This window comes from Eucyclogobius newberryi, unplaced genomic scaffold (assembly GCF_026437365.1).
Source record: "Eucyclogobius newberryi isolate DKJ021-1_F unplaced genomic scaffold, fEucNew1.0.hap1 SCAF_18, whole genome shotgun sequence".
NCBI lineage: Eukaryota > Metazoa > Chordata > Actinopteri > Gobiiformes > Gobiidae > Eucyclogobius > Eucyclogobius newberryi.
This window is the reverse complement of record NW_027315812.1, coordinates 160,184-427,500: the sequence shown is the minus strand read 5'-3', so window position 1 is coordinate 427,500 and position 267,317 is coordinate 160,184. Positions and strand designations below refer to the sequence as shown.

The 267,317-nt window shown below is 45.2% G+C and overlaps 3 protein-coding genes and 1 long non-coding RNA gene across 5 annotated transcripts in view; 1 reads left to right on the top strand and 3 right to left on the bottom strand.

Moving 5' to 3' along the window:
* Positions 1–17,107, bottom strand: part of ubr2 (ubiquitin protein ligase E3 component n-recognin 2) — a 111,206-nt gene extending 94,099 nt beyond the window's left edge. For both annotated transcript variants that reach the window (XR_011927684.1, XM_072450369.1), the window contains exons 1-8: positions 16,997–17,107; positions 11,691–11,959; positions 10,813–10,891; positions 9,900–10,025; positions 9,026–9,156; positions 8,156–8,294; positions 1,257–1,319; positions 1,039–1,159 (exon numbers count right to left, since the gene is read on the bottom strand). Coding sequence is in view for 1 of the 2 variants with exons in the window: in XM_072450369.1 (XP_072306470.1) it covers positions 1,039–1,159; positions 1,257–1,319; positions 8,156–8,294; positions 9,026–9,156; positions 9,900–10,025; positions 10,813–10,891; positions 11,691–11,959; positions 16,997–17,077 (1,009 nt within the window). In the remaining variant the exon portion in view is untranslated. The remainder of the gene's footprint in view (positions 1–1,038; positions 1,160–1,256; positions 1,320–8,155; positions 8,295–9,025; positions 9,157–9,899; positions 10,026–10,812; positions 10,892–11,690; positions 11,960–16,996) is intronic.
* Positions 275–1,013, bottom strand: LOC140364278 (uncharacterized). Its single transcript, XR_011927685.1, has 3 exons — positions 889–1,013; positions 635–724; positions 275–299 (listed from the first exon to the last, which is right to left on the bottom strand). It is a non-coding gene; the product is annotated as an uncharacterized lncRNA (long non-coding RNA).
* Positions 17,108–24,210: 7,103 nt separating the features above from the next.
* On the top strand, positions 24,211–136,572 carry LOC140364276 (protein 4.1-like). Its single transcript, XM_072450368.1, has 26 exons — positions 24,211–24,299; positions 24,535–24,696; positions 27,688–27,792; positions 28,190–28,232; positions 28,960–29,035; positions 35,124–35,278; positions 35,353–35,446; positions 84,420–84,507; positions 90,479–90,520; positions 99,157–99,309; positions 100,241–100,338; positions 100,450–100,622; positions 101,489–101,566; positions 101,974–102,090; positions 102,163–102,293; positions 105,257–105,295; positions 106,493–106,516; positions 106,591–107,001; positions 115,545–115,604; positions 117,534–117,617; positions 119,335–119,442; positions 119,609–119,617; positions 128,357–128,455; positions 130,191–130,271; positions 132,842–132,954; positions 136,465–136,572. Exons 1-25 carry the CDS (start codon positions 24,234–24,236, stop codon positions 132,941–132,943), a joined length of 2,598 nt encoding a protein of 865 aa, XP_072306469.1. The 5' UTR covers positions 24,211–24,233; the 3' UTR covers positions 132,944–132,954; positions 136,465–136,572.
* A 1,624-nt stretch (positions 136,573–138,196) lies between these two features.
* LOC140364903 (rho GTPase-activating protein 18-like) lies at positions 138,197–264,467 on the bottom strand. Its single transcript, XM_072451283.1, has 12 exons — positions 264,326–264,467; positions 260,052–260,365; positions 242,273–242,348; positions 241,578–241,799; positions 222,656–222,747; positions 222,276–222,353; positions 208,846–208,996; positions 207,467–207,549; positions 203,867–204,073; positions 199,744–199,973; positions 197,854–197,894; positions 138,197–138,279 (listed from the first exon to the last, which is right to left on the bottom strand). Exons 1-12 carry the CDS (start codon positions 264,465–264,467, stop codon positions 138,197–138,199), a joined length of 1,719 nt encoding a protein of 572 aa, XP_072307384.1.
* Positions 264,468–267,317: the final 2,850 nt, after the last annotated feature.

Below are 267,317 nucleotides of genomic sequence, written 5' to 3'. Positions count from 1 at the left end.
GAGCAGGAGAGGACCTGGTGTCACTGACCTGAGCAGATGACCTGGTGTCACTGACCTGAGGAGAGGACCTGGTGTCACTGACCTGAGGAGAGTCAGTGACACCAGGTCCTCTCCTGCTCTGGTCAGTGACACCAGGTCCTCTCCTGCTCAGGTCAGTGACACCAGGTCCTCTCCTGCTCAGGTCAGTGACACCAGGTCCTCTCCTGGTGGTGGTGTCACTGACCTGAGCAGGAGAAGACCTGGTGTCACTGACCTGAGCAGGAGAGGACCTGGTGTCACTGACCTGAGCAGGAGATGACCTGGTGGTGTCACTGACCTGAGCAGGAGAGGACCTGGTGTCACTGACCTGAGCAGGAGAGGACCTGGTGTCACTGACCTGAGCAGGAGAGGACCTGGTGTCACTGACCTGAGCAGGAGAGGAACCTGGTGTCACTGACCTGATCAGGAGAGGACCTGGTGTCACTGACCTGAGCAGGAGAGGAACCTGGTGTCACTGACCTGATCAGGAGAGGACCTGGTGTCACTGACCTGAGCAGGAGAGGACCTGGTGTCACTGACCTGAGCAGGAGAGGACCTGGTGTCACTGACCTGAGCAGGAGAGGACCTGGTGTCACTGACCTGAGCAGGAGAGGACCTGGTGTCACTGACCTGAGCAGGAGAGGACCTGGTGTCACTGACCTGAGCAGGAGATGACCTGGTGTCACTGACCTGAGCAGGAGAGGACCTGGTGTCACTGACCTGAGCAGGAGAGGACCTGGTGTCACTGACCTGAGCAGGAGAGGACCTGGTGTCACTGACCTGAGCAGGAGAGGACCTGGTGTCACTGACCTGAGCAGGAGAGGACCTGGTGTCACTGACCTGAGCAGGAGAGGACCTGGTGTCACTGACCTGAGCAGGAGAGGACCTGGTGTCACTGACCTGAGCAGGAGATGACCTGGTGTCACTGACCTGAGCAGGAGAGGACCTGGTGTCACTGACCTGAGCAGGAGAGGACCTGGTGTCACTGACCTGAGCAGGAGAGGACCTGGTGTCACTGACCTGAGCAGGAGATGACTTGGGAGATCCAGCTCAGAGACTTGAGTGCAAACACCTGATGAGCCACGACAGTCGAGTGCATGACCTGAACCTTCAGAGGCTTCGACTGACGACCCGTGTTTCTCTGAAACCACAAACCAGAAAAGAAAAGATGTCAAACGAAGAGAGGAAAGAGAAAAGAATATATATATTTTTCACAGAGTGAAGGATTAAAGTCTCACCACGATGACAGACTTGGCCTGTTCACACGACTGGAAGTCTCCAAAACGCACAGACGTTCGGCCCTGAAACAAAACTCATGCTTTTCAAATAAAAGTCAAAGCAAAATAATCTATCGTGTTAGTAATACTTCAGTTGTGTTAGTAATACTTCAGTTGTGTGAGTAATACTTCAGTTGTGTTAGTAATACTTCAGTTGTGTTAGTAATACTTCAGGTGTGTTAGTAATACTTCAGTTGTGTGAGTAATACTTCAGTTGTGTTAGTAATACTTCAGTTGTGTTAGTAATACTTCAGGTGTGTTAGTAATACTTCAGTTGTGTTAGTAATACTTCAGTTGTGTTAGTAATACTTCAGTTGTGTGAGTAATACTTCAGGTGTGTTAGTAATACTTCAGTTGTGTTAGTAATACTTCAGTTGTGTTAGTAATACTTCAGTTGTGTTAGTAATACTTCAGTTGTGTTAGTAATACTTCAGTTGTGTTAGTAATACTTCAGGTGTGTTAGTAATACTTCAGGTGTGTTAGTAATACTTCAGTTGTGTGAGTAATACTTCAGTTGTGTTAGTAATACTTCAGTTGTGTTAGTAATACTTCAGTTGTGTTAGTAATACTTCAGTTGTGTTAGTAATACTTCAGTTGTGTTAGTAATACTTCAGTTGTGTGAGTAATACTTCAGTTGTGTTAGTAATACTTCAGTTGTGTTAGTAATACTTCAGTTGTGTTAGTAATACTTCAGTTGTGTGAGTAATACTTCAGTTGTGTTAGTAATACTTCAGTTGTGTTAGTAATACTTCAGTTGTGTTAGTAATACTTCAGGTGTGTTAGTAATACTTCAGTTGTGTGAGTAATACTTCAGTTGTGTTAGTAATACTTCAGTTGTGTTAGTAATACTTCAGTTGTGTGAGTAATACTTCAGTTGTGTTAGTAATACTTCAGGTGTGTTAGTAATACTTCAGGTGTGTTAGTAATACTTCAGTTGTGTTAGTAATACTTCAGTTGTGTTAGTAATACTTCAGTTGTGTTAGTAATACTTCAGTTGTGTTAGTAATACTTCAGGTGTGTTAGTAATACTTCAGGTGTGTTAGTAATACTTCAGTTGTGTGAGTAATACTTCAGTTGTGTTAGTAATACTTCAGTTGTGTTAGTAATACTTCAGTTGTGTTAGTAATACTTCAGGTGTGTTAGTAATACTTCAGGTGTGTTAGTAATACTTCAGTTGTGTTAGTAATACTTCAGTTGTGTTAGTAATACTTCAGTTGTGTTAGTAATACTTCAGGTGTGTTAGTAATACTTCAGGTGTGTTAGTAATACTTCAGTTGTGTGAGTAATACTTCAGTTGTGTTAGTAATACTTCAGTTGTGTGAGTAATACTTCAGTTGTGTTAGTAATACTTCAGTTGTGTGAGTAATACTTCAGTTGTGTTAGTAATACTTCAGTTGTGTTAGTAATACTTCAGGTGTGTTAGTAATACTTCAGTTGTGTTAGTAATACTTCAGTTGTGTTAGTAATACTTCAGTTGTGTTAGTAATACTTCAGTTGTGTGAGTAATACTTCAGTTGTGTTAGTAATACTTCAGGTGTGTTAGTAATACTTCAGTTGTGTGAGTAATACTTCAGTTGTGTTAGTAATACTTCAGTTGTGTTAGTAATACTTCAGTTGTGTGAGTAATACTTCAGTTGTGTTAGTAATACTTCAGTTGTGTTAGTAATACTTCAGGTGTGTTAGTAATACTTCAGTTGTGTTAGTAATACTTCAGTTGTGTGAGTAATACTTCAGGTGTGTTAGTAATACTTCAGTTGTGTTAGTAATACTTCAGTTGTGTTAGTAATACTTCAGTTGTGTTAGTAATACTTCAGTTGTGTTAGTAATACTTCAGTTGTGTTAGTAATACTTCAGTTGTGTTAGTAATACTTCAGGTGTGTTAGTAATACTTCAGTTGTGTGAGTAATACTTCAGTTGTGTTAGTAATACTTCAGTTGTGTTAGTAATACTTCAGTTGTGTTAGTAATACTTCAGTTGTGTTAGTAATACTTCAGTTGTGTTAGTAATACTTCAGTTGTGTTAGTAATACTTCAGTTGTGTGAGTAATACTTCAGTTGTGTTAGTAATACTTCAGTTGTGTTAGTAATACTTCAGTTGTGTTAGTAACACTTCAGTTGTGTGAGTAATACTTCAGTTGTGTTAGTAATACTTCAGTTGTGTTAGTAATACTTCAGTTGTGTTAGTAATACTTAAGGTGTGTTAGTAATACTTCAGTTGTGTGAGTAATACTTCAGTTGTGTTAGTAATACTTCAGTTGTGTTAGTAATACTTCAGTTGTGTGAGTAATACTTCAGTTGTGTTAGTAATACTTCAGGTGTGTTAGTAATACTTCAGGTGTGTTAGTAATACTTCAGTTGTGTTAGTAATACTTCAGTTGTGTTAGTAATACTTCAGTTGTGTTAGTAATACTTCAGTTGTGTTAGTAATACTTCAGGTGTGTTAGTAATACTTCAGGTGTGTTAGTAATACTTCAGTTGTGTGAGTAATACTTCAGTTGTGTTAGTAATACTTCAGTTGTGTGAGTAATACTTCAGTTGTGTTAGTAATACTTCAGTTGTGTGAGTAATACTTCAGTTGTGTTAGTAATACTTCAGTTGTGTTAGTAATACTTCAGTTGTGTTAGTAATACTTCAGGTGTGTTAGTAATACTTCAGGTGTGTTAGTAATACTTCAGTTGTGTGAGTAATACTTCAGTTGTGTTAGTAATACTTCAGTTGTGTTAGTAATACTTCAGTTGTGTGAGTAATACTTCAGTTGTGTGAGTAATACTTCAGTTGTGTTAGTAATACTTCAGTTGTGTTAGTAATACTTCAGTTGTGTTAGTAATACTTCAGTTGTGTTAGTAATACTTCAGTTGTGTTAGTAATACTTCAGTTGTGTGAGTAATACTTCAGTTGTGTTAGTAATACTTCAGTTGTGTTAGTAATACTTCAGTTGTGTGAGTAATACTTCAGTTGTGTTAGTAATACTTCAGTTGTGTGAGTAATACTTCAGTTGTGTGAGTAATATTTCAGTTGTGTTAGTAATACTTCAGTTGTGTTAGTAATACTTCAGTTGTGTGAGTAATACTTCAGTTGTGTTAGTAATACTTCAGTTGTGTGAGTAATACTTCAGTTGTGTGAGTAATACTTCAGTTGTGTTAGTAATACTTCAGTTGTATTAGTAATACTTCAGTTGTGTGAGTAATAGTAATAACATGTACAATAAAACTCACCGTGCAAAGCAATTAAAACATTAAAAACACTAAACAACAACAGAAGTTACTAAAAGTACAAGAAACAGTGAGCACAGGTGAGTGTAAAGAGGCGGAGCACAGGTGAGTGTAAAGAGGCGGAGCACAGGTGAGTGTAAAGAGGCGGAGCACAGGTGAATGTAAAGAGGCGGAGCACAGGTGGGTGTAACGAGGCGGAGCACAGGTGAGTGTAAAGAGGCGGAGCACAGTGTAAAGAGGCGGAGCACAGGTGAGTGTAAAGAGGCGGAGCACAGGTGAGTGTAAAGAGGCGGAGCACAGGTGAGTGTAAAGAGGCGGAGGCGGAGCACAGGTGAGTGTAAAGAGGCGGAGCACAGGTGAGTGTAAAGAATATTACAGTAAAGAGGCGGAGCACAGGTGAGTGTAAAGGGGCGGAGCAAAGGTGAGTGTAAAGGGGCGGAGCACAGGTGAGTGTAAAGAGGCGGAGCACAGGTGAGTGTAACGATGCGGAGCACAGGTGAGTGTAACGATGCGGAGCACAGGTGAGTGTAAAGAGGCAGAGCACAGGTGAGTGTAAAGAGGCGGAGCACAGTGTAAAGAGGCAGAGCACAGGTGAGTGTAAAGAGGCGGAGAACAGGTGAGTTTAAAGAGGCGGAGCACAGGTGAGTGTAACGATGCGGAGCACAGGTGAGTGTAAAGAGGCGGAGCACAGGTGAGTGTAAAGGGGCGGAGCACAGGTGAGTGTAAAGAGGCGGAGCACAGGTGAGTGTAAAGGGGCGGAGCACAGGTGAGTGTAAAGAGGCGGAGCACAGGTGAGTGTAAAGAATATTACAGTAAAGAGTCAGAGCACAGGTGAGTGTAAAGAGGCGGAGCACAGGTGAGTGTAAAGGGGCGGAGCACAGGTGAGTGTAAAGAGGCGGAGCACAGGTGAGTGTAAAGGGGCGGAGCACAGGTGAGTGTAAAGAGGCGGAGCACAGGTTAGTGTAACGATGCGGAGCACAGGTGAGTGTAAAGAGGCGGAGCACAGGTGAGTGTAAAGAGGCGGAGCACAGTGTAAAGAGGCGGAGCACAGTGTAAAGAGGCAGAGCACAGGTGAGTGTAAAGAGGCGGAGAACAGGTGAGTTTAAAGAGGCGGAGCACAGGTGAGTGTAACGATGCGGAGCACAGGTGAGTGTAAAGAGGCGGAGCACAGTGTAAAGAGGCGGAGCACAGGTGAGTGTAAAGAGGCGGAGCACAGGTGAGTGTAAAGAATATTACAGTAAAGAGGCGGAGCACAGGTGAGTGTAAAGGGGCGGAGCACAGGTGAGTGTAAAGAGGCGGAGCACAGGTGAGTGTAACGATGCGGAGCACAGGTGAGTGTAAAGAGGCGGAGCACAGGTGAGTGTAAAGAGGCGGAGCACAGGTGAGTGTAAAGAGGCGGAGCACAGTATAAAGAGGCGGAGCACAAGTGAGTGTAAAGAGGCGGAGCACAGTGTAAAGAGGCGGAGTACAGTGTAAAGAGGCGGAGCACAGGTGAGTGTAAAGAGGCGGAGAACAGGTGAGTTTAAAGAGGCGGAGCACAGGTGAGTGTAAAGAGGCGGAGCACAGGTGAGTGTAAAGGGGCAGAGCACAGGTGAGTGTAAAGAGGCGGAGCACAGGTGAGTGTAAAGAATATTACAGTAAAGAGGCGGAGCACAGGTGAGTGTAAAGGGGCGGAGCACAGGTGAGTGTAAAGAGGCGGAGCACAGGTGAGTGTAACGATGCGGAGCACAGGTGAGTGTAAAGAGGCGGAGCACAGTGTAAAGAGGCGGAGCACAGGTGAGTGTAAAGAGGCGGAGCACAGTATAAAGAGGCGGAGAACAGGTGAGTTTCAAGAATATTACAGTAAAGAGGCGGAGCACAGGTGAGTGTAAAGAGGCGGAGCACAGGTGAGTGTAAAGAATATTACAGTAAAGAGGCGGAGCACAGGTGAGTGTAAAGAGGCGGAGCACAGGTGAGTGTAAAGAGGCGGAGCACAGGTGAGTGTAAAGGGGCGGAGCACAGGTGAGTGTAAAGAGGCGGAGCACAGGTGAGTGTAAAGAATATTACAGTAAAGAGTCAGAGCACAGGTGAGTGTAAAGAGGCGGAGCACAGGTGAGTGTAAAGGGGCGGAGCACAGGTGAGTGTAAAGAGGCGGAGCACAGGTGAGTGTAAAGGGGCGGAGCACAGGTGAGTGTAAAGAGGCGGAGCACAGGTTAGTGTAACGATGCGGAGCACAGGTGAGTGTAAAGAGGCGGAGCACAGGTGAGTGTAAAGAGGCGGAGCACAGTGTAAAGAGGCGGAGCACAGTGTAAAGAGGCAGAGCACAGGTGAGTGTAAAGAGGCGGAGAACAGGTGAGTTTAAAGAGGCGGAGCACAGGTGAGTGTAAAGAGGCGGAGCACAGTGTAAAGAGGCGGAGCACAGTGTAAAGAGGCGGAGCACAGTGTAAAGAGGCGGAGCACAGGTGAGTGTAAAGAGGCGGAGCACAGGTGAGTGTAAAGAATATTACAGTAAAGAGGCGGAGCACAGGTGAGTGTAAAGGGGCGGAGCACAGGTGAGTGTAAAGAGGCGGAGCACAGGTGAGTGTAACGATGCGGAGCACAGGTGAGTGTAAAGAGGCGGAGCACAGGTGAGTGTAAAGAGGCGGAGCACAGTGTAAAGAGGCGGAGCACAGGTGAGTGTAAAGAGGCGCAGCACAGTATAAAGAGGCGGAGAACAGGTGAGTTTAAAGAATATTACAGTAAAGAGGCGGAGCACAGGTGAGTGTAAAGAGGCGGAGCACAGGTGAGTGTAAAGAATATTACAGTAAAGAGGCGGAGCACAGGTGAGTGTAAAGAGGCGGAGCACAGGTGAGTGTAAAGAGGCGGAGCACAGGTGAGTGTAAAGAGGCAGAGCACAGTGTAAAGAGGCGGAGCACAGGTGAGTGTAAAGAGGCGGAGCACAGGTGAGTGTAAAGAGGCGGAGCACAGGTGAGTGTAAAGAGGCAGAGCACAGGTGAGTGTAAAGAGGCGGAGCACAGGTGAGTGTAAAGAGGCGGAGCACAGGTGAGTGTAAAGAGGCAGAGCACAGTGTAAAGAGGCGGCGCACAGGTGAGTGTAAAGAGGCAGAGCACAGGTGAGTGTAAAGAGGCGGAGCACAGGTGAGTGTAAAGAGGCGGAGCACAGGTGCCGCGTTCACAGACTTTGAATGTAAACTGGAGGCTTTGGCTTTAGGCTGATATAATATATATATCATTTTCTTTTGGTCCGATATGGCTCTTTGAACATTTGGGGTCAGACTTGGGAGTGTTTGGTTGTATTTCGGGTGTATTTTGGTTGTATTTTGGGTGTATTTCGGGTGTATTTTGGTTGTATTTTGGTTGTATTTCAGGTGTATTTCGGGTGTATTTCAGGTGTATTTTGGGTGTATTTCAGGTGTATTTCGGGTGTATTTCGGGTGTATTTCAGGTGTATTTCGGGTGTATTTCGGGTGTATTTCGGGGGTATTTCGGGGGTATTTCGGGTGTATTTCGAGTGTATTTCGGGTGTATTTCAGGTGTATTTCGGGTGTATTTCAGGTGTATTTCGGGTGTATTTCAGGTGTATTTTGAGTGTATTTTGGGTGTATTTCGGGTGTATTTCAGGTGTATTTTGGGTGTATTTGGGGTGTATTTGGGGGTGTATTTGGACTCACCTCTCGGTCCACAGCAGTGGCGAAGCTCACAGCTTCTTTCTGGTTGCAGTTGACGGCCTTCTGTAGCGTGTAGATCACCTGTTCATACGTGTGCACCTCGTCATTGAACAACATGCAGTAAAATGTGTCGTCTTTGTCCCTGTGGAGGACAGAGAGACACAAAGTGAGTCCTTCATATTTCAAATCAAGATCATTCCAAAACTGTTCAGAAAACATCAGTTTGTGCTGTTTATGGGATTTTATAGTATCAATACTTTTGACAATCCTGTAAATAAGAGTCACTCTTTCCTTCAGCTTTTGATAACAATATTACTAAAATATATTACTAAAATATATTACTAAAATATATTACTAAAATATATTACAAAAATATATTACTAAAATATATTACTAAAATATATTACAAAAATATATTACTAAAATATATTACAAAAATATATTACTAAAATATATTACTAAAATATATTACTAAAATATATTACAAAAATATATTACTAAAATATATTACTAAAATATATTACTAAAATATATTACTAAAATATATTACTAAAATATATTATTAAAGGCCTAAATATAAGCCAGATACTGGCTCCATGTATTTGTGCATCCCAAGTTTAAATCAGAGAGTCCTAGAATGTTTGTAGAGTCCAGGTCGAGTCCAGGTCGAGTCCAGGCTGAGTCCAGGCTGAGTCCAGGTCGAGTCCAGGCTGAGTCCAGGCTGAGTCCAGGCTAAGTCAAGGCTGAGTCCAGGCTGAGTCCAGGTCGAGTCCAAGTCGAGTCCAAGTCGAGTCCAGGCTGAGTCCAGGCTGAGTCCAGGCTGAGTCCAGGCTGAGTCCAGGTGGATCTTCTAAAGGTTCCTCAGGTTCTTACGGTGGTTCTAGTCCCGGGGGGAGGCTGTCCTCTTGGTCCCACGTCAGCATGTCCACAGCGTACTTCAGAACCGCTCTGAAGACCCGAAAGGCCCGAAAGACCAGGTCCGGATCCAAAGACTGGACTGGGTCCTGAGGGGAAAGCAAATCAAACACAGTGATATGCTAACATTTGTCTTTAGGTTCCTTTGCTTTCATTTCTTCAACAAAAAAAGAAATATCCTCTTCTCTTGCGTCTGTGTGGATCTTACCTGGTCCTGGTCCTGGCCCTGGTCCTGGGGAAGGGGGGAGCTGGTCTTACCTGGTCCTGGTCCTGGTCCTGGTCCTGGTCCTGGGGAAGGGGGGAGCTGGTCTTACCTGGTCCTGGTCCTGGTCCTGGCCCTGGTCCTGGGGAAGGGGGGAGCTGGTCTTACCTGGTCCTGGTCCTGGTCCTTGTCCTGGTCCTGGGGAAGGGGGGAGCTGGTCTTACCTGGTCCTGGTCCTGGTCCTGGTCCTGGGGAAGGGGGGAGCTGGTCTTACCTGGTCCTGGTCCTGGTCCTGGCCCTGGTCCTGGGGAAGGGGGGAGCTGGTCTTACCTGGTCCTGGTCCTGGTCCTTGTCCTGGTCCTGGGGAAGGGGGGAGCTGGTCTTACCTGGTCCTGGTCCTGGTCCTGGGGAAGGGGGGAGCTGGTCTTACCTGGTCCTGGTCCTGGTCTTTGGGAAGGGGGGACCTGGTCTTACCTGGTCCTGGTCCTGGGGAAGGGGGGAGCTGGTCTTACCTGGTCCTGGTCCTGGTCCTGGTCCTGGTCCTGGTCCTGGTCTTTGGGAAGGGGGGACCTGGTCTTACCTGGTCCTGGTCCTGGTCCTGGTCCTGGGGAAGGGGGGACCTGGTCTTACCTGGTCCTGGTCCTGGTCCTGGTCCTGGTCCTGGTCCTGGGGAAGGTGAGAGCTGCAGAATGGTCCTTGTTTCCAGGCCTCAGAGTCGCCACAGTCACAAAAGCCTCCGCCTCCAGAAGTCGTCATCTGAAAAAACAAGAGTTTTAGGTTTTAGCAGGAGGGACGTCCTCTAGAGACACACTGAGGACACACTGAGGACACAATGAGGACACGCTGAAGACACACTGAAGACACGCTGAGGACACACTGAAGACACACTGAGGACACACTGAAGACACACTGAGGACACACTGAAGACACACTGAGGACACACTGAAGACACACTGAAGACACACTGAGGACACACTGAAGACACACTGAGGACACACTGAGGACACAATGATGACACGCTGAAGACACACTGAAGACACGCTGAGGACACACTGAAGACACACTGAGGACACACTGAAGACACACTGAGGACACACTGAAGACACACTGAGGACACACTGAGGACACACTGAAGACACACTGAGGACACACTGAAGACACACTGAAGACACACTGAGGACACACTGAGGACACACTGAAGACACACTGAGGACACACTGAGGACACACTGAGGACACACTGAAGACACACTGAGGACACACTGAGGACACACTGAGGACACACTGAAGATACACTGAGGACACACTGAGGACACACTGAGGACACACTGAGGACACACTGAGGACACACTGAAGACACACTGAGGACACACTGAGGACACACTGAGGACACACTGAGGACACACTGAGGACACACTGAAGACACACTGAAGACACACTGAGGACACACTGAGGACACACTGAGGACACACTGAAGACACACTGAATGCACACACAATGAAGAGGACAAAGACAACCAGAGACAACATGGCAGTAGGACTTACTCTGTAGCGATGGTCTTTGTGGACACTCCCCAGGAAACAGTTCATACAGAGGACACAAGTCGAGTCTGCAGCACACTCCCTGAAACAGAACAAGAGCGAGTCAAGACCAGAACAAGAGCGAGTCAAGACCAGAACAAGAGCGAGTCAAGACCAGAACAAGACCGAGTCAAGACCAGAACAAGACCGAGTCAAGACCAGAACAAGACCGAGTCAAGACCAGAACAAGACCGAGTCAAGACCAGAACAAGAGCGAGTCAAGACCAGAACAAGACCGAGTCAAGACCAGAACAAGACAGAGTCAAGACCAGAACAAGACCGAGTCAAGACCAGAACAAGAGCGAGTCAAGACCAGAACAAGACCGAGTCAAGACCAGAACAAGACAGAGTCAAGACCAGAACAAGACCGAGTCAAGACCAGAACAAGGCAGAGTCAAGACCAGAACAAGACCGAGTCAAGACCAGAACAAGACAGAGTCAAGACCAGAACAAGACAGAGTCAAGACCAGAACAAGACAGAGTCAAGACCAGAGCGAGTCTCTTCGTTGTGTTGGTCTAAAGTTAGAGTTTGTAAAATGCTTCATTCATAAATATTCTTCTTCAGTCACAGATTTACATTTTTATTAAAGGTCAAACACACATCACGGCTCCTGCAGCTCTAGTGTTTTACATGTTCATGTTAGGGTTAAGGTCAGAGGTCAGCTGGGGTTATGTCAGCTGTGCAAGTGCATGGGGTTCATAGGGTTAAGGTCAGAGGTCAGCTGGGGTTATGTCAGCTGTGCAAGTGCATGGGGTTCATAGGGTTAAGGTCAGAGGTCAGCTGGGGTTATGTCAGCTGTACTTGTGCATGGTGTTCGTTAGTGTTAAATGTCAGAGGTCACCTGCAAGAGTAAGTGGGCTCTCCGACTCTGAACACGTGTCCGCACAGCGTTGATCCGCGGTTAGCTTCCTTCAGAGCGGCTAATGCGGCACTAGGTTCCTTCCCCAACAGCAGCCACTCCAGAGGAGCCAATAGGAGCAGCTGAATGCCAAGCTCCTCCCTCTGCTCCTCCCTGAGCCCTGCACCCTGCCCCTCCCTCAGCAGGTGAGGAACGAGCCGAGCCAGGTGAGCGTAAAGGGGTGTGGCCAAGTCCAGGGACAACAGCCATGTCTGAGAGAACAGATTACATGTTATCACATGTTACTGCATGTTATTGCATGTTATCGCATGTTATTACATGTTACTGCATGTTATTGCATTGTTATCGCATGTTATTACATGTTATCACATGTTACTGCATGTTATTGCATGTTATCTCATGTTATTACATGTTATCACATGTTACTGCATGTTATTGCATGTTATCGCATGTTATTACATGTTATCACATGTTACTGCATGTTATTGCATGTTATCGCATGTTATTACATGTTATCACATGTTACTGCATGTTATTGCATGTTATTACATGTTACTGCATGTTAAGATAAGATAGGATAAGATATTCCTTTATTGTCCCACATGGGGAAATTTCATTGGTGCAACGATACAGAGGTAGATACAGAAGAACAGATCACTTATAGGAAGTCTGAAAAACACTTTCAGTAGAAGATCTCCTATAAATAAATAAAAACTCCCATAGACAAATAAATACATGAATACCATTGCATGTGATCCCGACAGTAATTGCACATGAATATGTGTCACGACAGCACATAGATTGCACATGAATTTCACAGCAATTGCACATACGACAGAATTGCACATCAGTATTAGGTTAGGTCAGTATTGCGCCGGGATAACGTGACGATCTCCGGGTAAGACGACTGTTCTCCGCAGTTTCATGAGTTCCTCCTTTGTGGAAACGCGGTACGGCGCCGGCCGGGGGGCGGGGCCGGAGCCGGGGGGCGGGGCCGGAGCCGGGGGGCGGGGCCGGAGCCGGGGGACTCAGAGCCAAAACACATCGCAACGACACGACGAAAACACTCAATCCAGCCGAATAAAGTCAAAACAAGTTAATTTAAAGCGATTCCAATGCGTGTCCCGATCGTTCGTGGAGTTCCTCTTTCATATAAACGTGTATATAAACGTGTACCGACGACACGCCGTACTTTAGCGCGGCCGGAGGGCGCGGGGGGGGCTGGTGGGCTCGCTCGGAGCTAGCTCACGTCACAACAACACAACGAACGCAACGAAAAACGCTCAAATCCAGCCGAAAAAAGTCAAAAACAGTTGAATTAAAAAACTATTCCAGCGCGTGTCCCTATCGTACAGTAAAATAGGAAAAATATACTGACTATATTTACAAAATATAGGAGATAAAGCACAATAAGTGTGAGAAAGAAGAGAGAGCGTTTACACCGGGCTGCCAGCTGTACCAGCGCCTTATGACGATGTGATTGCATGTTATCGCATGTTATTACATGTTATCACATGTTATTGCATGTTATCGCATGTTATTACATGTTATCACATGTTATTGCATGTTATTACATGTTATCACATGTTACTGCATGTTACTGCATGTTATTGCATGTTATCACATGTTATTGCATGTTATCGCATGTTATTACATGTTATCACATGTTATTGCATGTTATCGCATGTTATTACATGTTATCACATGTTACTGCATGTTATTGCATGTTATTGCATGTTATAACATGTTATTGCATGTTATCGCATGTTATTACATGTTATCACATGTTACTGCATGTTATTGCATGTTATCGCATGTTATTACATGTTATCACATGTTATTGCATGTTATCACATGTTATTACATGTTATCACATGTTATTGCATGTTATCGCATGTTATTACATGTTACTGCATGTTATTGCATGTTATCGCATGTTATCGCATGTTATCGCATGTTATCACATGTTATCACATGTTATTGCATGTTACAGCATGTTATTGCATGTTATTGCATGTTATCGCATGTTATCGCATGTGATCACATGTTACCGCATGTTATCACATGTTATCGCATGTTATCGCATGTTATCGCATGTTATCGCATGTTACCGCATGTTATCGCATGTTACCGCATGTTATCGCATGTTATCGCATGTTACCGCATGTTATCGCATGTTACCGCATGTTACCGCATGTTATCGCATCTACCTGCGTTGCACCAATGAAATTTCCCCATGTGGGACAATAAAGGATTATCTTATCTTATCTTACAGCATGTTATCGCATGTTACCGCATGTTATCGCATGTTATCGCATGTTATCGCATGTTACCGCATGTTATCGCATGTTATCGCATGTTACCGCATGTTATTGCATGTTATCGCATGTTATCGTATCGCATGTTATCGCATGTTATCGCATGTTACCGCATGTTACCGCATGTTATCGCATGTTATCGCATGTTATCGTATCGCATGTTATCGCATGTTATCGCATGTTATCGTATCACATGTTATCGCATGTTATCGCATGTTATCGCATGTTATCGCATGTTACCGCATGTTACCGCATGTTATTGCATGTTATCGCATGTTATCGTATCGCATGTTATCGCATGTTATCGCATGTTATCGTATCACATGTTATCGCATGTTATCGCATGTTATCGCATGTTATTGCATGTTACCGCATGTTACCGCATGTTATCGCATGTAATCGCATGTTATCCCATGTTATCGCATGTTATCGCATGTTATCGCATGTTATCACATGTTATCACATGTTATTACAACATATTATATCACATCATATCACATGTCCAGGAGAGAACAGCTCCTTGTAATCCCACACTGCTGTGGTTATACGCCCACTCGTTAATCAGATTATCAAAATAACATGTAAACAGGGTTATCTGATTACTCTCTGATCTGATTCTCAAATTAGCATGTCATTTAAAAAAATCTTAACAAATCAAATGTTTGTGCTTTTGAAATACAGCCATTGTCATAAATAAAATTAATAATTAATGTTAGAGTTCAACATCGTTGAATTATAAAAACTACATCTTCAAATTGACCTGAGACGTGAGACAAGTTTTATAGATCAAATGTGGCCAATAGATCCACAGGTGTTATTGTGTTGTAGTGTTATAGTGTTATAGTGTTATAGTGTGTAGTGTTATAGTGTTATAGTGTGTAGTGTTATTGTGTGTAGTGTTATAGTGTTATAGTGTGTAGTGTTATTGTGTGTAGTGTTATAGTGTTATAGTGTGTAGTGTTATAGTGTTATAGTGTTATAGTGTTATTGTGTTATAGTGCGTAGTGTTAGTGTTATAGTGTTATAGTGTGTAGTGTTATAGTGTGTAGTGTTATAGTGTGTAGTGTTATAGTGTTATAGTGTGTAGTGTTATTGTGTGTAGTGTTATAGTGTTATAGTGTGTAGTGTTATTGTGTGTAGTGTTATAGTGTGTAGTGTTATAGTGTTATAGTGTTATTGTGTTATTGTGTTATAGTGCGTAGTGTTAGTGTTATAGTGTTATAGTGTGTAGTGTTATAGTGTGTAGTGTTATAGTGTGTAGTGTTAGTGTTATAGTGTTATTGTGTGTAGTGTTAGTGTTATAGTGTGTAGTTATAGTGTTATTGTGTTGTAGTCTTAGTGTTATAGTGTTATAGTGTGTAGTGTTATAGTGTGTAGTGTTATAGTGTGTAGTGTTATAGTGTGTAGTGTTAGTTTTATAGTGTTATTGTGTGTAGTGTTAGTGTGTAGTGTTATAGTGTGTAGTGTTATAGTGTGTAGTATTATAGTGTTATAGTGTGTAGTGTTATAGTGTTATAGTGTGTAGTGTTATAGTGTGTAGTGTTATAGTGTGTAGTGTTATAGTGTGTAGTGTTATAGTGTTATAGTGTGTAGTGTTATAGTGTGTAGTGTTATAGTGTTATAGTGTGTAGTGTTATAGTGTGTAGTGTTATAGTGTTATAGTGTGTAGTGTTATAGTGTGTAGTGTTATAGTGTGTAGTGTTATAGTGTGTAGTATTATAGTGTTATAATGTGTAGTGTTATAGTGTTATAGTGTGTAGTGTTATAGTGTTATAGTGTGTAGTGTTATAGTGTGTAGTGTTATAGTGTGTAGTGTTATAGTGTGTAGTGTTATAGTGTTATAGTGTGTAGTGTTATAGTGTTATAGTGTGTAGTGTTATAGTGTGTAGTGTTATAGTGTTATAGTGTGTAGTGTTATAGTGTGTAGTGTTATAGTGTTATAGTGTGTAGTGTTATAGTGTGTAGTGTTATAGTGTGTAGTGTTATAGTGTGTAGTATTATAGTGTTATAGTGTGTAGTGTTATAGTGTGTAGTGTTATAGTGTGTAGTGTTATAGTGTTATAGTGTGTAGTGTTATAGTGTGTAGTGTTATAGTGTGTAGTGTTATAGTGTGTAGTGTTATAGTGTGTAGTGTTATAGTGTGTAGAGCATGCACTGTATAAAAGCAGATTCTTCGAATGGTCTTTTACCACTGCCTCTGGGTTTAATCCGGTTCAGCCTCAAACTAAAGAAAACCACTGCCTGGTTCTGACCTGAGCTGGACCTGAGCTGGACTTGAGCTGGACCTGAGCTGGACTTGAGCTGGACCTGAGCTGGACTTGAGCTGGACCTGAATCCTCAGACGTCCTCCTCAAAACAAATGACCTAAAGTGTGGTTTGTTTGCTCTTCTAAACACATCACGTTCATCTGGACTTGTGTCATCTCACTTACACTCAACATTTAAACTATTTAAAGTTACACTTGGGGTTATTCTTTGGTGACTCACTGCATCGGTGTCATAGAGCCAAACATCTCTGTTCTTTCAATACCAACAGTAGTTTACATCCTGCAGGACCTGATCTGGTCACACACTTTTCTCTGACATGATAAGCCCACAGACACTTTCTAAACACACATAATACTAAAGCTGTCACCACTGGTAACCTTCACAAACAAGTCTTTTATTCTGTTTGACAGTTAAAGGTTTTATCGGTTTAGTCTCCAGAAAAGGAGGAAAGTTTAGTTCAAGTGTTAGGTTAGTTGTTGACTGTCTAAGCCTAACCCTGGTGTTGATTTCCTGGAGGATTATAGTTGTTTTGCTCAGTTTGGCTCAGCTCTTTTCTGCAGAACTAACAGCTGATTATGACAGCGCAGCTCTTCTCCCACAAACCCCCACAAAAGCCTCTCAAAGCCGGGTTTAACCTGACCCACCACCGGGCCCAGGCTCCGGACACCAGCTCGAGTTCCGGCTCCAGGCTGCTACCGCTTACCGACGCCGTGTCGCGGGCGGAGAAGCTCAGAAACTCGGCGCACAACGCGGAGGTTGGATCTCGGTCCGAAGCGTCCGCCATCTTTGCTCTGCCTCCGAGGAAACCGGAAGAAGAAGGTGTAAACAGGAAGTGGCCACAATAAAGACCGCTTCAGTTAATCAAAGTGTTACGGAAAACTAATGACAAAACATTGGAGCGAAAGTGCTCATGAACCGCGTGGCCTGCGTGACGCCCCGGTGTTGTGCCGGGGTCAGGGTCGGGGTCAAGGTTAGGGTCAGGCGTGTGACCGGTTGGAGTCAATGGTTTATGACTGCTTGGTGTAATTACAGCGTGCTCCACTAGGAGGCGCCATTGCTTTGTGTTGCTGCTTGTTGACATGAAAAGTAGTACATGCTTTTACTAAGACTACTTCTCTCAATAAAATACATTTAAGTCGACTCCCATGAGTATGTGAATCCATGACACTTGGTACAATGGAGTTTTGTTTGTTTTTTGCCTTATTAAAGTGATGTCGGTTTAATAATGTTCCATTGTCCCTCAGATTGAGAATGAGAAAGAGTGATGGAAATAAAGTGACATCCAAGACATCTTGTAATTATAATCTATTAATATATTATCTACTGTTTTATATACAGGCCCTCTTATTTTTAATATCCTGGTTTAGACTTGGTTTGGACCTTGTTTAGCCCTGGGTTAGTCCTGGTTAAGTCCTGGTTTGGGTCTGGTTTAGTCCTATTTTAGACCTGGTTTAGACCTGGTTTAGACCTGGTTTGAACCTTGTTTAGACCTGGTTTAGACCTGGTTTGAACCTTGTTTAGACCTGGTTTAGACCTGGTTTAGATCTGGTTTGAACCTTGTTTAGACCTGGTTTAGATCTGATTTAGTCTTGGTTCTTGGTGGATTATGTTTGACCTACAAACAGCTGGATTTGGCTCCTCCCTCTGTGTATGTTTGATTGACAGATGTAATCTGGGGGCGGGTCTTAATCCTGTCTTTAATCCCACTCTCTCTTTCCCACACCAAACATCAAGACCGGACCAGAGCCCGGACCAGAGACCGGACCAGAGACCGGACCAGAGCCCGGACCGGAGACCGGACCAGAGCCCGGACCGGAGACCGGACCAGAGACCGGACCGGAGCCCGGACAGGAGACCGGACTGGAGACCGGTCTAAAACCTGACTTAAGATAAACTGAAACAACTAATCCAAGCCACATTGTAAACACAGCCCTGGCCCAGATCGTAAGTCCTGTTTGATCTGATGTTTGTGAAGCTGGTATTGAGTTGACCTGGTTTAGTCCTGGTTTACTCTTAGTTTAGACCTGGTTTAGTCCTGGTTTACTCTCAATTTAGACCTGGTTTAGTCCTGGTTTATTCTCAGTTTGGACCTGGTTTAGTCCTGGTTTACTCCATGTTTGACCTGGTTTAGTTCGTGTTTGCTCCATGTTTGACCTGGTTTAGTCCTGGTTTACTCTCAGTTTAGACCTGGTTAAGTCCTGGTTAGGATCTGCTTCAGTCTTGGTTTATTACTTTTGTATTCTTAATTTCTAATTTGTCAATTATTAGAGCTGGTTAGTCCTGGTTTAGTCCTGGTTTAGTCCTGGTTTTGTCCTGGTTTAGTCCTGGTTTAGTCCACAGACCCCGAACTGTGGTTATTGTGTAGATGGAGTTTCTGGGTTCATTTCAAGAACCTTTCGGAACTTTAACAATGTTTTCATGTTGTTCTCATGATGTTTTCATGATGTTCTCATGTTGTTCTCATGTTGTTCTCATGTTGTTCTCATGATGTTCTCATGTTGTTCTCATGTTGTTCTCATGTTGTTCTCATGTTGTTCTCTTGATGTTCTCATGTTGTTCTCATGTTGTTCTCTTGATGTTCTCATTGTGTTCTCATGTTGTTCTCATGTTGTTCTCTTGATGTTCTCATGTTGTTCTCATGTTGTTCTCATGATGTTCTCATGTTGTTCTCATGTTGTTCTCATGTTGTTCTCTTGATGTTCTCATGTTGTTCTCATGTTGTTCTCTTGATGTTCTCATTGTGTTCTCATGTTGTTCTCATGTTGTTCTCTTGATGTTCTCATGTTGTTCTCATGTTGTTCTCATGATGTTCTCATGTTGTTCTCATGTTGTTCTCTTGATGTTCTCATGATGTTCTCATGTTGTTCTCATGTTGTTCTCTTGATGTTCTCATGTTGTTCTCATGATGTTCTCATGTTGTTCTCATGATGTTCTCATGTTGTTCTCATGTTGTTCTCTTGATGTTCTCATGTTGTTCTCATGATGTTCTCATGTTGTTCTCATGATGTTCTCATGTTGTTCTCATGATGTTCTCATGTTGTTCTCATGTTGTTCTCTTGATGTTCTCATGTTGTTCTCATGATGTTCTCATGTTGTTCTCATGTTGTTCTCTTGACGTTCTCATGTTGTTCTCATGATGTTCTCATGTTGTTCTCATGATGTTCTCATGTTGTTCTCATGATGTTCTCATGATGTTCTCATGTTGTTCTCATGTTGTTCTCTTGATGTTCTCATGTTGTTTTCATGATGTTCTCATGTGGTTCTCATATTGTTCTCATGTTGTTCTCATGTTGTTCTCTTGATGTTCTCATGTTGTTCTCATGATGTTCTCATGTTGTTTTCATGATGTTCTCATGTTGTTCTCATGTTGTTCTCTTGATGTTCTCATGTTCTCATGATGTTCTCATGTTGTTTTCATGATGTTCTCATGTTGTTCTCATGTTGTTCTCTTGATGTTCTCATGTTGTTCTCATGTTGTTCTCATGTTGTTCTCTTGATGTTCTCATGTTGTTCTCATGATGTTCTCATGTTGTTCTCATGTTGTTTTCATGATGTTCTCATGTTGTTCTCTTGATGTTCTCATGTTGTTTTCATGATGTTCTCATGTGGTTCTCATGATGTTCTCATGTTGTTCTCATGTTGTTTTCATGATGTTCTCATGTGGTTCTCATGATGTTCTCATGTTGTTCTCATGATGTTCTCATGTTGTTCTCATGTTGTTCTCATGTTGTTTTCATGATGTTCTCATGTGGTTCTCATGTTGTTCTCATGTTGTTCTCATGATGTTCTCATGATGTTCTGAATGTGTTCTCATGATGTTCTCATGATGTTCTCATGTTGTTCTCATGTTGTTCTCATGATGTTCTCATGATGTTCTCATGTTGTTCTCATGTTGTTCTCTTGATGTTCTCATGTTGTTCTCATGATGTTCTCATGATGTTCTCATGTTGTTCTCATGTTGTTCTCTTGATGTTCTCATGATGTTCTCATTGTGTTCACATGATGTTCTCATGTTGTTCTCATGTTGTTCTCATGTTGTTTTCATGATGTTCTCATGTTGTTCTCATGTTGTTCTCATGTTGTTCTCATTGTGTTCTCATGTTGTTCTCATGTTGTTCTCATGATGTTCTCATGTTGTTCTCATGATGTTCTCATGATGTTCTCATTGTGTTCTCATGTTGTTCTCATGTTGTTCTCATTGTGTTCTCTTGATGTTCTCATGATGTTCTCATTGTGTTCTCATGTTGTTCTCATGATGTTCTCATGATGTTCTCATGTTGTTCTCATGTTGTTCTCATGTTGTTCTCATGATGTTCTCATGTTGTTCTCATGTTGTTCTCATGATGTTCTCTTGTTGTTCTCATGATGTTCTCATGTTGTTCACATTGTGTTCTCATGACGTTCTCATGTTTTTCTCATTGTGTTCTCATTGTGTTCTCATTGTGTTCTCATGATGTTCTCATGTTGTTCTCATGTTGTTCTCATGTTGTTCTCATTGTGTTCTCATAATGTGAGACTGTGTCGGCCTCTTTAACATGGACTGGAGCTCTACCTCCTACTGTGCTTTTAGAGACTCTTGGGTCCACCAGAAGGCTCCACCTCCTACTGTGCCTTTAGAGACTCTTGCCACCACCAGAAGGCTCCACCTCCTACTGTGCTTTTAGAGACTCTTGGCACCACCAGAAGGCTCTACCTCCTACTGTGCCTTTAGAGACTCTTGGCACCACCAGAAGGTTCTACCTCCTACTGTGCTTTTAGAGACTCTTGGCACCACCAGAAGGCTCTACCTCCTACTGTGCCTTTAGAGACTCTTGGCACCACCAGAAGGTTCTACCTCCTACTGTGCTTTTAGAGACTCTTGGCACCACCAGAAGGCTCTACCTCCTACTGTGCTTTTAGAGACTCTTGGCACCACCAGAAGGCCAGCATTTAGAGAGTGAAGAGCTCTGATTGGATGAGATGGTTCTAGAGCATCTTTGAGGTGGGAGGGGCCATGTCATTTATGGCTTTGTAAGTCAGGAGAAGGAGTTTAAATGTGATTCTAAACTGGACGGGAGCCAGTGAAGAGACTCCAGCACCGGCGTAAAGGGCTCTGAGCCCTGCTGTGGTGGGCTCTGAACGCTGCTGTGGTGGGCTCTGGACCCTGCTGTGGTGGGCTCTGAACCCTGCTGTGGTGAGCTCTGAACCCTGCTGTGGTGGGCTCTGAACCCTGCTGTGGTGGGCTCTGAACCCTGCTGTGGTGAGCTCTGAACCCTGCTGTGGTGGGCTCTGAACCCTGCTGTGGTGAGCTATGAACCCTGCTGTGGTGGGCTCTGAACCCTGCTGTGGTGGGCTCTGAACCCTGCTGTGGTGAGCTCTGAACCCTGCTGTGGTGGGCTCTGAACCCTGCTGTGGTGGGCTCTGAACCCTGCTGTGGTGGGCTCTGAACCCTGCTGTGGTGGGCTCTGAACCCTGCTGTGGTGAGCTCTGAACCCTGCTGTGGTGGGCTCTGAACCCTGCTGTGGTGGGCTCTGAACCCTGCTGTGGTGAGCTCTGAACCCTGCTGTGGTGGGCTCTGAACCCTGCTGTGGTGGGCTCTGAACCCTGGTTACTCGTTCATGTTTAATACTTTCCAGGTTCAGAGTTTGTGTTTTTACTTCCTGCTAATGATCTACGTGTTACAGCTCAATATCATCAAATGCACAGTATCTTTTTATTTTTATTTCTCCTTTTTTAAATCTGGATCCACACCTGGACCTGGTTCTCAACCTGGACCTGGTTCTGGATCTGGCTCTTGACCTGGTTCTGGACCTGACTCCGGACCTAGTTCTGGACCTGACTCCGGACCTGGTTCTGGACCTGACTCCGGACCTGGTTCTGGACCACATCGGTGAGTGTCTGAACAGAAAGTGAAGATCTTCTGTGTCTGGTATCTATTTTATACATTTTGAACATTGTTTGTGTGGGTTAAGTAACCCTATCCCTCAATCCTGGGTTAGACTTGGTTTACTCCTCATTTAGTCCTGGTTTAGTCCTGGTTTAGTCCTGGTTTAGTTCTGGTTTAGTCCTGGTTTGGACCTGGTTTAGACATGGTTTAGTCCTGGTTTAGACCTGGTTTAGACCTGGTTTGGTCCTGGTTTAGTCCTGGTTTAGACCTGGTTTAGACCTGGTTTGGTCCTGGTTTAGTCCTGGTTTAGTCCTGGTTTAGTCCTGGTTTAGTTCTGGTTTAGTCCTGGTTTGGACCTGGTTTAGACCTGGTTTAGTCCTGGTTTGGACCTGGTTTAGACCTGGTTTAGACATGGTTTAGTCCTGGTTTAGTCCTGGTTTAGACCTGGTTTGGTCCTGGTTTAGTCCTGGTTTAGACCTGGTTTAGACCTGGTTTGGTCCTGGTTTAGTCCTGGTTTAGACCTGGTTTAGTTCTGGTTTAGTCCTGGTTTAGTCCTGGTTTAGACCTGGTTTAGTTCTGGTTTAGACCTGGTTTGGTCCTGGTTTAGTCCTGGTTTAGTCCTGGTTTAGTCCTGGTTTAGACCTGGTTTAGTTCTGGTTTAGTCCTGGTTTGGACCTGGTTTAGTTCTGGTTTAGTCCTGGTTTAGTTCTGGTTTAGTCCTGGTTTAGACCTGGTTTGGTCCTGGTTTAGTCCTGGTTTAGACCTGGTTTAGACCTGGTTTGGTCCTGGTTTAGTCCTGGTTTAGTCCTGGTTTAGTCCTGGTTTAGACCTGGTTTAGTTCTGGTTTAGTCCTGGTTTAGTCCTGGTTTAGACCTGGTTTAGTTCTGGTTTAGACCTGGTTTAGACCTGGTTTGGTCCTGGTTTAGTCCTGGTTTAGTCCTGGTTTAGTCCTGGTTTAGACCTGGTTTAGTTCTGGTTTAGTCCTGGTTTGGACCTGGTTTAGTTCTGGTTTAGACCTGGTTTAGACCTGGTTTGGTCCTGGTTTAGTCCTGGTTTAGTCCTGGTTTAGTCCTGGTTTAGACCTGGTTTAGTTCTGGTTTAGTCCTGGTTTGGACCTGGTTTAGTTCTGGTTTAGTCCTGGTTTAGTTCTGGTTTAGTCCTGGTTCAGACCTGGTTTAGAATCGCTGATGGGACAGTTCCTCTGCGTGGCTCCTGCGCCGTGACGTCACTGCATGAGGCGTAGTGACGTCACGGCTGCAGCAGCAGAGCACAGAGGACGGAGGAGCACGCGCGCACTGCAGGTACGGGGCGCACGCGCAGAGCGTCTGGACTCTTCTTTTAGACTCAAACACTTTCTCATGTTTCTCATGTTTGTGATGTTTCCGCCGCGGCGCCGCGCGGCACTGACGCGGACTGACGCGGGACAGGGAGGGTCTGGGGGCGCGCACACAAACCGGCATTCACACGCACGCGCACGCGCACCCCACCGTCTGTAAGCCGCATGACGTAAGTGACGTAAGTGACGTAAGTGACGCACCGCGGCGTCAGAGTTTGAGCAGAGCTTTGGGATGATCCCCGATGTACTTCTGATGTGGTCCTGGTCCTGGTGCTGGTCCAGGACCAGGTCCAGGTCCAGGTCCTGGTCCTGGTCCTGGTCCTGGTCCTGGTTTCTGGCCGGACGCAGATGTAGAGCTCGCACAAGGACAGATGTATGACCCGAGCCGGGGTGAAGGGTGAGGGTTAGGGTCAGGGTCAGGGTTAGGGTCAGAGTTAGGGTCAGAGTCAGGGTTAGGGTTAGGGTTAGGGTTAGGGTCAGGGTTATGGTTAGGGTTAGGGATAGGGATAGGGTTAGGGTTAGGGTTAGGGTTAGGGTTAGGGTCAGGGTCAGGGTTATGGTTAGGGTTAGGGTCAGGGTTCAGCAGAGGTCAGGGTCAGGGTCCAGCACAGGTCAGGGTCAGGGTTCAGCAGAGGTCAGGGTTTGACACTTCTGGATCGATCGTAATCGTGAATCTTATGATTGACTCAGATGAAATATTAATATGAATTCTGTTTCTCCTTCCACAGCCTCATCACCATGGCAACAGATACAGAGGAGGCGGAGTCTTTGGTTGACGCTGCCGCCCACTCCACACCTTTGAAGGTAACTCCGCCCACTGCTCCTACAGGTCCAGACCCAGATCCTGGCTCATGTTTAGTTTATGCATTATCAGATTGAATGCGATGAGTTATGAATGTGAGAACCAGCCATTGGTGGAGGCTCTCAGCTCCGCCCACTGACCCCGCCCCGGTTCACTAAGAGCAGGTCATTCTGTGGCAGGTTGGACCAATAAGACAATGGCTCTGTGTTCTCGTCTCTGATTGGACATCTATTGCAGGGTGAGGCGTGCCCTGGCAGCTCATTGGCCGATGACTCGTCCAGTCAGCAATCGTCTCTGAGTCACCTGACCCGCTCTCCTCCAATCCGAGCGCTCAGCTTCAGGACCATGCAGTGCAGAGTCACGCTATTGGACGGATCAGTCTTCAACTGCGTCATCGAGGTCAGCGTCTCCTCCAGAGTGATGGAGCTTCTGTTGTCATGGCAACTGTGGTGGCCATCTTTAAACACATTATATGTGTTTAAAGTCACATATAATGGTATATTTGTGTCCTAATGAGAGTATATTTGTGTCCTAATAAGAGTATATTTGTGTCCTAATAAGAGTATAGTTGTGTCCTAATAAGAGTATATTTGTGTCCTAATAAGAGTATATTTGTGTCCTAATAAGAGTATAGTCGTGTCCTAATAAGAGTATATTTGTGTCCTAATAAGAGTATAGTCGTGTCCTAATAAGAGTATAGTTGTGTCCTAATAAGAGTATATTTGTGTCCTAATAAGAGTATATTTGTGTCCTAATAAGAGTATATTTGTGTCCTAATAAGAGTATATTTGTGTCCTAATAAGAGTATACTTGTAGTTGTGTCCTAATAAGAGTATATTTGTGTCCTAATAAGAGTATATTTGTGTCCTAATAAGAGTATATTTGTGTCCTAATAAGAGTATATTTGTGTCCTAATAAGAGTATAGTTGTGTCCTAATAAGAGTATAGTTGTAGTTGTGTCCTAATAAGAGTATATTTGTGTCCTAATAAGAGTATAGTTGTAGTTGTGTCCTAATAAGAGTATATTTGTGTCCTAATAAGAGTATAGTTGTGTCGTAATAAGAGTATATTTGTGTCCTAATAAGAGTATAGTTGTGTCCTAATAAGAGTATAGTTGTGTCCTAATAAGAGTATAGTTGTGTCCTAATAAGAGTATATTTGTGTCCTAATAAGAGTATAGTTGTGTCCTAATAAGAGTATATTTGTGTCCTAATAAGAGAATATTTGTGTCCTAATAAGAGTATATAGAGTATACTTGTGTCCTAATAAGACTATATTTGTGTCCTAATAAGAGTATATTTGTGTCCTAATAAGAGTATAGTTGTGTCCTAATAAGAGTATAGTTGTGTCCTAATAAGAGTATATTTGTGTCCTAATAAGAGTATAGTTGTGTCCTAATAAGAGTATAGTTGTGTCCTAATAAGAGTATATTTGTGTCCTAATAAGAGTATACTTGTGTCCTAATAAGAGTATAGTTGTGTCCTAATAAGAGAATATTTGTGTCCTAATAAGAATATATAGAGTATACTTGTGTCCTAATAAGACTATATGTGTGTCCTAATAAGAGTATATTTGTGTCCTAATAAGAGTATAGTTGTGTCCTAATAAGAGTATAGTTGTGTCCTAATAAGAGTATATTTGTGTCCTAATAAGAGTATATTTGTGTCCTAATAAGAGTATATTTGTGTCCTAATAAGAGTATATTTGTGTCCTAATAAGAGTATATTTGTGTCCTAATAAGAGTATACTTGTAGTTGTGTCCTAATAAGAGTATATTTGTGTCCTAATAAGAGTATAGTTGTGTCGTAATAAGAGTATATTTGTGTCCTAATAAGAGTATAGTTGTGTCCTAATAAGAGTATAGTTGTGTCCTAATAAGAGTATATTTGTGTCCCAATAAGAATATAGTTGTGTCCTAATAAGAGTATAGTTGTGTCCTAATAAGAGAATATTTGTGTCCTAATAAGAGTATATAGAGTATACTTGTGTCCTAATAAGACTATATTTGTGTCCTAATAAGAGTATAGTTGTGTCCTAATAAGAGTATAGTTGTATCCTAATAAGAGAATATTTGTGTCCTAATAAGAGTATATAGAGTATACTTGTGTCCTAATAAGACTATATTTGTGTCCTAATAAGAGTATATAGAGTATACTTGTGTCCTAATAAGAGTATAGTTGTGTCCTAATAAGAGTATAGTTGTGTCCTAATAAGAGTATGTTTGTGTCCTAATAAGAGTATAGTTGTGTCCTAATAAGAGTATAGTTGTGTCCTAATAAGAGTATATTTGTGTCCTAATAAGAGTATATAGAGTATACTTGTGTCCTAATAAGACTATATTTGTGTCCTAATAAGAGTATATAGAGTATACTTGTGTCCTAATAAGACTATATGTGTGTCCTAATAAGAGTATATTTGTGTCCTAATAAGAGTATAGTTGTGTCCTAATAAGAGTATAGTTGTGTCCTAATAAGAGTATATTTGTGTCCTAATAAGAGTATATTTGTGTCCTAATAAGAGTATAGTTGTGTCCTAATAAGAGTATAGTTGTGTCCTAATAAGAGTATAGTTGTGTCCTAATAAGAGTATATTTGTGTCCTAATAAAAGTATAGTTGTGTCCTAATAAGAGTATAGTTGTGTCCTAATAAGAGTATAGTTGTGTCCTAATAAGAGTATAGTTGTGTCCTAATAAGAGTATATTTGTATCCTAATAAAAGTATAGTTGTGTCCTAATAAGAGTATAGTTGTGTCCTAATAAGAGTATAGTTGTGTCCTAATAAGAGTATAGTTGTGTCCTAATAAGAGTATAGTTGTGTCCTAATAAGAGTATAGTTGTGTCCTAATAAGAGAATATTTGTGTCCTAATAAGAGTATATTTGTGTCCTAATAAGAGTATAGTTGTGTCCTAATAAGAGAATATTTGTGTCCTAATAAGAGTATATTTGTGTCCTAATAAGAGTATAGTTGTGTCCTAATAAGAGTATAGTTGTGTCCTAATAAGAGTATAGTTGTGTCCTAATAAGAGTATAGTTGTGTCCTAATAAGAGTATAGTTGTGTCCTAATAAGAGTATATTTGTGTCCTAATAAGAGTATAGTTGTGTCCTAATAAGAGTATAGTTGTGTCCTAATAAGAGTATAGTTGTGTCCTAATAAGAGTATAGTTGTGTCCTAATAAGAGTATAGTTGTGTCCTAATAAGAGGATGATTATGACTTTTAAACATGTTTGTTCAGATTTGTTTACAATAGTTTGGTAGAACATGAACATCAGATAAAGTGCAAATAAGTATTTATTACAGAATGTTGATTCAAAAGTCCTGTTGTTTACTCTCGGTTGCCGTGGCGACCGTCTCTGGTCGTAACTATAACTCAGAGTTTTGTCTTTCACAGAAACGTTCTCGAGCTTTGCACTTGTTTGATAAAGTTTGTGAATACATTAATCTTCTGGAGCGAGATTATTTTGGACTGAACTTCAGAGACCAAGAGAACAACAAGGTGCGTCCCTGTCTTACACCTGTCTTACACCTGTCTGCACCTGTCTTACACCTGTTTGCACCTGTCTGCACCTGTCTTACACCTGTCTGCACCTGTCTTACACCTGTCTTACACCTGTTTGCACCTGTCTGCACCTGTCTTACACCTGTCTTACACCTGTCACACTTGTGCAGAGCTGCATCTGTGTCAAATGTGAGGTCTATGATTGACGATTGTTCACATTTTGATTTAATAATGTCACTGTCTTTGTTATAAAAGGTCTGTATGTTTTAGAGTCTGTTTTGTCCGGATTAACATTAAATTTAGACAAAAAAAGTCATCGCAGCTGTAGCAGAAACACAAAATGAATAAATGTTGCCAGAATTTTGTCTAAACGACAAACTTTGTGTCTGAGCAGAACTGGCTCGATCCGGCCAAAGAGATGAAGAAACAAGTGCGAGGTAAGACCTGGTTTAGTCCTGGTTTAGACCTGGTTTAGTCCTGGTTTAGACCTGGTTTAGTCCTGGTTTAGTCCTGCTTTAGACCTGGTTTAGTCCTGGTTTAGTCCTGGTTTAGTCCTGGTTTAGACCTGGTTTAGACCTGGTTTAGTCCTGGTTTAGTCCTGCTTTAGACCTGATTTAGACCTGGTTTAGTCCTGGTTTAGTCCTGGTTTAGTCCTGGTTTAGTCCTGCTTTAGTCCTGCTTTAGTCCTGCTTTAGACCTGGTTTAGTCCTGCTTTAGTCCTGGTTTAGACCTGGTTTAGTCCTGGTTTAGTCCTGCTTTAGACCTGCTTTAGACCTGGTTTAGTCCTGGTTTAGTCCTGGTTTAGTCCTGGTTTAGTCCTGGTTTAGTCCTGGTTTAGTCCTGGTTTGGACCTGGTTTAGTCCTGGTTTAGTCCTGGTTTAGTCCTAGTTTGGACCTGGTTTGGACCTGGTTTAGTCCCGGTTTAGTCCTGGTTTAGTCCTGGTTTAGACCTGGTTTAGACCTGGTTTAGACCTGGTTTAGTCCTGGTTTAGTCCTGCTTTAGACCTGGTTTAGACCTGGTTTAGTCCTGGTTTAGTCCTGGTTTAGTCCTGGTTTAGTCCTGCTTTAGTCCTGCTTTAGTCCTGCTTTAGACCTGGTTTAGTCCTGCTTTAGTCCTTCTTTAGTCCTGCTTTAGTCCTGCTTTAGACCTGCTTTGGTTTCCAGGAGTCCCGTGGAACTTCTGCTTCAGTGTAAAGTTTTATCCTCCGGAGCCGGCTCAGCTCTCTGAAGATCTGACCAGGTAAAAGTGTCTAATATATCTGTAAATATATCATATAAATATAAGTACAAATATTGTGTTAAAGTGTCTAATATATCTGTAAATATATCATATAAATATAAGTACAAATATTGTGTTAAAGTGTCTAATATATCTGTAAATATATCATGTAAATATAAGTACAAATATTGTGTTAAAGTGTCTAATATATCTGTAAATATATCATATAAATATAAGTACAAATATTGTGTTAAAGTGTCTAATATATCTGTAAATATATCATGTAAATATAAGTACAAATATTGTGTTAAAGTGTCTAATATATCTGTAAATATATCATATAAATATAAGTACAAATATTGTGTTAAAGTGTCTAATATATCTGTAAATATATCATATAAATATAAGTACAAATATTGTGTTAAAGTGTCTAATATATCTGTAAATATATCATATAAATATAAGTACAAATATTGTGTTAAAGTGTCTAATATATCTGTAAATATATCATATAAATATAAGTACAAATATTGTGTTAAAGTGTCTAATATATCTGTAAATATATCATATAAATATAAGTACAAATATTGTGTTAAAGTGTCTAATATATCTGTAAATATATCATATAAATATAAGTACAAATATTGTGTTAAAGTGTCCAATATATCTGTAAATATATCATATAAATATAAGTACAAATATTGTGTTAAAGTGTCTAATATATCTGTAAATATATCATATAAATATAAGTACAAATATTGTGTTAAAGCGTCTAATATATCTGTAAATATATCATATAAATATAAGTACAAATATTGTGTTAAAGTGTCTAATATATCTGTAAATATATCATATAAATATAAGTACAAATATTGTGTTAAAGTGTCTAATATATCTGTAAATATATCATATAAATATAAGTACAAATATTGTGTTAAAGTGTCCAATATATCTGTAAATATATCATATAAGTACAAATATTGTGTTAAAGTGTCTAATATATCTGTAAATATATCATATAAATATAAGTACAAATATTGTGTTAAAGCGTCTAATATATCTGTAAATATATCATATAAATATAAGTACAAATATTGTGTTAAAGTGTCTAATATATCTGTAAATATATCATATAAATATAAGTACAAATATTGTGTTAAAGCGTCTAATATATCTGTAAATATATCATATAAATATAAGTACAAATATTGTGTTAAAGTGTCCAATATATCTGTAAATATATCATATAAATATAAGTACAAATATTGTGTTAAAGTGTCTAATATATCTGTAAATATATCATATAAATATAAGTACAAATATTGTGTTAAAGTGTCTAATATATCTGTAAATATATCATATAAATATAAGTACAAATATTGTGTTAAAGTGTCTAATATATCTGTAAATATATCATATAAATATAAGTACAAATATTGTGTTAAAGCGTCTAATATATCTGTAAATATATCATATAAATATAAGTACAAATATTGTGTTAAAGTGTCTAATATATCTGTAAATATATCATGTAAATATAAGTACAAATATTGTGTTAAAGTGTCTAATATATCTGTAAATATATCATATAAATATAAGTACAAATATTGTGTTAAAGTGTCTAATATATCTGTAAATATATCATATAAATATAAGTACAAATATTGTGTTAAAGTGTCTAATATATCTGTAAATATATCATATAAATATAAGTACAAATATTGTGTTAAAGTGTCTAATATATCTGTAAATATATCATATAAATATAAGTACAAATATTGTGTTAAAGTGTCTAATATATCTGTAAATATATCATATAAATATAAGTACAAATATTGTGTTAAAGCGTCTAATATATCTGTAAATATATCATATAAATATAAGTACAAATATTGTGTTAAAGTGTCTAATATATCTGTAAATATATCATATAAATATAAGTACAAATATTGTGTTAAAGTGTCTAATATATCTGTAAATATATCATGTAAATATAAGTACAAATATTGTGTTAAAGTGTCTAATATATCTGTAAATATATCATATAAATATAAGTACAAATATTGTGTTAAAGTGTCTAATATATCTGTAAATATATCATATAAATATAAGTACAAATATTGTGTTAAAGTGTCTAATATATCTGTAAATATATCATATAAATATAAGTACAAATATTGTGTTAAAGTGTCTAATATATCTGTAAATATATCATATAAATATAAGTACAAATATTGTGTTAAAGTGTCAGCAGTAAAATCCACTGTAAAAAGAACTAAACGTTTCAACTTCATCCAAGAGTCATTGTCCTCTTGTCCTCTTGTCCTCTGAGCTGGTGGACACCTCCTTTTGTCCTCTGAGTTCAGGACCACAGAAGACAGAGTTCAGGACCACAGAAGACAGAGTTCAGGACCACAGAAGACAGAGTTCAGGACCACAGAAGACAGAGTTCAGGACCACAGAAGACACTGGAGTTCAGGACCACAGAAGACAGAGTTCAGGACCACAGAAGACAGAGTTCAGGACCACAGAAGACAGAGTTCGGGACCACAGAAGACACTGGAGTTCAGGACCACAGAAGACAGAGTTCAGGACCACAGAAGACAGAGTTCAGGACCACAGAAGACAGAGTTCAGGACCACAGAAGACAGAGTTCAGGACCACAGAAGACAGAGTTCGGGACCACAGAAGACACTGGAGTTCAGGACCACAGAAGACAGAGTTCAGGACCACAGAAGACAGAGTTCAGGACCACAGAAGACAGAGTTCAGGACCACAGAAGACACTGGAGTTCAGGACCACAGAAGACAGAGTTCGGGACCACAGAAGACACTGGAGTTCAGGACCACAGAAGACAGAGTTCAGGACCACAGAAGACACTGGAGTTCAGGACCGCAGAAGACAGAGTTCGGGACCACAGAAGACACTGGAGTTCAGGACCGCAGAAGACACTGGAGTTCAGGACCACAGAAGACACTGGAGTTCAGGACCACAGAAGACAGAGTTCAGGACCACAGAAGACAGAGTTCAGGACCACAGAAGACAGAGTTCAGGACCACAGAAGACAGAGTTCAGGACCACAGAAGACACTGGAGCTTCTTTAAAAAGGAGGATTAAGGTTCAACTTGTTTTTAGTCTATGATGTAATCTTGACCCTGGAGAGGTCGAGGTCCAGGACATTCTGATGTCCTCAGGTCCTCAGGGCGTGTGAGCCAGGGACAAAGACAAAAGGGAGACTAAAAGTCCATTAAAGGACAGACTGTAGGGTTAGGGTTAGGGTTAGAGGGTTTGTTTGTATGTTTGTCCATTCTGAGATGCACAATGCACGGGCCTCCACTGACGGTCACGTCCCCCTCGCCTCTAGTTTCCCCCGTGTGACAATTAAGTTATATATATATATATATATATATATATATATTTATTTATATATATTAACTATAAAAATGATATACGATACATGAGCCTTATGGGGGTCGTCCTGGGGGAGGAGCCTATAGTGAGCCTGACCCATGGGCAGAACATGCTCCACACGTGTTCATGGTGATGTTTACATGTGTTTCCATAGATACCAGCTGTGTCATGGTGATGTTTACATGTGTTTCCATAGATACCTGCTGTGTCATGGTGATGTTTACATGTGTTTCCATAGATACCAGCTGTGTCATGGTGATGTTTACATGTGTTTCCATAGATACATGGTGATGTTTACATGTGTTTCCATAGATACATGGTGATGTTTACATGTGTTTCCATAGATACCTGCTGTGTCATGGTGATGTTTACATGTGTTTCCATAGATACATGGTGATGTTTACATGTGTTTCCATAGATACCTGCTGTGTCATGGTGATGTTTACATGTGTTTCCATAGATACCTGCTGTGTCATGGTGATGTTTACATGTGTTTCCATAGATACCAGCTGTGTCATGGTGATGTTTACATGTGTTTCCATAGATACCTGCTGTGTCATGGTGATGTTTACATGTGTTTCCATAGATACCTGCTGTGTCATGGTGATGTTTACATGTGTTTCCATAGATACCAGCTGTGTCATGGTGATGTTTACATGTGTTTCCATAGATACCAGCTGTGTCATGGTGATGTTTACATGTGTTTCCATAGATACCAGCTGTGTCATGGTGATGTTTACATGTGTTTCCATAGATACCAGCTGTGTCATGGTGATGTTTACATGTGTTTCCATAGATACCAGCTGTGTCATGGTGATGTTTACATGTGTTTCCATAGATACCAGCTGTGTCATGGTGATGTTTACATGTGTTTCCATAGATACCTGCTGTGTCATGGTGATGTTTACATGTGTTTCCATAGATACCAGCTGTGTCATGGTGATGTTTACATGTGTTTCCATAGATACCTGCTGTGTCATGGTGATGTTTACATGTGTTTCCATAGATACCTGCTGTGTCATGGTGATGTTTACATGTGTTTCCATAGATACCTGCTGTGTCATGGTGATGTTTACATGTGTTTCCATAGATACCAGCTGTGTCATGGTGATGTTTACATGTGTTTCCATAGATACCAGCTGTGTCATGGTGATGTTTACATGTGTTTCCATAGATACCTGCTGTGTCATGGTGATGTTTACATGTGTTTCCATAGATACCAGCTGTGTCATGGTGATGTTTACATGTGTTTCCATAGATACCAGCTGTGTCATGGTGATGTTTACATGTGTTTCCATAGATACCAGCTGTGTCATGGTGATGTTTACATGTGTTTCCATAGATACCAGCTGTGTCATGGTGATGTTTACATGTGTTTCCATAGATACCTGCTGTGTCATGGTGATGTTTACATGTGTTTCCATAGATACCAGCTGTGTCATGGTGATGTTTACATGTGTTTCCATAGATACCTGCTGTGTCATGGTGATGTTTACATGTGTTTCCATAGATACCAGCTGTGTCATGGTGATGTTTACATGTGTTTCCATAGATACCAGCTGTGTCATGGTGATGTTTACATGTGTTTCCATAGATACCTGCTGTGTCATGGTGATGTTTACATGTGTTTCCATAGATACCAGCTGTGTCATGGTGATGTTTACATGTGTTTCCATAGATACCTGCTGTGTCATGGTGATGTTTACATGTGTTTCCATAGATACCTGCTGTGTCATGGTGATGTTTACATGTGTTTCAATAGATACCTGCTGTGTCATGGTGATGTTTACATGTGTTTCCATAGATACCTGCTGTATCATGGTGATGTTTACATGTGTTTCCATAGATACCTGCTGTGTCATGGTGATGTTTACATGTGTTTCCATAGATACATGGTGATGTTTACATGTGTTTCCATAGATACCAGTTGTGTCATGGTGATGTTTACATGTGTTTCCATAGATACCAGCTGTGTCATGGTGATGTTTACATGTGTTTCCATAGATACCAGCTGTGTCATGGTGATGTTTACATGTGTTTCCATAGATACCAGCTGTGTCATGGTGATGTTTACATGTGTTTCCATAGATACCTGCTGTGTCATGGTGATGTTTACATGTGTTTCCATAGATACCTGCTGTGTCATGGTGATGTTTACATGTGTTTCCATAGATACCTGCTGTGTCATGGTGATGTTTACATGTGTTTCAATAGATACATGGTGGTTTACATGTGTTTCCATAGATACCTGCTGTGTCATGGTGATGTTTACATGTGTTTCCATAGATACCTGCTGTATCATGGTGATGTTTACATGTGTTTCCATAGATACATGGTGATGTTTACATGTGTTTCCATAGATACCTGCTGTATCATGGTGATGTTTACATGTGTTTCCATAGATACATGGTGATGTTTACATGTGTTTCCATAGATACCTGCTGTGTCATGGTGATGTTTACATGTGTTTCCATAGATACATGGTGATGTTTACATGTGTTTCCATAGATACCTGCTGTGTCATGGTGATGTTTACATGTGTTTCCATAGATACCTGCTGTATCATGGTGATGTTTACATGTGTTTCCATAGATACATGGTGATGTTTACATGTGTTTCCATAGATACCTGCTGTATCATGGTGATGTTTACATGTGTTTCCATAGATACATGGTGATGTTTACATGTGTTTCCATAGATACCTGCTGTGTCTGCAGCTGCGTGATGACATCATCTCTGGGCGACTGCCGTGTTCCTTTAACACAGCCACAGTTTTAGGAACTTACACCGTCCAATCAGAGCTCGGCGACTTTAACACTTCAGATCTGGGAGACTTCAGCCAATCAGAGCATGGTACGCTGCCTCAGTCCTGTTCTCCAGTTTCCTGTGTCAGATTGTGTCAGATGCCCTCCCTGTGTGTGTTTCAGACCAGGGCTGGACTTACGTCTCTGAGCTCAGCTTTGCTCCAAATCAAACCAAGGAAATGGAAGAAAAGATCATGGAACTGCACAAGAAACTCAGGTCTAAACCAGGTCTAAACCAGGTCTAAACCAGGTCTGAACCAGGACTAAACCAGGTCTAAACCAGGTCTGAACCAGGCCTAAACCAGGTCTGAACCAGGACTAAACCAGGTCTAAACCAGGTCTGAACCAGGCCTAAACCAGGTCTAAACCAGGTCTAAACCAGGTCTAAACCAGGTCTGAACCAGGTCTAAACCAGGTCTAAACCAGGTCTAAACCAGGTCTAAACCAGGTCTGAACCAGGACTAAACCAGGTCTAAACCAGGTCTGAACCAGGCCTAAACCAGGTCTGAACCAGGACTAAACCAGGTCTAAACCAGGTCTGAACCAGGCCTAAACCAGGTCTAAACCAGGTCTAAACCAGGTCTAAACCAGGTCTGAACCAGGTCTAAACCAGGTCTAAACCAGGTCTGAACCAGGTCTGAACCAGGTCTAAACCAGGTCTAAACCAGGTCTAAATCAGGTCTAAACCAGGTCTAAACCAGGTCTAAATCAGGTCTGAACCAGGTCTAAACCAGGTCTAAACCAGGTCTGAACCAGGTCTAAACCAGGTCTAAACCAGGTCTAAACCAGGACTAAACCAAGTCTGAACCAGGTCTAAACCAGGTCTGAACCAGGACTAAACCAGGTCTGAACCAGGACTAAACCAGGTCTAAACCAGGTCTAAACCAGGTCTAAACCAGGTCTAAACCAGGTCTGAACCAGGACTAAACCAGGTCTGAACCAGGTCTAAACCAGGTCTAAACCAGGTCTGAACCAGGACTAAACCAGGTCTGAACCAGGTCTAAACCAGGTCTAAACCAGGTCTGAACCAGGACTAAACCAGGACTAAACCAGGACTAAACCAGGACTAAACCAGGTCCGAACCAGGTCTAAACCAGGTCTGAACCAGGTCTAAACCAGGACTAAACCAGGACTAAACCAGGTCTGAACCAGGACTAAACCAGGTCTAAACCAGGTCTGAACCAGGACTAAACCAAGTCTAAACCAGGTCTAAACCAGGACTAAACCAGGACTAAACCAGGACTAAACCAGGTCCGAACCAGGACTAAACCAGGTCTAAACCAGGTCTGAACCAGGACTAAACCAGGACTAAACCAGGTCTGAACCAGGACTAAACCAAGTCTAAACCAGGTCTAAACCAGGACTAAACCAGGACTAAACCCGGTAAGAACCAGGACTAAACCAGGACTAAACCAGGTCCGAACCAGGTCTAAACCAGGTCTAAACCAGGTCTGAACCAGGACTAAACCAGGACTAAACCCGGTAAGAACCAGGACTAAACCAGGACTAAACCAGGACTAATCCAGGTCTAAACCAGGTCCGAACCAGGACTAAACCAGGACTAAACCAGGACTAAACCAGGACTAAACCAGGTCTAAACCAGGACCAAACCAGGTCTAAACCAGGTCTAAACCAGGACTAAACCAGGTCTAAACCAGGTCTAAACCAGGACTAAACCAGGTCTAAACTAGGTCTAAACCAGGACTAAACCAGGACTTAACCAGGACTAAACCAGGTCTAAACCAGGACTAAACCAGGACTAAACCAGGTCTAAACCAGGTCTGAACCGGGACTAAACCAGGACTAAACCAGGACTAAACCAGGACTAATCCAGGTCTAAACCAGGTCCGAACCAGGACTAAACCAGGACTAAACCAGGACTAAACCAGGACTAAACCAGAACTAAACCAGGTCTAAACCAGGACCAAACCAGGTCTAAACCAGGTCTAAACCAGGACTAAACCAGGTCTAAACCAGGTCTAAACCAGGACTAAACCAGGACTAAACCAGGACTTAAGCAGGACTAAACCAGGTCTAAACCAGGACTAAACCAGGACTAAACCAGGTCCAAACCAGGTCTGAACCAGGTCTAAACCAGGACTAAACCAGGACTAAACCAGGTCTGAACCAGGACTAAACCAGGTCTAAACCAGGTCTGAACCAGGACTAAACCAGGACTAAACCAGGACTAAACCAGGTCTGAACCAGGACTAAACCAAGTCTAAACCAGGTCTAAACCAGGACTAAACCAGGTAAGAACCAGGACTAAACCAGGTCTGAACCAGGACTAAACCAGGTCTAAACCAGGTCTGAACCAGGACTAAACCAGGACTAAACCAGGACTAAACCAGGACTAATCCAGGTCTAAACCAGGTCCGAACCAGGACTAAACCAGGACTAAACCAGGACTAAACGAGGACTAAACCAGGACTAAACCAGGTCTAAACCAGGACCAAACCAGGTCTAAACCAGGTCTAAACCAGGACTAAACCAGGTCTAAACCAGGACTAAACCAGGTCTAAACCAGGACTAAACTAGGACTAAACCAGGACTTAATCAGGACTAAACCAGGTCTAAACCAGGACTAAACCAGGACTAAACCAGGACTAAACCAGGTCTAAACCAGGATTAAACCAGGTCTAAACCAGGTCTGAACCAGGACTAAACCAGGTCTGAACCAGGACTAAACCAGGACTAAACCAGGACTAAACCAGGTCCAAACCAGGTCTGAACCAGGACTAAACCAGGACTAAACCAGGTCCAAACAAGGTCTGAACCAGGACTAAACCAGGACTAAATCAGGTCTGAACCAGGACTAAACCAGGTCTAAACCAGGTCTGAACCAGGACTAAACCAGGTCTAAACCAGGTCTGAACCAGGACTAAACCATGACTAAACCAGGACTAAACCAGGACTAAACCAGGACTAAACCAGGTCTGAACCAGGACTTAACCAGGTCTAAACCAGGTCTGAACCAGGACTAAACCAGGACTAAACCAGGACTAAACCAGGACTAAACCAGGACTAAACCTGGTCCGAACCAGAACTAAACCAGGTCTAAACCAGGACTAAACCAGGTCTAAACCAGGTCTGAACCAGGTCTAAACCAGGTCTGAACCAGGACTAAACCAGGTCTAAACCAGGTCTGAACCAGGTCTAAACCAGGTCTAAACCAGGTCTGAACCAGGACTAAACCAGGTCTAAACCAGGTCTGAACCAGGACTAAACCAGGACTAAACCAGGACTAAACCAGGTCCAAACCAGGTCCAAACCAGTTCTGAACCAGGTCTAAACCAGGACTAAACCAGGACTAAACCAGGTCTGAACCAGGACTAAACCAGGACTAAACCAGGACTAAACCAGGACTAAACCTGGTCCGAACCAGAACTAAACCAGGTCTAAACCAGGACTAAACCAGGTCTAAACCAGGTCTGAACCAGGTCTAAACCAGGTCTGAACCAGGACTAAACCAGGTCTAAACCAGGTCTGAACCAGGTCTAAACCAGGTCTAAACCAGGTCTGAACCAGGACTAAACCAGGTCTAAACCAGGTCTGAACCAGGACTAAACCAGGACTAAACCAGGACTAAACCAGGTCCAAACCAGGTCCAAACCAGGTCTGAACCAGGTCTAAACCAGGACTAAACCAGGACTAAACCAGGTCTGAACCAGGACTAAACCAGGACTAAACCAGGACTAAACCAGGTCTGAACCAGGACTAAACCAGGTCTAAACCAGGTTTGAACCAGGACTAAACCAGGACTAAACCAGGACTAAACCAGGACTAAACCAGGTCTGAACCAGGACTAAACCAAGTCCAAACCAGGTCTGAACCAGGACTAAACCAGGACTAAACCAGGACTAAACCAGAACTAAACCAGGTCTAAACCAGGACCAAACCAGGTCTAAACCAGGTCTAAACCAGGACTAAACCAGGTCTAAACCAGGTCTAAACCAGGACTAAACCAGGTCTAAACCAGGACTAAACCAGGACTAAACCAGGACTTAAGCAGGACTAAACCAGGTCTAAACCAGGACTAAACCAGGACTAAACCAGGTCCAAACCAGGTCTGAACCAGGTCTAAACCAGGACTAAACCAGGACTAAACCAGGTCTGAACCAGGACTAAACCAGGTCTAAACCAGGTCTGAACCAGGACTAAACCAGGACTAAACCAGGACTAAACCAGGTCTGAACCAGGACTAAACCAAGTCTAAACCAGGTCTAAACCAGGACTAAACCAGGTAAGAACCAGGACTAAACCAGGTCTGAACCAGGACTAAACCAGGTCTAAACCAGGTCTGAACCAGGACTAAACCAGGACTAAACCAGGACTAAACCAGGACTAATCCAGGTCTAAACCAGGTCCGAACCAGGACTAAACCAGGACTAAACCAGGACTAAACGAGGACTAAACCAGGACTAAACCAGGTCTAAACCAGGACCAAACCAGGTCTAAACCAGGTCTAAACCAGGACTAAACCAGGTCTAAACCAGGACTAAACCAGGTCTAAACCAGGACTAAACTAGGACTAAACCAGGACTTAATCAGGACTAAACCAGGTCTAAACCAGGACTAAACCAGGACTAAACCAGGACTAAACCAGGTCTAAACCAGGATTAAACCAGGTCTAAACCAGGTCTGAACCAGGACTAAACCAGGTCTGAACCAGGACTAAACCAGGACTAAACCAGGACTAAACCAGGTCCAAACCAGGTCTGAACCAGGACTAAACCAGGACTAAACCAGGTCCAAACCAGGTCTGAACCAGGACTAAACCAGGACTAAATCAGGTCTGAACCAGGACTAAACCAGGTCTAAACCAGGTCTGAACCAGGACTAAACCAGGTCTAAACCAGGTCTGAACCAGGACTAAACCATGACTAAACCAGGACTAAACCAGGACTAAACCAGGACTAAACCAGGTCTGAACCAGGACTTAACCAGGTCTAAACCAGGTCTGAACCAGGACTAAACCAGGACTAAACCAGGACTAAACCAGGACTAAACCAGGACTAAACCTGGTCCGAACCAGAACTAAACCAGGTCTAAACCAGGACTAAACCAGGTCTAAACCAGGTCTGAACCAGGTCTAAACCAGGTCTGAACCAGGACTAAACCAGGTCTAAACCAGGTCTGAACCAGGTCTAAACCAGGTCTAAACCAGGTCTGAACCAGGACTAAACCAGGTCTAAACCAGGTCTGAACCAGGACTAAACCAGGACTAAACCAGGACTAAACCAGGTCCAAACCAGGTCCAAACCAGTTCTGAACCAGGTCTAAACCAGGACTAAACCAGGACTAAACCAGGTCTGAACCAGGACTAAACCAGGACTAAACCAGGACTAAACCAGGACTAAACCTGGTCCGAACCAGAACTAAACCAGGTCTAAACCAGGACTAAACCAGGTCTAAACCAGGTCTGAACCAGGTCTAAACCAGGTCTGAACCAGGACTAAACCAGGTCTAAACCAGGTCTGAACCAGGACTAAACCAGGTCTAAACCAGGTCTGAACCAGGTCTAAACCAGGTCTAAACCAGGTCTGAACCAGGACTAAACCAGGTCTAAACCAGGTCTGAACCAGGACTAAACCAGGACTAAACCAGGACTAAACCAGGTCCAAACCAGGTCCAAACCAGGTCTGAACCAGGTCTAAACCAGGACTAAACCAGGACTAAACCAGGTCTGAACCAGGACTAAACCAGGACTAAACCAGGACTAAACCAGGTCTGAACCAGGACTAAACCAGGTCTAAACCAGGTTTGAACCAGGACTAAACCAGGACTAAACCAGGACTAAACCAGGACTAAACCAGGTCTGAACCAGGACTAAACCAAGTCCAAACCAGGTCTGAACCAGGACTAAACCAGGACTAAACCAGGACTAAACCAGGTCCAAACCAGGTCTAAACCAGGACTAAACCAGGTCAAAACCAGGACTAAACCAGGTCTAAACCAGGTCTGAACCAGGACTAAACCAGGTCCAAACTAGGTCTAAACCAGGTCTAAACCAGGTCTGAACCAGGACTAAACCAGGACTAAACCAGGTCCAAACCAGGACTAAACCAGGACTAAACCAGGACTAAACCAGGACTAAACCAGGTCTGAACCAGGACTAAACAAGGACTAAACCAGGTCTGAACTAGGACTAAACCAGGTCTGAACCAGGACTAAACCAGGACTAAACCAGGTCCAAACCAGGTCTGAACCAGGACTAAACCAGGACTAAACCAGGACTAAACCAGGACTAAACCAGGACTAAACCAGGTCTAAACCTGGTCTGAACCAGGACTAAACCAGGTCTAAACCTGGTCTGAACCAGGACTAAACCAGGACTAAACCAGGACTAAACCAGGACTAAACCAGGACTAAACCAGGTCTGAACCAGGACTAAACCACGACTAAACCAGGTCTAAACCAGGACCAAACCAGGTCTAAACCAGGTCTAAACCAGGACTAAACCAGGTCTAAACCAGGACTAAACCAGGTCTAAACCAGGTATAAACCAGGACTAAACCAGGTCTAAACCAGGACTAAACCAGGACTAAACCAGGCCTAAACCAGGTCTGAACCAGGTCTAAACCAGGACTAAACCAGGACTTAACCAGGACTAAACCAGGTCTAAACCAGGACTAAACCAGGACTAAACCAGGTCCAAACCAGGTCTAAACCAGGACTAAACCAGGTCTAAACCAGGTCTGAATCAGGGCTAAACCAGGACTAAACCAGGTCCAAACCAGGTCTAAACCAGGACTAAACCAGGTCTAAACCAGGTCTGAATCAGGGCTAAACCAGGACTAAACCAGGACTAAACCAGGACTAAACCAGGACTAAACCAGGTCTGAATCAGGGCTAAACCAGGACTAAACCAGGACTAAACCAGGACTAAACCAGGACTAAACCAGGTCTAAACCAGGTCTAAACCAGGACTAAACCAGGTCTAAACCAGGACTAAACCAGGACTAAACCAGGTCTGAACCAGGACTAAACCAGGTCTAAACCAGGTCTGAACCAGGACTAAACCAGGTCTAAACCAGGTTTGAACCGGGACTAAACCAGGACTAAACCAGGACTAAACCAGGACTAAACCAGGTCTAAACCAGGTCTAAACCAGGACTAAACCAGGACTAAACCAGGACTTAATCAGGACTAAACCAGGTCTAAACCAGGACTAAACCAGGACTAAACCAGGACTAAACCAGGACTAAACCAGGTCTAAACCAGGATTAAACCACGTCTAAACCAGGACTAAACCAGGACTAAATCAGGTCTGAACCAGGACTAAACCAGGTCTAAACCAGGTCTGAACCAGGACTAAACCAGGACTAAACCAGGTCTGAACCAGGACTAAACCAGGTCTGAACCAGGACTAAACCAGGTCAAAACCAGGTCTGAACTAGGACTAAACCAGGACTAAACCAGGACTAAACCAGGACTAAATCAGGTCTGAACCAGGACTAAACCAGGTCTGAACTAGGACTAAACCAGGTAAGAACCAGGACTAAACCAGGACTAAACCAGGTCTGAACCAGGACTAAACCAAGTCTAAACCAGGTCTAAACCAGGACTAAACCAGGACTAAACCAGGACTAAACCAGGTCCGAACCAGGTCTAAACCAGGTCTAAACCAGGTCTGAACCAGGACTAAACCAGGACTAAACCCGGTAAGAACCAGGACTAAACCAGGACTAAACCAGGACTAATCCAGGTCTAAACCAGGTCCGAACCAGGACTAAACCAGGACTAAACCAGGACTAAACCAGGACTAAACCAGGTCTAAACCAGGACCAAACCAGGTCTAAACCAGGTCTAAACCAGGACTAAACCAGGTCTAAACCAGGTCTAAACCAGGACTAAACCAGGTCTAAACTAGGTCTAAACCAGGACTAAACCAGGACTTAACCAGGACTAAACCAGGTCTAAACCAGGACTAAACCAGGACTAAACCAGGTCTAAACCAGGTCTGAACCGGGACTAAACCAGGACTAAACCAGGACTAAACCAGGACTAATCCAGGTCTAAACCAGGTCCGAACCAGGACTAAACCAGGACTAAACCAGAACTAAACCAGGTCTAAACCAGGACTAAACCAGGTCTAAACCAGGTCTAAACCAGGACTAAACCAGGTCTAAACCAGGACTAAACCAGGACTAAACCAGGACTAAACCAGGACTAAACCAGGACTAAACCAGGTCCAAACCAGGTCTAAACCAGGTCTGAACCAGGTCTAAACCAGGTCTAAACCAGGACTAAACCAGAACTAAACCAGGTCTGAACCAGGACTAAACCAGGTCTAAACCAGGTCTGAACCAGGACTAAACCAGGACTAAACCAGGACTAAACCAGGTCTGAACCAGGACTAAACCAAGTCTAAACCAGGTCTAAACCAGGACTAAACCAGGACTAAACCAGGACTAAACCAGGTCCGAACCAGGACTAAACCAGGTCTAAACCAGGTCTGAACCAGGACCAAACCATGACTAAACCAGGTAAGAACCAGGACTAAACCAGGTCTGAACCAGGACTAAACCAGGTCTAAACCAGGTCTGAACCAGGACTAAACCAGGACTAAACTAGGACTAAACCAGGACTAATCCAGGTCTAAACCAGGTCCGAACCAGGACTAAACCAGGACTAAACCAGGACTAAACGAGGACTAAACCAGGACTAAACCAGGTCTAAACCAGGACCAAACCAGGTCTAAACCAGGTCTAAACCAGGACTAAACCAGGTCTAAACCAGGACCAAACCAGGTCTAAACCAGGTCTGAACCAGGACTAAACCAGGACTAAACCAGGTCCAAACCAGGTCTGAACCAGGACTAAACCAGGACTAAACCAGGTCCAAACCAGGTCCGAACCAGGACTAAACCAGGACTAAATCAGGTCTGAACCAGGACTAAACCAGGTCTAAACCAGGTCTGAACCAGGTCTAAACCAGGTCTGAACCAGGACTAAACCAGGTCTAAACCAGGTCTGAACCAGGTCTAAACCAGGACTAAACCAGGACTAAACCAGGTCTGAACCAGGACTAAACCAGGTCTAAACCAGGTCTGAACCAGGACTAAACCAGGACTAAACCAGGACTAAACCAGGTCTGAACCAGGACTAAACCAAGTCTAAACCAGGTCTAAACCAGGACTAAACCAGGACTAAACCAGGACTAAACCAGGTCCGAACCAGGACTAAACCAGGTCTAAACCAGGTCTGAACCAGGACCAAACCAGGACTAAACCAGGTAAGAACCAGGACTAAACCAGGTCTGAACCAGGACTAAACCAGGTCTAAACCAGGTCTGAACCAGGACTAAACCAGGACTAAACTAGGACTAAACCAGGACTAATCCAGGTCTAAACCAGGTCCGAACCAGGACTAAACCAGGACTAAACCAGGACTAAACGAGGACTAAACCAGGACTAAACCAGGTCTAAACCAGGACCAAACCAGGTCTAAACCAGGTCTAAACCAGGACTAAACCAGGTCTAAACCAGGACTAAACCAGGTCTAAACCAGGACTAAACTAGGACTAAACCAGGACTTAATCAGGACTAAACCAGGTCTAAACCAGGACTAAACCAGGACTAAACCAGGACTAAACCAGGACTAAACCAGGTCTAAACCAGGATTAAACCAGGTCTAAACCAGGTCTGAACCAGGACTAAACCAGGTCTGAACCAGGACTAAACCAGGACTAAACCAGGACTAAACCAGGACTAAATCAGGTCTGAACCAGGACTAAACCAGGACTAAACCAGGTCTGAACCAGGACTAAACCAGGTCTGAACCAGGACTAAACCAGGTCTAAACCAGGTCTGAACTAGGACTAAACCAGGACTAAACCAGGACTAAACCAGGACTAAACCAGGACTAAATCAGGTCTGAACCAGGACTAAACCAGGTCTAAACCAGGTCTTAACCAGGACTAAACCAGGACTAAACCAGGTCTGAACTAGGACTAAACCAGGTCTGAACTAGGACTAAACCAGGTCTGAACCAGGACTAAACCAGGACTAAACCAGGTCCAAACCAGGTCTGAACCAGGACTAAACCAGGACTAAACCAGGTCCAAACCAGGTCCGAACCAGGACTAAACCAGGACTAAATCAGGTCTGAACCAGGACTAAACCAGGTCTAAACCAGGTCTGAACCAGGACTAAACCAGGTCTAAACCAGGTCTGAACCAGGACTAAACCAGGACTAAACCAGGACTAAACCAGGACTAAACCAGGTCTGAACCAGGACTTAACCAGGTCTAAACCAGGTCTGAACCAGGACTAAACCAGGACTAAACCAGGACTAAACCAGGACTAAACCAGGACTAAACCTGGTCCGAACCAGAACTAAACCAGGTCTAAACCAGGACTAAACCAGGTCTAAACCAGGTCTGAACCAGGTCTAAACCAGGTCTGAACCAGGACTAAACCAAGTCTAAACCAGGTCTGAACCAGGTCTAAACCAGGTCTAAACCAGGTCTGAACCAGGACTAAACCAGGTCTAAACCAGGTCTGAACCAGGACTAAACCAGGACTAAACCAGGACTAAACCAGGTCCAAACCAGGTCCAAACCAGGTCTGAACCAGGTCTAAACCAGGACTAAACCAGGACTAAACCAGGTCTGAACCAGGACTAAACCAGGACTAAACCAGGACTAAACCAGGTCTGAACCAGGACTAAACCAGGACTAAACCAGGTCTAAACCAGGTCTGAACCAGGACTAAACCAGGTCTAAACCAGGTCTGAACCAGGACTAAACCAGGACTAAACCAGGACTAAACCAGGACTAAACCAGGACTAAACCAGGTCTGAACCAGGACTAAACCAAGTCCAAACCAGGTCTGAACCAGGACTAAACCAGGACTAAACCAGGACTAAACCAGGTCCAAACCAGGTCTAAACCAGGACTAAACCAGGTCAAAACCAGGACTAAACCAGGTCTAAACCAGGTCTGAACCAGGACTAAACCAGGTCCAAACCAGGTCTAAACCAGGTCTAAACCAGGTCTGAACCAGGACTAAACCAGGACTAAACCAGGTCCAAACCAGGACTAAACCAGGACTAAACCAGGACTAAACCAGGACTAAACCAGGACTAAACCAGGTCTGAACCAGGACTAAACCAGGACTAAACCAGGTCTGAACTAGGACTAAACCAGGTCTGAACCAGGACTAAACCAGGACTAAACCAGGTCCAAACCAGGTCTGAACCAGGACTAAACCAGGACTAAACCAGGACTAAACCAGGACTAAACCAGGTCTGAACCAGGACTAAACCAGGTCTAAACCTGGTCTGAACCAGGACTAAACCAGGTCTAAACCTGGTCTGAACCAGGACTAAACCAGGACTAAACCAGGACTAAACCAGGACTAAACCAGGACTAAACCAGGTCTGAACCAGGACTTAACCAGGTCTAAACCAGGTCTAAACCAGGTCTGAACCAGGTCTAAACCAGGTCTGAACCAGGACTAAACCAGGTCTAAACCAGGTCTGAACCAGGTCTAAACCAGGTCTAAACCAGGTCTGAACCAGGACTAAACCAGGTCTAAACCAGGTCTGAACCAGGTCTAAACCAGGACTAAACCAGGTCAGAACCAGGTCTAAACCAGGTCTAAACCAGGTCTGAACCAGGACTAAACCAGGTCTAAACCAGGTCTGAACCAGGACTAAACCAGGACTAAACCAGGACTAAACCAGGTCCAAACCAGGTCTAAACCAGGTCTGAACCAGGTCTAAACCAGGACTAAACCAGGACTAAACCAGGACTAAACCAGGTCTGAACCAGGACTAAACCAGGACTAAACCAGGTCTAAACCAGGTCTGAACCAGGACTAAACCAGGTCTAAACATGGTCTGAACCAGGACTAAACCAGGACTAAACCAGGACTAAACCAGGACTAAACCAGGTCTGAACCAGGTCCAAACCAGGTCTAAACCAGGACTAAACCAGGTCAAAACCAGGTCTAAACCAGGTCTAAACCAGGTCTGAACCAGGACTAAACCAGGTCTAAACCAGGTCTGAACCAGGACTAAACCAGGACTAAACCAGGACTAAACCAGGTCTGAACCAGGACTAAACCAGGACTAAACCAGGACTAAACCAGGTCCGAACCAGGACTAAACCAGGACTAAACCAGGTCTAAACCAGGTCTGAACCAGGACTAAACCAGGTCTAAACCAGGTCTGAACCAGGACTAAACCAGGACTAAACCAGGACTAAACCAGGACTAAACCAGGACTAAACCAGGTCTGAAGCAGGACTAAACCAAGTCTAAACCAGGTCTAAACCAGGACTAAACCAGGACTAAACTAGGTCCGAACCAGGACTAAACCAGGTCAAAACCAGGTCTGAACCAGGACTAAACCAGGACTAATCCAGGTAAGAACCAGGACTAAACCAGGACTAAACCAGGTCTGAACCAGGACTAAACCAAGTCTAAACCAGGTCTAAACCAGGACTAAACCAGGACTAAACCAGGACTAAACCAGGTCTAAACCAGGTCTGAACCAGGACTAAACCAGGACTAAACCAGGCAAGAACCAGGACTAAACCAGGTCTGAACCAGGACTAAACCAGGTCTAAACCAGGTCTGAACCGGGACTAAACCAGGACTAAATCAGCACTAAACCAGGACTAAACCAGGACTAATCCAGGTCTAAACCAGGTCCGAACCAGGACTAAACCAGGACTAAATCAGGACTAAACCACGACTAAACCAGGTCTAAACCAGGACCAAACCAGGTCTAAACCAGGTCTAAACATGGACTAAACCAGGTCTAAACCAGGTATAAACCAGGACTAAACCAGGTCTAAACCAGGACTAAACCAGGACTAAACCAGGCCTAAACCAGGTCTGAACCAGGTCTAAACCAGGACTAAACCAGGACTTAACCAGGACTAAACCAGGTCTAAACCAGGACTAAACAAGGACTAAACCAGGTCCAAACCAGGTCTAAACCAGGACTAAACCAGGTCTAAACCAGGACTAAACCAGGACTAAACCAGGACTTAACCAGGACTAAACCAGGTCCAAACCAGGTCTAAACCAGGACTAAACCAGGTCCAAACCAGGACTAAAACAGGACTAAACCAGGACTAAACCAGGTCCGAACCAGGACTAAACCAGGTCTAAACCAGGTCTGAACCAGGACTAAACCAGGACTAAACCAGGACTAAACCAGGTCTGAACCAGGACTAAACCAGGTCTAAACCAGGTCTGAACCAGGACTAAACCAGGTCTAAACCAGGTCTGAACCGGGACTAAACCAGGACTAAACCAGGACTAACCCAGGACTAAACCAGGACTAAACCAGGTCTAAACCAGGTCTAAACCAGGACTAAACCAGGACTAAACCAGGACTTAATCAGGACTAAACCAGGTCCAAACCAGGACTAAACCAGGACTAAACCAGGACTAAACCAGGACTAAACCAGGTCTAAACCAGGATTAAACCACGTCTAAACCAGGACTAAACCAGGACTAAATCAGGTCTGAACCAGGACTAAACCAGGTCTAAACCAGGACTAAACCAGGACTAAACCAGGACTAAACCAGGTCTAAACCAGGATTAAACCACGTCTAAACCAGGACTAAACCAGGACTAAATCAGGTCTGAACCAGGACTAAACCAGGACTAAACCAGGTCTGAACCAGGACTAAACCAGGTCAAAACCAGGTCTGAACTAGGACTAAACCAGGACTAAACCAGGACTAAACCAGGACTAAATCAGGTCTGAACCAGGACTAAACCAGGTCTGAACTAGGACTAAACCAGGTCTGAACCAGGACTAAACCAGGTCCAAACCAGGACTAAACCAGGACTAAACCTGGTCTGAACCAGAACTAAACCAGGTCTAAACCAGGACTAAACCAGGTCTAAACCAGGTCTGAACCAGGTCTAAACCAGGTCTGAACCAGGACTAAACCAGGACTAAACCAGGACTAAACCAGAACTAAACCAGGTCTAAACCAGGACCAAACCAGGACTAAACCAGGTCTAAACCAGGACTAAACCAGGACTAAACCAGGACTAAACCAGGACTTAACCAGGACTAAACCAGGTCTAAACCAGGACTAAACCAGGACTAAACCAGGTCCAAACCAGGTCTAAACCAGGTCTGAACCAGGTCTAAACCAGGACTAAACCAGGACTAAACCAGGTCTGAACCAGGTCTGAACCAGGACTAAACCAGGTCTAAACCAGGTCTGAACCAGGACTAAACCAGGACTAAACCAGGACTAAACCAGGACTAAACCAGGTCTGAACCAGGACTAAACCAAGTCTAAACCAGGTCTAAACCAGGACTAAACCAGGACTAAACCAGGACTAAACCAGGACTAAACCAGGTCTGAACCAGGACTAAACCAAGTCTAAACCAGGTCTAAACCAGGACTAAACCAGGACTAAACCAGGTCTGAACCAGGACCAAACCAGGACTAAACCAGGTAAGAACCAGGACTAAACCAGGTCTGAACCAGGACTAAACCAGGTCTAAACCAGGTCTGAACCGGGACTAAACCAGGACTAAACCAGGACTAAACCAGGACTAAACCAGGACTAATCCAGGTCTAAACCAGGTCCGAACCAGGACTAAACCAGGACTAAACCAGGACTAAACCAGGACTAAACCAGGTCTAAACCAGGACCAAACCAGGACCAAACCAGGTCTAAACCAGGTCTAAAACAGGACTAAACCAGGTCTAAACCAGGACTAAACCAGGTCTAAACCAGGACTAAACTAGGACTAAACCAGGACTTAATCAGGACTAAACCAGGACTAAACCAGGACTAAACCAGGACTAAACCAGGACTAAACCAGGTCTAAACCAGGATTAAACCAGGTCTAAACCAGGTCTGAACCAGGACTAAACCAGGACTAAACCAGGTCTGAACCAGGACTAAACCAGGACTAAACCAGGACTAAACCAGGACTAAATCAGGTCTGAACCAGGACTAAACCAGGTCTAAACCAGGTCTGAACCAGGACTAAACCAGGACTAAACCAGGTCTGAACCAGGACTAAACCAGGTCTGAACCAGGACTAAACCAGGTCTAAACCAGGTCTGAACTAGGACTAAACCAGGACTAAACCAGGACTAAACCAGGACTAAACCAGGTCTAAATCAGGTCTGAACCAGGACTAAACCAGGTCTAAACCAGGTCTAAACCAGGACTAAACCAGGTCTGAACTAGGACTAAACCAGGTCCAAACCAGGTCTGAACCAGGACTAAACCAGGTCCAAACCAGGTCTAAACCAGGTCTAAACCAGGTCTGAACTAGGACTAAACCAGGACTAAACCAGGACTAAACCAGGACTAAACCAGGACTAAACCAGGACTAAACCAGGCAAGAACCAGGACTAAACCAGGTCTGAACCAGGACTAAACCAGGTCTAAACCAGGTCTGAACCGGGACTAAACCAGGACTAAACCAGCACTAAACCAGGACTAAACCAGGACTAATCCAGGTCTAAACCAGGTCCGAACCAGGACTAAACCAGGACTAAATCAGGACTAAACCACGACTAAACCAGGTCTAAACCAGGACCAAACCAGGTCTAAACCAGGTCTAAACATGGACTAAACCAGGTCTAAACCAGGTATAAACCAGGACTAAACCAGGTCTAAACCAGGACTAAACCAGGACTAAACCAGGCCTAAACCAGGTCTGAACCAGGACTAAACCAGGTCTAAACCAGGTCTAAACCAGGACTAAACCAGGTCTGAACTAGGACTAAACCAGGTCCAAACCAGGTCTGAACCAGGACTAAACCAGGTCCAAACCAGGTCTGAACCAGGACTAAACCAGGACTAAACCAGGACTAAACCAGGACTAAATCAGGTCTGAACCAGGACTAAACCAGGTCTAAACCAGGTCTGAACCAGGACTAAACCAGGTCTAAACCTGGTCTGAACCAGGACTAAACCAGGACTAAACCAGGTCTGAACCAGGACTAAACCAGGACTAAACCAGGACTAAACCAGGTCTAAACCAGGTCTGAACCAGGACTAAACCAGGACTAAACCAGGCAAGAAACAGGACTAAACCAGGTCTGAACCAGGACTAAACCAGGTCTAAACCAGGTCTAAACATGGACTAAACCAGGTCTAAACCAGGTATAAACCAGGACTAAACCAGGTCTAAACCAGGACTAAACCAGGACTAAACCAGGCCTAAACCAGGTCTGAACCAGGTCTAAACCAGGACTAAACCAGGACTTAACCAGGACTAAACCAGGTCTAAACCAGGACTAAACAAGGACTAAACCAGGTCCAAACCAGGTCTAAACCAGGACTAAACCAGGTCTAAACCAGGACTAAACCAGGACTAAACCAGGACTTAACCAGGACTAAACCAGGTCCAAACCAGGTCTAAACCAGGACTAAACCAGGTCCAAACCAGGACTAAAACAGGACTAAACCAGGACTAAACCAGGTCCGAACCAGGACTAAACCAGGTCTAAACCAGGTCTGAACCAGGACTAAACCAGGACTAAACCAGGACTAAACCAGGTCTGAACCAGGACTAAACCAGGTCTAAACCAGGTCTGAACCAGGACTAAACCAGGTCTAAACCAGGTCTGAACCAGGACTAAACCAGGTCCAAACCAGGACTAAACCAGGACTAAACCTGGTCTGAACCAGAACTAAACCAGGTCTAAACCAGGACTAAACCAGGTCTAAACCAGGTCTGAACCAGGTCTAAACCAGGTCTGAACCAGGACTAAACCAGGACTAAACCAGGACTAAACCAGAACTAAACCAGGTCTAAACCAGGACCAAACCAGGACTAAACCAGGTCTAAACCAGGACTAAACCAGGACTAAACCAGGACTAAACCAGGACTTAACCAGGACTAAACCAGGTCTAAACCAGGACTAAACCAGGACTAAACCAGGTCCAAACCAGGTCTAAACCAGGTCTGAACCAGGTCTAAACCAGGACTAAACCAGGACTAAACCAGGTCTGAACCAGGTCTGAACCAGGACTAAACCAGGTCTAAACCAGGTCTGAACCAGGACTAAACCAGGACTAAACCAGGACTAAACCAGGACTAAACCAGGTCTGAACCAGGACTAAACCAAGTCTAAACCAGGTCTAAACCAGGACTAAACCAGGACTAAACCAGGACTAAACCAGGACTAAACCAGGTCTGAACCAGGACTAAACCAAGTCTAAACCAGGTCTAAACCAGGACTAAACCAGGACTAAACCAGGTCTGAACCAGGACCAAACCAGGACTAAACCAGGTAAGAACCAGGACTAAACCAGGTCTGAACCAGGACTAAACCAGGTCTAAACCAGGTCTGAACCGGGACTAAACCAGGACTAAACCAGGACTAAACCAGGACTAAACCAGGACTAATCCAGGTCTAAACCAGGTCCGAACCAGGACTAAACCAGGACTAAACCAGGACTAAACCAGGACTAAACCAGGTCTAAACCAGGACCAAACCAGGACCAAACCAGGTCTAAACCAGGTCTAAAACAGGACTAAACCAGGTCTAAACCAGGACTAAACCAGGTCTAAACCAGGACTAAACTAGGACTAAACCAGGACTTAATCAGGACTAAACCAGGACTAAACCAGGACTAAACCAGGACTAAACCAGGTCTAAACCAGGATTAAACCAGGTCTAAACCAGGTCTGAACCAGGACTAAACCAGGACTAAACCAGGTCTGAACCAGGACTAAACCAGGACTAAACCAGGACTAAACCAGGACTAAATCAGGTCTGAACCAGGACTAAACCAGGTCTAAACCAGGTCTGAACCAGGACTAAACCAGGACTAAACCAGGTCTGAACCAGGACTAAACCAGGTCTGAACCAGGACTAAACCAGGTCTAAACCAGGTCTGAACTAGGACTAAACCAGGACTAAACCAGGACTAAACCAGGACTAAACCAGGTCTAAATCAGGTCTGAACCAGGACTAAACCAGGTCTAAACCAGGTCTAAACCAGGACTAAACCAGGTCTGAACTAGGACTAAACCAGGTCCAAACCAGGTCTGAACCAGGACTAAACCAGGTCCAAACCAGGTCTAAACCAGGTCTAAACCAGGTCTGAACTAGGACTAAACCAGGACTAAACCAGGACTAAACCAGGACTAAACCAGGACTAAACCAGGCAAGAACCAGGACTAAACCAGGTCTGAACCAGGACTAAACCAGGTCTAAACCAGGTCTGAACCGGGACTAAACCAGGACTAAACCAGCACTAAACCAGGACTAAACCAGGACTAATCCAGGTCTAAACCAGGTCCGAACCAGGACTAAACCAGGACTAAATCAGGACTAAACCACGACTAAACCAGGTCTAAACCAGGACCAAACCAGGTCTAAACCAGGTCTAAACATGGACTAAACCAGGTCTAAACCAGGTATAAACCAGGACTAAACCAGGTCTAAACCAGGACTAAACCAGGACTAAACCAGGCCTAAACCAGGTCTGAACCAGGACTAAACCAGGTCTAAACCAGGTCTAAACCAGGACTAAACCAGGTCTGAACTAGGACTAAACCAGGTCCAAACCAGGTCTGAACCAGGACTAAACCAGGTCCAAACCAGGTCTGAACCAGGACTAAACCAGGACTAAACCAGGACTAAACCAGGACTAAATCAGGTCTGAACCAGGACTAAACCAGGTCTAAACCAGGTCTGAACCAGGACTAAACCAGGTCTAAACCTGGTCTGAACCAGGACTAAACCAGGACTAAACCAGGTCTGAACCAGGACTAAACCAGGACTAAACCAGGACTAAACCAGGTCTAAACCAGGTCTGAACCAGGACTAAACCAGGACTAAACCAGGCAAGAAACAGGACTAAACCAGGTCTGAACCAGGACTAAACCAGGTCTAAACCAGGTCTAAACATGGACTAAACCAGGTCTAAACCAGGTATAAACCAGGACTAAACCAGGTCTAAACCAGGACTAAACCAGGACTAAACCAGGCCTAAACCAGGTCTGAACCAGGTCTAAACCAGGACTAAACCAGGACTTAACCAGGACTAAACCAGGTCTAAACCAGGACTAAACAAGGACTAAACCAGGTCCAAACCAGGTCTAAACCAGGACTAAACCAGGTCTAAACCAGGACTAAACCAGGACTAAACCAGGACTTAACCAGGACTAAACCAGGTCCAAACCAGGTCTAAACCAGGACTAAACCAGGTCCAAACCAGGACTAAAACAGGACTAAACCAGGACTAAACCAGGTCCGAACCAGGACTAAACCAGGTCTAAACCAGGTCTGAACCAGGACTAAACCAGGACTAAACCAGGACTAAACCAGGTCTGAACCAGGACTAAACCAGGTCTAAACCAGGTCTGAACCAGGACTAAACCAGGTCTAAACCAGGTCTGAACCGGGACTAAACCAGGACTAAACCAGGACTAACCCAGGACTAAACCAGGACTAAACCAGGTCTAAACCAGGTCTAAACCAGGACTAAACCAGGACTAAACCAGGACTTAATCAGGACTAAACCAGGTCCAAACCAGGACTAAACCAGGACTAAACCAGGACTAAACCAGGACTAAACCAGGTCTAAACCAGGATTAAACCACGTCTAAACCAGGACTAAACCAGGACTAAATCAGGTCTGAACCAGGACTAAACCAGGTCTAAACCAGGTCTGAACCAGGACTAAACCAGGACTAAACCAGGTCTGAACCAGGACTAAACCAGGTCAAAACCAGGTCTGAACTAGGACTAAACCAGGACTAAACCAGGACTAAACCAGGACTAAATCAGGTCTGAACCAGGACTAAACCAGGTCTGAACTAGGACTAAACCAGGTCTGAACCAGGACTAAACCAGGTCCAAACCAGGACTAAACCAGGACTAAACCTGGTCTGAACCAGAACTAAACCAGGTCTAAACCAGGACTAAACCAGGTCTAAACCAGGTCTGAACCAGGTCTAAACCAGGTCTGAACCAGGACTAAACCAGGACTAAACCAGGACTAAACCAGAACTAAACCAGGTCTAAACCAGGACCAAACCAGGACTAAACCAGGTCTAAACCAGGACTAAACCAGGACTAAACCAGGACTAAACCAGGACTTAACCAGGACTAAACCAGGTCTAAACCAGGACTAAACCAGGACTAAACCAGGTCCAAACCAGGTCTAAACCAGGTCTGAACCAGGTCTAAACCAGGACTAAACCAGGACTAAACCAGGTCTGAACCAGGTCTGAACCAGGACTAAACCAGGTCTAAACCAGGTCTGAACCAGGACTAAACCAGGACTAAACCAGGACTAAACCAGGTCTGAACCAGGACTAAACCAAGTCTAAACCAGGTCTAAACCAGGACTAAACCAGGACTAAACCAGGACTAAACCAGGACTAAACCAGGTCTGAACCAGGACTAAACCAAGTCTAAACCAGGTCTAAACCAGGACTAAACCAGGACTAAACCAGGACTAAACCAGGTCTGAACCAGGACCAAACCAGGACTAAACCAGGTAAGAACCAGGACTAAACCAGGTCTGAACCAGGACTAAACCAGGTCTAAACCAGGTCTGAACCGGGACTAAACCAGGACTAAACCAGGACTAAACCAGGACTAATCCAGGTCTAAACCAGGTCCGAACCAGGACTAAACCAGGACTAAACCAGGACTAAACCAGGACTAAACCAGGTCTAAACCAGGACCAAACCAGGTCTAAACCAGGTCTAAAACAGGACTAAACCAGGTCTAAACCAGGACTAAACCAGGTCTAAACCAGGACTAAACTAGGACTAAACCAGGACTTAATCAGGACTAAACCAGGACTAAACCAGGACTAAACCAGGACTAAACCAGGACTAAACCAGGACTAAACCATGTCTAAACCAGGATTAAACCAGGTCTAAACCAGGTCTGAACCAGGACTAAACCAGGACTAAACCAGGTCTGAACCAGGACTAAACCAGGACTAAACCAGGACTAAATCAGGTCTGAACCAGGACTAAACCAGGTCTAAACCAGGTCTGAACCAGGACTAAACCAGGACTAAACCAGGTCTGAACCAGGACTAAATCAGGTCTGAACCAGGACTAAACCAGGTCTAAACCAGGTCTAAACCAGGACTAAACCAGGTCTGAACTAGGACTAAACCAGGTCCAAACCAGGTCTGAACCAGGACTAAACCAGGTCCAAACCAGGTCTGAACCAGGACTAAACCAGGACTAAAACAGGACTAAACCAGGACTAAATCAGGTCTGAACCAGGACTAAACCAGGTCTAAACCAGGTCTGAACCAGGACTAAACCAGGTCTAAACCTGGTCTGAACCAGGACTAAACCAGGACTAAACCAGGACTAAACCAGGACTAAACCAGGACTAAACCAGGTCTGAACCAGGACTAAACCAGGACTAAACCAGGACTAAACCAGGACTAAACCAGGACTAAACCTGGTCCGAACCAGAACTTAACCAGGTCTAAACCAGGACTAAACCAGGTCTAAACCAGGTCTGAACCAGGTCTAAACCAGGTCTGAACCAGGACTAAACCAGGTCTAAACCAGGTCTGAACCAGGTCTAAACCAGGTCTAAACCAGGTCTGAACCAGGACTAAACCAGGTCTAAACCAGGTCTGAACCAGGTCTAAACCAGGACTAAACCAGGTCTGAACCAGGACTAAACCAGGACTAAACCAGGACTAAACCAGGACTAAACCAGGTCTAAACCAGGACTAAACCAGGTCAAAACCAGGTCTAAACCAGGTCTAAACCAGGACTAAACCAGGACTAAACCAGGACTAAACCAGGTCTAAACCAGGACTGAACCAGGACTGAACCAGGACTAAACCAGAACTAAACCAGGTCTAAACCAGGTCTAAACCAGGACTGAACCAGGACTGAGCCAGGTCTAAACCAGGACTAAACCAGAACTAAACCAGGACTAAACCAGGACTAAACCAGGTCTAAACCAGGACTTAACCAGGACTAAACCAGGACTAAACCAGGTCTAAACCAGGACTAAACCTGGTCTGAGCCAGAACTAAACCAGGTCCAAACCAGGTCCGAACCAGGACTAAACAAGAACTAAACCAGGACTGAACCAGGACTAAACCAGGTCTGAACCAGGACTAAACCAGGACTAAACCAGGACTAAACCAGGTCTAAACCAGGTCTAAACCATGACTAAAACAGGACTAAACCAGGACTAAACCAGGACTAAACCAGGACTAAACCAGGACTAAACCAGGTCTAAACCAGGTCTGAACCAGGTCTGAACCAGGACCAAACCAGGACCGAACCAGGACTAAACCAGGACTAAACCAGGACTAAACCAGGACTAAACCAGGTCTAAACCATGACTAAACCAGGACTAAACCAGGACCAAACCAGGTCTAAACCAGGTCTAAACCAGGACTGAACCAGGACTGAACCAGGTCTAAACCAGGTCTAAACCAGGACTAAACCAGGACTAAACCAGGTCTAAAACAGGTCTAAACCAGGTCTAAACCAGGACTAAACCAGGACTAAACCAGGACTAAACCAGGTCTAAACCAGGACTAAACCAGGTCTAAACCAGGTCTAAACCAGGACTAAACCAGGACTAAACCAGGACTAAACCAGGTCTAAACCAGGACTGAACCAGGACTGAACCAGGACTAAACCAGGTCTAAACCAGGTCTAAACTAGGACTGAACCAGGACTGAACCAGGTCTGAACCAGGTCTAAACCAGGACTAAACCAGAACTAAACCAGGACTAAATCAGGTCTGAACCAGGACTAAACCAGGTCTAAACCAGGTCTGAACCAGGACTAAACCAGGACTAAACCAGGTCTAAACCAGGACTAAACCAGGTCTGAACCAGGACTAAACCAGGTCTAAACCAGGTCTGAACTAGGACTAAACCAGGACTAAACCAGGACTAAACCAGGACTAAACCAGGTCTAAATCAGGTCTGAACCAGGACTAAACCAGGTCTAAACCAGGTCTAAACCAGGACTAAACCAGGTCTGAACTAGGACTAAACCAGGTCTGAACCAGGACTAAACCAGGACTAAACCAGGTCCAAACCAGGTCTGAACCAGGACTAAACCAGGTCCAAACCAGGTCTGAACCAGGACTAAACCAGGACTAAACCAGGACTAAACCAGGACTAAATCAGGTCTGAACCAGGACTAAACCAGGTCTGAACCAGGACTAAACCAGGTCTGAACCAGGACTAAACCAGGTCTAAACCTGGTCTGAACCAGGACTAAACCAGGACTAAACCAGGACTAAACCAGGACTAAACCAGGTCTGAACCAGGACTAAACCAGGACTAAACCAGGACTAAACCAGGACTAAACCTGGTCCGAACCAGAACTTAACCAGGTCTAAACCAGGACTAAACCAGGTCTAAACCAGGTCTGAACCAGGTCTAAACCAGGTCTGAACCAGGACTAAACCAGGTCTAAACCAGGTCTGAACCAGGTCTAAACCAGGTCTAAACCAGGTCTGAACCAGGACTAAACCAGGTCTAAAGCAGGTCTGAACCAGGTCTAAACCAGGACTAAACCAGGTCAGAACCAGGTCTAAACCAGGACTAAACCAGGTCAAAACCAGGACTAAACCAGGTCTAAACCAGGTCTGAACCAGGTCTAAACCAGGACTAAACCAGGACTTAACCAGGACTAAACCAGGTCTAAACAAGGACTAAACCAGGACTAAACCAGGTCTAAACCAGGACTAAACCAGGTCTAAACCAGGTCTAAACCAGGACTAAACCAGGACTAAACCAGGTCTAAACCAGGACTAAACCAGGTCTAAACCAGGTCTAAACCAGGACTAAACCAGGACTAAACCAGGACCGAACCAGGACCGAACCAGGACTAAACCAGGACTAAACCAGGACTAAACCAGGACTAAACCAGGTCTAAACCATGACTAAACCAGGACTAAACCAGGACCAAACCAGGTCTAAACCAGGTCTAAACCAGGACTGAACCAGGACTGAACCAGGTCTAAACCAGGTCTAAACCAGGACTAAACCAGGACTAAACCAGGTCTAAACCAGGTCTAAACCAGGACTAAACCAGGACTAAACCAGGTCTAAACCAGGACTAAACCAGGTCTAAACCAGGTCTAAACCAGGACTAAACCAGGACTAAACCAGGACTAAACCAGGTCTAAACCAGGACTGAACCAGGACTGAACCAGGACTAAACCAGGTCTAAACCAGGTCTAAACCAGGTCTAAACCAGAACTAAACCAGGACTAAACCAGGACTAAACCAGGTCTAAACCAGGTCTAAACCAGGACTAAACCAGGACTAAACCAGGTTTAAACCAGGTCTTAACCAGGTCTAAACTAGGACTGAACCAGGACTGAACCAGGTCTGAACCAGGTCTAAACCAGGTCTAAACCAGGACTAAACCAGAACTAAACCAGGACTAAACCAGGACTAAACCAGGTCTAAACCAGGTCTAAACCAGGACTGAACCAGGACTGAACCAGGTCTAAACCAGGTCTAAACCAGGACTAAACCACGACTAAACCACGACTAAACCAGGTCTAAACCAGGTCTAAACCAGGACTAAACCAGGTCTAAACCAGGACTAAACCAGGACTAAACCAGGACTAAACCAGGTCTAAACCAGGACTAAACCAAGTCCGAACCAGGTCCGAACCAGGTCCGAACCAGGTCCGAACCAGGTCCGAACCAGGTCCGAACCAGGTCTGAACCAGGTCTAAACCAGGACTAAACCAGGACTAAACCAGGTCCGAACCAGGTCTAAACCAGGTCTAAACCAGGACTAAACCAGGACTAAACCAGGTCTAAACCAGGTCTAAACCACGTCCAAACCAGGTCTAAACCAGGACTAAACCAGGTCTAAACCAGGACTGAACCAGGTCTAAACCAGGTCTAAACCAGGTCTAAACCACGTCCAAACCAGGTCTAAACCAGGACTAAACCAGGTCTAAACCAGGACTGAACCAGGACTGAACCAGGTCTAAACCAGGTCTAAACCAGGTCTAAACCAGGACTAAACCAGGACTAAACCAGGTCTAAACCAGGTCTAAACCATGACTAAAACAGGACTAAACCACGACTAAACCACGACTAAATCAGGTCTAAACCAGTTCTGAACCAGGTCTGAACCAGGACTAAACAAGGTCTAAACCAGGTCTGAACCAGGTCTAAACCAGGTCTAAACCAGGTCTGAACCAGGACTAAACCAGGTCTAAACCAGGTCTGAACCAGGTCTAAACCAGGTCTGAACCAGGACTAAACCAGGTCTAAACCAGGTCTGAACCAGGTCTAAACCAGGTCTAAACCAGGTCTGAACCAGGACTAAACCAGGTCTGAACCAGGTCTAAACCAGGTCTAAACCAGGTCTGAACCAGGACTAAACCAAGTCTAAACCAGGTCTAAACCAGGACTAAACCAGGACTAAACCAGGACTAAACCAGGTCCGAACCAGGACTAAACCAGGACTAAACCAGGTAAGAACCAGGACTAAAACAGGTCTGAAACAGGAGTAAACCAGGTCTAAACCAGGTCTGAACCAGGACTAAACCAGGACTAAACCAGGACTAAACCAGGACTAAACCAGGTAAGAACCAGGACTAAACCAGGTCTGAACCAGGAGTAAACCAGGTCTAAACCAGGTCTGAACCGGGACTAAACCAGGACTAAACCAGGACTAAACCAGGACTAAACCAGGACTAATCCAGGTCTAAACCAGGTCCGAACCAGGACTAAACCAGGTCCAAACCAGGTCTGAACCAGGACTAAACCAGGACTAAACCAGGACTAAACCAGGACTAAACCAGGTCTAAACCAGGACCAAACCAGGTCTAAACCAGGACTAAACCAGGACTAAATCAGGTCCGAACCAGGACTAAACCAGTTCTAAACCAGGTCTGAACCAGGACTAAACCAGGACTAAACCAGGACTAAACCAGGACTAATCCAGGTCTAAACCAGGTCCGAACCAGGACTAAACCAGGACTAAACCAGGACTAAACCAGGACTAAACCAGGCCTAAACCAGGACCAAACCAGGTCTAAACCAGGTCTAAACCAGGACTAAACCAGGTCTAAACCAGGTCTAAACCAGGACTAAACCAGGTCTAAACCAGGACTAAACCAGGACTAAACCAGGACTAATCCACGACTAAACCAGGTCTAAACCAGGTCCAAACCAGGACTAAACCAGGACTTAACCAGGACTAAACCAGGTCTAAACCAGGACTAAACCAGGACTAAACCAGGACTAAACCAGGTCTAAACCAGGACTAAACCAGGACTAAACCAGGACTAAACCAGGTCTAAACCAGGATTAAACCAGGTCTAAACCAGGTCTGAACCAGGACTAAACCAGGTCTGAACCAAGACTAAACCAGGACTAAACCAGGACTAAACCAGGACTAAATCAGGACTAAATCAGGTCTGAACCAGGACTAAACCAGGACTAAACCAGGACTAAACCAGGACTAAACCAGGACTAAATCAGGTCTGAACCAGGTCTGAACCAGGACTAAACCAGGACTAAACCAGGTCTGAACTAGGACTAAACCAGGTCTGAACCATGACTAAACCAGGTCCAAACCAGGTCTGAACCAGGACTAAACCAGGACTAAACTAGGTCTAAACCAGGTCTGAACCAGGTCTGAACCAGGTCTAAACCAGGTCTAAACCAGGTCTAAACCAGGTCTGAACCAGGTCTAAACCAGGTCTAAACCAGGTCTGAACCAGGTCTAAACCAGGTCTAAACCAGGTCTGAACCAGGTCTAAACCAGGTCTAAACCAGGTCTAAACCAGTTCTGAACCAGGTCTGAACCAGGACTAAACAAGGTCTAAACCAGGTCTGAACCAGGTCTAAACCAGGTCTAAACCAGGTCTGAACCCGGACTAAACCAGGTCTAAACCAGGTCTGAACCAGGTCTAAACCAGGTCTGAACCAGGACTAAACCAGGTCTAAACCAGGTCTGAACCAGGTCTAAACCAGGTCTAAACCAGGTCTGAACCAGGACTGAACCAGGTCTGAACCAGGTCTAAACCAGGTCTAAACCAGGTCTGAACCAGGACTAAACCAAGTCTAAACCAGGTCTAAACCAGGACTAAACCAGGACTAAACCAGGACTAAACCAGTTCCGAACCAGGACGAAACCAGGACTAAACCAGGACTAAACCAGGACTAAACCAGGACTAAACCAGGTCTAAACAAGGACTAAACCAGGTCTAAACCAGGTCTAAACCAGGACTAAACCAGGTCTAAACCAGGACTAAACCAGGACTAAACCAGGACTAAACCAGGACTAAACCAGGTCTAAACCAGGTCTAAAACAGGACTAAAACAGGACTTAACCAGGACTAAACCAGGACTAAACCAGGTCTAAACCAGGACTAAACCAGGACTAAACCAGGACTAAACCAGGTCTAAACCAGGACTAAACCAGGACTAAACCAGGACTAAACCAGGTCTAAACCAGGATTAAACCAGGACTAAATCAGGTCTGAACCAGGACTAAACCAGGTCTAAACCAGGTCTGAACCAGGTCTAAACCAGGTCTAAACCAGGACTAAACCAGGTCTAAACCAGGACTAAACCAGGACTAAACCAGGACTAAACCAGGTCTAAACCAGGACTAAACCAGGTCTAAACCAGGTCTAAACCAGGACTAAACCAGGACTAAACCAGGACTAAACCAGGTCTAAACCAGGACTAAACCAGGACTAAACCAGGTCTAAACCAGGTCTAAACCAGGACTGAACCAGGACTGAACCAGGTCTGAACCAGGTCTAAACCAGGACTAAACCAGGACTAAACCAGGACTAAATCAGGTCTGAACCAGGACTAAACCAGGTCTAAACCAGGACTAAACCTGGTCTGAACCAGAACTAAACCAGGTCTAAACCAGGTCTGAACCAGGACTAAACCAGGACTAAACCAGGACTAAACCAGGACTAAACCAGGTCTAAACCAGGTCTGAACCAGGTCCGAACCAGGACCGAACCAGGACCGAACCAGGACCGAACCAGGACTAAACCAGGACTAAACCAGGACTAAACCAGGACTAAACCAGGTCTAAACCAGGTCTGAACCAGGACTAAACCAGGACTAAACCAGGACCAAACCAGGTCTAAACCAGGTCTAAACCAGGACAGAACCAGGACTGAACCAGGTCTAAACCAGGTCTAAACCAGGACTAAACCAGGACTAAACCAGGTCTAAAACAGGACTAAACCAGGTCTAAACCAGGTCTAAACCAGGACTAAACCAGGACTAAACCAGGTCTAAACCAGGTCTAAACCAGGTCTAAACCAGGACTGAACCAGGTCTAAACCAGGTCTAAACCAGGACTAAACCAGGACTAAACCAGGACTAAACCAGGTCTAAACCAGGACTAAACCAGGTCTAAACCAGGTGTAAACCAGGACTAAACCAGGACTAAACCAGGTCTAAACCAGGACTGAACCAGGTCTAAACCAGGACTAAACCAGAACTAAACCAGGACTAAACCAGGACTAAACCAGGTCTAAACCAGGACTTAACCAGGACTAAACCAGGACTAAACCAGGTCTAAACCAGGACTAAACCTGGTCTGAACCAGAACTAAACCAGGTCCAAACCAGGTCTGAACCAGGACTAAACAAGAACTAAACCAGGTCTGAACCAGGACTAAACCAGGACTGAACCAGGACTAAACCAGGTCTGAACCAGGACTAAACCAGGACTAAACCAGGACTAAACCAGGTCTAAACCAGGTCTAAACCATGACTAAAACAGGACTAAACCAGGACTAAACCAGGACTAAACCAGGACTAAACCAGGTCTAAACCATGACTAAACCAGGACTAAACCAGGACTGAAGCAGGACTGAACCAGGTCTAAACCAGGTCTAAACCAGGACTAAACCAGGACTAAACCAGGTCTAAACCAGGACTAAACCAGGTCTAAACCAGGTCTAAACCAGGTCTAAACCAGGTCTAAACCAGGACTAAACCAGGACTAAACCAGGTCTAAACCAGGTCTAAACCAGGACTAAACCAGGACTAAACCAGGACTAAACCAGGTCTAAACCAGGACTGAACCAGGACTGAACCAGGACTAAACCAGGTCTAAACCAGGTCTAAACCAGGACTGAACCAGGACTGAACCAGGTCTGAACCAGGTCTAAACCAGGACTAAACCAGAACTAAACCAGGACTAAACCAGGACTAAACCAGGTCTAAACCAGGTCTAAACCAGGACTAAACCAGGACTAAACCAGGTTTAAACCAGGTCTTAACCAGGTCTAAACCAGGACTAAACCAGGACTAAACCAGGTCTAAACCAGGACTAAACCAGGTCTAAACCAGGACTAAACCAGGTCTAAACCAGGACTAAACCAGGTCCGAACCAGGTCCGAACCAGGTCCGAACCAGGTCCGAACCAGGTCCGAACCAGGTCCGAACCAGGTCTGAACCAGGTCTAAACAAGGTCTAAACCAGGACTAAACCAGGTCCGAACCAGGACTAAACCAGGTCTAAACCAGGTCTAAACCAGGTCTAAACCACGTCTAAACCAGGTCTAAACCAGGTCTGAACCAGGACTAAACCAGGTCTAAACCAGGTCTGAACCAGGTCTAAACCAGGTCTGAACCAGGACTAAACCAGGTCTAAACCAGGTCTGAACCAGGTCTAAACCAGGTCTAAACCAGGTCTGAACCAGGACTGAACCAGGTCTGAACCAGGTCTAAACCAGGTCTAAACCAGGTCTGAACCAGGACTAAACCAAGTCTAAACCAGGTCTAAACCAGGACTAAACCAGGACTAAACCAGGACTAAACCAGTTCCGAACCAGGACTAAACCAGGACTAAACCAGGACTAAACCAGGACTAATCCAGGTCTAAACCAGGTCCGAACCAGGTCCGAACCAGGACGAAACCAGGTCTAAACCAGGACCAAACCAGGTCTAAACCAGGTCTAAACAAGGACTAAACCAGGTCTAAACCTGGTCTAAACCAGGACTAAACCAGGACTAAACCAGGACTAAACCAGGACTAAACCAGGACTAAACCAGGTCTAAACCAGGTCTAAACCAGGTCTAAAACAGGACTAAACCAGGACTTAACCAGGACTAAACCAGGTCTAAACCAGGACTAAACCAGGACTAAACCAGGACTAAACCAGGTCTAAATCAGGACTAAACCAGGACTAAACCAGGACTAAACCAGGTCTAAACCAGGATTAAACCAGGTCCAAACCAGGTAAGAACCAGGTCTGAACCAGGACTAAACCAGGACTAAACCAGGACTGAACCAGGACTGAGCCAGGTCTAAACCAGGACTAAACCAGAACTAAACCAGGACTAAACCAGGACTAAACCAGGTCTAAACCAGGACTTAACCAGGACTAAACCAGGACTAAACCAGGTCTAAACCAGGACTAAACCTGGTCTGAGCCAGAACTAAACCAGGTCCAAACCAGGTCCGAACCAGGACTAAACAAGAACTAAACCAGGACTGAACCAGGACTAAACCAGGTCTGAACCAGGACTAAACCAGGACTAAACCAGGACTAAACCAGGTCTAAACCAGGTCTAAACCATGACTAAAACAGGACTAAACCAGGACTAAACCAGGACTAAACCAGGACTAAACCAGGACTAAACCAGGTCTAAACCAGGTCTGAACCAGGTCTGAACCAGGACCAAACAAGGACCGAACCAGGACTAAACCAGGACTAAACCAGGACTAAACCAGGACTAAACCAGGTCTAAACCATGACTAAACCAGGACTAAACCAGGACCAAACCAGGTCTAAACCAGGTCTAAACCAGGACTGAACCAGGACTGAACCAGGTCTAAACCAGGTCTAAACCAGGACTAAACCAGGACTAAACCAGGTCTAAAACAGGTCTAAACCAGGTCTAAACCAGGACTAAACCAGGACTAAACCAGGACTAAACCAGGTCTAAACCAGGACTAAACCAGGTCTAAACCAGGTCTAAACCAGGACTAAACCAGGACTAAACCAGGACTAAACCAGGTCTAAACCAGGACTGAACCAGGACTGAACCAGGACTAAACCAGGTCTAAACCAGGTCTAAACTAGGACTGAACCAGGACTGAACCAGGTCTGAACCAGGTCTAAACCAGGACTAAACCAGAACTAAACCAGGACTAAATCAGGTCTGAACCAGGACTAAACCAGGTCTAAACCAGGTCTGAACCAGGACTAAACCAGGACTAAACCAGGTCTAAACCAGGACTAAACCAGGTCTGAACCAGGACTAAACCAGGTCTAAACCAGGTCTGAACTAGGACTAAACCAGGACTAAACCAGGACTAAACCAGGACTAAACCAGGTCTAAATCAGGTCTGAACCAGGACTAAACCAGGTCTAAACCAGGTCTAAACCAGGACTAAACCAGGTCTGAACTAGGACTAAACCAGGTCTGAACCAGGACTAAACCAGGACTAAACCAGGTCCAAACCAGGTCTGAACCAGGACTAAACCAGGTCCAAACCAGGTCTGAACCAGGACTAAACCAGGACTAAACCAGGACTAAACCAGGACTAAATCAGGTCTGAACCAGGACTAAACCAGGTCTGAACCAGGACTAAACCAGGTCTGAACCAGGACTAAACCAGGTCTAAACCTGGTCTGAACCAGGACTAAACCAGGACTAAACCAGGACTAAACCAGGACTAAACCAGGTCTGAACCAGGACTAAACCAGGACTAAACCAGGACTAAACCAGGACTAAACCTGGTCCGAACCAGAACTTAACCAGGTCTAAACCAGGACTAAACCAGGTCTAAACCAGGTCTGAACCAGGTCTAAACCAGGTCTGAACCAGGACTAAACCAGGTCTAAACCAGGTCTGAACCAGGTCTAAACCAGGTCTAAACCAGGTCTGAACCAGGACTAAACCAGGTCTAAAGCAGGTCTGAACCAGGTCTAAACCAGGACTAAACCAGGTCAGAACCAGGTCTAAACCAGGACTAAACCAGGTCAAAACCAGGACTAAACCAGGTCTAAACCAGGTCTGAACCAGGTCTAAACCAGGACTAAACCAGGACTTAACCAGGACTAAACCAGGTCTAAACAAGGACTAAACCAGGACTAAACCAGGTCTAAACCAGGACTAAACCAGGTCTAAACCAGGTCTAAACCAGGACTAAACCAGGACTAAACCAGGTCTAAACCAGGACTAAACCAGGTCTAAACCAGGTCTAAACCAGGACTAAACCAGGACTAAACCAGGACCGAACCAGGACCGAACCAGGACTAAACCAGGACTAAACCAGGACTAAACCAGGACTAAACCAGGTCTAAACCATGACTAAACCAGGACTAAACCAGGACCAAACCAGGTCTAAACCAGGTCTAAACCAGGACTGAACCAGGACTGAACCAGGTCTAAACCAGGTCTAAACCAGGACTAAACCAGGACTAAACCAGGTCTAAACCAGGTCTAAACCAGGACTAAACCAGGACTAAACCAGGTCTAAACCAGGACTAAACCAGGTCTAAACCAGGTCTAAACCAGGACTAAACCAGGACTAAACCAGGACTAAACCAGGTCTAAACCAGGACTGAACCAGGACTGAACCAGGACTAAACCAGGTCTAAACCAGGTCTAAACCAGGTCTAAACCAGAACTAAACCAGGACTAAACCAGGACTAAACCAGGTCTAAACCAGGTCTAAACCAGGACTAAACCAGGACTAAACCAGGTTTAAACCAGGTCTTAACCAGGTCTAAACTAGGACTGAACCAGGACTGAACCAGGTCTGAACCAGGTCTAAACCAGGTCTAAACCAGGACTAAACCAGAACTAAACCAGGACTAAACCAGGACTAAACCAGGTCTAAACCAGGTCTAAACCAGGACTGAACCAGGACTGAACCAGGTCTAAACCAGGTCTAAACCAGGACTAAACCACGACTAAACCACGACTAAACCAGGTCTAAACCAGGTCTAAACCAGGACTAAACCAGGTCTAAACCAGGACTAAACCAGGACTAAACCAGGACTAAACCAGGTCTAAACCAGGACTAAACCAAGTCCGAACCAGGTCCGAACCAGGTCCGAACCAGGTCCGAACCAGGTCCGAACCAGGTCCGAACCAGGTCTGAACCAGGTCTAAACAAGGTCTAAACCAGGACTAAACCAGGTCCGAACCAGGTCTAAACCAGGTCTAAACCAGGACTAAACCAGGACTAAACCAGGTCTAAACCAGGTCTAAACCACGTCCAAACCAGGTCTAAACCAGGACTAAACCAGGTCTAAACCAGGACTGAACCAGGACTGAACCAGGTCTAAACCAGGTCTAAACCAGGTCTAAACCAGGACTAAACCAGGACTAAACCAGGTCTAAACCAGGTCTAAACCATGACTAAAACAGGACTAAACCACGACTAAACCACGACTAAATCAGGTCTAAACCAGTTCTGAACCAGGTCTGAACCAGGACTAAACAAGGTCTAAACCAGGTCTGAACCAGGTCTAAACCAGGTCTAAACCAGGTCTGAACCAGGACTAAACCAGGTCTAAACCAGGTCTGAACCAGGTCTAAACCAGGTCTGAACCAGGACTAAACCAGGTCTAAACCAGGTCTGAACCAGGTCTAAACCAGGTCTAAACCAGGTCTGAACCAGGACTAAACCAGGTCTGAACCAGGTCTAAACCAGGTCTAAACCAGGTCTGAACCAGGACTAAACCAAGTCTAAACCAGGTCTAAACCAGGACTAAACCAGGACTAAACCAGGACTAAACCAGGTCCGAACCAGGACTAAACCAGGACTAAACCAGGTAAGAACCAGGACTAAAACAGGTCTGAAACAGGAGTAAACCAGGTCTAAACCAGGTCTGAACCAGGACTAAACCAGGACTAAACCAGGACTAAACCAGGACTAAACCAGGTAAGAACCAGGACTAAACCAGGTCTGAACCAGGAGTAAACCAGGTCTAAACCAGGTCTGAACCGGGACTAAACCAGGACTAAACCAGGACTAAACCAGGACTAAACCAGGACTAATCCAGGTCTAAACCAGGTCCGAACCAGGACTAAACCAGGTCCAAACCAGGTCTGAACCAGGACTAAACCAGGACTAAACCAGGTCTGAACCAGGACTAAACCAGGTCTGAACCAGGACTAAACCAGGTCTAAACCAGGTCTGAACCAGGTCTAAACCAGGTCTGAACCAGGACTAAACCAGGTCTAAACCAGGTCTGAACCAGGTCTAAACCAGGTCTAAACCAGGTCTGAACCAGGACTGAACCAGGTCTGAACCAGGTCTAAACCAGGTCTAAACCAGGTCTGAACCAGGACTAAACCAAGTCTAAACCAGGTCTAAACCAGGACTAAACCAGGACTAAACCAGGACTAAACCAGTTCCGAACCAGGACTAAACCAGGACTAAACCAGGACTAAACCAGGACTAATCCAGGTCTAAACCAGGTCCGAACCAGGTCCGAACCAGGACGAAACCAGGTCTAAACCAGGACCAAACCAGGTCTAAACCAGGTCTAAACAAGGACTAAACCAGGTCTAAACCTGGTCTAAACCAGGACTAAACCAGGACTAAACCAGGACTAAACCAGGACTAAACCAGGACTAAACCAGGTCTAAACCAGGTCTAAACCAGGTCTAAAACAGGACTAAACCAGGACTTAACCAGGACTAAACCAGGTCTAAACCAGGACTAAACCAGGACTAAACCAGGACTAAACCAGGTCTAAATCAGGACTAAACCAGGACTAAACCAGGACTAAACCAGGTCTAAACCAGGATTAAACCAGGTCCAAACCAGGTAAGAACCAGGTCTGAACCAGGACTAAACCAGGACTAAACCAGGACTGAACCAGGACTGAGCCAGGTCTAAACCAGGACTAAACCAGAACTAAACCAGGACTAAACCAGGACTAAACCAGGTCTAAACCAGGACTTAACCAGGACTAAACCAGGACTAAACCAGGTCTAAACCAGGACTAAACCTGGTCTGAGCCAGAACTAAACCAGGTCCAAACCAGGTCCGAACCAGGACTAAACAAGAACTAAACCAGGACTAAACCAGGACTAAACCAGGACTGAACCAGGACTAAACCAGGTCTGAACCAGGACTAAACCAGGACTAAACCAGGACTAAACCAGGTCTAAACCAGGTCTAAACCATGACTAAAACAGGACTAAACCAGGACTAAACCAGGACTAAACCAGGACTAAACCAGGACTAAACCAGGTCTAAACCAGGTCTGAACCAGGTCTGAACCAGGACCAAACCAGGACCGAACCAGGACTAAACCAGGACTAAACCAGGACTAAACCAGGACTAAACCAGGTCTAAACCATGACTAAACCAGGACTAAACCAGGACCAAACCAGGTCTAAACCAGGTCTAAACCAGGACTGAACCAGGACTGAACCAGGTCTAAACCAGGTCTAAACCAGGACTAAACCAGGACTAAACCAGGTCTAAAACAGGTCTAAACCAGGTCTAAACCAGGACTAAACCAGGACTAAACCAGGACTAAACCAGGTCTAAACCAGGACTAAACCAGGTCTAAACCAGGTCTAAACCAGGACTAAACCAGGACTAAACCAGGACTAAACCAGGTCTAAACCAGGACTGAACCAGGACTGAACCAGGACTAAACCAGGTCTAAACCAGGTCTAAACTAGGACTGAACCAGGACTGAACCAGGTCTGAACCAGGTCTAAACCAGGACTAAACCAGAACTAAACCAGGACTAAATCAGGTCTGAACCAGGACTAAACCAGGTCTAAACCAGGTCTGAACCAGGACTAAACCAGGACTAAACCAGGTCTAAACCAGGACTAAACCAGGTCTGAACCAGGACTAAACCAGGTCTAAACCAGGTCTGAACTAGGACTAAACCAGGACTAAACCAGGACTAAACCAGGACTAAACCAGGTCTAAATCAGGTCTGAACCAGGACTAAACCAGGTCTAAACCAGGTCTAAACCAGGACTAAACCAGGTCTGAACTAGGACTAAACCAGGTCTGAACCAGGACTAAACCAGGACTAAACCAGGTCCAAACCAGGTCTGAACCAGGACTAAACCAGGTCCAAACCAGGTCTGAACCAGGACTAAACCAGGACTAAACCAGGACTAAACCAGGACTAAATCAGGTCTGAACCAGGACTAAACCAGGTCTGAACCAGGACTAAACCAGGTCTGAACCAGGACTAAACCAGGTCTAAACCTGGTCTGAACCAGGACTAAACCAGGACTAAACCAGGACTAAACCAGGACTAAACCAGGTCTGAACCAGGACTAAACCAGGACTAAACCAGGACTAAACCAGGACTAAACCTGGTCCGAACCAGAACTTAACCAGGTCTAAACCAGGACTAAACCAGGTCTAAACCAGGTCTGAACCAGGTCTAAACCAGGTCTGAACCAGGACTAAACCAGGTCTAAACCAGGTCTGAACCAGGTCTAAACCAGGTCTAAACCAGGTCTGAACCAGGACTAAACCAGGTCTAAAGCAGGTCTGAACCAGGTCTAAACCAGGACTAAACCAGGTCAGAACCAGGTCTAAACCAGGACTAAACCAGGTCAAAACCAGGACTAAACCAGGTCTAAACCAGGTCTGAACCAGGTCTAAACCAGGACTAAACCAGGACTTAACCAGGACTAAACCAGGTCTAAACAAGGACTAAACCAGGACTAAACCAGGTCTAAACCAGGACTAAACCAGGTCTAAACCAGGTCTAAACCAGGACTAAACCAGGACTAAACCAGGTCTAAACCAGGACTAAACCAGGTCTAAACCAGGTCTAAACCAGGACTAAACCAGGACTAAACCAGGACCGAACCAGGACCGAACCAGGACTAAACCAGGACTAAACCAGGACTAAACCAGGACTAAACCAGGTCTAAACCATGACTAAACCAGGACTAAACCAGGACCAAACCAGGTCTAAACCAGGTCTAAACCAGGACTGAACCAGGACTGAACCAGGTCTAAACCAGGTCTAAACCAGGACTAAACCAGGACTAAACCAGGTCTAAACCAGGTCTAAACCAGGACTAAACCAGGACTAAACCAGGTCTAAACCAGGACTAAACCAGGTCTAAACCAGGTCTAAACCAGGACTAAACCAGGACTAAACCAGGACTAAACCAGGTCTAAACCAGGACTGAACCAGGACTGAACCAGGACTAAACCAGGTCTAAACCAGGTCTAAACCAGGTCTAAACCAGAACTAAACCAGGACTAAACCAGGACTAAACCAGGTCTAAACCAGGTCTAAACCAGGACTAAACCAGGACTAAACCAGGTTTAAACCAGGTCTTAACCAGGTCTAAACTAGGACTGAACCAGGACTGAACCAGGTCTGAACCAGGTCTAAACCAGGTCTAAACCAGGACTAAACCAGAACTAAACCAGGACTAAACCAGGACTAAACCAGGTCTAAACCAGGTCTAAACCAGGACTGAACCAGGACTGAACCAGGTCTAAACCAGGTCTAAACCAGGACTAAACCACGACTAAACCACGACTAAACCAGGTCTAAACCAGGTCTAAACCAGGACTAAACCAGGTCTAAACCAGGACTAAACCAGGACTAAACCAGGACTAAACCAGGTCTAAACCAGGACTAAACCAAGTCCGAACCAGGTCCGAACCAGGTCCGAACCAGGTCCGAACCAGGTCCGAACCAGGTCCGAACCAGGTCTGAACCAGGTCTAAACAAGGTCTAAACCAGGACTAAACCAGGTCCGAACCAGGTCTAAACCAGGTCTAAACCAGGACTAAACCAGGACTAAACCAGGTCTAAACCAGGTCTAAACCACGTCCAAACCAGGTCTAAACCAGGACTAAACCAGGTCTAAACCAGGACTGAACCAGGACTGAACCAGGTCTAAACCAGGTCTAAACCAGGTCTAAACCAGGACTAAACCAGGACTAAACCAGGTCTAAACCAGGTCTAAACCATGACTAAAACAGGACTAAACCACGACTAAACCACGACTAAATCAGGTCTAAACCAGTTCTGAACCAGGTCTGAACCAGGACTAAACAAGGTCTAAACCAGGTCTGAACCAGGTCTAAACCAGGTCTAAACCAGGTCTGAACCAGGACTAAACCAGGTCTAAACCAGGTCTGAACCAGGTCTAAACCAGGTCTGAACCAGGACTAAACCAGGTCTAAACCAGGTCTGAACCAGGTCTAAACCAGGTCTAAACCAGGTCTGAACCAGGACTAAACCAGGTCTGAACCAGGTCTAAACCAGGTCTAAACCAGGTCTGAACCAGGACTAAACCAAGTCTAAACCAGGTCTAAACCAGGACTAAACCAGGACTAAACCAGGACTAAACCAGGTCCGAACCAGGACTAAACCAGGACTAAACCAGGTAAGAACCAGGACTAAAACAGGTCTGAAACAGGAGTAAACCAGGTCTAAACCAGGTCTGAACCAGGACTAAACCAGGACTAAACCAGGACTAAACCAGGACTAAACCAGGTAAGAACCAGGACTAAACCAGGTCTGAACCAGGAGTAAACCAGGTCTAAACCAGGTCTGAACCGGGACTAAACCAGGACTAAACCAGGACTAAACCAGGACTAAACCAGGACTAATCCAGGTCTAAACCAGGTCCGAACCAGGACTAAACCAGGTCCAAACCAGGTCTGAACCAGGACTAAACCAGGACTAAACCAGGACTAAACCAGGACTAAACCAGGTCTAAACCAGGACCAAACCAGGTCTAAACCAGGACTAAACCAGGACTAAATCAGGTCCGAACCAGGACTAAACCAGTTCTAAACCAGGTCTGAACCAGGACTAAACCAGGACTAAACCAGGACTAAACCAGGACTAATCCAGGTCTAAACCAGGTCCGAACCAGGACTAAACCAGGACTAAACCAGGACTAAACCAGGACTAAACCAGGCCTAAACCAGGACCAAACCAGGTCTAAACCAGGTCTAAACCAGGACTAAACCAGGTCTAAACCAGGTCTAAACCAGGACTAAACCAGGTCTAAACCAGGACTAAACCAGGACTAAACCAGGACTAATCCACGACTAAACCAGGTCTAAACCAGGTCCAAACCAGGACTAAACCAGGACTTAACCAGGACTAAACCAGGTCTAAACCAGGACTAAACCAGGACTAAACCAGGACTAAACCAGGTCTAAACCAGGACTAAACCAGGACTAAACCAGGACTAAACCAGGTCTAAACCAGGATTAAACCAGGTCTAAACCAGGTCTGAACCAGGACTAAACCAGGTCTGAACCAAGACTAAACCAGGACTAAACCAGGACTAAACCAGGACTAAATCAGGACTAAATCAGGTCTGAACCAGGACTAAACCAGGACTAAACCAGGACTAAACCAGGACTAAACCAGGACTAAATCAGGTCTGAACCAGGTCTGAACCAGGACTAAACCAGGACTAAACCAGGTCTGAACTAGGACTAAACCAGGTCTGAACCATGACTAAACCAGGTCCAAACCAGGTCTGAACCAGGACTAAACCAGGACTAAACTAGGTCTAAACCAGGTCTGAACCAGGTCTGAACCAGGTCTAAACCAGGTCTAAACCAGGTCTAAACCAGGTCTGAACCAGGTCTAAACCAGGTCTAAACCAGGTCTGAACCAGGTCTAAACCAGGTCTAAACCAGGTCTGAACCAGGTCTAAACCAGGTCTAAACCAGGTCTAAACCAGTTCTGAACCAGGTCTGAACCAGGACTAAACAAGGTCTAAACCAGGTCTGAACCAGGTCTAAACCAGGTCTAAACCAGGTCTGAACCCGGACTAAACCAGGTCTAAACCAGGTCTGAACCAGGTCTAAACCAGGTCTGAACCAGGACTAAACCAGGTCTAAACCAGGTCTGAACCAGGTCTAAACCAGGTCTAAACCAGGTCTGAACCAGGACTGAACCAGGTCTGAACCAGGTCTAAACCAGGTCTAAACCAGGTCTGAACCAGGACTAAACCAAGTCTAAACCAGGTCTAAACCAGGACTAAACCAGGACTAAACCAGGACTAAACCAGTTCCGAACCAGGACGAAACCAGGACTAAACCAGGACTAAACCAGGACTAAACCAGGACTAAACCAGGTCTAAACAAGGACTAAACCAGGTCTAAACCAGGTCTAAACCAGGACTAAACCAGGTCTAAACCAGGACTAAACCAGGACTAAACCAGGACTAAACCAGGACTAAACCAGGTCTAAACCAGGTCTAAAACAGGACTAAAACAGGACTTAACCAGGACTAAACCAGGACTAAACCAGGTCTAAACCAGGACTAAACCAGGACTAAACCAGGACTAAACCAGGTCTAAACCAGGACTAAACCAGGACTAAACCAGGACTAAACCAGGTCTAAACCAGGATTAAACCAGGACTAAATCAGGTCTGAACCAGGACTAAACCAGGTCTAAACCAGGTCTGAACCAGGTCTAAACCAGGTCTAAACCAGGACTAAACCAGGTCTAAACCAGGACTAAACCAGGACTAAACCAGGACTAAACCAGGTCTAAACCAGGACTAAACCAGGTCTAAACCAGGTCTAAACCAGGACTAAACCAGGACTAAACCAGGACTAAACCAGGTCTAAACCAGGACTAAACCAGGACTAAACCAGGTCTAAACCAGGTCTAAACCAGGACTGAACCAGGACTGAACCAGGTCTGAACCAGGTCTAAACCAGGACTAAACCAGGACTAAACCAGGACTAAATCAGGTCTGAACCAGGACTAAACCAGGTCTAAACCAGGACTAAACCTGGTCTGAACCAGAACTAAACCAGGTCTAAACCAGGTCTGAACCAGGACTAAACCAGGACTAAACCAGGACTAAACCAGGACTAAACCAGGTCTAAACCAGGTCTGAACCAGGTCCGAACCAGGACCGAACCAGGACCGAACCAGGACCGAACCAGGACTAAACCAGGACTAAACCAGGACTAAACCAGGACTAAACCAGGTCTAAACCAGGTCTGAACCAGGACTAAACCAGGACTAAACCAGGACCAAACCAGGTCTAAACCAGGTCTAAACCAGGACAGAACCAGGACTGAACCAGGTCTAAACCAGGTCTAAACCAGGACTAAACCAGGACTAAACCAGGTCTAAAACAGGACTAAACCAGGTCTAAACCAGGTCTAAACCAGGACTAAACCAGGACTAAACCAGGTCTAAACCAGGTCTAAACCAGGTCTAAACCAGGACTGAACCAGGTCTAAACCAGGTCTAAACCAGGACTAAACCAGGACTAAACCAGGACTAAACCAGGTCTAAACCAGGACTAAACCAGGTCTAAACCAGGTGTAAACCAGGACTAAACCAGGACTAAACCAGGTCTAAACCAGGACTGAACCAGGTCTAAACCAGGACTAAACCAGAACTAAACCAGGACTAAACCAGGACTAAACCAGGTCTAAACCAGGACTTAACCAGGACTAAACCAGGACTAAACCAGGTCTAAACCAGGACTAAACCTGGTCTGAACCAGAACTAAACCAGGTCCAAACCAGGTCTGAACCAGGACTAAACAAGAACTAAACCAGGTCTGAACCAGGACTAAACCAGGACTGAACCAGGACTAAACCAGGTCTGAACCAGGACTAAACCAGGACTAAACCAGGACTAAACCAGGTCTAAACCAGGTCTAAACCATGACTAAAACAGGACTAAACCAGGACTAAACCAGGACTAAACCAGGACTAAACCAGGTCTAAACCAGGTCTGAACCAGGTCTGAACCAGGACCAAACCAGGACCGAACCAGGACCGAACCAGGACTAAACCAGGACTAAACCAGGACTAAACCAGGTCTAAACCATGACTAAACCAGGACTAAACCAGGACTGAAGCAGGACTGAACCAGGTCTAAACCAGGGCTAAACCAGGACTAAACCAGGACTAAACCAGGTCTAAACCAGGACTAAACCAGGTCTAAACCAGGTCTAAACCAGGTCTAAACCAGGTCTAAACCAGGACTAAACCAGGACTAAACCAGGTCTAAACCAGGTCTAAACCAGGACTAAACCAGGACTAAACCAGGACTAAACCAGGTCTAAACCAGGACTGAACCAGGACTGAACCAGGACTAAACCAGGTCTAAACCAGGTCTAAACCAGGACTGAACCAGGACTGAACCAGGTCTGAACCAGGTCTAAACCAGGACTAAACCAGAACTAAACCAGGACTAAACCAGGACTAAACCAGGTCTAAACCAGGTCTAAACCAGGACTAAACCAGGACTAAACCAGGTTTAAACCAGGTCTTAACCAGGTCTAAACCAGGACTAAACCAGGACTAAACCAGGTCTAAACCAGGACTAAACCAGGTCTAAACCAGGACTAAACCAGGTCTAAACCAGGACTAAACCAGGTCCGAACCAGGTCCGAACCAGGTCCGAACCAGGTCCGAACCAGGTCCGAACCAGGTCCGAACCAGGTCTGAACCAGGTCTAAACAAGGTCTAAACCAGGACTAAACCAGGTCCGAACCAGGACTAAACCAGGTCTAAACCAGGTCTAAACCAGGTCTAAACCACGTCTAAACCAGGTCTAAACCAGGTCTGAACCAGGACTAAACCAGGTCTAAACCAGGTCTGAACCAGGTCTAAACCAGGTCTGAACCAGGACTAAACCAGGTCTAAACCAGGTCTGAACCAGGTCTAAACCAGGTCTAAACCAGGTCTGAACCAGGACTGAACCAGGTCTGAACCAGGTCTAAACCAGGTCTAAACCAGGTCTGAACCAGGACTAAACCAAGTCTAAACCAGGTCTAAACCAGGACTAAACCAGGACTAAACCAGGACTAAACCAGTTCCGAACCAGGACTAAACCAGGACTAAACCAGGACTAAACCAGGACTAATCCAGGTCTAAACCAGGTCCGAACCAGGTCCGAACCAGGACGAAACCAGGTCTAAACCAGGACCAAACCAGGTCTAAACCAGGTCTAAACAAGGACTAAACCAGGTCTAAACCTGGTCTAAACCAGGACTAAACCAGGACTAAACCAGGACTAAACCAGGACTAAACCAGGACTAAACCAGGTCTAAACCAGGTCTAAACCAGGTCTAAAACAGGACTAAACCAGGACTTAACCAGGACTAAACCAGGTCTAAACCAGGACTAAACCAGGACTAAACCAGGACTAAAACAGGTCTAAATCAGGACTAAACCAGGGCTAAACCAGGACTAAACCAGGTCTAAACCAGGATTAAACCAGGTCCAAACCAGGTAAGAACCAGGTCTGAACCAGGACTAAACCAGGACTAAACCAGGACTGAACCAGGACTAAATCAGGTCTGAACCAGGACTAAACCAGGTCTAAACCAGGACTAAACCAGGTCCAAACCAGGTTTAAACCAGGACTAAATCAGGTCCAAACCAGGTCTGAACCAGGACTAAACCAGGACTAAACCAGGTCTAAACCAGGACTAAACCAGGACTAAACCAGGACTAAACCAGGTCTAAACCAGGACTAAACCAGGTCTAAACCAGGTCTAAACCAGGACTAAACCAGGACTAAACCAGGACTAAACCAGGTCTAAACCAGGACTAAACCAGGACTAAACCAGGTCTAAACCAGGTCTAAACCAGGACTGAACCAGGACTCAACCAGGTCTGAACCAGGTCTAAACCAGGACTAAACCAGGACTAAACCAGGACTAAATCAGGTCTGAACCAAATCAAATCAAATCAATTTATTTTTGTAAGGCCCAAAATCACAACAACAGTTGCCTCTGAGGGCCACAGGGAGAAATGAATCAACAATGTCTGTGGTGGCGATGAAGTCAGACAATGTCTGTGGTGGCGAGGGACGATGTCCCAGGGTCCTCTGTCCTTAGACTCTCCTTCTCGGCCAGGAAAAACTACAAAAAAAAACCTCTTTGGGAAAAAACCGTAGAAACCTGGAGGAGTTCCAGTGAAGGAGAGATCCCACTCTCACAGACGGACACGAGGAGACTGGAGCTGGACCCACTCTTCAGGCAGAAGAGGGACCGTCTGAGTCGAGCTGGACCCACTCTTCAGGCAGAAGAGGGACCGTCTGAGTCGAGCTGGACCCACTCTTCAGGCAGAAGAGGGACCGTCTGAGTCGAGCTGGACCCACTCTTCAGGCAGAAGAGGGACCGTCTGAGGCGAACTGGAGCCACTCTTCAGGCAGATGAGGGACCGTCCACACAGGGCAGGGACCACTTCACCAGGGGAGGGGCATCTGGGTCCACAGGTCCTCAGGAGTGAGAGAAAGAAAAGAAGGCGGTGAACAGTTTGCAAGTGGAATCAAAAAATAAATATTGTTTGATAGCATAAGTAGTCAGAAGAAGAAGAGGATAGTGCTCAAGCTGTCATACTTCCCCCAGCACAGTTACTCCTAGGGCAGCGTAGCTGAAGCTGTGGGTTTATCTTTATGTTCCTAACTACTCTGACCATAAGCGATTTCGAAGAGGAACGTTTTAAGCCTGGACTTAAATGAAGAGACTGTGTCAGCATATTTAACATGGGTCGGGAGCTGATTCCATAACACAGGAGCTTGGTAGCTAAACGCTCTACCTCCTACAGTACTTTTAGAGACTCTTGGCACCACCAGAAGGCTCTACCTCCTACAGTACTTTTAGAGACTCTTGGCACCACCAGAAGGCCAGCATTCTGAGAGCGAAGAGCTCTGTTTGGATGATATGGTTCTATAGCATCTTTGAGGTAGGATGTGGCCATGTCATTTATGGCTTTGTAGGTCAAGAGTAGAATTTTGAATTTGATTCTAAACTCGACAGGAGCCAGTGAAGAGACTTCAGCACCGGCGTAATGTGCTCTCTTCTTTTTGTTCCTGTTAGTAATCTTGCTGCTGCATTTTGAACCAGTTGAAAGCTTTTTATGGAGCTTTTAGGACACGCTGCAAGCAGGGAGTTACAGTAGTCTAATCTAGTCGTTACAAATGCATGGATAAGTTTTTCAGCATCACTTTTAGGCAGGATTCTTCTGATTTTGGCGATGTTGCGCAAATGGAAATAGGCTGTTTTACAAGCTTGATTTATATGAGCTTTAAATGAGAGCTCCTGGTCAAATAAGACTCCAAGGTTTCTTACAGTAGAACTGGAGGCTACACTGACATTGTCCAGTGTGACTATCTGCTCAGATAGAGCGTCTCGTAGATGCTTAGGGCCAAGCACAATGACCTTGGTTTTTTCAGGGTTAAGAAGCAGGTAGTTTAGTGTCATCCAAGTTTTTATCTCCTTCACACAAGCACTAAGTCTGTCTACTTGATCGCTCTGATCAGGTTTCATTGATAAATACAGCTGAGTGTCATCTGCATAGCAGTGGAAGTTAATGCCATGCTTTCTAATAATGTTGCCTAATGGTAGCATATAAAGAGTAAACAGAATTGGACCGAGTACCGAACCCTGTGGCACACCGTAAATTACTTTAGAGCTTGGTGAGGAGCTCTGGTTTACATTAACAAATTGGAACCTATCAGATAGATAGGATTTAAACCAGCTGAGGGCTGTTCCTCCAACACCTACATCACATTCTAACCTCTGCAGTAGAATGTTGTGGTCGATGGTGTCAAACGCTGCGCTGAGGTCCAACAGAACCAGGATTGAGACCAGTCCATCGTCAGCGGCTAATAACAAATCATTTGTGACTTTAACTAGTGCAGTTTCAGTGATGTGGTGGGCTCTGAACCCTGACTGGAAAACTTCAAATAAGTTATTGTCCTGCAGGTGGCGACAAAGCTGTTTTACTACAACTTTTTCAAGGATTTTAGAGACGAAGGGAAGATTTGAAATAGGTCTGTAGTTTACCAATAGGTCGGGATCTAGATTAGGCTTTTTCAGAAGAGGTTTAATGACTGCATGTTTGAAGGACTGTGGAACATAAACACTTTCGAGTGAAGTATTTATTATATTAAGAATAGGGTCTATAATTAGGGGAAGAATGTCTTTGAGGAGTCTGCTTGGAATGGGGTCTAGGACACAAGTTGAGCTTTTAGAGGACATAATGGCTGAAGTTATCTCTGCTTGATCAACAGCTGTGAACCTTTCTAGGTTTACAGGTGGATTTATATGGGACGTTAGATTTACAGCTTGGGCTAGTTCAGGGCTAATAGCGGGGGTAATTTCATCTAATTTATCTCTGATTGTTTTTATTTTATTGTTAAAAAATAGGAGGAAATCATCAGAGCTAAGTGTAGCTGGGATTGAGGGCTCTACTGCACTGTGACAGTTTGTTAGCCTAGCTACAGTGCTGAAAAGGAATTTAGTGTTACTTTTGTTGACTTCTATTAGATTTGAATAATATCTGGTTTGGGCCTTACGCAGAGCCTGCTTATAGGACAGCAGGCAACTTTTCCATGCTTTTAGAGATTCTTCGGTGTGAGAGCGACGAAATAATCCCTCTAACTTTCTAACTTTTTGTTTATGTGAACGCAGTTCTTGGTTGTACCATGGGGAGGCGCGCTTTGGCCTAATGACCTTCTGTTTTAACGGCGCTACAACGTCAAGAGCAGACTTCAGAGAATTCATGGTCAAGTCGACACATTGATCACTTAAACTGGGACTAAAGCTGTTCTCAGCATGATCACATGACATGATCACATGACATGATCACATGACATGATCACATGACATGTCACTGAATATTGGCTCTATTATTTCTTTGAATTTTGAGATAGATTTTTCAGATATTGTCCTTTTCATTATAACTTTATTTTGTGGGACTGGATGATCTTTAAGAATAAACTGAAAGGTAATTAGGAAATGATCTGACAATATAGGGTTTTGAGGGAGGACAATGAGGTCACTAATCTCTGTTCCATACGTTAGGACAAGATCCAGAGTGTTCTTGTGAGTGTGAGTCGGTTTATTTACATTCTGAGTGAAACCAATGCTGTCTAACAAGGCGCTGAAGGCATTACTGAGAGCGTCATCACTCATGTTCACGTGGATATTAAAGTCTCCAACTATAACTATTTTATCCCAGGCTAACACTAAGTTTGATATAAAGTCAGAAAACTCTGTTAAAAACTCTGAGTAGGGACCAGGAGGTCGGTAGATAACTATGAACAAAACTCCTTTTTGGTTTTTCATATTTGGACATGTGATCGACAGCATAAGGCTTTCAAATGAGTGAAATGCATTGTTAGTTTTAGGGCTCATGAGTCGCTTGAGTGTGAGATCACTGCCACACCACCACCTCGGCCTGTGCTCCTGGCAGTCTGAAAGTTAACATGGGTGGGTGGGGTGGACTCATTTAGTCTGACGTAGTCGTCTTGTTGAAGCCACGTTTCAGTTAGAGCTAGAAGATCTATGTTATAGTCACTAATTAATTCATTAACTAAGAGCGATTTGGAGGAAATTGCTCTAATGTTTAGCAGTCCACATTTTACGTGTTTATTCATTTGTGTATTTGTGTCATTTGTGATTGTTATTTTCCTTAAGTTATTTGGTCTGACGCCTGAAATATTTTTTCTGAGATGTGACTTTTTGGCATTATTTGTACGAGGGACACGAGGGACACACACAGTCTCTATCTGTCTTGAATCTGAACACTTCACATGTAACAGAACGGGCGAGAGTTCAGCGACAGAGGAGCGTCTTGAACTGCTGCTCTGCACCTGGGGCTCATCCCTAGATGGTCACTTAACACGACTAAGACTATCGGTCAAATTCCGAACTAATAGGGATGTACCCTCCGAAGTCGGATGGATGCCATCCCTGCGTATGAGCCCGGGCTTTCCCCAAAACGCACTCCAGTTATCAATAAAGACAACGTTGTTTTGAGGGCACCATCTGGATAACCAGTTGTTGAATGCTGAGAGACGGCTGTACAATTCAGCATTGATCCGATTGGGCAGGGGACCAGAAAATATTACAGTGTCCGACATCGACTAAACCAGGTCTAAACCAGGACTAAACCTGGTCTGAACCAGAACTAAACCAGGTCTAAACCAGGTCTGAACCAGGTCTGAACCAGGACTAAACCAGGACTAAACCAGGACTAAACCAGGACTAAACCAGGACTAAACCAGGTCTAAACCAGGTCTGAACCAGGTCTGAACCAGGACCAAACCAGGACCGAACCAGGACCGAACCAGGACTAAACCAGGACTAAACCAGGACTAAACCAGGACTAAACCAGGTCTAAACCAGGTCTGAACCAGGACCAAACCAGGACCGAACCAGGACCGAACCAGGACTAAACCAGGACTAAACCAGGACTAAACCAGGACTAAACCAGGACCAAACCAGGTCTAAACCAGGTCTAAACCAGGTCTAAACCAGGACTAAACCAGGACTAAACCAGGTCTAAACCAGGTCTAAACCAGGTCTAAACCAGGACTGAACCAGGTCTAAACCAGGTCTAAACCAGGACTAAACCAGGACTGAACCAGATCTAAACCAGGTCTAAACCAGGACTAAACCAGGACTAAACCAGGTCTAAACCAGGACTAAACCAGGTCTAAACCAGGTCTAAACCAGGACTAAACCAGGACTAAACCAGGTCTAAACCAGGTCTAAACCAGGTCTAAACCAGGACTGAACCAGGTCTAAACCAGGTCTAAACCAGGACTAAACCAGGACTAAACCAGGACTAAACCAGGTCTAAACCAGGGCTAAACCAGGACTAAACCAGGTCTAAACCAGGACTAAACCTGGTCTGAACCAGAACTAAACCAGGTCCAAACCAGGTCCGAACCAGGACTAAACAAGAACTAAACCAGGTCTGAACCAGGACTAAACCAGGACTGAACCAGGACTAAACCAGGTCTGAACCAGGACTAAACCAGGACTAAACCAGGACTAAACCAGGTCTAAACCAGGTCTAAACCATGACTAAAACAGGACTAAACCAGGACTAAACCAGGACTAAACCAGGTCTAAACCAGGACTAAACCAGGACTAAACCAGGACTGAACCAGGACTAAACCAGGTCTGAACCAGGACCAAACCAGGACCGAACCAGGACCGAACCAGGTCTAAACTAGGTCTAAACCAGGACTAAACCAGGTCTAAACCAGGTCTAAACCAGGTCTAAACCAGGACTAAACCAGGACTAAACCAGGGTCAAAACTCAGGACTTGATTGGACCAAAACCTTGGCTCCATCTCAATCCGTTTAAAAAGGTTGTTGGAGAAATCAGTAACGAAAGCACCAAAGGAGCTTCGATCATCAACATTTGACCCTGACCCCCTGACCCCTGACCCCTGACCTCCAGAGGTATGAGAACCTCTGACTTAAAGGACACGACTTCTTTGTTTCTTGTTCCAGAGGAATGTCTCCGTCTGAGGCCGAGGGTCATTTTCTGGACAACGTGAAGAAGCTCTCGATGTACGGAGTCGACCTGCACCACGCTACTGTACGTTTACACCTGTTTACACCTGACACTCACCTGTCACTCACCTGCTGCACCTGTCACTCACCTGCTGCACCTGTCACTCACCTGTCTCACAAACATGTATTTGTGATCTACAGGATGATACAGTCAGAGCAGTAGCGTGTTGTGACTTTTATATATGGGCAGCAGACTTAACCGACTTAACCAACCCTAACCCTTAACCGACTTAACCGACCCTAACCCTAACCCTTAACCGACCCTAACCCTTAACCGACTTAACCGACCCTAACCCTTAACCGACTTAACCAACCCTAACCCTTAACCGACTTAACCGACCCTAACCCTAACCCTTAACCGACTTAACCGACCCTAACCCTTAACCGACTTAACCAACCCTAACCCTTAACCGACTTAACCGACCCTAACCCTTAACCGACTTAACCGACCCTAACCCTAACCCTTAACCGACTTAACCGACCCTAACCCTTAACCGACTTAACCAACCCTAACCCTTAACCGACTTAACCGACCCTAACCCTAACCCTAACCGACCCTAACCCTTAACCGACTTAACCGACCCTAACCCTTAACCGACTTAACCAACCCTAACCCTTAACCGACTTAACCGACCCTAACCCTAACCCTTAACCGACTTAACCGACCCTAACCCTTAACCGACTTAACCAACCCTAACCCTTAACCGACTTAACCGACCCTAACCCTTAACCGACTTAACCGACCCTAACCCTAACCCTTAACCGACTTAACCGACCCTAACCCTTAACCGACTTAACCAACCCTAACCCTTAACCGACTTAACCGACCCTAACCCTAACCCTTAACCGACCCTAACCCTTAACCGACTTAACCGACCCTAACCCTTAACAGACTTAACCAACCCTAACCCTTAACCGACTTAACCGACCCTAACCCTTAACCGACTTAACCAACCCTAACCCTTAACCGACTTAACCGACCCTAACCCTTAACCGACTTAACCGACCCTAACCCTTAACCGACTTAACCGACCCTAACCCTAACCCTTAACCGACTTAACCGACCCTAACCCTTAACCGACTTAACCAACCCTAACCCTTAACCGACTTAACCAACCCTAACCCTTAACCGACTTAACCGACCCTAACCCTTAACCGACTTAACCGACCCTAACCCTTAACCGACTTAACCGACCCTAATCCTAACCCTTAACCGACTTAACCGACCCTAACCCTTAACCGACTTAACCAACCCTTAACCGACCCTAACCCTTAACCGACTTAACCGACCCTAACCCCTAACCGACTTAACCAACCCTAACCCTTAACCGACTTAACCGACCCTAACCCTAACCCTTAACCGACTTAACCGACCCTAACCCTTAACCGACTTAACCAACCCTAACCCTTAACCGACTTAACCAACCCTAACCCTTAACCGACTTAACCAACCCTAACCCTTAACCGACTTAACCGACCCTAACCCTAACCCTTAACCGACCCTAACCCTTAACCGACTTAACCGACCCTAACCCTTAACCGACTTAACCGACTTAACCGACCCTAACCCTTAACCGACTTAACCGACCCTAACCCTTAACCGACCCTAACCCTTAACCGACTTAACCAACCCTAACCCTTAACCGACTTAACCAACCCTAACCCTTAACCGACTTAACCGACCCTAACCCTTAACCGACTTAACCGACCCTAACCCTTAACCGACCCTAACCCTTAACCGACTTAACCAACCCTAACCCTTAACCGACTTAACCAACCCTAACCCTTAACCGACCCTAACCCTTAACCGACTTAACCGACCCTAACCTTTAACCGACTTAACCGACTTAACCGACTTAACCGAGCTTCTCTTCTGCACATGCTCAGTTAGAGCTTCTCTTCTGCACATGCTCAGTTAGAGCTTCTCTTCTGCACATGCTCAGTTTGAGCTTCTCTTCTGCACATGCTCAGTTAGAGCTTCTCTTCTGCACATGCTCAGTTAGAGCTTCTCTTCTGCACATGCTCAGTTTGAGCTTCTCTTCTGCACATGCTCAGTTAGAGCTTCTCTTCTGCACATGCTCAGTTTGAGCTTCTCTTCTGCACATGCTCAGTTAGAGCTTCTCTTCTGCACATGCTCAGTTTGAGCTTCTCTTCTGCACATGCTCAGTTTGAGCTTCTCTTCTGCACATGCTCAGTTAGAGCTTCTCTTCTGCACATGCTCAGTTAGAGCTTCTCTTCTGCACATGCTCAGTTAGAGCTTCTCTTCTGCACATGCTCAGTTAGAGCTTCTCTTCTGCACATGCTCAGTTAGCACATGTGCAGAGCTCTAAAATAAGCTGTTGTCCGCTTTGGTTCTTTATTTTTTTAAAATTTTATTTAAATGATTTTATTTTTTCAATTTATGAACAAACAAAAAACAAAGAAACACGAGGAAAGAAAATCAAGACCAGAACTAACACAGAGCTAACACAGAGCTAACATGGAGCTAACATGGAGCTAACACAAAGCTAACACAGAGCTAACACAGAACTAACACGGAGCTAACACGGAGCTAACACGGAGCTAACATGGAGCTAACACACGAGGCATCTCACTGCACGAGGCCTCTGTCCGTGTCCTCTCACTGTCCTCGCCTCTGTCCTCTCACTGTACGAGGCCTCTGTCCTCTCACTGCACGAGGCCTCTGTCCTCTCACTGTCCTCGCCTCTGTCCTCTCACTGCACGAGGCCTCTGTCCCTGTCCTCTCACTGTACGAGGCCTATGTCCTCTCACTGTCCTCGCCTCTGTCCTCTCACTGCACGAGGTCCCTGTCCTCTCACTGTCCTCGCCTCTGTCCTCTCACTGTACGAGGTCTCTGTCCTCTCACTGCACGAGGCCTCTGTCCTCTCACTGCACGAGGCCTCTGTCCCTGTCCTCTCACTGTACGAGGCCTATGTCCTCTCACTGTCCTCGCCTCTGTCCTCTCACTGCACGAGGTCTCTGTCCTCTCACTGTACGAGGCCTCTGTCCTCTCACTGTACGAGGCGTATGTCCTCTCACTGTCCTCGCCTCTGTCCTCTCACTGTACGAGGCCTCTGTCCTCTCACTGTACGAGGCCTCTGTCCTCTCACTGTCCTCGCCTCTGTCCTCTCACTGCACGAGGCCTCTGTCCCTGTCCTCTCACTGCACGAGGTCTCTGTCCTCTCACTGTACGAGGTCTCTGTCCTCTCACTGCACGAGGTCTCTGTCCTCTCACTGCACGAGGCCTCTGTCCCTGTCCTCTCACTGCACGAGGCCTCTGTCCTCTCACTGTACGAGGCCTATGTCCTCTCACTGTCCTCGCCTCTGTCCTCTCACTGCACAAGGTCTCTGTCCTCTCACTGTACGAGGTCTCTGTCCTCTCACTGCACGAGGTCTCTGTCCTCTCACTGTCCTCGCCTCTGTCCTCTCACTGCACGAGGTCTCTGTCCTCTCACTGCACGAGGTCTCTGTCCTCTCACTGCACGAGGTCTCTGTCCTCTACCTGCACGAGGCCTCTGTCCCTGTCCTCTCACTGTACGAGGCCTCTGTCCTCTCACTGCACAAGGCCTCTGTCCTCTCACTGCACAAGGCCTCTGTCCTCTCACTGTACGAGGCCTCTGTCCTCTCACTACACGAGGCCTATGTCCTCTCACTGTCCTCGCCTCTGTCCTCTCACTGCACGAGGCCTCTGTCCCTGTCCTCTCACTGCACGAGGTCTCTGTCCTCTCACTGTACGAGGTCTCTGTCCTCTCACTGCACGAGGTCTCTGTCCTCTCACTGCACGAGGCCTCTGTCCCTGTCCTCTCACTGCACGAGGCCTCTGTCCTCTCACTGTACGAGGCCTATGTCCTCTCACTGTCCTCGCCTCTGTCCTCTCACTGCACAAGGTCTCTGTCCTCTCACTGTACGAGGTCTCTGTCCTCTCACTGCACGATGTCTCTGTCCTCTCACTGTCCTCGCCTCTGTCCTCTCACTGCACGAGGTCTCTGTCCTCTCACTGCACGAGGTCTCTGTCCTCTCACTGCACGAGGTCTCTGTCCTCTACCTGCATGAGGCCTCTGTCCCTGTCCTCTCACTGTACGAGGCCTCTGTCCTCTCACTGCACAAGGCCTCTGTCCTCTCACTGCACAAGGCCTCTGTCCTCTCACTGCACGAGGTCTCTGTCCTCTCACTGCACGAGGTCTCTGTCCTCTCACTGTACGAGGCCTCTGTCCCTGTCCTCTCACTGCACAAGGCCTCTGTCCTCTCACTGCACGAGGTCTGTCCTCTCACTGCACGAGGTCTCTGTCCTCTCACTGTACGAGGTCTCTGTCCTCTCACTGTCCTCGCCTCTGTCCTCTCACTGTACGAGGCCTCTGTCCTCTCACTGTACGAGGCCTCTGTCCTCTCACTGTACGAGGCCTCTGTCCTCTCACTGTACGAGGCCTCTGTCCTCTCATTGTCCCTTAACTAATACCATTTCAACTGCACAATAACGGCTTCTTATTCCTGTCTCACCCCTCCCCCTTTGTCTCACCCCTCCCCCTTTGTCTCACCCCTCCCCCTTTGTCTCACCCCTCCCCCTTTGTCTCACCACTCCCCCTTTTTCTCACCCCTCCCCCTTTGTCTCACTACTCCCCCTTTGTCTCACCCCTCCCCCTTTGTCTCACTCCCCCTTTTGTCTCACCCCTCCCCCTTTGTCTCACCACTCCCCCTTTGTCTCACCCCTCCCCCTTTGTCTCACCACTCCCCTTTGTCTCACCCCTCCCCCTTTGTCTCACCCCTCCCCTTTGTCTCACCACTCCCCCTTTGTCTCACCCCTCCCCCTTTGTCTCACCACTCCCCTTTGTCTCACCCCTCCCCCTTTGTCTCACCACTCCCCCTTTGTCTCACCCCTCCCCCTTTGTATCACCACTCCCCTTTGTCTCACCACTCCCCCTTTGTCTCACCCCTCCCCCTTTGTCTCACCACTCCCCTTTTTCTCACCCCTCCCCCTTTGTCTCACCACTCCCCTTTGTCTCACCACTCCCCCTTTTTCTCACCCCTCCCCCTTTGTCTCACTACTCCCCCTTTGTCTCACCCCTCCCCCTTTGTCTCACTCCCCCTTTTGTCTCACCCCTCCCCCTTTGTCTCACCACTCCCCCTTTGTCTCACCCCTCCCCCTTTGTCTCACCACTCCCCTTTGTCTCACCCCTCCCCCTTTGTCTCACCCCTCCCCTTTGTCTCACCACTCCCCCTTTGTCTCACCCCTCCCCCTTTGTCTCACCACTCCCCTTTGTCTCACCCCTCCCCCTTTGTCTCACCACTCCCCCTTTGTCTCACCCCTCCCCCTTTGTCTCACCACTCCCCTTTGTCTCACCACTCCCCTTTGTCTCACCACTCCCCCTTTGTCTCACCCCTCCCCTTTGTCTCACCACTCCCCTTTTTCTCACCCCTCCCCCTTTGTCACACCACTCCCCTTTGTCTCACCCCTCCCCCTTTGTCTCACCACTCCCCTTTGTCTCACCCCTCCCACTTTGTCTCACCACTCCCCCTTTGTCTCACCCCTCCCCCTTTTGTCTCACCACTCCCCCTTTTGACTCACCCCTCCCCTTTGTCTCACCCCTCCCCCTTTGTCTCACCCCTCCCCTTTGTCTCACCCCTCCACTTTGTCTCACCCCTCCCCCTTTGTCTCACCCCTCCCCCTTTGTCTCACCCCTCCCCTTTGTCTCACCCCTCCCCTTTGTCTCACCCCTCCCCCTTTGTCTCACCACTCCCCTTTTTGTCTCACCACTCCCCTTTGTCTCACCCCTCCCCCTTTGTCTCACCACTCCCCTTTTTGTCTCACCACTCCCCCTTTGTCTCACCACTCCCCCTTTGTCTCACACCTCCCCCTTTGTCTCACCTCTCCCCCTGTGTCTCACCCCTCCCCCTTTGTCTCACCCCTCCCCCTTTGTCTCACCCCTCCCTTTCCTCTGGACACTCTCTGGACACTCTGTGGACACTCTCTGGACAATCCTGTGGCCTGTGGGACGCAGATGGTCGGCAGCAGAGTCGAATGTTTATCCACCAGAACTGAGGTGAGACATAAATGTGTTTTAGTCCAAACAGAAGTATTTCTGCAGTAAATATTTGCAGTATTTGCCGTATTTGCAGTATTTGCAGTATTTGCAGTATTTGCAGTATTTGCAGTATTTGCAGTATTTGCAGAGGGGGATTTAGAGCTGAAGGTTGAATTTGCTTCACTGTGAAACTCCTCCAGGTTTCTGCTTTTTCCCAAAGAGGTTTTGTGTTTTTGGCCGAGAAGGTCTAAGGACACGGGACGCTGGGACATGTGTCTAAGGACACGGGACGCTGGGACATGTGTCTAAGGACACGGGACGCTGGGACATGTGTCTAAGGACACGGGACGCTGGGACATGTGTCTAAGGACGCGGGACGCTGGGACATGTGTCTAAGGACGCGGGACGCTGGGACATGTGTCTAAGGACGCGGGACGCTGGGACATGAGTCTAAGGACACGGGACGCTGGGACATGTGTCCAAGGACACGGGACGCTGGGACATGTGTCTGAGGACACGGGACGCTGGGACATGTGTCTGAGGACACGGGACGCAGGACACGGGACGCTGGGACACGTGTCTGAGGACACGGGACGCTGGGACACGTGTCTGAAGACACGGGACGCTGGGACATGTGTCTGAAGACACGGGACGCTGGGACATGTGTCTGAGGACACGGGACGCTGGGACATTGCCACGCCCATATGAACATTGTTTCATCTTTCACTGTCGCTCTGCGAGGAAACTGCTGTTGTGATTTTGGGCGTTACAACAATAAATTGAATTGAATTGTTGTGTCCTTGATATGTACTTCCTGCTTCTGAAGAGTGCAGACGCTCGACACTGTAGTGGAGATGCAGCTGTCCAGACATGTACTTCCTGCTTCTGAAGAGTGCAGACGGTCGACACTGTAGTGGAGATGCAGCTGTCCAGATATGTACTTCCTGCTTCTGAAGAGTGCAGACGGTCGACACTGTAGTGGAGATGCAGCTGTCCAGATATGTACTTCCTGCTTCTGAAGAGTGCAGACCCTCGACACTGTAGTGGAGATGCAGCTGTCCAGATATGTACTTCCTGCTTCTGAAGAGTGCAGACGCTCGACACTGTAGTGGAGATGCAGCTGTCCAGATATGTACTTCCTGCTTCTGAAGAGTGCAGACGCTCGACACTGTAGTGGAGATGCAGCTGTCCAGATATGTACTTCCTGCTTCTGAAGAGTGCAGACCCTCGACATTGTAGTGGAGATGCAGCTGTCCAGATATGTACTTCCTGCTTCTGAAGAGTGCAGACCCTCGACACTGTAGTGGAGATGCAGCTGTCCAGATATGTACTTCCTGCTTCTGAAGAGTGCAGACCCTCGACATTGTAGTGGAGATGCAGCTGTCCAGATATGTACTTCCTGCTTCTGAAGAGTGCAGACCCTCGACACTGTAGTGGAGATGCAGCTGTCCAGATATGTACTTCCTGCTTCTGAAGAGTGCAGACGCTCGACACTGTAGTGGAGATGCAGCTGTCCAGATATGTACTTCCTGCTTCTGAAGAGTGCAGACCCTCGACACTGTAATGGAGATGCAGCTGTCCAGATATGTACTTCCTGCTTCTGAAGAGTGCAGACCCTCGACACTGTAGTGGAGATGCAGCTGTCCAGACATGTACTTCCTGCTTCTGAAGAGTGCAGACACTTTCTCGGTCGCTCCAGCTTCTGTCGCTGTTTTCCTTTATTTTGCTTTTTAATCATTTTTTGTCATCCAAACATTTTTGGTTGTGACTTTTTTAAGTGAATCAAAGATTTCAAGAACATTTTTCCAGTTTTAAGGACATATCTGACGCCAGCGACACGTCCGGCAGAAGAACAGACTCTTGTGAACGCTCAGGAAATATCAACAAGAAATGAATGAGCTAAAAACATGGATATTTTCTTTAGAATCTGAAAAAGGACTCGAGACACTTTCCAGTGTAAGAAGTCCACATTTTATATAAGGCTACTTTCAATCTAAACTGCAGTGACTCTGTGTTGTTCCCAAAACTGTCTAAAGACCAGAAAGACCAGGCTGTTTCTGGAACAAACTCTGTGCAAAGTCAAAACGATACAAAGATAACGTAAAGTCGCCTAAAATACTGCTCACACAGATTTGTACTTTCAGAGACTGAAGTAGTAGTTGATTTGATGTTTTTAAACTGAAACATGGCTTGACAAAAACACAGGAAATGTATATATACATATAAATGTAGTTCTGACAGAATCTGCTCCACTTTAAGTTTGAATCTGAAACACGAGAAAACAAAAAAGGGGGCGGAGTCTGTGCAGTTTTTAGAGATGAAATAATGACCCGCAGGTTGTTCTTTTGGGTGTTTTCATCATTTGAGTTTGTCTCCTTTAAAATGGAGCTAAAACGGTCTCATTCTCTTCATTGTTTTACACAAGCCTCTCCAGCACTGCCAACGTTTCACTGATGATTTTACTGAGATGTTTCAGTCGCACAGACTTTATGGTTTGGTCATTACAGGTGCTTTCAATGTGCATGTGGATAATATTTGTGACAGAAACACTAAAGAGCTTGATGCTTTCAGTCTTACTCAGCATGTGAGAGGCCCCACCCACAGCAGAGAGGCCCCACCCACAGCAGAGAGGCCACACCCACAGCAGAGAGGCCACACCCACAGCAGAGAGGCCCCACCCACAGCAGAGAGGCCACACCCACAGCAGAGAGGCCACACCCACAGCAGAGAGGCCCCACCCACAGCAGAGAGGCCACACCCACAGCAGAGAGGCCACACCCACAGCAGAGAGGCCACACCCACAGCAGAGAGGCCCCACCCACAGCAGAGAGGCCCCACCCACAGCAGAGAGGCCCCACCCACAGCAGAGAGGCCCCACCCACAGCAGAGAGGCCACACCCACAGCAGAGAGGCCCCACCCACAGCAGAAAGGCCACACCCACAGCAGAGAGGCCACACCCACAGCAGAGAGGCCACACCCACAGCAGAGAGGCCACACCCACAGCAGAGTGGCCCCACCCACAGCAGAGTGGCCCCACCCACAGCAGAGAGGCCACACCCACAGCAGAGAGGCCACACCCACAGCAGAGTGGCCCCACCCACAGCAGAGAGGCCACACCCACAGCAGAGAGGCCACACCCACAGCAGAGAGGCCACACCCACAGCAGAGAGGCCACACCCACAGCAGAGTGGCCCCACCCACAGCAGAGAGGCCACACCCACAGCAGAGTGGCCCCACCCACAGCAGAGAGGCCCCACCCACAGCAGAGAGGCCACACCCACAGCAGAGAGGCCCCACCCACAGCAGAGAGGCCCCACCCACAGCAGAGAGGCCACACCCACAGCAGAGAGGCCACACCCACAGCAGAGAGGCCACACCCACAGCAGAGAGGCCCCACCCACAGCAGAGTGGCCCCACCCACAGCAGAGAGGCCACACCCACAGCAGAGAGGCCACACCCACAGCAGAGAGGCCACACCCACAGCAGAGTGGCCCCACCCACAGCAGAGTGGCCCCACCCACAGCAGAGAGGCCACACCCACAGCAGAGAGGCCACACCCACAGCAGAGTGGCCCCACCCACAGCAGAGAGGCCACACCCACAGCAGAGAGGCCCCACCCACAGCAGAGTGGCCCCACCCACAGCAGAGTGGCCCCACCCACAGCAGAGTGGCCCCACCCACAGCAGAGAGGCCCCACCCACAGCAGAGAGGCCACACCCACAGCAGAGAGGCCCCACCCACAGCAGAGTGGCCCCACACACAGCAGAGTGGCCCCACCCACAGCAGAGAGGCCACACCCACAGCAGAGAGGCCCCACCCACAGCAGAGAGGCCCCACAAACAGCAGAGAGGCCACACCCACAGCAGAGTGGCCCCACCCACAGCAGAGAGGCCACACCCACAGCAGAGAGGCCCCACCCTCAGCAGAGAGGCCCCACCCACAGCAGAGAGGCCCCACCCACAGCAGAGAGGCCCCACCCACAGCAGAGAGGCCCCACCCACAGCAGAGGACACACTCTAGATCTCATAATTACAAAGGGGGTTCATATTTCAAATGTTAATGTGATCGATGTTGCTCTGTCTGATCATTTATGTGTCTTCTTTGACCTGTTTCTCCCAACTCACCGGCTGGTCCTGCAGCTGTTCAGAGGCTGGTCCTGCAGCTGTTCAGAGGCTGGTCCTGCAGCTGTTCAGAGGCTGGTCCTGCAGCTGCTCGGAGTGTTCAGAGGCTGGTCCTACAGCTATACAGAGTGTTCAGAGGCTGGTCCTTCAGCTGTTCAGAGGCTGGTCCTGCAGCTGTTCAGAGGATACTGTTTATGGAAATGATAAACGTTGAAAATGTCTCATGTTCTGATGTAAATGATGTTGAACTCTGTTACATCGAGTGTTTTGAATGTTCTGGACACCATCGCCCTCTGAAGGCTAAAATGGTAAATAAGCAGAAGTTGCCATGGAGACATGATGATTGGGTCAGGGTACAGAAAAGAGAGTGCTGCCGGGCCCAACGGAAATAACACAGGTCAAAGCTCCAGGTTCAAAAACAGTCAGAACCAAACATGGACCGGCCTCCTGCTGGTGTTCAGAGTCAGGACTAAACATGGAGCGGCCTCCTGCTGGTGTTCAGAGTCAGGACTAAACATGGAGCGGCCTCCTGCTGGTGCCAGAGTCAGGACCAAACATGGAGCGGCCTCCTGCTGGTGTTCAGAGTCAGGACTAAACATGGAGCGGCCTCCTGCTGGTGCCAGAGTCAGGACTAAACATGGACCGGCCTCCTGCTGGTGCCAGAGTCAGGACTAAACATGGAGCGGCCTCCTGCTGGTGTCCAGAGTCAGGACTAAACATAGATCGGCCTCCTGCTGGTGCCAGAGTCAGGACTAAACATGGACTGGCCTCCTGCTGGTGCCAGAGTCAGGACTAAACATGGAGCGGCCTCCTGCTGGTGTCCAGAGTCAGGACTAAACATAGACCGGCCTCCTGCTGGTGCCAGAGTCAGGACTAAACATGGACCGGCCTCCTGCTGGTGCCAGAGTCAGGACTAAACATGGAGCGGCCTCCTGCTGGTGCCAGAGTCAGGACTAAACATGGACCGGCCTCCTGCTGGTGCCAGAGTCAGGACTAAACATGGAGCGGCCTCCTGCTGGTGCCAGAGTCAGGATTAAACATGGAGTGGCCTCCTGCTGGTGCCAGAGTCAGGACTAAACATGGAGCGGCCTCCTGCTGGTGCCAGAGTCAGGACTAAACATGGAGCGGCCTCCTGCTGGTGTCCAGAGTCAGGACTAAACATGTAGCGTTCTCCTGCTGGTGCCAGAGTCAGGACTAAACATGGAGCGGCCTCCTGCTGGTGTCCAGAGTCAGTACTAAACATGGAGCGGCCTCCTGCTGGTGGTCAGAGTCAGGACAAAATATGGAGCGGCCTCCTGCTGGTGCCAGAGTCAGGACTAAACATCGACCGGCCTCCTGCTGGTGTCCAGAGTCAGGACTAAACATGGAGCGGCCTCCTGCTGGTGTCCAGAGTCAGGACTAAACATGGACCAGCCTCCTGCTGGTTCCAGAGTCAGGACTAAACATGGAGCGGCCTCCTGTTGGTGTCCAGAGTCAGGACTAAACATGGACCGGCCTCCTGCTAGTGTCCAGAGTCAGGACTAAACATGGACCATTCTCCTGCTGGTGCCAGAGTCAGGACTAAACATGGAGCGGCCTCCTGCTGGTGCCAGAGTCAGGACTAAACATGGAGCGGCCTCCTGCTGGTGCCAGAGTCAGGACTAAACATAGACCAGCCTCCTGCTGGTGTCCAGAGTCAGGACTAAACATGCAGCGGCCTCCTGCTGGTGCCAGAGTCAGGACTAAACATGGACCAGCCTCCTGCTGGTGTCCAGAGTCAGGACTAAACATGTAGCGGCCTCCTGCTGGTGCCAGAGTCAGGACTAAACATGTAGCGTTCTCCTGCTGGTGCCAGAGTCAGGACTAAACACTGACCGGCCTCCTGCTGGTGTCCAGAGTCAGGACTAAACACGGACCGGCCTCCTGCTGGTGTCCAGAGTCAAGACTAAACATGGACCGGCCTCCTGCTGGTTCCAGAGTCAGGACTAAATGTGGAGCGGCCTCCTGCTGGTGCCAGAACCAGGACTAAACATGGACCGGCCTCCTGCTGGTGCCAGAGTCAGGACTAAACATGGACCGGCCTCCTGCTGGTGTCCAGAGTCAGGAATAAACATGGACCAGCCTCCTGCTGGTGTCCAGAGTCAGGACTAAACATGGAGCGGCCTCCTGCTGGTGCCAGAGTCAGGACTAAACATGGAGCGGCCTCCTGCTGGTGCCAGAGTCAGGACTAAACATAGACCAGCCTCCTGCTGGTGCCAGAGTCAGGACTAAACATGGAGCGGCCTCCTGCTGGTGCCAGAGTCAGGACTAAACATGGAGCGGCCTCCTGCTGGTGTCCAGAGTCAGGACTAAACATGTAGCGTTCTCCTGCTGGTGCCAGAGTCAGGACTAAACATGGAGCGGCCTCCTGCTGGTGTCCAGAGTCAGTACTAAACATGGAGCGGCCTCCTGCTGGTGGTCAGAGTCAGGACAAAATATGGAGCGGCCTCCTGCTGGTGCCAGAGTCAGGACTAAACATCGACCGGCCTCCTGCTGGTGTCCAGAGTCAGGACTAAACATGGAGCGGCCTCCTGCTGGTGTCCAGAGTCAGGACTAAACATGGACCAGCCTCCTGCTGGTTCCAGAGTCAGGACTAAACATGGAGCGGCCTCCTGTTGGTGTCCAGAGTCAGGACTAAACATGGACCGGCCTCCTGCTAGTGTCCAGAGTCAGGACTAAACATGGACCATTCTCCTGCTGGTGCCAGAGTCAGGACTAAACATGGAGCGGCCTCCTGCTGGTGCCAGAGTCAGGACTAAACATGGAGCGGCCTCCTGCTGGTGCCAGAGTCAGGACTAAACATAGACCAGCCTCCTGCTGGTGTCCAGAGTCAGGACTAAACATGCAGCGGCCTCCTGCTGGTGCCAGAGTCAGGACTAAACATGGACCAGCCTCCTGCTGGTGTCCAGAGTCAGGACTAAACATGTAGCGGCCTCCTGCTGGTGCCAGAGTCAGGACTAAACATGTAGCGTTCTCCTGCTGGTGCCAGAGTCAGGACTAAACACTGACCGGCCTCCTGCTGGTGTCCAGAGTCAGGACTAAACACGGACCGGCCTCCTGCTGGTGTCCAGAGTCAAGACTAAACATGGACCGGCCTCCTGCTGGTTCCAGAGTCAGGACTAAATGTGGAGCGGCCTCCTGCTGGTGCCAGAACCAGGACTAAACATGGACCGGCCTCCTGCTGGTGCCAGAGTCAGGACTAAACATGGACCGGCCTCCTGCTGGTGTCCAGAGTCAGGAATAAACATGGACCAGCCTCCTGCTGGTGTCCAGAGTCAGGACTAAACATGGAGCGGCCTCCTGCTGGTGCCAGAGTCAGGACTAAACATGGAGCGGCCTCCTGCTGGTGCCAGAGTCAGGACTAAACATGGAGCGGCCTCCTGCTGGTGCCAGAGTCAGGACTAAACATGGAGCGGCCTCCTGCTGGTGCCAGAGTCAGGACTAAACATGGACCGGCCTCCTGCTGGTGCCAGAGTCAGGACTAAACATGGAGCGGCCTCCTGCTGGTGTCCAGAGTCAGGACTAAACATGTAGCGTTCTCCTGCTGGTGCCAGAGTCAGGACTAAACATGGACCAGCCTCCTGCTGGTGTCCAGAGTCAGGACTAAACATGGAGCGGCCTCCTGCTGGTGGCCAGAGTCAGGACAAAATATGGAGCGGCCTCCTGCTGGTGCCAGAGTCAGGACTAAACATGGACCGGCCTCCTGCTGGTGTCCAGAGTCAGGACTAAACATGGACCAGCCTCCTGCTGGTGCCAGAGTCAGGACTAAACATGGAGCGGCCTCCTGCTGGTGTCCAGAGTCAGGACTAAACATGGACCGGCCTCCTGCTGGTTCCAGAGTCAGGACTAAACATGGACCGGCCTCCTGCTAGTGTCCAGAGTCAGGACTAAACATGGACCATTCTCCTGCTGGTGCCAGAGTCAGGACTAAACATGGAGCGGCCTCCTGCTGGTGCCAGAGTCAGGACTAAACATGGAGCGGCCTCCTGCTGGTGCCAGAGTCAGGACTAAACATAGACCAGCCTCCTGCTGGTGCCAGAGTCAGGACTAAACATAGACCAGCCTCCTGCTGGTGCCAGAGTCAGGACTAAACATAGACCAGCCTCCTGCTGGTGTCCAGAGTCAGGACTAAACATGCAGCGGCCTCCTGCTGGTGCCAGAGTCAGGACTAAACATGGACCAGCCTCCTGCTGGTGTCCAGAGTCAGGACTAAACATGTAGCGGCCTCCTGCTGGTGTCCAGAGTCAGGACTAAACATGGAGCGGCCTCCTGCTGGTGTCCAAAGTTAGGACTAAACATGGAGCAGCCTCCTGCTGGTGTCCAGAGTCAGGACTAAACATGGAGCGGCCTCCTGCTGGTGTCCAGAGTCAGGACGTGCATGTGACTGGAAGGATTCTCTGGTTTTGTGATTTGAATACATTGTTGATTACATTTTGTGTATGAAATGTGCTCCACAAATACTTGCACCGCCCCCTGTCCACGAGTGCTCTTACCTGTGCTCTGTGATTGGTCAGGACTCGGGGGGCGTGGCCATAATGCTGGGCGTGTGCAGTAGCGGTCTCCTCGTCTACAGAGACCGCCTCCGGATCAACCGCTTTTCATGGCCCAAGATCCTCAAGATCTCCTACAAACGCAACAACTTCTACATCAAAGTGCGACCAGAAGAGGTGAGAACTGGTCCACGGGGTCCCCTCGGGGCCCCGAGGGGTCCAAAGGGGTCCTGATGGGCCCAGAGGGGTCCAGAGGGGTCTACGGGGGTCCAGAGGGGTCCCGAGGTGTCCCGAGGGGTCCCGAGGGGTCTACGGGGGTCCAGAGGGGTCCTGACGGGTCCAGAGGGGTCCCGAGGGGTCCCGAGGGGTCTACGGGGATCCTGATGGATTCAGAGGGGTCTATGGGGGTCCAGAGGGGTCCCGAGGGGTCTATGGGGGTCCAGATGGATTCAGAGGGGTCTATGGGGGTCCAGAGGGGTCCCGAGGGGTCCAGAGGGGTCCAGAGGGGTCTACGGGGGTCCAGAGGGGTCCTGACGGGTCCAGAGGGGTCCCAAGGTGTCCCGAGGGGTCTACGGGGATCCTGATGGATTCAGAGGGGTCTATGGGGGTCCAGATGGATTCAGAGGGGTCTATGGGGGTCCAGATGGATTCAGAGGGGTCTATGGGGGTCCAGATGGATTCAGAGGAGTCTATGGGGGTCCAGATGGATTCAGAGGGGTCTATGGGGGTCCAGATGGATTCAGAGGGGTCTATGGGGGTCCAGATGGATTCAGAGGAGTCTATGGGGGTCCAGATGGATTCAGAGGGGTCTATGGGGGTCCAGATGGATTCAGAGGGGTCTATGGGGGTCCAGATGGATTCAGAGGGGTCTATGGGGGTCCAGATGGATTCAGAGGGGTCTATGGGGGTCCAGATGGATTCAGAGGAGTCTATGGGGGTCCAGATGGATTCAGAGGGGTCTATGGGGGTCCAGATGGATTCAGAGGAGTCTATGGGGGTCCAGATGGATTCAGAGGGGTCTATGGGGGTCCAGATGGATTCAGAGGGGTCTATGGGGGTCCAGATGGATTCAGAGGAGTCTACAGATCTGAACCGGTTTCTGTTACAGATGGAGCAGTTTGAGTCAATCATCGGGTTCAAACTCCTGAATCACAGAGCGGCAAAACGTCTCTGGAAAGTTTGTGTTGAACATCATTCATTCTTCAGGTACTAAGTCCAACTAAATCATGACCAAAGAGGGTCTAAACCAGGTCCAAACCAGGTCTACCCTAGAACTGAACCAGGTCTTAACCCAGTCTAACTCGGTCTGTTTCTCAGGTGCGTCTCTCCTGAAGACCCCCCAAAACGGTTCAGTCTGGGGTCTAAGTTCCGTTACCAGGGCCGGACTCAGGTCCAGAGTCGCAGAGCCAGCGCTCAGATGCACAGACCTGCACCGCATTTCCCACGATGCATCAGCAAACGGAGCATGCTCAGTCGAAGCCTGGACGGAGGTGAGTTTTAAATATCACAGATTTCTGATCTTTAAGGTTTAGATTTGTCTCTAATCATTCTTCTGAATCCTTCCTAAACCTGGTCCAGATCTGAGCCTGGTCCTGGTCCTGGTCCAGATCTGAGCCTGGTCCTGGTCCTGGTCCTGGTCCTGGTCCAGATCTGAGCCTGGTCCTGGTCCTGGTCCAGATCTGAGCCTGGTCCTGGTCCTGGTCCTGGTCCAGATCTGAGCCTGGTCCTGGTCCTGGTCCAGATCTGAGCCTGGTCCTGGTCCTGGTCCTGGTCCAGATCTGAGCCTGGTCCTGGTCCTGGTCCAGATCTGAGCCTGGTCCTGGTCCTGGTCCAGATCTGAGCCTGGTCCTGGTCAAACAATGTCCCAAGCGACGTGAGCCGCTCCGAGGAGCAGCGACGTGAGCCGCTCCGAGGAGCAGCGACCTGAGCCGCTCCGAGGAGCGACCTGAGCCGCTCCGAGGAGCAGCGACCTGAGCCGCTCCGAGGAGCAGCGACGTGAGCCGCTCCGAGGAGCAGCGACCTGAGCCGCTCCGAGGAGCAGCGACGTGAGCCGCTCCGAGGAGCAGCGACGTGAGCCGCTCGGGGCGACTCCAGCTCGTCACACACTGGGGGCAATTTACAGTTGCCAATTTACCTCACACATGCACCTGCCACCCTGGCCCTGCCCCTTGGCTGGCCCTGCCCCCCGGCTCTGCCCCCCGGCTCCGCCCCCGGCCCCGCCCCCCGGCCCCGCCCCCCGGCCCCGCCCGGGCGGGTCTGTCGCTGAAGGTGTGAGCGCCTGTCAACCTGAAGTTCCAAGTTTGCTCTCTAACCTCTGATTGGTCGTGACAGTTATCTTTCCTCTGATTGGTTGCAGCCTCCAGGCCCAGCTCGTCTGTGATTGGCTCTCCCATCAGTACCCTATCTCTCAGAGCCAATGGCGTGTCTCGCTCAGGTAGCTCCACCCCTGCAGTCGCCACGCTCTGATTGGCCAATGAGCTGTTTTTATTTGTATAATTTAAGGACATTTATTTTTTCATAGTTTTATAGTTTTATTTGTGCAGTGACCTCTGACCTCTGACCTCTGACCTCAGAGCTGTTTGTCTCAAACAGATGCTTCATTTTATTTCTCTTCACCTGATTGGCTGTGTCCTGTCTCTGCCTCCTGATTGGCTCAAGCTGATTTCATGTTTCACTTCAGTCTGTTTGTTCTGCGCTCTGATTGGCTCAGGGCCTTGTGTTGCACTCTGATTGGCTCATACTCTCAGTGCTGCGCTCTGATTGGCTCAGGGCCTTGGGGTGAACTCTGATTGGCTCATACTCTCAGTGCTGCGCTCTGATTGGCTGTTGTTTGTTTTAAAGAAATGGGGAGGGACCTTTATGCCGCCTCCAGAGCCATTGCCGGCAGTGATCTCATTGCCGCGGTAACCACTGAAGACCCTGTCACCATAGTAACCACCGAGGAGAGGGCGGAGTCAAGTGAGGACCAGTTATAGAGCAGCAAAACTAAAGTACGCCAACATTCTGTGATTTACAAGAGACTGTTTTCAGAAACAAAGGAGGCGGAGTCACTGCAGGAAGAGGAGGGGCCTCCACAGGAAAAGGAGGAGCCTGAGGGCAGAGGGGCAGAGTCTGAGGAGGTGTGGCTGCAAAGCCCGCCCACTCAGAGGCAGGACTCAAAGGTAAGATCCTGGTTATAAAAGAAATGAGGGTTAAACCATATGAAAATAAATATATATATATATATATATATATATATATATATATATATATATATATATATATATATATATATATATATATATCAGGGCTCAGATGAAGAATTTTCACTTGTATAGCGGTGCTGCTGAACAATCCCTTCATTTTTCAAAATTTGTAAAGCAATTTTATAATTACACAGCAAAACACGAAAGTGACAATCAATATTTTCCCTTGATATAACACGATTATTTATTTAAAATGTATTTGTAAACATTCTATTTAAAAACCTCCTAACAAATGAACTTTTAAACACTTTTTAAACATTTTTTTTTAAAAACCCAGAAAACTTGCAAATAAAATGAGTTGTTGAACATATTAATCAACACAAAGTCAGATGGTCTTATTAGGCCCGAGCGCCACAAGCTGGCGAGAGGCCCATTAGTCCCGTAAGGCCGTGCGGGCCCACGGCTGCGAAAGTGCGCACGTAGTTCGCACGAAATTTAGCGGTCGTCATCCCCATATAAAGCACTCATTTGCGCTAAGTAGCTCACGAATACGTTCCATCTCTTGCATGTTCCGTTCATATAAACATGTAATGCAAAAATGTAACATTATTACTGTATAGAGGGCCAAAAACACAAAGTGGGCGTAGCCCACTCAAAATGAATGAAAGTACCCGTCAGTGACCAGGGACCCACACCATGAGGTAGGAAAGTGCGAGCGCTTTCCGAAAATGTATAGTTTATGATATTTGAAAAATGGGAAACATTGTTTTCGCATCGGAATATTTAGGCCCTCCTATTGCTCCCGCAACGCTGCCCGCATGTTTGGTGCCCCGTCGCCCCTGGCAAGTACAGTGAACTAGCCCATGCCGAAGGCATGGATCATGCATACTTACTCCTGCTATGACAGAAATAGTTAAAAATTCTCTGCAGTTTTTCCGACAGGCCAGAGACATAAGGGACAGAAACACCCTACCTTCTCTGTTCAGTTTCCCTTTTCTCCTGCTTCTTGGTTCTCTTCACTCTGTTGAGAGCCCAAGCGGGGTAACCACAGGCTGAGAGGGCATTTCGGACATGTTTTTCCTCTTTCTTCTTGTCCTCTGAGCTGGTGGACACCTCTTGTCCTCTGAGCTGGTGGACACCTCTTGTCCTCTGAGCTGGTGGACACCTCTTGTCCTCTGTGTTGTAAGGTTCTAATCACACCCAGCTTGTGCTGTAGTGGGTGGTTGGAACCAAAGAGCAGATATCCCTTATGTTTCTATCCCTTATGTCTCTGGCCTGTCGGAAAAACTGCAGAGAATTTTTAGACAACACGAAGTCCCTGTTTATTTTAAACCAGGAAACACTTTAAGACAAAAACTGGTTCATCCTAAGGACAAGTTGCCGACTCAAAAACAAAGCAATGTAGTTTATTCTGTCCAATGCAGTGAAGAAAGCTGTAAAGAACGTTACATAGGTGAGACAAAACAGCCTCTGCACAAGAGGCTCTATCAGCACAGAAGACACTGGAGTTCAGGACCACAGAAGACACTGGAGTTCAGGACCACAGAAGACACTGGAGTTCAGGACCACAGAAGACACTGGAGTTCAGGACCACAGAAGACACTGGAGTTCAGGACCACAGAAGACACTGGAGTTCAGGACCACAGAAGACACTGGAGTTCAGGACCACAGAAGACACTGGAGTTCAGGACCACAGAAGGTTTGAAGCAGGAAAAAAGATGGTTTGAAAGACGAGTTAAAGAAGCTATTTTTGTTAAAAAAGAAAGACCTTCTTTAAACAGAAACGGAGGTCTAAGGTTCAATCTTCCTGTGCTCTACAATGGGATCCTGAACCCCTGGAGAGGGAGAGGACCAGGACCAGGACATTTAGATGTCCTCAGGTCCTCAGGGTGAGCCAGGGTCTCACAAAGACAAAGGGGAGACTAAGAGTCCATTAAAGGGTTGAATAGGCTCGATAGATACAAAGAGGGTAAGTTTCTGTTGAAACAAACAACTCTTTCCTCTTCAGGAGGCTCCGCCCAATGGGCTGGACTTACCACAGAATAGTATAAATATCGGAGTTCTCGACCTAAATTCTGTTATTGACAATGACTCTTGGATGAAGTCGAAACGTCTATTTTTTCTAACTGAGTCCAGATGAAACAACTGAAGCTTTTTAGTGTTTAGAGTTATTGACCTGTGGCTCCTCCCACTTTCAGACTCCATCTGAGACAGCAGCGTCCTACATGTGTCATGTCCACACAGCGTCCTACATGTGTCATGTCCACACAGCGTCCTACATGTGTCATGTCCACTCAGCGTCCTACATGTGTCATGTCCACACAGCGTCCTACATGTGTCATGTCCACACAGCGTCCTACATGTGTCATGAACACAGCGTCCTACATGTGTCATGACCACACAGCGTCCTACATGTGTCATGTCCACACAGCGTCCTACATGTGTCATGTCCACTCAGCGTCCTACATGTGTCATGTCCACTCAGCGTCCTACATGTGTCATGTCCACACAGCGTCCTACATGTGTCATGTCCACACAGCGTCCTACATGTGTCATGTCCACTCAGCGTCCTACATGTGTCATGTCCACACAGCGTCCTACATGTGTCATGTCCACACAGCGTTCTACATGTGTCATGTCCACACAGCGTTCTACATGTGTCATGTCCACACAGCGTTCTACATGTGTCATGACCACACAGCGTCCTACATGTGTCATGTCCACACAGCGTCCTACATGTGTCATGTCCACACAGCGTCCTATATATATATATATATATATATATATATATATATATATATATATATATATATATATATATATATATATATATATATATATATATATATATATATATATATATATATATAGTAATGTAGTAATAATAATACTATTACTATATTATAGTAATAGTAATATCACAAATGTTTTGGTTTCAGACGGAGTTCAGCGACACTGTGGAGCTGTCCAACACCGAGGTACAAGCGGCTCCTCTTAAGATAAGATATTCCTTTATTGTCCCACATGGGGAAATTTCATTGTTGCAACGCAGGTAGATACAGAGGAAAAGAACAGATCACTTATAGTTATTGCACATGAATATGTGCAATTATTTTCTAATTAATTAATTAATTAATCAAATTAATATCTTAAAGCTGCTCCTCTTAAAGCGGCTCCTCTTAAAGCGGCTCCTCTTGAAGCGGCTCCTCTAGAAGCGGCTCCTCTAGAAGCGGCTCCTCTAGAAGCGCTCTTGAAGCGGCTCCTCTAGAAGCGGCTCCTCTAGAAGCGGCTCTTCTTAAAGCGGCTCCGCTGAAAGCGGCTCCTCTAGAAGCGGCTCCTCTGAAAGCGGCTCCTCTTAAAGTCGCTCTCTTAAAGCGGCTCCTCTAGAAGCGGCTCTTCTTAAAGCGGCTCCTCTTAAAGCGGCTCCTCTTACAGCGGCTCCTCTTAAAGCGGCTCCTCTGAAAGCGGCTCCTCTTGAAGCGGCTCCTCGAGAAGCTGCTCCTCTTAAAGCGGCTCCTCTTATAGCGGCTCCTCTAGAAGCTGCTTCTCCTAAAGCGGCTCCTCTTAAAGCGGCTCCTCTAGAAGCTGCTCCTCCTAAAGTGGCTCCTCTTAAAGCGGCTCCTCTAGAAGCGGCTCCTCTTGAAGCGGCTCCTCTAGAAGCGGCTCTTCTTAAAGCGGCTCCTCTGAAAGCGGCTCCTCTTAAAGCGGCTCCTCTTGAAGCGGCTCCTCTTGAAGCGGCTCCTCTTAAAGCGGCTCCTCTTGAAGCGGCTCCTCTTGAAGCGGCTCCTCTAGAAGCGGCTCTTCTTAAAGCGGCTCCTCTGAAAGCGGCTCCTCTTAAAGCGGCTCCTCTTGAAGCGGCTCCTCTTGAAGCGGCTCCTCTTGAAGCGGCTCCTCTAACACAAGTCGCTTGGAGGAGATTTTAAATCTTTACAGAAGTTGATCAGACGACACTTTCACACAGAGAAAATAATAATCATTTTATCAGTTTCACATCTTAAACTGACATTGAATGTTTGACATAAAAAAGAATGTTACATCTTGATAAAATATATATATATATATATATATATATATATATATATATATATATATATATATATATATATATATATATATATATATATATATATATGATCTTGATATATATATCATCATTTCCTGATGTTGTTTTTCAGTCGGACGAGGATCTGAAAACACAAGTGAGTCTTAGATCTTCATCTTTACAGAGATTTACTTTAAACGATCATTAAACATACGTCCCACTTTCACTCAGGACACTCTGGGCAGCCCCAACGAGACCCCAAACCAGGTCCAGAGCCAAGTCCATAGCCAGGTCCATAGCCAGGTCCATAGCCAGGTCCAGAGCCAGGTCCAGAGCCAGGTCCAGAGCCAGGTCCAGAGCCAGGTCCAGATGCGGTCTGAGGCCCGGTCAGTGTCGGCTCTGAGGCGGTCCTTCCTGGAGGAGGGCTCTCCCAGCAGAGGCCTCTCAGAGTGGGACAGACGTCTGGCCTCGTCCCCCATCAGGCCCCGGGACGACTCGCCCATGATCACCCCGCTGGACCCGGGTGAGATCCAGGACCAGGGTCAGAGCCAAGACCAGGACCAGGACCAGAGCCAGGACCAGGACCGGGATCAGGTCCAGGACCAGGGTCAGGTCCAGAGACCAGAGGAAACTCACCTTAAGGTCAGTGGTTCAATCGTGGTTCTAATGAAGGTTTAGCACAAAAGTTGTTCTTAATTGAGTGTCTGCTTATGATGTCATAAACAGACACTTATGATGTCATGATGTCATAAACATAAACAGACACTTATGATGTCATAAACAGACTCTTATGATGTCATAAACAGACACTTATGATGTCATAAACAGACACTTATGATGTCATAAACAGACACTTATGATGTCCTGATGTCATAAACATAAACAGACACTTATGATGTCATAAACAGACACTTATGATGTCATAAACAGACTCTTATGATGTCATAAACATAAACAGACACTTATGATGTCATAAACAGACTCTTATGATGTCATAAACATAAACAGACACTTATGATGTCATAAACAGACACTTATGATGTCATAAACAGACACTTATGATGTCATAAACAGACTCTTATGATGTCATAAACATAAACAGACACTTATGATGTCATAAACAGACACTTATGATGTCATAAACAGACACTTATGACGTCATAAACAGACACTTATGATGTCATAAACAGACACTTATGATGTCCTGATGTCATAAACATAAACAGACACTTATGATGTCATAAACAGACACTTATGATGTCCTGATGTCATAAACATAAACAGACACTTATGATGTCATAAACAGACACTTATGATATCATAAACAGACTCTTATGATGTCATAAACATAAACAGACACTTATGATGTCATAAACAGACACTTATGATGTCATAAACAGACTCTTATGATGTCATAAACAGACACTTATAATGTCATAAACATAAACAGACACTTATGATGTCATAAACAGACACTTATGATGTCATAAATAAACTCTTATGATGTCATAAGTGTCTGTTTATGTTTATGACATCATAAGTGTCTGTTTATGACATTATAAGTGTCTGTTTATGACATCATAAGAGTCTGTTTATGACATCATGTTGTTGTTGTTGTTGTTGTTGTTGTTGTTGTATTTTTTCAATTGGATGCCAACCGCCATAATACAACAACAACAACAACAACAACAACAACATGATGTCATAAACAGACTCTTATGATGTCATAAACAGACACTTATAATGTCATAAACAGACACTTATGATGTCATAAACAGACACTTATGATGTCATAAACAGACACTTATGATGTCATAAACAGACACTTATGATGTCATAAACAGACACTTATGATGTCATAAACATAAACAGACACTTATGATGTCATAAACAGACACTTATGATGTCATAAACATAAACAGACACTTATGATGTCATAAACAGACACTTATGATGTCATAAACATAAACAGACACTTATGATGTCATAAACAGACACTTATGATGTCATAAACATAAACAGACACTTATGATGTCATAAACAGACACTTATGATGTCATAAACATAAACAGACACTTATGATGTCATAAACAGACACTATATTATGTTCTTGTATTTTAGGATTGTAGGATTTTTAACCCGTTTCACCTCCTTGACACTTTCACCGTCTTATTGCTGCTGTTGCTTTTGACATTTTTACATACCAGAAAATGTTTCAGTATTTGCAAAAGTAAATTGCTAATGCTAATGCTAATGCAAATGCTAATGCTAATGCTAATGCTAACGCTAACGCTAATACTAAGCATTAGCATTCGTCTCTACAGGGAGGAGGGGGTGCAGCCAGGTCACAGAGGCTCTCTCTCTTTCTCCCTGCTCAGGTCTGCGTTCAGCACCATCTTGCATCAGGACAAACAACTATTTGAGTCTAAAACGACACAATCATCAACTGTGAATTACTGAGCGTCATTGGTGACGCAAGACGCAGCAGAAAACATGGACGAGCACAACACATGTAGTACTCTGACACACATGTTACACACATGCAGTACTTTCACACACATGTAGTACTCTGACACACATGTTACACACATGCAGTACTTTCATACACATGTAGTACTCTGACACACATGTTACACACATGCAGTACTTTCACACACATGTAGTACTCTGACACACATGTTACACACATGCAGTACTTTCATACACATGTAGTACTCTGACACACATGTTACACACATGCAGTACTTTCACACACATGTAGTACTCTGACACACATGTTACACACATGCAGTATTTTCACACACATGTAGTACTCTGACACACATGTTACACACATGCAGTACTTTCACACACATGTAGTACTCTGACACACATGTTACACACATGCAGTATTTTCACACACATGTAGTACTCTGACACACATGTTACACACATGCAGTACTTTCACACACATGTAGTACTCTGACACACATGTTACACACATGCAGTACTTTCACACACATGTAGTACTCTGACACACATGTTACACACATGCAGTACTTTCACACACATGTAGTACTCTGACACACATGTTACACACATGCAGTACTTTCACACACATGTAGTACTCTGACACACATGTTACACACATGCAGTACTTTCATACAAATGTAGTACTCTGACACACATGTTACACACATGCAGTACTTTCACACACATGTAGTACTCTGACACACATGTTACACACATGCAGTACTTTCACACACATGTAGTACTCTGACACACATGTTACACACATGCAGTACTTTCACACACATGTAGTACTCCGACACACATGTTACACACATGCAGTACTTTCACACACATGTAGTACTCCGACACACATGTTACACACATGCAGTACTTTCACACACATGTAGTACTCTGACACACATGTTACACACATGCAGTACTTTCACACACATGTAGTACTCTGACACACATGTTACACACATGCAGTACTTTCACACACATGTAGTACTCTGACACACATGTTACACACATGCAGTACTTTCACACACATGTAGTACTCTGACACACATGTTACACACATGCAGTACTTTCACACACATGTAGTACTCCGACACACATGTTACACACATGCAGTACTTTCACACACATGTAGTACTCTGACACACATGTTACACACATGCAGTACTTTCACACACATGTAGTACTCTGACACACATGTTACACACATGCAGTACTTTCACACACATGTAGTACTCTGACACACATGTTACACACATGCAGTACTTTCACACACATGTAGTACTCTGACACACATGTTACACACATGCAGTACTTTCACACACATGTAGTACTCCGACACACATGTTACACACATGCAGTACTTTCACACACATGTAGTACTCCGACACACATGTTACACACATGCAGTACTTTCACACACATGTAGTACTCTGACACACATGTTACACACATGCAGTACTTTCACACACATGTAGTACTCTGACACACATGTTACACACATGCAGTACTTTCACACACATGTAGTACTCTGACACACATGTTACACACATGCAATACTTTCACACACATGTAGTACTCTGACACACATGTTACACACATGCAGTACTTTCATACAAATGCAGTACATTTTCCACAAATTAGGCACATTACACTTCTTTACACAACTAAACGACATGTTGTTTTTATTGTTGTTGTTGTTGTTGTTGTTTATCACCGTCAGACTTCTTTAGAAGTTCTTTTTCCAATACTTTAGTGTTTCAAAGCTCATGAGTTCAAAGCTCGTTAGAACTTCCTCTTCATCCTCGGCACATTCTTCAACACTACACAACTCTATAACTAACTACTCTACACAACTCTATAACTAACTACACAACACAACTCTATAACTAACTACTCTACACAACTCAATAACTAACTACTCTACACAACTCTATAACTAACTACTCTACACAACTCAATAACTAACTACTCTACACAACTCAATAACTAACTACTCTACACAACTCTATAACTAACTACCCTACACAACTCTATAACTAACTACTCTACACAACTCTATAACTAACTACTCTAAACAACTCTATAACTAACTAAACTACACAACACAACTCTATAACTAACTACACTACACAACTCTATAACTAACTACACTACACAACTCTATAACTAACTACACTACACAACTCTATAACTAACTACACTACACAACTCTATAACTAACAAATCTACACAACTCAATAACTAACTACTCTACACAACTCTATAACTAACTACTCTACACAACTCTAAAACTAACTACTCTACACAACTCAATAACTAACTACTCTAAACAACTCTATAACTAACTAAACTACACAACACAACTCTATAACTAACTACACTACACAACTCTATAACTAACTAAACTACAAAACTCTATAACTAACTAAACTACACAACACAACTCTATAACTAACTACACAACACAACTCTATAACTAACTACACTACACAACTCTATAACTAACTACACTACACAACTCTATTACTAACTACTCTACACAACTCTATAACTAACTGCACTACACAACTCTATAACTAACTACACAACACAACTCTATAACTAACTACACTACACAACTCTATAACTAACTACTCTACACAACTCTATAACTAACTACTCTACGCAACTCTATAACTAACTACACAACACAACTCTATAACTAACTACTCTACACAACTCTATAACTAACTGCACTACACAACTCTATAACTAACTACTCTACACAACTCTATAACTAACTACACAACACAACTCTATAACTAACTACACTACACAACTCTATAACTAACTACTCTACACAACTCTATAACTAACTACTCTACACAACTCTATAACTAACTACACAACACAACTCTATAACTAACTACACTACACAACTCTATAACTAACTAAACTACAAAACTCTATAACTAACTAAACTACACAACTCTATAACTAACTACTCTACACAACTCAATAACTAACTACTCTACACAACTCTATAACTAACTACTCTACACAACTCTATAACTAACTAAACTACACAACACAACTCTATAACTAACTACTCTACACAACTCTAAAACTAACTACTCTACAAAACTCTATAACTAACTAAACTACACAACACAACTCTATAACTAACTACTCTACACAACTCAATAACTAACTACTCTACACAACTCTATAACTAACTAAACTACACAACACAACTCTATAACTAACTACTCTACACAACTCAATAACTAACTACACTACACAACTCTATAACTAACTAAACTACAAAACTCTATAACTAACTAAACTACACAACACAACTCTATAACTAACTACACAACACAACTCTATAACTAACTAAACTACAAAACTCTATAACTAACTAAACTACACAACACAACTCTATAACTAACTACACAACACAACTCTATAACTAACTACACTACACAACTCTATAACTAACTACACTACACAACTCTATTACTAACTACTCTACACAACTCTATAACTAACTACACAACACAACTCTATAACTAACTACTCTACACAACTCTATAACTAACTACACTACACAACTCTATTACTAACTACTCTACACAACTCTATAACTAACTACACAACACAACTCTATAACTAACTACTCTACACAACTCTATAACTAACTACACTACACAACTCTATTACTAACTACTCTACACAACTCTATAACCAACTACACAACACAACTCTATAACTAACTACTCTACACAACTCTATAACTAACTACTCTACACAACTCAATAACTAACTACTCTACACAACTCTATAACTAACTACACAACACAACTCTATAACTAACTACACTACACAACTCTATAACTAACTACACTACACAACTCTATAACTAACTACACTACACAACTCTATAACTAACTAAACTACACAACACAACTCTATAACTAACTAAACTACACAACTCTATAACTAACTACACTACACGACACAACTCTATAACTAACTAAACTACACAACTCTATAACTAACTACACTACACAACTCTATAACTAACTAAACTACACAACTCTATAACTAACTACACTACACGACACAACTCTATAACTAACTAAACTACACAACTCTATAACTAACTAAACTACACAACTCTATAACTAACTACTCTACACAACTCTATAACTAACTACACAACATGACACAAATCTATAACTAACTACACAACATGACACAACTCTATAACTAACTACACAACATGACACAACTCTATAACTAACTACACAACATGACACAAATCTATAACTAACTACACAACATGACACAACTCTATAACTAACTACACAACATGACACAACTCTATAACTAACTACACAACATGACACAACTCTATAACTAACTACACAACATGACACAACTCTATAACTAACTACACAACATGACACAACTCTATAACTAACTACACAACATGACACAACTCTATAACTAACTACACAACATGACACAACTCTATAACTAACTACACAACATGACACAACTCTATAACTAACTACACAACATGACACAACTCTATAACTAACTACACAACATGACACAACTCTATAACTAACTACACAACATGACACAACTCTATAACTAACTACACAACATGACACAACTCTATAACTAACTACACAACATGACACAACTCTATAACTAACTACACAACATGACACAACTCTATAACTAACTACACAACATGACACAACTCTATAACTAACTACACAACATGACACAACTCTATAACTAACTACACAACATGACACAACTCTATAACTAACTACACAACATGACACAACTCTATAACTAACTACACAACATGACACAACTCTATAACTAACTACACAACATGACACAACTCTATAACTAACTACACAACATGACACAACTCTATAACTAACTACACAACATGACACAACTCTATAACTAACTACACGACACAACTTCATTTAAAAAAAAAACTAGAGACTTTAATCTAAAGAATAAAGTCTTTACTACAAACATGTATTTTACATAAGAATACAGACACTCGCACTGGCTTCAGCCACATGATCTAGTTTGATATGTTCTTCTGAGCAGATACACTCTGACCCTCTGACCCTCTGACCTTCTGCTCTTCTGACACTCTGACCCTCTGACCCTCTGACCTTCTGCTCCTCTGACACTCTGACCCTCTGACCCTCTGACCTTCTGCTCCTCTGACCCTCTGACCCTCTGACCTTCTGCTCTTCTGACACTCTGACCCTCTGACTCTCTGACCTTCTGCTCCTCTGACCCTCTGACACTCTGACCCTCTGACCTTCTGCTCCTCTGACACTCTGACCCTCTGACCCTCTGACCTTCTGCTCCTCTGACCCTCTGACCCTCTGACCTTCTGCTCTTCTGACACTCTGACCCTCTGACTCTCTGACCTTCTGCTCCTCTGACCCTCTGACACTCTGACCCTCTGACCTTCTGCTCCTCTGACACTCTGACCCTCTGACCCTCTGACCTTCTGCTCCTCTGACACTCTGACCCTCTGACCCTCTGACCTTCTGCTCCTCTGACACTCTGACACTCTGACCCTCTGACACTCTGACCTTCTGCTCCTCTGACACTCTGACACTCTGACCCTCTGACTCTCTGACCCTCTGACCCTCTGACCCTATGACCCTCTGACCCTCTGACACTCTGACCCTCTGACTCTGATCCTCTGACCCTCTGACCTTCTGCTCCTCTGACACTCTGACACTCTGACCCTCTGACACTCTGACACTCTGACCCTCTGACCTTCTGCTCCTCTGACACTCTGACCCTCTGACCCTCTGACCTTCTGCTCCTCTGACACTCTGACCCTCTGACCCTCTGACCTTCTGCTCCTCTGACACTCTGACCCTCTGACCTTCTGCTCCTCTGACACTCTGACCCTCTGACCCTCTGACCTTCTGCTCCTCTGACACTCTGACCCTCTGACTCTCTGACCCTCTGACCTTCTGCTCTTCTGACACTGACCCTCTGACCTTCTGCTCCTCTGACACTCTGACCCTCTGACACTCTTACCCTCTGACCCTCTGACCCTCTGACACTCTGACCCTCTGACCCTCTGACCCTCTGACCTTCTGCTCCTCTGACACTCTGACCCTCTGACCCTCTGACCTTCTGCTCCTCTGACCCTCTGACACTCTGACTCTCTGACCCTCTGACCTTCTGCTCCTCTGACACTCTGACACTCTGACCCTCTGACCCTCTGACCCTCTGACCCTCTGACCCTATGACCCTCTGACCCTCTGACACTCTGACCCTCTGACTCTCTGATCCTCTGACCCTCTGACCTTCTGCTCCTCTGACACTCTGACCCTCTGACACTCTGACTCTCTGACCCTCTGACCCTCTGACCCTCTGACCTTCTGCTCCTCTGACACTCTGACCCTCTGACCTTCTGCTCCTCTGACACTCTGACCCTCTGACACTCTGACTCTCTGACCCTCTGACCCTCTGACCCTCTGACCCTCTGACCTTCTGCTCCTCTGACACTCTGACCCTCTGACCTTCTGCTCCTCTGACACTCTGACCCTCTGACCCTGTGCTCCTCTGCTCCTCACTCTGCCTCAGGGCAGCTGTGACACATTTAAACAGTTTTGTGTTTTCAGAACGGCACCGGAGCCGAGAGGAACCACTCTCCCATGATTGAACCACTAGAACCAGAGCAGGTTAGTCATCCTCTGCTCCTCTGACCCTCTCCTCCTCTGATCTGCTCTTCTGATCCTCTGACTCTCTGATCCTCTGACTCTCTGACCCTCTGCTCCTCTGACTCTCTGACCCTCTGCTCCTCTGACCCTCTCCTCCTCTGACCCTCTGCTCTTCTGATCCTCTGACTCTCTGACCCTCTGCTCCTCTGACTCTCTGACCCTCTGCTCCTCTGACCCTCTGCTCTTCTGATCCTCTGACTCTCTGACCCTCTGACTCTCTGACCCTCTGCTCCTCTGACTCTCTGACCCTCTGCTCCTCTGACTCTCTGACCCTCTGCTCCTCTGACCCTCTCCTCCTCTGACCCTCTGCTCTTCTGCTCCTCTGACTCTCTGACCCTCTGCTCCTCTGACCCTCTCCTCCTCTGACCCTCTGCTCCTCTGCTCCTCTGACTCTCTGACTCTCTGCTCCTCTGACCCTCTGCTCTTCTGATCCTCTGACTCTCTGACCCTCTGACTCTCTGACCCTCTGCTCCTCTGACTCTCTGACCCTCTGCTCCTCTGACCCTCTCCTCCTCTGACCCTCTGCTCTTCTGATCCTCTGACTCTCTGACCCTCTGCTCCTCTGACTCTCTGACCCTCTGCTCCTCTGACTCTCTGACCCTCTGCTCCTCTGACCCTCTCCTCCTCTGACCCTCTGCTCCTCTGACTCTCTGACCCTCTGCTCCTCTGACCCTCTCCTCCTCTGACCCTCTGCTCCTCTGACTCTCTGACCCTCTGCTCCTCTGACTCTCTGACCCTCTGCTCCTCTGACCCTCTCCTCCTCTGACCCTCTGCTCTTCTGCTCCTCTGACTCTCTGACCCTCTGCTCCTCTGACTCTCTGACCCTCTGCTCCTCTGACCCTCTCCTCCTCTGACCCTCTGCTCTTCTGCTCCTCTAACTCTCTGACCCTCTGCTCCTCTGACCCTCTCCTCCTCTGACCCTCTGCTCCTCTGCTCCTCTGACTCTCTGACTCTCTGCTCCTCTGACCCTCCCTTCCTCTGACCCTCTGACCCTAAGCTCCTCTGCTCCTCTGACCCTCTGCTCCTCTGTTCCTCTGACCCTCTGCTCCTCTGCTCCTCTGACCCTCTGAACCCCTGCTCCTCTGCTCCTCTGCGCCTCTGTATCCTCTGCTCCTCTTTATCCTCTGCTCCTCTGCATCCTCTGCTCCACTGCTCCTCTCCTCCTCCTCTCCTCTGCCTCCTCTCCTCCTCTGCCTCCTCTGCTTCCTCTGCTCCTTTGCTCCTCTGCTCCTCTGCCTCCTCTGCTCCTCCCCTCCTCTGCCTCCTCCCCTCCTCCGCTCCTTTGCTCCTCTGCTCCTCTGCCTCCTCTGCTCCTTTGCTCCTCTGCTCCTCTGCCTCCTCTGCTCCTCTGCCTCCTCCCCTCCTCTGCTCCTCTGCTCCTCTTCTCCTTTGCTCCTCTGCTCCTCTGCCTCCTCTGCTTCTCTGGTCCTCTCCTCCTCTGCCTCCTCTGCTCCTCCCCTCCTCTGCTCCTCTGCCTCCTCTGCCTCCTCTGCTTCTCTGGTCCTCTCCTCCTCTGCTCCTCTGCCTCTTCTGCTCCTCTGCCCCTCTGCTCCTCTGCTCCTCTGCTCCTCTGCCTCCTCTGCTCCTCCCCTCCTCTGCCTCCTCTGCTCCTTTGCTCCTCTGCTCCTCTGCTCCTCTGCTCCTCTGCCTCCTCTGCTTCTCTGGTCCTCTCCTCCTCTGCTCCTCTGCCTCCTCTGCCTCCTCTGCTCCTCCCTTCCTCTGCTCCTCTGCTCCTCTGCCTCCTCTGCTCCTCCCCTCCTCTGCCTCCTCTGCTCCTCTGCTCCTCTGCTCCTCTGCTCCTCTGCTCCTCTGCTCCTCTCCTCCTCTGCTCCTCTGCCTCCTCTGCCTCCTCTGCTCCTCTGCTCCTCATAACTCTTGCTTGTGTTTTAGGACTTTGAGATGTCTCCAGAGCTTAATCTTCTGCTTCGATCCGAGCGAGACCAGAACGTTCTGAGAGAACTGAACCTGCTCCAGGTGAAGACCAGAGGCTCCTCCCCCTGACCCCACCAGAGGCTCCTCCCCCTGACCCCACCAGAGGCTCCTCCCCCTGACCCCACCAGAGGCTCCTCCTCCTGACCCCACCAGAGGCTCCTCCTCCTGACCCCACCAGAGGCTCCTCCCCCTGACCCCACCAGAGGCTCCTCCTCCTGACCCCACCAGAGGCTCCTCCTCCTGACCCCACCAGAGGCTCCTCCCCCTGACCCCACCAGAGGCTCCTCCTCCTGACCCCACCAGAGGCTCCTCCCCCTGACCCCACCAGAGGCTCCTCCTCCTGACCCCACCAGAGGCTCCTCCTCCTGACCCCACCAGAGGTTCCTCCTCCTGACCCCACCAGAGGCTCCTCCTCCTGACCCCACCAGAGGCTCCTCCCCCTGACCCCACCAGAGGCTCCTCCCCCTGACCCCACCAGAGGTTCCTCCTCCTGACCCCACCAGAGGCTCCTCCCCCTGACCCCACCAGAGGCTCCTCCCCCTGACCCCACCAGAGGTTCCTCCTCCTGACCCCACCAGAGGCTCCTCTTCCTGACCCCACCAGAGACTCCTCCTCCTGACCCCACCAGAGGCTCCTCCTCCTGACCCCACCAGAGACTCCTCCTCCTGACCCCACCAGAGGTTCCTCCCCCTGACCTCACCAGAGGCTCCTCCCCCTGACCCCACCAGAGACTCCTCCTCCTGACCCCACCAGAGGCTCCTCCTCCTAACCCCACCAGAGGCTCCTCCTCCTGACCCCACCAGAGGCTCCTCCCCCTGACCCGACCAGAGGCTCCTCTTCCTGACCCCACCAGAGGCTCCTCCTCCTGACCCCACCAGAGGCTCCTCCTCCTAACCCCACCAGAGGCTCCCCCTGACCCCACCAGAGGCTCCTCCTCCTGACCCCACCAGAAGCTCCTCCTCCTGACCCCACCAGAAGCTCCTCCTCCTAACCCCACCAGAGGCTCCTCCCCCTGACCCCACCAGAGGCTCCCCCTGACCTCACCAGAGGCTCCTCCTCCTGACCCCACCAGAGGCTCCTCCTCCTGACCCCACCAGAAGCTCCTCCTCCTGACCCCACCAGAGGCTCCTCCCCCTGACCCCACCAGAGGCTCCTCCTCCTGACCCCACCAGAGGCTCCCCCTGACCCCACCAGAGGCTCCTCCTCCTGACCCCACCAGAGGCTCCCCCTGACCCCACCAGAGGCTCCTCCTCCTGACCCCACCAGAGGCTCCTCCTCCTGACCCCACCAGAGGCTCCTCCCCCTGACCCCACCAGAGGCTCCTCCTCCTGACCCCACCAGAGGCTCCTCCTCCTAACTCCACCAAAGGCTCCTCCTCCTGACCCCACCAGAGGCTCCTCCTCCTAACCCCACCAGAGGCTCCCCCTGACCCCACCAGAAGCTCCTCCTCCTAACCCCACCAGAGGCTCCTCCCCCTGACCCCACCAGAGGCTCCTCCTCCTGACCCCACCAGAGGCTCCTCCTCCTGACCCCACCAGAAGCTCCTCCTCCTAACCCCACCAGAGGCTCCTCCTCCTGACCCCACCAGAGGCTCCTCCCCCTGACCCCACCAGAGGCTCCTCCTCCTGACCCCACCCCTTTGTGACGTTTGTCCTTCTGATGATCGAGACAGAACATGACCTTTGACCCCATTGGGCCTTTGGTTTCTCTGGTTTCGGCCTTGAAAATGGTTCTGATCCTAGTGTGGTCTTGTTTTTAGACCTCGGAGAAGCTGGAGCGGATATTCCTGGTGCCGGAGTCATGTGACGCTCAGGTACAGACTCCGCCCCTTTCACTGCATGCTAACAGGCTAACGCTAACGCAGACAGTGAGCGAGGACGGAATGAGCGACAGCGACGAGATCAGCGATAATGTCAGCGATGACGTCATCAGTGTCCTGGCTCAGGTCACCGCTGACGCTAACGACGCTAACGACGCTAACGAGAAGCCGGTGCTGCTGCAATCCCAGTGTTTCTATGACGATGAGGAAACAGCCAATCAGAGCGCAGACATTGAGGACAAGGACCAGGACCAGGAGGTAAAACCAGGTCCACCACCCGGTCTGAAACCTGCTCTAAAAACCTGATCCCAGTCCTGGATTAGTCCTGGTTTAGACCTGGTTTAGACCTGGTTTAGTCCTGGTTTAGTCCTGGGTTAGTCCTGGTTTAGACCTGGTTTAGTCCTGGTTTAGTCCTGGGTTAGTCCTGGTTTAGACCTGGTTTAGTCCTGGTTTAGTCCTGGGTTAGTCCTGGTTTAGTCCTGGTTTAGACCTGGTTTAGTCCTGGGTTAGTCCTGGGTTAGTCCTGGTTTAGACCTGGTTTAGACCTGGTTTAGTCCTGGTTTAGTCCTGGGTTAGTCCTGGTTTAGACCTGGTTTAGTCCTGGTTTAGTCCTGGGTTAGTCCTGGTTTAGACCTGGTTTAGTCCTGGTTTAGTCCTGGGTTAGTCCTGGTTTAGTCCTGGTTTAGACCTGGTTTAGTCCTGAGTTAGTCCTGGGTTAGTCCTGGGTTAGTCCTGGTTTAGTCCTAATTTAGTCCTGGTTTAGTCCTGGTTTAGTCCTGGGTTAGTCCTGGTTTAGTCCTGGTTTAGTCCTGGTTTAGTCCTGGGTTAGTCCTGGTTTAAACCTGGTTTAGTCTTGGTTTAGTCCTGGGTTAGTCCTGGTTTAGTCCTGGTTTAGTCCTGGTTTAGACCTGGTTTAGACCTGGTTTAGTCCTGGTTTAGTCTTGGGTTAGTCCTGGTTTAGTCCTGGTTTAGTCCTGGTTCAGTCCTGGGTTAGTCCTGGGTTAGTCCTGGGTTAGTCCTGGGTTAGTCCTAATTTAGTCCTGGTTTAGTCCTGGTTTAGTCCTGGTTCAGTCCTGGTTCAGTCCTGAGTTAGTCCTGGTTTAGTCCTGGTTTAGTCCTGGGTTAGTCCTGGTTTAGTCCTGGTTTAGACCTGGTTTAGTCCTGGGTTAGTCCTGGGTTAGTCCTGGGTTAGTCCTGGTTTAGTCCTAATTTAGTCCTGGTTTAGTCCTGGTTTAGTCCTGGTTTAGTCCTGGTTTAGTCCTGGTTAAGTCTTGGGTTAGTCCTGGGTTAGTCCTGGTTTAGTCCTGGTTTAGTCCTGGTTTAGTCCTGGGTTAGTCCTGGTTTAAACCTGGTTTAGTCTTGGTTTAGTCCTGGGTTAGTCCTGGTTTAGTCCTGGTTTAGTCCTGGTTTAGACCTGTTTTAGACCTGGTTTAGTCCTGGTTTAGTCCTGGTTTAGTCTTGGGTTAGTCCTGGTTTAGTCCTGGTTTAGTCCTGGTTCAGTCCTGGGTTAGTCCTGGGTTAGTCCTGGGTTAGTCCTGGGTTAGTCCTAATTTAGTCCTGGTTTAGTCCTGGTTTAGTCCTGGTTCAGTCCTGGTTCAGTCCTGAGTTAGTCCTGGTTTAGTCCTGGTTTAGTCCTGGTTTAGTCCTGGTTTAGTCCTGGTTCAGTCCTGGGTTAGTCCTGGGTTACTCCTGGGTTAGTCCTAATTTAGTCCTGGTTTAGTCCTGGTTTAGTCCTGGTTCAGCCCTGGTTCAGCCCTGGTTCAGTCCTGGTTTAGACCTGGTTTAGACCTGGTTTAGTCCTGGTTTAGTCCTGGTTTAGTCCTGGTTTAGTCCTGGTTTAGTCTTGGGTTAGTCCTGGGCTAGTCCTGGTTTAGTCCTGGTTTAGTCCTGGTTTAGTCCTGGGTTAGTCCTGGTTTAAACCTGGTTTAGTCTTGGTTTAGTCCTGGGTTAGTCCTGGTTTAGTCCTGGTTTAGTCCTGGTTTAGACCTGGTTTAGACCTGGTTTAGTCCTGGTTTAGTCCTGGTTTAGTCCTGGTTTAGTCTTGGGTTAGTCCTGGGTTAGTCCTGGTTTAGTCCTGGGTTAGTCCTGGTTTAGTCCTGGTTTAGTCCTGGTTTAGTCCTGGTTCAGTCCTGGTTTAGTCCTGGTTCAGTCCTGGGTTTGTCCTGGGTTAGTCTTGGGTTAGTCCTGGGTTAGTCCTGGTTTAGTCCTGGTTTAGTCCTGGGTTAGTCCTGGTTTAAACCTGGTTTAGTCTTGGTTTAGTCCTGGGTTAGTCCTGGTTTAGTCCTGGTTCAGTCCTGGGTTAGTCCTGGGTTAGTCCTGGGTTAGTCCTGGGTTAGTCCTGGTTTAGTCCTGGTTTAGTCCTGGTTTAGTCCTGGGTTAGTCCTGGTTTAGACCTGGTTTAGTCTTGGTTTAGTCCTGGGTTAGTCCTGGTTTAGTCCTGGTTTAGTCCTGGTTTAGTCCTGGTTTAGTCCCGCTTTAGTCCCGCTTTAGTCCCGCTTTAGACCTGCCTTAGGCCTGCTTTAGTCCTGCTTTAGTCCTGCTTTAGTCCCGCTTTAGTCCCGCTTTAGTCCCGCTTCAGTCCCGCTTCAGTCCCGCTTTAGACTCGCTTTAGACCCGCTTTAGACCCGCTTTAGTCGTGCTTTAGTCGTGCTTTAGACCTGCTTTAGTCCTGCTTTAGTCGTGCTTTAGTCCTGCTTTAGACCTGCTTTAGTCCTGCTTTAGACCTACTTTAGTCCTGCTTTAGACCTGCTTTAGTCCTGCTTTAGACCTGCTTTAGTCCTTCTTTAGTCCTGCTTTAGTCCTGCTTTAGACCTGCTTTAGTCCTGCTTTAGACCTGCTTTAGTCCTGCTTTAGACCTGCTTTAGTCCTGCTTTAGTCCTGCTTTAGACCTGCTTTAGTCCTGCTTTAGACCTGCTTTAGTCCTGCTTTAGTCCTGCTTTAGTCCTGCTTTAGTCCTGCTTTAGACCTGCTTTAGACCTGCTTTAGTCCTGCTTTAGACCTGCTTTAGTCCCGCTTTAGTCCCGCTTTAGACCCGCTTTAGACCCGCTTTAGACCCGCTTTAGTCCCGCTTTAGTCCTGCTTTAGTCCCGCTTTAGTCCCGCTTTAGTCCCGCTTCAGTCCCGCTTTAGTCCCGCTTTAGACCCGCTTTAGACCCGCTTTAGTTCTGCTTTAGTCCTGCTTTAGTCCTGCTTTAGTCGTGCTTTAGACCTGCTTTAGTCCTGCTTTAGTCCTGCTTTAGTCGTGCTTTAGTCCTGCTTTAGTCCTGCTTTAGACCTGCTTTAGTCCTGCTTTAGTCCTGCTTTAGACCTGCTTTAGTCCTGCTTTAGACCTGCTTTAGTCCTGCTTTAGTCCTGTTTTAGACCTGCTTTAGTCCTGCTTTAGTCCTGCTTTAGACCTGCTTTAGTCCTGCTTTAGTCCTGCTTTAGTCCTGCTTTAGTCCTGCTTTAGTCCTGCTTTAGACCTGCTTTAGTCCTGCTTTAGACCTGCTTTAGTCCTGCTTTAGACCTGCTTTAGTCCTGCTTTAGTCCTGCTTTAGTCCTGCTTTAGTCCTGCTTTAGACCTGCTTTAGTCCTGCTTTAGTCCTGCTTTAGACCTGCTTTAGTCCTGCTTTAGACCTGCTTTAGTCCCGCTTTAGTCCTGTTTTAGACCTGCTTTAGTCCTGCTTTAGTCCTGCTTTAGACCTGCTTTAGTCCTGCTTTAGTCCTGCTTTAGTCCTGCTTTAGACCTGCTTTAGTCCTGCTTTAGACCTGCTTTAGTCCTGCTTTAGACCTAATTTAGTCCTGCTTTAGACCTGCTTTAGTCCCGCTTTAGTCCCGCTTTAGTCCTGCTTTAGTCCTGCTTTAGTCCTGCTTTAGACCTGCTTTAGTCCTGCTTTAGACCTGCTTTAGTCCTGCTTTAGTCCTGCTTTAGTCCTGCTTTAGACCTGCTTTAGACCTGCTTTAGTCCTGCTTTAGACCTGCTTTAGTCCCGCTTTAGTCCCGCTTTAGTCCCGCTTTAGACCTGCTTTAGACCTGCTTTAGACCTACTTTAGTCCTGCTTTAGTCCTGCTTTAGTCCCGCTTTAGTCCCGCTTTAGTCCCGCTTCAGTCCCGCTTTAGTCCCGCTTTAGACTCGCTTTAGACCCGCTTTAGACCCGCTTTAGTCCTGCTTTAGTCCTGCTTTAGTCCTGCTTTAGACCTGCTTTAGTCCTGTTTTAGTCGTGCTTTAGTCGTGCTTTAGACCTGCTTTAGTCCTGCTTTAGTCGTACTTTAGTCCTGCTTTAGTCCCGCTTTAGTCCCGCTTTAGTCCCGCTTCAGTCCCGCTTCAGTCCCGCTTTAGACTCGCTTTAGACCCGCTTTAGACCCGCTTTAGTCGTGCTTTAGTCGTGCTTTAGACCTGCTTTAGTCCTGCTTTAGTCGTGCTTTAGTCCTGCTTTAGACCTGCTTTAGTCCTGCTTTAGACCTACTTTAGTCCTGCTTTAGACCTGCTTTAGTCCTGCTTTAGACCTGCTTTAGTCCTTCTTTAGTCCTGCTTTAGTCCTGCTTTAGACCTGCTTTAGTCCTGCTTTAGACCTGCTTTAGTCCTGCTTTAGACCTGCTTTAGTCCTGCTTTAGTCCTGCTTTAGACCTGCTTTAGTCCTGCTTTAGACCTGCTTTAGTCCTGCTTTAGTCCTGCTTTAGTCCTGCTTTAGTCCTGCTTTAGACCTGCTTTAGACCTGCTTTAGTCCTGCTTTAGACCTGCTTTAGTCCCGCTTTAGTCCCGCTTTAGACCCGCTTTAGACCCGCTTTAGACCCGCTTTAGTCCCGCTTTAGTCCCTGCTTTAGTCCCGCTTTAGTCCCGCTTTAGTCCCGCTTCAGTCCCGCTTTAGTCCCGCTTTAGACCCGCTTTAGACCCGCTTTAGTTCTGCTTTAGTCCTGCTTTAGTCCTGCTTTAGTCGTGCTTTAGACCTGCTTTAGTCCTGCTTTAGTCCTGCTTTAGTCGTGCTTTAGTCCTGCTTTAGTCCTGCTTTAGACCTGCTTTAGTCCTGCTTTAGTCCTGCTTTAGACCTGCTTTAGTCCTGCTTTAGACCTGCTTTAGTCCTGCTTTAGTCCTGTTTTAGACCTGCTTTAGTCCTGCTTTAGTCCTGCTTTAGACCTGCTTTAGTCCTGCTTTAGTCCTGCTTTAGTCCTGCTTTAGTCCTGCTTTAGTCCTGCTTTAGACCTGCTTTAGTCCTGCTTTAGACCTGCTTTAGTCCTGCTTTAGACCTGCTTTAGTCCTGCTTTAGTCCTGCTTTAGTCCTGCTTTAGTCCTGCTTTAGACCTGCTTTAGTCCTGCTTTAGTCCTGCTTTAGACCTGCTTTAGTCCTGCTTTAGACCTGCTTTAGTCCCGCTTTAGTCCTGTTTTAGACCTGCTTTAGTCCTGCTTTAGTCCTGCTTTAGACCTGCTTTAGTCCTGCTTTAGTCCTGCTTTAGTCCTGCTTTAGACCTGCTTTAGTCCTGCTTTAGACCTGCTTTAGTCCTGCTTTAGACCTAATTTAGTCCTGCTTTAGACCTGCTTTAGTCCCGCTTTAGTCCCGCTTTAGTCCTGCTTTAGTCCTGCTTTAGTCCTGCTTTAGACCTGCTTTAGTCCTGCTTTAGACCTGCTTTAGTCCTGCTTTAGTCCTGCTTTAGTCCTGCTTTAGTCCTGCTTTAGACCTGCTTTAGTCCTGCTTTAGACCTGCTTTAGACCTGCTTTAGTCCTGCTTTAGACCTGCTTTAGTCCCGCTTTAGTCCCGCTTTAGTCCCGCTTTAGACCTGCTTTAGACCTGCTTTAGACCTACTTTAGTCCTGCTTTAGTCCTGCTTTAGTCCCGCTTTAGTCCCGCTTTAGTCCCGCTTCAGTCCCGCTTTAGTCCCGCTTTAGACTCGCTTTAGACCCGCTTTAGACCCGCTTTAGTCCTGCTTTAGACCTGCTTTAGTCCTGTTTTAGTCGTGCTTTAGTCGTGCTTTAGACCTGCTTTAGTCCTGCTTTAGTCGTACTTTAGTCCTGCTTTAGACCTGCTTTAGTCCTGCTTTAGTCCTGCTTTAGTCCTGCTTTAGTCCTGCTTTAGACCTGCTTTAGTCCTGCTTTAGTCCTGCTTTAGTCCTGCTTTAGTCCTGCTTTAGACCTGCTTTAGACCTGCTTTAGTCCTGCTTTAGTCCTGCTTTAGTCCTGCTTTAGACCTGCTTTAGTCCTGCTTTAGACCTGCTTTAGTCCTGCTTTAGACCTGCTTTAGTCCTGCTTTAGACCTGTTTTAGTCCTGCTTTAGACCTGTTTTAGTCCTGCTTTAGACCTGCTTTAGTCCTGCTTTAGTCCTGCTTTAGTCCTGCTTTAGTCCTGCTTTAGACCTGCTTTAGACCTGCTTTAGTCCTGCTTTAGTCCTGCTTTAGTCCTGCTTTAGTCCTGCTTTAGACCTGCTTTAGTCCTGCTTTAATCCTGCTTTAGTCCTGCTTTAGTCCTGCTTTAGACCTGCTTTAGTCCTGCTTTAGTCCTGCTTTAGTCCTGCTTTAGTCGTGCTTTAGTCCTGCTTTAGTCCTGCTTTAGACCTGCTTTAGTCCTGCTTTAGTCCTGCTTTAGACCTGCTTTAGTCCTGCTTTAGACCTGCTTTAGTCCTGCTTTAGTCCTGTTTTAGACCTGCTTTAGTCCTGCTTTAGTCCTGCTTTAGACCTGCTTTAGTCCTGCTTTAGTCCTGCTTTAGTCCTGCTTTAGTCCTGCTTTAGACCTGCTTTAGTCCTGCTTTAGACCTGCTTTAGTCCTGCTTTAGACCTGCTTTAGTCCTGCTTTAGTCCTGCTTTAGTCCTGCTTTAGTCCTGCTTTAGTCCTGCTTTAGACCTGCTTTAGTCCTGCTTTAGTCCTGCTTTAGACCTGCTTTAGTCCTGCTTTAGACCTGCTTTAGTCCCGCTTTAGTCCTGTTTTAGACCTGCTTTAGTCCTGCTTTAGTCCTGCTTTAGACCTGCTTTAGTCCTGCTTTAGTCCTGCTTTAGTCCTGCTTTAGACCTGCTTTAGTCCTGCTTTAGACCTGCTTTAGTCCTGCTTTAGACCTAATTTAGTCCTGCTTTAGACCTGCTTTAGTCCCGCTTTAGTCCCGCTTTAGTCCTGCTTTAGTCCTGCTTTAGTCCTGCTTTAGACCTGCTTTAGTCCTGCTTTAGACCTGCTTTAGTCCTGCTTTAGTCCTGCTTTAGTCCTGCTTTAGTCCTGCTTTAGACCTGCTTTAGACCTGCTTTAGTCCTGCTTTAGACCTGCTTTAGTCCCGCTTTAGTCCCGCTTTAGTCCCGCTTTAGACCTGCTTTAGACCTGCTTTAGACCTGCTTTAGTCCTGCTTTAGTCCTGCTTTAGTCCCGCTTTAGTCCCGCTTTAGTCCCGCTTCAGTCCCGCTTTAGTCCCGCTTTAGACTCGCTTTAGACCCGCTTTAGACCCGCTTTAGTCCTGCTTTAGTCCTGCTTTAGTCCTGCTTTAGACCTGCTTTAGTCCTGTTTTAGTCGTGCTTTAGTCGTGCTTTAGACCTGCTTTAGTCCTGCTTTAGTCGTACTTTAGTCCTGCTTTAGTCCTGCTTTAGTCCTGCTTTAGTCCTGCTTTAGTCCTGCTTTAGACCTGCTTTAGTCCTGCTTTAGTCCTGCTTTAGTCCTGCTTTAGTCCTGCTTTAGACCTGCTTTAGTCCTGCTTTAGTCCTGCTTTAGTCCTGCTTTAGACCTGCTTTAGTCCTGCTTTAGACCTGCTTTAGTCCTGCTTTAGACCTGCTTTAGTCCTGCTTTAGACCTGTTTTAGTCCTGCTTTAGACCTGTTTTAGTCCTGCTTTAGACCTGCTTTAGTCCTGCTTTAGTCCTGCTTTAGTCCTGCTTTAGTCCTGCTTTAGACCTGCTTTAGACCTGCTTTAGTCCTGCTTTAGTCCTGCTTTAGTCCTGCTTTAGACCTGCTTTAGTCCTGCTTTAATCCTGCTTTAGTCCTGCTTTAGACCTGCTTTAGACCTGCTTTAGTCCTGCTTTAGACCTGCTTTAGTCCTGCTTTAGTCCTGCTTTAGTCCTGCTTTAGTCCTGCTTTAGACCTGCTTTAGTCCTGCTTTAATCCTGCTTTAGTCCTGCTTTAGACCTGCTTTAGTCCCGCTTTAGTCCCGCTTTAGACCTGCTTTAGTCCTGCTTTAGACCTGCTTTAGTCCTGCTTTAGACCTGTTTTAGTCCTGCTTTAGTCCTGCTTTAGACCTGCTTTAGTCCTGCTTTAGACCTGTTTTAGTCCTGCTTTAGACCTGTTTTAGTCCTGCTTTAGACCTGCTTTGGTTTCTTTGTCATATATATATATATATATATTTTACATTTGTATAAAACCTGTGCATGGGGTGCACGGTGCAAAGGCGCTTAGCGCTCTTGTTCCCCAAGAAGGAGATCATGGGTTCGATTCCCGGACCAGACCTACATCACATGATCTCTCTGGGTGGAGTCTGCATGTTCTCCCCGTGTTATCGTGGGTTCTCTCCGGGTTCTCCGGCTTCTCCCACCGTCCAATCACATGCATGTGTTCGGTCAAATTGGTGACTCTAAATTGGCCCTAGTGAATGAATGTGAGCGTGAACTGTCTGTAATGTCTATGTCTCTGTGTTAAACCTGCGACAAGTTGGCCACTGTCCAGGGTGTACCCCGCCTAAGGCCCGAAGTCACTGGGATAGGCTCCAGTCACCCGCGACCCCGAAAGGGAACAAGCGGTAGAAAATGGATGGATGGATGGATAAAACTTGTCACATTTTTGAGTAAAATAGAAAAATTGATGAAGAGACTTAAACTGGAGGTTAAACCAGACTTAAACTGGAGGTTAAACAGACTTAAACTGGAGGTTAAACCGGACTTAAACTGGAGGTTAAACCGGACTTAAACTGGAGGTTAAACCGGACTTAAACTGGAGGTTAAACCGGACTTAAACTGGAGGTTAAACCGGACTTAAACCGGACTTAACCCGGACTTAACCCGGACTTAAACTGGACTTAATCTGTCTTTGTTCCAGAGAAAACCCGACTCTGGACTTGGGTCTGGTCTGGTCTTGAGTTCTCAGACCTTCACATCTGAAACTGCTGTTTCCACGGCAACGACTCACATCACCAAGGTAACCAGGGAGGGCATCTGACACACAGAAAAGTCTTTGAAGTCAACATGACATTTTTTGGTTTTTGTGAGAATTTAAAATCATAACCGTAACTCACCTTTTATCTCAGGTTATAGCTCAGGTTTAGCTCAGGTTTAGCTCATGTTTATCTCATGTTTATCTCATGTTTATCTCAGGTTTAGCTCAGGTTTAGCTCATGTTTATCTCATGTTTATCTCATGTTTAGTTCAGGTTTAGCTCATGTTTATCTCATGTTTATCTCATGTTTATCTCATGTTTAGCTCAGGTTTAGCTCAGGTTTAGCTCATGTTTATCTCATGTTTATCTCATGTTTATCTCATGTTTATCTCATGTTTATCTCAGGTTTAGCTCAGGTTTATCTCATGTTTATCTCATGTTTATCTCATGTTTAGCTCAGGTTTAGCTCATGTTTATCTCATGTTTATCTCATGTTTAGCTCAGATTTAGCTCAGGTTTAGCTCAGGTTTAGCTCAGGTTACAAACCTCAGGTTATAGCTCAGGTTTAGCTCAGGTTTAGCTCAGGTTTAGCTCAGGTTATAAACCTCAGGTTATAGCTCAGGTTTAGCTCAGGTTTAGCTCAGGTTTAGCTCAGGTTATAAACCTCAGGTTATAGCTCAGGTTTAGCTCAGGTTTAGCTCAGGTTTAGCTCAGGTTATAAACCTCAGGTTATAGCTCAGGTTTAGCTCAGGTTTAGCTCAGGTTATAAACCTCAGGTTATAGCTCAGGTTTAGCTCAAGTTTAGCTCAGGTTTAGCTCAGGTTATAAACCTCAGGTTTAGTTCAGGTTTAGCTCAGGTTATAGCTCAGGTTATTGCTCAGGTTTAGCTCAGGTTATAGCTCAGGTTTAGCTCAGGTTTAGCTCAGGTTTAGCTCAGGTTATAGCTCAGGTTATTGCTCAGGTTATTGCTCAGGCTATAGCTCAGGTTTAGCTCAGGTTATAGCTCAGGTTTAGCTCAGGTTTAGCTCAGGTTTATCTCATGTTTATCTCATGTTAAGCTCAGGTTATAGCTCAGGTTTAGCTCAGGTTTAGCTCAGGTTATAGCTCAGGTTTATCTCATGTTTAGCTCATGTTTATCTCATGTTTATCTCATGTTTATCTCATGTGTAGCTCAGGGTTAGCTCAGGTTTAGCTCAGGTTATTGCTCAGGTTATAGCTCAGGTTTAGCTCAGGTTTAGCTCAGGTTTATCTCATGTTTAGCTCAGGTTTATCTCATGTTAAGCTAAGATTATAGCTCAGGTTTAGCTCAGGGTATAGCTCAGGTTTAGCTCAGGTTTATTTCAGGTTTAGCTCAGGTTTATCTCAGGTTTATCTCAGGTTTAGCTCAGGTTTATCTCAGGTTTATCTCAGGTTTAGCTCAGGTTTAGCTCAGGTTTAGCTCAGGTTTATCTAAGGTTTATCTCAGGTTTATCTCAGGTTTATCTCAGGTTTATCTAAGTTTTATCTCAGGTTTAGCTCAGGTTTAGCTCAGGTTTATCTCAGGTTTATCTCAGGTTTAGCTCAGGTTTAGCTCAGGTTTATCTCAGGTTTATCCCAGATTTATCTCAGGTTTAGCTCAGGTTTAGCTCAGGTTTATCTCAGGTTTAGCTCAGGTTTATCTCAGGTTTAGCTCAGGTTTATCTCAGGTTTATCTCAGGTTTATCTCAAGTTTATCTCAAGTTTATCTCAGGTTTCATGAAAGGTTTTTCTCCCCTTTTACTTTTGTGTTTTTCCTCAGATGGTGAAAGGGGGCATGTCTCAGACCAGGATCGAGAAGAGAATCGTGATTTCTGGATCGTCTGAGATTGACCAGGACCAGGTACAGACCCACGTATACCCTCATGTATAAGACCAGGTACAGACCCACGTATACCCTCATGTATAAGACCAGGTACAGACCCACGTATACCCTCATGTATAAGACCAGGTACAGACCCACGTATACCCTCATGTATAAGACCAGGTACAGACCCACGTATACCCTCATGTATAAGACCAGGTACAGACCCACGTATACCCTCATGTATAAGACCAGGTACAGACCCACGTATACCCTCATGTATAAGACCAGGTACAGACCCACGTATACCCTCATGTATAAGACCAGGTACAGACCCACGTATACCCTCATGTATAAGACCAGGTACAGACCCACGTATACCCTCATGTATAAGACCAGGTACAGACCCACGTATACTCTCATGTATAAGACCAGGTATAGACCCACGTATACCCTCATGTATAAGACCAGGTACAGACCCACGTATACCCTCATGTATAAGACCAGGTACAGACCCACGTATACCCTCATGTATAAGACCAGGTACAGACCCACGTATACCCTCATGTATAAGACCAGGTACAGACCCACGTATACCCTCATGTATAAGACCAGGTACAGACCCACGTATACCCTCATGTATAAGACCAGGTACAGACCCACGTATACCCTCATGTATAAGACCAGGTACAGACCCACGTATACCCTCATGTATAAGACCAGGTACAGACCCACGTATACCCTCATGGATAAGACCAGGTACAGACCCACGTATACCCTCATGTATAAGACCAGGTACAGACCCACGTATACCCTCATGTATAAGACCAGGTACAGACCCACGTATACCCTCATGTATAAGACCAGGTACAGACCCACGTATACCCTCATGTATAAGACCAGGTACAGACCCACGTATACCCTCATGTATAAGACCAGGTACAGACCCACGTATACCCTCATGTATAAGACCAGGTACAGACCCACGTATACTCTCATGTATAAGACCAGGTACAGACCCACGTATACCCTCATGTATAAGACCAGGTACAGACCCACGTATACTCTCATGTATAAGACCAGGTACAGACCCACGTATACCCTCATGTATAAGACCAGGTACAGACCCACGTATACCCTCATGTATAAGACCAGGTACAGACCCACGTATACCCTCATGTATAAGACCAGGTACAGACCCACGTATACCCTCATGTATAAGACCAGGTACAGACCCACGTATACCCTCATGTATAAGACCAGGTACAGACCCACGTATACCCTCATGTATAAGACCAGGTACAGACCCACGTATACCCTCATGTATAAGACCAGGTACAGACCCACGTATACTCTCATGTATAAGACCAGGTACAGACCCACGTATACCCTCATGTATAAGACCAGGTACAGACCCACGTATACTCTCATGTATAAGACCAGGTACAGACCCACGTATACCCTCATGTATAAGACCAGGTACAGACCCACGTATACCCTCATGTATAAGACCAGGTACAGACCCACGTATACCCTCATGTATAAGACCAGGTACAGACCTACGTATACCCTCATGTATAAGACCAGGTACAGACCCACGTATACCCTCATGTATAAGACCAGGTACAGACCCACGTATACCCTCATGTATAAGACCAGGTACAGACCCACGTATACCCTCATGTATAAGACCAGGTACAGACCCACGTATACCCTCATGTATAAGACCAGGTACAGACCCACGTATACTCTCATGTATAAGACCAGGTACAGACCCACGTATACCCTCATGTATAAGACCAGGTACAGACCCACGTATACTCTCATGTATAAGACCAGGTACAGACCCACGTATACCCTCATGTATAAGACCAGGTACAGACCCACGTATACCCTCATGTATAAGACCAGGTACAGACCCACGTATACCCTCATGTATAAGACCAGGTACAGACCCACGTATACCCTCATGTATAAGACCAGGTACAGACCCACGTATACTCTCATGTATAAGACCAGGTACAGACCCACGTATACCCTCATGTATAAGACCAGGTACAGACCCACGTATACCCTCATGTATAAGACCAGGTACAGACCCACGTATACCCTCATGTATAAGACCAGGTACAGACCCACGTATACCCTCATGTATAAGACCAGGTACAGACCCACGTATACCCTCATGTATAAGACCAGGTACAGACCCACGTATACCCTCATGTATAAGACCAGGTACAGACCCACGTATACCCTCATGTATAAGACCAGGTACAGACCCACGTATACCCTCATGTATAAGACCAGGTACAGACCCACGTATACCCTCATGTATAAGACCAGGTACAGACCCACGTATACCCTCATGTATAAAGCAATACAAAATATTAAATTTTTTATCCGGAAAATTGGGTTCGGGTCCTAACTTTGAAAAAAACAATCCAATCTGAAAACTAACTTTGCATGTGTTTAAGGACAGATTCTCATTTAGTCAGCAGGTTTGTGTCTGAATGTACACTGTTTTAGTCCTGGTTTAGACCTTGTTTAGTCCTGGTTTTGTCCTGGTTTAGTCCTGGTTTAGACCTGGTCTGCTCCCTCATTCCCTGTAGGCCGTAGCTGAGGTTCTGTCCGAGACCCGGCGCCTGCACCCGGACCTGGACTTGACCCGGGTTGTGGTCCACAAAGAGACTGGGTTTGGTTCTGATCCCTGATGATGTCACAGGTAATGCAGGCAGCCGATTGGCCGACAGGTCTGCTTGGCTTCTGTCTGTGATTCTGTCTGCAGAAGTGTTCTGAGCCCGTTCTGCACCCGTGCTGCACCCGTTCTGCACCCGTTCTGCACCCGTTCTGCACCCGTTCTGCACCCGTTCTGAACCCGTTCTGCACCCGTTCTGCACCCGTTCTGCACCCGTTCTGAACCCGTTCTGCACCCGTTCTGCACCCGTTCTGCACCCGTTCTGAACCCGTTCTGCACCCGTTCTGCACCCGTTCTGCACCCGTTCTGCACCCGTGCTGCACCCGTGCTGCACCCGTTCCCCTTCAGTTCTCTCAGACTCAGAGTGTTATTGGTGCAACAGAAAAACAACTGCGTTTGAATCAAATCATGTCCAGAGAAGACGTCTGTCTCCATTTGTCTTCACACAGTTTGACTCAGACCTGGGACTAAACCAGGTCTAAACCAGGTCTAATCTAGATCAGGACTAAAATGGACCCAAATTAGGACTAAATAAGAGGAAAGTGTCAAAGGACACTGGGAAAGAGAAACATCAGCAGTTTTGGGGCGATGGCCTCGAACCAAACCAGGTGCAAATGCCAGGTGCACATGCCAGGTGCACATGCCAGGTGCACATGCCAGGTGCACATGCCAGGTGCACATGCCAGGTGCACATGCCAGGTGCAGAGATGCTTGGGACACAACGACCTCTGAACAGTCTCTTTCTGATGAGATGGAACAATTAACATTAAACGAGGCGTAAAACGTGAACGATAACGTAACGGTCAACACCCCAAACACACCCTAATGCCGCCCCCAAACACACCCTAGTGCCGCCCCCAAACACACCCTAGTGCCGCCCCCAAACACACCCTAGTGCCGCCCCCCAAACACACCCTAGTGCCGCCCCCAAACACACCCTAATGCCGCCCCCAAACACACTCTAGTGCCGCCCCCAAACACACCCTAGTGCCGCCCCCAAACACACCCTAATGCCGCCCCCAAACACACTCTAGTGCCGCCCCCAAACACACCCTAGTGCCGCCCCCAAACACACCCTAGTGCCGCCCCCAAACACACCCTAATGCCGCCCCTAAACACACTCTAGTGCCGCCCCCAAACACACCCTAATGCCACCCCCAAACACACCCTAATGCCGCCCCCCAAACACACCCTAATGCCGCCCCCAAACACACCCTAGTGCCACCCCAAACACACCCTAGTGCCGCCCCCAAACACACCCTAATGCCACCCCCAAACACACCCTAATGCCGCCCCCAAACACACCCTAGTGCCACCCCAAACACACCCTAGTGCTGCCCCCAAACACACCCTAATGCCACCCCCAAACACACCCTAATGCCGCCCCCAAACACACCCTAGTGCCGCCCCCAAACACACCCTAATGCCGCCCCCCAAACACACCCTAATGCCGCCCCCAAACACACCCTAGTGCCGCCCCCAAACACCCCCTAGTGCCGCCCCAAACACCCCCTAGTGCCGCCCCCAAACACCCCCTAGTGCCGCCCCCAAACACACCCTAATGCCGCCCCCAAACACACCCTAATGCCGCCCCCAAACACACCCTAGTGCCGCCCCAAACACACCCTAATGCCGCCCCCAAACACACCCTAGTGCCGCCCCAAAACACACCCTAGTGCCGCCCCCAAACACCCCCTAGTGCCGCCCCAAACACCCCCTAGTGCCGCCCCCAAACACCCCCTAGTGCCGCCCCCAATCACACCCTAATGCCGCCCCCAAACACACCCTAGTGCCGCCCCCAAACACACCCTAGTGCCGCCCCAAACACACCCTAGTGCCGCCCCCGAACACACCCTAGTGCCGTCCCCAAACACACCCTAATGCCGCCCCCAAACACACCCTAGTGCCGCCCCCAAACACCCCCTAGTGCCGCCCCCAATCACACCCTAATGCCGCCCCCAAACACACCCTAGTGCCGCCCCCAAACACACCCTAGTGCCGCCCCAAACACACCCTAGTGCCGCCCCCGAACACACCCTAGTGCCGTCCCCAAACACACCCTAATGCCGCCCCCAAACACACCCTAGTGCCGCCCCCAAACACACCCTAGTGCCGCCCCAAACATACCCTAGTGCCGCCCCCAAAAACACCCTAGTGCCGCCCCCAAACACACCCTAGTGCCGCCCCCAAACACACCCTAGTGTCGCCCCCAAACACACCCTAATGCCGCCCCCAAACACACCCTAGTGCCGCCCCCAAACACACCCTAGTGCCGCCCCCAAACACACCCTAGTGCCGCCCCAAACACACCCTAGTGCCGCCCCCAAACACACCCTAGTGCCGCCCCCAAACACACCCTAATGCCGCCCCCAAACACACCCTAATGCCGCCCCAAACACACCCTAATGCCGCCCCCAAACACACCCTAGTGCCGCCCCCAAACACACCCTAGTGCCGCCCCCAAACACACCCTAGTGCCGCCCCAAACACACCCTAGTGCCGCCCCCAAACACACCCTAGTGCCGCCCCCAAACACACCCTAATGCCGCCCCCAAACACACCCTAGTGCCGCCCCCAAACACACCCTAGTGCCACCCCAAACACACCCTAATGCCGCCCCCAAACACACCCTAATGCCGCCCCCAAACACACCCTAGTGCCGCCCCCAAACACACCCTAGTGCCGCCCCCAAACACACCCTTGTGCCGCCCCCAAACACACCCTAGTGCCGCCCCCAAACACACCCAAGTGCCGCCCCCAAACACACCCTAGTGCCGCCCCCAAACACACCCTAGTGCCGCCCCCAAACACACCCTAATGCCGCCCCAAACACACCCTAATGCCGCCCCAAACACACCCTAGTGCCGCCCCCAAACACACCCTTGTGCCGCCCCCAAACACACCCTAGTGCCGCCCCCAAACACACCCAAGTGCCGCCCCCAAACACACCCTAGTGCCGCCCCCAAACACACCCTAGTGCCGCCCCCAAACACACCCTAATGCCGCCCCCAAACACACCCTAATGCCGCCCCCAAACACACCCTAATGCCGCCCCAAACACACCCTAATGCCGCCCCCAAACACACCCTAATGCCGCCCCAAACACACCCTAATGCCGCCCCAAACACACCCTAGTGCCTCCCCCGTGCTAGTCGTGCTCCTACCACCAGGTGGGAAAGACGTTAGCTCAGGTTTGGCTGAAATGTTTCTCTCCGTCGCCCTCAGAGGCGACTGTTGTTGTGATTTTGGGCGTTACAAAAATAAATTGAATTGAATTGAACTGAAATTGAACGTTGGCTCAGCTGTTTGTGGTTTGTGTGTTTTCTTTTCAAACTGCTTAATTTCAGCTCGTTTCTGTCCAAAGATTGAATCTGATCTTTGTGCAAATCCTGAGGCTCAGGAGGTTGTGGGTTTGAATCTGCTCGTGTTCGCTCGTGCTCGCTCCGCTCGTGTTCGCTCGTGCTCGCTCCGCTCGTGCTCGCTCGTGCTCGCTCCGCTCGTGCTCGCTCCGCTCATGCTCGCTCCATTTCGTTTCAGGACTGAGGACTGGTGCATCATGGGAATCCAGAAGAACTACAAAAAGGCGATCCACAGAAAACTACATACAAACCAAACATTCACCAGGAAACCCGGTCCAAACTTGGTCTAAACCCAGTCTAAACCCGGTCCAAACTTGGTCTAAACCCGGTCCAAACTTGGTCTAAACCCGGTCCAAACCCGGTCCAAACTTGGTCTAAACCCGGTCTAAACTTGGTCTAAACCCGGTCCAAACTTGGTCTAAACCCGGTCCAAACCCGGTCCAAACCCGGTCCAAACTTGGTCTAAACCCGGTCCAAACCCGGTCCAAACTTGGTCTAAACCCGGTCTAAACTTGGTCTAAACCCGGTCTAAACCCGGTCCAAACTTGGTCTAAACCCGGTCTAAACCCGGTCCAAACTTGGTCTAAACCCGGTCTAAACTTGGTCCAAACTTGGTCTAAACCCGGTCCAAACCCGGTCCAAACTTGGTCTAAACCCGGTCTAAACTTGGTCTAAACCCGGTCTAAACCCGGTCCAAACTTGGTCTAAACCCGGTCTAAACCCGGTCCAAACTTGGTCTAAACCCGGTCTAAACTTGGTCTAAATCCGGTCTAAACCCGGTCCAAACTTGGTCTAAACCCAGTCTAAACCCGGTCCAAACTTGGTCTAAACCCAGTCTAAACCCGGTCTAAACTTGGTCTAAACCCGGTCTAGATCAGGTCTAAACCAGAACCAGCTCACTCTCTTTAAGCCTATAATCTTGTGCATGTTTTGCTTCCATAGTTTAAGCACAAAGTAAAGGACTTCTCACATGTTTATGACAATATTTAATGATTTATTTGTGTCCGTGTCATTTGAAACAGACGTGTCTGACCCGTGTCATTGATCATAATAAAGTTATTGATAACAGCTTGTTTGTTTCATATTATTCTGCACAGACAGTTATGACTCAGTGTCACTCGGCTCTGGGCCGTAAAATTAACTAAACCCAAGAAAACACAAACTAAGCGGTTCTGTGGCACCAGAACATCAGGCGAAGGCAGCGTGTGTAAATGTATGATCAGATCACTCACATGATCAGTATTGTAGGGTGCGGCACAGGTGCCATCTGAGCGCCACAAAACCCCCTAAAACAAATGGCCACGGCGCCTCCTGCGGTCGTGACATCAGCAATACCAGAGAAGCTTCATTGGTCACTCATAAAAGTGCTCGTGGTTTTATCTATTGACCAGGGTTTCAGAGCCCAAACTTGGAAGACCCTACCATGACCCTACCAGGGGCATGAAGCCCCTGAGAACAGCTCCTAGGGTCATGCTGGCACTCTAACCCCTCCACCACATTAGGGCGGCGGTTCAAGGAGACTAGAGTTTATACGAACCAGAATAATCCTGTTTATTCACGGCTATAGAAGAACTAAAGTTCCCAGACTGACTTTTTGGCCTGTTTATGCATTTAGAAATTTCATTATTTTTTTGTCTTTATTATTTTTGTCTCTTTGGGTTTGAGCTGAGATTTACTAAGGGTTGAATTATTCAGTCCTAACCCTTTATACAAACATATATTCGGTTTAAATAAGGCTAAACACAGCAGCTGCTTGTGTAAGAGTCTACTGAAGGAGTGTGGACTTTAAAAACCCAGAGGAACGTCATGAGAACACCTGATGTTCACCAGTGGAGGGCAGTGTTGTGGGCTCTTTCTCTCCTTCACACAAAGAAACACAACATGTTTATTCAAAGGCATTTATCTGAGGGTCAGGGTTTTATCAGCCAATCACAGCCCGGGTTCACTCTGAAAACATCCAATAGGAAACAGTCAGGATGAAGGCGCCGTTCTCCTGAAAAACACAACAATAACAGACATGATTTTACAGTGTAGAACTATCGCAGTCATGTTTTTACAGTGTAGAACCATCAGTCATGTTTTTACAGTGTAGAACTATCGCAGTCCGGTTTTTACAGTGTAGAACCATCAGTCATGTTTTTACAGTGTAGAACCATCAGTCATGTTTTTACAGTGTAGAACTATCGCAGTCAGGTTTTTACAGTGTAGGACCTTCAGTCAAGTTTTTACAGTGTAGAACTATCAGTCAGGTTTTTACAGTGTAGAACCATCAGTCATGTTTTTACAGTGTAGAATTATCGCAGTCCGGTTTTTACAGTGTAGAACCATCAGTCATGTTTTTACAGTGTAGAACTATCGCAATCCGGTTTTTACAGTGTAGAACCATCAGTCATGTTTTTACAGTGTAGAACCATCAGTCATGTTTTTACAGTGTAGAACTATCGCAGTCATGTTTTTACAGTGTAGAACTATCGCAGTCAGGTTTTTACAGTGTAGAACTATCGCAGTCATGTTTTTACAGTGTAGAACTATCGCAGTCATTTTTTTACAGCGTAGAAATATCGCAGTCATGTTTTTACAGTGTAGAACTATCAGTCAGGTTTTTACAGTGTAGAACCATCAGTCATGTGTTTTACAGTTTAGAAATATCGCAGTCATGTTTTTACAGTGTGGAACTATCGCAGTCAGGTTTTTACAGTGTAGAAATATCGCAGTCATGTTTTTACAGTGTAGACCTATCAGTCAGGTTTTTACAGTGTAGAACTATCGCAGTCATGTTTTTACAGTGTAGAAATATCGGTTTCATATTTTTACAGTGTAGAACTATCTGTCATGTTTTTACAGTGTAGACCTATCAGTCATATTTTTACAGTGTAGACCTATCAGTCAGGTTTTTACAGTGTAGAACTATCGCAGTCATTTTTTTACAGCGTAGAAATATCGCAGGCATGTTTTTACAGTGTAGAACCATCTGTCATGTTTTTACAGTGTAGAAATATCGGCGTCAGGTTTTTACAGTGTAGAACTATCTGTCCTGTTTTTACAGTGTAGACCTATCAGTCATATTTTTACAGTGTAGACCTATCAGTCAAGTTTTTACAGTGTAGACCTATCGCAGCCAGGTTTTTACAGTGTACAACTATCGCAGTCATGTTTTTACAGTGTATAACAATCAAAGTCATGTTTTTACAGCCTTGAACCATCTGTCAGGTTTTACAGTTTAGAACTATCGCAGTCAGGTTTTTAAAGTGTAGGACCATCAGTCATGTTTTTACAGTGTAGAACTATCGCAGTCCGGTTTTTACAGTGTAGAACCATCAGTAATGTTTTTACAGTGTAGAACTATCGCAGTCATGTTTTTACAGTGTAGGACCTTCAGTCATGTTTTTACAGTGTAGAACTATCAGTCAGGTTTTTACATTGTAGAACTATCACAGCCAGGTTTTTACAGTGTAGAACCATCAGTCATGTTTTTACAGTGTAGAACTATCGCAGTCCGTTTTTTACAGTGTAGAACCATCAATCATGTTTTTACAGTGTAGAACCATCAGTCATGTTTTTACAGTGTAGAACTATCGCAGTCATGTTTTTACAGTGTAGGACCTTCAGTCATGTTTTTACAGTGTAGAACTATCAGTCAGGTTTTTACAGTGTAGAACCATCAGTCATGTTTTTACAGTGTAGGACCTTCAGTCAAGTTTTTACAGTGTAGAACTATCAGTCAGGTTTTTACAGTGTAGAACCATCAGTCATGTTTTTACAGTGTAGAATTATCGCAGTCCGGTTTTTACAGTGTAGAACCATCAGTCATGTTTTTACAGTGTAGAACCATCAGTCATGTTTTTACAGTGTAGAACTATCGCAATCCGGTTTTTACAGTGTAGAACCATCAGTCATGTTTTTACAGTGTAGAACTATCGCAGTCAGGTTTTTACAGTGTAGGACCATCAGTCATGTTTTTACAGTGTAGAACTATCGCAGTCATGTTTTTACAGTGTAGAACTATCGCAGTCATTTTTTTACAGCGTAGAACTATCGCAGTCAGGTTTTTACAGTGTAAAAATATCGCAGTCAGGTTTTTACAGTGTAGAACCATCAGTCATGTTTTTACAGTGTAGAACTATCGCAGTCCGGTTTTTACAGTGTAGAACCATCAGTCATCTTTTTACAGTGTAGAACCATCAGTAATGTTTTTACAGTGTAGAACTATCGCAGTCATGTTTTTACAGTGTAGGACCTTCAGTCATGTTTTTACAGTGTAGAACTATCAGTCAGGTTTTTACAGTGTAGGACCTTCAGTCAGGTTTTTACAGTGTAGAACTATCAGTCAGGTTTTTACAGTGTAGAACTATCACAGCCAGGTTTTTACAGTGTAGAACCATCAGTCATGTTTTTACAGTGTAGAACTATCGCAGTCCGTTTTTTACAGTGTAGAACCATCAGTCATGTTTTTACAGTGTAGAACTATCGCAGTCAGGTTTTTACAGTGTAGGACCATCAGTCATGTTTTTACAGTGTAGAACTATCGCAGTCAGGTTTTTACAGTGTAGACCTATCAGTCAGGTTTTTACAGTGTAGAACTATCGCAGTCATGTTTTTACAGTGTAGAAATATCGGCGTCATATTTTTACAGTGTAGAACTATCTATCATGTTTTTACAGTGTAGACCTATCAGTCATATTTTTACAGTGTAGACCTATCAGTCAGGTTTTTACAGTGTAGAACTATCGCAGTCATGTTTTTACAGTGTAGAATTATCGCAGTCAGGTTTTTACAGTGTAGAAATATCGCAGTCAAGTTTTTACAGTGTAGAACTATCGCAGTCAGGTTTTTACAGTGTAGAAATATCGCAGTCATGTTTTTACAGTCTAGAACTATCGCAGTAATGTTTTTACAGTGTAGAACTATCGCAGTCAGGTTTTTACAGTGTAGACCTATCAGTCAGGTTTTTACAGTGTAGAAATATCAAAGTCAGGTTTTTACAGTGTTAAACTATCACAGTCAGGTTTTTACAGTGTAGAACTATCAGTCAGGTTTTTACAGTGTAGAACTATCGCAGTCAGGTTTTTACAGTGTAGAACTATCAGTCAGGTTTTTACAGTGTAGAACTATCGCAGTCATGTTTTTACAGTGTAGAACTATCGAAGTCCGGTTTTTACTGTGTAGAACTATCAGTCAGGTTTTTACAGTGTAGAACTATCAGTCATGTTTTTACAGTGTAGAAATATCAGCGTCAGGTTTTTACAGTGTAGAAATATCGACGTCATATTTTTACAGTGTAGACCTATCAGTCAGGTTTTTACAGTGTAAAAATATCGCAGTCATGTTTCTACACTGTGGAACTATCGCTGTCATGTTTTTACAGTGTAGAACTATCCCAGCCAGGTTTTTACAGTGTAGAACTATCGCAGCCAGGTTTTAACAGTGTAGAACTATCTGTCATGTTTTTACAGTGTAAAAATATCGCAGTCAGGTTTTTACAGTGTAGACCTATCGCAGCCAGGTTTTTACAGTGTACAATTATCGCAGTCATGTTTTTACAGTGTATAACAATCAAAGTCATGTTTTTACAGTGTAGAACTATCGCAGTCATTTTTTTACAGTGTAGAACCATCGCAGTCGTGTTTTTACAGTGTTGAACCATCTGTCAGGTTTTACAGTTTAGAACTATCGCAGTCAGGTTTTTAAAGTGTAGGACCATCAGTCATGTTTTTACAGTGTAGAAATATCGGCGTCACATTTTTACAGTGTAGAACTATCAGTCAGGTTTTTACAGTGTAGAACCATCAGTCATGTTTTTTACAGTTTAGAACTATTCCAGTCAGGTTTTTTACAGTTTAGAACTATCACAGTCAGGTTTTTACAGTGTAGAAATATCCCAGCCAGATTTTTACAGTGTAGACCTATCAGTCAGGTTTTTACAGTGTAGAACTATCGCAGTCATGTTTTTACAGTGTAGAACTATCGCAGTCATGTTTTTACAGTGTAGAACTATCGCAGTCATTTTTTTACAGCGTAGAAATATCGCAGTCATGTTTTTACAGTGTAGAACCATCAGTCATGTTTTTTACAATTTAGAACTATCGCAGTCAGGTTTTTACAGTGTAGAACTATCGCAGTCAGGTTTTTACAGTGTAGACCTATCAGTCAGGTTTTTACAGTGTAGAAATATCCCAGCCAGATTTTTACAGTGTAGAGCAATCGCAGTCACGTTTTTACAGTGTAGAACCATCTGTCAGGTTTTAACAGTGTAGAAAAATCAGAGTCATGTTTTTACAGTGTAGAAATATCCCAGCCAGATTTTTACAGTGTAGAGCAATCGCAGTCACGTTTTTACAGTGTAGAACCATCTGTCAGGTTTTAACAGTGTAGAAAAATCAGAGTCATGTTTTTACAGTGTAGAACTATCGCAGCCAAATTTTTACAGCGTAGAACTATCGCAGTCAGGTTTTTACAGTGTAGACCTATCAGTCATGTTTTTACAGTGTAGAACTATCGAAGTCAGGTTTTTACAGTGTAGAACTATCGCAGTCATGTTTTTACAGTGTAGAACTATCGAAGTCCGGTTTTTACTGTGTAGAACTATCAGTCAGGTTTTTACAGTGTAGAACTATCAGTCATGTTTTTACAGTGTAGAAATATCAGCGTCAGGTTTTTACAGTGTAGAACTATCGCAGCCAGGTTTTTAAAGTGTAGGACCATCAGTCATGTTTTTACAGTGTAGAAATATCGACGTCATATTTTTACAGTGTAGACCTATCAGTCAGGTTTTTACAGTGTAAAAATATCGCAGTCATGTTTCTACACTGTGGAACTATCGCTGTCATGTTTTTACAGTGTAGAACTATCCCAGCCAGGTTTTTACAGTGTAGAACTATCGCAGCCAGGTTTTAACAGTGTAGAACTATCTGTCATGTTTTTACAGTGTAAAAATATCGCAGTCAGGTTTTTACAGTGTAGACCTATCGCAGCCAGGTTTTTACAGTGTACAATTATCGCAGTCATGTTTTTACAGTGTATAACAATCAAAGTCATGTTTTTACAGTGTAGAACTATCGCAGTCATTTTTTTACAGTGTAGAACCATCGCAGTCGTGTTTTTACAGTGTTGAACCATCTGTCAGGTTTTACAGTTTAGAACTATCGCAGTCAGGTTTTTAAAGTGTAGGACCATCAGTCATGTTTTTACAGTGTAGAAATATCGGCGTCACATTTTTACAGTGTAGAACTATCAGTCAGGTTTTTACAGTGTAGAACCATCAGTCAGGTTTTTTACAGTTTAGAACTATCGCAGTCAGGTTTTTACAGTGTAGAAATATCCCAGCCAGATTTTTACAGTGTAGACCTATCAGTCAGGTTTTTACAGTGTAGAACTATCGCAGTCATGTTTTTACAGTGTAGAACTATCGCAGTCATGTTTTTACAGTGTAGAACTATCGCAGTCATTTTTTTACAGTGTAGAACCATCAGTCATGTTTTTTACAATTTAGAACTATCGCAGTCAGGTTTTTACAGTGTAAAAATATCGCAGTCAGGTTTTTACAGTTTAGAACTATCAGTCAGGTTTTTACAGTGTAGAACTATCGCAGTCATGTTTTTACAGTGTAGAACTATCGCAGTCAGGTTTTTACAGTGTAGACCTATCAGTCAGGTTTTTACAGTGTAGAAATATCCCAGCCAGATTTTTACAGTGTAGAGCAATCGCAGTCACGTTTTTACAGTGTAGAACCATCTGTCAGGTTTTAACAGTGTAGAAAAATCAGAGTCATGTTTTTACAGTGTAGAACTATCGCAGCCAAATTTTTACAGCGTAGAACTATCGCAGTCAGGTTTTTACAGTGTAGACCTATCGAAGTCAGGTTTTTACAGTGTAGAACTATCGCAGTCATGTTTTTACAGTGTAGAACTATCGAAGTCCGGTTTTTACTGTGTAGAACTATCAGTCAGGTTTTTACAGTGTAGAACTATCAGTCATGTTTTTACAGTGTAGAAATATCAGCGTCAGGTTTTTACAGTGTAGAACTATCGCAGCCAGGTTTTTAAAGTGTAGGACCATCAGTCATGTTTTTACAGTGTAGAAATATCGACGTCATATTTTTACAGTGTAGACCTATCAGTCAGGTTTTTACAGTGTAAAAATATCGCAGTCATGTTTCTACACTGTGGAACTATCGCTGTCATGTTTTTACAGTGTAGAACTATCCCAGCCAGGTTTTTACAGTGTAGAACTATCGCAGCCAGGTTTTAACAGTGTAGAACTATCTGTCATGTTTTTACAGTGTAAAAATATCGCAGTCAGGTTTTTACAGTGTAGACCTATCGCAGCCAGGTTTTTACAGTGTACAATTATCGCAGTCATGTTTTTACAGTGTATAACAATCAAAGTCATGTTTTTACAGTGTAGAACTATCGCAGTCATTTTTTTACAGTGTAGAACCATCGCAGTCGTGTTTTTACAGTGTTGAACCATCTGTCAGGTTTTACAGTTTAGAACTATCGCAGTCAGGTTTTTAAAGTGTAGGACCATCAGTCATGTTTTTACAGTGTAGAAATATCGGCGTCACATTTTTACAGTGTAGAACTATCAGTCAGGTTTTTACAGTGTAGAACCATCAGTAATGTTTTTTACAGTTTAGAACTATTCCAGTCAGGTTTTTTACAGTTTAGAACTATCACAGTCAGGTTTTTACAGTGTAGAAATATCCCAGCCAGATTTTTACAGTGTAGACCTATCAGTCAGGTTTTTACAGTGTAGAACTATCGCAGTCATGTTTTTACAGTGTAGAACTATCGCAGTCATGTTTTTACAGTGTAGAACTATCGCAGTCATTTTTTTACAGCGTAGAAATATCGCAGTCATGTTTTTACAGTGTAGAACCATCAGTCATGTTTTTTACAATTTAGAACTATCGCAGTCAGGTTTTTACAGTGTAAAAATATCGCAGTCAGGTTTTTACAGTGTAGAAATATCGTAGTCATGTTTTTACAGTTTAGAACTATCAGTCAGGTTTTTACAGTGTAGAGCAATCGCAGTCACGTTTTTACAGTGTAGAACCATCTGTCAGGTTTTAACAGTGTAGAAAAATCAGAGTCATGTTTTTACAGTGTAGAACTATCGCAGCCAAATTTTTACAGCGTAGAACTATCGCAGTCAGGTTTTTACAGTGTAGACCTATCAGTCATGTTTTTACAGTGTAGAACTATCGAAGTCAGGTTTTTACAGTGTAGAACTATCGCAGTCAGGTTTTTACAGTGTAGAACTATCAGTCAGGTTTTTACAGTGTAGAACTATCGCAGTCATGTTTTTACAGTGTAGAATTATCGAAGTCCGGTTTTTACTGTGTAGAACTATCAGTCAGGTTTTTACAGTGTAGAACTATCAGTCATGTTTTTACAGTGTAGAAATATCAGCGTCAGGTTTTTACAGTGTAGAACTATCGCAGCCAGGTTTTTACAGAGTAGACCTCTAAGTCAGGTTTTTACAGTGTAGACCTATCAGTCAGGTTTTTACAGTGTAAAAATATCGCAGTCATGTTTCTACACTGTGGAACTATCGCTGTCATGTTTTTACAGTGTAGAACTATCCCAGCCAGGTTTTTACAGTGTAGAACTATCACAGCCAGGTTTTAACAGTGTAGAACTATCTGTCATATTTTTACAGTGTAAAAATATCGCAGTCAGGTTTTTACAGTGTAGACCTATCGCAGCCAGGTTTTTACAGTGTACAATTATCGCAGTCATGTTTTTACAGTGTATAACAATCAAAGTCATGTTTTTACAGTGTAGAACTATCGCAGTCATTTTTTTACAGTGTAGAACCATCGCAGTCTTGTTTTTACAGTGTTGAACCATCTGTCAGGTTTTACAGTTTAGAACTATCGCAGTCAGGTTTTTAAAGTGTAGGACCATCAGTCATGTTTTTACAGTGTAGAAATATCGGCGTCACATTTTTACAGTGTAGACCTATCAGTCATGTTTTTACAGTGTAGAACTATCGCAGTCATGTTTTTACAGTGTAGAAATATCAGTCAGGTTTTTACAGTGTAGAACCATCAGTCATGTTTTTTACAGTTTAGAACTATCGCAGTCAGGTTTTTACAGTGTAAAAATATCGCAGTCATGTTTTTACAGTGTAGACCTATTAGTCAGGTTTTTACAGTGTAGAACTATCGCAGTCATTTTTTTACAGTGTAGAACTATCGCAGTCGTGTTTTTACAGTGTTGAACCATCTGTCAGGTTTTACAGTTTAGAACTATCGCAGTCAGGTTTTTAAAGTGTAGGACCATCAGTCATGTTTTTACAGTGTAGAAATATCGGCGTCACATTTTTACAGTGTAGAACTATCTGTCATATTTTTACACTGTAGACCTATCAGTCAGGTTTTTACAGTGTAGAACTATCGCAGTCATGTTTTTACAGTGTAGAACTATCAGTCAGGTTTTTACAGTGTAGAACCATCAGTCATGTTTTTTACAGTTTAGAACTATCGCAGTCAGGTTTTTACAGTGTAAAAATATCGCAGTCATGTTTTTACAGTGTGGAACTATCGCAGTCAGGTTTTTACAGTGTAGACCTATTAGTCAGGTTTTTACAGTGTAGACCTATCAGTCATATTTTTACAGTGTAGACCTATCAGTCAGGTTTTTACAGAGTAGAACTATCTGTCATGTTTTTACAGTGTAAAAATATCGCAGTCAGGTTTTTACAGTGTAGAACTATCTGTCATATTTTTACAGTGTAGACCTATCAGTCAGGTTTTTACAGTGTAGAACTATCGCAGTCATGTTTTTACAGTGTAGAACTATCAGTCAGGTTTTTACAGTGTAGAACCATCAGTCATGTTTTTTACAGTTTAGAACTATCGCAGTCAGGTTTTTTACAGTTTAGAACTATCGCAGTCAGGTTTTTACAGTGTAAAAATATCGCAGTCATGTTTTTACAGTGTAGAACTATCGCAGTCATGTTTTTACAGTGTAGACCTATCAGTCAGGTTTTTACAGTGTAGAAATATCCCAGCCAGATTTTTACAGTGTAGACCTATCAGTCAGGTTTTTACAGTGTAGAACTATCGCAGTCATGTTTTTACAGTGTAGAACTATCGCAGTCATTTTTTTACAGCGTAGAAATATCACAGTCATGTTTTTACAGTGTAGAACTATCAGTCAGGTTTTTACAGTGTAGAACCATCAGTCATGTTTTTTACAATTTAGAACTATCGCAGTCAGGTTTTTACAGTGTAAAAATATCGCAGTCATGTTTTTACAGTGTAGAACTATCGCAGTCATGTTTTTACAGTGTAGACCTATCAGTCAGGTTTTTACAGTGTAGAAATATCCCAGCCAGATTTTTACAGTGTAGAGCAATCGTAGTCACGTTTTTACAGTGTAGAGCAATCGCAGTCACGTTTTTACAGTGTAGAACCATCTGTCAGGTTTTAACAGTGTACAAAAATCAGAGTCATGTTTTTACAGTGTAGAACTATCGCAGCCAAATTTTTACAGCGTAGAACTATCGCAGTCATGTTTTTACAGTGTAGAACTATCGAAGTCAGGTTTTTACAGTGTAGAACTATCGAAGTCCGGTTTTTACTGTGTAGAACTATCAGTCAGGTTTTTACAGTGTAGAAATATCGACGTCATATTTTTACAGTGTAGAACTATCTGTCACATTTTTACAGTGTAGACCTATCAGTCAGGTTTTTACAGTGTAAAAATATCGCAGTCATGTTTCTACACTGTGGAACTATCGCTGTCATGTTTTTACAGTGTAGAACTATCCCAGCCAGGTTTTTACAGTGTAGAACTATCACAGCCAGGTTTTAACAGTGTAGAACTATCTGTCATGTTTTTACAGTGTAAAAATATCGCAGTCAGGTTTTTACAGTGTAGACCTATCGCAGCCAGGTTTTTACAGTGTACAATTATCGCAGTCATGTTTTTACAGTGTATAACAATCAAAGTCATGTTTTTACAGTGTAGAACTATCGCAGCCATTTTTTTACAGTGTAGAACCATCGCAGTCGTGTTTTTACAGTGTTGAACCATCTGTCATGTTTTACAGTTTAGAACTATCGCAGTCAGGTTTTTAAAGTGTAGGACCATCAGTCATGTTTTTACAGTGTAGAAATATCGGCGTCACATTTTTACAGTGTAGAACTATCTGTCATATTTTTACAGTGTAGAACTATCACAGTCATGTTTTTACAGTGTAGAACTATCAGTCAGGTTTTAACAGTGTATAAAAATCAGAGTCATGTTTTTACAGTGTAGAACTATCGCAGTCATGTTTTTACAGTGTAGAACTATCGAAGTCAGGTTTTTACAGTGTAGAACTATCACAGTCAGGTTTTTACAGTGTAGAACTATCAGTCAGGTTTTTACAGTGTAGAACTATCGCAGTCAGGTTTTTACAGTGTAGAACTATCGCAGTTATGTTTTTACAGTGTAGAATTATCGAAGTCCGGTTTTTACAGTGTAGAACTATCAGTCAGGTTTTTACAGTGTAGAACTATCAGTCATGTTTTTACAGTGTAGAACTATCGCAGTTATGTTTTTACAGTGTAGAATTATCGAAGTCCGGTTTTTACAGTGTAGAACTATCAGTCAGGTTTTTACAGTGTAGAACTATCAGTCATGTTTTTACAGTGTAGAAATATCAGCGTCAGGTTTTTACAGTGTAGAACTATCGCAGCCAGGTTTTTAAAGTGTAGGACCATCAGTCATGTTTTTACAGTGTAGAAATATCAACGTCATATTTTTACAGTGTAGAACTATCTGTCATATTTTTACAGTGTAGACCTATCAGTCAGGTTTTTACAGTGTAAAAATATCGCAGTCATGTTTCTACACTGTGGAACTATCGCTGTCATGTTTTTACAGTGTAGAACTATCCCAGCCAGGTTTTTACAGTGTAGAACTATCGCAGCCAGGTTTTAACAGTGTAGAACTATCTGTCATATTTTACAGTTTAGAACTATCGCAGTCAGGTTTTTAAAGTGTAGGACCATCAGTCATGTTTTTACAGTGTAGAAATATCGGCGTCACATTTTTACAGTGTAGAACTATCTGTCATATTTTTACAGTGTAGACCTATCAGTCAGGTTTTTACAGTGTAGAACCATCAGTCATGTTTTTTACAGTTTAGAACTATCGCAGTCAGGTTTTTTACAGTTTAGAACTATCGCAGTCAGGTTTTTTACAGTTTAGAACTATCGCAGTCATGTTTTTACAGTGTAGAACTATCAGTCAGGTTTTTACAGTGTAGAACCATCAGTCATGTTTTTTACAGTTTAGAACTATCGCAGTCAGGTTTTTTACAGTTTAGAACTATCGCAGTCAGGTTTTTACAGTGTAAAAATATCGCAGTCATGTTTTTACAGTGTGGAACTATCGCAGTCAGGTTTTTACAGTGTAGACCTATTAGTCATGTTTTTACAGTGTAGAACTATCGCAGTCAGGTTTTTACAGTGTAGACCTATTAGTCATGTTTTTACAGTGTGGAACTATCGCAGTCAGGTTTTTACAGTGTAGACCTATCAGTCATATTTTTACAGTGTAGACCTATCAGTCAGGGTTTTACAGTGTAAAAATATCGCAGTCATGTTTCTACACTGTGGAACTATCGCTGTCATGTTTTTACAGTGTAGAACTATCGCAGCCAGGTTTTAACAGTGTAGAACTATCTGTCAGGTTTTTACAGTGTAGAACCATCAGTCAGGTTTTTTACAGTTCAGAACTATCGCAGTCAGGTTTTTACAGTGTAAAAATATCGCAGTCAGGTTTTTACAGTGTAGAAATATCGCAGTCATGTTTTTACAGTGTGGAACTATCGCAGCCAAGTTTTTACAGTGTAGAACTATCGTAGTCAGGTTTTTACAGTGTAGAACTATCGCAGTAAGGTTTTTACAGTGTAGAACTATCGCAGTCAGGTTTTTACAGTGTAGAACTATAAGTCAGGTTTTTACAGTGTAGAACTATTGCATTCAGGTTTTTACAGTGTAGAACTATAAGTCAGGTTTTTACAGTGTAGAACTATTGCATTCAGGTTTTTACAGTGTAGAACTATCAGTCATGTTTTTACAGTGTAGAAATATCAGCGTCAGGTTTTTACAGTGTAGAAATATCAGTCAGGTTTTTACAGTGTAGAACTATCGCAGTCAGGTTTTTACAGTGTAGAACTATCTGTCATGTTTTTACAGTGTAGACGTATCAGTCAGGTTTTTACAGTGTAAAACTATCGCAGTCAGGTTTTTACAGTGTGGAACTATCGCAGTCAGGTTTTTACAGTGTAGACCTATTAGTCAGGTTTTAGAGTGTAGAACTATCGTAGTCAGGTTTTTACAGTGTAGACCTATCAGTCAGGTTTTTACAGCGTAGAACTATCGCAGTCATGTTTTTACAGTGTAGAAATATCGACGTCATATTTTTACAGTGTAGAACTATCTGTCACATTTTTACAGTGTAGACCTATCAGTCAGGTTTTTACAGTGTAAAAATATCGCAGTCATGTTTCTACACTGTGGAACTATCGCTGTCATGTTTTTACAGTGTAGAACTATCCCAGCCAGGTTTTTACAGTGTAAAAATATCGCAGTCAGGTTTTTACAGTGTAGACCTATCGCAGCCAGGTTTTTACAGTGTACAATTATCGCAGTCATGTTTTTACAGTGTATAACAATCAAAGTCATGTTTTTACAGTGTAGAACTATCGCAGCCATTTTTTTACAGTGTAGAACCATCGCAGTCGTGTTTTTACAGTGTTGAACCATCTGTCATGTTTTACAGTTTAGAACTATCGCAGTCAGGTTTTTACAGTGTAGGACCATCAGTCATGTTTTTACAGTGTAGAAATATCGGCGTCACATTTTTACAGTGTAGAACTATCTGTCATATTTTTACAGTGTAGAACTATCGCAGTCATGTTTTTACAGTGTAGAACTATCAGTCAGGTTTTAACAGTGTATAAAAATCAGAGTCATGTTTTTACAGTGTAGAACTATCGCAGTCATGTTTTTACAGTGTAGAACTATCGAAGTCAGGTTTTTACAGTGTAGAACTATCACAGTCAGGTTTTTACAGTGTAGAACTATCAGTCAGGTTTTTACAGTGTAGACCTATCAGTCAGGTTTTTACAGTGTAAAAATATCGCAGTCATGTTTCTACACTGTGGAACTATCGCTGTCATGTTTTTACAGTGTAGAACTATCCCAGCCAGGTTTTTACAGTGTAGAACTATCGCAGCCAGGTTTTAACAGTGATGAACCATCTGTCAGATTTTACAGTTTAGAACTATCGCAGTCAGGTTTTTAAAGTGTAGGACCATCAGTCATGTTTTTACAGTGTAGAAATATCGGCGTCACATTTTTACAGTGTAGAACTATCTGTCATATTTTTACAGTGTAGACCTATCAGTCAGGTTTTTACAGTTTAGAACTATCGCAGTCAGGTTTTTTACAGTTTAGAACTATCGCAGTCATGTTTTTACAGTGTAGAACTATCAGTCAGGTTTTTACAGTGTAGAACCATCAGTCATGTTTTTTACAGTTTAGAACTATCGCAGTCAGGTTTTTTACAGTTTAGAACTATCGCAGTCAGGTTTTTACAGTGTAAAAATATCGCAGTCATGTTTTTACAGTGTGGAACTATCGCAGTCAGGTTTTTACAGTGTAGACCTATTAGTCATGTTTTTACAGTGTAGAACTATCGCAGTCAGGTTTTTACAGTGTAGACCTATTAGTCATGTTTTTACAGTGTGGAACTATCGCAGTCAGGTTTTTACAGTGTAGACCTATCAGTCATATTTTTACAGTGTAGACCTATCAGTCAGGGTTTTACAGTGTAAAAATATCGCAGTCATGTTTCTACACTGTGGAACTATCGCTGTCATGTTTTTACAGTGTAGAACTATCGCAGCCAGGTTTTAACAGTGTAGAACTATCTGTCAGGTTTTTACAGTGTAGAACCATCAGTCATGTTTTTTACAGTTTAGAACTATCGCAGTCAGGTTTTTTACAGTTTAGAACTATCGCAGTCAGGTTTTTACAGTGTAAAAATATCGCAGTCATTTTTTTACAGTGTGGAACTATCGCAGCCAAGTTTTTACAGTGTAGAACTATCGTAGTCAGGTTTTTACAGTGTAGAACTATCGCAGTAAGGTTTTTACAGTGTAGAACTATCGCAGTCAGGTTTTTACAGTGTAGAACTATAAGTCAGGTTTTTACAGTGTAGAACTATCAGTCATGTTTTTACAGTGTAGAAATATCAGCGTCAGGTTTTTACAGTGTAGAAATATCAGTCAGGTTTTTACAGTGTAGAACTATCGCAGTCAGGTTTTTACAGTGTAGAACTATCTGTCATGTTTTTACAGTGTGGAACTATCGCAGTCAGGTTTTTACAGTGTAGACCTATTAGTCAGGTTTTTAGAGTGTAGAACTATCGTAGTCAGGTTTTTACAGTGTAGACCTATCAGTCAGGTTTTTACAGTGTAGAACTATCTGTCATGTTTTTACAGTGTAGAAATATCCCAGCCAGATTTTTACAGTGTAGAGCTATCGCAGTCATGTTTTTACAGTGTAGAACCATCTGTCAGGTTTTAACAGTGTAGAAAAATCAGAGTCATGTTTTTACAGTGTAGAACTATCGCAGTCAGGTTTTTACAGTGTAGAACTATCGCAGTCAGGTTTTTACAGTGTAGAACTATCGCAGTCATATTTTTACAGTTCAGAACTATCAGTCAAGTTTTTACAGTGTAGAAATATCGGCGTCAGGTTTTAACAGTGTAAAACTATTGCAAACAGGTTTTTACAGTGTAGACCTATTGCAGCCAGGTTTTTACAGTGTACAACTATCGCAGTCATGTTTTTACAGTGTATAACAATCAAAGTCATGTTTTTACAGTGTTGAACCATCTGTCAGGTTTTACAGTTTAGAACTATCGCAGTCAGGTTTTTAAAGTGTAGGACCATCAGTCATGTTTTTACAGTGTAGAAATATCGGCGTCATATTTTTACAGTGTAGAACTATCTGTCATGTTTTTACAGTGTAGACCTATCAGTCATATTTTTACAGTGTAGACCTATCAGTCATGTTTTTACAGGTAGAGCAATCGCAGTCATGTTTTTACAGTGTAGAACTATCGCAGTCAGGTTTTTACAGTGTAGACCTATCAGTCAGGTTTTTACAGTGTAGAACTATCGCAGTCGTGTTTTTACAGTGTTGAACCATCTGTCAGGTTTTACAGTTTAGAACTATCGCAGTCAGGTTTTTAAAGTGTAGGACCATCAGTCATGTTTTTACAGTGTAGAAATATCGGCGTCACATTTTTACAGTGTAGAACTATCTGTCATGTTTTTACAGTGTAGAAATATCTGTCAGGTTTTAACAGTGTAGAACTATCGCAGCCAGGTTTTTACAGTGTAGAAATATCGCAGCCAGGTTTTAACAGTGTAGAACTATCTGTCATGTTTTTACAGTGTAGAACTATCAGTCAGGTTTTTACAGTGTAGAACTATCAGTCATGTTTTTACAGTGTAGAAATATCTGTCAGGTTTTAACAGTTTAGAACATTTGCAGTCAGGTTTTTACAGTGTAGAACTATCGCAGTCATGTTTTTACAGTGTAGACCTATCGGTCATGTTTTTACAGTGTAGACATATCATTCATATTTTTACAGTGTAGACCTATCGCAGTCATGTTTTTACAGTGTAGAAATATCGGCGTCAGGTTTTTACAGTGTAGAACTATCTGTCATGTTTTTACAGTGTAGAAATATCGCAGTCATGTTTTTACAGTGTGTAACTATTGCAGTCAGGTTTTTACAGTGTAGAACTATCTGTCATGTTTTTACAGTGTAGAAATATCCCAGCCAGATTTTTACAGTGTAGAGCTATCGCAGTCATGTTTTTACAGTGTAGAACCATCTGTCAGGTTTTAACAGTGTAGAAAAATCAGAGTCATGTTTTTACAGTGTAGAACTATCGCAGTCAGGTTTTTACAGTGTAGAACTATCGCAGTCAGGTTTTTACAGTGTAGAACTATCGCAGTCATATTTTTACAGTTCAGAACTATCAGTCAAGTTTTTACAGTGTAGAAATATCGGCGTCAGGTTTTAACAGTGTAAAACTATTGCAGACAGGTTTTTACAGTGTAGACCTATCGCAGCCAGGTTTTTACAGTGTACAACTATCGCAGTCATGTTTTTACAGTGTATAACAATCAAAGTCATGTTTTTACAGTGTTGAACCATCTGTCAGGTTTTACAGTTTAGAACTATCGCAGTCAGGTTTTTAAAGTGTAGGACCATCAGTCATGTTTTTACAGTGTAGAAATATCGGCGTCACATTTTTACAGTGTAGAACTATCTGTCATATTTTTACAGTGTAGACCTATCAGTCAGGTTTTTACAGTGTAGAACCATCAGTCATGTTTTTTACAGTTTAGAACTATCGCAGTCAGGTTTTTTACAGTTTAGAACTATCGCAGTCATGTTTTTACAGTGTAGAACTATCAGTCAGGTTTTTACAGTGTAGAACCATCAGTCATGTTTTTTACAGTTTAGAACTATCGCAGTCAGGTTTTTTACAGTTTAGAACTATCGCAGTCAGGTTTTTACAGTGTAAAAATATCGCAGTCATGTTTTTACAGTGTGGAACTATCGCAGTCAGGTTTTTACAGTGTAGACCTATTAGTCATGTTTTTACAGTGTAGAACTATCGCAGTCAGGTTTTTACAGTGTAGACCTATTAGTCATGTTTTTACAGTGTGGAACTATCGCAGTCAGGTTTTTACAGTGTAGACCTATCAGTCATATTTTTACAGTGTAGACCTATCAGTCAGGGTTTTACAGTGTAAAAATATCGCAGTCATGTTTCTACACTGTGGAACTATCGCTGTCATGTTTTTACAGTGTAGAACTATCGCAGCCAGGTTTTAACAGTGTAGAACTATCTGTCAGGTTTTTACAGTGTAGAACCATCAGTCATGTTTTTTACAGTTTAGAACTATCGCAGTCAGGTTTTTTACAGTTTAGAACTATCGTAGTCAGGTTTTTACAGTGTAGAACTATCGCAGTAAGGTTTTTACAGTGTAGAACTATCGCAGTCAGGTTTTTACAGTGTAGAACTATAAGTCAGGTTTTTACAGTGTAGAACTATCAGTCATGTTTTTACAGTGTAGAAATATCAGCGTCAGGTTTTTACAGTGTAGAAATATCAGTCAGGTTTTTACAGTGTAGAACTATCGCAGTCAGGTTTTTACAGTGTAGAACTATCTGTCATGTTTTTACAGTGTGGAACTATCGCAGTCAGGTTTTTACAGTGTAGACCTATTAGTCAGGTTTTTAGAGTGTAGAACTATCGTAGTCAGGTTTTTACAGTGTAGACCTATCAGTCAGGTTTTTACAGTGTAGAACTATCTGTCATGTTTTTACAGTGTAGAAATATCCCAGCCAGATTTTTACAGTGTAGAGCTATCGCAGTCATGTTTTTACAGTGTAGAACCATCTGTCAGGTTTTAACAGTGTAGAAAAATCAGAGTCATGTTTTTACAGTGTAGAACTATCGCAGTCAGGTTTTTACAGTGTAGAACTATCGCAGTCAGGTTTTTACAGTGTAGAACTATCGCAGTCATATTTTTACAGTTCAGAACTATCAGTCAAGTTTTTACAGTGTAGAAATATCGGCGTCAGGTTTTAACAGTGTAAAACTATTGCAAACAGGTTTTTACAGTGTAGACCTATCGCAGCCAGGTTTTTACAGTGTACAACTATCGCAGTCATGTTTTTACAGTGTATAACAATCAAAGTCATGTTTTTACAGTGTTGAACCATCTGTCAGGTTTTACAGTTTAGAACTATCGCAGTCAGGTTTTTAAAGTGTAGGACCATCAGTCATGTTTTTACAGTGTAGAAATATCGGCGTCATATTTTTACAGTGTAGAACTATCTGTCATGTTTTTACAGTGTAGACCTATCAGTCATATTTTTACAGTGTAGACCTATCAGTCAGGTTTTTACAGTGTAGAACTATCGCAGTCAGGTTTTTACAGTGTAGCACTATCGCAGTCAGGTTTTTACAGTGTAGAAATATCGCAGTCATGTTTTTACAGTGTAGAACTATCGCAGTCATGTTTTTACAGGTAGAGCAATCGCAGTCATGTTTTTACAGTGTAGAACTATCGCAGTCAGGTTTTTACAGTGTAGACCTATCAGTCAGGTTTTTACAGTGTAGAACTATCGCAGTCGTGTTTTTACAGTGTTGAACCATCTGTCAGGTTTTACAGTTTAGAACTATCGCAGTCAGGTTTTTAAAGTGTAGGACCATCAGTCATGTTTTTACAGTGTAGAAATATCGGCGTCACATTTTTACAGTGTAGAACTATCTGTCATGTTTTTACAGTGTAGAAATATCTGTCAGGTTTTAACAGTGTAGAACTATCGCAGCCAGGTTTTTACAGTGTAGAAATATCGCAGCCAGGTTTTAACAGTGTAGAACTATCTGTCATGTTTTTACAGTGTAGAACTATCAGTCAGGTTTTTACAGTGTAGAACTATCAGTCATGTTTTTACAGTGTAGAAATATCTGTCAGGTTTTAACAGTTTAGAACATTTGCAGTCAGGTTTTTACAGTGTAGAACTATCGCAGTCATGTTTTTACAGTGTAGACCTATCGGTCATGTTTTTACAGTGTAGACATATCATTCATATTTTTACAGTGTAGACCTATCGCAGTCATGTTTTTACAGTGTAGAAATATCGGCGTCAGGTTTTTACAGTGTAGAACTATCTGTCATGTTTTTACAGTGTAGAAATATCGCAGTCATGTTTTTACAGTGTGTAACTATTGCAGTCAGGTTTTTACAGTGTAGAACTATCTGTCATGTTTTTACAGTGTAGAAATATCCCAGCCAGATTTTTACAGTGTAGAGCTATCGCAGTCATGTTTTTACAGTGTAGAACCATCTGTCAGGTTTTAACAGTGTAGAAAAATCAGAGTCATGTTTTTACAGTGTAGAACTATCGCAGTCAGGTTTTTACAGTGTAGAACTATCGCAGTCAGGTTTTTACAGTGTAGAACTATCGCAGTCATATTTTTACAGTTCAGAACTATCAGTCAAGTTTTTACAGTGTAGAAATATCGGCGTCAGGTTTTAACAGTGTAAAACTATTGCAGACAGGTTTTTACAGTGTAGACCTATCGCAGCCAGGTTTTTACAGTGTACAACTATCGCAGTCATGTTTTTACAGTGTATAACAATCAAAGTCATGTTTTTACAGTGTTGAACCATCTGTCAGGTTTTACAGTTTAGAACTATCGCAGTCAGGTTTTTAAAGTGTAGGACCATCAGTCATGTTTTTACAGTGTAGAAATATCGGCGTCATATTTTTACAAAGTAGAACTATCTGTCATGTTTTTACAGTGTAGACCTATCAGTCATATTTTTACAGTGTAGACCTATCAGTCAGGTTTTTACAGTGTAGAACTATCGCAGTCAGGTTTTTACAGTGTAGCACTATCGCAGTCAGGTTTTTACAGTGTAGAAATATCGCAGTCATGTTTTTACAGTGTAGAACTATCGCAGTCATGTTTTTACAGGTAGAGCAATCGCAGTCATGTTTTTACAGTGTAGAACTATCGCAGTCAGGTTTTTACAGTGTAGACCTATCAGTCAGGTTTTTACAGTGTAGAACTATCGCAGTCGTGTTTTTACAGTGTTGAACCATCTGTCAGGTTTTACAGTTTAGAACTATCGCAGTCAGGTTTTTAAAGTGTAGGACCATCAGTCATGTTTTTACAGTGTAGAAATATCGGCGTCACATTTTTACAGTGTAGAACTATCTGTCATGTTTTTACAGTGTAGAAATATCTGTCAGGTTTTAACAGTGTAGAACTATCGCAGCCAGGTTTTTACAGTGTAGAAATATCGCAGCCAGGTTTTAACAGTGTAGAACTATCTGTCATGTTTTTACAGTGTAGAACTATCAGTCAGGTTTTTACAGTGTAGAACTATCAGTCATGTTTTTACAGTGTAGAAATATCTGTCAGGTTTTAACAGTTTAGAACATTTGCAGTCAGGTTTTTACAGTGTAGAACTATCGCAGACATGTTTTTACAGTGTAGACCTATCGGTCATGTTTTTACAGTGTAGACATATCATTCATATTTTTACAGTGTAGACCTATCGCAGTCATGTTTTTACAGTGTAGAAATATCGGCGTCAGGTTTTTACAGTGTAGAACTATCTGTCATGTTTTTACAGTGTAGAAATATCGCAGTCATGTTTTTACAGTGTGTAACTATTGCAGTCAGGTTTTTACAGTGTAGAACTATCGCAGTCAGGATTTTACAGTGTAGAACTATCAGTCATGTTTTTACAGTGTAGAAATATCTGTCAGGTTTTTACAGTGTAGAACTATCGCAGTCAGGTTTTTACAGTGTAGAACTATCGCAGTTATGTTTTTACAGTGTAGAATTATCGAAGTCCGGTTTTTACAGTGTAGAACTATCAGTCAGGTTTTTACAGTGTAGAACTATCAGTCATGTTTTTACAGTGTAGAAATATCAGCGTCAGGTTTTTACAGTGTAGAACTATCGCAGCCAGGTTTTTAAAGTGTAGGACCATCAGTCATGTTTTTACAGTGTAGAAATATCAACGTCATATTTTTACAGTGTAGAACTATCTGTCATATTTTTACAGTGTAGACCTATCAGTCAGGTTTTTACAGTGTAAAAATATCGCAGTCATGTTTCTACACTGTGGAACTATCGCTGTCATGTTTTTACAGTGTAGAACTATCCCAGCCAGGTTTTTACAGTGTAGAACTATCGCAGCCAGGTTTTAACAGTGTAGAACTATCTGTCATATTTTACAGTTTAGAACTATCGCAGTCAGGTTTTTAAAGTGTAGGACCATCAGTCATGTTTTTACAGTGTAGAAATATCGGCGTCACATTTTTACAGTGTAGAACTATCTGTCATATTTTTACAGTGTAGACCTATCAGTCAGGTTTTTACAGTGTAGAACTATCGCAGTCAGGTTTTTACAGTGTAGACCTATTAGTCATGTTTTTACAGTGTGGAACTATCGCAGTCAGGTTTTTACAGTGTAGACCTATCAGTCATATTTTTACAGTGTAGACCTATCAGTCAGGGTTTTACAGTGTAAAAATATCGCAGTCATGTTTCTACACTGTGGAACTATCGCTGTCATGTTTTTACAGTGTAGAACTATCGCAGCCAGGTTTTAACAGTGTAGAACTATCTGTCAGGTTTTTACAGTGTAGAACCATCAGTCAGGTTTTTTACAGTTTAGAACTATCGCAGTCAGGTTTTTACAGTGTAAAAATATCGCAGTCAGGTTTTTACAGTGTAGAAATATCGCAGTCATGTTTTTACAGTGTAGAACTATCGCAGTAAGGTTTTTACAGTGTAGAACTATCGCAGTCAGGTTTTTACAGTGTAGAACTATAAGTCAGGTCTTTACAGTGTAGAACTATTGCATTCAGGTTTTTACAGTGTAGAACTATCGCAGTCAGGTTTTTACAGTGTAGAACTATAAGTCAGGTTTTTACAGTGTAGAACTATTGCATTCAGGTTTTTACAGTGTAGAACTATCAGTCATGTTTTTACAGTGTAGAAATATCAGCGTCAGGTTTTTACAGTGTAGAAATATCAGTCAGGTTTTTACAGTGTAGAACTATCGCAGTCAGGTTTTTACAGTGTAGAACTATCTGTCATGTTTTTACAGTGTAGACGTATCAGTCAGGTTTTTACAGTGTAAAACTATCGCAGTCAGGTTTTTACAGTGTGGAACTATCGCAGTCAGGTTTTTACAGTGTAGACCTATTAGTCAGGTTTTTACAGTGTAGAAATATCGACGTCATATTTTTACAGTGTAGAACTATCTGTCACATTTTTACAGTGTAGACCTATCAGTCAGGTTTTTACAGTGTAAAAATATCGCAGTCATGTTTCTACACTGTGGAACTATCGCTGTCATGTTTTTACAGTGTAGAACTATCCCAGCCAGGTTTTTACAGTGTAGAACTATCACAGCCAGGTTTTAACAGTGTAGAACTATCTGTCATGTTTTTACAGTGTAAAAATATCGCAGTCAGGTTTTTACAGTGTAGACCTATCGCAGCCAGGTTTTTACAGTGTACAATTATCGCAGTCATGTTTTTACAGTGTATAACAATCAAAGTCATGTTTTTACAGTGTAGAACTATCGCAGCCATTTTTTACAGTGTAGAACCATCGCAGTCGTGTTTTTACAGTGTTGAACCATCTGTCATGTTTTACAGTTTAGAACTATCGCAGTCAGGTTTTTACAGTGTAGGACCATCAGTCATGTTTTTACAGTGTAGAAATATCGCCGTCACATTTTTACAGTGTAGAACTATCTGTCATATTTTTACAGTGTAGAACTATCGCAGTCATGTTTTTACAGTGTAGAACTATCAGTCAGGTTTTTACAGTGTAAAAATATCGCAGTCATGTTTCTACACTGTGGAACTATCGCTGTCATGTTTTTACAGTGTAGAACTATCGCAGCCAGGTTTTAACAGTGTAGAACTATCTGTCAGGTTTTTACAGTGTAGAACCATCAGTCATGTTTTTTACAGTTTAGAACTATCGCAGTCAGGTTTTTTACAGTTTAGAACTATCGCAGTCAGGTTTTTACAGTGTAAAAATATCGCAGTCATTTTTTTACAGTGTGGAACTATCGCAGCCAAGTTTTTACAGTGTAGAACTATCGTAGTCAGGTTTTTACAGTGTAGAACTATCGCAGTAAGGTTTTTACAGTGTAGAACTATCGCAGTCAGGTTTTTACAGTGTAGAACTATAAGTCAGGTTTTTACAGTGTAGAACTATCAGTCATGTTTTTACAGTGTAGAAATATCAGCGTCAGGTTTTTACAGTGTAGAAATATCAGTCAGGTTTTTACAGTGTAGAACTATCGCAGTCAGGTTTTTACAGTGTAGAACTATCTGTCATGTTTTTACAGTGTAGAAATATCCCAGCCAGATTTTTACAGTGTAGAGCTATCGCAGTCATGTTTTTACAGTGTAGAACCATCTGTCAGGTTTTAACAGTGTAGAAAAATCAGAGTCATGTTTTTACAGTGTAGAACTATCGCAGTCAGGTTTTTACAGTGTAGGACCATCAGTCATGTTTTTACAGTGTAGAAATATCGGCGTCACATTTTTACAGTGTAGAACTATCTGTCATATTTTTACAGTGTAGAACTATCGCAGTCATGTTTTTACAGTGTAGAACTATCAGTCAGGTTTTTACAGTGTAAAAATATCGCAGTCATGTTTCTACACTGTGGAACTATCGCTGTCATGTTTTTACAGTGTAGAACTATCGCAGCCAGGTTTTAACAGTGTAGAACTATCTGTCAGGTTTTTACAGTGTAGAACCATCAGTCATGTTTTTTACAGTTTAGAACTATCGCAGTCAGGTTTTTTACAGTTTAGAACTATCGCAGTCAGGTTTTTACAGTGTAAAAATATCGCAGTCATTTTTTTACAGTGTGGAACTATCGCAGCCAAGTTTTTACAGTGTAGAACTATCGTAGTCAGGTTTTTACAGTGTAGAACTATCGCAGTAAGGTTTTTACAGTGTAGAACTATCGCAGTCAGGTTTTTACAGTGCAGAACTATAAGTCAGGTTTTTACAGTGTAGAACTATCAGTCATGTTTTTACAGTGTAGAAATATCAGCGTCAGGTTTTTACAGTGTAGAAATATCAGTCAGGTTTTTACAGTGTAGAACTATCGCAGTCAGGTTTTTACAGTGTAGAACTATCTGTCATGTTTTTACAGTGTGGAACTATCGCAGTCAGGTTTTTACAGTGTAGACCTATTAGTCAGGTTTTTAGAGTGTAGAACTATCGTAGTCAGGTTTTTACAGTGTAGACCTATCAGTCAGGTTTTTACAGTGTAGAACTATCTGTCATGTTTTTACAGTGTAGAAATATCCCAGCCAGATTTTTACAGTGTAGAGCTATCGCAGTCAGGTTTTTACAGTGTAGAACTATCGCAGTCAGGTTTTTACAGTGTAGAACTATCGCAGTCATATTTTTACAGTTCAGAACTATCAGTCAAGTTTTTACAGTGTAGAAATATCGGCGTCAGGTTTTAACAGTGTAAAACTATTGCAGACAGGTTTTTACAGTGTAGACCTATCGCAGCCAGGTTTTTACAGTGTACAACTATCGCAGTCATGTTTTTACAGTGTATAACAATCAAAGTCATGTTTTTACAGTGTTGAACCATCTGTCAGGTTTTACAGTTTAGAACTATCGCAGTCAGGTTTTTAAAGTGTAGGACCATCAGTCATGTTTTTACAGTGTAGAAATATCGGCGTCATATTTTTACAGTGTAGAACTATCTGTCATGTTTTTACAGTGTAGACCTATCAGTCATATTTTTACAGTGTAGACCTATCAGTCAGGTTTTTACAGTGTAGAACTATCGAAGTCAGGTTTTTACAGTGTAGAACTATCGAAGTCCGGTTTTTACTGTGTAGAACTATCAGTCAGGTTTTTACAGTGTAGAAATATCGACGTCATATTTTTACAGTGTAGAACTATCTGTCACATTTTTACAGTGTAGACCTATCAGTCAGGTTTTTACAGTGTAAAAATATCGCAGTCATGTTTCTACACTGTGGAACTATCGCTGTCATGTTTTTACAGTGTAGAACTATCCCAGCCAGGTTTTTACAGTGTAGAACTATCACAGCCAGGTTTTAACAGTGTAGAACTATCTGTCATGTTTTTACAGTGTAAAAATATCGCAGTCAGGTTTTTACAGTGTAGACCTATCGCAGCCAGGTTTTTACAGTGTACAATTATCGCAGTCATGTTTTTACAGTGTATAACAATCAAAGTCATGTTTTTACAGTGTAGAACTATCGCAGCCATTTTTTTACAGTGTAGAACCATCGCAGTCGTGTTTTTACAGTGTTGAACCATCTGTCATGTTTTACAGTTTAGAACTATCGCAGTCAGGTTTTTACAGTGTAGGACCATCAGTCATGTTTTTACAGTGTAGAAATATCGGCGTCACATTTTTACAGTGTAGAACTATCTGTCATATTTTTACAGTGTAGAACTATCGCAGTCATGTTTTTACAGTGTAGAACTATCAGTCAGGTTTTTACAGTGTAAAAATATCGCAGTCATGTTTCTACACTGTGGAACTATCGCTGTCATGTTTTTACAGTGTAGAACTATCGCAGCCAGGTTTTAACAGTGTAGAACTATCTGTCAGGTTTTTACAGTGTAGAACCATCAGTCATGTTTTTTACAGTTTAGAACTATCGCAGTCAGGTTTTTACAGTGTAAAAATATCGCAGTCATTTTTTTACAGTGTGGAACTATCGCAGCCAAGTTTTTACAGTGTAGAACTATCGTAGTCAGGTTTTTACAGTGTAGAACTATCGCAGTAAGGTTTTTACAGTGTAGAACTATCGCAGTCAGGTTTTTACAGTGTAGAACTATAAGTCAGGTTTTTACAGTGTAGAACTATCAGTCATGTTTTTACAGTGTAGAAATATCAGCGTCAGGTTTTTACAGTGTAGAAATATCAGTCAGGTTTTTACAGTGTAGAACTATCGCAGTCAGGTTTTTACAGTGTAGAACTATCTGTCATGTTTTTACAGTGTGGAACTATCGCAGTCAGGTTTTTACAGTGTAGACCTATTAGTCAGGTTTTTAGAGTGTAGAACTATCGTAGTCAGGTTTTTACAGTGTAGACCTATCAGTCAGGTTTTTACAGTGTAGAACTATCTGTCATGTTTTTACAGTGTAGAAATATCCCAGCCAGATTTTTACAGTGTAGAGCTATCGCAGTCATGTTTTTACAGTGTAGAACCATCTGTCAGGTTTTAACAGTGTAGAAAAATCAGAGTCATGTTTTTACAGTGTAGAACTATCGCAGTCAGGTTTTTACAGTGTAGAACTATCGCAGTCAGGTTTTTACAGTGTAGAACTATCGCAGTCATATTTTTACAGTTCAGAACTATCAGTCAAGTTTTTACAGTGTAGAAATATCGGCGTCAGGTTTTAACAGTGTAAAACTATTGCAGACAGGTTTTTACAGTGTAGACCTATCGCAGCCAGGTTTTTACAGTGTACAACTATCGCAGTCATGTTTTTACAGTGTATAACAATCAAAGTCATGTTTTTACAGTGTTGAACCATCTGTCAGGTTTTACAGTTTAGAACTATCGCAGTCAGGTTTTTAAAGTGTAGGACCATCAGTCATGTTTTTACAGTGTAGAAATATCGGCGTCATATTTTTACAGTGTAGAACTATCTGTCATGTTTTTACAGTGTAGACCTATCAGTCATATTTTTACAGTGTAGACCTATCAGTCAGGTTTTTACAGTGTAGAACTATCGCAGTCAGGTTTTTACAGTGTAGCACTATCGCAGTCAGGTTTTTACAGTGTAGAAATATCGCAGTCATGTTTTTACAGTGTAGAACTATCGCAGTCATGTTTTTACAGGTAGAGCAATCGCAGTCATGTTTTTACAGTGTAGAACTATCGCAGTCAGGTTTTTACAGTGTAGACCTATCAGTCAGGTTTTTACAGTGTAGAACTATCGCAGTCGTGTTTTTACAGTGTTGAACCATCTGTCAGGTTTTACAGTTTAGAACTATCGCAGTCAGGTTTTTAAAGTGTAGGACCATCAGTCATGTTTTTACAGTGTAGAAATATCGGCGTCACATTTTTACAGTGTAGAACTATCTGTCATGTTTTTACAGTGTAGAAATATCTGTCAGGTTTTAACAGTGTAGAACTATCGCAGCCAGGTTTTTACAGTGTAGAAATATCGCAGCCAGGTTTTAACAGTGTAGAACTATCTGTCATGTTTTTACAGTGTAGAACTATCAGTCAGGTTTTTACAGTGTAGAACTATCAGTCATGTTTTTACAGTGTAGAAATATCTGTCAGGTTTTAACAGTTTAGAACATTTGCAGTCAGGTTTTTACAGTGTAGAACTATCGCAGTCATGTTTTTACAGTGTAGACCTATCGGTCATGTTTTTACAGTGTAGACATATCATTCATATTTTTACAGTGTAGACCTATCGCAGTCATGTTTTTACAGTGTAGAAATATCGGCGTCAGGTTTTTACAGTGTAGAACTATCTGTCATGTTTTTACAGTGTAGAAATATCGCAGTCATGTTTTTACAGTGTGTAACTATTGCAGTCAGGTTTTTACAGTGTAGAACTATCGCAGTCAGGATTTTACAGTGTAGAACTATCAGTCATGTTTTTACAGTGTAGAAATATCTGTCAGGTTTTTACAGTGTAGAACTATCGCAGTCAGGTTTTTACAGTGTAGAACTATCGCAGTTATGTTTTTACAGTGTAGAATTATCGAAGTCCGGTTTTTACAGTGTAGAACTATCAGTCAGGTTTTTACAGTGTAGAACTATCAGTCATGTTTTTACAGTGTAGAAATATCAGCGTCAGGTTTTTACAGTGTAGAACTATCGCAGCCAGGTTTTTAAAGTGTAGGACCATCAGTCATGTTTTTACAGTGTAGAAATATCAACGTCATATTTTTACAGTGTAGAACTATCTGTCATATTTTTACAGTGTAGACCTATCAGTCAGGTTTTTACAGTGTAAAAATATCGCAGTCATGTTTCTACACTGTGGAACTATCGCTGTCATGTTTTTACAGTGTAGAACTATCCCAGCCAGGTTTTTACAGTGTAGAACTATCGCAGCCAGGTTTTAACAGTGTAGAACTATCTGTCATATTTTACAGTTTAGAACTATCGCAGTCAGGTTTTTAAAGTGTAGGACCATCAGTCATGTTTTTACAGTGTAGAAATATCGGCGTCACATTTTTACAGTGTAGAACTATCTGTCATATTTTTACAGTGTAGACCTATCAGTCAGGTTTTTACAGTGTAGAACCATCAGTCATGTTTTTTACAGTTTAGAACTATCGCAGTCAGGTTTTTTACAGTTTAGAACTATCGCAGTCATGTTTTTACAGTGTAGAACTATCAGTCAGGTTTTTACAGTGTAGAACCATCAGTCATGTTTTTTACAGTTTAGAACTATCGCAGTCAGGTTTTTTACAGTTTAGAACTATCGCAGTCAGGTTTTTACAGTGTAAAAATATCGCAGTCATGTTTTTACAGTGTGGAACTATCGCAGTCAGGTTTTTACAGTGTAGACCTATTAGTCATGTTTTTACAGTGTAGAACTATCGCAATCAGGTTTTTACAGTGTAGACCTATTAGTCATGTTTTTACAGTGTGGAACTATCGCAGTCAGGTTTTTACAGTGTAGACCTATCAGTCATATTTTTACAGTGTAGACCTATCAGTCAGGGTTTTACAGTGTAAAAATATCGCAGTCATGTTTCTACACTGTGGAACTATCGCTGTCATGTTTTTACAGTGTAGAACTATCGCAGCCAGGTTTTAACAGTGTAGAACTATCTGTCAGGTTTTTACAGTGTAGAACCATCAGTCAGGTTTTTTACAGTTTAGAACTATCGCAGTCAGGTTTTTACAGTGTAAAAATATCGCAGTCAGGTTTTTACAGTGTAGAAATATCGCAGTCATGTTTTTACAGTGTGGAACTATCGCAGCCAAGTTTTTACAGTGTAGAACTATCGTAGTCAGGTTTTTACAGTGTAGAACTATCGCAGTAAGGTTTTTACAGTGTAGAACTATCGCAGTCAGGTTTTTACAGTGTAGAACTATAAGTCAGGTCTTTACAGTGTAGAACTATTGCATTCAGGTTTTTACAGTGTAGAACTATCGCAGTCAGGTTTTTACAGTGTAGAACTATAAGTCAGGTTTTTACAGTGTAGAACTATTGCATTCAGGTTTTTACAGTGTAGAACTATCAGTCATGTTTTTACAGTGTAGAAATATCAGCGTCAGGTTTTTACAGTGTAGAAATATCAGTCAGGTTTTTACAGTGTAGAACTATCGCAGTCAGGTTTTTACAGTGTAGAACTATCTGTCATGTTTTTACAGTGTAGACGTATCAGTCAGGTTTTTACAGTGTAAAACTATCGCAGTCAGGTTTTTACAGTGTGGAACTATCGCAGTCAGGTTTTTACAGTGTAGACCTATTAGTCAGGTTTTAGAGTGTAGAACTATCGTAGTCAGGTTTTTACAGTGTAGACCTATCAGTCAGGTTTTTACAGCGTAGAACTATCGCAGTCATGTTTTTACAGTGTAGAACTATCGAAGTCCGGTTTTTACAGTGTAGAACTATCGAAGTCCGGTTTTTACTGTGTAGAACTATCAGTCAGGTTTTTACAGTGTAGAAATATCGACGTCATATTTTTACAGTGTAGACCTATCAGTCAGGTTTTTACAGTGTAAAAATATCGCAGTCATGTTTCTACACTGTGGAACTATCGCTGTCATGTTTTTACAGTGTAGAACTATCCCAGCCAGGTTTTTACAGTGTAGAACTATCACAGCCAGGTTTTAACAGTGTAGAACTATCTGTCATGTTTTTACAGTGTAAAAATATCGCAGTCAGGTTTTTACAGTGTAGACCTATCGCAGCCAGGTTTTTACAGTGTACAATTATCGCAGTCATGTTTTTACAGTGTATAACAATCAAAGTCATGTTTTTACAGTGTAGAACTATCGCAGCCATTTTTTTACAGTGTAGAACCATCGCAGTCGTGTTTTTACAGTGTTGAACCATCTGTCATGTTTTACAGTTTAGAACTATCGCAGTCAGGTTTTTACAGTGTAGGACCATCAGTCATGTTTTTACAGTGTAGAAATATCGGCGTCACATTTTTACAGTGTAGAACTATCTGTCATATTTTTACAGTGTAGAACTATCGCAGTCATGTTTTTACAGTGTAGAACTATCAGTCAGGTTTTAACAGTGTATAAAAATCAGAGTCATGTTTTTACAGTGTAGAACTATCGCAGTCATGTTTTTACAGTGTAGAACTATCGAAGTCAGGTTTTTACAGTGTAGAACTATCGTAGTCAGGTTTTTACAGTGTAGACCTATCAGTCAGGTTTTTACAGTGTAGAACTATCGCAGTCATGTTTTTACAGTGTAGAACTATCGAAGTCAGGTTTTTACAGTGTAGAACTATCGTAGTCAGGTTTTTACAGTGTAGACCTATCAGTCAGGTTTTTACAGTGTAGAACTATCTGTCATGTTTTTACAGTGTAGAAATATCCCAGCCAGATTTTTACAGTGTAGAGCTATCGCAGTCATGTTTTTACAGTGTAGAACCATCTGTCAGGTTTTAACAGTGTAGAAAAATCAGAGTCATGTTTTTACAGTGTAGAACTATCGCAGTCAGGTTTTTACAGTGTAGAACTATCGCAGTCAGGTTTTTACAGTGTAGAACTATCGCAGTCATATTTTTACAGTTCAGAACTATCAGTCAAGTTTTTACAGTGTAGAAATATCGGCGTCAGGTTTTAACAGTGTAAAACTATTGCAGACAGGTTTTTACAGTGTAGACCTATTGCAGCCAGGTTTTTACAGTGTACAACTATCGCAGTCATGTTTTTACAGTGTAGAACTATCGCAGTCATGTTTTTACAGTGTAGAACTATCGCAGTCAGGTTTTTACAGTGTAGACCTATCAGTCAGGTTTTTACAGTGTAGAGCAATCGCAGTCACGTTTTTACAGTGTAGAACAATCTGTCAGGTTTTAACAGTGTACAAAAATCAGAGGCATGTTTTTACAGTGTAGAACTATCGCAGTCATTTTTTTACAGTGTAGAAATATCGCAGTCATGTTTTTACAGTGTGGAACTATCGCAGCCAAGTTTTTACAGTGTAGAACTATCGTAGTCAGGTTTTTACAGTGTAGAACTATCGCAGTAAGGTTTTTACAGTGTAGAACTATCGCAGTCAGGTTTTTACAGTGTAGAACTATAAGTCAGGTCTTTACAGTGTAGAACTATTGCATTCAGGTTTTTACAGTGTAGAACTATCGCAGTCAGGTTTTTACAGTGTAGAACTATAAGTCAGGTTTTTACAGTGTAGAACTATTGCATTCAGGTTTTTACAGTGTAGAACTATCAGTCATGTTTTTACAGTGTAGAAATATCAGCGTCAGGTTTTTACAGTGTAGAAATATCAGTCAGGTTTTTACAGTGTAGAACTATCGCAGTCAGGTTTTTACAGTGTAGAACTATCTGTCATGTTTTTACAGTGTAGACGTATCAGTCAGGTTTTTACAGTGTAAAACTATCGCAGTCAGGTTTTTACAGTGTGGAACTATCGCAGTCAGGTTTTTACAGTGTAGACCTATTAGTCAGGTTTTAGAGTGTAGAACTATCGTAGTCAGGTTTTTACAGTGTAGACCTATCAGTCAGGTTTTTACAGCGTAGAACTATCGCAGTCATGTTTTTACAGTGTAGAACTATCGAAGTCCGGTTTTTACAGTGTAGAACTATCGAAGTCCGGTTTTTACTGTGTAGAACTATCAGTCACATTTTTACAGTGTAGACCTATCAGTCAGGTTTTTACAGTGTAAAAATATCGCAGTCATGTTTCTACACTGTGGAACTATCGCTGTCATGTTTTTACAGTGTAGAACTATCCCAGCCAGGTTTTTACAGTGTAGAACTATCACAGCCAGGTTTTAACAGTGTAGAACTATCTGTCATGTTTTTACAGTGTAAAAATATCGCAGTCAGGTTTTTACAGTGTAGACCTATCGCAGCCAGGTTTTTACAGTGTACAATTATCGCAGTCATGTTTTTACAGTGTATAACAATCAAAGTCATGTTTTTACAGTGTAGAACTATCGCAGCCATTTTTTTACAGTGTAGAACCATCGCAGTCGTGTTTTTACAGTGTTGAACCATCTGTCATGTTTTACAGTGTAGAAATATCGGCGTCACATTTTTACAGTGTAGAACTATCTGTCATATTTTTACAGTGTAGAACTATCGCAGTCATGTTTTTACAGTGTAGAACTATCAGTCAGGTTTTAACAGTGTATAAAAATCAGAGTCATGTTTTTACAGTGTAGAACTATCGCAGTCATGTTTTTACAGTGTAGAACTATCGAAGTCAGGTTTTTACAGTGTAGAACTATCGTAGTCAGGTTTTTACAGTGTAGACCTATCAGTCAGGTTTTTACAGTGTAGAACTATCTGTCATGTTTTTACAGTGTAGAAATATCCCAGCCAGATTTTTACAGTGTAGAGCTATCGCAGTCATGTTTTTACAGTGTAGAACCATCTGTCAGGTTTTAACAGTGTAGAAAAATCAGAGTCATGTTTTTACAGTGTAGAACTATCGCAGTCAGGTTTTTACAGTGTAGAACTATCGCAGTCAGGTTTTTACAGTGTAGAAATATCGCAGTCATGTTTTTACAGTGTAGAACTATCGCAGTCATGTTTTTACAGGTAGAGCAATCGCAGTCATGTTTTTACAGTGTAGAACTATCGCAGTCAGGTTTTTACAGTGTAGACCTATCAGTCAGGTTTTTACAGTGTAGAACTATCGCAGTCGTGTTTTTACAGTGTTGAACCATCTGTCAGGTTTTACAGTTTAGAACTATCGCAGTCAGGTTTTTAAAGTGTAGGACCATCAGTCATGTTTTTACAGTGTAGAAATATCGGCGTCACATTTTTACAGTGTAGAACTATCGCAGCCAGGTTTTTACAGTGTAGAAATATCGCAGCCAGGTTTTAACAGTGTAGAACTATCTGTCATGTTTTTACAGTGTAGAACTATCAGTCAGGTTTTTACAGTGTAGAACTATCAGTCATGTTTTTACAGTGTAGAAATATCTGTCAGGTTTTAACAGTTTAGAACATTTGCAGTCAGGTTTTTACAGTGTAGAACTATCGCAGTCATGTTTTTACAGTGTAGACCTATCGGTCATGTTTTTACAGTGTAGACATATCATTCATATTTTTACAGTGTAGACCTATCGCAGTCATGTTTTTACAGTGTAGAAATATCGGCGTCAGGTTTTTACAGTGTAGAACTATCTGTCATGTTTTTACAGTGTAGAAATATCGCAGTCATGTTTTTACAGTGTGTAACTATTGCAGTCAGGTTTTTACAGTGTAGAACTATCGCAGTCAGGATTTTACAGTGTAGAACTATCAGTCATGTTTTTACAGTGTAGAAATATCTGTCAGGTTTTTACAGTGTAGAACTATCGCAGTCAGGTTTTTACAGTGTAGAACTATCGCAGTTATGTTTTTACAGTGTAGAATTATCGAAGTCCGGTTTTTACAGTGTAGAACTATCAGTCAGGTTTTTACAGTGTAGAACTATCAGTCATGTTTTTACAGTGTAGAAATATCAGCGTCAGGTTTTTACAGTGTAGAACTATCGCAGCCAGGTTTTTAAAGTGTAGGACCATCAGTCATGTTTTTACAGTGTAGAAATATCAACGTCATATTTTTACAGTGTAGAACTATCTGTCACATTTTTACAGTGTAGACCTATCAGTCAGGTTTTTACAGTGTAAAAATATCGCAGTCATGTTTCTACACTGTGGAACTATCTCTGTCATGTTTTTACAGTGTAGAACTATCCCAGCCAGGTTTTTACAGTGTAGAACTATCGCAGCCAGGTTTTAACAGTGTAGAACTATCTGTCATATTTTACAGTTTAGAACTATCGCAGTCAGGTTTTTAAAGTGTAGGACCATCAGTCATGTTTTTACAGTGTAGAAATATCGGCGTCACATTTTTACAGTGTAGAACTATCTGTCATATTTTTACAGTGTAGACCTATCAGTCAGGTTTTTACAGTGTAGAACCATCAGTCATGTTTTTTACAGTTTAGAACTATCGCAGTCAGGTTTTTTACAGTTTAGAACTATCGCAGTCATGTTTTTACAGTGTAGAACTATCAGTCAGGTTTTTACAGTGTAGAACCATCAGTCATGTTTTTTACAGTTTAGAACTATAGCAGTCAGGTTTTTTACAGTTTAGAACTATCGCAGTCAGGTTTTTACAGTGTAAAAATATCGCAGTCATGTTTTTACAGTGTGGAACTATCGCAGTCAGGTTTTTACAGTGTAGACCTATTAGTCATGTTTTTACAGTGTAGAACTATCGCAGTCAGGTTTTTACAGTGTAGACCTATTAGTCATGTTTTTACAGTGTGGAACTATCGCAGTCAGGTTTTTACAGTGTAGACCTATCAGTCATATTTTTACAGTGTAGACCTATCAGTCAGGGTTTTACAGTGTAAAAATATCGCAGTCATGTTTCTACACTGTGGAACTATCGCTGTCATGTTTTTACAGTGTAGAACTATCGCAGCCAGGTTTTAACAGTGTAGAACTATCTGTCAGGTTTTTACAGTGTAGAACCATCAGTCAGGTTTTTTACAGTTTAGAACTATCGCAGTCAGGTTTTTACAGTGTAAAAATATCGCAGTCAGGTTTTTACAGTGTAGAAATATCGCAGTCATGTTTTTACAGTGTGGAACTATCGCAGCCAAGTTTTTACAGTGTAGAACTATCGTAGTCAGGTTTTTACAGTGTAGAACTATCGCAGTAAGGTTTTTACAGTGTAGAACTATCGCAGTCAGGTTTTTACAGTGTAGAACTATAAGTCAGGTCTTTACAGTGTAGAACTATTGCATTCAGGTTTTTACAGTGTAGAACTATCGCAGTCAGGTTTTTACAGTGTAGAACTATAAGTCAGGTTTTTACAGTGTAGAACTATTGCATTCAGGTTTTTACAGTGTAGAACTATCAGTCATGTTTTTACAGTGTAGAAATATCAGCGTCAGGTTTTTACAGTGTAGAAATATCAGTCAGGTTTTTACAGTGTAGAACTATCGCAGTCAGGTTTTTACAGTGTAGAACTATCTGTCATGTTTTTACAGTGTAGACGTATCAGTCAGGTTTTTACAGTGTAAAACTATAAGTCAGGTCTTTACAGTGTAGAACTATTGCATTCAGGTTTTTACAGTGTAGAACTATCGCAGTCAGGTTTTTACAGTGTAGAACTATAAGTCAGGTTTTTACAGTGTAGAAATATCGACGTCATATTTTTACAGTGTAGAACTATCTGTCACATTTTTACAGTGTAGACCTATCAGTCAGGTTTTTACAGTGTAAAAATATCGCAGTCATGTTTCTACACTGTGGAACTATCGCTGTCATGTTTTTACAGTGTAGAACTATCCCAGCCAGGTTTTTACAGTGTAGAACTATCACAGCCAGGTTTTTACAGTGTAGAACTATCACAGCCAGGTTTTAACAGTGTAGAACTATCTGTCATGTTTTTACAGTGTAAAAATATCGCAGTCAGGTTTTTACAGTGTAGACCTATCGCAGCCAGGTTTTTACAGTGTACAATTATCGCAGTCATGTTTTTACAGTGTATAACAATCAAAGTCATGTTTTTACAGTGTAGAACTATCGCAGCCATTTTTTACAGTGTAGAACCATCGCAGTCGTGTTTTTACAGTGTTGAACCATCTGTCATGTTTTACAGTTTAGAACTATCGCAGTCAGGTTTTTACAGTGTAGGACCATCAGTCATGTTTTTACAGTGTAGAAATATCGGCGTCACATTTTTACAGTGTAGAACTATCTGTCATATTTTTACAGTGTAGAACTATCGCAGTCATGTTTTTACAGTGTAGAACTATCAGTCAGGTTTTTACAGTGTAAAAATATCGCAGTCATGTTTCTACACTGTGGAACTATCGCTGTCATGTTTTTACAGTGTAGAACTATCGCAGCCAGGTTTTAACAGTGTAGAACTATCTGTCAGGTTTTTACAGTGTAGAACCATCAGTCATGTTTTTTACAGTTTAGAACTATCAGTCAGGTTTTTACAGTGTAAAAATATCGCAGTCATGTTTCTACACTGTGGAACTATCGCTGTCATGTTTTTACAGTGTAGAACTATCGCAGTCATGTTTTTACAGTGTAGAACTATCAGTCAGGTTTTTACAGTGTAAAAATATCGCAGTCATGTTTCTACACTGTGGAACTATCGCTGTCATGTTTTTACAGTGTAGAACTATCGCAGTCATGTTTTTACAGTGTAGAACTATCTGTCAGGTTTTTACAGTGTAGAACCATCAGTCATGTTTTTTACAGTTTAGAACTATCGCAGTCAGGTTTTTTACAGTTTAGAACTATCGCAGTCAGGTTTTTACAGTGTAAAAATATCGCAGTCATTTTTTTACAGTGTGGAACTATCGCAGCCAAGTTTTTACAGTGTAGAACTATCGTAGTCAGGTTTTTACAGTGTAGAACTATCGCAGTAAGGTTTTTACAGTGTAGAACTATCGCAGTCAGGTTTTTACAGTGTAGAACTATAAGTCAGGTTTTTACAGTGTAGAACTATCAGTCATGTTTTTACAGTGTAGAAATATCAGCGTCAGGTTTTTACAGTGTAGAAATATCAGTCAGGTTTTTACAGTGTAGAACTATCGCAGTCAGGTTTTTACAGTGTAGAACTATCTGTCATGTTTTTACAGTGTGGAACTATCGCAGTCAGGTTTTTACAGTGTAGACCTATTAGTCAGGTTTTTAGAGTGTAGAACTATCGTAGTCAGGTTTTTACAGTGTAGACCTATCAGTCAGGTTTTTACAGTGTAGAACTATCTGTCATGTTTTTACAGTGTAGAAATATCCCAGCCAGATTTTTACAGTGTAGAGCTATCGCAGTCATGTTTTTACAGTGTAGAACCATCTGTCAGGTTTTAACAGTGTAGAAAAATCAGAGTCATGTTTTTACAGTGTAGAACTATCGCAGTCAGGTTTTTACAGTGTAGAACTATCGCAGTCAGGTTTTTACAGTGTAGAACTATCGCAGTCATATTTTTACAGTTCAGAACTATCAGTCAAGTTTTTACAGTGTAGAAATATCGGCGTCAGGTTTTAACAGTGTAAAACTATTGCAGACAGGTTTTTACAGTGTAGACCTATCGCAGCCAGGTTTTTACAGTGTACAACTATCGCAGTCATGTTTTTACAGTGTATAACAATCAAAGTCATGTTTTTACAGTGTTGAACCATCTGTCAGGTTTTACAGTTTAGAACTATCGCAGTCAGGTTTTTAAAGTGTAGGACCATCAGTCATGTTTTTACAGTGTAGAAATATCGGCGTCATATTTTTACAGTGTAGAACTATCTGTCATGTTTTTACAGTGTAGACCTATCAGTCATATTTTTACAGTGTAGACCTATCAGTCAGGTTTTTACAGTGTAGAACTATCGAAGTCAGGTTTTTACAGTGTAGAACTATCGAAGTCCGGTTTTTACTGTGTAGAACTATCAGTCAGGTTTTTACAGTGTAGAAATATCGACGTCATATTTTTACAGTGTAGAACTATCTGTCACATTTTTACAGTGTAGACCTATCAGTCAGGTTTTTACAGTGTAAAAATATCGCAGTCATGTTTCTACACTGTGGAACTATCGCTGTCATGTTTTTACAGTGTAGAACTATCCCAGCCAGGTTTTTACAGTGTAGAACTATCACAGCCAGGTTTTAACAGTGTAGAACTATCTGTCATGTTTTTACAGTGTAAAAATATCGCAGTCAGGTTTTTACAGTGTAGACCTATCGCAGCCAGGTTTTTACAGTGTACAATTATCGCAGTCATGTTTTTACAGTGTATAACAATCAAAGTCATGTTTTTACAGTGTAGAACTATCGCAGCCATTTTTTTACAGTGTAGAACCATCGCAGTCGTGTTTTTACAGTGTTGAACCATCTGTCATGTTTTACAGTTTAGAACTATCGCAGTCAGGTTTTTACAGTGTAGGACCATCAGTCATGTTTTTACAGTGTAGAAATATCGGCGTCACATTTTTACAGTGTAGAACTATCTGTCATATTTTTACAGTGTAGAACTATCGCAGTCATGTTTTTACAGTGTAGAACTATCAGTCAGGTTTTTACAGTGTAAAAATATCGCAGTCATGTTTCTACACTGTGGAACTATCGCTGTCATGTTTTTACAGTGTAGAACTATCGCAGCCAGGTTTTAACAGTGTAGAACTATCTGTCAGGTTTTTACAGTGTAGAACCATCAGTCATGTTTTTTACAGTTTAGAACTATCGCAGTCAGGTTTTTTACAGTTTAGAACTATCGCAGTCAGGTTTTTACAGTGTAAAAATATCGCAGTCATTTTTTTACAGTGTGGAACTATCGCAGCCAAGTTTTTACAGTGTAGAACTATCGTAGTCAGGTTTTTACAGTGTAGAACTATCGCAGTAAGGTTTTTACAGTGTAGAACTATCGCAGTCAGGTTTTTACAGTGTAGAACTATAAGTCAGGTTTTTACAGTGTAGAACTATCAGTCATGTTTTTACAGTGTAGAAATATCAGCGTCAGGTTTTTACAGTGTAGAAATATCAGTCAGGTTTTTACAGTGTAGAACTATCGCAGTCAGGTTTTTACAGTGTAGAACTATCTGTCATGTTTTTACAGTGTGGAACTATCGCAGTCAGGTTTTTACAGTGTAGACCTATTAGTCAGGTTTTTAGAGTGTAGAACTATCGTAGTCAGGTTTTTACAGTGTAGACCTATCAGTCAGGTTTTTACAGTGTAGAACTATCTGTCATGTTTTTACAGTGTAGAAATATCCCAGCCAGATTTTTACAGTGTAGAGCTATCGCAGTCATGTTTTTACAGTGTAGAACCATCTGTCAGGTTTTAACAGTGTAGAAAAATCAGAGTCATGTTTTTACAGTGTAGAACTATCGCAGTCAGGTTTTTACAGTGTAGAACTATCGCAGTCAGGTTTTTACAGTGTAGAACTATCGCAGTCATATTTTTACAGTTCAGAACTATCAGTCAAGTTTTTACAGTGTAGAAATATCGGCGTCAGGTTTTAACAGTGTAAAACTATTGCAGACAGGTTTTTACAGTGTAGACCTATCGCAGCCAGGTTTTTACAGTGTACAACTATCGCAGTCATGTTTTTACAGTGTATAACAATCAAAGTCATGTTTTTACAGTGTTGAACCATCTGTCAGGTTTTACAGTTTAGAACTATCGCAGTCAGGTTTTTAAAGTGTAGGACCATCAGTCATGTTTTTACAGTGTAGAAATATCGGCGTCATATTTTTACAGTGTAGAACTATCTGTCATGTTTTTACAGTGTAGACCTATCAGTCATATTTTTACAGTGTAGACCTATCAGTCAGGTTTTTACAGTGTAGAACTATCGCAGTCAGGTTTTTACAGTGTAGCACTATCGCAGTCAGGTTTTTACAGTGTAGAAATATCGCAGTCATGTTTTTACAGTGTAGAACTATCGCAGTCATGTTTTTACAGATAGAGCAATCGCAGTCATGTTTTTACAGTGTAGAACTATCGCAGTCAGGTTTTTACAGTGTAGACCTATCAGTCAGGTTTTTACAGTGTAGAACTATCGCAGTCGTGTTTTTACAGTGTTGAACCATCTGTCAGGTTTTACAGTTTAGAACTATCGCAGTCAGGTTTTTAAAGTGTAGGACCATCAGTCATGTTTTTACAGTGTAGAAATATCGGCGTCACATTTTTACAGTGTAGAACTATCTGTCATGTTTTTACAGTGTAGAAATATCTGTCAGGTTTTAACAGTGTAGAACTATCGCAGCCAGGTTTTTACAGTGTAGAAATATCGCAGCCAGGTTTTAACAGTGTAGAACTATCTGTCATGTTTTTACAGTGTAGAACTATCAGTCAGGTTTTTAAAGTGTAGAACTATCAGTCATGTTTTTACAGTGTAGAAATATCTGTCAGGTTTTAACAGTTTAGAACATTTGCAGTCAGGTTTTTACAGTGTAGAACTATCGCAGTCATGTTTTTACAGTGTAGACCTATCGGTCATGTTTTTACAGTGTAGACATATCATTCATATTTTTACAGTGTAGACCTATCGCAGTCATGTTTTTACAGTGTAGAAATATCGGCGTCAGGTTTTTACAGTGTAGAACTATCTGTCATGTTTTTACAGTGTAGAAATATCGCAGTCATGTTTTTACAGTGTGTAACTATTGCAGTCAGGTTTTTACAGTGTAGAACTATCGCAGTCAGGATTTTACAGTGTAGAACTATCAGTCATGTTTTTACAGTGTAGAAATATCTGTCAGGTTTTTACAGTGTAGAACTATCGCAGTCAGGTTTTTACAGTGTAGAACTATCGCAGTTATGTTTTTACAGTGTAGAATTATCGAAGTCCGGTTTTTACAGTGTAGAACTATCAGTCAGGTTTTTACAGTGTAGAACTATCAGTCATGTTTTTACAGTGTAGAAATATCAGCGTCAGGTTTTTACAGTGTAGAACTATCGCAGCCAGGTTTTTAAAGTGTAGGACCATCAGTCATGTTTTTACAGTGTAGAAATATCAACGTCATATTTTTACAGTGTAGAACTATCTGTCATATTTTTACAGTGTAGACCTATCAGTCAGGTTTTTACAGTGTAAAAATATCGCAGTCATGTTTCTACACTGTGGAACTATCGCTGTCATGTTTTTACAGTGTAGAACTATCCCAGCCAGGTTTTTACAGTGTAGAACTATCGCAGCCAGGTTTTAACAGTGTAGAACTATCTGTCATATTTTACAGTTTAGAACTATCACAGTCAGGTTTTTAAAGTGTAGGACCATCAGTCATGTTTTTACAGTGTAGAAATATCGGCGTCACATTTTTACAGTGTAGAACTATCTGTCATATTTTTACAGTGTAGACCTATCAGTCAGGTTTTTACAGTGTAGAACCATCAGTCATGTTTTTTACAGTTTAGAACTATCGCAGTCAGGTTTTTTACAGTTTAGAACTATCGCAGTCATGTTTTTACAGTGTAGAACTATCAGTCAGGTTTTTACAGTGTAGAACCATCAGTCATGTTTTTTACAGTTTAGAACTATCGCAGTCAGGTTTTTTACAGTTTAAAACTATCGCAGTCAGGTTTTTACAGTGTAAAAATATCGCAGTCATGTTTTTACAGTGTGGAACTATCGCAGTCAGGTTTTTACAGTGTAGACCTATTAGTCATGTTTTTACAGTGTAGAACTATCGCAGTCAGGTTTTTACAGTGTAGACCTATTAGTCATGTTTTTACAGTGTGGAACTATCGCAGTCAGGTTTTTACAGTGTAGACCTATCAGTCATATTTTTACAGTGTAGAACTATCAGTCAAGTTTTTACAGTGTAGAAATATCGGCGTCAGGTTTTAACAGTGTAAAACTATTGCAGACAGGTTTTTACAGTGTAGACCTATCGCAGCCAGGTTTTTACAGTGTACAACTATCGCAGTCATGTTTTTACAGTGTATAACAATCAAAGTCATGTTTTTACAGTGTTGAACCATCTGTCAGGTTTTACAGTTTAGAACTATCGCAGTCAGGTTTTTAAAGTGTAGGACCATCAGTCATGTTTTTACAGTGTAGAAATATCGGCGTCATATTTTTACAGTGTAGAACTATCTGTCATGTTTTTACAGTGTAGACCTATCAGTCATATTTTTACAGTGTAGACCTATCAGTCAGGTTTTTACAGTGTAGAACTATCGCAGTCAGGTTTTTACAGTGTAGCACTATCGCAGTCAGGTTTTTACAGGTAGAGCAATCGCAGTCATGTTTTTACAGTGTAGAACTATCGCAGTCAGGTTTTTACAGTGTAGACCTATCAGTCAGGTTTTTACAGTGTAGAACTATCGCAGTCGTGTTTTTACAGTGTTGAACCATCTGTCAGGTTTTACAGTTTAGAACTATCGCAGTCAGGTTTTTAAAGTGTAGGACCATCAGTCATGTTTTTACAGTGTAGAAATATCGGCGTCACATTTTTACAGTGTAGAACTATCTGTCATGTTTTTACAGTGTAGAAATATCTGTCAGGTTTTAACAGTGTAGACCTATCGCAGCCAGGTTTTTACAGTGTAGAAATATCGCAGCCAGGTTTTAACAGTGTAGAACTATCTGTCATGTTTTTACAGTGTAGAACTATCAGTCAGGTTTTTACAGTGTAGAACTATCAGTCAGGTTTTTACAGTGTAGAACTATCAGTCATGTTTTTACAGTGTAGAAATATCTGTCAGGTTTTAACAGTTTAGAACATTTGCAGTCAGGTTTTTACAGTGTAGAACTATCGCAGTCATGTTTTTACAGTGTAGACCTATCGGTCATGTTTTTACAGTGTAGACATATCATTCATATTTTTACAGTGTAGACCTATCGCAGTCATGTTTTTACAGTGTAGAAATATCGGCGTCAGGTTTTTACAGTGTAGAACTATCTGTCATGTTTTTACAGTGTAGAAATATCGCAGTCATGTTTTTACAGTGTGTAACTATTGCAGTCAGGTTTTTACAGTGTAGAACTATCGCAGTCAGGATTTTACAGTGTAGAACTATCAGTCATGTTTTTACAGTGTAGAAATATCTGTCAGGTTTTTACAGTGTAGAACTATCGCAGTCAGGTTTTTACAGTGTAGAACTATCGCAGTTATGTTTTTACAGTGTAGAATTATCGAAGTCCGGTTTTTACAGTGTAGAACTATCAGTCAGGTTTTTACAGTGTAGAACTATCAGTCATGTTTTTACAGTGTAGAACTATCGCAGTTATGTTTTTACAGTGTAGAATTATCGAAGTCCGGTTTTTACAGTGTAGAACTATCAGTCAGGTTTTTACAGTGTAGAACTATCAGTCATGTTTTTACAGTGTAGAAATATCAGCGTCAGGTTTTTACAGTGTAGAACTATCGCAGCCAGGTTTTTAAAGTGTAGGACCATCAGTCATGTTTTTACAGTGTAGAAATATCAACGTCATATTTTTACAGTGTAGAACTATCTGTCATATTTTTACAGTGTAGACCTATCAGTCAGGTTTTTACAGTGTAAAAATATCGCAGTCATGTTTCTACACTGTGGAACTATCGCTGTCATGTTTTTACAGTGTAGAACTATCCCAGCCAGGTTTTTACAGTGTAGAACTATCGCAGCCAGGTTTTAACAGTGTAGAACTATCTGTCATATTTTACAGTTTAGAACTATCGCAGTCAGGTTTTTAAAGTGTAGGACCATCAGTCATGTTTTTACAGTGTAGAAATATCGGCGTCACATTTTTACAGTGTAGAACTATCTGTTATATTTTTACAGTGTAGACCTATCAGTCAGGTTTTTACAGTGTAGAACCATCAGTCATGTTTTTTACAGTTTAGAACTATCGCAGTCAGGTTTTTTACAGTTTAGAACTATCGCAGTCATGTTTTTACAGTGTAGAACTATCAGTCAGGTTTTTACAGTGTAGAACCATCAGTCATGTTTTTTACAGTGTAGAACCATCAGTCATGTTTTTTACAGTTTAGAACTATCGCAGTCAGGTTTTTACAGTGTAAAAATATCGCAGTCATGTTTTTACAGTGTGGAACTATCGCAGTCAGGTTTTTACAGTGTAGACCTATTAGTCATGTTTTTACAGTGTAGAACTATCGCAGTCAGGTTTTTACAGTGTAGACCTATTAGTCATGTTTTTACAGTGTGGAACTATCGCAGTCAGGTTTTTACAGTGTAGACCTATCAGTCATATTTTTACAGTGTAGACCTATCAGTCAGGGTTTTACAGTGTAAAAATATCGCAGTCATGTTTCTACACTGTGGAACTATCGCTGTCATGTTTTTACAGTGTAGAACTATCGCAGCCAGGTTTTAACAGTGTAGAACTATCTGTCAGGTTTTTACAGTGTAGAACCATCAGTCATGTTTTTTACAGTTTAGAACTATCGCAGTCAGGTTTTTACAGTGTAAAAATATCGCAGTCAGGTTTTTACAGTGTAGAAATATCGCAGTCATTTTTTTACAGTGTGGAACTATCGCAGCCAAGTTTTTACAGTGTAGAACTATCGTAGTCAGGTTTTTACAGTGTAGAACTATCGCAGTAAGGTTTTTACAGTGTAGAACTATCGCAGTCAGGTTTTTACAGTGTAGAACTATAAGTCAGGTTTTTACAGTGTAGAACTATCAGTCAGGTTTTTACAGTGTAGAAATATCAGCGTCAGGTTTTTACAGTGTAGAAATATCAGTCAGGTTTTTACAGTGTAGAACTATCGCAGTCAGGTTTTTACAGTGTAGAACTATCTGTCATGTTTTTACAGTGTGGAACTATCGCAGTCAGGTTTTTACAGTGTAGACCTATTAGTCAGGTTTTTAGAGTGTAGACCTATCGTAGTCAGGTTTTTACAGTGTAGACCTATCAGTCAGGTTTTTACAGTGTAGAACTATCTGTCATGTTTTTACAGTGTAGAAATATCCCAGCCAGATTTTTACAGTGTAGAGCTATCGCAGTCATGTTTTTACAGTGTAGAACCATCTGTCAGGTTTTAACAGTGTAGAAAAATCAGAGTCATGTTTTTACAGTGTAGAACTATCGCAGTCAGGTTTTTACAGTGTAGAACTATCGCAGTCAAGTTTTTACAGTGTAGAAATATCGGCGTCAGGTTTTAACAGTGTAAAACTATTGCAGACAGGTTTTTACAGTGTAGACCTATCGCAGCCAGGTTTTTACAGTGTACAACTATCGCAGTCATGTTTTTACAGTGTATAACAATCAAAGTCATGTTTTTACAGTGTTGAACCATCTGTCATGTTTTACAGTTTAGAACTATCGCAGTCAGGTTTTTAAAGTGTAGGACCATCAGTCATGTTTTTACAGTGTAGAAATATCGGCGTCATATTTTTACAGTGTAGAACTATCTGTCATGTTTTTACAGTGTAGACCTATCAGTCATATTTTTACAGTGTAGACCTATCAGTCAGGTTTTTACAGTGTAGAACTATCGCAGTCAGGTTTTTACAGTGTAGCACTATCGCAGTCAGGTTTTTACAGTGTAGAAATATCGCAGTCATGTTTTTACAGTGTAGAACTATCGCAGTCAGGTTTTTACAGTGTAGACCTATCAGTCAGGTTTTTACAGTGTAGAGCAATCGCAGTCACGTTTTTACAGTGTAGAACAATCTGTCAGGTTTTAACAGTGTAGAAAAATCAGAGGCATGTTTTTACAGTGTAGAACTATTGCAGTCATTTTTTTACAGTGTAGAAATATCTGTCAGGTTTTAACAGTGTAGAACTATCGCAGCCAGGTTTTTACAGTGTAGAAATATCTGTCATGTTTTTACAGTGTAGAACTATCAGTCAGGTTTTTACAGTGTAGAACTATCAGTCATGTTTTTACAGTGTAGAAATATCAGCGTCAGGTTTTTACAGTGTAGAACTATCGCAGTCAGGTTTTTACAGTGTAGACCTATCAGTCATATTTTTACAGTGTAGACCTATCAGTCAGGGTTTTACAGTGTAAAAATATCGCAGTCATGTTTCTACACTGTGGAACTATCGCTGTCATGTTTTTACAGTGTAGAACTATCGCAGCCAGGTTTTAACAGTGTAGAACTATCTGTCAGGTTTTTACAGTGTAGAACCATCAGTCATGTTTTTTACAGTTTAGAACTATCGCAGTCAGGTTTTTACAGTGTAAAAATATCGCAGTCAGGTTTTTACAGTGTAGAAATATCGCAGTCATTTTTTTACAGTGTGGAACTATCGCAGCCAAGTTTTTACAGTGTAGAACTATCGTAGTCAGGTTTTTACAGTGTAGAACTATCGCAGTAAGGTTTTTACAGTGTAGAACTATCGCAGTCAGGTTTTTACAGTGTAGAACTATAAGTCAGGTTTTTACAGTGTAGAAATATCAGCGTCAGGTTTTTACAGTGTAGAAATATCAGTCAGGTTTTTACAGTGTAGAACTATCGCAGTCAGGTTTTTACAGTGTAGAACTATCTGTCATGTTTTTACAGTGTGGAACTATCGCAGTCAGGTTTTTACAGTGTAGACCTATTAGTCAGGTTTTTAGAGTGTAGAACTATCGTAGTCAGGTTTTTACAGTGTAGACCTATCAGTCAGGTTTTTACAGTGTAGAACTATCTGTCATGTTTTTACAGTGTAGAAATATCCCAGCCAGATTTTTACAGTGTAGAGCTATCGCAGTCATGTTTTTACAGTGTAGAACCATCTGTCAGGTTTTTACAGTGTAGAACTATCGCAGTCAAGTTTTTACAGTGTAGAAATATCGGCGTCAGGTTTTAACAGTGTAAAACTATTGCAGACAGGTTTTTACAGTGTAGACCTATCGCAGCCAGGTTTTTACAGTGTACAACTATCGCAGTCATGTTTTTACAGTGTATAACAATCAAAGTCATGTTTTTACAGTGTTGAACCATCTGTCATGTTTTACAGTTTAGAACTATCGCAGTCAGGTTTTTAAAGTGTAGGACCATCAGACATGTTTTTACAGTGTAGAAATATCGGCGTCATATTTTTACAGTGTAGAACTATCTGTCATGTTTTTACAGTGTAGACCTATCAGTCATATTTTTACAGTGTAGACCTATCAGTCAGGTTTTTACAGTGTAGAACTATCGCAGTCAGGTTTTTACAGTGTAGCACTATCGCAGTCAGGTTTTTACAGTGTAGAAATATCGCAGTCATGTTTTTACAGTGTAGAACTATCGCAGTCAGGTTTTTACAGTGTAGACCTATCAGTCAGGTTTTTACAGTGTAGAGCAATCGCAGTCACGTTTTTACAGTGTAGAACAATCTGTCAGGTTTTAACAGTGTAGAAAAATCAGAGGCATGTTTTTACAGTGTAGAACTATCGCAGTCATTTTTTTACAGTGTAGAACTATCGCAGTCGTGTTTTTACAGTGTTGAACCATCTGTCAGGTTTTACAGTTTAGAACTATCGCAGTCAGGTTTTTAAAGTGTAGGACCATCAGTCATGTTTTTACAGTGTAGAAATATCGGCGTCACATTTTTACAGTGTAGAACTATCTGTCATGTTTTTACAGTGTAGAAATATCTGTCAGGTTTTAACAGTGTAGAACTATCGCAGCCAGGTTTTTACAGTGTAGAAATATCTGTCATGTTTTTACAGTGTAGAACTATCAGTCAGGTTTTTACAGTGTAGAACTATCAGTCATGTTTTTACAGTGTAGAAATATCTGTCAGGTTTTAACAGTTTAGAACATTTGCAGTCAGGTTTTTACAGTGTAGAACTATCGCAGTCATGTTTTTACAGTGTAGACCTATCGGTCATGTTTTTACAGTGTAGACATATCATTCATATTTTTACAGTGTAGACCTATCGCAGTCATGTTTTTACAGTGTAGAAATATCGGCGTCAGGTTTTTACAGTGTAGAACTATCTGTCATGTTTTTACAGTGTAGAAATATCGCAGTCATGTTTTTACAGTGTGTAACTATTGCAGTCAGGTTTTTACAGTGTAGAACTATCGCAGTCAGGATTTTACAGTGTAGAACTATCAGTCATGTTTTTACAGTGTAGAAATATCTGTCAGGTTTTAACAGTGTAGAACTATCACAGCCAAGTTTTTACAGTGTAGAGCTATCGCAGTCAGGTTTTTACAGTGTAGACCTATCAGTCAGGTTTTTACAGTGTAGAACTATCGCAGTCATGTTTTTACAGTGTAGAACTATCGCAGTCAGGATTTTACAGTGTAGAACTATCAGTCATGTTTTTACAGTGTAGAAATATCTGTCAGGTTTTAACAGTGTAGAACTATCGCAGCCAAGTTTTTACAGTGTAGAGCTATCGCAGTCAGGTTTTTACAGTGTAGACCTATCAGTCATGTTTTTACAGTGTAGAAATATCGGCGTCATATTTTTACAGTGTAGAACTATCAGTCATGTTTCTACACTGTGGAACTATCGCTGTCATGTTTTTACAGTGTAATAGAAGTCAACAAAAGTAACACTAAATTCCTTTTCAGCACTGTAGCTAGGCTAACAAACTGTCACAGTGCAGTAGAGCCCTCAATCCCAGCTACACTTAGCTCTGATGATTTCCTCCTATTTTTTAATAATAAAATAAAAACAATCAGAGATAAATTAGATGAAATTACCCCCGCTATTAGCCCTGAACTAGCCCAAGCTGTAAATCTAACGTCCCATATAAATCCACCTGTAAACTTAGAAAGGTTCACAGCTGTTGATCAAGCAGAGATAACTTCAGCCATTATGTCCTCTAAAAGCTCCACTTGTGTCCTAGACCCCATTCCAAGCTCCTCAAAGACATTCTTCCCCTAATTATAGACCCTATTCTTAATATAATAAATACTTCACTAGAAAGTGGCTATGTTCCACAGTCCTTCAAACATGCAGTCATTAAACCTCTTCTGAAAAAGCCTAATCTAGATCCCGACCTATTGGTAAACTACAGACCTATTTCAAATCTTCCCTTCGTCTCTAAAATCCTTGAAAAAGTTGTAGTAAAACAGCTTTGTCGCCACCTGCAGGACAATAACTTATTTGAAGTTTTCCAGTCAGGGTTCAGAGCCCACCACAGCACTGAAACTGCACTAGTTAAAGTCACAAATGATTTGTTATTAGCCGCTGACGATGGACTGGTCTCAATCCTGGTTCTGTTGGACCTCAGCGCAGCGTTTGACACCATCGACCACAACATTCTACTGCAGAGGTTAGAATGTGATGTAGGTGTTGGAGGAACAGCCCTCAGCTGGTTTAAATCCTATCTATCTGATAGGTTCCAATTTGTTAATGTAAACCAGAGCTCCTCACCAAGCTCTAAAGTAATTTACGGTGTGCCACAGGGTTCGGTACTCGGTCCAATTCTGTTTACTCTTTATATGCTGCCATTAGGCAACATTATCAGAAAGCATGACATTAACTTCCACTGCTATGCAGACGACACTCAGCTGTATTTATCAATGAAACCTGATCAGAGCGATCAAGTAGACAGACTTAGTACTTGTGTGAAGGAGATAAAAACCTGGATGACACTAAACTACCTGCTTCTTAACCCTGAAAAAACCGAGGTCATTGTGCTTGGCCCTAAGCATCTACGAGACTCTCTATCTGAGCAGATAGTCACACTGGACAATGTCAGTGTAGCCTCCAGTTCTACTGTAAGAAACCTTGGAGTCTTATTTGACCAGGAGCTCTCATTTAAAGCTCATATAAATCAAGCTTGTAAAACAGCCTATTTCCATTTGTGCAACAAGAGCCAAAATCAGAAGAATCCTGCCTAAAAGTGATGCCGAAAAACTTATCCATGCATTTGTAACGACTAGATTAGACTACTGTAACTCCCTGCTTGCAGCGTGTCCTAAAAGCTCCATAAAAAGCTTTCAACTGGTTCAAAATGCAGCAGCAAGATTACTAACAGGAACAAAAAGAAGAGAGCACATTACGCCGGTGCTGAAGTCTCTTCACTGGCTCCCGTCGAGTCCAGAATCAAATTCAAAATTCTACTCTTGACCTACAAAGCCATAAATGACATGGCCCCATCCTACCTCAAAGATGCTATAGAACCATATCATCCAAACAGAGCTCTTCGCTCTCAGAATGCCGGCCTTCTGGTGGTGCCAAGAGTCTCTAAAAGTACTGTAGGAGGTAGAGCGTTTAGCTACCAAGCCCCTGTGTTATGGAATCAGCTCCCGACCCATGTTAAATATGCTGACACAGTCTCTTCATTTAAGTCCAGGCTTAAAACGTTCCTCTTCGAAATCGCTTATGGTCAGAGTAGTTAGGAACAGAAAGATAAACCCACAGCTTCAGCTACGCTGCCCTAGGAGTAACTGTGCTGGGGGAAGTATGACAGCTTGAGCACTGTCCTCTTCTTCTGACTACTTATGCTATCAAACAATATTTATTTTTTAATTCCACTTGCAAACTGTTCACCGCCTTCTTTTTCTTTCTCTCACTCCTGAGGACCTGTGGACCCAGATGTCCCTCTCCTGGTGAAGTGGTCCCTGCCCCATGTGGACGGTCCCTCTTCTGCCTGAAGAGTGGGTCCAGCTCGACTCAGACGGTCCCTCATCTGCCTGAGGAGTGGGTCCAGTTCGCCTCAGACGGTCCCTCATCTGCCTGAAGAGTGGGTCCTGCTCGACTCCGACGGTCCCTCATCTGCCTGAAGAGTGGGTCCAGTTCGCCTCAGACGGTCCCTCTTCTGCCTGAAGAGTGGGTCCAGCTCCAGTCTCCTCGTGTCCGTCTGTCCGTCTGTGAGAGTCGGATCTCTCCTTCACTGGAACTCCTCCAGGTTTCTACGCTTTTTTCCCAAAGAGGTTTTTTTTTGTAGTTTTTCCTGGCCGAGAAGGAGAGTCTAAGGACAGAGGACCCTGGGACATCGTCCCTCGCCACCACAGACATTGTCTGACTTCATCGCCACCACAGACATTGTTGATTCATTTCTCCCTGTGGCCCTCAGAGGCAACTGTTGTTGTGATTTTGGGCCTTACAAAAATAAATTGATTTGATTTGATTTGATAAAAATATCGCAGTCAGGTTTTTACAGTGTACAATTATCGCAGTCATGTTTTTACAGTGTAGAACTATCAGTCATGTTTTTACAGTGTAGACCTATCAGTCATATTTTTACAGTGTAGAACTATCAGTCATGTTTTTACAGTGTAGAAATATCGCAGTCATGTTTTTACAGTGTAGAACCATCAGTCATGTTTTTACAGTGTATAACAATCAAAGTCATGTTTTTAAAGTGTAGAACTATCGCAGTCATTTTTTTACAGTGTAGAAATATCGCAGTCAGGTTTTTACAGTGTAAAAATATCGCAGTCATGTTTTTACAGTGTGGAACTATCTGTCATGTTTTTACAGTGTAGAACTATCGCAGTCAGGTTTTTACAGTGTAGAAATATCCCAGCCAGATTTTTACAGTGTAGAGCAATCACAGTCATGTTTTTACAGTGTAGAACCATCTGTCAGGTTTTAACAGTGTAGAAAAATCAGAGTCATGTTTTTACAGTGTAGAACTATCGAAGTCAGGTTTTTACAGTGTAGAACTATCAGTCCGGTTTTTACAGTGTAGAACTATCAGTCATGTTTTTACAGTGTAGACCTATCAGTCATATTTTTACAGTGTAGAACTATCAGTCATGTTTTTACAGTGTAGAAATATCGCAGTCATGTTTTTACAGTGTAGAACCATCAGTCATGTTTTTACAGTGTAAAAATATCGCAGTCAGGTTTTTAGAGTGTAGAGCTATCGTAGAGCTATCGTAGTCATGTTTTTACAGTGTAGAACTATCTGTAATGTTTTTACAGTGTAGAACCATCAGTCATGTTTTTACAGTTTAGAACTATCACAGTCAGGTTTTTACAGTGTAGAACCATCTGTCATGTTTTTACAGTGTAGAAATATCGGCGTCAGGTTTTTACAGTGTAGAACTATAAGTCAGGTTTTTACAGTGTAGAACTATCGCAGTCATGTTTTTACAGTGTAGAACTATCGCAGTCATGTTTTTACAGTGTAGAACCATCGCAGTCAGGTTTTTACAGTGTAGAAATATCCCATCCAGATTTTTACAGTGTAGAACTATCGCAGTCATTTTTTTACAGTGTAGAACCATCGCAGTCAGGTTTTTACAGTGTAGAAATATCCCATCCAGATTTTTACAGTGTAGAACTATCAGTCAGGTTTTTACAGTGTAGAACCATCAGTCATGTTTTTTACAGTGTAAAAATATCGCAGTCAGGTTTTTACAGTTTAGAACTATCAGTCATGTTTTTACAGTGTTGAACGACCCTCATCCAGACCCAGACCCTGACCTTGACCTTGACCCTGACCCTGACCCTGACCCTGACCCTGACCCAGACCCTGACCCTGACCCTGACCCTGACCCAGACCCAGACCCTGACCCTGACCCAGACCCTGACCTTGACCCTAACCCTGACCCAGACCCTGACCCAGACCCTGACCCTGACCTTGACCCTGACCCAGACCCAGACCCTGACCTTGACCCTGACCCTGACCTTGACCCTGACCCAGACCCAGACCCTGACCCTGACCCAGACCCTGACCCGTACCTTGACCCTGACCCAGACCCAGACCCTGACTCTGACCCTGACCTTGACCCTGACCTTGACCCAGACCCTGACCCTGACCCAGACCTTGACCCTGACCCGGACCCTGACCCTGACCCAGACCTTGACCTTGACCCTGACCCTGACCCTGACCCTGACCCGGCCCCTGACCCTAACTGTCACAAATGAGGCGCTCTTCTGTTCCTGGCCCTGGGGGGCTAGTCTTAGCCTTGCTAGCACTGCTAACGGGTGAGTACCTATTATTCCCCCGGAACCTTCTTCTCTATGAAGGGCAGAACTGTGCTAATACTAGCGCAGGCTATTAGCATAATGTATGTTTTACAGCATCAAACCCTAAACCGAGACAGAGTGTTACCAGGGCGACAGTGTTACCAGGGCGACAGAGTGTTACCGGGGCGACAGTGTTACCAGGGCGACAGTGTTACCAGGGCGACAGAGTGTTACCGGGGCGACAGAGTGTTACCGGGGCGACAGAGTGTTACCAGGGCAACAGTGTTACCAGGGCAACAGAGTGTTACCAGGGCGACAGAGTGTTACCAGGGCGACAGTGTTACCAGGGCGACAGAGTGTTACCAGGGCGACAGAGTGTTACCAGGGCGACAGTGTTACCAGGGCAACAGTGTTACCAGGGCGACAGAGTGTTACCGGGGCGACAGAGTGTTACCAGGGAGACAGTGTTACCAGGGCGACAGTGTTACCAGGGCGACAGAGTGTTACCGGGGCGACAGAGTGTTACCAGGGAGACAGTGTTACCAGGGCGACAGTGTTACCAGGGCGACAGAGTGTTACCGGGGCGACAGAGTGTTACCAGGGAGACAGTGTTACCAGGGCGACAGAGTGTTACCAGGGCGACAGAGTGTTACCAGGGCGACAGTGTTACCAGGGCGACAGAGTGTTACCAGGGCGACAGAGTGTTACCAGGGCGACAGTGTTACCAGGGCGACAGAGTGTTACCGGGGCGACAGAGTGTTACCAGGGAGACAGTGTTACCAGGGCGACAGAGTGTTACCAGGGCGACAGTGTTACCAGGGCAACAGTGTTACCAGGGCGACAGAGTGTTACCGGGGCGACAGAGTGTTACCAGGGAGACAGTGTTACCAGGGCGACAGAGTGTTACCAGGGCGACAGTGTTACCAGGGCGACAGAGTGTTACCAGGGCGACAGAGTGTTACCAGGGCGACAGAGTGTTACCAGGGAGACAGAGTGTTACCGGGGCGACAGAGTGCTACCAGGGAGACAGTGTTACCAGGGCGACAGAGTGTTACCAGGGCGACAGTGTTACCAGGGAGACAGTGTTACCAGGGCGACAGAGTGTTACCAGGGAGACAGAGTGTTACCGGGGCGACAGAGTGTTACCAGGGAGACAGAGTGTTACCGGGGCGACAGAGTGTTACCAGGGAGACAGTGTTACCAGGGCAACAGTGTTACCAGGGCAACAGAGTGTTACCAGGGCGACAGTGTTACCAAGGCGACAGAGTGTTACCAGGGCGACAGTGTTACCAGGGCGACAGAGTGTTACCAGGGCGACAGTGTTACCAGGGCGACAGAGTGTTACCAGGGCGACAGTGTTACCAGGGCGACAGTGTTACCAGGGCGACAGTGTTACCAGGGCGACAGAGTGTTACCGGGGCGACAGAGTGTTACCAGGGCGACAGTGTTACCAGGGCAACAGTGTTACCAGGGCGACAGAGTGTTACCGGGGCGACAGAGTGTTACCAGGGAGACAGTGTTACCAGGGCGACAGAGTGTTACCAGGGCGACAGAGTGTTACCAGGGCGACAGTGTTACCAGGGCAACAGTGTTACCAGGGAGACAGAGTGTTACCGGGGCGACAGAGTGTTACCAGGGAGACAGTGTTACCAGGGCGACAGAGTGTTACCAGGGCGACAGTGTTACCAGGGCAACAGAGTGTTACCAGGGCAACAGAGTGTTACCAGGGCGACAGTGTTACCAGGGCGACAGAGTGTTACCAGGGCGACAGTGTTACCAGGGCGACAGAGTGTTACCAGGGCGACAGTGTTACCGGGGCGACAGTGTTACCGGGGCGACAGTGTTACCAGGGCGACAGTGTTACCAGGGCGACAGAGTGAGTGACACCCAAGGAAAGCAGAGTAGACAGAGGTCCCGCCAAGTCATGATTCACCCAGGAGGTAACGAAGCCTGGAGGTAATGAAGCCTGAAGGTAACGAAGCCTGAAGGTAATGAAGCCTGAAGGTAACGAAGCCTGAAGGTAACGAAGCCTGGAGGTAACGAAGCCTGAAGGTAACGAAGCCTGAAGGTAATGAAGCCTGAAGGTAACGAAGCCTGAAGGTAACGAAGCCTGGAGGTAACGAAGCCTGAAGGTAACGAAGCCTGAAGGTAATGAAGCCTGAAGGTAACGAAGCCTGGAGGTAACGAAGCCTGGAGGTAACGAAGCCTGGAGGTAACGAAGCCTGAAGGTAACGAAGCCTGAAGGTAACGAAGCCTGGAGGTAATGAAGCCTGAAGGTAACGAAGCCTGAAGGTAACGAAGCCCGGAAGTAACGAAGCCTGGAGGTAACGAAGCCTGGAGGTAACGAAGCCTGAAGGTAACGAAGCCTGAAGGTAACGAAGCCCGGAAGTAACGAAGCCTGGAGGTAACGAAGCCTTGAAGGTAACGAAGCCTGGAGGTAACGAAGCCTGGAGGTAACGAAGCCTGAAGGTAACGAAGCCCGGAAGTAACGAAGCCTGAAGGTAACGAAGCCCGGAAGTAACGAAGCCTGGAGGTAACGAAGCCTGGAGGTAACGAAGCCTGAAGGTAACGAAGCCCGGAAGTAACGAAGCCTGGAGGTAACGAAGCCTTGAAGGTAACGAAGCCTGGAGGTAACGAAGCCTGGAGGTAACGAAGCCTGAAGGTAACGAAGCCTGAAGGTAATGAAGCCTGAAGGTAACGAAGCCTGAAGGTAACGAAGCCTGGAGGTAATGAAGCCTGAAGGTAACGAAGCCTGAAGGTAACGAAGCCCGGAAGTAACGAAGCCTGGAGGTAACGAAGCCTGGAGGTAACGAAGCCTGAAGGTAACGAAGCCTGAAGGTAACGAAGCCTGGAGGTAATGAAGCCTGAAGGTAACGAAGCCTGAAGGTAACGAAGCCCGGAAGTAACGAAGCCTGGAGGTAACGAAGCCTGGAGGTAACGAAGCCTGAAGGTAACGAAGCCTGAAGGTAACGAAGCCCGGAAGTAACGAAGCCTGGAGGTAACGAAGCCTTGAAGGTAACGAAGCCTGGAGGTAACGAAGCCTGGAGGTAACGAAGCCTGAAGGTAACGAAGCCTGAAGGTAATGAAGCCTGAAGGTAACGAAGCCTGAAGGTAACGAAGCCTGGAGGTAATGAAGCCTGAAGGTAACGAAGCCTGAAGGTAACGAAGCCCGGAAGTAACGAAGCCTGGAGGTAACGAAGCCTGGAGGTAACGAAGCCTGAAGGTAACGAAGCCTGAAGGTAACGAAGCCTGGAGGTAATGAAGCCTGAAGGTAACGAAGCCTGAAGGTAACGAAGCCCGGAAGTAACGAAGCCTGGAGGTAACGAAGCCTGGAGGTAACGAAGCCTGAAGGTAACGAAGCCTGAAGGTAACGAAGCCCGGAAGTAACGAAGCCTGGAGGTAACGAAGCCTTGAAGGTAACGAAGCCTGGAGGTAACGAAGCCTGGAGGTAACGAAGCCTGAAGGTAACGAAGCCCGGAAGTAACGAAGCCTGAAGGTAACGAAGCCCGGAAGTAACGAAGCCTGGAGGTAACGAAGCCTGGAGGTAACGAAGCCTGAAGGTAACGAAGCCCGGAAGTAACGAAGCCTGGAGGTAACGAAGCCTTGAAGGTAACGAAGCCTGGAGGTAACGAAGCCTGGAGGTAACGAAGCCTGAAGGTAACGAAGCCTGAAGGTAATGAAGCCTGAAGGTAACGAAGCCTGAAGGTAACGAAGCCTGGAGGTAATGAAGCCTGAAGGTAACGAAGCCTGAAGGTAACGAAGCCCGGAAGTAACGAAGCCTGGAGGTAACGAAGCCTGGAGGTAACGAAGCCTGAAGGTAACGAAGCCTGAAGGTAACGAAGCCTGGAGGTAATGAAGCCTGAAGGTAACGAAGCCTGAAGGTAACGAAGCCCGGAAGTAACGAAGCCTGGAGGTAACGAAGCCTGGAGGTAACGAAGCCTGAAGGTAACGAAGCCTGAAGGTAACGAAGCCCGGAAGTAACGAAGCCTGGAGGTAACGAAGCCTTGAAGGTAACGAAGCCTGGAGGTAACGAAGCCTGGAGGTAACGAAGCCTGAAGGTAACGAAGCCCGGAAGTAACGAAGCCTGAAGGTAACGAAGCCCGGAAGTAACGAAGCCTGGAGGTAACGAAGCCTGGAGGTAACGAAGCCTTGAAGGTAACGAAGCCCGGAGGTAACGAAGCCTGGAGGTAACGAAGCCTGAAGGTAACGAAGCCCGGAAGTAACGAAGCCTGGAGGTAACGAAGCCTGGAGGTAACGAAGCCTTGAAGGTAACGAAGCCTGGAGGTAACGAAGCCTGGAGGTAACGAAGCCTGAAGGTAACGAAGCCCGGAAGTAACGAAGCCTGGAGGTAACGAAGCCTGGAGGTAACGAAGCCTGAAGGTAACGAAGCCTGAAGGTAACGAAGCCTGGAGGTAATGAAGCCTGAAGGTAACGAAGCCTGAAGGTAACGAAGCCCGGAAGTAACGAAGCCTGGAGGTAACGAAGCCTGGAGGTAACGAAGCCTGAAGGTAACGAAGCCTGAAGGTAACGAAGCCCGGAAGTAACGAAGCCTGGAGGTAACGAAGCCTTGAAGGTAACGAAGCCTGGAGGTAACGAAGCCTGGAGGTAACGAAGCCTGAAGGTAACGAAGCCCGGAAGTAACGAAGCCTGAAGGTAACGAAGCCCGGAAGTAACGAAGCCTGGAGGTAACGAAGCCTGGAGGTAACGAAGCCTGAAGGTAACGAAGCCCGGAAGTAACGAAGCCTGGAGGTAACGAAGCCTGGAGGTAACGAAGCCTTGAAGGTAACGAAGCCTGGAGGTAACGTAGCCTGGAGGTAACGAAGCCTGAAGGTAACGAAGCCCGGAAGTAACGAAGCCTGAAGGTAACGAAGCCCGGAAGTAACGAAGCCTGGAGGTAACGAAGCCTGGAGGTAACGAAGCCTGAAGGTAACGAAGCCCGGAAGTAACGAAGCCTGGAGGTAACGAAGCCTTGAAGGTAACGAAGCCTGGAGGTAACGAAGCCTGGAGGTAACGAAGCCTGAAGGTAACGAAGCCCGGAAGTAATGAAGCTCGGAGGTAACGAAGCCTGGAGGTAACGAAGCCTGGAGGTAACGAAGCCTGAAGGTAACGAAGCCCGGAAGTAACGAAGCCTGGAGGTAACGAAGCCTGGAGGTAACGAAGCCTGAAGGTAACGAAGCCCGGAAGTAACGAAGCCTGGAGGTAACGAAGCCTTGAAGGTAACGAAGCCTGGAGGTAACGAAGCCTGGAGGTAACGAAGCCTGAAGGTAACGAAGCCCGGAAGTAACGAAGCCTGGAGGTAACGAAGCCTTGAAGGTAACGAAGCCTTGAGGTAACGAAGCCTGGAGGTAACGAAGCCTGAAGGTAACGAAGCCCGGAAGTAACGAAGCCTGAAGGTAACGAAGCCCGGAAGTAACGAAGCCTGGAGGTAACGAAGCCTGGAGGTAACGAAGCCTTGAAGGTAACGAAGCCTGGAGGTAACGAAGCCTGGAGGTAACGAAGCCTGAAGGTAACGAAGCCCGGAAGTAACGAAGCCTGAAGGTAACGAAGCCCGGAAGTAACGAAGCCTGGAGGTAACGAAGCCTGGAGGTAACGAAGCCTGAAGGTAACGAAGCCCGGAAGTAACGAAGCCTGGAGGTAACGAAGCCTTGAAGGTAACGAAGCCTGGAGGTAACGAAGCCTGGAGGTAACGAAGCCTGAAGGTAACGAAGCCCGGAAGTAATGAAGCTCGGAGGTAACGAAGCCTGGAGGTAACGAAGCCTGGAGGTAACGAAGCCTGAAGGTAACGAAGCCCGGAAGTAACGAAGCCTGGAGGTAACGAAGCCTGGAGGTAACGAAGCCTGAAGGTAACGAAGCCCGGAAGTAACGAAGCCTGGAGGTAACGAAGCCTTGAAGGTAACGAAGCCTGGAGGTAACGAAGCCTGGAGGTAACGAAGCCCGGAAGTAATGAAGCTCGGAGGTAACGAAGCCTTGAGGTAACGAAGCCTGGAGGTAACGAAGCCTTGAGGTAACGAAGCCTGGAGGTAACGAAACTCGGAGGTAACGAAGCCCGGAGGTAACGAAGCCCGGAGGTAACGAAGCCTGGAGGTAACGAAACTCGGAGGTAACGAAGCCCGGAGGTAACGAAGCCCGGAGGTAACGAAGCTCGGAGGTAACGAAACTCGGAGGTAACGAAGCCCGGAGGTAACGAAGCTCGGAGGTAACGAAGCCTGGAGGTAACGAAGCCCGGAGGTAACGAAGCCCGGAGGTAACGAAGCTCGGAGGTAACGAAGCTCGGAGGTAACGAAACTCGGAGGTAACGATGCCTGGAGGTAACGAAACTCGGAGGTAACGAAGCCCGGAGGTAACGAAGCTCGGAGGTAACGAAGCTCGGAGGTAACGAAGCCCGGAGGTAACGAAGCCCGGAGGTAACGAAGCTCAGAGGTAACGAAGCCTGGAGGTAACGAAGCCCGGAGGTAACGAAGCCCGGAGGTAACGAAGCCTGAAGGTAACGAAGCCCGGAAGTAATGAAGCTCGGAGGTAACGAAGCCTGGAGGTAACGAAGCCTGGAGGTAACGAAGCCTGAAGGTAACGAAGCCCGGAAGTAACGAAGCCTGGAGGTAACGAAGCCTGGAGGTAACGAAGCCTGAAGGTAACGAAGCCCGGAAGTAACGAAGCCTGGAGGTAACGAAGCCTTGAAGGTAACGAAGCCTGGAGGTAACGAAGCCTGGAGGTAACGAAGCCCGGAAGTAATGAAGCTCGGAGGTAACGAAGCCTTGAGGTAACGAAGCCTGGAGGTAACGAAGCCTTGAGGTAACGAAGCCTGGAGGTAACGAAACTCGGAGGTAACGAAGCCCGGAGGTAACGAAGCCCGGAGGTAACGAAGCCTGGAGGTAACGAAACTCGGAGGTAACGAAGCCCGGAGGTAACGAAGCCCGGAGGTAACGAAGCTCGGAGGTAACGAAACTCGGAGGTAACGAAGCCCGGAGGTAACGAAGCTCGGAGGTAACGAAGCCTGGAGGTAACGAAGCCCGGAGGTAACGAAGCCCGGAGGTAACGAAGCTCGGAGGTAACGAAGCTCGGAGGTAACGAAACTCGGAGGTAACGATGCCTGGAGGTAACGAAACTCGGAGGTAACGAAGCCCGGAGGTAACGAAGCTCGGAGGTAACGAAGCTCAGAGGTAACGAAGCTCGGAGGTAACGAAGCCCGGAGGTAACGAAGCCCGGAGGTAACGAAGCTCGGAGGTAACGAAGCTCAGAGGTAACGAAGCCTGGAGGTAACGAAGCCCGGAGGTAACGAAGCCCGGAGGTAACGAAGCCTGGAGGTAACGAGTATAATTATGTGTGAATGAAGTCGATGTCAGAATAAAAACACTGAATAATCTGAATTTAAGTTTAATTACATTTTCACTTCAGTTCAAAGTCATTGTTCTTCAAGTTTCAGGGAAAAATGTATCAGACAAATGTCTTAAATCTGAAGGTCACAAAGGTCACGAGTCTTTTGTCTTTTGTCTAGTGATTCTCACCGATGTTTCCTCCGACCTCATAAAGCCTTAGCGCCGTTCCACTGAAACAAAAGAACCGTCAAAAACAGTTAGTATAATAATAATAATAAATATAGCCGCAAGCGGCAATGATCGGCCCTCGCCACGCCGCCGCCGCCACACCGCAAGAGGAGGGGGCGTGGCTAACGCGCCCCAATTGTCCTTTTATTACGCCTACTGCTGAATCTGTGACGCTGTCACATCTTCTCCCCTTTGTTTTACATCAAAAAGACATTTTATTTTGAATTCTTGGCAAAATGTGCGGCTCTGCCGCACAGACACCGTGACTCTTTGAATAAAATTTTGATACATTTTGATGGTCCTGAAGATGAGTCTCACCACATTTCATCAGGTTCATATGTCGAACGCCCTGAGGGGGAGGAGTCAACGCCCTGAGGGGGAGGAGTTCGTTAAAAGTATAAAGTGTAAACATGTTCTGGTGATTTCCACATTGGAATACCATGGGAGGTTTCAGTCATTGCTACGGCAACGCCATAACAATTATGACATGAGTCATTGACTTTTTTTTAAGGGGGCTAAAATTGAGTTTTGTGTAAAATTTCATAAAATTTCGCAAAACTAAACATTTAACCTCCATATAAACTCTGTAGGGGGCGCTGTGGCGCCAAATTAATTAATTTCACTTCAAGTAGGTTTAGGGCAAAGAGTTTAACAACTGATTCTAATTTGACGCAATTCAGACTTTATCTGCGCAAACGGCAGAAATGTTAAATTTGGAAGATTTCTGAAATTCGAGCTACAGTTTGCGGCTTCGCCCAAACCCACAGAAACTGTGACAGGGTCAAAGTCATTTAAATAACTTTTGATGTCCCACTCCTCAGTAGCATTTTCACACAATTTCAGCTTTTTAGAGACAACGCCCTGAGAGGAGTTCATAAAAGTACCACGTCTGGAAAAACTCCCGAGTCATGCTTAGCCATTTCTGAAGCAATATGGCCGACATTTGGTTGGGCGGACGGCGTTGCCGTAATAATATTTTTTACTTCTCTTGTCGCCATCTACCTCTGCGCCAAATTTCATGATTCTACCATCAGATTTTTGGGGTCATTTCCCATGTCTCAATGCATTTTTGGTACATTTGGGGGCGCTAACGCGCACATTCTTTTATTTTAGAAAAGGGAAATAGCCAGAATGTAGCGGCACGATCTTTAGAGGTGTGAACATTTTTGTGACTTTTGGTCAATGTCACAGGGTGAAAAATAAGGGGGCGTGTCCCAAGAAGAAGAAAGAAGAATATTCCGATGCGAAAACAATGTTTCCCATTTTTCAAATATCATAAACTATACATTTTCGGAAAGCGCTCGCGCTTTCCTACCTCATGGTGTGGGTCCCTGGTCACTGACGGGTACTTTCATTCATTTTGAGTGGGCTCCGCCCACTTTGTGTTTTTGGCCCTCTATACAGTAATAATGTTACATTTTTGCATTACATGTTTATATGAACGGAACATGCAAGAGATGGAACGTATTCGTGAGCTACTTAGCGCAAATGAGCCAATGTAAAGTGCTCGTTTAGTGCGCACTTTTGCACGGGCTTCGCCCGTTTACAACGGTAATGTTCCATTTTCCTACTACTAATTAGTCTGCACGGGGCGTGCATGAGTGGAGGAGTGTTAGTTAGTGTTTGGAAGTGGGCGAGCGCTTCGCACGGCCTTACGAGACTAATAGGCCTCTCGCCAGCTTGTGGCGCTCGGGCCTAATTAGTGATAAAATATGTTATATTTGTGTAGATAATAGTAACAAATACTGTGGGGGAGTATTTGTCCTTTTTGTCACAGACACATTGCGCCCTCTGCTGGTCACACACACACACACACACACACACACACACTTTGCACCCGCCCTGCTGCACCTGTCAGAGTCGTGGGGAAATCTCTCTGTGACGTCTCGCGCCGTCATCTTGGCATCCAGCTTCATTGCCGTGGAAACCTTGAGCTGCAGTGGAGCGCGCACTCTGATGACATCATCGCACAGTGACAATGCGGTGTGTTCCCGCTGTGTGGTGCCACGGCGACGCCTCCGGCTCCTGTGATTGGATGCCTGGTTCATTTGCCGCACCTGAGCCAATAGGAAGCAGGGCACCTGTGACATCATACAGAGGGCGGGTTTTGTGTGAGCGACACGCCCCTTTCAACACTCTGAAAACATAAAGACCGTGAAATAGATAAATAATAACTCAAAATTAAAAATATAATTCCTTGTTTTAACTTTGGTTCGACTCGTTTAGTTTTGACTGTTGGATAAACACGACTCGTCAGGTTCATTTTCTTCACATTGTGTGAGAAACAGAACCAGTGACTTCAACTGTGCAGCTTCTTCTTGACTTGATTAGAGATGAAAAAACAAATGACGACACTGAGGGCTCCTCCCATGAGCGGCACGTGTGCCATCCACTGCACCACCCTGCAGGGGACAGAGTGTCCTGCAGGGGACAGAGTGTCCTACACTCATGGTCCAGCATAAATGTGAGTTTAGCCAGGACCCTTCTGTCCCCCACCTCCTGCACCGAGTCCAGAGGACTGTCCAGGACGGAGCTGTGTCCAGCTTCTTCCTCTGTGATGACCACACCTACAGGAGCTGATGCACCACAGAGGAGGAGAAGGTCTTCAGGAGTGGCCCTGTCAGGAGTGGCCCTGTCAGGAGCGACTCTGTCAGGAGCGGCCCTGTGAGGAGCGGCCCGGTCAGGAGCGACTGTCAGGAGCGGCCCTGTCACTCCAAAAGACCTGAGTCTCCTCAGGAGGTGGAGCCGACTCTGGCTCTTCCTGTACAGTCTGGTGAGGGGGGCGTGGCCTGTCCCGTCCCTGGATGTTCACTGGTGAGGGGGGCGTGGCCTGTCTCGTCCCTGGATGTTCACTGGTGAGGGGGGCGTGGCCTCTCCTTGGTCTTCTGCGTTGATGAGGAGGAGGTTCCACAAAGTCCTGCTCCAGTCCTCTGTCCTCTGTCCTCTGTCCTCTGTCCTCCACATCATCGTCTGTGATGAGTCCCATGATGGTGGAGTGGTCAGAGAAGTGGTCAGAACTCCGTGTCTGAGGTCTGCAGTATAGAGGGTGAAGAGAAGTGTAGAGACCGGGGCCAAGAGGAGTTCAGTTGCGGTGCTTCTGCTGAAGTACGAATGCCAGGCATGAAACAGCCCAATAGGTAAACAGGTGGACCTGCCCGGTCTGGGCCAGACTGGACCTGGTGCTGCCCGGTCTGGGCCAGACTGGACCTGGTGCTGCCCGGTCTGGGCCAGACTGGACCTGGTGCTGCCCGGTCTGGGCCAGACTGGACCTGCAGACTCATGTGCTCAGCTTAAAGAGGAACGTCTATTCAAATAAATCGAATAAATCCTCATTACTTATTGCCTGTGTCTGAGGCCATAACAAACATTTCCCACAGGGGGCGATAATCACCATATATGGGCTGGCACCTCCCACTCCAGCCTCCAGCGGCCAAGTCCGGCCTCTTTACGCCAGGCCCCGCCCCCTGGAAAAGGCCCCGCCAGCTGGAAAAGGCCCCGCCCCCTGAAAAAGGCCCCGCTCCCTGGAAAAGGCCCCGCCCCCTGAAAAAGGCCCCGCTCCCTGGAAAAGGCCCCGCCCCCTGAAAAAGGCCCCGCCCCTTGAAAAAGGCCCTGCTCCCTGGAAAAGGCCCTGCCCCCTGAAAAAGGCCCCGCCCCCTGAAAAAGGCCCCGCTCCCTGGAAAAGGCCCTGCCCCCTGAAAAAGGCCCCGCCCCCTGAAAAAGGCCCCGCTCCCTGGAAAAGGCCCCGCCCCCTGAAAAAGGCCCCGCCCCCTGAAAAAGGCCCCGCTCCCTGGAAAAGGCCCCGCCCCCTGAAAAAGGCCCCGCTCCCTGGAAAAGGCCCCGCTCCCCCCCTCCCAGTGGAAAAAAAAGTTAATTTGAGAGAAACAGTTTAATATAGTTCATTTAAGTGAAATATAGTTCATTTAATATAGTTCATTTAAGTGAAATATAGTTAATTTAAGTGAAATATAGTTAATTTAAGTGAAATATAGTTCATTTAATATAGTTAATTTAAGTGAAATATAGTTAATTTAAGTGAAATATAGTTCATTTAATATAGTTCATTTAATATAGTTCATTTAAGTGAAATATAGTTAATTTTAGTGAAATATAGTTCATTTAAGTGAAATATAGTTCATTTAATATAGTTCATTTAAGTGAAATATAGTTCATTTAAGTGAAATATAGTTCATTTAATATAGTTCATTAAAGTGAAATATAGTTCATTTAAGTGAAATATAGTTCATTTAAGTGAAATATAGTTCATATAATATAGTTCATTTAATATAGTTAATTTAAGTGAAATATAGTTAATTTAATATAGTTCATTTAAGTGAAATATAGTTCATTTAATATAGTTCATTTAAGTGAAATATAGTTCATTTAAGTGAAATATAGTTCATTTAATATAGTTCATTTAAGTGAAATATAGTTCATTTAAGTGAAATATAGTTCATTTAAGTGAAATACAGTTCATTTAATATAGTTCATTTAAGTGAAATATAGTTCATTTAAGTGAAATATAGTTCATTTAATATAGTTCATTTAAGTGAAATATAGTTCATTTAAGTGAAATATAGTTCAGTTCATTTAAGTGAAATATAGTTCATTTTAGTGAAATATAGTTCATTTAAGTGAAATATAGTTCATTTAATATAGTTCATTTAAGTGAAATATAGTTCATTTAAGTGAAATATAGTTCAGTTCATTTAAGTGAAATATAGTTCATTTAAGTGAAATATAGTTCATTTAATATAGTTCATTTAAGTGAAATATAGTTCAGTTCATTTAAGTGAAATATAGTTCATTTTAGTGAAATATAGTTCATTTAAGTGAAATATAGTTCATTTAATATAGTTCATTTAAGTGAAATATAGTTCATTTTAGTGAAATATAGTTCATTTTAGTGAAATATAGTTCATTTAAGTGAAATATAGTTCATTTAAGTGAAATATAGTTCAGTTCATTTAAGTGAAATATAGTTCATTTAAGTGAAATATAGTTCATTTAATATAGTTCATTTAAGTGAAATATAGTTCATTTAAGTGAAATACAGTTCATTTAATATAGTTCATTTAAGTGAAATATAGTTCATTTAATATAGTTCATTTAAGTGAAATATAGTTCAGTTCATTTAAGTGAAATATAGTTCATTTAAGTGAAATATAGTTCATTTAAGTGAAATATAGTTCAGTTCATTTAAGTGAAATATAGTTCATTTAAGTGAAATATAGTTCATTTAAGTGAAATATAGTTCAGTTCATTTAAGTGAAATATAGTTAATTTAAGTGAAATATAGTTCATTTAAGTGAAATATAGTTCAGTTCATTTAAGTGAAATATAGTTCATTTAAGTGAAATATAGTTCATTTAATATAGTTCATTTAAGTGAAATATAGTTCATTTAAGTGAAATATAGTTCAGTTCATTTAAGTGAAATATAGTTCATTTAAGTGAAATATAGTTAATTTAAGTGAAATATAGTTCAGTTCATTTAAGTGAAATATAGTTCATTTAAGTGAAATATAGTTCATTTAATATAGTTCATTTAAGTGAAATATAGTTCATTTAAGTGAAATATAGTTCATTTAAGTGAAATATAGTTCATTTAATATAGTTCATTTAAGTGAAATATAGTTCATTTAAGTGAAATATAGTTCAGTTCATTTAAGTGAAATATAGTTCATTTAAGTGAAATATAGTTCATTTAAGTGAAATATAGTTCAGTTCATTTAAGTGAAATATAGTTCATTTAAGTGAAATATAGTTCATTTAAGTGAAATATAGTTCAGTTCATTTAAGTGAAATATAGTTCATTTAAGTGAAATATAGTTCATTTAAGTGAAATATAGTTCATTTAAGTGAAATATAGTTCAGTTCATTTAAGTGAAATATAGTTCATTTAAGTGAAATATAGTTCATTTAAGTTGATTTACTCCAGTGAAATGGAGCGATGTGTAAAAGTGTAGTTCCCTCACTGTCCACATGAGGCCACGATGTCGGATCAAGAGTCGCACCAGCTTAGCCCCGCCCACTGCTTCCTCCATTTCCTGTCTGGCCTGTGTCACTTCCTGTCTGCGGTTGCTGGGCAGCAGGTTTGGTGCCATCACCATGGAAACGTTCCACAGCGACATCCGGTTCTGCTCCTGGTTCTGTGTTACACGAGCCAGGAACGCTAGGAGTGCCTGCACGGCCAATCAGAGGAGAGAACAACCAATCAGAGGAGAGGAGAGAACAACCAATCAGAGGAGAGGAGAGAGCGGCCAATCAGAGGAGAGGAGAGATCAACCAATCAGAGGAGAGGAGAGAGCGGCCAATCAGAAGAGAGGAGAGATCAACCAATCAGAGGAGAGGAGAGAGTTTGTTATGGTAGTATTTGTTATAGTAGTACTTGTTATAGTAGTACTTGTTATAGTAGCATTTGTTATAGTAGTACTTGTTATAGTAGTACTTGTTATAGTAGCATTTGTTATAGTGGTACTTGTTATAGTAGTACTTGTTATAGTAGTACTTGTTATAGTAGTACTTGTTATAGTAGCATTTGTTATAGTAGTACTTGTTATAGTAGTACTTGTTATAGTAGTACTTGTTATAGTAGTATTTGTCATTAAGGTATTTGTTATAGTAGTATTTGTTATAGTAGTACTTGTTATAGTAGTATTTGTTATAGTAGTACTTGTTATAGTAGTACTTGTTATAGTAGTACTTGTTATAGTAGTATTTGTCATTAAGGTATTTGTTATAGTAGTACTTGTTATAGTAGCATTTGTTATAGTAGTACTTGTTATAGTAGGACTTGTTATAGTAGCATTTGTTATAGTAGTACTTGTTATAGTAGTACTTGTTATAGTAGTACTTGTTATAGTAGTACTTGTTATAGTAGTATTTGTCATTAAGGTATTTGTTATAGTAGTACTTGTTATAGTAGTACTTGTTATAGTAGTACTTGTTATAGTAGTATTTGTCATTAAGGTATTTGTTATAGTAGTATTTGTTATAGTAGTACTTGTTATAGTAGTATTTGTTATAGTAGTACTTGTTATAGTAGTACTTGTTATAGTAGTACTTGTTATAGTAGTATTTGTCATTAAGGTATTTGTTATAGTAGTATTTGTTATAGTAGTACTTGTTATAGTAGTATTTGTTATAGTAGTATTTGTTATAGTAGTATTATTTTATAGTAGCACTTGTTATAGTAGTATTTGTTATAGTAGTATTTGTTATAGTAGTATTATTTTATAGTAGTACTTGTTATAGTAGTATTTGTTATAGTAGTATTAGTTATAGTAGTATCATTTTATAGTAGTATTTGTTATAGTAGTATTAGTTATAGTAGTATTATTTTATAGTAGTACTTGTTATAGTAGTATTTGTTATAGTAGTATTATTTTATAGTAGTACTTGTTATAGTAGTATTTGTTATAGTAGTATTTGTTATAGTAGTATTATTTTATAGTAGTACTTGTTATAGTAGTATTTGTTATAGTAGTATTAGTTATAGTAGTATTATTTTATAGTAGTACTTGTTATAGTAGTATTTGTTATAGTAGTATTTGTTATAGTAGTATTATTTTTATAGTAGTACTTGTTATAGTAGTATTTGTTATAGTAGTATTATTTTATAGTAGTACTTGTTATAGTAGTATTTGTTATAGTAGTATTATTTTATAGTAGTACTTGTTATAGTAGTATTTGTTATAGTAGTATTATTTTATAGTAGTACTTGTTATAGTAATATTTGTTATGGTAGTATTTGTTATAGTAGTATTATTTTATAGTAGTACTTGTTACAGTAGTATTTGTTATAGTAGTATGTGTTATAGTAGTATTATTTTATAGTAGTACTTGTTATAGTAGTATTTGTTATAGTAGTATTAGTTATAGTAGTATTATTTTATAGTAGTACTTGTTATAGTAATATTTGTTATAGTAGTATTTGTTATAGTAGTATTATTTTATAGTAGTACTTGTTATAGTAGTATTTGTTATAGTAGTATTATTTTATAGTAGTACTTGTTATAGTAGTATTTGTTATAGTAGTATTATTTTATAGTAGTACTTGTTATAGTAGTATTTGTTATAGTAGTATTAGTTATAGTAGTATTATTTTATAGTAGTACTTGTTATAGTAGTATTTGTTATAGTAGTATTATTTTATAGTAGTACTTGTTATAGTAATATTTGTTATGGTAGTATTTGTTATAGTAGTATTATTTTATAGTAGTACTTGTTATAGTAGTATTTGTTATAGTAGTATTATTTTATAGTAGTACTTGTTACAGTAGTATTTGTTATAGTAGTATTATTTTATAGTAGTACTTGTTATAGTAGTATTTGTTATAGTAGTATTAGTTATAGTAGTATTATTTTATAGTAGTACTTGTTATAGTAGTATTTGTTATAGTAGTATTAGTTATGGTAGTATTATTTTATAGTAGTACTTGTTATAGTAGTATTTGTTATAGTAGTATTATTTTATAGTAGTACTTGTTATAGTAGTATCTGTTATAGTAGTATTTTTTATAGTAGTACTTGTTATAGTAGTATTTGTTATAGTAGTATTATTTTATAGTAGTACTTGTTATAGTAGTATTTGTTATAGTAGTATTATTTTATAGTAGTACTTGTTATAGTAGTATTTGTTATAGTAGTATTATTTTATAGTAGTACTTGTTATAGTAGTATTTGTTATAGTAGTATTATTTTATAGTAGTACTTGTTATAGTAGTATTTGTTATAGTAGTATTTGTTATAGTAGTATTATTTTATAGTAGTACTTGTTATAGTAGTATTTGTTATAGTAGTATTAGTTATAGTAGTATTATTTTATAGTAGTACTTGTTATAGTAGTATTTGTTATAGTAGTATATGTTATTGTAGTATTATTTTATAGTAGTACTTGTTATAGTAGTATTTGTTATAGTAGTATTATTTTATAGTAGTACTTGTTATAGTAGTATTTGTTATAGTAGTATTTGTTATAGTAGTATTATTTTATAGTAGTACTTGTTATAGTAATATTTGTTATTGTAGTATTTGTTATAATAGTATTATTTTATAGTAGTACTTGTTATAGTAGTATTTGTTATAGTAGTATTATTTTATAGTAGTACTTGTTATAGTAGTATTTGTTATAGTAGTATTATTTCATAGTAGTACTTGTTATAGTAGTATTTGTTATAGTAGTATATGTTATAGTAGTATTATTTTATAGTAGTATTTGTTATAGTAGTATATGTTATAGTAGTATTATTTTATAGTAGTACTTGTTATAGTAGTATTTGTTATAGTAGTATTATTTCATAGTAGTACTTGTTATAGTAGTATTTGTTATAGTAGTATATGTTATAGTAGTATTATTTTATAGTAGTACTTGTTATAGTAGTATTTGTTATAGTAGTATTATTTCATAGTAGTACTTGTTATAGTAGTATTTGTTATAGTAGTATATGTTATAGTAGTATTATTTTATAGTAGTACTTGTTATAGTAGTATATGTTATAGTAGTATTATTTTATAGTAGTACTTGTTATAGTAGTATTTGTTATAGTAGTATTATTTCATAGTAGTACTTGTACCTGGAGCGTGTAGCGATGCGACTCTGACAGAACCAAACACAGAAGCTGCAGAGCCTGAACCTGATGAAGCTCCGAATGAAGATCTGCAACACAGAGCGTCCTGAAGGGGCTAAACCAGGACTAAAGCAGGACTAAAGCAGGGCTAAAGCAGGACTAAAGTCGGACTAAAGCAGGACTAAAGCAGGGCTAAAGCAGGACTAAAGTCGGACTAAAGCAGGACTAAAGCAGGGCTAAAGCAGGACTAAAGTCGGACTAAAGCAGGACTAAAGAAGGACTAAACCAGGACTAAACCAGGGCTAAAGCAGGACTAAAGCAGGCCTAAAGCAGGACTAAACCAGGTCTAAAGCAGGACTAAAGCAGGACTAAACCAGGACTAAAGCAGGGCTAAAGCAGGACTAAAGCAGGACTAAAGTCGGACTAAAGCAGGACTAAAGCAAGACTAAACCAGGACTAAAGCAGGACTAAAGCAGGACTAAACCAGGACTAAACCAGGACTAAAGCAAGACTAAAGCAGGACTAAAGCAGGACTAAACCAGGACTAAAGCAAGTCTAAAGCTGGACTAAAGCAGGACTAAAGCAGGACTAAACCAGGACTACAGCAGGACTAAAGCAGGGCTAAAGCAGGACTAAAGCAGGACTAAAGCAGGACTAAAGCAAGACAAAAGCAGGACTAAAGCGGGACTAAAGCAGGACTAAAGCGGGTCTAAAGCAGGACTAAAACAGGACTAAAGCGGGTCTAAAGCAGGTCTAAAGTAGGTCTAAAGCAGGACTAAAGCAGGTCTAAAGCAGGTATAAAGCAGGTATAAAGCAGGACTAAACCAGGACTAAAGCAGGACTAAAGCAGGACTAAAGCAGGACTAAACCGGGTCTAAAGTGGGACTAAAGCAGGACTAAAGCAGGACTAAAGCAGGTCTAAAGCAGGTCTAAAGCTGGACTAAAGCAGGACTAAAGCAGGTCTAAAGCAGGACTAAAGCGGGTCTAAAGCAGGACTAAACCAGGTCTACAGCAGGTCTAAAGCAGGACTAAAGCAGGACTAAATCAGGTCTAAAGCAGGTCCACAGCAGGTCTAAAGCAGGACTAAAGCAGGTCTAAAGCTGGACTAAAGCAGGACTAAACCAGGTCTAAAGCAGGACTAAAGCAGGACTAAAGCAGGTCTAAAGCAGGACTAAAGCGGGTCTAAAGCAGGACTAAAGCAGGACTAAAGCAGGACTAAAGCAGGTCTACAGCAGGTCTAAAGCAGGACTAAAGCAGGACTAAAGCAGGACTAAACCAGGACTAAAGCAGGTCTAAAGCTGGACTAAAGCAGGACTAAACCAGGTCTAAAGCAGGACTAAAGCAGGACTAAAGTAGGACTAAATCTGAAGTTTAACCAGTCTTACCCATGATGCTTCTGAGTGTTGTTGGTTGTGTGTCCAGCAGGGGGCAGGGCAGTTCTCTGATGAACAGTTTCAGAAGTCCAGCTGCGTCCACAGGTCTGAGTCCAGACCAGACAAAGTCAGGGCTGCACCGGTCCAGGTCCCTGCGCAAAGACTGGACAGGAGCAAAGTCATCTGGACCTGGTCTGGGTCTGGACCAGTGTCCAGTCGAGTCCATCCAGAGGCACAGAATGACATGTTTTATCTTGTTGTTGAACTGAAATATAAAATGATATCAAACTGAAGGGGACACTAACACACACTTAGAGTCCTGAAGGGGACACTAAAATACACTTAGAGTCCTGAAGGGGACACTAACACACACTTAGAGTCCTGAAGGGGACACTAAAATACACTTAGAGTCCTGAAAGGGACACTAACACACACTTAGAGTCCTGAAGGGGACACTAACACACACTTAGAGTCCTGAAGGGGGCACTAACACACACTTAGAGTCCTGAAGGGGACACTAACACACACTTAGAGTCCTGAAGGGGACACTAACACACACTTAGAGTCCTGAAGGGGACACTAACACACACTTAGAGTCCTGAAGGGGACACTAACACACACTTAGAGTCCTGAAGGGGACACTAACACACACTTAGAGTCCTGAAGGGGGCACTAACATACACTTAGAGTCCTTAAGGGGACACTAACACACACTTAAAGTCCTGAAGAGGACACTAACACACACTTAGAGTCCTGAAGGGGACACTAACACACACTTAGAGTCCCGAAGGGGGTGCTAACACACACTTAGAGTCCTGAAGAGGACACTAACACACACTTAGAGTCCTGAAGGGGACACTAACACACACTTAGAGTCCTGAAAGGGACACTAACACACACTAAGAGTCCTGAAGGGGGCACTAACACACACTTAGAGTCCTGAAGGGGGCACTAACACACACTTAGAGTCCTGAAGGGGGCACTAACACACACTTAGAGTCCTGAAGGGGACACTAACACACACTTAGAGTCCTGAAAGGGGTGCTAACACACACTTAGAGTCCTGAAGGGGGCACTAGCACACACTTAGAGTCCTGAAGGGGACACTAACACACACTTAGAGTCCTGAAGGGGACACTAACACACACTTAGAGTCCTGAAAGGGACACTAACACACACTAAGAGTCCTGAAGGGGGTGCTAACACACACTTAGAGTCCTGAAGGGGACACTAACACACACTTAGAGTCCTGAAGGGGGCACTAACACACACTTAGAGTCCTGAAGGGGACACTAACATACAACTAAGAGTCCTGAAGGGGACATTAACACACACTTAGAGTCCTGAAGGGGACACTAGCACACACATAGAGTCCTGAAGGGGACACTAACACACACTTAGAGTCCTGAAGGGGACACTAACACACACTTAGAGTCCTGAAGGGGGCGCTAACACACACTTAGAGTCCTGAAGGGGAAACTAACACACACTTAGAGTCCTGAAGGGGGCACTAACACACACTTAGAGTCCTGAAGGGGACACTAACACACACTTAGAGTCCTGAAGGGGGCACTAACACACACTTAGAGTCCTGAAGGGGGCACTAACACACACTTAAAGTCCTGAAGGGGACACTAACATACAACTAAGAGTCCTGAAGGGGACATAGTAGAAAAAGCTTCAGTTGTAGTCATCTGGACTCAGTTAGAAAAAGGGGAACTAACACACACTTAGAGTCCTGAAGGGGACACTAGCACACACTTAGAGTCCTGAAGGGGACACTAACACACACTTAGAGTCCTGAAGGGGGCACTAACACACACTTAGAGTCCTGAAGGGGGCACTAACACACACTTAGAGTCCTGAAGAGGACACTAACACACACTTAGAGTCCTGAAGGGGGCACTAACACACACTTAGAGTCCTGAAGGGGGCACTAACACACACTTAGAGTCCTGAAGGGGACACTAACACACACTTAGAGTCCTGAAGGGGGCACTAACACACACTTAGAGTCCTGAAGGGGGCACTAACACACACTTAGAGTCCTGAAGGGGGTGCTAACACACACTTAGAGTCCTGAAGGGGGTGCTAACACACACTTAGAGTCCTGAAGGGGGCACTAACACACACTTAGAGTCCTGAAGGGGGCACTAGCACACACTTAGAGTCCTGAAGGGGACACTAACACACACTTAGATTCCTGAAAGGGGTGCTAACACACACTTAGAGTCCTGAAGGGGGCACTAACACACACTTAGAGTCCTGAAGGGGGCACTAGCACACACTTAGAGTCCTGAAAGGGACACTAACACACACTTAAAGTCCTGAAGGGGACACTGACACACACTTAGAGTCCTGAAAGGGACACTAACACACACTAAGAGTCCTGAAGGGGACACTAACACACACTTAGAGTCCTGAAGGGGGCACTAACACACACTTAGAGTCCTGAAGGGGGCACTAACACACACTTAGAGTCCTGAAGGGGGCACTAACACACACTTAGAGTCCTGAAGGGGACACTAACATACAACTAAGAGTCCTGAAGGGGACATTAACACACACTTAGAGTCCTGAAGGGGACACTAGCACACACATAGAGTCCTGAAGGGGACACTAACACACACTTAGAGTCCTGAAGGGGACACTAACACACACTTAGAGTCCTGAAGGGGGCGCTAACACACACTTAGAGTCCTGAAGGGGAAACTAACACACACTTAGAGTCCTGAAGGGGGCACTAACACACTTAGAGTCCTGAAGAGGACACTAACACACACTTAGAGTCCTGAAGGGGGCACTAACACATACTTAAAGTCCTGAAGGGGACACTAACATACAACTAAGAGTCCTGAAGGGGACATAGTAGAAGAAGCTTCAGTTGTAGTCATCTGGACTCAGTTAGAAAAAGGGGAACTAACACACACTTAGAGTCCTGAAGGGGACACTAACACACACTTAGAGTCCTTAAGGGAAAACTAACACACACTTAGAGTCCTGAAGGGGAAACTAACACACACTTAAAGTCCTGAAAGGGACACTAACACACACTAAGAGTCCTGAAGGGGGTGCTAACACACACTTAGAGTCCTGAAGGGGACACTAACACACACTTAGAGTCCTGAAGGGGGCACTAACACACACTTAGAGTCCTGAAGGGGGCACTAACACACACTTAGAGTCCTGAAAGGGACACTAACATACAACTAAGAGTCCTGAAGGGGACATTAACACACACTTAGAGTCCTGAAGGGGACACTAGCACACACATAGAGTCCTGAAGGGGGCGCTAACACACACTTAGAGTCCTGAAGGGGAAACTAACACACACTTAGAGTCCTGAAGGGGGCGCTAACACACACTTAGAGTCCTGAAGGGGGCACTAACACACACTTAGAGTCCTGAAGGGGGCACTAACACACACTTAGAGTCCTGAAGGGGAAACTAACACACACTTAGAGTCCTGAAGGGGGCACTAACACACACTTAGAGTCCTGAAGGGGACACTAACACACACTTAGAGTCCTGAAAGGGGTGCTAACACACACTTAGAGTCCTGAAGGGGGCACTAACACACACTTAGAGTCCTGAAGGGGGCACTAGCACACACTTAGAGTCCTGAAGGGGACACTAACACACACTTAGAGTCCTGAAGGGGGCACTAACACACACTTAGAGTCCTGAAGGGGTACTAGCACACACTTAGAGTCCTGAAAGGGACACTAACACACACTTAAAGTCCTGAAGGGGACACTAACACACACTTAGAGTCCTGAAAGGGACACTAACACACACTAAGAGTCCTGGAGGGGACACTAACACACACTTAGAGTCCTGAAGGGGGCACTAACACACACTTAGAGTCCTGAAGGGGACACTAACATACAACTAAGAGTCCTGAAGGGGACATTAACACACACTTAGAGTCCTGAAGGGGACACTAGCACACACATAGAGTCCTGAAGGGGACACTAACACACACTTAGAGTCCTGAAGGGGACACTAACACACACTTAGAGTCCTGAAGGGGGCGCTAACACACACTTAGAGTCCTGAAAGGGAAACTAACACACACTTAGAGTCCTGAAGGGGGCACTAACACACACTTAGAGTCCTGAAGGGGACACTAACACACACTTAGAGTCCTGAAGGGGGCACTAACACACACTTAAAGTCCTGAAGGGGACACTAGCACACACATAGAGTCCTGAAGGGGACACTAACACACACTTAGAGTCCTGAAGGGGGTGGTAACACACACTTAGAGTCCTGAAGGGGACACTAACACACACTTAGAGTCCTGAAGGGGAAACTAACACACACTTAAAGTCCTGAAGGGGACACTAACACACACTTAGAGTCCTGAAAGGGACACTAACACACACTTAAAGTCCTGAAGGGGACACTAACACACACTTAGAGTCCTGAAAGGGACACTAACACACACTAAGAGTCCTGAAGGGGGTGCTAACACACACTTAGAGTCCTGAAGGGGACACTAACACACACTTAGAGTCCTGAAGGGGGCGCTAACACACATTTAGAGTCCTGAAGGGGAAACTAACACACACTTAGAGTCCCGAAGGGGGCGCTAACACACACTTAGAGTCCTGAAGGGGGCACTAACACACACTTAGAGTCCTGAAGGGGGCACTAACACACACTTAGAGTCCTGAAGGGGAAACTAACACACACTTAGAGTCCTGAAGGGGGCACTAACACACACTTAGAGTCCTGAAGGGGGCACTAACACACACTTAGAGTCCTGAAAGGGGTGCTAACACACACTTAGAGTCCTGAAGGGGGCACTAACACACACTTAGAGTCCTGAAGGGGGCACTAACACACACTTAGAGTCCTGAAAGGGGTGCTAACACACACTTAGAGTCCTGAAGGGGGCACTAACACACACTTAGAGTCCTGAAGGGGTACTAGCACACACTTAGAGTCCTGAAAGGGACACTAACACACACTTAAAGTCCTGAAGGGGACACTAACACACACTTAAGAGTCCTGAAAGGGACACTAACACACACTAAGAGTCCTGAAGGGGGTGCTAACACACACTTAGAGTCCTGAAGGGGACACTAACACACACTTAGAGTCCTGAAGGGGACACTAACACACACTTAGAGTCCTGAAGGGGGCACTAACACACACTTAGAGTCCTGAAGGGGGCACTAACACACACTTAGAGTCCTGAAGGGGACACTAACATACAACTAAGAGTCCTGAAGGGGACATTAACACACACTTAGAGTCCTGAAGGGGACACTAGCACACACATAGAGTCCTGAAGGGGACACTAACACACACTTAGAGTCCTGAAGGGGGCGCTAACACACACTTAGAGTCCTGAAGGGGAAACTAACACACACTTAGAGTCCTGAAGGGGGCACTAACACACTTAGAGTCCTGAAGGGGACACTAACACACACTTAGAGTCCTGAAGGGGGCACTAACACATACTTAAAGTCCTGAAGGGGACACTAACATACAACTAAGAGTCCTGAAGGGGACATAGTAGAAGAAGCTTCAGTTGTAGTCATCTGGACTCAGTTAGAAAAAGGGGAACTAACACACACTTAGAGTCCTGAAGGGGACACTAACACACACTTAGAGTCCTTAAGGGAAAACTAACACACACTTAGAGTCCTGAAGGGGAAACTAACACACACTTAAAGTCCTGAAAGGGACACTAACACACACTAAGAGTCCTGAAGGGGGTGCTAACACACACTTAGAGTCCTGAAGGGGACACTAACACACACTTAGAGTCCTGAAGGGGGCACTAACACACACTTAGAGTCCTGAAGGGGGCACTAACACACACTTAGAGTCCTGAAAGGGACACTAACATACAACTAAGAGTCCTGAAGGGGACATTAACACACACTTAGAGTCCTGAAGGGGACACTAGCACACACATAGAGTCCTGAAGGGGGCGCTAACACACACTTAGAGTCCTGAAGGGGAAACTAACACACACTTAGAGTCCTGAAGGGGGCGCTAACACACACTTAGAGTCCTGAAGGGGGCACTAACACACACTTAGAGTCCTGAAGGGGGCACTAACACACACTTAGAGTCCTGAAGGGGAAACTAACACACACTTAGAGTCCTGAAGGGGGCACTAACACACACTTAGAGTCCTGAAGGGGACACTAACACACACTTAGAGTCCTGAAAGGGGTGCTAACACACACTTAGAGTCCTGAAGGGGGCACTAACACACACTTAGAGTCCTGAAGGGGGCACTAGCACACACTTAGAGTCCTGAAGGGGACACTAACACACACTTAGAGTCCTGAAGGGGGCACTAACACACACTTAGAGTCCTGAAGGGGTACTAGCACACACTTAGAGTCCTGAAAGGGACACTAACACACACTTAAAGTCCTGAAGGGGACACTAACACACACTTAGAGTCCTGAAAGGGACACTAACACACACTAAGAGTCCTGGAGGGGACACTAACACACACTTAGAGTCCTGAAGGGGGCACTAACACACACTTAGAGTCCTGAAGGGGACACTAACATACAACTAAGAGTCCTGAAGGGGACATTAACACACACTTAGAGTCCTGAAGGGGACACTAGCACACACATAGAGTCCTGAAGGGGACACTAACACACACTTAGAGTCCTGAAGGGGACACTAACACACACTTAGAGTCCTGAAGGGGGCGCTAACACACACTTAGAGTCCTGAAAGGGAAACTAACACACACTTAGAGTCCTGAAGGGGGCACTAACACACACTTAGAGTCCTGAAGGGGACACTAACACACACTTAGAGTCCTGAAGGGGGCACTAACACACACTTAAAGTCCTGAAGGGGACACTAGCACACACATAGAGTCCTGAAGGGGACACTAACACACACTTAGAGTCCTGAAGGGGGTGGTAACACACACTTAGAGTCCTGAAGGGGACACTAACACACACTTAGAGTCCTGAAGGGGAAACTAACACACACTTAAAGTCCTGAAGGGGACACTAACACACACTTAGAGTCCTGAAAGGGACACTAACACACACTTAAAGTCCTGAAGGGGACACTAACACACACTTAGAGTCCTGAAAGGGACACTAACACACACTAAGAGTCCTGAAGGGGGTGCTAACACACACTTAGAGTCCTGAAGGGGACACTAACACACACTTAGAGTCCTGAAGGGGGCGCTAACACACACTTAGAGTCCTGAAGGGGAAACTAACACACACTTAGAGTCCCGAAGGGGGCGCTAACACACACTTAGAGTCCTGAAGGGGGCACTAACACACACTTAGAGTCCTGAAGGGGGCACTAACACACACTTAGAGTCCTGAAGGGGAAACTAACACACACTTAGAGTCCTGAAGGGGGCACTAACACACACTTAGAGTCCTGAAGGGGGCACTAACACACACTTAGAGTCCTGAAAGGGGTGCTAACACACACTTAGAGTCCTGAAGGGGGCACTAACACACACTTAGAGTCCTGAAGGGGGCACTAACACACACTTAGAGTCCTGAAAGGGGTGCTAACACACACTTAGAGTCCTGAAGGGGGCACTAACACACACTTAGAGTCCTGAAGGGGTACTAGCACACACTTAGAGTCCTGAAAGGGACACTAACACACACTTAAAGTCCTGAAGGGGACACTAACACACACTTAAGAGTCCTGAAAGGGACACTAACACACACTAAGAGTCCTGAAGGGGGTGCTAACACACACTTAGAGTCCTGAAGGGGACACTAACACACACTTAGAGTCCTGAAGGGGACACTAACACACACTTAGAGTCCTGAAGGGGGCACTAACACACACTTAGAGTCCTGAAGGGGGCACTAACACACACTTAGAGTCCTGAAGGGGACACTAACATACAACTAAGAGTCCTGAAGGGGACATTAACACACACTTAGAGTCCTGAAGGGGACACTAGCACACACATAGAGTCCTGAAGGGGACACTAACACACACTTAGAGTCCTGAAGGGGGCGCTAACACACACTTAGAGTCCTGAAGGGGAAACTAACACACACTTAGAGTCCTGAAGGGGGCACTAACACACTTAGAGTCCTGAAGGGGACACTAACACACACTTAGAGTCCTGAAGGGGGCACTAACACATACTTAAAGTCCTGAAGGGGACACTAACATACAACTAAGAGTCCTGAAGGGGACATAGTAGAAGAAGCTTCAGTTGTAGTCATCTGGACTCAGTTAGAAAAAGGGGAACTAACACACACTTAGAGTCCTGAAGGGGACACTAACACACACTTAGAGTCCTTAAGGGAAAACTAACACACACTTAGAGTCCTGAAGGGGAAACTAACACACACTTAAAGTCCTGAAAGGGACACTAACACACACTAAGAGTCCTGAAGGGGGTGCTAACACACACTTAGAGTCCTGAAGGGGACACTAACACACACTTAGAGTCCTGAAGGGGGCACTAACACACACTTAGAGTCCTGAAGGGGGCACTAACACACACTTAGAGTCCTGAAAGGGACACTAACATACAACTAAGAGTCCTGAAGGGGACATTAACACACACTTAGAGTCCTGAAGGGGACACTAGCACACACATAGAGTCCTGAAGGGGGCGCTAACACACACTTAGAGTCCTGAAGGGGAAACTAACACACACGTAGAGTCCTGAAGGGGGCGCTAACACACACTTAGAGTCCTGAAGGGGGCACTAACACACACTTAGAGTCCTGAAGGGGGCACTAACACACACTTAGAGTCCTGAAGGGGAAACTAACACACACTTAGAGTCCTGAAGGGGGCACTAACACACACTTAGAGTCCTGAAGGGGACACTAACACACACTTAGAGTCCTGAAAGGGGTGCTAACACACACTTAGAGTCCTGAAGGGGGCACTAACACACACTTAGAGTCCTGAAGGGGGCACTAGCACACACTTAGAGTCCTGAAGGGGACACTAACACACACTTAGAGTCCTGAAGGGGGCACTAACACACACTTAGAGTCCTGAAGGGGTACTAGCACACACTTAGAGTCCTGAAAGGGACACTAACACACACTTAAAGTCCTGAAGGGGACACTAACACACACTTAGAGTCCTGAAAGGGACACTAACACACACTAAGAGTCCTGAAGGGGACACTAACACACACTTAGAGTCCTGAAGGGGGCACTAACACACACTTAGAGTCCTGAAGGGGACACTAACATACAACTAAGAGTCCTGAAGGGGACATTAACACACACTTAGAGTCCTGAAGGGGACACTAGCACACACATAGAGTCCTGAAGGGGACACTAACACACACTTAGAGTCCTGAAGGGGACACTAACACACACTTAGAGTCCTGAAGGGGGCGCTAACACACACTTAGAGTCCTGAAAGGGAAACTAACACACACTTAGAGTCCTGAAGGGGGCACTAACACACACTTAGAGTCCTGAAGGGGACACTAACACACACTTAGAGTCCTGAAGGGGGCACTAACACACACTTAAAGTCCTGAAGGGGACACTAGCACACACATAGAGTCCTGAAGGGGACACTAACACACACTTAGAGTCCTGAAGGGGGTGGTAACACACACTTAGAGTCCTGAAGGGGACACTAACACACACTTAGAGTCCTGAAGGGGAAACTAACACACACTTAAAGTCCTGAAGGGGACACTAACACACACTTAGAGTCCTGAAAGGGACACTAACACACACTTAAAGTCCTGAAGGGGACACTAACACACACTTAGAGTCCTGAAAGGGACACTAACACACACTAAGAGTCCTGAAGGGGGTGCTAACACACACTTAGAGTCCTGAAGGGGACACTAACACACACTTAGAGTCCTGAAGGGGGCGCTAACACACACTTAGAGTCCTGAAGGGGAAACTAACACACACTTAGAGTCCCGAAGGGGGCGCTAACACACACTTAGAGTCCTGAAGGGGGCACTAACACACACTTAGAGTCCTGAAGGGGGCACTAACACACACTTAGAGTCCTGAAGGGGAAACTAACACACACTTAGAGTCCTGAAGGGGGCACTAACACACACTTAGAGTCCTGAAGGGGGCACTAACACACACTTAGAGTCCTGAAAGGGGTGCTAACACACACTTAGAGTCCTGAAGGGGGCACTAACACACACTTAGAGTCCTGAAGGGGGCACTAACACACACTTAGAGTCCTGAAAGGGGTGCTAACACACACTTAGAGTCCTGAAGGGGGCACTAACACACACTTAGAGTCCTGAAGGGGTACTAGCACACACTTAGAGTCCTGAAAGGGACACTAACACACACTTAAAGTCCTGAAGGGGACACTAACACACACTTAAGAGTCCTGAAAGGGACACTAACACACACTAAGAGTCCTGAAGGGGGTGCTAACACACACTTAGAGTCCTGAAGGGGACACTAACACACACTTAGAGTCCTGAAGGGGGCACTAACACACACTTAGAGTCCTGAAGGGGACACTAACATACAACTAAGAGTCCTGAAGGGGACATTAACACACACTTAGAGTCCTGAAGGGGACACTAGCACACACATAGAGTCCTGAAGGGGACACTAACACACACTTAGAGTCCTGAAGGGGACACTAACGCACACTTAGAGTCCTGAAGGGGAAACTAACACACACTTAGAGTCCTGAAGGGGGCACTAACACACACTTAGAGTCCTTAAGGGGACACTAACACACACTTAAAGTCCTGAAGGGGACACTAACACACACTTAGAGTCCTGAAGGGGGCACTAACACACACTTAGAGTCCTGAAGGGGGCACTAACACACACTTAAAGTCCTGAAGGGGACACTAACATACAACTAAGAGTCCTGAAGGGGACATAGTAGAAAAAGCTTCAGTTGTAGTCATCTGGACTCAGTTAGAAAAAGGGGAACTAACACACACTTAGAGTCCTGAAGGGGACACTAACACACACTTAGAGTCCTGAAGGGGACACTAGCACACACATAGAGTCCTGAAGGGGACACTAACACACACTTAGAGTCCTGAAGGGGGTGGTAACACACACTTAGAGTCCTGAAGGGGACACTAACACACACTTAGAGTCCTGAAAGGTGCGCTAACACACACTTAGAGTCCTTAAGGGAAAACTAACACACACTTAGAGTCCTGAAGGGGACACTAACACACACTTAGAGTCCTGAAAGGGACACTAACACACACTTAGAGTCCTGAAGGGGGCACTAACACACACTTAGAGTCCTGAAGGGGGCAAAAACACACACTTAGAGTCCTGAAGGGGACACTAACACACACTTAGAGTCCTGAAGGGGACACAAACACACACTTAGAGTCCTGAAGGGGGCGCTAGCACACACTTAGAGTCCTGAAGAGGACACTAACACACACTTAGAGTCCTGAAGGGGGTGCTAACACACACTTAGAGTCCTGAAGGGGGTGCTAACACACACTTAGAGTCCTGAAGGGGGCACTAACACACACTTAGAGTCCTGAAGGGGGCACTAACACACACTTAGAGTCCTGAAGGGGACACTAACACACACTTAGAGTCCTGAAGGTGGCACTAACACACACTTAGAGTCCTGAAAGGGGCGCTAACACACACTTAGAGTCCTGAAAGGGACACTAACACACACTTAGAGTCCTGAAGGGGGCACCAACACACACTTAGAGTCCTGAAGGGGACACTAACACACACTTAGAGTCCTGAAGGTGGCACTAACACACACTTAGAGTCCTGAAGGGGGCGCTAACACACACTTAGAGTCCTGAAGGGGGCGCTAACACACACTTAGAGTCCTGAAGGGGACGCTAACAAACACTTAGAGTCCTGAAGGGGAAACTAACACACACTTAGAGTCCTGAAGGGGGCGCTAACACACACTTAGAGTCCTGAAAGGGACACTAACACACACTTAGAGTCCTGAAGGTGGCACTAACACACACTTAGAGTCCTGAAGGGGGCACTAACACACACTTAGAGTCCTGAAGGGGGCACTAACACACACTTAGAGTCCTGAAGGGGGCGCTAGCACACACTTAGAGTCCTGAAGAGGACACTAACACACACTTAGAGTCCTGAAGGGGGCGCTAGCACACACTTAGAGTCCTGAAGAGGACACTAACACACACTTAGAGTCCTGAAGGGGGTGCTAACACACACTTAGAGTCCTGAAGGGGGTGCTAACACACACTTAGAGTCCTGAAGGGGGCACTAACACACACTTAGAGTCCTGAAGGGGGCACTAACACACACTTAGAGTCCTGAAGGGGACACTAACACACACTTAGAGTCCTGAAGGTGGCACTAACACACACTTAGAGTCCTGAAAGGGGCGCTAACACACACTTAGAGTCCTGAAAGGGACACTAACACACACTTAGAGTCCTGAAGGGGGCACCAACACACACTTAGAGTCCTGAAGGGGACACTAACACACACTTAGAGTCCTGAAGGTGGCACTAACACACACTTAGAGTCCTGAAGGGGGCGCTAACACACACTTAGAGTCCTGAAGGGGGCGCTAACACACACTTAGAGTCCTGAAGGGGACGCTAACAAACACTTAGAGTCCTGAAGGGGAAACTAACACACACTTAGAGTCCTGAAGGGGGCGCTAACACACACTTAGAGTCCTGAAAGGGACACTAACACACACTTAGAGTCCTGAAGGTGGCACTAACACACACTTAGAGTCCTGAAGGGGGCACTAACACACACTTAGAGTCCTGAAGGGGGCACTAACACACACTTAGAGTGCTGAAGGGGACACTAACACACACTTAGAGTCCTGAAGGAGATGGTAACACACACTTAAAGTCCTGAAGGGGACACTAACACACACTTAGAGTCCTGAAGGGGACACTAACACACACTTAGAGTCCTGAAAGGGACACTAACACACACTTAGAGTCCTGAAGGTGGCACTAACACACACTTAGAGTTCTGAAGGGGACACTAGCACACACTTAGAGTCCTGAAGGGGGCACTAACACACACTTAGAGTTCTGAAGGGGACACTAGCACACACTTAGAGTCCTGAAAGGGACACTAACACACACTTAGAGTCCTGAAGGGGGCACTAACACACACTTAGAGTCCTGAAGGGGACACTAACACACACTTAGAGTCCTGAAGGGGGCTCAAACTAGACTTCTTAGACTTTAGCGAACTAGATCATTCATCCTAGTATGGAGTCTGTAATGTGATGTTTGAGTTGTGCTAAAGAATCTAATATACATCTAATATATCTAATTAAGAAAAACACAAGTTTATATTTTCCACAAGCTCCGAAAGGCGGAGCTGAAGATTTGAGCTACAGCAGATCAACTCGACAGGACACCGGGTATGGACTGGTTCTGGAACGGATCCGGACCGGGTCTGGGCCGGGTCTGGGCCGGGTCTGGGCCGGATCCGGGCCGGGTCTGGGCCGGGTCTTAACTCATTTGTGGATCAAACCTTGAGTCTGGAGATGGAGCCTGAGATTCTGAGGATTCCTTCAGTCTGAAGTCCAGTCTGCTCTAGAACACTAAGCAGCTGAGACAAACAAGCAAGCAAAAACAACAAACAAACAAACAAACAAACAAACAAACAAAAGACAATCATTAACAGTGGCTGTAATCCCTCTCTGGTCCAGCAGGGGGATTGAACCATCCGGTTTGTGTTGAAAAAGACTTCCAGAGCTAAAGAAACATCTTTTCTGTGAACAACTCCTGGACCAGTGAGGGAAAAGTACTTATCACAGTATCACAGTAAAAGTACCTGTACTACAGTGAACACACTTGAACGGCAGTAACAGTAATAGTACTGCAGTAAAAATACAGTAAAGGTACATGTACCTTGTTGAAAACCACAGGAGTTTTTATTCCAGGAAATATTTTCCGATCGTTTTCCAAAAGAGTTTTCAGGGGAACTCCGAACACTCCAGTGTCTGAAAGAAACGCAGTCCTGCTTTAGTCCTGCTTTAGTCCTGCTTTAGTCCTGCTTTAGACCAGCTTTAGTCCTGCTTTAGTCCTGCTTTAGTCCTGCTTTAGTCCTGCTTTAGTCCTGCTTTAGTCCTGCTTTAGTCCTGCTTTAGACCAGCTTTAGTCCTGCTTTAGTCCTGCTTTAGTCCTGCTTTAGTCCAGCTTTAGTCCTGCTTTAGACCAGCTTTAGTCCTGCTTTAGTCCTGCTTTAGTCCTGCTTTAGTCCTGCTTTAGACCAGCTTTAGTCCTGCTTTAGTCCTGCTTTAGTCGTGCTTTAGTCCTGCTTTAGTCCAGCTTTAGTCCTGCTTTAGTCCTGCTTTAGTCCTGCTTTAGACCAGCTTTAGTCCTGCTTTAGACCAGCTTTAGTCCTGGTTTAGTCCTGCTTTAGTCCTGCTTTAGTCCTGCTTTAGTTCTGCTTTAGACCTGCTTTAGACCTGCTTTAGTCCTGTTTTAGTCCTGCTTTAGTCCTGCTTTAGTCCTGATTTAGACCTGCTTTAATCCTGCTTTAGTCCTTCTTTAGTCCTGCTTTAGTCCTGTTTTAGTCCTGCTTTAGTCCTGCTTTAGTCCTGCTTTAGTCATGTTTTAGTCCTGATTTAGTCCTGCTTTAGTCCTGCTTGAGTCCTGCTTTAGTCCTGCTTTAGATCTGCTTTAGTCCTGCTTTAGTCCTCCTTTAGTCCTGCTTTAGACCTGCTTTAGTCCTGCTTTAGTCCTGCTTTAGTCCTGCTTTAGTCCTGCTTTAGATCTGCTTTAGTCCTGCTTTAGTCCTGGTTTAGTCCTGCTTTAGTCCTGGTTTAGTCCTGCTTTAGTCCTGCTTTAGATCTGCTTTAGTCCTGCTTTAGTCCTGGTTTAGTCCTGCTTTAGTCCTGGTTTAGTCCTGCTTTAGTCCTGCTTTAGTCCTGCTTTAGTCCTGCTTTAGTCCTGGTTTAGTCCTGCTTTAGTCCTGCTTTAGTCCTGGTTTAGTCCTGGTTTAGTCCTGCTTTAGTCCTGCTTTAGACCCACTTTAGTCCTGGTTTAGACCTGCTTTAGTCCTGCTTTAGTCCTGGTTTAGTCCTGCTTTAGTCCTGCTTTAGTCCTGCTTTAGTCCTGCTTTAGACCCACTTTAGTCCTGGTTTAGACCTGCTTTAGTCCTGCTTTAGTCCTGGTTTAGTCCTGCTTTAGTCCTGCTTTAGTCCTGCTTTAGTCCTGCTTTAGTCCTGCTTTAGACCCACTTTAGTCCTGGTTTAGACCTGCTTTAGTCCTGCTTTAGTCCTGGTTTAGTCCTGCTTTAGTCCTGCTTTAGTCCTGCTTTAGTCCTGCTTTAGTCCTGCTTTAGACCCACCTCTGGTCCTCCTCTGGACCCGGGTCTTGGTCTTGGTCTTGGTCTTGGTCTTGGTCTTGGTCTTGGTTGGGTTCTGGTCCAGGCTCACGAGGAGCGTGTGGAGCTCGATGTGAGAGATGAAGCTGATGCTCGTCAGGTCCAGTTCAGAAAGATCCTCAACCACCGAGAGTCCAGAGTCCAGACCAAACCAGGACTAAAGGACCAGAACACAGAGACAAGGGTTGGACTAAACAAGAACTAAACCAGGACTAAAGGACCAGAACACAGAGACAAGGGTTGGACTAAACAAGAACTAAACCAGGACTAAAGGACCAGAACACAGAGACAAGGGTTGGATTAAACAAGAACTAAACCAGGACTAAAGGACCAAGACACAGAGACAAGGGTTGGACTAAACAAGAACTAAACCAGGACTAAAGGACCAGAACACAGAGACAAGGGTTGGACTAAACAAGAACTAAACCAGGACTAAAGGACCAGAACACAGAGACAAGGGTTGGACTAAACAAGAACTAAACCAGGACTAAAGGACCAGAACACAGAGACAAGGGTTGGACTAAACAAGAACTAAACCAGGACTAAAGGACCAGAACACAGAGACAAGGGTTGGACTAAACAAGAACTAAACCAGGACTAAAGGACCAGAACACAGAGACAAGGGTTGGATTAAACAAGAACTAAACCAGGACTAAAGGACCAAGACACAGAGACAAGGGTTGGACTAAACAAGAACTAAACCAGGACTAAAGGACCAGAACACAGAGACAAGGGTTGGACTAAACAAGAACTAAACCAGGACTAAAGGACCAGAACACAGAGACAAGGGTTGGACTAAACAAGAACTAAACCAGGACTAAAGGACCAGAACACAGAGACAAGGGTTGGACTAAACAAGAACTAAACCAGGACTAAAGGACCAGAACACAGAGACAAGGGTTGGACTAAACAAGAACTAAACCAGGACTAAAGGACCAGAACACAGAGACAAGGGTTGGACTAAACAAGAACTAAACCAGGACTAAAGGACCAGAACACAGAGACAAGGGTTGGACTAAACAAGAACTAAACCAGGACTAAAGGACCAAGACACAGAGACAAGGGTTGGATTAAACAAGAACTAAACCAGGACTAAAGGACCAGAACACAGAGACAAGGGTTGGACTAAACAAGAACTAAACCAGGACTAAAGGACCAGAACACAGAGACAAGGGTTGGACTAAACAAGAACTAAACCAGGACTAAAGGACCAGAACACAGAGACAAGGGTTGGATTAAACAAGAACTAAACCAGGACTAAAGGACCAGAACACAGAGACAAGGGTTGGACTAAACAAGAACTAAACCAGGACTAAAGGACCAGAACACAGAGACAAGGGTTGGACTAAACAAGAACTAAACCAGGACTAAAGGACCAGAACACAGAGACAAGGGTTGGACTAAACAAGAACTAAACCAGGACTAAAGGACCAGAACACAGAGACAAGGGTTGGACTAAACAAGAACTAAACCAGGACTAAAGGACCAGAACACAGAGACAAGGGTTGGACTAAACAAGAACTAAACCAGGACTAAAGGACCAGAACACAGAGACAAGGGTTGGACTAAACAAGAACTAAACCAGGACTAAAGGACCAGAACACAGAGACAAGGGTTGGATTAAACAAGAACTAAACCAGGACTAAAGGACCAAGACACAGAGACAAGGGTTGGATTAAACAAGAACTAAACCAGGACTAAAGGACCAGAACACAGAGACAAGGGTTGGACTAAACAAGAACTAAACCAGGACTAAAGGACCAGAACACAGAGACAAGGGTTGGACTAAACAAGAACTAAACCAGGACTAAAGGACCAGAACACAGAGACAAGGGTTGGACTAAACAAGAACTAAACCAGGACTAAAGGACCAGAACACAGAGACAAGGGTTGGACTAAACAAGAACTAAACCAGGACTAAAGGACCAGAACACAGAGACAAGGGTTGGACTAAACAAGAACTAAACCAGGACTAAAGGACCAGAACACAGAGACAAGGGTTGGACTAAACAAGAACTAAACCAGGACTAAAGGACCAGAACACAGAGACAAGGGTTGGACTAAACAAGAACTAAACCAGGACTAAAGGACCAGAACACAGAGACAAGGGTTGGACTAAACAAGAACTAAACCAGGACTAAAGGACCAGAACACAGAGACAAGGGTTGGATTAAACAAGAACTAAACCAGGACTAAAGGACCAGAACACAGAGACAAGGGTTGGACTAAACAAGAACTAAACCAGGACTAAAGGACCAGAACACAGAGACAAGGGTTGGACTAAACAAGAACTAAACCAGGACTAAAGGACCAAGACACAGAGACAAGGGTTGGATTAAACAAGAACTAAACCAGGACTAAAGGACCAAGACACAGAGACAAGGGTTGGACTAAACAAGAACTAAACCAGGACTAAAGGACCAGAACACAGAGACAAGGGTTGGACTAAACAAGAACTAAACCAGGACTAAAGGACCAGAACACAGAGACAAGGGTTGGACTAAACAAGAACTAAACCAGGACTAAAGGACCAGAACACAGAGACAAGGGTTGGACTAAACAAGAACTAAACCAGGACTAAAGGACCAGAACACAGAGACAAGGGTTGGACTAAACAAGAACTAAACCAGGACTAAAGGACCAGAACACAGAGACAAGGGTTGGATTAAACAAGAACTAAACCAGGACTAAAGGACCAGAACACAGAGACAAGGGTTGGACTAAACAAGAACTAAACCAGGACTAAAGGACCAGAACACAGAGACAAGGGTTGGACTAAACAAGAACTAAACCAGGACTAAAGGACCAAGACACAGAGACAAGGGTTGGATTAAACAAGAACTAAACCAGGACTAAAGGACCAAGACACAGAGACAAGGGTTGGACTAAACAAGAACTAAACCAGGACTAAAGGACCAGAACACAGAGACAAGGGTTGGACTAAACAAGAACTAAACCAGGACTAAAGGACCAGAACACAGAGACAAGGGTTGGACTAAACAAGAACTAAACCAGGACTAAAGGACCAGAACACAGAGACAAGGGTTGGACTAAACAAGAACTAAACCAGGACTAAAGGACCAGAACACAGAGACAAGGGTTGGACTAAACAAGAACTAAACCAGGACTAAAGGACCAAGACACAGAGACAAGGGTTGGATTAAACAAGAACTAAACCAGGACTAAAGGACCAAGACACAGAGACAAGGGTTGGACTAAACAAGAACTAAACCAGGACTAAAGGACCAAAACACAGAGACAAGGTTTGGACTAAACAAGAACTAAACCAGGACTAAAGGACCAGAACACAGAGACAAGGGTTGGACTAAACAAGAACTAAACCAGGACTAAAGGACCAGAACACAGAGACAAGGGTTGGACTAAACAAGAACTAAACCAGGACTAAAGGACCAGAACACAGAGACAAGGGTTGGACTAAACAAGAACTAAAGCAGGACTAAAGGACCAAGACACAGAGACAAGGGTTGGATTAAACAAGAACTAAACCAGGACTAAAGGACCAAAACACAGAGACAAGGTTTGGACTAAACAAGAACTAAACCGATTGGTGGCATAAGGGGTGCATGGTGGCATAATGGGTGCACTGTGGCATAAGGGGTGCACTGTGGCATAAGGGGTGCACTGTGGCATAACGAGTGCATGGTGTCATAAGGGGTGCACTGTGGCATAAGGGGTGCATGGTGGCATAAGGGGTGCACGGTGAAATAAGGGGTGCACTGTGGCATAAGGGGTGCATGGTGGCATAAGGGTTGCACTCTGGCATAAGGGGTGCACTCTGGCATGAGGGGTGCACTGTGGCATAAGGGGTGCATGGTGGCATAAGGGGTGCACGGTGGTATAAGGGGTGCACTTTGGCATAAGGGGTGCACGGTGGCATAAGGGGTGCACTTTGGCATGAGGGGTGCACGTGGCATAAGGGGTGCACTCTGGCATAAGGGGTGCACTGTGGTAAAAGGGGTGCACTGTGGCATAAGGGGTGAACTTTGGCATAAGGGGTGCATGGTGGCATAAGGGGTGCACTGTGGCATAAGGGGTGCATGGTGGCATAAGGGGTGCAATGTGGCATAAGGGGTGCACGGTGGCATAAGGGGTGCACAGTGGCATAAGGTGTGCATGGTGGCATAAGGGGTGCACTGTGGTATAAGGGGTGCACTCTGGCATAAGGGGTGCACTGTGGCATAAGGGGTGCACTGAGGTATAAGGGATGCACGGTGGTATAAGGGGTGCATGTGGCATAAGGGGTGCATGGTGGCATAAGGGGTGCACTGTGGCATAAGGGGTGCACTGTGGCATAAGGGGTGCACGGTGGCAAAAGGGGTGCACAGTGGCATAAGGGTTGCATGGTGGCATAACGGGTGCACTGTGGTATAAGGGGTGTACTTTGGCATAGGGGGTGCATGGTGGCATAAGGGGTGCACTCTGGCATAAGGGGTGCATGGTGGCATAAGGGCTGCACTGTGGCTTAAGGGGTGCACGGTGGCATAAAGGGTGCACAGTGACAAAAGGGATGCATGGTGGCATTAGGGGTGCACTCTGGTATAAGGGGTGCACTGTGGCATAAGGGGTGCACTGTGGCATAAGGGGTGCACGGTCGCATAAGGGGTGCACTGTGGCATAAGGGGTGCATGGTGGCATAAGGGGTGCACAGTGGCATAAGGGATGCATGGTGGCATAAGGGGTGCACTGTGGTATAAGGGGTGCACTGTGGCATAAGGGGTGCATGGTGGCATAAGGGGTGCACTGTGGCATAAGGGGTGCATGGTGGCATAAGGGGTGCATTGTGGCATAAGGGGTGCACTGTGGTATAAGAGGTGCACTGTGGCATAAGGGGTGCACTGTGGCATAAGGGGTGCACTATGGCATAAGGGGTGCACTGTGGTATAAGGGATGCATGGTGGCATAACGGGTGCACGGTGGCATAAGGGGTGCACTGTGGCATAAGGGGTGCATGGTGGCATGAGGGGTGCACTGTGGCATAAGGGGTGCACGGTGGTATAAGGGATGTACGTCGGTATAAGGGGTGCACGGTCGCATAAGGGGTGCACTGTGGCATAAGGGGTGCACTGTGCATTAGGGGTGCACTGTGGCATAAGGGGTGCACTGTGGTATAAGGGATGCACGGTGGAATAAGGGGTGCACGGTGGCATAAGGGGTGCACTGTGGCATAAGGGGTGCACGGTGGCATAAGGGGTGCACAGTGGTATAAGGGGTGCACTGTGGCATAAGGGGTGCACGGTGGCATAAGTGGTGCACAGTGGCATAAGGGGTGCATGGTGGCATAAGGGGTGCACTGTGGTATGAGGGGTGCACTGTGGCATAAGGGGTGCACTCTGGCATAAGGGATGCATGGTGGCATAAGGGGTGCACTCTGGCATAAGGGGTGCATGGTGGCATAAGGGGTGCACTGTGGCATAAGGGGTGCACGGTGGCATGAGGGGTGCATGGTGGCATCAGGGGTGCACTGTGGTATAAGGGGTGCATGGTGGCATAAGGGGTGCACTGTGGCATAAGGGGTGCACAGTGGTATAAGGGATGCACGGTGGTATAAGGGGTGCACTGTGGCATAAGGGGTGCACTGTGGCATAAGGGGTGCACGGTGGCATAAGGGGTCTACGGTGGTATAAGGGGTGCACTCTGGCATAAGGGGTGCACTGTGGTATAAGGGGTGCATGGTGGCATAAGGGGTGCACTGTGGCATAAGGGGTGCATGGTGGCATAAGGGTTGCACTGTGGCATAAGTGGTGCACTGTGGAATAAGGGGTGCATTTTGGCATAAGGGGTGCACTGTGGAATAAGGGGTGCATGGTGGCATAAGGGGTGCACTGTGGTATAAGGGGTGCATGGTGGCATAAGGGTTGCACTGTGGCATAAGTGGTGCACTGTGGAATAAGGGGTGCATTTTGGCATAAGGGGTGCACTGTGGCATAAGAGGTGCACTGTGGTGTAAGGGATGCATGGTGGCATAAAGGGTGCACAGTGGTATAAGGGGTGTACTGTGGCATAAGGGTTGCATGGTGGCATAAGGGGTGCACTGTGGTATAAGGGGTGTACTGTGGCATAAGGGGTGCATGGTGGCATAAGGGCTGCACTGTGGCTCCTGTGGCCCTCAGAGGCAACTGTTGTTGTGATTTTGGGCCTTACAAAAATAAATTGATTTGATTTGATTTAATGATTAAGGGGTGCACGGTGGCATAAGGGGTGCACAGTGACAAAAGGGGTGCATGGTGGCATTAGGGGTGCACTGTAGTATAAGGGGTGCACTGTGGCATAAGGGGTGCACTGTGGCATAAGGGATGCACAGTCGCATAAGGGGTGCACAGTGGCATAAGGGGTGCATGGTGGCATAAGGGGTGCAATGTGGTATAAGGGGTGCACTGTGGCAAAAAGGGGGCACTGTGGCATAAGGGGTGCATGGTGGCATAAGGGGTGCACTGTGGCATAAGGGGTGCATGGTGGCATAAGGGGTGCACTTCGGCATAAGGGGTGCATGGTGGCATAAGGGGTGCACTGTGGCATAAGGGGTGCAGTGTTGTATAAGGGGTGCACTGTGTCATAAGGGGTGCACTGTGGCATAAGGGGTGCACTGTGGTATAAGGGATGCACGGTGGCATAACGGGTGCACGGTGGCATAAGGGGTGCACTGTGGCATAAGGGGTGCATGGTGGCATAAGGGGTGCACTGTGGCATAAGGGGTGCACGGTGGTATAAGGGATGTACGTCGGTATAAGGGGTGCACGGTCGCATAAGGGGTGCACTGTGGCATAAGGGGTGCACTGTGGCATAAGGGGTGCACTGTGGCATAAGGGGTGCACTGTGGTATAAGGGATGCACGGTGGTATAAGGGGTGCACGGTGGCATAAGGGGTGCACTGTGGCATAAGGGGTGCACGGTGGCATAAGGGGTGCACGGTGGTATAAGGGGTGCACTGTGGCATAAGGGGTGCACGGTGGCATAAGGGGTGCATGGTGGCATAAGGGGTGCACTCTGGCATAAGGGGTGCATGGTGACAAAAGGGGTGCACTGTGGCATAAGGGGAGAACGGTCGCATAAGGGGTGCACGGTGGCATGAGGGGTGCATGGTGGCATTAGGGGTGCACTGTGGTATAAGGGGTGCACGGTGGCATAAGGGGTGCACTGTGGCATAAGGGGTGCACTGTGGCATAAGGGGTGAACTGTGGTATAAGGGATGCACACGGTGGCATAAGGGGTACACGGTGGCATAAGGGGTGCACTGTGGCATAAGGGGTGCACGGGGACATAAGGGGTGCACTGTGGCATAAGGGGTGCACGGTGGTATAAGTGATGCACGGTGGCATAAGGGGTGCACAGTGGTATAAGGGGTGTACTGTGGCATAAGGGTTGCATGGTGGCATAAGGGGTGCACTGTGGTATAAGGGGTGTACTGTGGCATAAAGGGTGCATGGTGGCATAAGGGCTGCACTGTGGCTCCTGTGGCCCTCAGAGGCAACTGTTGTTGTGATTTTGGGCCTTACAAAAATAAATTGATTTGATTTGATTTAATGATTAAGGGGTGCACGGTGGCATAAGGGGTGCACAGTGACAAAAGGGGTGCATGGTGGCATTAGGGGTGCACTGTAGTATAAGGGGTGCACTGTGGCATAAGGGGTGCACTGTGGCATAAGGGATGCACAGTCGCATAAGGGGTGCACAGTGGCATAAGGGGTGCATGGTGGCATAAGGGGTGCAATGTGGTATAAGGGGTGCACTGTGGCAAAAAGGGGGCACTGTGGCATAAGGGGTGCATGGTGGCATAAGGGGTGCACTGTGGCATAAGGGGTGCATGGTGGCATAAGGGGTGCACTTCGGCATAAGGGGTGCATGGTGGCATAAGGGGTGCACTGTGGCATAAGGGGTGCAGTGTTGTATAAGGGGTGCACTGTGTCATAAGGGGTGCACTGTGGCATAAGGGGTGCACTGTGGTATAAGGGATGCACGGTGGTATAAGGGGTGCACGGTGGCATAAGGGGTGCACTGTGGCATAAGGGGTGCACGGTGGCATAAGGGGTGCACGGTGGTATAAGGGGTGCACTGTGGCATAAGGGGTGCACGGTGGCATAAGGGGTGCATGGTGGCATAAGGGGTGCACTCTGGCATAAGGGGTGCATGGTGACAAAAGGGGTGCACTGTGGCATAAGGGGAGAACGGTCGCATAAGGGGTGCACGGTGGCATGAGGGGTGCATGGTGGCATTAGGGGTGCACTGTGGTATAAGGGGTGCACGGTGGCATAAGGGGTGCACTGTGGCATAAGGGGTGCACTGTGGCATAAGGGGTGAACTGTGGTATAAGGGATGCACACGGTGGCATAAGGGGTACACGGTGGCATAAGGGGTGCACTGTGGCATAAGGGGTGCACGGGGACATAAGGGGTGCACTGTGGCATAAGGGGTGCACGGTGGTATAAGTGATGCACGGTGGCATAAGGGGTGCACGGTGGCATAAGGGATGCACTGTGGCATAAGGGGTGCACGGTGGCATAAGGGGTCCACGGTGGTATAAGGGGTGCACTGTGGCATAAGGGGTGCATGGTGGCATAAGGGGTGCACTGTGGCATAAGGGGTGCACGGTGGCATAAGGGGTGCACAGTGGCATAAGGGGTGCATGGTGGCATAAGTGGTGCACTGTGGTATAAGGGGTGCACTGTGGCATAAGGGGTGCACTGTGGCATAAGGGGTGCATGGTGGCATAAGGGGTGCACTCTGGCATAAGGGGTGCACTGTGGTATAAGGGGTGCATGGTGGCATAAGGGGTGCACTGTGGCATAAGGGGTGCACTGTGGTATAAGGGGTGCACTGTGGCATAAGGGGTGCACTGTGGCATAAGGGGTGCATGGTGGCATAAGGGGTGCACTCTGGCATAAGGGGTGTACTGTGGTATAAGGGGTGCATGGTGGCATAAGGGGTGCACTGTGGCATAAGGGGTGCATAGTGGCATAAGGGGTGCACTGTGGCATAAGGGGTGCACTGTGGCATAAGGTGTGGATGGTGGCATAAGGGGTGCACTGTGGCATAAGGGGTGCACTGTGGTATAAGGGATGCATGGTGGCATAAAGGGTGCACGGTGGCATAAGGGATGCACTGTGGCATAAGGGGTGCACGGTGGCATAAGGGGTCCACGGTGGTATAAGGGGTGCACTGTGGCATAAGGGGTGCATGGTGGCATAAGGGGTGCACTGTGGCATAAGGGGTGCACGGTGGAATAAGGGGTGCACAGTGGCATAAGGGGTGCATGGTGGCATAAGTGGTGCACTGTGGTATAAGGGGTTTACTGTGGTATAAGGGGTGCACGGTGGTATAAGGGGTTTACTGTGGTATAAGGGTTGCACGGTGGTATAAGGGGTTTACTGTGGTATAAGGGGTGCACGGTGGTATAAGGGGTGCACTGTGGTATAAGGGGTTTACTGTGGTATAAGGGGTTTACTGTGGTATAAGGGGTGCACGGTGGTATAAGGGGTGCACTCTGGTATAAGGGGTTTACTGTGGTATAAGGGGTGCACGGTGGTATAAGGGGTTTACTGTGGTATAAGGGGTGCACGGTGGTATAAGGGGTTCACGGTGGTATAAGGGGTTTACTGTGGTATAAGGGGTGCACGGTGGTATAAGGGGTTTACTGTGGTATAAGGGGTGCACGGTGGTATAAGGGGTTTACTGTGGTATAAGGGGTGCACGGGGTTTACTGTGGTATAAGGGGTTTACTGTGGTATAAGGGGTTTACTGTGGTATAAGGGGTGCACGGTGGTATAAGGGGTTTACTGTGGTATAAGGGGTGCACGGTGGTATAAGGGGTGCACTGTGGTATAAGGGGTGCACGGTGGTATAAGGGGTGCACTGTGGTATAAGGGGTTTACTGTGGTATAAGGGGTTTACTGTGGTATAAGGGGTGCACGGTGGTATAAGGGGTTTACTGTGGTATAAGGGGTGCACGGTGGTATAAGGGGTTTACTGTGGTATAAGGGGTGCACGGTGGTATAAGGGGTGCACTGTGGTATAAGGGGTGCACGGTGGTATAAGGGGTGCACTGTGGTATAAGGGGTGCACGGTGGTATAAGGGGTGCACTGTGGTATAAGGGGTTTACTGTGGTATAAGGGGTTTACTGTGGTATAAGGGGTGCACGGTGGTATAAGGGGTTTACTGTGGTATAAGGGGTGCACGGTGGTATAAGGGGTGCACTGTGGTATAAGGGGTGCACGGTGGTATAAGGGGTGCACTGTGGTATAAGGGGTGCACGGTGGTATAAGGGGTGCACTGTGGTATAAGGGGTGCACTGTGGCATAAGTAATATTTTCTGTCCAATCGGATCAAAGCTGAACTGAACAGCCTCTTTCATCATCAACAGCTGGTTCTCTAGATGGTGCCCTCAAAACAACGTAGTCTTTATTGATAACTGGAGTGTGTTTTGGGTAAAGCCCAGGCTCATACGCAGGGATGGCCCCTCCCACTTCGGAGGGTACATCCCTATTAGTTCAGAGTTAGACCGATAGTCTTAGTCGTGTTAAGTGACCATCCAGGGATGAGCCCCGGGCGCAGAGCAGCAGTGTAAGACGCTCCTCTGTCGCTGAACTCCTGCCCGCTCTGTCACATGTGAAGTGTTCAGATTCAAGACAGATAGAGACTGTGTGCGTCCCTCGTGTCCCTCGTGTCTCTTGTGTCCCTCGTGTCTCTCGTGTCCCTCGTGTCTCTCGTGTCCCTCGTGCCCCTCGTGTCTCTTGTGTCCCTCGTGTCTCTCGTGTCCCTCGTGTCTCTCGTGTCCCTCGTGCCCCTCGTGCCCCTCGTACAAATAATGCCAAAAAGTCACATCTCAGAAAAGCTATTTCAGGCTCAGACCAAATAACTTAAGGAAAATAACAATCACAAATGACACAAACAAACAAATGAATAAACACGTAAAATGTGGACTGCTAAACATTAGAGCAATTTCCTCCAAATCGCTCTTAGTTCATGAATTAATTAGTGACAATAACATAGATCTTCAGCTCGAACTGACACGGCTTCAACAAGACGACTACGTCAGACTAAATGAGTCCACCCCACCCACCCATGTTAACCCCACCCACCCATGTTAACCCCACCCACCCATGTAAACCCCACCCACCCATGTAAACCCCACCCACCCATGTTAGCCCCACCCACCCATGTTAGCCCCACCCACCCATGTTAACCCCATCCACCCATGTTAACCCCACCCACCCATGTTAACCCCACCCACCCATGTAAACCCCACCCACCCATGTAAACCCCACCCACCCATGTTAGCCCCACCCACCCATGTTAGCCCCACCCACCCATGTTAACCCCATCCACCCATGTTAACCCCACCCACCCATGTTAGCCCCACCCACCCATGTTAGCCCCACCCACCCATGTTAACCCCACCCACCCATGTTAACCCCACCCACCCATGTTAGCCCCACCCACCCATGTTAACCCCACCCACCCATGTTAACTTTCAGACCGCCAGGGGCACAGGCCGAGGTGGTGCGTGGCAGTGACCTCACACTCGACTCATGAGCCCTAAAACTAACAACACATGTCACTCATTTAAAGCCTCATGTGTCAATCACATGTCCAAATATGAAAAACCAAACCAGGAGTTTTGTTCATAGTTTTCTCTCGACCTCCTGCTCCATATTCAGAGTTAAACAGAGTTTTCTGACTTTAGATCAAACTTAGAGTTAGCCTGAGATAAAGTAGTTATAGCTGGAGGCTTTAATATCCAGGTGAACGTGAGTGATGACTCTCTCAGTAATGCCTTCAGCGCCTTGTTAGACAGCATCGGTTTCACTCAGAATGTAAATAAAGCAACTCACACTCATAAGAACACTCTGGATCTTGTCCTAACGTATGGAACAGAGATTAATGACCTCATTGTATTTATAATCTTCCCTTTGTCTCTAAAATCCTTGAAAAAGTTGGAGTAAAACAGCTTTGTCGCCCCCTTACAGCAGGGTTCAGAGCCCACCACAGCAGGGTTCAGAGCCCACCACAGCAGGGTTCAGAGCCCACCACAGCAGGGTTCAGAGCCCACCACAGCAGGGTTCAGAGCCCACCAGAGCAGGGTCCAGAGCCCACCACAGCAGGGTTCAGAGCCCACCACAGCAGGGTTCAGAGCTCACCACAGCAGGGTTCAGAGCCCACCACAGCAGGGTTCAGAGCCCACCACAGCAGGGTCCGGAGCCCACCACAGCAGGGTTCAGAGCCCACCACAGCAGGGTTCAGAGCCCACCACAGCAGGGTCCGGAGCCCACCACAGCTGGGTTCGGAGCCCACCACAGCAGGGTCCAGAGCCCACCAGAGCAGGGTCCAGAGCCCACCACAGCAGGGTTCAGAGCCCACCACAGCAGGGTTCAGAGCCCACCACAGCAGGGTTCAGAGCCCACCACAGCAGGGTTCAGAGCCCACCACAGCAGGGTTCAGAGCCCACCACAGCAGGGTTCAGAGCCCACCACAGCAGGGTTCGGAGCCCACCACAGCAGGGTTCAGAGCCCACCACAGCAGGGTTCAGAGCCCACCACAGCAGGGTTCAGAGCCCACCACAGCAGGGTCCAGAGCCCACCACAGCAGGGTTCAGAGCCCACCACAGCAGGGTTCAGAGCCCACCACAGCAGGGTTCAGAGCCCACCACAGCAGGGTTCAGAGCCCACCACAGCAGGGTTCAGAGCCCACCACAGCAGGGTTCAGAGCCCACCACAGCAGGGTTCAGAGCCCACCACAGCAGGGTTCGGAGCCCACCACAGCAGGGTCCAGAGCCCACCACAGCAGGGTCCAGAGCCCACCACAGCAGGGTTCAGAGCCCACCACAGCAGGGTTCAGAGCTCACCACAGCAGGGTTCAGAGCTCACCACAGCAGGGTTCAGAGCCCACCACAGCAGGGTTCAGAGCCCACCACAGCAGGGTCCGGAGCCCACCACAGCAGGGTTCAGAGCCCACCACAGCAGGGTTCGGAGCCCACCACAGCAGGGTCCAGAGCCCACCAGAGCAGGGTCCAGAGCCCACCACAGCAGGGTTCAGAGCCCACCACAGCAGGGTTCAGAGCCCACCACAGCAGGGTCCAGAGCCCACCACAGCAGGGTCCATAGCCCACCACAGCAGGGTTCAGAGCCCACCACAGCAGTGTCCAGAGCCCAGCACAGCAGGGTTCAGAGCCCACCACAGCAGGGTTCAGAGCCCACCACAGCAGGGTTCAGAGCTCACCACAGCAGGGTTCAGAGCCCACCACAGCAGGGTTCAGAGCCCACCACAGCAGGGTTCAGAGCTCACCACAGCAGGGTTCAGAGCCCACCACAGCAGGGTTCAGAGCCCACCACAGCAGGGTTCAGAGCTCACCACAGCAGGGTTCAGAGCTCACCACAGCAGGGTTCAGAGCTCACCACAGCAGGGTTGCTGTGGGTGCCCTAGCTGCTGACGATGGACTGGTCTCAGTCCTGGTTCTGACATCAGCGTTTGACCATCGACCACAACATTCTACTGCAGAGGTTAGAATTTGATGTAGGTGCCCTCAGAGGCCCCACCCTCAGAGGCCCCACCCTCAGAGGCCCCGCCCTCAGAGGCCCCGCCCTCAGAGGCCCCGCCCTCAGCTGGTTTAAATCATATTTATCTGATAGGTACCAGTGTGTTCATGTAAACCAGAGCTCCTCACCTGCTCTAAAGTAATTTACGGACTGCCACAGGGATCAGTACTCGGTCCAGTTCTGTTTACTCTTTATATGCTGCCGTTAGGTCACATGATCAGGTCACATGGCATTAACACTCAGCTGTATTTATCAATGAACCTGATCAGAGCGATCAGACAGACTTAGAGCTCGTGTGAAGGAGATAAAAACCCGGAGGACACTTTTAATGATCTGCTTCTTAACCCTGAACAAACCGAGGTCATTGTGCTGGAGGTCATTGTGCTGGAGGTCATTGTGCTGGAGGTCATTGTGCTGGAGGTCATTGTGCTGGTCCTAAACATGTACGAGACGCTCTATCTGCAGATAGTCACACTGAAGCCTCCAGTTCTACTGTAAGAAACCTCAGAGTCTCATTTAAAGCTCATATAAATCAAGTCTGTAAAACAGACTATTTCCATTTGCGCAACAAGAGCCAAAATCAGAAGAATCCTGCCTAAAAGCGAAGCTGAAACGTCTCCTGCATCTGTAAGGTCTCGATTCTCCTGTAACTCCTGCTCACAGCAGGTCCTAAAAGCTCCATAAAAAGCTTTAACTGGTTCAAAATGCAGCAGCAAGATTACAAACAGGAACAAAAAGAAGAGATCACATTACACCGGTGCTGGAGTCTCTTCACTGGCTCCAGTTTAGAATCACATTTAAAATTTTACTCCTGACTTACAAAGCCATAAATGACATGGCCCCTCCCACCTCAAAGATGCTCTAGAACCATCTCATCCAATCAGAGCTCTTCGCTCTCAGAATGCTGGCCTTCTGGTGGTGCCAAGAGTCTCTAAAAGTACTGTAGGAGGTAGAGCCTTCTGGTGGTGCCAAGAGTCTCTAAAAGTACTGTAGGAGGTAGAGCCTTCTGGTGGTCCCAAGAGTCTCTAAAAGTACTGTAGGAGGTAGAGCGTTTAGCTCCCAAGCTCCTGTGTTATGGAATCAGCTCCGACCCATGTTAAATCTGCTGACACAGTCTCTTCATTTAAGTCCAGGCTTAAACGTTCCTCTTTAAATGACTTATGGTCAGACCAGTTATAACAGAAAGATAAACCCACAGCTTTAGCTACGCTGCCCTAGCAGCAACTGTGCTGGGGGAAGTATGAGCTCTGTCCTCTTCTTCTGACTTATATCAAACAATATGTATTTTTTGATTCCACTTGCAAACTGTTCACCGCCTTCTTTTTCTTTGTCTCACTCCTGAGGACCTGTGGACCCAGATGTCCCTCTCCTGGTGAAGTGTCCCTGCCCCGTGTGGACGGTCCCTCATCTGCCTGAAGAGTGGGTCCAGCTCCAATGTCTCCCTCGTGTCTGTGAGAGTCACATCCTCCTTCACTGGAACTAACACAGGGACATACGCTTTTGTCCCAAAGAGGTTTTTTTGTAGTTTTTCTTGGTCAAGAAGGAAAGTCTAAGGACAGAGGACCTGGGACATCGTCCCTCGTCCCCACAGACATTGTTGATTCGGCCTCAGAGGCGACTGTTGTGATTTTGGGCCATACAAAAATAAATGTAATTGAATTGAATTGAATAAGGGGTGCACGGTGGCATAAGGGGTGCACGGTGGCATAAGGGGTGCACGGTGGCATAAGGTGTTCACCATAAGGGGTGCACGGTGGCATAAGGGGTGCACGGTGGCATAAGGGGTTCACCATAAGGGGTGCACGGTGGCATAAGGGGTGCACGGTGGCATAAGGGGTTCACCATAAGGGGTGCACGGTGGCATAAGGGGTGCACGGTGGCATAAGGGGTTCACCATAAGGGGTGCACGGTGGCATAAGGGGTGGACGGTGGCATAAGGGGTGCACCATAAGGGGTGCACGGTGGCATAAGGGGTGCACCATAAGGGGTGCACGGTGGCATAAGGGGTGCACCATAAGGGGTGCACGGTGGCATAAGGGGTGCACCATAAGGGGTGCACTGTTGTATAAGGGGTGCACCATAAGGGGTGCACGGTGGCATAAGGGGTGCACCATAAGGGGTGCACGGTGGAATAAGGGGTGCACGGTGGCATAAGGGGTGCACTGTGGCATAAGGGGTGCACCATAAGGAGTGCACGGTGGCATAAGGGGTGCACCATAAGGGGTGCACAGTGGCATAAGGGGTGCACGGTGGCATAATGGGTGCACGGTGGCATAAGGGGTGCACTGTGGCATAAGGGGTGCACGGTGGCATAAGGGGTGCACTGTGGCATAAGGGGTGCACCATAAGGGGTGCAAGGTGGAATAAGGGGTGCACGGTGGCATAAGGGGTGCACTGTGGCATAAGGGGTGCACCATAAGGGGTGCACGGTGGCATAAGGGATGCACCATAAGGGGTGCACAGTGGCATAAGGGGTGCACGGTGGCATAATGGGTGCACGGTGGCATAAGGGGTGCACTGTGGCATAAGGGGTGCACGGTGGCATAAGGGGTGCACTGTGGCATAAGGGGTGCACCATAAGGGGTGCACGGTGGCATAAGGGGTGCACGGTGGCATAAGGGGTGCACAGTGGCATAAGGGGTGCACGGTGGCATAAGGGGTGCACCATAAGGGGTGCACAGTGGCATAAGGGGTGCACGGTGGCATAAGGGGTGCACTGTGGCATAAGGGGTGCACCATAAGGGGTGCACAGTGGCATAAGGGGTGCACCATAAGGGGTGCACGGTGGCATAAGGGGTGCACCATAAGGGGTGCACGGTGGCATAAGGGGTGCACCATAAGGGGTGCACGGTGGAATAAGGGGTGCACGGTGGCATAAGGGGTGCACTGTGGCATAAGGGGTGCACCATAAGGGGCGCACAGTGGCATAAGGGGTGCACGGTGGCATAAGGGGTGCACGGTGGCATAAGGGGTGCACCATAAGGGGTGCACAGTGGCATAAGGGGTGCATGGTGGCATAATGGGTGCACGGTGGCATAAGGGGTGCACTGTGGCATAAGGGGTGCACGGTGGCATAAGGGGTGCACTGTGGCATAAGGGGTGCACCATAAGGGGTGCAAGGTGGAATAAGGGGTGCACGGTGGCATAAGGGGTGCACTGTGGCATAAGGGGTGCACCATAAGGGGTGCACGGTGGCATAAGGGATGCACCATAAGGGGTGCACAGTGGCATAAGGGGTGCACGGTGGCATAAGGGGTGCACTGTGGCATAAGGGGTGCACGGTGGCATAAGGGGTGCACTGTGGCATAAGGGGTGCACCATAAGGGGTGCAAGGTGGAATAAGGGGTGCACGGTGGCATAAGGGGTGCACTGTGGCATAAGGGGTGCACCATAAGGGGTGCACGGTGGCATAAGGGATGCACCATAAGGGGTGCACAGTGGCATAAGGGGTGCACGGTGGCATAAGGGGTGCACTGTGGCATAAGGGGTGCACCATAAGGGGTGCACGGTGGCATAAGGGGTGCACGGTGGCATAAGGGGTGCACAGTGGCATAAGGGGTGCACTGTGGCATAAGGGGTGCACCATAAGGGGTGCACGGTGGCATAAGGGGTGCACGGTGGCATAAGGGGTGCACAGTGGCATAAGGGGTGCACGGTGGCATAAGGGGTGCACCATAAGGGGTGCACAGTGGCATAAGGGGTGCACGGTGGCATAAGGGGTGCACTGTGGCATAAGGGGTGCACCATAAGGGGTGCACAGTGGCATAAGGGGTGCACGGTGGCATAAGGGGTGCACCATAAGGGGTGCACAGTGGCATAAGGGGTGCACGGTAGCATAAGGGGTGCACGGTGGCATAAGGGGTGCACGGTGGCATAAGGGGACCTCAAACGGACCTGGTGGCACACTCACCTCAGTCTCTTCTGCCTCGTCATCGTGGAAACAAACACAGTCCGGACAGGCCCCACCCCCTCTGTGGTCGACCACGCCCTCTGAGTAAGGCATATCCCTGATCAGCCAATCAGGAGCTCTGCTGGGCTCAGGGGGCGAAGAATGAGGTGGAGAAGGCGGAGCTTCAACAATCAACACCGAAAGAGATGGACGAGTCTGAGAATGAGCTAAAGAAAGACAAACGAACATAGTGAAGAGTATTTGTACTACAGTGGTAGTAGTAGTAGTATTTGTACTACAGTGGTAGTAGTAGTAGTATTTGTACTACAGTGGTAGTAGTAGTAGTATTTGTACTGCAGTGGTAGTAGTAGTATTTGTACTGCAGTGGTAGTAGTAGTAGTAGTAGTATTTGTACTGCAGTGGTAGTAGTAGTAGTAGTATTTGTACTGCAGTGGTAGTAGTAGTAGTAGTAGTATTTGTACTGCAGTGGTAGTAGTACTATTTGTACTGCAGTGGTAGTAGTAGTAGTAGTAGTATTTGTACTGCAGTGGTAGTAGTAGTAGTAGTATTTGTACTGCAGTGGTAGTAGTAGTAGTAGTATTTGTACTGCAGTGGTAGTAGTAGTAGTAGTAGTATTTGTACTGCAGTGGTAGTAGTACTATTTGTACTGCAGTGGTGGTAGTAGTAGTAGTATTTGTACCTCTGGCGTTGTGGCGACGAATCGTTCTTGTTGTTGTGTGGAATCGTTTCGGAGACGAGTCTGAGTCTGAGTACGTCTGAAACAGAATAAAGCAGGACTAAAGCAGGACTAAAGCAGGACTAAAGCAGGACTAAAGCAGGACTAAAGCAGGACTAAAGCAGGACTGAACTGAGATCGCAAAATTATAAAATGGTTTCAGACACATTTTGGGGAAAGTTTGGAGCTGAATGAGGGCCAAGAAGGAGGCGCTGCAGACTATGAGGGCCAAGAAGGAGGCGCTGCAGACTATGAGGGCCAAGAAGGAGGCGCTGCAGACTATGAGGGCCAAGAAGGAGGCGCTGAAGGCTATGAGGGCCAAGAAGGAGGCGCTGCAGACTATGAGGGCCAAGATGGAGGCGCTGCAGACTATGAGGGCCAAGAAGGAGGCGCTGCAGACTATGAGGGCCAAGAAGGAGGTGCTGCAGACTATGAGGGCCAAGAAGGAGGCGCTGCAGACTATGAGGGCCAAGAAGGAGGCGCTGCAGACTATGAGGGCCAAGAAGGAGGCGCTGCAGACTATGAGGGCCAAGATGGAGGCGCTGCAGACTATGAGGGCCAAGATGGAGGTGCTGCAGACTATGAGGGCCAAGAAGGAGGCGCTGCAGACTATGAGGGCCAAGAAGGAGGCGCTGCAGACTATGAGGGCCAAGAAGGAGACGCTGCAGACTATGAGGGCCAAGAAGGAGGCGCTGCAGACTATGAGGGCCAAGAAGGAGGCGCTGCAGACTATGAGGGCCAAGAAGGAGGCGCTGCAGACTATGAGGGCCAAGAAGGAGGCGCTGCAGACTATGAGGGCCAAGAAGGAGGCGCTGCAGACTATGAGGGCCAAGAAGGAGGCGCTGCAGACTATGAGGGCCAAGAAGGAGGCGCTGCAGACTATGAGGGCCAAGAAGGAGGCGCTGCAGACTATGAGGGCCAAGAAGGAGACGCTGCAGACTATGAGGGCCAAGAAGGAGGCGCTGCAGACTATGAGGGCCAAGAAGGAGGCGCTGCAGACTATGAGGGCCAAGAAGGAGGCGCTGCAGACTATGAGGGCCAAGAAGGAGACGCTGCAGACTATGAGGGCCAAGATGGAGGCGCTGCAGACTATGAGGGCCAAGAAGGAGGCGCTGCAGACTATGAGGGCCAAGAAGGAGGCGCTGCAGACTATGAGGGCCAAGAAGGAGGCGCTGCAGACTATGAGGGCCAAGAAGGAGGCGCTGCAGACTATGAGGGCCAAGATGGAGGCGCTGCAGACTATGAGGGCCAAGATGGAGGCGCTGCAGACTATGAGGGCCAAGAAGGAGGCGCTGCAGACTATGAGGGCCAAGAAGGAGGCGCTGCAGACTATGAGGGCCAAGAAGGAGGCGCTGCAGACTATGAGGGCCAAGAAGGAGACGCTGCAGACTATGAGGGCCAAGATGTAGGCGCTGCAGACTATGAGGGCCAAGAAGGAGGCGCTGCAGACTATGAGGGCCAAGAAGGAGACGCTGCAGACTATGAGGGCCAAGAAGGAGGCGCTGCAGACTATGAGGGCCAAGAAGGAGGCGCTGCAGACTATGAGGGCCAAGAAGGAGGCGCTGCAGACTATGAGGGCCAAGATGGAGGCGCTGCAGACTATGAGGGCCAAGAAGGAGGCGCTGCAGACTATGAGGGCCAAGAAGGAGGCGCTGCAGACTATGAGGGCCAAGAAGGAGGCGCTGCAGACTATGAGGGCCAAGAAGGAGGCGCTGCAGACTATGAGGGCCAAGAAGGAGGCGCTGCAGACTATGAGGGCCAAGAAGGAGGCGCTGCAGACTATGAGGGCCAAGAAGGAGACGCTGCAGACTATGAGGGCCAAGATGGAGGCGCTGCAGACTATGAGGGCCAAGAAGCAGGCGCTGCAGACTATGAGGGCCAAGATGGAGGCGCTGCAGACTATGAGGACCAAGATGGAGGCGCTGCAGACTATGAGGGCCAAGATGGAGGCGCTGCAGACTATGAGGGCCAAGATGGAGGCGCTGCAGACTATGAGGGCCAAGATGGAGGCGCTGCAGACTATGAGGGCCAAGAAGGAGGCGCTGCAGACTATGAGGGCCAAGAAGGAGGCGCTGCAGACTATGAGGGCCAAGATGGAGGCGCTGCAGACTATGAGGGCCAAGATGGAGGCGCTGCAGACTATGAGGGCCAAGATGGAGGCGCTGCAGACTATGAGGGCCAAGAAGGAGGCGCTGCAGACTATGAGGGCCAAGATGGAGGCGCTGCAGACTATGAGGGCCAAGAAGGAGGCGCTGCAGACTATGAGGGCCAAGATGGAGGCGCTGCAGACTATGAGGGCCAAGATGGAGGCGCTGCAGGCTATGAGGGCCAAGATTGAGGCGCTGCAGACTATGAGGGCCAAGATGGAGGCGCTGAAGGCTATGAGGGCCAAGATGGAGGCGCTGCAGACTATGAGGGCCAAGATGGAGGCGCTGCAGACTATGAGGGCCAAGAAGGAGGCGCTGCAGACTATGAGGGCCAAGATGGAGGCGCTGAAGGCTATGAGGGCCAAGATGGAGGCGCTGCAGACTATGAGGACCAAGATGGAGGCGCTGCAGACTATGAGGGCCAAGATTGAGGCTCTGCAGACTATGAGGGCCAAAAGGAGGAGCTGCAGACTATGAGGGCCAAGAAGGAGGCGCTGCAGACTATGAGGGCCAAGTTGGAGGCGCTGCAGACTATGAGGGCCAAGATGGAGGCGCTGCAGACTATGAGGGCCAAGATAGAGGCGCTGCAGACTATGAGGGCAAAGAAAGAGGCGCTGCAGACTATGAGGGCCAAGATAGAGGCGCTGCAGACTATGAGGGCCAAGATGGAGGCGCTGCAGACTATGAGGGCCAAGATGGAGGCGCTGCAGACTATGAGGGCCAAGATGGAGGCGCTGCAGGCTATGAGGGCCAAGAAGGAGGCGCTGCAGACTATGAGGGCCAAGATTGAGGCGCTGCAGGGTATGAGGGCCAAGTTGGTGGCGCTGCAGACTATGAGGGCCAAGATGGAGGCGCTGCAGGCTATGAGGGCCAAGATGGAGGCGCTGCAGACTATGAGGGCTAAGATGGAGGCGCTGCAGACTATGAGGGCCAAGAAGGAGGCGCTGCAGACTATGAGGGCCAAGATGGAGGCGCAGCAAACTATGAGGGCCAAGATGGAGGCGCTGAAGGCTATGAGGGCCAAGATGGAGGCGCTGCAGACTATGAGGGCCAAGATGGAGGCGCTGCAGACTATGAGGGCCAAGAAGGAGGCGCTGCAGACTATGAGGGCCAAGATGGAGGCGCTGAAGGCTATGAGGGCCAAGATGGAGGCGCTGCAGACTATGAGGGCCAAGATGGAGGCGCTGCAGACTATGAGGGCCAAGATTGAGGCTCTGCAGACTATGAGGGCCAAGAAGGAGGAGCTGCAGACTATGAGGGCCAAGAAGGAGGCGCTGCAGACTATGAGGGCCAAGTTGGAGGCGCTGCAGACTATGAGGGCCAAGATGGAGGCGCTGCAGACTATGAGGGCCAAGAAAGAGGCGCTGCAGACTATGAGGGCCAAGATGGAGGCGCTGCAGACTATGAGGGCCAAGATGGAGGCGCTGCAGACTATGAGGGCCAAGAAGGAGGCGCTGCAGACTATGAGGGCCAAGATTGAGGCGCTGCAGGGTATGAGGGCCAAGTTGGTGGCGCTGCAGACTATGAGGGCCAAGATGGAGGCGCTGCAGGCTATGAGGGCCAAGATGGAGGCGCTGCAGACTATGAGGGCCAAGATGGAGGCGCTGCAGACTATGAGGGCCAAGAAGGAGGCGCTGCAGACTATGAGGGCCAAGATGGAGGCGCTGCAGACTATGAGGGCCAAGATTGAGGCGCTGCAGACTATGAGGGCCAAGATGGAGGCGCTGCAGGCTATGAGGGCCAAGAAGGAGAAGCTGCAGACTATGAGGGCCAAGAAGGAGGAGCTGCAGACTATGAGGGCCAAGAAGGAGGCGGTGCAGACTATGAGGGCCAAGTTGGAGGCGCTGCAGACTATGAGGGCCAAGATGGAGGCGCTGCAGACTATTAGGGCAAAGATAGAGGCGCTGCAGACTATGAGGGCCAAGATGGAGGCGCTGCAGACTATTAGGGCCAAGATGGAGGCGCTGTAGACTATGAGGGCCAAGAAGGAGGCGCTGCAGACTATAAGGGCCAAGAAGGAGGCGCTGCAGACTATGAGGGCCAAGATTGAGGCGCTGCAGGCTGTGAGGGCCAAGTTGGTGGCGCTGCAGACTATGAGGGCCAAGATGGAGGCGCTGCAGACTATGAAGGCCAAGAAGGAGGCGCTGCAGACTATGAGGGCCAAGATGGAGGCGCTGCAGACTATGAGGGCCAAGAAGGAGGCGCTGCAGACTATGAGGGCCAAGAAGGAGGCGCTGCAGACTATGAGGGCCAAGATGGAGGCGCTGCAGACTATGAGGGCCAAGATGGAGGCGCTGCAGGCTATGAGGGCCAAGAAGGAGGCGCTGCAGACTATGAGGGCCAAGATGGAGGCGCTGCAGGCTATGAGGGCCAAGAAGGAGAAGCTGCAGACTATGAGGGCCAAGAAGGAGGAGCTGCAGACTATGAGGGCCAAGAAGGAGGCGCTGCAGACTATGAGGGCCAAGTTGGAGGCGCTGCAGACTATGAGGGCCAAGATGGAGGCGCTGCAGACTATGAGGGCCAAGATGGAGGCGCTGCAGACTATGAGGGCCAAGAAGGAGGCGCTGCAGAATATGAGGGCCAAGATGGAGGCGCTGCAGACTATGAGGGCCAAGATTGAGGCGCTGTAGACTATGAAGGCCAAGATGGAGGCGCTGCAGACTATGAGGGCCAAGAAGGAGGCGCTGCAGAATATGAGGGCCAAGATGGAGGCGCTGCAGACTATGAGGGCCAAGATGGAGGCGCAGCAGACTATGAGGGCCAAGAAGGAGGCGCTGCAGACTATGAGGGCCAAGAAGGAGGAGCTGCAGACTATGAGGGCCAAGAAGGAGAAGCTGCAGACTATGAGGGCCAAGATGGAGGCGCTGCAGACTATGAGGGCCAAGAAGGAGGCGCTGCAGACTATGAGGGCCAAGATGGAGGCACTGCAGACTATGAGGGCCAAGATGGAGGCGCTGCAGACTATGAGGGCCAAGATGTAGGCGCTGCAGACTATGAGGGCCAAGAAGGAGGCACTGCAGACTATGAGGGCCAAGATGGAGGCGCTGCAGACTATGAGGGCCAAGATGGTGGCGCTGCAGACTATGAGGGCCAAGATGGAGGCGCTGCAGACTATGAGGGCCAAGATGGAGGCGCTGCAGACTATGAGGGCCAAGATTGAGGCGCTGCAGACTATGAGGGCCAAGATGGAGGCGCTGCAAACTATAAGGGCCAAGATGGAGGCGCTGAAGGCTATGAGGGCCAAGATGGAGGCGCTGCAGACTATGAGGGCCAAGAAGGAGGCGCTGCAGACTATGAGGGCCAAGATGGAGGCGCTGCAGACTATGAGGGCCAAGAAGGAGGCGCTGCAGACTATGAGGGCCAAGATGGAGGCGCTGAAGGCTATGAGGGCCAAGATGGAGGCGCTGCAGACTATGAGGGCCAAGATGGAGGCGCTGCAGACTATGAGGGCCAAGATTGAGGCTCTGCAGACTATGAGGGCCAAGAAGGAGGAGCTGCAGACTATGAGGGCCAAGAAGGAGGCGCTGCAGACTATGAGGGCCAAGTTGGAGGCGCTGCAGACTATGAGGGCCAAGATTGAGGCGCTGCAGACTATGAGGGCCAAGATAGAGGCGCTGCAGACTATGAGGGCCAAGATGGAGGCGCTGCAGACTATGAGGGCCAAGATGGAGGCGCTGCAGACTATGAGGGCCAAGAAGGAGGCGCTGCAGACTATGACGGCCTCGTCCCTCCTCATATTTACTCTGGACAGAGAGGTCGGACAGGGCTGTGTCTGGTCTCTCCTCATGTTTACTCTGGACAGAGGGTCAGACAGGGCTGTGCCTGGTCCCTCCTCATGTTTACTCTGGACAGAGGGATCGGACAGGGCTGTGCCTGGTCCCTCCTCATGTTTGCTCTGGACAGAGGGGTCAGACAGGGCTGTGCCTGGTCCCTCATGTTTGCTCTGGACAGAGGGGTCAGACAGGACTGTGCCTGGTCTCTCCTCATGTTTGCTCTGGACAGAGGGGTCAGACAGGACTGTGCCTGGTCCCTCCTCATGTTTATTCAGGACAGAGGGGTCGGACAGGGCTGTGCCTGGTCCCTCCTCATGTTTACTCTGTACAGAGGGGTCAGACAGGGCTATGCCTGGTCCCTCCTCATGTTTACTCTGGACAGAGGGGTCAGACAGGGCTGTGCCTTGTCCCTCCTCATGTTTGCTCTGGACAGAGGGGTCAGACAGGGCTGTGTCAGGTCCCTCCTCATGTTTGCTCTGGACAGAGGGGTCAGACAGGGCTGTGCCTTATCCCTCCTCATGTTTACTCTGGACAGAGGGGTCAGAAAGGGCTGTGCCTTATCCCTCCTCATGTTTGCTCTGGACAGAGGGTCAGACAGGGCTGTGCCTGGTCTCTCCTCATGTTTGCTTCGGACAGAGGGGTCAGACAGGGCTGTGCCTGGTCCCTCCTCATGTTTGCTCTGGACAGAAGGGTCGGACAGGGCTGTGCCTGGTCCCTCCTCATGTTTGCTCTGGACAGAGGGGTCAGACAGGGCTGTGCCTGGTCCCTCCTCATGTTTGCTCTGGACAGAGGGATCAGACAGGGCAGTGTCTGGTCTCTCCTCATGTTTGCTTTGGACAGAGGGGTCAGACAGGGCTGTGCCTGGTCCCTCCTCATGTTTACTCTGGACAGAAGGGTCAGACAGGGCTGTGCCTTGTCCCTCCTCATGTTTGCTCTGGACAGAGGGGTCAGACAGGGCTGTGTCTGGTCTCTCCTCATGTTTGCTACGAACAGAGGGGTCCGACAGGGCTGTGCCTGGTCCCTCCTCATGTTTGCTCTGGACAGAGGGGTCGGACAGGGCTGTGCCTGGTCCCTCCTCATGTTTGCTCTGGACAGAGGGGTCAGACAGGGCTGTGCCTGGTCCCTCCTCATGTTTGCTCTGGACAGAGGGGTCAGACAGGGCTGTGTCTGGTCTCTCCTCATGTTTGCTTTGGACAGAGGGGTCAGACAGGGCTGTGCCTGGTCCCTCCTCATGTTTGCTCTGGACAGAGGGGTCAGACAGGACTGTGCCTGGTCTCTCCTCATGTTTGCTCTGGACAGAGGGGTCAGACAGGACTGTGCCTGGTCCCTCCTCATGTTTACTCTGTACAGAGGGGTCAGACAGGGCTGTGCCTGGTCCCTCCTCATGTTTACTCAGGACAGAGGGGTCGGACAGGGCTGTGCCTGGTCACTCCTCATGTTTATTCTGTACAGAGGGGTCAGACAGGGCTATGCCTGGTCCCTCCTCATGTTTACTCTGGACAGAGGGGTCAGACAGGGCTGTGCCTTGTCCCTCCTCATGTTTGCTCTGGACAGAGGGGTCGGACAGGGCTGTGTCTGGTCCCTCCTCATGTTTGCTCTGGACAGAGGGGTCAGACAGGGCTGTGCCTTGTCCCTCCTCATGTTTACTCTGTACAGAGGGGTCAGAGAGGGCTATGCCTGGTCCCTCCTCATGTTTACTCTGGACAGAGGGGTCAGACAGGGCTGTGCCTTATCCCTCCTCATGTTTGCTCTGGACAGAGGGTCAGACAGGGCAGTGCCTGGCCTCTCCTCATGTTTGCTTCGGACAGAGGGGTCAGACAGGGCTGTGCCTGTTTCCCTCCTCATGTTTGCTCTGGACAGAGGGGTCGGACAGGGCTGTGCCTGGTCCCTCCTCATGTTTGCTCTGGACAGAGGGGTCAGACAGGGCTGTGCCTGGTCCCTCCTCATGTTTGCTCTGGACAGAGGGGTCAGACAGGGCTGTGTCTGGTCTCTCCTCATGTTTGCTTTGGACAGAGGGGTCAGACAGGGCTGTGCCTGGTCCCTCCTCATGTTTACTCTGGACAGAGGGGTCAGACAGGGCTGTGCCTTGTCCCTCCTCATGTTTGCTCTGGACAGAGGGGTCAGACAGGGCTGTGTCTGGTCTCTCCTCATGTTTGCTACGGACAGAGGGGTCCGACAGGGCTGTGCCTGGTCCCTCCTCATGTTTGCTCTGGACAGAGGGGTCGGACAGGGCTGTGCCTGGTCCCTCCTCATGTTTGCTCTGGACAGAGGGGTCAGACAGGGCTGTGCCTGGTCCCTCCTCATGTTTGCTCTGGACAGAGGGGTCAGACAGGGCTGTGTCTGGTCTCTCCTCATGTTTGCTTTGGACAGAGGGGTCAGACAGGGCTGTGCCTGGTCCCTCCTCATGTTTGCTCTGGACAGAGGGGTCAGACAGGACTGTGCCTGGTCTCTCCTTATGTTTGCTCTGGACAGAGGGGTCAGACAGGACTGTGCCTGGTCCCTCCTCATGTTTACTCTGTACAGAGGGGTCAGACAGGGCTGTGCCTCGTCCCTCCTCATTTTTACTCAGGACAGAGGGGTCGGACAGGGCTGTGCCTTGTCCCTCCTCATGTTTGCTCTGGACAGAGGGGTCGAACAGGGCTGTAACTGGTCCATCCTCATGTTTACTCTGGACAGAGGGATCGGACAGGGCTGTGCTTGGTCTCTCCTCATGTTTACTCCGGACAGAGGGTCAGACAGGGCTCTATGAACAATTCTGGAGAAAAAGTATAGCCCACTATTTACTACTAGAACTAAAGATCTTTAAAAGTGACTCCGATCCAGACTTAAGTCTAAATCAAAGGATGAAACTCTAAAAATGGATGTTTTATCCAGCTTTCTCTCCAGACTCTGTTTGATGATTGAATAAAACCATCTCTAGATTTATATGACAAGGAAAGGCCGATTCAAAACTTTACAATCATCAAAAGATAAAGGAGGCGGGGTCTCTGATCACAGCCGTGCTGTACACAATATGAAGCTTAATATTGAGATGAATGTTGTGCTTAATAGTTTGTGAGACACGTTGCCCCGCCTCCACCTTCAGCTCCACATGGACCTGGGGAGTCTTCTCCGGGGGCGGAGCTTATCTTGATCTGTTAACCACATTAGCATTAGCCTGTGGGAGAGTCTGTTTTCTGCCATGGTTACAGTCGCTTTGATTGTTTAGCATCTTTCTCCACATTTTGAGGGTGAAACGACAGTACTGCAGTACTACAGTACTACACTACAGTACTGCACTAGAGTACTACAGTATTACACTACAGTACTACACTACAGTACTACACTACAGTACTACACTACAGTACTACACCATAGTAATACAGTACTACAGTACTACACTACAGTACTGCATTACAGTACTACACTACAGTACTACACTACAGTACTACACTACAGTACTACACCATAGTAATACAGTACTAGAGTACTAGAGTACTACAGCACTGCAGTACTACAGTACAGTACTACACTACAGTACTACACTACAGTAATACATTATAGTACTACAGTACTGCAGTACTACAGTACAGTACTACAGTACAGTTCTACAGTACAGAACTACAGTACTACACTACAGTACTACACTATAGTGCTACAGTACTACATTACTACAGTACTACACTTACTTTTTTCCTGCTTCCGAAGAGTGCACACGCTTTTTTGCTCGCTCCGCTTGCTATCGCTGCTTTCCTTATTTATTTTGCTTTTTAATCAGTTTTTGTCTTCCAAACATTTTTGCTTTAGACTTTTTCAAGTAAACCAAGGATTTTAAGAACATTCTTCTAGTTTTAACGACATATCTGACGCCAGCGACATGTCCGGGAGAAGAAGTGAGAAAGACTGTGAACGTTGTCGGAAATATCAACAAGAAATTAATGAGCTGAAAACACGGATATTTGTTTTGGAATCTGAAAAAGTTCTTCACGATACCATTCCTGTTTCAACCGACGGTAAGAAGAGCACACTTTTTACAAGAAAAACTGCTACTTTCAACCTAAACCGCAGTGACTCTGTGTCGTTTCCAAAACGAGAAAGACCAGGCTGTTTCTTGGAACAAACTTGGAGCAAAGCCTAAACGATACAAAGATAACGTGAAGTCACCTAAAATACAGCTCACCAACAGATTTTTACCACTTTCAGAGATGGAATTAAATGAAAAAAGGAAAGATGACGTGGCCAAAATACAGCGAGGAGGATCTGTGCCACAAGCCAAGGTCACGGAGATTGTTTTAGTTGGGGACGGCGCGATAAGTCACGTGACGCATGAAAAGATAAACACACATTCTTTTCCAAGCGCCACTGTTTCTGAGATAACGTCACTCCTTCCAAATATTATGGCTAAGCATGGAGGAGCTAAACAGCTGATTGTGCACGTGGGTGCAGTGGACATGCGGCGGGAACAGACTGAAGTTTTGAAAAAAGACTTCTTGAAGTTATTCGACGTGCTTGATAAAATGGAAATCAAAACTTTCATAAGTGGACCTCTTCCAAACATCAACAGGAGGATAAACAAGTTTAGCCGGCTTCTTCAGCTGAACACATGGCTGTCCAAAGAGTGTTCCCCGAGAGGACTACACTATATTGAGAACTTCTATCTATTCTGGAAACGAGAGGACCTGTTTAAGAGAAATGGCCCCCACCTATGCAGAGGTGGAGTGAGGGTGCTGACAGAGAACCTGCTCCACGCTCTGAGGCATTGGACTGGGCCTGGACAGGGTCCTGAGCAGATAGTTAGAGAAGAGAGGAATGAGAGAAGAATTCCTGCTCCATCAGCCAGAGACCGAGCCAATGTTTCAACATCAGAAGCACCACAACCTCAGCCTCCACCAAAGGATTCATCAGCAGCTGCTCCACCACCACCAGCAAAGGATTCAGCTCCAGCTGTTCCACATTCACCTCCACCGCCTCCAGCAAAGGAACAATCTTCAAAGGCCTTGGACGCATCTGTGACAAGCCCAACAACATCCCTGTCATCGCCCCTGCCTTCACACCAGCCCTGGGTTCCCCCTGCAACATCTACTCCCACTAAAGATTCATCATTCTCCTTCTCAGCTCCACTCTCACCCATGGGCCTTCCCAGCCATTTTGAAAGTCTGATCAAATCAGGCATTAAGATGGCTCCACTCATGCCCAATATAGCAAGGGCTATGCCGACTAAACCAACAAAAGCCCCACCACCCATCCCCCCTCGCCTCTCACCTGGTCCCAAACTCTCCTTGGCTACAAAAGCCCCACCACCCATCCAACCTCGCCTTTCACCTGGTATCTCCCATAGCTAGGATGCACTGGGTCTCAGCGTTGCCGGGACTTATTGTCACATTAAAAATCAAACCAACCCGGGGTCCTATGTAAAAAGAGCCCCCCCTAGTGCTATTTCCGTAGTCACATCATCACACAGATGGAAAAACAAAATGCGAGTCAGGCCCAATCTGAGAAATGTGATTCATATTCCCTGTGAAAAGATAAAGCCCAGTCCCACTGAAACTAGTCTGAAACTTGCTGTGCTAAATGTCAGATCCTTATGTAACAAATCTCTCTTAATTAATAATTTTATTTCTTCTTATAATCTTGATCTTATGTTTTTAACTGAAACATGGCTTGACAAAAACACAGGAAATGTAGTTCTGATAGAATCTGCTCCACCCAACTTTAAGTTTGAATCTGAAACACGAGAAAACAAAAAAGGGGGTGGAGTCTGTGCCGTCTTTAGAGATGAAATAATTACCCGCAGGTTGTCTTTTGGGGTGTTTTCATCATTTGAGTTTGTATCCTTTAAAATGGAGCTAAAACGGTCTCCATCCATTCTCTTCATTGTTTTATACAAGCCTCCCCAGCACTGACAAAGTTTTATTGATGATTTTACTGAGATGCTCTCAGTCATATGCACAGACTTTGATGGTTTGGTCATTACAGGTGATTTCAATGTTCATGTGGATCATATTTGTGACAGAAACGCTAAAGAGCTTGATGCTGTCCTTGAAACCTTCAGTCTTACTCAGCATGTGAGAGGCCCCACCCACAGCAAAGGACACACTCTAGATCTCATAATTACAAAGGGGGTAAATATTTCAAATGTTAATGTGATCGATGCTGCTCTGTCTGATCATTTCTGTGTCTTCTTTGACCTGTCTGTTTCTCCCAAACCTCCGGTTGGTCCTGCAGTTGTTCAGAGGAGACACATAAGTGATGGCACAGGTGCACTGTTTATGGAAATGATAAACTTTGAAAATGTCTCATGTTCTAATGTAAATGATTTGTTGAACTCTGTTACATCTAGTGTTTTGAATGTTCTGGACACCATCGCCCCTATAAAGGCTAAAATGGTTAAAAATAAGCAGAAGGCGCCGTGGAGAAATGATGATTCGGTCAGGGCACAGAAAAGGGAGTGCCGCAGGGCCGAACGGAAATGGCGCAAGTCAAAGCTCCAGGTTCAAAAAGAGATTTACAAAGAAAAGCTGAACATGTACAACCTAATCTTATGTAGAACTAGGGAAAGATATTTTTCTGAAATAATTGGAAGCTGCAGTAACAACTCGCGTGTCCTGTTTGCCACAGTAAACAGATTAACAAACCCTCCAGCTCAGCTGCCGTTAGAACTCATTTCCACATCCAAGTGTAATGAGTTTGCATTATTCTTTAATGACAAAGTTCAGGGCATTAAAAATGCTATAAATCCCACAATGCAAAAAATTACCCTAAAACCACCAAGACACTTAGAGCTAACTCACTTTGCACCAGTAACTGACAAAACTGTCCATGAGATCATCACCAGTCTGAGTTCATCTACATGCTGCCTTGATGTGTTACCCACCAGATTTCTAAAGTCTGTGCTGAACAGTTTGTTAGCACCATTCACTCACATAGTTAACATGTCGCTTCAATCTGGAACATTCCCAATGTCTTTGAAAACTGCGGTCATAAAGCCTCTCCTAAAGAAGAGCAGTCTTGATGCCGCAGTACTGAGTCATTACCGGCCCATCTCTAATCTACCATTTTGGGGCAAAGTCCTTGAAAAGGTTGTTTACCAACAGCTCACAGATTTCCTCTTAATAAACAACTCATTTGATGTTTTTCAGTCAGGTTTTAGACCTCATCACAGCACTGAGACTGCTCTTGTCAAGGTGACAAATGACATCCGCCTGAACACTGACACGGGCAAAGCCTCAGTCTTAATTCTGTTAGATCTGATGCTGCTTTTGACACTGTCGATCATGGGATCCTCTTACAGAGACTAGAGGACTGGGTGGGCATCACTGGCACTGCCCTAAACTGGTTAAGGTCCTATCTGGAAGACAGGAAGTACTTTGTTGAAATTGGTAGCTGTGTCTCAGACCACATGACCCTGACCTGTGGAGTGCCCCAAGGGTCAGTCCTGGGTCCCCTTCTGTTCAACCTCTACATGCTGCCGTTGGGTCAGTTGATACGCAGTGAAAATGTGTCCTATCACAATTATGCTGACGACACTCAGATCTATGTTTCACTATCGGCAGGTGACTATGGACCAGTAGATTCACTCTGTCACTGCATCCAACAGATCAGTTTGTGGATGCAAAACAACTTTCTCCAGCTGAACTCAGACAAGACTGAAATAATCGTTTTTGGCCCACAGAAACAAAGAGAAAGTGTTAGCGGTCACCTCCAGAGTCTCGCTCTAAAACCTACAAACCAAATTAGAAATCTGGGGGTAATAATGGACTCAGACTTGAACTTTAATAGCCACGTCAAATCAATAACATCAGCAGCTTTTTACCATCTAAAAAACATTGCCAAAATCAAAAATATAGTGTCAAAACCAGATTTAGAGAGACTTATCCATGCGTTTGTCTCCAGTAGATTAGACTGTAACGGCCTGCTCACTGGTCTCTCCAAACGAGCTGTAAAACAGCTGCAGTACATCCAGAACGCTGCTGCTCGGGTCCTGACTAGAACCAGGAAGTATGATCACATTAGTCCTGTTCTCAGGTCTCTGCACTGCCCCCTGTGGCTCAGAGAAGAGACTTTAAAGCAGCTCTGCTTGTGTACAAGTCTCTCCATGGCCTAGCACCAAAGTACATCTTGGATATGTTAGTGCCATATGAACCATCTCGGACTCTGAGGACCACAGGGACCGGCCTCCTGCTGGTGCCCAGAGTCAGGACTAAACATGGGGAATCTGCGTTTCAGTTTTATGCAGCTAAAATCTGGAACATTCTTCCTGAAGATGTGAGACAGGCTTCTACTCTGACAATGTTCAAATCTAAGCTAAAAACTGTTTTGTTTAGCTGCGCATATGACTGAAAGGATTTTTTCTTTGCACTCTTCTCTTTTGTTTGTGATTTTATTAGTTTAGAAAATCAGTTGGATTGATAATTTTTAATTTAGTTAATTTTATTGTATTTCTGTAATTTCTTTGTGATTTGAATGCATTTTTCCTGCTGTGAAGCTTTGAATTGCCTTGTGTATGAAATGTGCTCTACAAATAAACTTGCCTTGCCTTACACTACAGTACTACACTACAGTACTACACTACAGTACTACACTACAGTACTACACCATAGTAATACAGTACTACACTACTGCAGTACTACAGTACAGTACCACAGTACAGTACTACAGTACAGTACTACACTACAGTACTACACTATAGTACTACAGTAATACAGTACTACAGTACTACACTACAGTACTACTCTACAGTACTACACTATAGTACTACAGTACTACAGTACTACAGTACTACACTACAGTACTACACTATAGTACTACTGTACTACAGTACAGTACTACAGTACTACACTACAGTAATACATTATAGTACTACAGTACTGCAGTACTACAGTACAGTACTACAGTACAGTACTACAGTACAGTACTACAGTACTGCAGTACAGTACTACACTACAGTGCTATACTACAGTACTACAGTACAGTACTACAGTACTACACTACAGTACTACAGAACAGTACTACACTACAGTACTAAACTACAGTACTACACTATAGTACTACAGTACTACAGGACTGCAGTACTGCAGTACTACAGTACAGTACTACAGTACAGTACTACAGTACTACAGTACTACAGTACTACACTATAGTACTACAGTACTACACTACAGTACTACACTACAGTACTACACTAGAGTACTACAGTACTACAGTACAGTACTACAGTACTACAGTACTACAGTACTACACTATAGTACTACAGTACTACACTACAGTACTACACTACAGTACTACACTACAGTACTACACTAGAGTACTACAGTACTACAGTACTACACTACAGTACTACACTACAGTACTACACTACAGTACTGCACTACAGTACTACACTATAGTACTACAGTACTACAGTACTACAGTACTACAGTACTGCAGTACTACAGTACTACAGTACTAAACTACAGTACTACACTACAGTACTACACTATAGTACTACAGTACTACAGTACTACACTACAGTACTACAGTAAAGTATTACAGTACTACACTACAGTACTACAGAACAGTACTACACTACAGGAATACACTACAGTAATACACTATAGTACTACAGTACTACAGTACTACACTATAGTACTACAGTACTACAGTACTACACTACAGTACTACACTATAGTACTACAGTACTACAGTACTGCAGTACTACAGTACAGTACTACAGTACAGTACTAAAGTACTGCAGTACAGTACTACACTACAGTGCTATACTACAGTACTGCAGTGCAGTACTACACTACAGTTCTATACTACAGTACTACAGAACAGTACTACAGTACTACACTACAGTACGACAGAACAGTACTACACTATAGTACTACAGTACTACAGTACTACAGTACTACAGTACTAAACTACAGTACTACACTACAGTACTACACTATAGTACTACAGTACTACAGTACTACACTACAGTACTACACTACAGTACTACACTACAGTACTACACTATAGTACTACACTATATTACTACAGTACTACAGTACTACAGTACTACAGTAATACACTACAGTACTACACTACAGTACTACACCATAGTACTACAGTACTACAGTACTGCAGTACTACAGTACAGTACTACAGTACAGTACTACACTACAGTAATACATTATAGTACTACAGTACTGCAGTACTACAGTACAGTACTACAGTACAGTTCTACAGTACAGTACTACAGTACTGCAGTACTACAGTACAGTACTACAGTACAGTTCTACAGTACAGTACTACAGCACAGTACTACAGTACTACACTACAGTACTACAGTACTGCAGTACAGTACTACACTACAGTGCTATACTACAATACTACACTACAGTACTACAGTACTACACTACAGTACTACAGAACAGTACTACACTACAGTACTACAGTACACCACACTACAGTACTACACTACACTACACTACACTACAGTACTACAGTACACTACACCACAGTACTACACTACACCACACTACAGTACTACAGTACACTACAGTACATTACACTACAGTACTACAGTACACTACAGTACTACAGTACACTACTTTACTACAGTACACTACACCACAGTACTACAGTACACTACAGTACATTACACTACAGTACTACAGTACACTACAGTACTACATTACACTACTTTACTACAGTACACTACACCACAGTACTACAGTACACTACAGTACATTACACTACAGTACTACAGTACACTACAGTACTACAGTACACTACTTTACTACAGTACACTACACCACAGTACTACAGTACACTACAGTACATTACACTACAGTACTACAGTACACTACAGTACTACATTACACTACTTTACTACAGTACACTACACCACAGTACTACAGTACACTACAGTACATTACACTGCAGTACTACAGTACACTACAGTACTACAGTACACTACAGTACTACAGTACACTACTTTACTACAGTACACTACACCACAGTACTACAGTACACTACAGTACATTACACTACAGTACTACAGTACACTACAGTACTACAGTACACTACTTTACTACAGTACACTACACCACAGTACTACAGTACACTACAGTACATTACACTACAGTACTACAGTACACTACAGTACTACAGTACACTACTTTACTACAGTACACTACACCACAGTACTACAGTACACTACAGTACATTACACTGCAGTACTACAGTACACTACAGTACTACAGTACACTACTTTACTACAGTACACTACACCACAGTACTACAGTACACTACAGTACATTACACTACAGTACTACAGTACACTACAGTACTACAGTACACTACTTTACTACAGTACACTACACCACAGTACTACAGTACACTACAGTACATTACACTGCAGTACTACAGTACACTACAGTACTACAGTACACTACTTTACTACAGTACACTACACCACAGTACTACAGTACACTACAGTACATTACACTACAGTACTACAGTACACTACAGTACTACAGTACACTACTTTACTACAGTACACATTTGATATATTTCTTGTAATAACAAGAGAATATTAAATTTTTCAAGCTCAAGTCAGAATCATCAACATTGATTTTACACTGTTTGGACTTTGAATCTGAATCAGAACAGATCATGTGTCACATGCAGATCATCTACACTGGAGTTATTGGTGAATTACATATTTAATAAAGAGAACATTAGGGGTTAATTATCAGGAATCATGTGTTAAACAACCAAGAAACATTTCTGTTGAAGTCCAGCGAGAACCTTCTGACCCAAACTCCTATTCCAATACAGGAACTGTACTGGACGTCACCTCTGATTGGCTGTTACCTGAGTGAAGATGTGGCGCACGTCTGTGATTGGTCGGTTGCGTTGCTGTAGCATTTGGCTGTAGTTGTCAAGTCGCCGTCGCACTGTGTCAGTTTGACGTCGTGTTAAAGTGGACAACAGCGCCTCCACTGGCCCCGAGTGGTCCTCCAGGTCCTCCAGGTCCTCCAGGTCCTCCAGGTCCCTCGGGTCCTCCAGGTCCCTCGGGTCCCTCTGGTCCCTCAAGTACCTCAGGTCCCTCAGGTCCTCAGAATCCTGGTCCTGGGTCAGAGCCGACAATCCGGACTGAACCAGCCACGCCTCGTCCAGCTCCAGCTCTGAACAACAAACAAAGTGTTTTCCACAGACCTGAGCATCGCCAGTCGAGTCGTGACCTGACCTGAGCATCGCCAGTCGAGTCGTGACCTGACCTGAGCATCGCCAGTCGAGTCGTGACCTTAGCATCGCCAGTCGAGTCGTGACCTTAGCATCGCCAGTCGAGTCGTGACCTGACCTGAGCATCGCCAGTCGAGTCGTGACCTTAGCATCGCCAGTCGAGTCGTGACCTGAGCATCGCCAGTCGAGTCGTGACCTGACCTGAGCATCGCCAGTCGAGTCGTGACCTTAGCATCGCCAGTCGAGTCGTGACCTTAGCATCGCCAGTCGAGTCGTGACCTGACCTGAGCATCGCCAGTCGAGTCGTGACCTTAGCATCGCCAGTCGAGTCGTGACCTGAGCATCGCCAGTCGAGTCGTGACCTGACCTGAGCATCGCCAGTCGAGTCGTGACCTTAGCATCGCCAGTCGAGTCGTGACCTTAGCATCGCCAGTCGAGTCGTGACCTGACCTGAGCATCGCCAGTCGAGTCGTGACCTTAGCATCGCCAGTCGAGTCGTGACCTGAGCATCGCCAGTCGAGTCGTGACCTTAGCATCGCCAGTCGAGTCGTGACCTGAGCATCGCCAGTCGAGTCGTGACCTTAGCATCGCCAGTCGAGTCGTGACCTGAGCATCGCCAGTCGAGTCGTGACCTTAGCATCGCCAGTCGAGTCGTGACCTGACCTGAGCATCGCCAGTCGAGTCGTGACCTTAGCATCGCCAGTCGAGTCGTGACCTGAGCATCGCCAGTCGAGTCGTGACCTGACCTGAGCATCGCCAGTCGAGTCGTGACCTTAGCATCGCCAGTCGAGTCGTGACCTTAGCATCGCCAGTCGAGTCGTGACCTGACCTGAGCATCGCCAGTCGAGTCGTGACCTTAGCATCGCCAGTCGAGTCGTGACCTGAGCATCGCCAGTCGAGTCGTGACCTGACCTGAGCATCGCCAGTCGAGTCGTGACCTTAGCATCGCCAGTCGAGTCGTGACCTGACCTGAGCATCGCCAGTCGAGTCGTGACCTTAGCATCGCCAGTCGAGTCGTGACCTGAGCATCGCCAGTCGAGTCGTGACCTTAGCATCGCCAGTCGAGTCGTGACCTGAGCATCGCCAGTCGAGTCGTGACCTTAGCATCGCCAGTCGAGTCGTGACCTGAGCATCGCCAGTCGAGTCGTGACCTTAGCATCGCCAGTCGAGTCGTGACCTGACCTGAGCATCGCCAGTCGAGTCGTGACCTTAGCATCGCCAGTCGAGTCGTGACCTGAGCATCGCCAGTCGAGTCGTGACCTGACCTGAGCATCGCCAGTCGAGTCGTGACCTTAGCATCGCCAGTCGAGTCGTGACCTTAGCATCGCCAGTCGAGTCGTGACCTGACCTGAGCATCGCCAGTCGAGTCGTGACCTTAGCATCGCCAGTCGAGTCGTGACCTGAGCATCGCCAGTCGAGTCGTGACCTGACCTGAGCATCGCCAGTCGAGTCGTGACCTTAGCATCGCCAGTCGAGTCGTGACCTTAGCATCGCCAGTCGAGTCGTGACCTGACCTGAGCATCGCCAGTCGAGTCGTGACCTTAGCATCGCCAGTCGAGTCGTGACCTGAGCATCGCCAGTCGAGTCGTGACCTTAGCATCGCCAGTCGAGTCGTGACCTGAGCATCGCCAGTCGAGTCGTGACCTTAGCATCGCCAGTCGAGTCGTGACCTGAGCATCGCCAGTCGAGTCGTGACCTTAGCATCGCCAGTCGAGTCGTGACCTGAGCATCGCCAGTCGAGTCGTGACCTTAGCATCGCCAGTCGAGTCGTGACCTGAGCATCGCCAGTCGAGTCGTGACGTGAGCCTCGCCAGTCGAGTCGTGACCTTAGCATCGCCAGTTGAGTCGTGACCTGAGCATCGCCAGTCGAGTCGTGACCTTAGCATCGCCAGTCGAGTCGTGACCTGAGCATCGCCAGTCGAGTCGTGACCTGAGCATCGCCAGTCGAGTCGTGACGTGAGCCTCGCCAGTCGAGTCGTAACCTTAGCATCGCCAGTCGAGTCGTGACCTGAGCATCGCCAGTCGAGTCGTGACCTTAGCATCGCCAGTCGAGTCGTGATCTGAGCATCGCCAGTCGAGTCGTGACCTTAGCATCGCCAGTCGAGACGTGACCTGAGCATCGCCAGTCGAGTCGTGACCTGAGCATCGCCAGTCGAGTCGTGACCTTAGCATCGCCAGTCGAGTCGTGACCTGAGCATCGCCAGTCGAGTCGTGACCTGAGCATCGCCAGTCGAGTCGTGACCTGAGCATCGCCAGTCGAGTCGTGACCTGAGCATCGCCAGTCGAGTCGTGACCTTAGCATCGCCAGTCGAGTCATGACCTGAGCATCGCCAGTCGAGTCGTGACCTTAGCATCGCCAGTCGAGTCGTGACCTGAGCATCGCCAGTCGAGTCGTGACCTGAGCATCGCCAGTCGAGTCGTGACCTTAGCATCGCCAGTCGAGTCGTGACCTGAGCATCGCCAGTCGAGTCGTGACCTGAGCATCGCCAGTCGAGTCGTGACCTGAGCATCGCCAGTCGAGTCGTGACCTGAGCATCGCCAGTCGAGTCGTGACCTGAGCATCGCCAGTCGAGTCGTGACGTGAGCCAGGATTTTAGGGGGAAATTATAAATTGAATCTAGTGGATTTGTCCGTTTTTATGTGAGAAGCAGTAGTTTTATTTTTCAGACCTGAGCCTAAACCAGGACTAAACCAGGTTCGGGGTTCGAACTCAAGACCCTGCGGCCGCTGCACATGTGTGTGCTGCCCCCTTAACCACTTGGCCAATCGGCAGCGTCTTCCACATCTGCCATTCTCAACTTCAGAGGCCGTTTTTCACCCCAATAAAACACATCATTTCAGAGGCCTTTAGTGAGCCAGCCTCAGGCACACTATGAAGTGGGAGGGATTATAGCCAGCCTCAGGCACACTATGATGTGGGAGGGATTATAGCCAGCCTCAGGCACACTATGATGTGGGAGGGATTATAGCCAGCCTCAGGCACACTATGATGTGGGAGGGATTATAGCCAGCCTCAGGCACACTATGATGTGGGAGGGATTATAGCCAGCCTCAGGCACACTATGATGTGGGAGGGATTATAGCCAGCCTCAGGCACACTATGAAGTGGGAGGGATTATAGCCAGCCTCAGGCACACTATGATGTGGGAGGGATTATAGCCAGCCTCAGGCACACTATGATGTGGGAGGGATTATAGCCAGCCTCAGGCACACTATGAAGTGGGAGGGATTATAGCCAGCCTCAGGCACACTATGAAGTGGGAGGGATTATAGCCAGCCTCAGGCACACTATGATGTGGGAGGGATTATAGCCAGCCTCAGGCACACTATGATGTGGGAGGGATTATAGCCAGCCTCAGGCACACTATGATGTGGGAGGGATTATAGCCAGCCTCAGGCACACTATGAAGTGGGAGGGATTATAGCCAGCCTCAGGCACACTATGAAGTGGGAGGGATTATAAAACATCTTGACAGATTTGAAGAGCCTGAAGAGTGGGTCCAGCTCGCCTCCGACGGTCCCTCTTCTGCCTGAAGAGTGGGTCCAGCTCCAGTCTCCTCGTGTCCGTCTGTCCGTCTGTGAGAGTCGGATCTCTCCTTCACTGGAACTCCTCCAGGTTTCTACGCTTTTTTCCCAAAGAGGTTTTTTTTTGTAGTTTTTCCTGGCCGAGAAGGAGAGTCTAAGGACAGAGGACCCTGGGACATCGTCCCTCGCCACCACAGACATTGTCTGACTTCATCGCCACCACAGACATTGTTGATTCATTTCTCCCTGTGGCCCTCAGAGGCAACTGTTGTTGTGATTTTGGGCCTTACAAAAATAAATTGATTTGATTTGATTTGATTTGAGCACAATATTTCAAAATTAACTTTAAAAAAACTGATTTTGAAAGCAGGTTTTACCGTCCAGACTCTTCCTCTCTTCCTCCTCCTCTTCCTCCTCCTCTTCCTCGATACTCTGTACTTCCCTCCAGTACGTCTCCATGGCGACGCGCCTGGCCTCAGAGGTCATTGAGGGGCGAAGGGCGGAGTCTGCGGACAGCATCTGTGAACCAGAACCTCCTCCAGAGGAGAATGGAACTAGAACCAGAACCTCCTCCAGAGGAGAATGGATGTCAGAAACAACAGGAAACAAGACCTGTTTTAGTCCTGCTTTAGACCTGCTTTAGACCTGTTTTAGTCCTGCTTTAGTCCTGTTTTAGTCCTGCTTTAGTCCTGTTTTAGTCCTGCTTTAGACCTGCTTTAGTCCTGTTTTAGTCCTGCTTTAGTCCTGCTTTAGTCCTGTTTTAGTCCTGCTTTAGTCCTGCTTTAGACCTGTTTTAGTCCTGCTTTAGTCCTGCTTTAGTCCTGTTTTAGTCCTGCTTTAGTCCTGCTTTAGTCCTGCTTTAGATCTGCTTTAGTCCTGCTTTAGATCTGCTTTTGACCTGCTTTAGTCCTGTTTTAGTCCTGTTTTAGTCCTGTTTTAGTCCTGCTTTAGTCCTGTTTTAGTCCTTCTTTAGTCCTGCTCTAGACCTGCTTTAGTCCTGGTTTAGTCCTGCTTTAGTCCTGCTTTAGACCTGCTTTAGTCCTGCTTTAGTCCTGCTTTAGACCTGCTTTAGACCTGCTTTAGACCTGCTTTAGTCCTGTTTTAGTCCTGTTTTAGTCCTGCTTTAGACCTGCTTTAGTCCTGTTTTAGTCCTGCTTTAGTCCTGCTTTAGTCCTGTTTTAGTCCTGCTTTAGTCCTGCTTTAGACCTGTTTTAGTCCTGCTTTAGTCCTGCTTTAGTCCTGTTTTTAGTCCTGCTTTAGTCCTGTTTTAGTCCTGCTTTAGTCCTGTTTTAGTCCTGCTTTAGTCCTGTTTTAGTCCTGCTTTAGACCTGCTTTAGTCCTGTTTTAGTCCTGCTTTAGTCCTGCTTTAGTCCTGTTTTAGTCCTGCTTTAGTCCTGCTTTAGTCCTGCTTTAGATCTGCTTTAGTCCTGCTTTAGATCTGCTTTTGACCTGCTTTAGTCCTGTTTTAGTCCTGTTTTAGTCCTGTTTTAGTCCTGCTTTAGTCCTGTTTTAGTCCTGCTTTAGTCCTGTTTTAGTCCTGCTTTAGTCCTGCTTTAGACCTGTTTTAGTCCTGCTTTAGTCCTGCTTTAGTCCTGCTTTAGTCCTGTTTTAGTCCTGCTTTAGTCCTGCTTTAGTCCTGCTTTAGATCTGCTTTTCACCTGCTTTAGTCCTGCTTTAGTCCTGTTTTAATACTGCTTTAGTCCTGCTTTAGTCCTGTTTTAGTCCTGCTTTAGTCCTGCTTTAGACCTGCTTTAGTCCTGCTTTAGTCCTGTTTTAGTCCTGCTTTAGACCTGCTTTAGTCCTGTTTTAGTCCTGCTTTAGTCCTGCTTTACACCTGCTTTAGTCCTGCTTTAGTCCTGTTTTAGACCTGCTTTAGTCCTGTTTTAGACCTGCTTTAGTCCTGCTTTAGTCCTGTTTTAGACCTGCTTTAGTCCTGCTTTAGTCCTGTTTTAGTCCTGCTTTAGTCCTGTTTTAGTCCTGTTTTAGTCCTGCTTTAGTCCTGTTTTAGTCCTGTTTTAGTGCTGCTTTAGACCAGCTTTAGTCCTGTTTTAGTCCTGCTTTAGTCCTGCTTTAGACCTAATTTAGTCCTGCTTTAGTCCTGCTTTTGACCTGCTTTAGACCTGTTTTAGTCCTGTTTTAGTACTGCTTTAGTCCTGGTTTAGACCTGCTTTAGTCCTGTTTTAATACTGCTTTAGTCCTGCTTTAGTCCTGTTTTAGTCCTGCTTTAGTCCTGCTTTAGACCTGCTTTAGTCCTGCTTTAGTCCTGTTTTAGTCCTGCTTTAGACCTGCTTTAGTCCTGTTTTAGTCCTGCTTTAGGCCTGCTTTAGTCCTGTTTTAGTCCTGCTTTAGTCCTGCTTTAGTCCTGTTTTAGTCCTGCTTTAGTCCTGCTTTAGATCTGCTTTTCACCTGCTTTAGTCCTGCTTTAGTCCTGTTTTAATACTGCTTTAGTCCTGCTTTAGTCCTGTTTTAGTCCTGCTTTAGTCCTGTTTTAGTCCTGCTTTAGTCCTGCTTTAGACCTGCTTTAGACCTGCTCTAGTCCTGCTTTAGACCTGCTTTAGACCTGTTTTAGTCCTGCTTTAGTCCTGCTTTAGTCCTGTTTTAGTCCTGCTTTAGTCCTGTTTTAGTCCTGCTTTAGTCCTGTTTTAGTCCTGCTTTAGTCCTGTTTTAGTCCTGCTTTAGACCTGCTTTAGTCCTGTTTTAGTCCTGCTTTAGTCCTGCTTTAGTCCTGTTTTAGTCCTGCTTTAGTCCTGCTTTAGACCTGTTTTAGTCCTGCTTTAGTCCTGCTTTAGTCCTGTTTTAGTCCTGCTTTAGTCCTGCTTTAGTCCTGCTTTAGATCTGCTTTAGTCCTGCTTTAGATCTGCTTTTGACCTGCTTTAGTCCTGTTTTAGTCCTGTTTTAGTCCTGTTTTAGTCCTGCTTTAGTCCTGTTTTAGTCCTGCTTTAGTCCTGCTCTAGACCTGCTTTAGTCCTGGTTTAGTCCTGCTTTAGTCCTGCTTTAGACCTGCTTTAGTCCTGCTTTAGTCCTGCTTTAGTCCTGTTTTAGTCCTGTTTTAGTCCTGCTTTAGACCTGCTTTAGTCCTGTTTTAGTCCTGCTTTAGTCCTGCTTTAGTCCTGTTTTAGTCCTGCTTTAGTCCTGCTTTAGACCTGTTTTAGTCCTGCTTTAGTCCTGCTTTAGTCCTGTTTTAGTCCTGCTTTAGTCCTGTTTTAGTCCTGCTTTAGTCCTGTTTTAGTCCTGCTTTAGTCCTGTTTTAGTCCTGCTTTAGACCTGCTTTAGTCCTGTTTTAGTCCTGCTTTAGTCCTGCTTTAGTCCTGTTTTAGTCCTGCTTTAGTCCTGCTTTAGACCTGTTTTAGTCCTGCTTTAGTCCTGCTT

Excerpts from the sequence above, each read along its gene's own strand:
- LOC140364276 (XM_072450368.1), top strand. The coding sequence starts at position 24,234 with ATGGCAACAGATACAGAGGAGGCGGAGTCTTTGGTTGACGCTGCCGCC. Across the intron at positions 24,697-27,687 it reads TCTTCAACTGCGTCATCGAG|AAACGTTCTCGAGCTTTGCA; the intron begins GTCAGCGTCTCC and ends TGTCTTTCACAG. Across the intron at positions 90,521-99,156 it reads GTTTATCCACCAGAACTGAG|GACTCGGGGGGCGTGGCCAT; the intron begins GTGAGACATAAA and ends GTGATTGGTCAG.
- LOC140364903 (XM_072451283.1), bottom strand. The coding sequence starts at position 264,467 with ATGCTGTCCGCAGACTCCGCCCTTCGCCCCTCAATGACCTCTGAGGCC. Across the intron at positions 222,354-222,655 it reads CTCCTGTGGTTTTCAACAAG|CTGCTTAGTGTTCTAGAGCA; the intron begins GTACATGTACCT and ends TGTTTGTCTCAG. Across the intron at positions 208,997-222,275 it reads GCTCCATCTCCAGACTCAAG|TCTTTGCGCAGGGACCTGGA; the intron begins GTTTGATCCACA and ends GCTCCTGTCCAG.